The sequence below is a fragment of the Peromyscus maniculatus genome, chromosome 1 (assembly GCF_049852395.1).
Source record: "Peromyscus maniculatus bairdii isolate BWxNUB_F1_BW_parent chromosome 1, HU_Pman_BW_mat_3.1, whole genome shotgun sequence".
NCBI lineage: Eukaryota > Metazoa > Chordata > Mammalia > Rodentia > Cricetidae > Peromyscus > Peromyscus maniculatus.
In genome coordinates this window covers 197749528-198037885 of record NC_134852.1, presented here as the reverse complement: position 1 = coordinate 198037885, position 288358 = coordinate 197749528, and the positions used below count along the sequence as shown (strand labels likewise).

At 44.2% G+C, this 288358-nt stretch overlaps 4 protein-coding genes and 1 long non-coding RNA gene across 34 annotated transcripts in view; 3 read left to right on the top strand and 2 right to left on the bottom strand.

Moving 5' to 3' along the window:
- The window catches only part of Fbxw4 (F-box and WD repeat domain containing 4), an 86968-nt gene extending 79815 nt beyond the window's left edge, over window positions 1-7153 (top strand). The window contains exons 7-9 of one of the 3 annotated variants that reach the window (XM_016006690.2): window positions 5569-5709; window positions 6107-6248; window positions 6412-7153. In XM_016006690.2, coding sequence (XP_015862176.2) covers window positions 5569-5709; window positions 6107-6248; window positions 6412-6531 — 403 coding nt within the window. In that variant the 3' untranslated portion in view covers window positions 6532-7153. Of the gene's footprint in view, window positions 1-4241; window positions 4383-5568; window positions 5710-6106; window positions 6249-6411 lie in introns of those variants that run through there. The other 2 variants (XM_042264465.2, XM_076563185.1) reach the window with 2 other exon arrangements.
- A 765-nt stretch (window positions 7154-7918) lies between these two features.
- Window positions 7919-25928, bottom strand: Dpcd (deleted in primary ciliary dyskinesia homolog (mouse)). Of its 2 annotated transcripts, XM_042264429.2 has the most exons (7): window positions 25776-25896; window positions 24704-24839; window positions 21346-21426; window positions 14127-14251; window positions 13564-13697; window positions 8495-8597; window positions 7919-8199 (listed from the first exon to the last, which is right to left on the bottom strand). In XM_042264429.2, the coding sequence occupies exons 2-7, from the start codon at window positions 24720-24722 to the stop codon at window positions 8095-8097; spliced, it is 567 nt and encodes a 188-aa protein (XP_042120363.1). In that variant the 5' UTR covers window positions 24723-24839; window positions 25776-25896; the 3' UTR covers window positions 7919-8094. The 2 variants fall into 2 exon arrangements, with proteins under 2 accessions (XP_042120363.1, XP_006988252.1); XM_006988190.4 differs by lacking the exon at window positions 24704-24839 and having other exon boundaries at window positions 25776-25928.
- LOC143271165 (uncharacterized) lies at window positions 8691-10336 on the top strand. Its single transcript, XR_013048380.1, has 3 exons — window positions 8691-8809; window positions 9373-9439; window positions 10224-10336. It is a non-coding gene; the product is annotated as an uncharacterized LOC143271165 (long non-coding RNA).
- Poll (DNA polymerase lambda) lies at window positions 25893-38896 on the top strand. The gene is made up of 9 exons (XM_006988192.3): window positions 25893-25993; window positions 26752-26889; window positions 28101-28395; window positions 28586-28745; window positions 29068-29385; window positions 34340-34513; window positions 35247-35375; window positions 37485-37653; window positions 38002-38896. The coding sequence occupies exons 2-9, from the start codon at window positions 26778-26780 to the stop codon at window positions 38364-38366; spliced, it is 1722 nt and encodes a 573-aa protein (XP_006988254.1). The 5' UTR covers window positions 25893-25993; window positions 26752-26777; the 3' UTR covers window positions 38367-38896.
- Window positions 38897-61943: 23047 nt separating this feature from the next.
- On the bottom strand, window positions 61944-250572 carry Btrc (beta-transducin repeat containing E3 ubiquitin protein ligase). Of its 27 annotated transcripts, none has more exons than XM_006988185.4 (16): window positions 250204-250520; window positions 191105-191146; window positions 172096-172203; window positions 137812-137889; window positions 124321-124410; window positions 86245-86476; window positions 81775-81961; window positions 78002-78098; window positions 77199-77336; window positions 76624-76742; window positions 73470-73719; window positions 72395-72513; window positions 70733-70843; window positions 70109-70187; window positions 64785-64977; window positions 61944-62904 (listed from the first exon to the last, which is right to left on the bottom strand). In XM_006988185.4, exons 1-15 carry the CDS (start codon window positions 250249-250251, stop codon window positions 64816-64818), a joined length of 1860 nt encoding a protein of 619 aa, XP_006988247.1. In that variant the 5' UTR covers window positions 250252-250520; the 3' UTR covers window positions 61944-62904; window positions 64785-64815. The 27 variants fall into 27 exon arrangements, with proteins under 27 accessions (XP_006988247.1, XP_076419325.1, XP_042120346.1 ...); XM_076563210.1 differs by lacking the exon at window positions 191105-191146 and adding an exon at window positions 228503-228610 and having other exon boundaries at window positions 250204-250378; XM_042264412.2 differs by lacking the exon at window positions 250204-250520 and adding an exon at window positions 249817-249927.
- Window positions 250573-288358: the final 37786 nt, after the last annotated feature.

The following is a 288358-nucleotide window of genomic DNA, read 5'->3' as shown; positions in this document are numbered from 1 at the left end:
ACATCACTATTCCTAAGGCGTTAAGCCCTCTGCACAAAAGTCCTCTCTCCTTGTCCCCAAGGCCAGGGTCATCCCTGTTCTCTGTTATGCTTTCATTTCTGTCTTGAAGCTGCTGAATCTCTCCTTAGCCAGGGAAAGGGCAGAATGGGTTTCCCACATACGTAGGCTTTGCTCAGGGCAACCCCATGCCTGGAACCAATCTCTGCCTAAGGAAACTTCCTATGTCAGCACTAGTAGTATCCCCTCACAAAGCTCTCCCTGATCTGTCACCTGGCCTCTTCCATCGAGGACTGAGTAAGCAGACTTGTAAGGGCTGCCTGCAATAAGCCCAGGTATGCTGGGAATGTAACTGCCTTGCGCTGAGCACAGGGTACGGATATATGGCATTTGCTAACAACAGAATGGCAGAGCACACGGATGGGGATGGGAACAGTGATCACCACAGGCTGCTGTGCTGAGGACATCGTGCGTGCCCCATTCCGCTCAGATGTGGCTGTCTCCCTGCCCTTCCTCTCCCCGCCCCATGCAGGGGCCTGGCCTTCAGTCAGGGTGATTATGGGGACTGCCCCTCTTGAAAGTACCTGCCTTCTCCTTTGAAAGTATTACTGACAGCAGCTTTTCCTTCTCTTTTTTCTTTCCTTCTTCAAGGAACCCTGTAATTTCTTATTCTTTCTCCCCTTTGCTTTTGCTTTCTTGTCCTGTCCCCTGAACTCTTTGAAATCGCCTCTCTGCCTGCTGACACCAAACTGATACTTTGCGTTTCACTTCTCCTTATCCCTTTATGGCAACAGATGTTGAAATTTTGTATCCTTTTATCTGCCCGGCTGCCCTTTCCTGTAATTACGTCGCCTTGTTAGCAGTACAAAGTGGGCTGGCCGCTGCCTGGCCTTTGAGCCATTGTGTCTGAACACGTGTGCTCTGGTGGGTGCTGGAGGGGAGGCATGCTCACACACATACATGTGACAGACACTGTGTGCCTCCTCCTCCTCCTGACGTAGCAGGGACGATACATTTCAACATCATCCCCACATCTCCACTGTTAGGTTTGAAATCTGGGGCAGGTGGCTCAGTGGGCAAGGGTACTTGTCACTGGGCCTGACAGCTTGAGTTTGATCCCCAGAACCTCTATGGGAGGAGATAACAGATTCCTTTAAATTGCTCTTTGACTTCCATAAGCACAACCTTGTCAGGAAATGTTTAAAAACATTTTTTTTTTGGGGGGGGGAGGGGTTTCTTCCCTTGATTCTCTTACTAGAGGACCAGCCCCTTAGGCACCTGAGAGGTAGAGAGGCCTGCAGAGTACAAGTGAGGACCTGAAGGTGGACCTTGTATCTGCTAGGGCAGGGCCAGGGCTTGCAACCAGCTTGACCCTCCCGTTCCCACAGGGGCAAGTCACAGGTCTCCTGACATGTGGCAGGGCCCGCTCACCCACACATGACAGTGAGAGACCAAGACACAGAACTGGCGCTCTGTTGTTACAGGGAAAAGTGGTAGACTTGGAGGCCTAAAAGAACATGGAGTTAAGCTGGGCATGGTGCTGCACCCTCTAATCATAGCACTCAAGAGGCAGAGGCAGGTGGATCTCTGAGTTCAAGGACAGCCTGGTCTACAGAGTGAGTTCCAGGACAGCCAGGGCTCCACAGAGAAACCCTGTCTCAAAAAACCAAAGGGGTCGGGGAGAGGCCTATTCTAAGGACCACATGAGCCAGTAGGTGTGAAGTACTCAGTGTAGGCCTTCCAGACTCAGGGACTCAACTGTGTGAGCTGCTCCAGAGGTAGCAGCAACTCCTTCACCACGAGACCTCCACAGCCGTTCCCATTAGGTTACTACCAGGCTGGCTTTGCAGCTCAGCCTGTGTCCTGGATTCTGTCTTCTTGGTATGTGACTTGAAAATATTTCCTCTGTAGCTTTGGCTTCTTTATTCCCAATCAGAGGCTAATCTGAGACTACTACTCGGCCCCAAAGCCTCACAGTGCTTCATGACATTAGGGATGTGTGTGCATCCACAGGTGTCTGAGGGACGGATGCCGGAGACTGCCATGTGTTCCCTCACATTGCCAAGCCTCTAGCCGAATCAGATGGCCAGCCTCATCACCTTGTCATTGCTATCCATCACAATCCCATCATTACCTAAAGAATCACTCATTCTCCTTCCTGAAAAATGTCTCTTTACCTTATAGAACGTTCTCTTTTCTCTGTATTGTTAGCTGAGTATAAATTTAGACTTCTCTCCCTCACTGGACAGTGTCTTCTTCATAGTGCAGCTCCCATCTCCCTGTAGTTTCTGTTCATGCACAATACCTTGCATGTAGAAGGTGCTTGGTTAATGGTTAAGGGAGGAGAGAAGAGGGGAAATGATTGTTCTTGAGTGCCTCTGGGCCTGATTTAACTTACAGGCCATTTGCTCTTGGAGAGAAGAGATACACTGCTTGTCATACTTCAGTCTTTCAAAACTACTGTTAAGGTTCAGAGACTCCAGGGAGCACCATCAGCACCAGAATGTTAAAAGTAGCTGGAAGATGGTGTGAGAGCCACAGCATGCATCCTGTGGGCTGGAAGCCTCAGAATACTCTAGTGCAAGAAGCTTGTGGTGATAATGTGGGCCAGAGGTATCAGGCCTGGGCTGAGAATGAAGTAGGGCATGGTGTTTAGACTGGAAGGTTCAGGCTGGAGGGGCAGGGGATGCCTGTCAGCTTGACCATAGCGGCTGACGGTGGTGCATTATCTCACTTTTCTTCCTTCTGGTCAGCAGGTGAGCCAGGCCCAGGACACCTGATTGTTCTTTTGAGACTCCTCAGGGATGCGGTCCCACACAGCTTGCTTCTCCCTGCACAGCACTAGAGGCTGTGCCACGGGATCAGGCCCTCAGCAATCCCTGTCTCATTCCTCCGGGCTCACCCTGCAGGCCGCCCCATCTCTCTGTGTCGTTCCTGGCTGGAGAGAATTATTGGAGTCAGGCTCAGGAGGCTAGGGTGTGGAGGTCTCCGGCCCTCAGCAGCTCCTGGAGGCCTATGCTTTGTCTGCAAGAGTCGGAAGGGAAGGGACTTTTTGTCTGGCTCTCTATAGTGACAAGCCCAGTTCTTGCTCCTGTCTTGGCCTGGGGCTCTGAGCAGCAGCCCTGTTCCCACACAAGTTGTGGGACAGCCAAGTCTCTACACATGCCACCCCCTTTACCCCCTACAGTGAGAGGCCGAGAAACATTCTTAACATTCTTTCTAGAGAAAAGGGGTGAAATGTCTGAATTTGGGGGTCACCACGTTATACAAATTGCAATCTAATCGTTTTTACAAGAACACACTTGCCGTGAGAACAGCAGCACGGGGGGTGAGCAGACAGACAGACAGACAGACTGTGAGGGCCATTGTTGGTCAGTCTCCCTCCATCACAACAGTTAAGCTAGTTTGCTACTTAAATTGGGCCTGGGGTGGGAACCTGAAGGGCCCGTGGTGCCATTTCTGTTTGTTTTCCCAAATCAAAGCCCCAGCAGGGCCCCCGTGGCACTGCTGGGCTACTGTTAGGACAGACAGGCCTTTTCCCAGAGCCCCGTGTGTCAGTTGATGCTCTGAACTTAACCTTGCGGGGCTATACAACAGCCTGGAGGCCTCCAGGCCAAAGAAACTGTTTCTTTGTAGTGGTGGTTTAGAGTGTGTGGCCCCTTGAGAGTCCCAGCAAAGGAAAGCAGGGACTTCCCAGGCTGGGACAGGCAGATGAAGGGCTGGGCCTTTGGGTCTCCCCAGACCCCTTGGGCAGTGGACAGGATCCAGATTGGTGGCTCAATCTGGATGTGCCCCCTCTCACTTCTGACCCGCCAGCGGTGGGTACCCAGCTCTGATTCTCTCAGAATCCCAGCAACACGGTGGACAGGCAGATGGGGCTCCACCCCTACACCCGGTCTTTCATCTTCTGTTTCAAACAAACATGAAATTACTTCCATAGATTAAAGAGGAGAGAGAGCTCCTCAATCACTCCTTCCAGCCTCACTAATGGAGTGGGCAGGGCCCCAAAACCTGGAAAGGACAGGGAGAACTGTGGAGGACCAGCTCCCACCTGGTGCACACAGATGCAAGTGGGCCTTTGAGATGGGCCTCTGCCCGCCTCCATGGCTGTCAGGTTGGTGGCTGTTCTAGGAAGGCAGAGTCTCTAGAAGCAAGGCCAAGTGGTCCGTATCAGACCCTGACCTGGCGAGATGTCTCTGGCCCCCCGGAGTCCCTGACAGATAGGCCTGTCTCTATCTCCTCAGGCCAACACTGGGCCACTGCATACCTCAAGGAGATCCCTGGGAAGGTGGCTGGCACAGAGGTGCCCGTTCGGGACTTAACCCTTCAGTGGACAGCAGTAGTGTTCCTTGGAGGCCTTCACAGTGTTCACAGTGAAAAGCTAAGTAGGTAACTAGAGAGCCCCAGCTTCCTCCTTCAATGCTTTTTACAATGGCTGCCTTTTTGGGAGTAGGCTGGGTGACAGTGAGTGATTAAGGACAGCTTGGAGCTGAAGTCTCCATTTAGACACATGGCTGGCAGCCCAGCCCGCTTCAAGCCCTTTGTGGGGCACTGCTCAGGCCACAGTTGTGCTTTTGAGTCAATGAAATCCCCTCTTGCCCTGTGCCCAGGCCTCTTACCTGAGCATCCCTGTGATGTGTTCAGGACCTTGTTTCTCCCATCACACCATGGAGCGCGGTGAAAAGGAAGCCGAGGCGCTGGGCCCAGAGGGTGCCTCTTCCCCTTCTCCCCTCCACACATCCTGCAGAAGCTCAACACAGCCACCATTCCCTGGCCACAAGGATTAGCTGATGCACTTGATATTGAGGGGCAGTTGCTAGGGCCAAGAGGCCCCCCTACGTGGTTGCTAGGGGTCTGGCATGGGGTGAGAGGTCTGCCCACTGCCGCGGTCACGGAGGGAATTACACAGTCACAAAGAAATTGTTCTTCTCAGTAATCTGGTCTCGGCCACCGGGTGGGGTGCGGGTGGGGGAGCAGGCTGGAGCCCAGCAGGCTGGGGGCTGTGATCACAGAGGCGTGCTAGCCCTGGGCTGGGGGCCAGGGACCGGGAACACCAGGGACCAGCACGCTAAGCTGCTTTCTCAGCTATTTCTGCCGCTGGACACAAAGGTGTTTACTTGTTTTAACATCTCCTAGGACTCCCCTTTCTCCCTTTGTGTGGTCTTTATCCCCAATAAGGTTTGAGCCCCAGATTACAGGCAGGAATTAAGGCACTGGACTCGGGCAGCTCAGAACTGCATGACCTGCCAGATCAAGGAGTATAAAGTAGCCAAGTGTGTGCTTGTGAGGGGGCGACCCCTCCAGCGAGACCCATTCACTGCCCCAGGGACCAGGCAGCCAGCATGCAGGTGTGATGGAGGGCTGCTGCATTTGTCCCGCTGAGGCCTCAGCTGGGGTCGGGATACCGGGGGAGGGGTGGGCAGTTTCCTAGTTGGAGGTTCAGTAGCTAGGATCTCCTCCCTCAGCCCTCTCCCTCAGGGAGCACCCCCAGGAGATGGAGAGCTTTATGAGAGATTGCGCATGGCCAAGGGGGACAGCCGTTCACTTTCTGCCCTTCTTTCCCTCCCGCAGTGGGCAGCTGATCACACATCTGGGCAGTGATTTCCCCCCAGGGGCTGGGGTGCTGGATGTCATGTATGAGTCCCCCTCTACACTGCTGTCCTGTGGTTACGACACCTATGTTCGCTACTGGGACCTCCGCACAAGTGCCCGGTGAGTGTGCCGGATGGGCACCAGTGCAGGCAGTCCTGGGTCAGCCCAGGGCAGGGCACAGAGACTCCTGTCAAGTTCAGGTTCCCTACCCTCAGCCCACTCTGGTCAGTGTGGCCTGGGAGACTGAGGACGACAGACATTTCTCAGAGCATCAACAGGTCAGCAGGAAACTGCTCTTGGCATCCTCTCCCAGATCTCGTGAGGCCTGTGTGCATCTCTCGTGGATCCTAGGTCAGGTAGTCTGCCAGGAGAAGGGAGATGAGGCTGTGTTGTCTCTGTGGCCCCAGGCTCGCAGGAGGCCTCTGCAGAGGACCCTTTCCCATTAGGTCTGGTTGTTAAGAAGCTGCTGAGTCAGGAGGGTACCCAAACCTGTCGGTATCTCTCTCTTCGCGGACAGGAAATGTGTCATGGAGTGGGAGGAGCCCCACGACAGTACCTTATACTGCCTGCAGACAGACGGCAACCACCTGCTGGCCACAGGCTCCTCCTACTACGGTGTGGTGCGGCTCTGGGACCGGCGCCAGAGGGCTTGCCTGCATGTAAGTGTCCCGACCAGCACATGCCTCTGGGGTGGCAAGACTCACGGTGGCCAAGGTTGTGCCTATGGTCCATGTCCCCGTTCCACTGGGTCTGGGACTCCTAAGTTGGGGCAGCCCATTTCCCAACTGGAATGCTCTTCTCATCCTGTGTCCTCCTCTCCAGGCCTTCCCGCTGACATCGACTCCACTCAGCAGCCCTGTGTACTGCCTGCGATTCACCACCAGACATCTCTATGCCGCCCTGTCTTACAACCTCCACATCCTAGACTTTCAGAACCCATGACAAACCAGCCCTGCCTCTGGGCTGGGCAAGTAAGCTAGCTACTCAGGGACCTCTCGTCTGGCACGTGAAGTGACTGCTACCTCACTCCTCTTCCCAGCCCCGCTGTGCCGCACTGTGCTGCTCCTAGACCGGCGGCGGCCACACCACAAGGCCCTGGCACCTGAAGCACCGCCTCCTGGACCCTGGCGTGACTGATGTAGGCTCTCCCAGTACCTGTGGTCTTAGGAGAATGGACTTGAACTCAGGTGTGTACAACAGAGTCAAAGTCAGGGCCGGGGCTGGCAAGGCCAACCCTGTCCCCAAGCCCTTCAGAGCACTATAGCAGCCTGAAGAGTGAGGTGAGGGCCCCCCACCATCCCAGCTGGAAAAAGAGGTGCAATTAGTTGCTGGAACTTCTGCTGGTACCAGCCGCCTCCTCAGTCAGGTCTCGACTTTGGCCAACTTCTTGGAGCTGGGGGCTCATTTCTGAGACACTAGCCTGGTTTTGCTTTGAAACTAAGACAAGGACAAAGGACACCTGTCAGTTTGGGGTTCTGGGCTAGCCATTCCTCAGGCCAGCTGTGGGAAACGTGCTATGATTTTCATTTTTGTAAAAATAAAATTTGGTTGTTCGCAAATCTGATTCTTTGTGGTTAGGTCATTCTAGAAGGCCCCGGGGAGGCAGATCAGATTTAAACTCAGGAATGTATACAGGGGAAAGGACAAAACCGTGGCTCCGTGTCCCCAAGAACAAAGGTTTTTCTTCCACCTCTTTGGGCTGTGGACAGGGGGCTGTGGACAGGGGACTGTGGATAGGGGCTGTGGACAGGGACTGTGGACAGGGGCCTGTGGACAGGGAGCTGTGGACAGGGGCTGTGGACAGGGGCTGTGGACAGGGACTGTGGACAGGGACTGTGGACAGGGGCTGTGGACAGGGACTATGGACAGGGGCTGTGGACAGGGGCTATGGACAGGGGACTGTGGACAGGGACTGTGGACAGGGGCTGTGGACAGGGGCTATGGACAGGGACTGTGGACAGGGGACTGTGGACAGGGGCTGTGGACAGGGGCTGTGGACAGGGGCTGTGGACAGGGCTGTGAACCCACGGTCACCTACTCTGGTGCACCACACACACCTGTGACAACCTGTAGGCTTGCTCACTTGAACCACAGTGTCTTAACTTTCTGTGCCTTTTCCAAGATTGCTCCCATCTACCTCAGGGGGTTTCTTCCCCCGAGCTGCCTGTATAAGACAAGGCAGCACAGGGGTTCACAAGCTGCCCGGCCCCGTCCTCCTCTCCTCTCCAGGGTGGAGGGTGGTGGGTGGGTTGTCACACTGACACCTTCCCCAGGAAGGCCGGGTGCTGAGGACAGGCACCCACACAAGTGGACAACAGGACAGTCCTCCTAGAGCGACTCCAAATGACTTTACTCAGGAACAAAACCACGGGCAGAAGCAAGCTGTGTCCCAGAAGCCAGTTCCTCGGACTCGGTAATTCCCAGAAGCAGCTGCCCCGTGCCGGAAGAGCCCGCGCCTGGTCGTCTCACAGCTCCCTCCACACTGGAGGCACAGGCTTCAGACAGCTACTGGGTCTTACAGTCCCCGTCGCTGCTGTGGGCCGTCTTTACCTTCTTTAGCTCCTTCTGGAGCTCTGACTCTGCCGCCATGACCTCCTTTGGCTTCTGATACTGTGGAGGGAAGCAGGGAGGAACTAACTCGTCACTAGCCCCGCCCTCCACACGCTCCCTCTGGCTCTTCAGGATCCTTGCTGGGGTCCTGTGGCGGGGAGGAGCAGTCCCGGATGACAACCCAAGTCCTGTGCTTTGCACCACCTCCCCATGGCACTGTTGGGTGTCAGGCCCCACCCCTCAGATGAGCAGGAGCCGCCTGCTCTTTGACAGGCACACCTAGGATTTGGGGTGTCTGGAGCAGGGAAGTGGGGGGGGGGACCTCTTCCTGATGTCAAGTCTGGACAAATCTTACAGAGATTATCAGGGTGCAGTTGGCGTGAGCAAAGCTCAGTGCAGAGTCATCCAGAGGAAGCTGGTGTCTGTCTAGGTCAGGAATGGAGAACTTCTTGTAGTACCTGTGGGGACACCAAGAGGCTGCTGGGGAGCCAGCACAGTGACCCCGACAGTCGGGCACCCGGCCCTCTGCTACCAGATTTCTCCACAGCTCTCCCCCACTTTCTATACAGCTGGACAGGCAAGGGAAACCCACAAGAATGACCTGGTGTTTGCGAGTTTGTGGTTCTGGACTCAAAAGGATGATGGTAGCCTTAGGCCAGGCCAACCAAAGGTGAGCAGAGCCAGTGGGAGTTCTGAGATAGCCCGGGGGGCAGAGTGACTCTTCACACAGGGCTGGCACTGCCAACTATACAGGAGCCTTCCAAGACTCACGGGGACACCAGAAATGGGACATCTAACAAGCATCAGCAGACGGCTAAGGCTTCTTACCTAAGCAGTACAGTTACTCCTTACATGAGACCTCACTGAAAGATTGGGACACATCTGTCCCCACAATGACAACCATGTGTCTTTTTTTTTTTTTTTTTTTTTTTTTTGGTTTTTCAAGACAGGATTTCTGTGTGGTAGCCCTGGCTGTCCTGGATCTCACTCTGTAGCCCAGGCTGGCCTCAAATTCACAGAGATCTGCCAGGCTCTGCCTCCCAAGTGCTGGGATTAAAGGCATGCGCCACTGCTACCCGGCTCTATGTGTGTTTCAAGGTCTCATAGACTGACTACTAAAAGCAGACAGGGAAGTCCACCTCAAGAAGCAGTCTTCCTGGGAGGACAAGGCATGAGACTGAGGGACCCCGGATCTCAGATTCTGGACCTCTTCCTCTCTCCATTTTCATATAGAGTAAACACAACCAACCAGAGTGCAGATAACAAGGCTTTGCCAAGAGGAAATGTCATTGAGATGGAGGTGGGATCCTGCCTGCTTTCCTGGCAGCTGTCAGTTCGGAGTCAGGATCAGAGATTTCCTCATGCCTGCTCCACCTGATGCTGACTTAGACCAGGGCCTAAAGGAAGGGCCTTCTTCTCCATTTCCTTGGTGGACCTGTGGGATGGGCACTGCCAGAGCCCTACCTGGACAAGTCACTTTCTGTACAGGGAGAGGCTGTGTGGGCTGAGGAGGGAAATGCCTCAGGCAGGTACAAACAAACTCGAGAAGGGCCTGCAGAGAATGGGCTTTTAATCCTTCAGAGGGCCCTGGCCCTTGTGACAGTTACACTGAGTCCACTTCAAAAGCCCTGATGCCCCGGGGATGGGGATGGAGAGCAAAGCAGTGCTTCTGCGGTCTTCCCTGCCCAAATCCCTCCGTTCAGAAGAGGCTCTGGGGCCCCTCTCTTCCCAGGTTCCCCTCTCCCCACCAAGGTGCTGGGACTCAAGGCAGGAAAAGAATGTTTATTTAAAGACTGACAGTTCAAAAGGAGTGGGGGCTGGGGATCCTAATGGTGAGGCAGTGGCGTTCTTTTCCAAAGCTCTGCCCCGGGGAAAGCGATCCATCTGCCTGCAATGGATGGAATGCCTGCTTCATCCTCTTCCCAGCCATCAGGCCGAGTGAGGGCTTTTCCTGGGGCCCTGGTCTGGCCAGCAAAGGTGGCAGACACTGATAATAGCAGGAGGTCAAAGGTTAAACAGCGGAGATTAGGTGAACACAAAGGCTTGTTAGGAAGTGTTAACATCTTCCCTGCAAATATACACAGAAAGCAGGACCAGGAGAGAAGCACCTCCCACCCCAGGCGGGACCAATGGAGGAGAAGCAGCCCCGCTGTGCCCCCACCCATGGCAACTTCAGGATCACAGAGAATTTAAAGGTGTATGTATGGCTTCCTTTATCCTCCTCCTGCGACCGACTGCCAGGGAAAGCAGGCCTGAGAGGGTTGGGTTTGCTTTGCATCTATGATGGATTTCGTTTACTGGGTGAGGTCAAAGAGCCAGTGCTCGCGTCTCCTGACATCAGGATGCTATGGAGTAAAGGGCTCCACCTTTCCCTCTGCACAGCTGCCCCAACTCACCTTGAGTTTGCACCACATAACTGAACTGGAATTGTTCACCAGGACCTGGATGAGAGGAACCCACTGTGCTTCTGGAAGTCAGAGTGCCTTTTTGTCCCACTCTGCTTGTATCCCTGCCCAATTCCCTGCGACCTTCTACCCAATCCCTGAGACCCCTGCCCAATTCCCTGCGACCTTCTACCCAATTCCCTGTGACCCCTGCCCAATTCTCTGCAACCCCCTACCCAATTCCCTGCGACCCCCTACCCAATTCCCTGCGACCCCCTGCACTGTGAATGGACAAGGGGTACAGATTAGGCTCGGTGGAAGCCCCAGAAGGAGAGCTGAGGCAGGGCACAGACCCTGCCCCACACTCCTCTAGCCTGCACACTGGCTTGGCAGGTATCCAGAGAAGTCTCCAGCCAGTCCTGCCCTGAGAGTGGCAGCAGGTAAAGCTTAGACCTCAGGCGCTAGGCAAACTACACGGTTACTTCCGGGGGCCCACAGAGTCACAACGAACAGGCCCACACTCAAGGTTCTCAGTCTCACCAAAGGGCGTCCCACCGAGTCTGACTGTCTGGAAGCTGTCCGAACATGGAGTCCTGTCGTCTAGTAATGCTCACTAATAAAGCCAGCAGTTAGAGTATCTATGTCAGGTCAGGCAGGCTCTTCCCATCCCTTGCTCTCGCAGCTTGGCCATGGTACAGGGCGCATGCATGCATGTGAGGTCAGATTCCTCAAACCATCGTGAGGTAGTGTAAGCATGCTTCTCACGAGTGAGGAGAACTTGGCCAGAATCTACCGTTGACACCTAGCAGAGGCTAGATCTAAGCCAGTCTTCCCAGGCTGAGACACGGAACCTTCCTTACACAAACATGCTTATCAGGACCAGATAGTACCACACCAGGATCCTGCAGAAATGGTTTCTTCCTTCCCGATTCATGTTATTAATGCCCAGGGCCAAGGACTAGACTTCCACAAGACACTGGAATCAACTTCTTCAAGCCAAATTCAGTTCTGCAGGGGCCAGGCAGATACCAACAAGGCAACTGTGTGTAGCTGTGGTCAGGAGCCACATTCTAGAATTTTGAAATGTGGGCACACCTCCAGGTGAAGAAAGGTGGAGGCCTATGTAAATGCATAGGACCTGAGCGAGAAGGCCACACTCTCTGCAACACTTTGTGCTGACTTTTATATGCGTTTCTACAACCATTAATACAGAGATAAGAATAAATACGCTTCATGTCCACCTCTGGATGGTGTGATGATCAAGAAAGAGATTCTAAAAGTATTCTAAAAAATTTAACCCTGCTCATATAACACACTTGTGTTTCGTTGGATGGCTGGAAGTGCAGGTATTGACTGTATTTCTCCAGTTGGAAGGTAGAAATTCCATTAGGCACAGCAAAGGGCTGGTTAAGTCGGGTGGCCTCTCCAGCCTACTTCCTAAAAGAGGGACCTGCAGGGGGCAGGCTGAGCCTGGTTAAGATTCAGAAACACAGTTCCAAAGTGAGTACCAAAATACCATTTTTTCCCTCTGTGGGAAGCCCCCCTCCTAGGGTACCCCTCCCACCCTGCCTTGCCTCCAATAGCATCTCAGAAAGTCCCCAACTCCTGCCCTTGGGTGCTAGGATGCTCCACTAGCCACGGAGCCCCTGGCCAACAGCGCCACCTATGGCACATACAGGATATGAGTGCAGGAGATGGGGCCCAGAGGATCTGCTCACAGATGAAGTTTTTGGTGAGCTAGCTGGCCTCTCTTCTAGCACTCGCTTGTAATCACATTTCTGCCTGATATCTGTATTCCACAGTGACCTCTGGGGGACAAAAAGGAGGCAGCAGCCAGCTCCACAAAGCGCTGAGCTGCAGATTCAAATGCTATCAGAAGCACTTTTGTTCCCAGTTTGGACCCAGGGCTTCGTCCGCCAGGGAATGCTTGCTGAAGCACGGACTTTGTTTTCCTACAGGCAATTTCTCTGTTGTCTGAAATTGCTAAATTCCACTTTAGGCACTGACTCCTGTTAATGATGAGAACAATAACGGGAACAAACGGCCTTTTATCTGAGGACTTCAGTGTGCTTTATAAACGCAAACCCTTATTATTATGACTTTATATTTATAGACAAGGTCCACTACAGGGGCTGTTGGCTGCATGCACAGCAATAATCCTGAAATTAATTCATTCATCTCTACCCTTTCCCTTGTCCCCTCACCCCTGCCAAAGTGACAGGGCGTGGTGGTGCTAAGAGGAGAGAGGCCCAGGCCTACACTGGAGGGCTGGCGGTCCTCTGCCTCCCTGTAGGTAGGCCTCTTGGACTAAGGGAGACTGCACCACGTCACCTGCCGGAGGGGCAGCTCTCCTCTGAAGCAGCAGTGGGATACAGACACCATGGGGTTCGGCCCTGTACCTCAGGCAGCAAGTTGGGTAGTTTGGCAGCTTGTGGATGAAACGGATTCATTTCTAGATTCTTCAACTGTGATCAGTCAGGGCACCAGAAACCCAAAGTAATCATACCTTGGCCACCTCTCAAACCACAGCACCCACTGCCTACCCCAGCAGATTATAAAGGGACTCTGCAACAGAATTCTAGAGATTTCTGAGAGCCAAAATTCTGCCTACTTCCCCTTAGTCCAGGGAGGGACGAGGGCTGCTGCTGCAGACTGATGTTTTAGTCTCCAGGTACCACCCAGGCAGGTGTGCCTTCCAGGACATGGCTCCGTGCCAATTCAGTGACGTCACCAAGCCAAGCTCACCAGGTCAAGGACATAACAGCCTTAGAATAAAACTACCAGAGACCACAAGTTAACAGTTAGGTGATTCCCTGAAGTCCTCATCCATTCAACAGAGAGCCCCATAAGCCCCCAAAATGTGACAGGCTCCAAACTAGACACTGGCCCCAGTTCTACCTTGATGGAGCACCACACAGCCAGCTCATGCACTCTCAGCACCCGAGGTTGAAGTACAGCCTGCCCCCCAGATAAGGAGCAGCCCAAGATCTCACTCCACTCTCCCCCAGCTCATACACAAGGTGCCCACCACACCACTCACTTTTTGTTCGTCGTTCTAACAATGATGCAGCGCTCCTTCTGGGCCACAGAGACGCTATAGACATCCTTTGGGTAGGGGAGATTTCGAATCCGCCACTGGAAACTTGTTTTAGTGTCCTTGCGCATGAAGATGGGCTGTGAAAAGCAAATCAGCCCAGGCTGGCCTTAGACCCGCTGTGTAGTAGGATGACCTTGACTTCTGCTTCTCCTGACTCCACCTCCCCAAGCACTGGGATTGCAGGCATGTGCTATGATGCCCAGGTTATCGAGGCCCATTCTTGGGGAAGGTACAAAGGGTTGGCCCCTTGCCCTCCCCAGGCTCTAGCCAGGGAAGCCGGGGGCCCTCTGCTCTTCTCCATGGCTCCCACCTAAAGCTGCTGTTGCTGTCACACACCAGGCCTGGGGGCCTTGCCCTGCAATGGCCAAGATAAACCCTTGGGGTGTTCACACCAGGGTGGTTAGGTGGGCATAGTGGATATAAGGTGGTGAACCAATCATGGTCCCTGCCCTGAGGGTCAGGAGTCTCCTCCCAGTCCCCATAAGACCCTGGACAAACAGACATACATTGGCATTACTTTCCTTGATGAGCTCGGCTCCCAGGCTCCCGGCTCCTGAGAGCACTGGCTCTCCCACTTCAATCTGCCACTGGCCCAAGGCTCCCAGGGCATTTTTCACACGCCATTTTCTCACTGGGGAGAGAACAAGCGAAGGATTAAAGCTCTTTCCTGCCAAACCTGACAAGACACTGGATAATGGGAGCAGGACACGCCGGGGCTCTGCAGGACACGCCGGGGCTCTGCAGGACACGCCGGGGCTCTGCAGGACACGCCGGGCTCTGGTCTTGATGCTGGGTCTTGTGCATCTGATCTGGGAATCGCATGACCTAGGAAATCAAACTAGGGCATTCCAGCAACAGCTGGCAAAGTCCACTTCAAAGGTAGGCAGACACCTGGAACTGGGATGCAGCCCCGGGAATCATGGGGTGTGGTACCCAGCGGAAGGCAGAGCGCCGACAAAGGCCATTTCTGGAAATCTGGGTCTCCAAATGGAGTTTAGCCGTGGTTTGTTGTTATTTCTTGAGACACAGTCTTCCTAGACAGCCCGGACTGTTTCCAAACTATTCCTTCGGTCTTGGCCTCAAGTGTAAGGACTGCAAGAGTGCCAGATGCTCACCTTCGGATGCATTTTTCCTCTCTAAAAAACTATGCAAAGGAAAATGAACTGAGTGAAAGCTGTTGGCCAGGTTTGTCTCACGATTCAGAAAGTCCAAATAAAGACAGTCGCTTATTTCAGGTACACTTGGCTTAACAACAACTAACAATAAAAGCCCCCACAGCCCAAAAGCTGTGTTTAAATAATCTCGAGTCTGGCAGTGGTGGTGCACGCCTTTAATCCCAGTACTCTGGAGTCAGAGACAGGCAGATTTCTGAGTTCCAGTCCAGCCTGGTCTACAGAGCGAGATCCAGGATAGGCAACAAAATGACACAGAGAAACCCTGTATTGGGGAAAAAGAAAAAAAAAAAAAAAAAAAAAAAACCCTCAAAAAAAAAAAAAAAAAAGACTGTTGTATACCACTCGGCCTGGTTGATGTATTTCTGTGGATCCAACCACAGCCACCTGCATTCTAGGCAAACATTCACCCTACTCAGCCACGTTCCCAGTCTTCAAACCTAGATTCCTGTGTTCATGCATCCTGCTACTTCCATATAAGAAAAAGAGTTTGAGCCAGGCACTGGTGGCGCACACCTTTAATCCAAGCACTTGGGAGGCAGAGGCAGGTGGATCTCTGTGAGTTCAAGGCCAGCCTGGTCTACAGAGTGAGTTCCAGGAAAGACACAAAGCTACACAGAGAAACCCTGTCTCAAGAAACCAAATAAATGAATGAATGAACAAATGAATGAATGAATGAATGAACGATTTCCAGCTGAGGTATAACTCGGTTTTCCCAGTACTAGACTCAACCTCTAGTATTGCAATTAGCAAATAAAGTCTTAGTGATACACTGTATTTTGTGAGATTTATTTATTTTTATGTGCTTGGCCTGCATTTATACACTACATTTTAAATACACTTATTGTAGTGTGATTTGATTTTATAAAATGGACCCTTATATTTATAACTTGATAATGCAAATAACAATTGTTACTTTCCCATGTTTCGCAGCTCAGATGTTTGTGAAAGGTTTTTTCTTGTGGTGGTTGATGTTGTTTTTAACCCTTGCCCTTCCTTCCTCTCGGTTTGTTTTGTGATGAAGAGTCATTCCAGCCTAGATCTACTACTGATCTCAGCGTGGTCGTCTGACTCAGCATCACGGATGCTGGGCTTTTAGACCTGAGCCACCCTGCCTCCTGTTGTTGTTGTTGTTTGTCTTTTAAAATAAGACACATATATTATGGAAATCATAAACCCGGACGTGAGTTCCGTGGGTAGCACTGGGAAAACGTTTGGCCAGGAGCTCACTGCGCCCCACTCAGCCCTGTGCTGGTGGGGGCTGCTGTGCCGTCCCCCAGTGGAGAGGTTTTGCTGAGGTGCGCCCTCTCCCCGCCCTCCTGCTGTAGTAAGAGATCTGGGCTGCCGAGCTGGGGGATCCTACAGCAGGAGCTGAGCAACTCTGAAAGGGCCTGGTGGGCTACCACAGCTGTTGCCAGGGGTGGGTCTCTTTTCAGGGTGGGGCGGAAGGGTGTCAGCATCAGGCCCATGGGCTTCTGGGCAGCCGGGACAGTCTTGCACGTGCTCACTCCTGTGAGCACAAAAGCTGAACACAAAAGTGTGATGTAGAATTAGAACACTCCCTTGAATATGGGCTTTTTATAAGGTCTGCTGCATTCTGCAGTGTGATTTTATTACATCTTAGGGCCAAAAATTCTCCCTAGAAACACATTTGCAAGTTTATAATGAAAATTAATAAGGACGAGTAAAACTTGGAAATATGCTTTCTAGGCAACTTCTTAGGCCCACAAATACTTCCTTAAGTGAATGGACTGTGACCAGGAGTATATGCAAACCTAGTCACTGGAACACCCCACTGGAACACCATGGAAGAAGGCCTCAGGGGCCTCTGTCACAGCTGCAAACAAGTGACAGACACCTCCTAGCAGCAGCTTACTATGACAAAACCTGCTCCCCCCTACAGCGAAGATCACCCTGAGTCCCCAAACCATGTATCAAACGCTATGCACAGAATGGGGTGCAGCTTAGTAGTAGAGCCTCTGCCTAGCATGTGTAAGACCCTGGGTTTGCTCCTCAGCTCTAGGAAGGAGGAGAGAAAACCCAGCAACAGCTATCTATAAAAAAAATCAGGCTGAAAATGACTTTCTCCCCAGGCATGTGACAACAGTATCAGGGAACAGCTCTCGTGCCAGGGTACAACTGTGTAAGCACCTGAGACCATCTGTTGGTTTTCAAGACAGGGTCTCACTATGTAACTCTGACAGTCCTAGAACTCACCAGGTTGGCCGTGAACTCAGAGATCCACCTGCCTCTGCTTCTCAAGTGCTGGGATTAAAGGTGTGCGCCACCACGCCTAGCTGAGACCACTTAGGACTGGGAGCAGACGAGCGCCCCTCGGTCCCCATGGCATGCTGTCTGGCAGAACACAGCCATCACAGGTTTAAAGGGGGCCAAGGTCACTTAGGAAATGTCTAGTCTAACATTTGCTCACTTACTTATTGAGGAGAAAGCACCTCCCCACCTGCTTGTCTTCACCCCTGCCTCTGTTCTCCAGGGGAGCAAGTATAAAGAATGACCGAGGAACAGTGAGATCTATTTGCAAAGGGGACAGGTAAAATTCAGGTCTGCCGATCACGGTGCCACAGACTTAGAAGGCCAGTGGGATGGAGGCTATCTTGTACTAGATAACAAAATCCTGTCTTAAAACAAAACGAACAAAGAATTCAGGTCTTAGACCCCATATTCAGAATTCAGTCATCAATAAAGAGGTAAACTATAGTCTCCAAGTGTCCTAAACAGATGTGGTATTCCGAAAGCCTTCTTCGGTACTTCTTTTTGTTTGTGTTCTCTCTCTCTCCCCCTTCCTTCCTTTGTTTTGAGACAGGGTCTCTCTATGTAGTCCTGGTTGTCCTAGAACCCACTATTTAGATATGGCTGGACTCAAACTCACAGAGACCCCCCTGCCTCTGCCTTCTGAGTGCGGGGATTAAAGGTGCGGGACACCATGGCCCAGCTTGTGTTTCTATCTTTGTACTTTAGCCTCTAAAGGCCAGGTTTGGTTATCTGAAGGGGAAATGTGATGGATTACTACCTAGCTGGGCTGGTAAAGCAGGACGGCCATGTAGTCACGGGCTCCGTTAAACTGGCTGGCCTAGGAACATCACCAGCATGGCTCTTAGAGGCCAGCTCAATCTTCCACAGAAACCTGCCCCAGAAGGAAAAGTCACAGCACTTCCGGTTTCCTTGTTCCTCTCCTCAGTACCACTGGGGGTCACAGGAGTTTGGCACTCTTGGCTGTCTTATTTTGTATGACACCTTGGGGGATTCTAGTCTTCGTCAGAGCGTAACACAGAAAGAGGTTCCCCTTTCCAGCCTTCCAAGAGGCAAATCCGATGGCAGCTTTTGAAGTCCTCACTTTGCCCGTGCGTGTGGGCATGAGCGCACATGTGCAAAGACGCAGCCTTGGCTTTCTGGTCCTCCTTTGTTCCTGTACTCAAGGACAGCTCCTGCGGCAAACGGAGGCTCCTTCCACCTGCTGTCACTGATTTGATTACACGTTAAACCCAAACTGGTGTGCGTAAGGCAGCTCCCTGGGACGCTGTCATCTCTTCCCGGCTGAGTCAGGGCCAGCACTTTGGAAAGTGACCCTGTAAAAGGTCTGACGGGAAATGTATGGAGAAGGCAGTGCCTGGGGACCTTTTCCCAAGTCAGCAAGAAGCAGGCTGATGCCCCCGACTGCTGAAAGCAGCCCCATCTTTCAGGTGGGCTGGAAAGTGGAGGTCCTAAAGGCCTCTTTCCCCAAAGCTCCAAGGCCTGGCCCACTTCCAATACGGATAATTACATTCCCCTTTCCTAAATACTCCCTGCAGCTTAAACTGGATGCAGGATTCTTCTTTTCTGCCCTAAAACACTGCAACATTGCTATGTGGCTATTAAACAGCTGCCGTGGCCCATCCCTGAGGAGGCTGAAGGGAATCGAGTGGGTCATTTATAAAGCCGCTCAAGTGCCTGGGGATGGAAGTGCTCAATCTGCTCCGAAGGCGGCCTGGGGTGGTTAGGCTGGCGGTCAAATACCAAAGCAGATTAAGAGGTAATCCAAATGTAATCGCTGGGGGACAGTCTGCCCTTCAGCCTCGGCCCCCTGGACATGCTGTGTTCTTCTGGGGGTTGGTTTGATGTTCCGATCATTGTTACAAGGCCCTTCAGCTTTTTCCTCTATGAATACATACAGAGTTCATTGTGGGGGGTGGGAATGAATAGCCCCGAGAGGGGAGAAAAAAGATGACACTAACATGCTTATTAACACCGACTGGAGGAACTCTGTCCCAGACAGATGCACACCTACTGGCAATTCTTCCCCTGTAAATTACTTTCTGAGCTTTTTTTCTAGCAGAAAACCTGTTTGACCAATTATCAAATTTGTGTATTAGCTGGGGAAAAAAATGGAAACCATTTCACTGACTGCCGCAAACCATATCCATACTCCACTTCATAGTACGCCAGCCAGTTCTGGTCCTGAAGATCTATTTATACGTTAATAACCAGGCACGGTGGCCTGTGTTTGCAGTCCCAGCTACTTGGGAAACTTGAGGCTGGAGGACCTCCTGAGCCTCCAAAGTTTGAGGCTAGCCTGGGCAATGTCTGGAGACCCCCGTCTCAGAAACAAACAAGCAGACAACTTGTTTGGGCAGTATTTTGCAAGGGCAGTTGGGTTGGGGGTTGGGGGGAGATAAAAAACAAGAAATGGAGCTTCGAGCTTGGTGGCACACACATTTTACCTGAGCTCTGAGGAGGCTTGGATGGGAGGATGGCCGAGCCTGGGGTACACAGTGAGTTCCATGTCTTAAGAAAACAAGAACAAAATAAAGTGAACAGGATTTAAGGATTCTTAGCTCTAACACTATGCCACTGTCCACTGAGACTCAACTACTTCCTAGGATGGAGCCAAGCTTCAGTCTGGACCAGACATCATCCAGCTTTGTGATTTTCAACATGGTGCTTAACTTCTCTGAGCTTACTTCTCCAACTGTAAAATGGGGACAACAGTGCCTATGTCGTGGGGCCTTAAAGAAGATGGTTACATGAAGAAATTCGAGTAGAGCCCCTGGAATGATGCCCGGCTAGTGTGGTAACGTCATTATTAGGTAAATCAGCCAAACGGGGAACTATGTCCCTCCTCCATTCTTGCTGTTAAACAAAAGGAAGTCTGAAGGCTTGCTCGAGCCAACTGCCACCACCAGAAGTGGGGCCGCAGAGCACATCGTGCTCCAAAGAGGAACCTGGCCTTAGTCTTCATTTTAATGCCATGCCCAAGCATGGCAAAGGGGCTGGGACTGTCTACTGTTACAGCCTCCACAGCTCTACCTGCTTTATTTGCTGTGTGGAGAAAAGACAGGCCATGAGGGGCTGGGCAGGAGCGGAGGCTGGACTCAGTGATGGTGGTGGTTAGCTCACGTGACCTCTGCTTTCATAAGTTCTCCCCTGTTAGACATTCCAAGGCTGTCACCCCCTGGGAGCACTATAAATTACAATGCATTGTGAGGATATTACTACTGTATTGGTTTCCAACGAATCAGTGTCATATGCTAAACACATCAAGATTTTTAATAGCACCAGACTAAACCAATTGGGACTGGAGCCCAAGCAGCTCATAAGAAGAAGGGATCAACACTTCACTGCAACTGAGCATGCGCAGCACACACATTTTAAGACTGGAGACGGAGAGAATATGCAAACCAGTATAACCCATGCTGTCAGTGCGAGACATTTATGAGCTGTCAGGAAAAGGGAAAAAGAAATCCCCTCACCAATGCTACCTGTCGATCAGACCCGGGAAGAAATGAAAGTCAGGAATAAGGACAAGAAAATAACTCAGCCCATGATCCCATCCTTGGTCTTAGCATTTCAGGTGCGAGTTAATAAAGAGACCAGCTCCCATGGCAGACAGCTTTGGGCCCTGGGTCACAGGGCCAGCCACCCAGCTCTGGGAAGTCAGTTAATGCCGATTTGCATCCCTGGGAACAGAGAACAAGCAAATCAAATAATCCCCAGAAATCTGAGCTGGAGCTCCTATTCACGAGCCTGTTCTCAAGGAGGGGGACCCTGCGGGCACAAGAGCGATGGTGCCGCAAAACCCGCCATTGCTACCCAGTCACTCATGTCACTCAAGAGGAGGGTCATATTTAATGGGGCCGTCTAGGAGCTGAGGTCAGAAGGCGCCCCGTCCGAGGCTTGCCCTTGGTGTGGCTTCAGCAAGCAACAGAACAAGCAACCAAGAAGCTTGGCGTGCAAGCCTTGCCCTCACCACCACTGCCTCTACCCAGCCTCTTCTGTGATCTGCTCTTCCAGTTGTTTCTTAGAACCTCACCCCTGGCTCAGAGGCTCATCGCCCTTTCCTCTATCTGGAGGTGGGGGATGGGCTGTACTGGGCAGGACTCCACTGGCTCCTCACGTTTATATTGTTCTCAGAACAGTCTTGCCCCCAAGGACTGCCATCTCCCCGCCACGCACACTGCTTGCCGAGCTCCCCGCGCCAGCCCAAGGCCAGAGCGTTCACCTGGAGCTCAGGCAGCCCCACGCGCCGCTGAGGACCCACGGGGAGCCCCACACTTACCAAGTAGTTCACTCGTCTTCTCATCGTACTCTTCGGCCATTTCCTTGCCATCTGGGAACAAATAGTGCACCATCCTCTTCCCTACACACAGAGCAAAGAGCACCTTACCACAAAGCTGCCCTTGACCTCCCCTGCAGACCGAGACGTCTATCCCCCAAACAACAGCCCCACCCCCACCCCCAGAGCCTTGCAGAGCCTCCCCCGAGGTTCTTGCCAACCGATGGCCACCACCGCTTTTAAGATGTGTCCCAGGCTCCCTTCCCTTCTCCCAACGCGTCTTCGCTACGCTGCTTCCACCCCCAAACAAGCCATGCTTCTTCCCGACTGCAGAGCTTTGCTCGCTCTTGGAAACCTGGTTCAAATGTCCCTTCACTGCAAGTCTCCCCTACCTATCACTTGCAGCCACCGTGGCAGATGGGTCCCTTCCCTCTCTGTGCCCCCTCAGCAGCGTCAAAAGCGTCTGACAGGAACGACAGCAATGTCTTTCTCTCCCCACTCCCTACAACCAGGGCCATCCGCCCTGAGAGGAGCTGGGTTCCTGACGGGTACTTCCAGCCACTGTCACTCTGCCTTCGTCTACACATCTCTAGGCCATGGCCAGCACAGGGCCCAGGATGCTACCATCATGTATCTTCCTCCTGACACACACTTGCTTTATGATTTTTACGTCTCTTATGTGAGCTATTGGTTATTCTCTTCCATTGGATTGGGGGGTGGGGGGGTGTCCATGGTTTCCCAGAGATCAGCCACAGGAACTCAAATGCTGACCGAAAGAGTGAAACACATTGATGCAGCATCTATTAAAAGGATAAAAGAGCCTCTGGGAGTCTCCTGGCTCACAGCACTTGTCAAGGGGAGGGCTCTGGACTTGCTTCTTTTTCTCCCAGGCAGGTAAGGAGATACAGGTAGCTACCTCAGGAAGACTGTCCAAAGGGTCTTTGCACCCAGTGGACATGTACCTCCCATCAGCTTCAAGAATAAGAGCCCCAAGGTGGCTTTCTCCTGTTTAACTCACTCCTCTAGGGCAGTTTCCTTGAGTCATTCCAAAATTTGCAAGGTCTCTTGGCAGGCCTCAATAATCAATCAATAATATTAATAATATTCAATAATATCAACGCCCTTAAGAATCTGAATGCTTGCCGGGCGGTGGTGGCGCACGCCTTTAATCCCAGCACTCGGGAGGCAGAGCCAGGCGGATCTCCGTGAGTTCGAGGCCAGCCTGGGCTACCAAGTGAGCTCCAGGAAAAGGCGCAAAGCTACACAGAGAAACCCTGTCTCGAAAAACCAAAAAAAAAAAAAAAAAAAAAAAAAGAATCTGAATGCTTCACAGGTAAGAGTATTTGCTCTGCAGGCATGGGGAACTGAGTTTGAATCCTCAGCATCTACATAAATTGCTGGGTGTGGCTGTACACGCATGTAACCTCAGCGTTGGGGCCGGAGACAGGCAGTTCCCAAAGGCCAAAAGGGGGAGCTCTGGCTCAGGAACCCTGAAGTAAGGCAGGGACCAAGAGAGGACTGAAGTGAAAGCCTCCCTTCACACACCTGAGTCCTGCTATGGCCTCTGTGTACAAACACATGGGTGTATGCTCCTGCACACTTACATGCAAGCATCACACACAAATACACCATATCCCCACCCCCAACCCCCACCCCTGCCAAAATACTGCCCTATGACCAAAAGCAACAAAGCAGACTTCAGCATGCACTTGAATATTATTCTTGTTCGAACAGCATTACTCACACCAGTCAAAAGGCAGAAGCAAGCCAAGTGCCCATCAGAAGATGGATGGACACTTCGGAGGAGAGTGTACACACGCAGAAGGACAGCTTTAGGGCACAGGCTGGTGCTGGGCAGGGAGCAGTCAGCTGGCCTCTCAAGCATGAGGACCTGAATTCGATCCCTAGCATTCACACACGAAGTCTGGGGCAGTGACATGTGCATATGACCCCATGACTGGGGAGCAGGAGACAGGAGGATCCTGGGGCTCGCTGAGCAGCCAGCTCAGCCTAATTGGCAAGGCCTAGGTCCCAGTGAGAGACCCTGTCTCCAAACAAGATGGAGACCAGCAAGACGGATGAGCAGGTGAAAGTGCTTGTTACCAAGCCAGACAACCTGACTGATCCCAGAACTCACATGGTGGAGGCAAAGTACCAGTTCCCACAAGCTGTCCTCTGATCTCCACATACATGCTGTGGCAGGTATACACATATACACATACAAACATTAAAAAGAAAAAAAGAAAAGAAAAAGAAAAGAAATCCACAAACCATTGCGGGCAACTGTGAGGAAGAAGGACACCAGGGTTGACCTCTGGCCTCCACACAAGCACACAAAAATATAAAAAGGAAATTCTGCATATGTGACAACATAGATGAACCTTGAAAACCTTCTGCAATGTGAAATAATTAAATCAAATACTATTTGATTCCACGTACACGAGGCTCTTTGATTAGTCAAGATAACTGAAACCCAAAGAAGAATGGAGGTTGCTAGGGGCCGGGGAGAAGAGAGTGTGGGGTCAAGTTCTGGGGGGTGCGGAGGGTGGGTTTTGAGAATGAAAAGTTTTGGAGTTGGATGGTGGTAACAGTTGCGCAACAATGTGAATGTAATTAATGGCACCCAACTGCACCGAAAAACGGTTACAACAGTAAACTTTATGTCTTTTGTTTTTAAACCATAATAAAAACAAAAACCAGATCAGGCATGGTGGTACATGCCCTTTATCCTAAAGCTAGGGAGGCAGAGGCAGGAGGACCTCTGTACCTTCAAGGCCAGCCTGGTCTACACAGGACATTTTAGGCCAGCCAGGACTACATAGTGAGACCCCGTCTCAAAATACAAACAAAAAGACCACTACCCTGTGAAGTAATGTCCCAAATCTGCACACCGCAAGATCACAGCATGTTCCAACTTTTCTACGGCTCTTCATTCTCTACCTCTGACAGCCTCTTGAGAAGAGACTGTTACTTACTCTGTATCAAGACAGTTGATACAACACGGACAGTGTGCCTGGATGGTGACTGGTTTCCTGACACTTAACCAGCCTTACACTGTCACACGTCCTTGCCTCTACATGTGGTTCATCTGCTTATGGCCATTCTTCCATCTCCACTTACCAAGAACCTATCAGTAATCCTGTAGGGGCTGGAAATACCACCTCTTCTGTTTGGTCATTATCCAAAGAGAAAATCATTTTTACTTGTATGCTTTCTTAGCATTTCGCACAGTATCTCAACACCGCCCCCACCCCGCAAGCTAGAGTCTCCTGCCTTGGCTCTCCAGTGCAGAGCTGACAGGCATGGGCTGCATGACCTGCTAAGATCCCAACCTATTTAACACAAGCTGCTATTTACTTACATGTTTTCTTCTTGATCATTCTGTGAACTCCTAGGAGACCACAGACCGTGGGTTTTTTGTTTGTTTTGTTGTTGTTGTTGTTGTTTCTGTCTGCTCTAGCACAGAATCTGACACACAGTCAAGGCCTCCCTAAACGCTGCAGTTAGGAACAAATGAAACCTGATTTTACCTTCCATAAACTTCATGCTTCTTTGACTGGCAGCTACTTGTGGATCTAAGTCCCTAGCTGTTAAGCTTTAAAGGGAATTCAGATCTACTTCACCCTGACTGCCAAGCGGATCCAGGGAAGACCTCTCGAGGGGACTTGGATCGACCAATTGCAGGATGGGGAAAAGCTGTTATTCAAACTCCTGTTCCTAATCATTTAGATCTTGGCCCTTGTTCTATCTCCCCTAAAGATCAGAGAACATTTAAAAATCCACTCTAAACAAAACACAGTTGGAAAGGACCTCTGAAACAACACTGGCAGCCCACTTGCTTCATTTTATAGTTGAAGAAAACGGGGTTCTAACAAATTAACATGTAAATCAACGGCAGAGTTGATCTAAAACCCTGGTGTCCCTCCATTCTGTGCCACTGGGTTGCCATCATCAATAGGACCTCCAAACTGAGATGCATGGGGTCCCAGGTCATGATACAGTTGTACCTGAGAATCTGCAAAACCTGAGGCTGGTCAAAACCTTCCTGGATTTCAATAAAAAAAAAAAAAAAAAAAAAAAAAAAAAAAAAAAAAAAAAAAAAAAAAAAAAAAAAAAAACAAAAATGGGGTAGAGAATTCGCCTCTTGGTACAGCCCTGTGGAACGACGAGTGTAAAATGAATTATTGGGAATTACCAACCAAACTCTGAGCGGGGCGGGAGGGTGTAAGGAAAGCTAGATGTGGGTGACCTGAGACTTGAGTTCCACTCCAGCCATCTCCCAGGGCCTCAGTTTCCTCCTCTGCAAACGCAGGAAGCTAGCGTGGCTGAGGGCGGCGACAGTTCCAGCTCTGCCCGCCCAGGCTGAGGCCCTCCGCGGAGCAGCCGGCGCGCAGAGCCCGCCCTGGGGGAGAGGAGGAGAGGGCTCGAGTTACCATCCTGCAGCAGCGCCGTCTTCTCGGCAGCCCGCAGACTCTCCAGCCAGCTAGTCACCGCCATCTTCCCTCCGCCCAGCAACGCGCCCGGCCACTTCCATGGCAACTGCTGGGCCGAGGGTCACTTCCGGGTGACCCGGAAGGTGTTCTGGGCATTTACTTTTCAATCCCCCACCCCCCCACTTCTCCCGCCCGGTTCGTTTTCATTGGCTCCCATGGTGAGTTTATTTCTGTTTGCGGGAGATTCTGGCCTAGTGTCACCGGCTCTGGGGCCCGGTCGGCTGGGGAGGTTCCTAGGACTTTTGGGGTCCCAGCACCCGCTCTCTTCTGGCCCCAGCTGGGAGTCCCAGGCTCGCGCCAGCTGCATGGGGCGCACCTGCTCCAGCCTTGCCCACCCCCAGCTGTGAGGGCACCTTACACCTGCTGCGGCTGCACCCCATTTCCCTGCAGCTACGGGGCTCAGTCCCCCCCCCATCCCCCGCCACGAGGCTGCCACAGGGGCAGGTGCGCCGCGTGCCCGCAACTTTCCCTGAAGTTTTCCTCTGCAAATGCACATTGAGGCTAGAGAAAGAGGAGGTGTGTGTGCACGTGTCCTTCAGACTCCACTATTTGGGGGATATGAAGACTTCACTAAAAATGTGGGCCTGTTTCCTAGCTCGTTCTCATTTTGGAAAAGCCTCTTGGAAGTGGAAGCAGAGGCCGACTGTGCACTGGACCTGCAGGGCAACCCTCTCCTTCCAATGTTGTTTCCCTTGAGTCAAAAGCCAATCCCACCCCTGGCTTCCATAGTCCCAGCCTTTCCCCGACTTCACTCAGTACTCTTAACGCTGAAAGGCTGGTGTGTGTGGAGCTCGTATTACACCAGTGATGTTTAACTCGGGTGTCTGAGACCTCTGAGGAAGGGTCTCCTGCTCCCAAAGCCCGTCTCTGCAGGCCCTTAATCTTGGATTTCTGCATGACATCTATCCTTAAACAGAATGGCAAGGATCCAACCACACTTCAATGGACCCCCAGGGTATCTTGAAGGCGTTTCCCAAGCGAAAGAAAATCCATGCAGAGTCATCATCAAAAGCACTTGCGAAGATTCCCAGAAGGGAAGCGGGAGAAGCTGGAGGTGAGCTGGCCCACTCTGAGAGCTCATGCACTTGAACCCTCAGCCTTCTGTTGTCCAGAATCAGATAATGGACGTGGTCTTACCTGTGTAGGGCTCAGATCTCTTTATACCTACTTATATTTACTTTGGTCTCTTGTTTAGAGTCCCGTTGTAATCTTGACTTTGCCTTGTAGCCGAGAATGAATGACCATAATAAGTCCCGATCCTCCTGTCTCAACCTCCCCAGTGCTGGGCTTACAGATGTGCAACACCACATCCAGCTGCTGTTTGTCTTTGTTTTTCAAGGCAGGGTTTCTTTCTGTAGCTCTGGCTGTCCTGGAACTCACTCTGTAGACCAGGCTGGCCTTGAATTCAGAGATCCGCCTGCCTCTGCCTCCCGAGTGCTGGGACTAAAGGTGTGTGCCACCATAGCTGTGCTTTGTCTTTGATAGGCCGTTTGCTGTGTTATCTTCTCCATCCCGAGAGCTCCGTGAGAAAGTGTTCCCCGATTCCTCAGGAAGTGGCCCTTAGAATTCTCGGTTGTGTTAGAGGCAGCCCTAGGAGCGAACAGATCCCCCTGAGTCCCTGGGCTTGTTCTAAGCTGTTTGGCCACCGAAGTTGTAAAATAGATGGCAGAGATTTTAAGGGGTTGGGAGTGTTGGTCAAGTCTTCTAGACGGAGGGAAGGAACTTGTAATGGTAAGAAATGTGTGCTTTGCTGGGAAAAAAAATAGGTGATAAAATGATTTTTGAACTGTCTTCAAAGCAAGAGGCTTCATTTATTCAGTCACAAATACTTATAGATGACCTGTGACATGCCAAGCACTGCTCTCGTTTGCACCAGGAACAGGACACACAAAATCCTAACTCCTGCACTCAAGTGACAGCCCTTGAGAAAGTTTGCTGTGTTGGTGGTAGACTTCTTTGAAGGCATTTTGCTTTTTGGGTGGCAGGAAAATGATTACTTTGAAGGGAGGCGATTTCACACAGTTCATCGTGACTGTATTTATAAGTTTCCCAGCTCAGTGACATACATACATCTGGAATCCCAGCACTTGGAGGTAGAGGCAAGAGAATCAGGAGTTCAAGGCTATCCTCTGCTGCGTAATGAGTTTGAGGCCAGCCTGGGCTACATGAGACCCTGTCTTAAATAATAATAATGGTAATATAATAATAATAATAATAATAATAAATAATAATACGGTAATAGGCATTTGGCTCTCCTCTCCACAGAATGGCTGAGCTCCTTGAAGGCTCACATTATGCCCACCGGCATTGGGCGAGCCCGGGCTGAGCTCTTTGAAAAGCAGATTATCCATCATGGCGGCCAGGTGTGCTCTGCCCAGGCCCCAGGAGTCACTCACATTGTGGTGGATGAAAACATGGACTGTCAGCGTGCTCTCCGACTCCTCAGACTGCCCCGGCTACCCCCCAGTGTTCAGCTGGTGAAGTCAGCCTGGCTGAGCTTGTGCCTGCAGGAGAGAAGGCTGATGGACACGGCCGGATTCAGCCTTTCCCTGCCCAAGAGGTGGGTTGCCCCTCGCCTTCCTCAGGTGTTTGTTGATAGCATCCTGAGTTTCCATCTTGAGTTCTTCAAAAACAACTCCTCCTTTTTAAATCGGGCATACCTGGAAACGCAGGGTTCAGTGGAGAGAAAGACTGGGGGAGAGACAGGTAGACTTTTATACTCTAACGGCCTGTGACCTCCTACTCTCCAGTTCCTTGGACCAAGCCCAGCCCAGCAAGGCAGACCGAGGCTCTTCTGCCCCTGACCCCCAGGAGGCCGCATCCAGGACGACCCTCTCTCTTCCCTCTCCTCACACCGGAACTGCATCTCCTCCTCCAAAGGCAGAAAAAGCACCAAGAACCCCAGCGCAGGTGAGAAGCTCCCAGCTCAGGGCCCTGACCACAGAAATGGAAGGGCCTGCTGCTTATACAGAGAATTCTAGGTCTTTTTTGATTAAGAAGCTGTTCCTCTCTTCCCAACATTCATCTCTTCTGCATTTACCAAGCCACGTCTACCACACACTGCTGGGAATCCCAGGGCTCTGGAGGAGCCCTGTGGAGCATGACCTCGCGCTGAAGAAGGCGTAAGCCCAGAGCAGCCTCATCAGCACAGTCAGAGTAGGAGACTCCTACCCACCAAACACAATCCTGGCTTTTGAGGAGGACACAGATTTATTGTTTCTTCTGTTTCCAGCTCAGTTCAGATGATGAAACCAGTGATGAGGAAGGACCCCAGGTTAGCTCAGCAGATCTGGAAGCCTTGATCAGTGGGCACTATCCCACTTCCCCTGAGGAAAATGGTGGACCTGACCCAGCCCCAGAAGCCCTGGAGAAGTGGGTCTGTGCACAGCCCTCGAGCCAGAAGACAACTAATTACAACCTGCATATCACAGAGAAGCTAGAAGTTCTGGCTAAAGCCTACAGTGTCCAGGGAGACAAGTGGAGGGCCCTGGGCTACGCCAAGGCCATCAATGCCCTCAAGAGCTTCCACAAGCCTGTGAGCTCCTACCAGGTACTTGGAGGTTGGGGAAGAGGCCTCTTATTAATTAGCAGTTGATGGCTGTTTGAAGATTACCTACCTAATAGAAATATGTCTTTGTATACCTAAAAAAACTTAACTAACATGACTATAAGTTTGATTATCCTAGATGACTATTAATCTGTATTTCTTAATTATACATTACAATTTCAAATGAGCTGTAAAAACCCAATACCTTAAACAAGAGTAGAAATATACATACAGTATAACAAAATTAACTTTAAATTTGTATCAGTAAACTAAAATCTATAGCAATGTAAAACATTTCAAACAAGCTGTTGATCTTTAAAAGTAGATTCAATAATCTATCCTTCTATTCTATCATATCTATCCTACATTTCTATGTCATATCCCCCTTTCTTCTTTAGAAAGAGATTACATTTATAATCAATCTCCTTTAAATAAAAAATAAACATTTATAAACAATATTTTGGGAATTTGGGTATAACTTCTCATATTACTTCCTGCTGGATGGGGGTGCTGGCAATCTTAAGGGGATCCTGAGAAAATTAGGAGTTAAGGTCAAGTCCCGACTGGAGTAGTCTGTGAGGCTGCATTGTCTGAGCCAGTTGCCTTGAAGCCATTCTGGATGTTGGATCATCTGGGCCATGGTGTAATTGGAGACCTTTCAGGGGTCTTAGCTGATCAAACCATATTAGACTAGAAGCAATCCACAGGTTCTCATCTTCTGTGGAAGCAAAAGCAGAACCTCTTTCCAAAGCAACGTATCCTTAGACACAAACTTTGAAGTCAAGATACCTTTAATATATATATATTAAATAATATATATTTGCCGGGCGTTGGTGGCGCACGCCTTTAATCCCAGCACTCGGGAGGCAGAGGCAGGCGGATCTCTGTGAGTTCGAGGCCAGCCTGGGCTACCAAGTAAGCTCCAGGAAAGGCGCAAAGCTACACAGAGAAACCCTGTCTCGAAAAACCAAAAAAAAAAAAATATATATATATATATATATATATATATATTTTAATATATTAATATATTAAATTATATTTTAATATATAATATATTTAATTTATATTTAAATATATTTATTAAAATATTATATAATATTTAAATATAAATATAATAATTAAAATATTAATATATATTAATATATCAGCAGCCTTTACAATCAAATGTCTTTCTGCAGTTAAAAATCCCAAACACAATATAATCCAGACTCTGTGTGTGATTTCTGTCTTCACATGGCTTATTTTTTATATTACTTTTACTGTCTCTTTAAAGACTTTATTTTTTAAAACTATTTCTTTATATAACTGCATATCCTCCTTTTCCTTTCTCTTCCAAGCCTATATATATTTTTACACACAATGTAAACCATTTACAGTTTTATTCCATTTGAATCTGTCTTTTTGTCAATCTGTTGCTTTAAACTAGGACAAAAGCCTTGGCTGCTGACTCCACCCACCTCAGCTTCCCAACATGGCAGAGGTAATTCACTGCCAACTCTGGGAGCCATGCTCTCTGCTGACTCTGGGAGGCTCAGAAACCTCTTCTTCTTCTTCTCCTCCTCCTTCTCCTCCTTCTCCTCCTCGTCCTCTTCCTCCTCCTCTTCTTCTTCCTCCTCCTCCTTCTCTATACTATCAAAAGCTAAATCCACCATGCAGTATGTTGTGTGGCTTGGAGATGCCACTGTGTACCGTGGTGGGAATTGCCATGCTGTAGCTCAGGTCTACACACTGCAAACCCGCCATACTGTAGCTCAAGCCTGCAGGCCACTGTGTCTCTGTACCTTTGCGTCTCTAATCTCAGCCCACATGAGACATGAAGTAGAAAACTTTGGATGACTGTCCAGGCAGGCAGCTATCTCTGTCATTCTAGATTTTTGGAAGTTGCTTACAATGCACTTCTTGTTTATTTAGGGATTATTTTATTCTTCTGGGGTCTTTGATGTAGTTGAAGACTAGAGGGTTATAATTTTTCTTGGTTATGATAAAAGATAAATTAGATATGAAACTTTAGACTCACAAATATAGGATAGATAGAATATTTTATTTTGCAAATATTTTATTTACAAATAGACTAGATATTGTAACTGTAATTTTTGCTTAATATCTGTTTGTTATATATAATTTTACTATGTTAAAGTTAAAACCTTCCTTTTTGATTAGACAGAAAAGGGGAGGTGCTGTGGGATGTCTTTCTGTATGCTGTGAATATGTGTTGCTCTGATTGGTTGATAAATAAAGCCGTTTGGCCTATGGCAAGGCAGCTTAGAGGCAGGCAGGAAATACAAGCAGATAGACAGGAAGAAGAAAGGAGAGGAGAGAGAGAGACACCAGTCTGCCACCCAAGGAAGGAATAACATACTAGTAGACCAGTAAGCCACAGAACATGTGGCAAAACATAGATTAATAGAAATGGGTTAATGTGGCCGGGCGGTGGTGGCGCACGCCTTTAATCCCAGCACTCGGGAGGCAGAGCCAGGCGGATCTCTGTGAGTTCAAGGCCAGCCTGGGCTACCAAGTGAGTTCCAGGAAAGGCGCAAAGCTACACAAGAGAAACCCTGTCTCGAAAAACCAAAAAAAAAGAAATGGGTTAATGTAAGATATAAGAGCTAGCTAGCGAGAGGACTGCAATAGACTTCAGTTTGTAAATAATATAAGCCTCTGTGTGTTTACTTGGGTCCCAGTGACTGCAGGACCAGGCAGGACACAGGAAAACTTCTGACTACAGGTGGCAGCACTAGTCACCAATGGACATTGAATTTAGTGGTTAAGATTTTATAATGGGTGGGACTTACGCAGAGACATGCTGATAAAATATATAAAAAAAAAAGGTAGTTGAAAACAGACCAGCAAAATTGTTAGGACTGGGAAATGGGTGCTTTGGGGTTTATTACACTGTTCCCTCTACTTCCAAGTGTTTTTATATAATAAGTTTAGCCAGGTGGTGGTGGCGCATGCCTTTAATCCCAGTATTTAGGAGGCAGAGGCAGGCAGTTCTCTGTGAGTTTGAGACCAGCCTGGTCTACAGAGTGAGCTCCAAGACAGCCAGGGCCACACAATGAAACCCTGTCTGGAAAAAACAAAAAAAAAGAAGTTTAAAGCCAGGCACGATGGTACATGCATTAGACTCTGGAGCCCATTCATTGTGGACTCTATAGACAAATCATTTGAAAGAAATTAACAACAGTAGCCCATTCAGTGTTTTTGTAAGGTTGAAAGATGGTCCCAGTAGCACAGAATGAGATACAGTAACCCCTAGTCAGTGTGGTACAGTAATCCCCAGTCAGTGTGGTACACTAATCCTCAGTCAGTTTGTTACAGTAATCCTCAGTCAGTGTGGTACAGTAATCCTCAGTCAGTTTGTTACAGTAATCCTCAGTCAGTGTGGTACAGTAATCCCCAGTCAGTGTGTTACAGTAATCAGTCAGTGTGGTACAGTAATCCTCAGTGAGTGTGGTACAGTAATCCTCAGTGAGTGTGGTACAGTAATCCCCAGTCAGTGTGGTACAGTAATCAGTCAGTGTGGTACAGTAATCCTCAGTGAGTGTGGTACAGTAATCCTCAGTGAGTGTGGTACAGTAATCCTCAGTCAGTGTGGTACAGTAATCCCCAGTCAGTGTGGTACAGTAATCAGTCAGTGTGGTACAGTAATCCTCAGTGAGTGTGGTACAGTAATCCTCAGTCAGTGTGGTACAGTAATCCTCAGTGTGGTACAGTAATCCCCAGTCAGTGTGGTACAGTAATCCTCAGTGAGTGTGGTACAGTAATCCTCAGTGAGTGTGGTACAGTAATCCTCAGTGAGTGTGGTACAGTAATCCTCAGTGAGTGTGGTACAGTAATCCTCAGTGAGTGTGGTACAGTAATCCTCAGTGAGTGTGGTACAGTAATCCTCAGTCAGTGTGGTACAGTAATCCCCAGTCAGTGTGGTACAGTAATCCCCAGTCAGTGTGGTACAGTAATCCTCAGTGAGTGTGGTACAGTAATCAGTCAGTGTGGTACAGTAATCCTCAGTGAGTGTGGTACAGTAATCCTCAGTCAGTGTGGTACAGTAATCCCCAGTCAGTGTGGTACAGTAATCCTCAGTCAGTGTGGTACAGTAATCCTCAGTCAGTGTGGTACAGTAATCCTCAGTCAGTGTGTTACAGTAATCCTCAGTCAGTGTGGTACAGTAATCCCCAGTCAGTGTGGTACAGTAATCCTCAGTCAGTGTGGTACAGTAATCCCCAGTCAGTGTGGTACAGTAATCCTCAGTCAGTGTGGTACAGTAATCCTCAGTCAGTGTGGTACAGTAATCCTCAGTCAGTGTGGTACAGTAATCCTCAGTCAGTGTGGTACAGTAATCCTCAGTGAGTGTGGTACAGTAATCCTCAGTGAGTGTGTTACAGTAATCCTCAGTCAGTGTGGCACAGTAATCCTCAGTGAGTGTGGTACAGTAATCCTCAGTCAGTGTGGTACAGTAATCCTCAGTGTGGTACAGTAATCCTCAGTCAGTGTGGTACAGTAATCCTCACTGAGTGTGGTACAATAATCCTCAGTGAGTGTGGTACAGTAATCCTCAGTCAGTGTGGTACAGTAATCCTCAGTCAGTGTGGTTCATAGTCCTGATGATGGTGGTGTCCGTGGTGATGGTGATGAGTCCTGTCTTCTCTCACCTTTTTGTTGTTGTTTGGTTTGTTCTTTTCTTTTGGAGATAGAGTCTCTGTATGGCACCCTGACTGGTCTGGAACTGGAAGATCTGCCTGCATGCACCTCTGCCTCCAGGAGTTCTGGGATTGAAGGCATGCACCACTTCACCTGGCCCGTCTCTCTACTTTTATTGCTGGTCTCTGGGAAGCAAAGGACAAGTTCCGTGTGGTTTCTGAGCTGGCCTCTGGGCAGATCTTCTGCTGAAGGCGTCAGATTCCCTTCCGCTGGCTCTCCCTTCCTAGCTTCTTACTCCTCTGTACTACTTCTTTCCTAGGAGGCCTGCAGCATCCCAGGGATTGGCAAGCGGATGGCTGAGAAGATCCTGGAGATCCTGGAGAGCGGGCATCTGCGGAAGCTCGACCACATCAGTGACAGTGTGCCTGTCTTGGAGCTCTTCTCCAACATCTGGGGAGCTGGGACCAAGACTGCCCAGATGTGGTACCATCAGGTCACACCCTGCCCACCTGCCACTTCAGTGTTGCTGTGGGACAGAGCCTCTGACCACATCCCTTCCTCCTCTCCTGCGGGAGAAGGGTCCTTGTGCATCCCTTCCTCCTCTCCTGCGGGAGAAGGGTCCTTGTGCGTCCCACCCTGTGTTCTCATGGGAATGACTCTAACTACAAGGGACTGCTTTTCAAGGACACCAGAGTTCACATGGGTCCCTCCCGTGTCCCCAGAACAGTTGTGTGGCTTAGTGTCCTTTAAGTGTGGACAAGAACAATAAATACATTACTCTGTCCCACAGACCATCAAGGAACTTCCTGTTTTTTATTTTTATTTTTTGAGGAAGTATCTCACTATGTGGCCCTGGCTAGCCTAGAACTTGCTATGTAGACCAGGCTGGCCTTGAACTCATAGAGATCCACCTGGCTCTGGCAAGGGACTTTCTAAGGAGCTCAGGCTTTGGGCTCCATGTCTAAAAGAGTGGCTCCCAAACCTGGCCATGCCAAGAATGATCTTGGGAGCTGGTGAGAGTGAAGCCCAGACCCGTTTTAGACCGAGGAATCAGGGAGCAGCGTCCCCAGATTATGGTGTGTCTTACTGAAGAGAGGCTGGACTTGGTCAGTCTTGCCTTATGTCTTCCATGGCGGTGGCTGTGACAGATCCACCAGTGCCTTCTGGGCCATCCACTGCATCGGTCCCGGGTGCTCATAGCCCCCTCTCTGGCTGTTTCTTTCCAGGGTTTCCGGAACCTAGACGACATCCGCAGCCTGAGCTCCCTGACTGCTCAGCAGGCCATTGGTTTGAAGCACTATGACGACTTCCTGGACCGCATGCCCCGGGAGGAGGCTGCGGAGATTGAGCAGACAGTAAGCATGACTCCTTGAGCACCAAGGAGGGCGAAGCCTGAAGCCAGAGGCCCCGAACCCCTACTGGGCAGCCCCACGGGCAGAAGTTCAGGGGTTGCCAGAGATTGCAGAGAGCAGGTTGAGACCAGAGCTGTAGGCCCAGAGGACATGGGGTGGAGGTGGGCACTGCACCACCAGCCCTGTGGGTGAGTGGTCTCAGGGTCAGAGGGCAGAAGCACTGGGCAGCCTAGAGTGGAGCAGACCCAGTCCCCAGGGCTGGGGTGTGGGAGTTTGAGCAGACCAGATTAGGGGCAGGCCAGGGGTGCGCTGCATTGTCCTTGGGAGCTTGATGACAACTGTGGGGTCAGGAGTGGTGGCGCACGCCTTTAATCCCAGCACTCAGGAGGCAAAGGCAGGCGGATCTCTATGAGTTCGAGGTCAGCCTGGTCTACATAATGAGTTCCAGGACAGCCAGAGCTACACAGAGAGACCCTGTCTCAAAAAAAAAAGAAAAAGAAAAGAGAACTCTGGCTCCTCCCCTCCAAACACACAAATGGCCCAGGTGTCTATATCTCTGCACCTGTCTGAAGCCCCCCGAGGCTGCTCAGAATTAATTGGGTTCAGATGAAAGCTCATAGCTTTGGGGGTGGGTTCAAGAGAGCACGGCCAGGACTTAGTTAAGGGTAAGCCTGGTCAGGAATTTCTCCCGGGGTTCTGTTCTGTTTGCTGTTAATATTTGTAACTGTCAAGGTCCAAGTGTGGGGTTCAGAGGTAGAGTGTCGCCGAGTGTGCCCAAGACCCTGCCATCCCCAGCAGCACAGAAAGAAAGAAAAAGAAAGAGTTTTATTTGGCCAAGAAATAAGGTTTAGGGGCTGGAGAGATGGCCCAGAGCACAGGCTGCTCTTCCAGGACCCAGGTTCAATTCCCAGCACCCACATGGCAGCTCACAACTGTCTGTAACTCCAGTTCCAGGGGATCTGACACCTTCACACAGACAAACATGTAGGCAAAACACCAACACACATAAAAATAAGAAAAATTAAAATTAAAAAAGAGAGAAAGAAGGTTTGGCCATCTTAAAGGTTTGGTTTAGAGCGGGGAACTAAGTTTGTAAGTTTATATATAGTGTTGAGTCCAGAGAGACAGGACGTCTCTGTTGTTTGCTCAGCTGGTGTGGGGCAATGTTCTTTCCCTTTGGCCTAGGGTCTTGATGAGTGATAGCTGAATCAGCCTGCGGTCTGCCGTGGAGCTATGGGACTGTGCTGGATGGACAGATAGGCCCTATTGTGTGCCCATCACCAAGCTGGGCTGCTAATGATGACATGTCACTGCTCAGCTACGGTGTCCAGGCACAGAGAATGCCCATTGGAACCAGGCTCCCCACTAGCCTGCCCTCAAGTAGGGCTCCAGCTGTAGGGATGCTGATGGATTACTCATCTAGGCCGCCTCTTCCCATTCTCCTGGGAGGCCCAAGAAGGGATTGAAGGGATTAGCAGAACTGCTTGTCAGGTCAGGGGAATTGAGGTGTCCTGGCTGTGGGTATCCAGGGCCCCAGAAACCTCAGTGTCCTGCAGTGAGGGTGGGGTACATCTACATATTAAAGGCCTCCACAGTGTCTGGCAGAGGCTAATGGGCTTATTCCTCCTCAGTCAGGCCTTTCAGATCCTTCTAGCCACAGGCCAGTCTCACCCCTCCTGGAAGGGTGTGGGCAGCTCCTGCCCTCCCTTTCCCACAGGTGCCGTGGTATTTTGTGCTTCATTTTCTCTCAGCCAGATCGGAGGCTCTGCCAGCCCCCGCTCAGGCCCTAAACCCTGACTCCCACACACTGCCATCAGCTCCAAATTCATAGGCAGCTTGAGCTGCAGGCACGTGGCTTTTTGTTATCAGTGGATTTTCACAGGCCTAGCCTCTGGGTGCGGGTTGGAACCAGAACCTGAAGTGTCCCTGGTTCTTATACAGAGCCTTTCTGCAGAGGCAAAGCCCGTGTCTTCTACAGGCTTCTCTCTACGGGGCCCAGGCGCATCCCCTCAGCTTAGCATACAGCAGGGGGATAGGCCTGGGACATGGTGCAAACCTTATGCTGTCATGGGAGAGGCCACCAGCCGTTCACCCCTCCCCGCCCTTCCGCAGGTCCGGCTGTCAGCCCAGGCCTTCAATCCCGGGCTGCTGTGTGTGGCCTGTGGCTCTTACCGAAGGGGGAAGGTGACCTGCGGGGACGTGGATGTGCTTATCACTCACCCAGATGGCCGGTCCCACCAGGGCATCTTCAGCCGCCTCCTGGACAGCCTTCGGCAGCAAGGTATTCACTCTGTCTTGGGGTGAGCAAGCTGGAAGGGCATGGCATCCATGTCCAAGGTGTCACCTCCAAGTTCTCAGTTTGAGACGTGCTGTGGGGGAGGGGCTTTGCAAGAATCCCGCCTCTTCTGGGGCCGAGGACACTGTAGAACAGGTGCCCCACATCCCTACGGGTAGGAAGGTCTCACCTGTCCACCTTCCACAGATGAGGGATTGGGCTTAGAGGGGGGGCAAGGTCCCTCGCCGTGGGAATGAGTGAGCGGGGAGGAGAGAAGGCTGGGATCAGGCATCTCGGGAGGGTGCAGGTAGGCCGGCTTCTTGCTTTATACACACATCCCTTGCATTGGGCCAGGGTTCCTCACAGATGACTTGGTGAGCCAGGAGGACAATGGCCAGCAGCAGAAGTACTTGGGAGTGTGCCGGCTTCCGGGGCCCGGGCGGCGGCACCGGCGGCTGGACATTATCGTCGTGCCCTACAGTGAGTTCGCCTGTGCCCTGCTCTACTTCACTGGCTCCGCTCACTTCAACCGGTCCATGCGAGCTCTGGCCAAGACCAAGGGCATGAGCCTGTCCGAGCACGCCCTCAGCGCAGCTGTGGTCCGCAACAGCCAAGGTGTCAAGGTGGGGTCTGGGCGAGTGCTGCCCACCCCCACAGAGAAGGATGTCTTCCGGCTCTTAGGCCTGCCCTACCGAGAGCCGGCTGAGCGGGACTGGTGACCTAAGCTTGGGCGAGGCAGCCATGCTTTGTGCGTGCCTCACCCGGCCATCCACGACCGCTCTAGCTTTGCCCAGCTTAGCCAGGCTCCTCCAGTCACCCGCTGCCCTTAGTGAGCCAAGCCGGGAGGTTTGGGCCTGCGGGAAAGAGCCAGGCTGACAGGGGGAGTCTGCAAGCCCTCCCCTGGACGGGATGATGTCTGCTGCTGACCCCTCCGCCTCACCGCTGCTCCTAGTAACGCTCAAGCAGAACAGGTGGCTGCTTTCAAGCCAGTTTCCTGTGCTCAAGGCGTAGGCTCCCCTTCCACCCCAAGACAGATCGGGATGCTGGGAATCGGGGAGAGGCCGGGGGTGGGGAAGAGGGAAGCCCCTGTGGGTTCAGCATCTTCTAGACCCTTCACGGTAGGAGGAAGCCGTGCGGATCCCCTCACCCACTCACTTCCTGTGCAGCTGGAGCTGCGGGGGGTGGCCTGCCCAGACTGTGAGGACTGCTTCTGAAGGCCCTGGGGCCCAGTAAAGCGCTTCTGACATTCCGCTGCCTAGTGTCTGTGAGCGATGGCCTCCACCTGTGGTCCTCATCCCAGCAGAACAAAGACGTCAGAAAGCCACACTAACTGCCTGCTGGTCAGGCCCGGAGACTCAGATCCGGAACCCCAAACGGGGTCTGGGGTGGATGGTGAGAGCAGCAGAGTCAGACACAAGAGGCCTTCTCCGTCCACCCTTGAGCAGCTCCTGTGGCCCTAATGGGACTCCTGGGGGGCAGGAGGTGCCAGTGCTTAGAGAAACAGTACGGACCGCGATCTGTCTGTCCACCGTGGATGGGCGTGGGGGTCCGGGCTTACTTGGAAGAGGCTTTAGGGAAGGTGCTGGGAGAGCTGCTGATAGAGCAGGGGGAGTGAGTGGGCAGGGGTGCGGCAGGGGTGCGGCAGGGGTCTGACTCTCTCCCTCCGTCTTTCCCTCTCTAGCATTGCAGGACAGGAGGACGGGCAAGGGAGGGCGTCTGGAAGGAGGTTTAAAAAGCCAAAATCTTCCACTGGGAGATGTTGAGGTGGAGCATGAGGCAAGCTTAAATCTAGAAGCTCCCACTTTAGTCTGTCAAGTGTGAAAGGGGTGTGTGTGTGTGTGTGTGTGTGTGTATGGTGTGTATGTGTGATATGTGGTGTATGTGTATGTGTGTGGTGTGTATGTGTATGGTGTTTGTGTATATGTGATATGTGGTATGTGTGTGTGGTGTATGTGTATGTGTGGTGTGTGTATGTGGTGTGTGCATGGTGTATATGTGTGATATGTGGTGTGTGTGTATGTTGTGGTGTGTATGTGTATGGTGTTTGTGTATATGTGATATGTGGTATGTGTGTGTGGTGTATGTGTATGTGTGGTGTGTGTGTGTGGTGTGTGCATGGTGTATATGTGTGCTATGTGGTGTGTGTGTGCAATGTGTGGTGTGTGTGTATGTGTGTGTGCTGTGTATGTGTGGTGTGTGCATGGTGTTTGTATATATGAGATGTATGTGTGTGTGTGGTGTATGTGTGTGCGATGTGTGTGTATGTATGTGTGTGGTATATGTGTGGTGTGTGCATGGTGTGTGTGTGTGTGTGTGTGTGCATGCACGTGGTATGTATATATGTGTGTTGCGCACACATGGTGTGTGTTTGTGCATGGTATGTATGTGTGTTGTAGAATCCCAGAGTTGCCTTTTGCCTCCTTGGTTTCAGTCCTGGCCTCTGTCTGGACAGAGGTGCATATCTATAATTATAATTCCAGATACTCAGAAGACTGAGGCAGGAAAATCCTAAGTTCTAGGCTAGCCTGGGCTATCTAGGAAGTTCAAGGCAGCTCAAAGAGAACAAAACAGTTCCGGACCCTAGCATCTTGAGATCAGACCTCCAGCTCAAGCCTAGACCCCAGACACCAAAGTTGGGGGACCTGGCCTTCATGAGTCCTGGGGAAGGGGTGGAGCCCACTGCACACCAAACTGGGAAGTAGCCACGTCCAAGGACCCGGAGTCCCTGCGAGGTGCCAGTCTGTCTGTCTGTTTGTTTGTTTTTTCGAGACAGGGTTTCTCTGTGTAGTTTTGGTGCCTGTCCTGGATCTCACTCTGTAGACCAGGCTGACCTTGAACTCACAGAGATCCACCTGCCTCTGCCTCCCGAGTGCTGGGATTAAAGGCGTGCGTCACCGCTGCCGGATGAGGTGCCAGTCTTTATTCAGACTTCCTTTTTTGCATAGAGTGACTCTTAGGGGTAGGAGCATGGACTGCATGACCTACAAAGGAAGTTTCCAGAAACACTGGAGGAATAGAGCTGACGACTCAGGAGTTCAGGAGTTCACTCTGTTCCTCACCCTCACCCGCCTTAACTCCCTTGCCCCGGGAGACTCAGAATCCACGGTACTTCAAACATGCATGCTCTCGTCTCATCTGATCAGGGCAGCAGACAGTCCTGTGCTGGAGAGAAAATGCCCATACCTTTCAGGGGTCCATGACACTGGTGTCCTGACTGCAGTGTGGCATGAGGCCACGAGGCTGAGCTCAGTGTTCTGAGATAGGCGGCCTAGAGGGGGAGAAGGGGTGGCCCTTGAGTCCCGCTCAACAAGGCGTGTGTTGTTAGTGTTCTGCAGCCACTGAGAGCCCAGATCCGCCTCCTGGCATCCCTGCCCTCATCCTTCCGTAAAGGGAGGTCTGAATTTTAGAGCCCTGGTGGAAACTGGGGTCCTGTCTGGTAACTGAGCACCCCACAAACCTCTCGACCTCAAGGAAGAGGAACTTTACAAACCTGCTTTGAGCTCCAGCTCAATCCCCCTACCCTGAGGTTTGTCCCTGGTCAGACCATGTGTGAGGCAGGGGCATAGTGGCCAGCAAGTATGTCCATGTCCTGTGGCTATGACACCTTCGGCTGGAGACTGAAGATGTGCCCTCAGGGAGCAGCTCGGTGGCAGAGAACTTGCCTGGCACATGCCAGGCCCAGGTTCATCCCCAGCACCACCATGACAGCAACAAGCAAATGTAATTGAGGCCAAGCATCTGCCATGAAGTGGTTCTGGTGGGCGGGCCCTGTGTGGCCCAAGGGTCTCAGAAGTAGGGAGCCTTTCCTGGCTATAGCCAGAAAGCGGGGTGCCAGTGGGAGAAAGGTCAGACAGGATCAGCGCTTCTGGCTTCCATGTGGAGAGTCTACAATCGCCACAGCTTAAAGAACCATCTAGATTCCATACCAGAGCCTCCAGAAGGGATGTGGCCCTGCTACCTGGTTCTCATCCTAGGGAAGCCCGTCTTGGGTTTTGAATCACAAAGTGATGATTTTGTGGATTGGTTTTTTTGTTTGTTTTGTTTTGAGACAAGGTTTCTCTATGTAGCCCTAGATGTCCTGGAATTTGCTCTGTGTCTAGATGAGGCTGGCCTTGAACTCAGAGATCCGCCTGCCTCTGCCGCCTAAGTACTAGAGTTAAAAGACATGTGCCACCATGTCCAGTTTAACTCCATGTTCTTTTAAGCCTCCAAGTCTGCCACTTTTCCCTGTAACAGCCGAGCACCAGTTCTGTGTGTGTCTTGGTCTCTCACTGTTCTGGGGGGTGAGCGGGCCCTGCCACATGTCAGGGGACCTGTGACTTGCCCCTGTGGGAACGGGAGGGCCAAGCTGGTTGCAAGCTTTAGGCCTCAGCCCTCTTTGGCGACCATGGGCCTCTCTGCATTTCAGCTGCCCTGTGATAATTTGTGCCCACAACACAAGTCCTCTTAGGGTGCCTATGACCCAGCCCTGCCAGACCTTGTGTTTACCCGGGGCCTGGGGTGAAAACATGTGTCATGGCCACACCCTTACCGTGAACCAAACTTGTGTCTGGAGTTCTGGCTGCTGAAATAGAGGCGGTGCAGGCGTAGACCAAGCATCACCAGCCTGCCTCTGCAGTGGGCACAGCATGGTGGGCAGGCTGTGTTGTGCCCTGCCTCTCCTGGGCTGTAGGATTCCTGCCCCTTTAGGAGGAATGGGACTCCTGTGGCCAGGACCAAGGGGTACAACTTGAACAGGTGGCCTCACTTCTCATCCTCACTTTCCCAGTGGGGAGGGACACGGTCCTGTTCTCTGAGAGAGGGAGCTGGTAAGGAAGCCACAGCAGTGGTTCCAGTCTGCAGAGAGAATGCAGATAGGCTTACAGTGGACTCCAGTGTGGGCCTGTGTCCACTCTGCCCATCGGTCTGATCCAGCCAACCAGTTTCCCAGAATCCCTGAGTCATTGGGCGGCCCTGCTTCCCAGCTCTGGAACTGGGGTCTCTCAAGCTGAGGCCCCAAGAAAAGCTGGTCTCCGGAGGGCTCTGGGATCTCAGCCCTGCTCTCCTGTGGAAGGGATGGCTGCCTTCTTGGGAGAGCATCCCTGAAGAAGGCTGTGGTCCAAGACAAGAGCCCCCAGGGGTTGATGGACTGCTAGGAGGGCTCTGAGGAAGCCACCAGAAGATGGACTGAATCAAGGCTAGAACTGTCACCACGGCCACGTGAGTGGCTGTGGAGCCTCTGTAGAACCTGCTAGATTCAGGCCTGGCCCTGACTGAACAAGCCTGTAGCCTCAGACAGTGCCCATAGGTGCCTGTTCCCTGGATGTATGTTGGGGTTTGACCAACCTTGTGGTCGCTTGTTCGTGTGCCTGCCACACTGTCTGGGCCCTGGGTCTGTGGGCTGCGTGTTTACACTTGATGTCCTAGTACCTGGTGTCCCTAGCTAGCCTGCTACAGGCCCCCATGTAACCAAGGGCTCAGACAGATGCATGGGCTGGAAGGGGTCCCCGGTGGTGCTGGCCAGGGACTAGAGGAGGTAGTAGAGTCCTGGCTGGATTCGGAGCTCTGGGTCCTTGTGTCCATGGAGGAGGCCGCAGGGCGGACCGCTTGCGTCAGCCTTGAGCGGCCATCAATAGCGCGCGGTTAATTAATTTGATGGGAACAGCAGGGACCGCCGTTTGCATTTAGTGAAGTTCCAGGAACTTCCAACCCCATCTTCATAATTGGCCTCATAAATTGTAAGAAAGAGAGAGATCAGCAAAGCGGGAGGAAGGAGGGGCTGCCCGTCCGTCCTTATTTAATTTTATTGCTGAAATTCATCTTTTTAGCCTCCTCCGCCTGAATCGGCTCTCCCTGCCGGATTTGCCTAATCATGATAAATTAATATTCATTTCCCCACCTCTTACCCAGCTCCCGCGCTTGGATAGAGTTGGGAGGGGTCTCCTTCCAGCCCCTCTGCCTTGGTGGGAGATGACCCCCAAAGTGGAGTTTGTGTACTGAACTAAAATTGGCCCTTGGGGAGAACAGGAGGGAGCCCGGGAGAAAGATGGGGTTGTGTTTCCTTGGGAGGAGGGGCTCCCGAGATTGATAGGAACTCAGAGGGCTCAGGAAGCTGACATTAACTGCCAGTGCCCAGCTAGGGATGGATTAGAACAAGAAGACTCCAAAGAGGCTGCTAGAGACCTCAAGGCTGAGCCAGACACGGGAGTCGGGGGTGGCGTGGGGGTGGGGTGGGGCCCAGATTGGAAGCTGGATAGAACTGAAGAATGAGGCTGAAACAAAGAGTTGGTCACCCCCTGATCATTGCCACACTCCGCTCCCTCAGCTTGGTACAAGTCACCTTGCCAAGACCGACCCATGCTGGTCTGAGGGTTCCTGTGGGCACCGCTGATTTCGGACCACTCTTTCTGAGCGCATTTAGCAGGGTGGTTGGACCCCATGCATGGCGCCTGTGCTGCCCGCCTGACTGTCATGGCTTCTGCTTCAGTTAGGGCTGCTGTGTGGTTGGGTGGCGGCCTGTCACCGGCAGGGCACACAATCCTGCATCTCCCTCTGTGGTGGGGCTCCAGTCTCAAGGATCACAGTTCCCTCATCTGCTCAGCCTCAGTTCTGTGACAAGGAGGCCTTTCCATTTCATCCTGCCTCCGGCCTCATTTACAAGGGAGGAACTTGAAGATCACACATGAACAGTGATTGGTCCAGTGCCCCACATAGTTCAGGAGGGCCGGAACCAGGGATGAAGGGAGTGTCCACCCTCCTGAGAGGCTGAGAGTGGGTAGAACATCCTACTATAGGGTGTGAGCTCTGTGGGCATGTTTTATCAGGTGACAAAGGGGACATTATTTAACCACACAATCCCTTTCAAAGCAGAGCTCTCTGACTGTTAGCAGGGTGGCGGGAGAGATCCGAAGCATGGGCAGGACCTCTGAGGCAGTGCATTCTGATGCCTGCTCTGACTGGTAGATGGTGAGGGAGTTCTGACGCACGAGCAGGACCTCTGAGGAGCGGTTCTCACCGATTCTCTGCAGCAAACAGGACTGCAAGCACCAGGAACTGAATCCTGCCAGCCACAAAAATGAGCACGCAAGGACATTTTCTTTAGAGCCCTACAGGGATCGCAGGCTATCCAGTGCCTTCATTCAGCCTGCGGGACCCTGGGCAGTGAGCTCAGCTGACCGGACCCGGGTTTCTGCCCTGCATCCTCGACCGCTGTTTGCAGGACTGAGTGGGTGAAAGGGTACTGCAGTGGTAGAGAGGATACACAGCATCCAGGGGAAGGGTCTTAGGACGCTGCTGCTGCCGTGAGCCACAGTTGGAGCTGGGGGAGGTCTGGGGACCCTGTTTACCCCGCTCCCCTCTCCCCAGACTTCCCATGGCAACAACTGCTCCTAGTTTCCAGACTCCTCAGTCTCCTCTGTTGCTTTTCATGGGACCAAATCCTTGCAAGCATTTCAGCTTGTGACCTGTGCATGGATGGAGCCCGGAACCTGGGTTATGATCCATTGTGAGTTGTGAGTATTAGCCAAGAGATACAGCTGTGCGGTCAGCTCCTGCAGAAACTTCCAGCGCATGGGCACCAGCAGCAGAGCAGCCTGTGTGGCCCGCTTCCCAACACAGTGCATCTTTCCTTTCTGAGATGGCATTTCAAACGTGTATTCACAGAACCTGGGTGGGTACTGGGAAAAGAGACTCCGGAGTCCCACAGGACTTGTTAGAAGGCAGGAAAGACCAGATAATACTGCGCAAACCATGGGAGGAGACTTGGGGAGGGCCTGAGTTGCCTGCACCACACATCTGGTTTACCTGAGCAGTTTTGCCAAGCCCTGCTTAGCTCAGCCCTGCATGTAAATATGCAGGAGATACACTTGTGTCTCCATTTTATAGATGAAAAACCCGAGTCCCAGGCTGGAAAGATGGTCAAGGGTCAAGAGCATGTACTGCTCTTTTCAGGTCCCTGGGCTTGAGTTCAATTCCCAGCACCCACACTAGGCAGCTCACAACCGCCTGGAACTCTGGTTCCAGGGGATCCGATGCCCCTGGCCTCCCCAGGCACCTGCACTCAAGTGCGTGTGTGCGTGCACAAGAGAGAGAGAATTTAGAAAATAAATCTTTTAAGGAAAAAAAAAGAACCCCCCCCCACACACACACAGACATACACACAGAGAGAGAATTTAGAAAATAAATCTTTTAAGGAAAAAAAAAGAACCCTAGTCCCAGGGAGGTTCTTCTTTTGTCCTAAGTCATGACACATGAGTGACATGGATGTCACTCAGATCTTTCAGTAGGACTCTCTGCACCAGCCCCTTTCCAGCTTCCCTCAGAGTCTGCAGAGAGAATTGCTGATGCTGACAATCCTGAAACCAGGATTCAGTTTGGTTTTGAGACAGTGTTTCACCCTGGCGGTGTGTGAACTCAAAATTCTCCAGACCTGGCCTCCTGAGTGGGGGGGTAAAGGATGCCCCACAAGCCTGGCTCAAACCTGGGCACTGAATCATTAGTTTCCTTCTGAGTGGGGATGCCCAGTTCTCTGCACCGTCGTGAAGGAGTTAGGGTGAAGGCAGCAGGAACCCCTGAGGCCTGCCAGAGCACAGCACACCTCCGCACATAGTTCCTCCCTCAGTCTCAACATGCCTGCTCTGTCTGCCTGAACTCCATGACAGCGCCCACGGAGTTCTGGCCTCAGACACTCCGTCCCCCAGCTCCTCGTGGTCTCTGAGGGATTCTGTCGCACCCTTTTGACCTTGATTCGGCACTGTGGGGAGTACTTTTAGTTCAGTTTGATCAGGAAATCTGAATATGCTCAGGTCACCCTCCCTGCCTATCAGCCAAACACCAAACTGGGAAGGAATCAGCCCTGGCCTGTTCCCCCTTCTCAATCTGACTCATGGGGACGCTCGGGTGTTGGCTTCAGAAAGAAAATCAAGGTCCTGCCGTCTCAGGAGCCCCCTGGCCCTCCCGACCCAAACATCTACCTGCCTGCCAAGGTCTCCAGGGAGGTGCCCGCCAGGTGACAGATGACCCACATCCTCCGAGCCTGGCCTGCTTCAAGTTCATTTCTTGTCCTCAATACCTCCACTCTTGAAGAAACAAATGAGTTTTCTGGGAGCCTGGTGCGAGGGGTGTTCCAAAAGCAGGGTCATGCAGAGCTCCATGTCTAGGCGCCTGGCTGTCTTTCCAGCCGGTGTATCCAGGGCGGGGACGGCGGGCGCGCTTCCCAAGAGGCGCCGGCAGAGGGCGCGCGAGGACCGGCGAAGAGGTCGGCGGCTAAGCCGGGAGAGTTCGAGGGAGGCGGGACGGCCCGGCTCCCAGGACCTGGGCACTGGGGAAAGGGTCCCCGCTCCTCGAGAGGAGGCACCCGACGAGGACGCGGACCCACGTCCTCTCAGGGCGGAGAGACCCTTGCAGCACCCGCCCGGAGTAGGGAGGCACTGAAGATCTGATGGTGACCCGGGGTGAGAATGGAGTGAGACTCCTTCCCAGACTCATCTCTGGCCAGGATTCTGTGCCTCAGTTTACCCTTCGGGAATTCCGTTCCATTGATGAGAATTATAACCTGTAAAAGCCGTGAGTGAGATGACCGAGGACTGTCACCTGCTCTGGTCACCCTTTTCTTGGCCAGCCTGTCTAGTCGCAGCTCGGCGGTAAAAGAGATGGATGGAGACCGGAGAGAGTGGCCGGGGGACAGGCAGGCAGGGACGCCAGGGGAAGAGCTGAGAAGGACAGTCACAAGGGCTGCAAGGGCTGGGGCGGGTGCCCATGAGCCTGGCGGACCTGTGCTGCGCCCCTTCTGGGCCGCGCTCTGGACTGTCTCCTCCGCTCCTCTGGTGCTCCTCACCAGCGGCGGTGATTTATGGCTGGGCCAGGCCTGACGACCTTGGACGGATAACTAATGACGGGTCAATCACGCTACAGAGAAAGTGAAGTGAGAGAGGGCCGAGGTCCACCCCTTTACGCCCATCCCCCCTTCCGCCCCAACCTTGCCAGTCCCCGGTTTGGTGCACGTTACTGGAGTCTCCTTGCCTGGGTGGGAGGCTCCCCAGAGCCCCTTGACAGGTCTGGTGGTTAAGCCAGCTGAAGTGGGGGCAGGAGTAGGGCCTGAAGATACTGCGGAGACCCCAAGTGGGTCATCCGAAGGTGTGGGCCACCGCTGTGAGTCCCGTGCTGCAGGCAAGAGGAAGCCACCTTCTGGGAAAGTCAGGTTGGCGTTTGGAATTGCTACCGGGCACAAGGGAGGAAGCCTGGGAGGGCAGCAAGGAGGAAGGCTAGCGGCTGTCCCGAGGTAATCCAGCCTGCGGCGGCCCTGCGTCTTCCACTCATCTCCCGCGACCAGGAGGACAGCTGTTTGCTCCTGTTTTCCAGACACTTCATTTACCCAGGGGTCCCTTTTGCATGCGAATTGGGGGGGGGGGGCTCCTCACTCCTGCCTGTGTCATCTGGGGACTTCTGAGAATGGACCAGTGCCCCCGCCTCTTGGGTCTGCCAACTTCCGGGTCCCTGTCCGAGATGCCCTGATTCCCTATTTAGATCCCTGGGGAGAGGTAAGCAGCCTAGGATGCCTGGCTCGAGCTCCTGCCTCTTGAACAACAGTCCGGGTCAGCACCTGGGGACCGGCGCCGGCTTTTCCGCCTTCTGTCCCACTCTGCGGGTGGGAAGGCTGAAGCTCAGAGCGCCCTCGCTGAGCAGTCGGCAGAGGGAGGCCCTGAGACCTGCAGCCTGATCTAATGCTTTGAACTATTCTCTCGCCAACCCTCCACCCCAGGGTCCCGGTCCTTCCTCTGGGGGCTCCTCCTTAACCATTGTCAGCTCTGAGTCCAACGAAGACACCCAACGAAGGCCACAGAGGCAAGAGCACTCTGCTTCTAGATTAAGCCCAAGTGACAGAACTGCCTTGGAAGTATAGGGCTGTGGGAGTGGCCTCGTGCTTGAGGGTATGGGACAGTCTCTGACACACGTGGGCTCCTGTGTGGATATCTGTGCGTTCCCAGAGTCAGTGGACCAGGACCATGTGGGTGCTGTGTGCTGGGGTGCAGGAGACACACTAGAGAGTGTGCAAGACAGGCGTGCAAAGGGAGCAGACTCAACGGCAGAGACAGACAAGTAGCCATTTGGGATAGAGACCCTAAAGTTCCCCCCATCCCTTAATCCACCTCTAGTTTTTGCACACCCTGTTCTGAGCCACAGGCACCAATTTCTCCTCCAAACCTCAGCCTGAAAACCCCGGGCTTCCACTCTGGGTCTGGCTGCATACATACTTTTCAGGGGCCGTAAAAACATGGGATTCCTTGTTTAGAAGTGTGAGGAGTTTCGAAATGGAGAGAGAACTAGTAAGCCAGGCGCAGAGTTCTTGGGCATGCACAGCCCTGTGGGACCACACAGGTCACAGATCAGTGAAGTCAGCCCTGCCCAGCCACCGCCAGCAAGCTCACTTTCCCATCCAGTGACTTGATGGGGTACTCTCTGTCCCCCTGGGTCTGTCACTTGGACTGTCCCTACCTCCCTGCCCCCCCCACCCCACCCCAGCTGCGTGCCTTTTGTTATAGAGACTGGTAAAGCCTTTCCCCAGTCACGGCTAATACCACTCACCTGGACTCCGAGCTCTGGCCGAGCCCACCATTTTCCTGTTTCTGTATCCTGTGCTCAGAATTCAGTTCCTCTGGAAAATTCACTCTTCCTTTGGCCGTCTCCTCCAGGAAGGCCCTTGATTGTCCACATAATAAACGATGCACTGGGTCAAAGCACAAATCACTTCCACCTTCACTCAGAGCCATTTGTCTGGCCCTCCAGCAAACCTAGCATTTTGGGCGACAGGGATGGTGTCCTATTCATCATCGGAACTCCCCCAGTTCCAGCCGACACCTGCGCAGCAGGGCTCAGTTAATATTTGTTGATGCAGCTGTGGACATCTTCTGCCTGTGTGTTCAGGTTTGGACATTGTGACTCCTGTGTGCCAGGCCTGCGTATATACACACACGCATCTCTGCTGTATGCATTCAGATTCCGGTACACGTGCCGTCACGCTAGGGCACACATGTACAACAGTATAAGTGCTTTCTTTTTTCTTCCTCTCTACCTCCCTCCCTTCTTTTTGATAGGGTCTCACGTATTTCTTGCTGGCCTTGAACTTAGTACATAACCGAGGGTGACCTTGAACTTCTGACCTCCCTCCTTTTCTCCCCAAATGCTAGGATTACAGGTATGTGCCAGTACCCCTGGTTTATGCAGCTCTGGAGCTCAAACCCAGAGCTTCATGAATGCTAGGCAAACACTCACTGACCAACGAAATTACATCCCCCACACCCTTTCCTGGTTTGTTTGTTTGTTTAGACTGGGTCAGGCTAAAGCCCAGGCTGTATCGAACTCTCCATTCTCCTGCCTCAGCTTCTCTACTGCGGCTAATACAGGTGTGTACCACCTCTCCCAGCTTATAAACGGTCCCCGCAGGAATGTGCATGAATCCGAGGTGGTACATGCGGCTCTGTGAGTGAATTTATGCTGGTAACTGTATACCCAGATCCATGTGGCAGTCGTAAGCCTATGCGAGGCAGTAAAGGACGCCTGTGTGCCTGGCCTTGCCTGGTTGGGGTTGTGCCTGGACAAGAGCCGCAGGTGCACCGTGCAAGGACACAGGCGGCTGGCGCGTGTGCCGGCCATGTGTGTGCACAGCTGCGTGTCCTGGCAGGCGGGACGCCCCGTGCGCCCCCTGCGCCCGCTGAGCGCGCCGCTTTGTTCCTCCGCCGCGGGCGGCCGCGTGGTCTCCCGGCTTGGGGCTCGGGCGTCTCCGCCGGCCGGGATTGGCAGCGGCCGGCCGCGGCCGCAGCGCGGCTCCCTCCCCGGCGGGCGGAGCCGGATCGGCTCCCGTTACCGGCGCGGCTGGGTGGGGGTGGGGTGGGGGGCGCCAGGCCATCCATCTTCTGTTATTACAGCGTAATGGGGCTGCTCGGGCGCCCGCCCATTTGTCATCGGCCTCGTTCGCTGATAACGGGCATTTGTCATCACTTTCCTCTGCCAATGTCATCAGCGCCGCTGACAGCGGGAGGGGGCACACGCACATGGGCCTGCTGGACACGCGTTCCTGCATATACACACTAACACATGAAACCTGAGGGAGGGCACATGGGCCCGGGGGGGGGGGCACGGATCTGTCTGTGGACCAGAACTCCTTAGAGATGGACGCATAACAGCCTGCGCAGAAGGGGCTTGTCAGGCAGATGTTCCCAGCTGCAGATCTGCTTCCGCAGCCGGGGGGGGGGGCGGGGGGGCTGAGTGCAGATGGCCTTCCGCCAGCTCCCTTTGTGCACTTGTGTGACCCCCCCCCCCACGGGCTCTACAGACCTGCACGTGGCTGCGTCCCACTGTCAGCCCAGCAACGACCAAGAGGTCACATTCAGGCCTCCTGCACTCCTCAGACCCAAAGACTTCGGGAGAGACCACAGGACAGACAGCACAGCGTAACTGGGGTTGCCGGGACAATGGGTTCCTTCCTCTAAGCCCTCCAGAAACAGTGTATGTGGCCGGGGAGTCGCTTCCACTCCTGGCTCCACTCAAGCTTTGAGCCTAGACTGATCTGTAGCAAGAGAGACTCAGTCAAGACTGCCAAAAGAACTTCCCATTTGGAAGAGGTACAAGGCTGACTGGTGGAAGGGTGCTACTGATAGCCAGGAGAGGAGCTTGGAGGAAAGGGTAACTGTTGTGTTCTGTGCCCTCTGGTGGGCCAGGTGCCAGCCCCTCCCTGCAGGACTGGGTCTGTTTCCTGACGCTGCCTCAGGGTGGCAGAGGGGACCCCATTAGCCCTTATTAGGCAGACACCTCCCCCATTTCACTGCTCTCTGGTTGCCTGGCACATATTAGGTGCTCAATAAGTAGCTATTGAATGGATAAATGATTGAGGACAGGGCATATGGGGAGGTGGGGGTCCCCCAAGTCCCTCCCAGAAAGGTCACCAGGCACTGATGGCCCAGATCTCATCTCATACCCTCCCTTTGGCTCCCCTCCTGATTTCTTAAGCAGCCCCCCAAATTCCCCTTCTCCCTAGGCCTCTCCCTCCTGGGCGGATGGGGGAGGGGGAAGGTCCCTTGGCAGAGCAGGGCTGGCTTGTTCCTTGTAAATGAAGACCATAATTAACATTAAATTAAGGTAATACAAATGAAGGCAACATAGAGGCTGACAAGATGAGCGTTTGGGGAGGCAGTGGGGAGAAGTGATTCATATTTTTAATTTACTGTACGGATGGGCCGCGTGGCTGGGGAGCCGGTGGCTGCGTGGAGGGGGTGTGGCCCGCCATGTTTGCCGGGCTTGGAGTGATCACACAATGACTATTAAACTCAACTGTCCATATAATGGGGCAGATTCGACATGACGCCCACCAGAGCACCAGAAGCCTGGCCAGCCCAGGTTGTAAATCCTGCCACACCGCGTCCGTCTGCCCACCTGCCCACCTCGGCCTCACCGGCCTGCCCTGGGAGAGAAGAGACTCGGCCCCTTGGGGCCTCGGGAATAGGGTGACTCCGAGAACCCAGGCCCTGGCCCACGTTACTCAGGGTGGGTGCTAGAAGCATGCTGTGAGTGCAGGGTTGGTGCCGCTCAGGGGCTTGATCTTGACCTGGGAGCTGGTAGGGGCTGGACCTCTGAGGACTGCGCAGAAGATATGGTGCCATGCCCACTGAGCAGTGGCTCTCACCCTTCCTAACGCTGCCACCCTTTACTACAGTTCCTCCTGTGTGGTGACCCCCGACCATAGTCATTTTCATTGCTACTTCATAACTGTAATTTTGCTACTGTTGTGATTCATAATGTAAATATCTGACATTCGACTCCTGTGAAAAGGTCATTTGACCCCCAAAGGGGTCATGACCCACAGGTTGAGAGCCACTGCCGGAGAGGAACTAGTTGTCCTGGCCATCAACACTGCATGCACCTTGTGCGAATCCCTAGCACCTCTGATCCGTGACCACCTCACCGCCAGGCAATCTGCTTGTCCGGACAGGGAGGGTGTCAGGACGCTTTATGTAAAGCCCAATCTGAGAGATGGGGAGTGAGGTCGTCTCAGAGCTTGCAAGTATCTTGGGCCCAATCCTGTCCCTCAAGCCCCTGAGCCTGGGAGTGACCTACAGAGTCCAATCCAGGCACACGGGCCGGTGGGACCACACATTCCACACTGTAGCCTGAGGCCTGAGAGCGGAGCTCTCTGGAGACTGGGGTGTGAGTGAGCATGTGTGCATGTGTGCATGTGCACACATGTACCCCTGTCCTCTCTCCGGCCAGAAGGTACCAGCCAGTCCCAGGAGAAGGGAGGGATTCCTGCTTACTCACTCTGCAAGCAGAGGCCCAGCCGCACAGCTCTGCTCATCCCGTCCCTGGGATGAGAGACGCAAGTGTAATTTAGGTTTTGATATTATGAAAGTCTCGCTGCTCTAAAACAGCGGGGCACTCGGTGCCTCATTAATAAAGGATAAACTCGGAGTCTATTTACAAGGCGCTTTTTGGGGTTATTTACTCTCCAATATACATATGTAATGTTGCGCATACTTACCGCTAGGTAGTTCTTCCCTCCAGCCTGGGCCTCCTGTCACCCTGAGAGGGTCCCTGCCAGGAGCAGAGGGTCACTGGGGAAGAGGGGTTCTGGCGCCCCACCCCTGGCGAGAGAGAGGCTCTATGGGGAAGGGCAGAACAATCTGGGACTTAACTGGAAGTGGGAGACAGCGCACCCACCTCCATGCCCCACCCTCCTCAGCCATCTTATCTCAGAGCCCAGCTCCCTGCCTAGGCCCCACCCTCTGTATCGGGCCAGGGCAGCCCGCGTTCTCCCCATGGCCTGCCCTAGCTCCACACACACAGGGCAGAGCTGTGGACAGGCTTCTGAGAGGCTAGCCGGGCCTCTGGAGCAGTGCCGCTGCCATCTGTGAGGTAGTCCAACCTGTCCCAGACTTCCCCATCCCTCAGCTCCTGAAGTGGGTTGGTATTCTCTCACCACGGGGAATCCACTCCCGGTTCCTGGTGCCCATCAACCTGGCTGTGTTGGGGATGGGCCCCCACGGAGCCGTAGCCCCCATCTTTCTCTGCCATGGGCACCCCAAGCCCGGGTGCTTTATTATTATTTTTTTAATTTTTGTTTTTGAGACAGGTCTTACTATGTAGCCCAGGCTGGCTCAAACTCACAGAGATCCACCTGCCTCTGTCTCCTGAGTGCTCGGATTAAAGGTGTGAACCACCCTTCCCAGCCTCTGGGTGACTTTTTTTTTCATGGCTCCTGTATGTGGTAGCATGCTCCTTTTATCCCCGTTTTGTGAGGTCAGGGAACTCACCCAGCGTCACCCAGCCAGTAAATGCCAAGCTGTGGGTTTAACCCAGAATTGAGTTTGTGGCACTACAGCCTCCTAGGGGCTTGGGGGGCCTTATGTTTGTCCCAGGACCTTCAGCCCCTGCCTAGCAAGGGCCCCTGTGGCCTCCAGGGAGGAGGAACACATCTACCATCTGAGCCCTGGGGCTGGAGAGTCAGCCCCGATGGCCCTAAGTGTACATGGAAGGGCAGTGGTGGATCCCACCTTAGGCAAAGGCCATGAACCACTAAGGGAGTTCTGGCCACCAAGCTGGGAATCTTGAGGCTTAATGTGCTGTGTCTGGGGACCATGGTGTGGCACCTGTGTTGGGGTGGGGGTGGTCAGTCTGAAGGCAGTATCTGGCCAGTTTGGACAGAGAAGACATCTGGTGGCCAGTAGGAGACCTGCAGCCTCTTTATAGGTACCCTGGGTGGAGGTATCAAGTCTCTCAAGTACTTTGGGAACTCAGGGATCCAAGAGGGCATCGGATCTTGTGCCTACTCCGGACCTGGGACTCAGAGGACAGAGAGTTGGTTCTCTGGTTCCCTTCTCACCCTCCAAGCAGGAGGAGAGTTGACCTGGGGGTGTGGACAGGGATGATAGTTAACAGGAGGCCCTGCTCCATCACTGTTGGTGGACAATGAGCCATCGCCACCCTAATTAAAGATAGAATGACAGCAAATACATCCTGGGCTGGGAATGGATGGTGAGTGGCAGGAAGGCACCTTGGGGCCAGCAGCCAGCTGCTGCTCCCATAAGCTCCCCCTTGGAGCTGAGGAGCCAGGCTGACTACAGGGCTCCTGGGACATCTGGATTGGGACCGAGGCTGTAGCTGGGGATACAGACAAGGAGCAAGGTCTGGCTGGAATATCAAGGTTGGTCAGTAGATCTTGGGGCCAGGACCCCAGAGACAAGGGCCCTTGCAGTTAGAAGAGGGGGGTAAATCATTATAAGCCCAACTGAGAGCCCCCAGGGATACAGGAGGCCCCAAGGGCTGTTTGGAATTCCCAGGAGCACATGCTGGGGGTATCTAGGCTCTTGGCCAGGCTCAATGGGTGTACGCAGAGACCTGGCCGGGGGTACTGAGCTTCTGTGAGAAAGCACAGCAAGGCTCTATTGGGCCATGCTGGCCTTTGGTCTGGCCCAGACTTCTGCGACCACGGCAAGGGGCAGTAGGTGTTGGAGAGCTCCGGGACCTAGGTGGCCGACTGGCCGCCTGCATGAGGAGAGCTGGCTTCCACCGGCCGCTCTGGCTTCTGTTCCTTCTCCTTCGGTACAGCAGGCCCTTGCTACCCATCACTCACCCCTTCTACATGGGACACCTGTTGTCTCATGGAGGTGGACTGAGACCCTGCTTCTTCTCTGGAGGGCTCAAAGACCTGTTTATCTGGGGCCCCACCCCATTCAGAGACTAGGAAGCCTGAGCACAGGATGAGGCCATCGAGAGCAGCCAGAGCTGCGATCATCCTGACGGACAGTTAGTTGGCAGTGGAGAGTTGGGGGCCTCGGCCTTTCAGTCCTATATGCTGTGGTGGCCCCTAGCCAGTTCTTCAGGGCGTGGGGACTGGCCCCAGGGGAGAGAGGATGGGTGGGGAGCCAGGAACTGGCAGGCAGGCAGGCAGAGGGGAGGGGGGGGCCCACTGACAGCAGGACAAATGCTTGTAATTTTATAACCAATCTCGGCGTGTCCATGGGGGGCCGTTTGGGCCTCCACTCAGGACCAATCAGCCTGACAGAGCTATGAGTCTGCCTGAGTGAGTGTGAGCAGCTCCCCTCAGCACCACTTACTGCAATCTCATTACCACCCAGCTTAAGGCTGGCCAGAGCAGAGGGCCCAGCAGGAAAGGGGACCCAGCCCAAGGTCCCGAGGGTAAGGTCACGGGAGTCAAGGCGATCCGGGGGCTCAGGAGGGAGGGAAAGGACACACGAGCGTGGGTGATACTTAGCAAGCACTGTGGGGTGCTGAACTAAATTTAGGATTGAGACAGGGTGCAGTGTAGGCCCTGCCCTCAAGGGGCTTGCAGTCTGTTCTTGGTGGTGGGACAGATCATAGATGGATGGGCCTGGGGAAGGTGGGGATGGAGGGAGGCGATCTGAAGGCAAGAAAGACAGGACAGTAAAGGACCGGAGCCAAGCAGCATTGGGCCAGGGACTGAGAGGGGAAGCAGGTGACCCTCCAGAGTGCAGAGCGTGGAGCAGGAGATGCCACCTCATGGGAGACCAGAGGGATGGTGGGGGAAGGTGATGAGCCAGTGGTGGATATTCTAGGAAGGCCTTGCTGGATATCTGGCTCTGGGGATGGCTGTGTGCCCATTAGTCTCTCTAATTGTCAAAAATCTAATTTAGTGTCTGGAGCCTGGGCCGGCCTCGGGTTAAATGGAGAGAGGCGGGCCCAGCCATAAATCTGCCCTCCCAGCCTGGCCTGGTGCTAATTCTGCAGCTAAGTGAAGAGGTGAGGAGAGCTCTGGAGAGTGGATGTCCTTGGTGACCCTGTGTTCCAGCCCCCATGCGCCAGGTCACAGCCAAGTCCTGTTCTCTGGCAGGAAGGAAAGGCTTGCCCAAAGCCTAGCTGGGCCATTAGGGCCATCTGAGCAAGAAGTGGGGTGATGCACACGGCTACATGGTTATATGTGGTTATGCACACGGCTACATGGTTATACGTGGTTATGCACACGGCTACATGGTTATACATGGTTATGCACACGGCTACATGGTTATACATGGTTATGCACACGGTTCAGTGCTACCGCACTTGCCTGGTGTGTGCAAAGCCCTGGGTTCTCTTCCCAGCTCTTGAAGTAAGAGCCCCACAGAATTCCCACAGCCACCAGCTCCTCTACCTGGACCCACTCAGGGCCCATGGAGGCTCTATCCACTCTTAGAGTGGTGGGGACAGTCTCTTCCTGATAGAAATCATGCCACATGCACCATGAGCCTTTTGGTGAGGAAGTTATGCGGTCGACTGTCATCCCGTCTTCTGTCTTCCACTTGGTGACTGCTGGGGGCAGACTCAGTCATGTGGATCACATGACATTCACTAGAGGCATGGAGAGTAAAGGGCCACCTTTCCTTGGGCTGCTTGGGGCCTGGACAGCTCCTAAGGGCCTCCTGTGGCCTGCAGTAGTGGTGGGGGCTCTGGACCTGGGCTTGGTAATGACCTCACTCCCCTCAGAGCCACTAATTGAAAGCAAGGGGCGTGGTAGGCGCAGCAGGAAAGGTTGGGGGACCGACAGCCCGAGAGGCTCTGCTTCCATGGGGGAGGAAAACAATTTCTCCTGGCTTCAGCTCCATCTCACCAGGCACCCACCCGGCCTCTCCTGCTGCTAACGAAGTGCCTTTAATTAGCAGCCTAATAAAATGCTCTTAATTGGCAAGAGCCAATCAGGAAGAAGCAAACTCCCTTCTTAGTCATTGCTGATGGCTACCCAGCCCTAGGTTTAAAGGGAAGAGGGACCAGAGCCTAGCCTTAGGGAGGGTAGCCCAAGGGCTGTCTCCAGGAACAGGACCTGCCTAGGCCCCACGGCCTTGGATTTTTGTCCTGGGCTTAGGAGCCAGGCTGGTCAGGCCTCTGTTTAGTAGCTGCTGGTAGGTAGCTGCAGAGGGATCTTTGCTGGCCCCACCCCTTGCAACTCTCGGGGTGCCGCCTGTTAAGGGAGCAGATGTGGTTGTGGGCACTGAAAACCTGTCAAGATGGTGTCCTTACACTACCACTCTCTAAGTTCAGTGGGAGTTGGTGACATTGACCACTGGCCAAGGCTACTTTAGGGAGCACAGTGACTATCCAGGTAAGACAATGAGGCCACAGCTGAGGGAAGCCTACACTAGAAGCTTAGAGCTTTCTATAAAGCTTTCAACCCACAGATGAATCAGCTCTGACAAGAGTCCTGCTTGGGTCATCACAGGAGAGGGCAGCGGAAGGCAGTCAGCCCTTTCCTGCCGCGGCCTTCATCTTGTGCTTGTTTCTGTATACTGGTCCTGGGGGAGAAGAGGGACTCCCCAAGTGGCTTGAGAGTCACTTTGGCAATGCTCCTGAAGGCCAGGGAACTTGGGAGTGAATGAGTGATGGGGTGGAGCAGCCTCCATCCAACCGCAGAGGAAAGCTCCAATTCAAGGCTCAGGATGGGGCTGTGATGGGTCACCACAGTGACGAGCAACTTACAAGTCAGACCTCACTGTCGCTTCAACACGACCCAGCACCCAATGACTTGTATGCCGGGACTCTCTCTTTACAACACTCAGTTCTGTTTTTTTCTTCCCCTACCTTAAGGTAGGATCTTGCCATGTAGCCTTAAACTCAAGAACCTCCTGTCTCGACCTCCCAAGTCCAGTGTGTGTAACGGGCTAGACCTTGGTTTTGTTTTTGACACAGGGTCTCATTACACAGGCCTGGCTGGCCCAGAACTATGAAAACCAGGCCAGCCTGGAACTCAAGAGATCCACTTGCCTCTGCTTCCCCATGATGGAATTAGTGCCGTGTGCTATCACATCTGCTCTTGGCCTGGCTGTCCCATGAAAGAGATGATCTACTGTACAGCTCTTTGACCTGTATACTGAAAACTCAACCACCCAGATGATGCGGGGCCAAAGAGAGAGGACACTTAGAAAATTCAATTTAATCTTGTATTTGTAATTGACTTTCCCCAAACAGTTAAAAAAGCAAACACACTGTTACCATGGTGCTAGCTTGTGAACATATTGGTACATTGACTACACATCACCAGAACATAATCACAAAAATGAAAGCCGTCAGCACTGGAGAGCCTAGGAAAAGCGAACCACCAAAAGCACTGCCCCCGGCTCACACCTGTTGCCAGGCCCCTCCCCGTTGGAGTCCCTGACAACCTCAGTGAGTTTGCCAAGGCTCAAGGATCACTGCTTTGGGAAGGTATCGGCTTCCTTGGTACCCAGAGATCTAAACTGTTGGACTTTTCCTCCAGCATCCAAGGGGAAGGCTCAGGAGGGGAGGTAACGCACATCGTCTCTGTCCACAACCCCCTTCCCAACACACACTAGAAGCTAAGCCAGCTAACAGTTTGTTGGGAAGTACACATTTGGGAAGTCAGCTGCCTCCAGGGAATGTCAGCCCACAGGCACCGGGTTATTTTGTCTTGAGACTGGGCTGCCAGCATCAGAGGTTTCTGGACAGCCAGCAGGCAGCCACAGCCCTGCTGCTTTGGTCTCTCTCCTCAGCTTTATTCCCCTGAGATGCCACCTGCCTCACTGGTACTGATTGCTATGGTTAAAAGGGCTCTGCACTGCCAGTACCGTGTGTGTGTGTGTGTGTGTGTGTGTGTGTGTGTGTGTGTGTGTGTGTGTGTCCCCTAGGACCGATCCTACTGGAAGTCTCTGGGTGCATCCGAAACAGCTGAGTTTAACTGAATGGGGATGGAGATTAGCGTGGACCAAAGTGACACTGTAAACTGATCACCCCCACACGGACTGCAGTCACAGTCACAGTGACTGGGTACCTGCATGCCTCATTCTCCCCGATACTTCAGAACACATCTGCAACCTAGCCTGTGGGCCTGCTCAGATTCAGGACCAGAAGGTATCACCATCTCCCTCAAAGGGAGATGCTAAGACAGTCATCACCACCATGGGCCTAATCATTTCCAGCGTTCTCTGCTCTAGTCAAACGCTAAGCAAGTAGATCAAGCCCGGCCTCTCAGACTGGAAGCCAGCGAGAGAAGGTGAGTGGATGAGTGCAGGCAGCTTTCTCCTCAGCTTTGGATCACTAAAAACAAATGTTTTTGTTTTTCTTTCTTTTTCTTGCAGAATGATTTAGGAGTCTCAATGTCATTTCCAGTTCCAAAATAAGCTACGAGGGCCAGACTTTATTACTTGTCAACAGAGTACCAAACAGTCTCTGTCTCTAAAGTTAGGACAAATCAGGAAGAATTTAGCCAAGGGACAAGTGTAGAAGGCTTCCCATCCATAATTCACATCCACTTTCTAACTGCACTTCAAGGGAAGGGCTGTTTCCAGCAGCAGCATGTTGTACACACCAGTCTGTTGTATACACACACACACACACACACACACACACACACACACACACACACACACACACACACACACCCAGCAGCAGCAGCAGCAGCAGCAGCAAGGCATGTTGGCCTTGCCCAGACATCACCAGTGTGACACAGAGGCCACATTCTTCAGCAGGGTACCCTGTGCACATGCTCATCTGCCTAAGAAGGCTTCCAGCTGTCTTTAGGAGAGGTCTTTCGAGGCTTACATTGGAAAGTAGATTTTAGTAAATAAAGAAAGAGACTGACTGACCATGGGGACACTCATCTCAGAACCACAGGGCACTTGCAGCTTCTTGTCTACTGTTCCTTTAATTGTGTTGCGATGTTCTTTGTTTCTCTTTTCTTTTTAAAAAGGTCAAACTTTACATTTATTCTCGCCCAGTTGGGGACTGCTGATAATCAATTCCCACTGAAATCATGCAGAGATGGTAAGTGGGGTTTACCTTCTCTGGAAATGAACTCCACTTACCTGATTGTTTCTTCTACAATGAACTGGTAAATGACCCCCAGAGCTGAGAAATGTGAGTGATTCAAGTTTCTCAGACCACTTAACTGCATTCCCATTTCCATCAGCAGTAGAGGACAACCTGGAGAAAAAGCTTAACCAAGCTAAGGGCTTGAATGTGCAGGGTCCACCCGAGCCCAAGTACAATGGTGGCCACACTTCTCAACTGGCTTCAGAGCAGCACACCTTCAGCTGGACCTGGGAAGGAGAGCACAGTCCCAGCACCACCGAGTCTCAGCACTCACCACATCCCCCGCTAAGCCTGGCATCCAGCCCAGGGCCTCCAGACACTAGGCAGATGTTCTCCTGCTCCTACTTTTGAAAGCAGCACATAACTGAAGGGCTGGTCAAGTTATGGCCACTAGACCATTTCTTGAAGCAGCTTAGGTCTCTTAACATCTGACCTGATTTTCAGCAAAGTCCTTCACTATTAATAGTCACCTGAACAGACAGGAGCTCAGATCAGCTAACTGGAGGACTCCGTAGCATGTAGGTGGTTGGGGAAGGATAAACGTATATGGAGAGAGATTTCTTAGATATAACTTGAGATCGCAGTTACACAGGAAAAGGCAAACTGAACACACACGACCTGACTCAGCACGTAACAGCACTCACTCAGGGGACATGTTGGGTAAGGGACGACTTGCAAACCAGACAAAGAAGATGTTCCTTTTCCCTCTCCTGCTGAAGTGATGGTGGGTTGGCTGTAGGTCACTTGTGACTGGCCCCCATTTCTATTTTTATAGCAGCTGGTTCAGTTGGCTTTCTTAAACTCCAATGCATGGTTGGGAACAGTGATGAGTGAGAGTCTGACTCTTGGTTTCCAAGGGAAAAGCAAGGGAGGCTATACTGTGGCCCCGGGGCCCAAAGGATGCCTAAACCACCCCTTGGCGGGCCCATGCATACTTGAGGAAAGTGACTTGGTTCTCAGTTCAAGTTCTCCTAGGTTTGCCCATAAGCCTCTGCATCTGGAGCCTGCTGGGGGAGGCGCAGTCCTGCCTTCCACATGGCCAGGTTAACCCTGCCCTTGACAAGTCCAGTTGCTAATGCTTTCACTGACTGCCAGAGTTTACTGCTAGGGAAAGTGGGCAGCAAAATAAAGCAGGGAGAAGGAAAGGAAGAGAAGGCAGCTCCCACTTACTAGTAACCCTGTGTGCCAAGCTTCACCCTGATCCCCTCTGGCAGCCTTGCCTTTCTGCAGATACTGGGTTTTGGAGAAGCAGAAGGAAGGATCTGCAGTGCAAGGCTGAGATGGTTAGACTGATAGTTCCTGGCCTAAACGGAGAACCAGCTTTTTTCCTGACCATCTCTTAAGCTGTTGTGCTCAGCCTAGGCTGTTACAGGTGCCTGGGTGCTTTCCGGCTCAATCCAGAAAACAGATGTGAGCCACGGTACAAAGTGCGGTGATAACCAGCCTGGTGCCGGCCATTCCAGGCCTTTCTGCAGGCCAAGCCTTGCCAGTGATTTAATGATGAAGCACAATGCTTTTTATTACACATCTAATTGTTAATGAGAGGAAATGCAATCAGCAGCTCCTTCCCACTCTACATGGAACCGAGAAGACTGCTGAGTCCAGAGCAAACACAACCACTGATGACGCCCAGGACACTCCTGTCCCTCCCCCTGGGCACAGGGAGGAGGAGAGAGAAAGCTGCAAATATGATGAGTGTCACGTTCATGAATCACTGCTGCCCCAGGGGTCACTTGCAGCAAAAGCCTGGAAATTAGGATACACTCAAACTCGGAATCCCAAGTGTCACATTTTCTAGGTGATCCACCTCATGCTAGATGAGGACACTTCACACACCTTCTCAGGCTGAAGATGGAGGAGGAGGCAAGAGGGACAGAAACCCAGACAGGGGAGGGAGGCAGCAGGTGCAGGTCTTCCAGTGTGTGTCCCTCTCTCCTCTAAGGATGTGCAGACAGCTGTCTCCTTCACGCAGTGGCCCGGACTGCTCTGGCCAGGTGCTGGACACTCCTGCAGTTAACAGGGAGAGGCCAGGCATTCTTTGCCTGGAAGCTGCAGCCCCTGTCCCCTAGAAGTGGGCCAGATGGGGAAACTAGTTCTTCTGCTTGATGGCAAAGCAAGAGAGATTCTGGCAAAACACTAAATATATTTATAAGTCATCTTTGTCTGGAACCCAATGGGAGAGAAACAGGTGCAGAGGGGAAGGGAGGTAACGGGAAGGGAGCCTTAAAAGTTCCAATCATTCACACAAGATAAAGACATCTTCTGATAGCAGCACTGAGGCAGCCGGGTGTGCCGAGCAGACCATCCTGGTCAGCTGCTGGCCGACTGTGTCCCAACAGGAGTCTCAAAGCCCTGCGCCTCGCTGACCCATCCGGGGAATCCGGGTAGGAGTGTGATTGTTGTTGTTCATCCTGGTCTTGGCAGATATGTTAAATACTGCAACATTAACGAGTCCTGTGTGGAAACACAGCCAACAGTCATTAGCCCTTCCTTGTAATTTTTACTTGCTCTAAGACAAAAAGAATGTTCGTGTGGCTGTCAATGAGGAAGGCTTGGGGTCCTTCCCAAGGGCTGCTCCCTGCCCACAGAGTGCTTCTGTCACAGTCTCCTTGGGGACTTACACAAAGGACAGGGCTTAGTGCTGTGCTCAGGGTACAGAGACTCTGTGCAGAGGCACTCTGATATCCTAAGATTTAAGAGTGAACAACGGCTGGAACGATGCCATGCTGTCCCCCGCTGCCTCCAACAGCAGAGCAGGCAGGGTGGGGCTCCAGGGCTCTGCTTGACTGTCCTGGAGCCCAGTGGTATCTCTGTAAGAAGTGTGGACTGGCCGGGAGCTGGCTGGGGCCTGGCTTAAGGAACTGTGTATGGAGACACTGAAAGTGCTCCTGGTCTCTTCAAGGACAGATGTGTAGGTGGTGGTTGGAAATGTGGCCTGGAGATTAAGGCAGAGGGTGATAGTGAAGATAAAAATTTGCTAGTCATCTCTGTTGAAGGGAGAGCTAAAGTCATGGAAAAAGATAAGACAGCCCAAGAAGAGAGCGTAGATGAGTCATAAAAGACTGAGCCGGCTTCTCAAGGGATGCCTGTTTCAGCAGTGAGAGGAGAAAGAGATGTAAACCAAGTCAGGGAGACAGTAACAGTGAGGGTTGGGGGCACATTTCTATGGTTAAACACATGTTTAGCATGAGCCAGGCCAGGTACTCAACACCTAGAAGCCCCCACCCCAATAGCAAAATACTATTACATTGGGAAAAAACCCAAACATTGGTGAAAAGAGCAGACAAGGCACACGACGGTCAGAGGCTCACTAACCATGGATACCTTCACAAAGGGCTCACGACATGTGAGGACTAAGAACTTGGCCATCATTCTCTCCATGCAGACCTGTGAGGTAGGTTCTAGCCTCCTCATTTCACTCCTCAGGATAGAACAGTTGGTGAACTGACAGGCCCCAGAGCACACAGCCAGTGTGACTGAGCTGAGGAATGATGGAGCAGCTGTGTCTTCTACAACAGCAGAGACACAGGGGAAACCCCAGAGGCCTGCGCACTCCTTCCGGAAGACTGACAGAGGCACAGGGGTGCAGTGAGAGGCATGTCTGCTCTAACAACCAAGGCAAGTGTGAGAAACAGAAAGGCACACGGAGGCAATGCTCCCAAAGCTGGTGCCCTTCCTAGAACTCAATAACCCAGCATATCTGAATCAGTGATGGCACCGGATGCCAACTGCAAACGCGTTCATCAACAATACCTGGGCATTTTAGAGAGGTGCTAGACTTGGGGAGGATACCCAACTTCATGTTACTGCTGGGGATCAACTGATCAACCAACCAACTAACCAGCCAACCAAGCGGGAAATGGGACAAAAAGGCTGCCTTCTGTTCCCAAGGAGACCGACAAGGCACATTTCAGCTAGAGACACTTCCAGTCACATGTTAGATGAATTGCTGGACTGAAGGGGTCTCCCTTGTAGGCAACTGATCTAAGAACTATACAATTACAAGCTTTCGGGCCATTCGTTTTCAACCGGCTCAAATGTCATTTTACTTTCATAAAAATTGTACTGAACTACTAGTAGAACTATTATTAGTACTACTACATAAGAATCTAGAATCTTCTAGAACTGGAACTGGCTCCCTTCTACCAGTGAAAGTGGTGCTCACAGGGACAGTCCCCGCCCCATCTCATGCTGTCGGATTCTGCCTTTCTGCTGTATAGGGCTTGGTGAGACAGACACAGGGTCTGAGAAGGAGAAACTCCCAGGAGCAAGCAGTGCTTCACAGCCAACACTCCATTTCTACCACAGCGCCATGTACACAGCTCTTTTCATACCCGGGCAAGTATGAGGTCAGTGTTGGGTTATTTATCTGGAGATGTAGGTGTATGTCCGAGAAGGGGAGCGGGGTGGTTCAGCGTGGGCAGCTGGATCATTTAGGAAGTCCCAGATGAGGATTGTGTCATCATGTGAACTACTGACAATCTGGAATTCATCAAACTGGAGTCGGAAAACTCTTCCAGAATGCTCCTAAAGAAGCAGAAACAAAAAGTAAGACTGTGACTCAAAATCAAAAGCACCATGTCTGAAGGAGTCTACAGAAAAGCCATGGTGTGCTCACTCAGTCACTGTTTCAAACGCTGACAGAAAGCAGTTTCGCTAACGTCAGGATGGAAAAAGCAAACACCAGGCAATAACTGATCTCAGAACACAGTCAGCAAGCAGCATTACTTAGGTGAGATGGCGAAGACGCTGGCTTGTCACTATTGACTGGGATTAGGCCAGAGGAGAGCACTCTTGGTACCTTCCTGGTCCCATCATCCCCTGCAAGCTCCTTTGACCACCAGAAGCCAAGGTGTGATCACCAGTAAGAAGTGACATATTGGTAAATGTGTGCCAACCAAACTTCTTGGGGCTGGAGAGATGACTCAGCAGTTAAGAATGCTGGCTGCTGCCAGGCGGTGGTGGCGCACGCCTTTAATCCCAGCACTCGGGAGGCAGAGCCAGGCGAATCTCTGTGAGTTCAAGGCCAGCCTGGTCTACAGAGTGAGATCCAGGACAGGCGCTAAAGCTACACAGAGAAACCCTGTCTCGAAAAGCCAAAACCAAACCAAACCAAACCAAAATGCTCTTCCAGAAGACCCAAGTTCAATTCCCGGCACCCACATGGAGGCTAACAACCATTTCTAACTACAGTTCCAGAGCGATTTGACATCCTCTGGCCTCTGAGGGCATTGTGCTGCACAAATGTACATGCAGGCAGGACATTCATGGACATAAAATAAAGACATAAACCATTTACAAATTTTCATGATGCTCAAAGTCCTACCACGATCAGTTTGAAGCTATCCACATATGATCAACAACTTGCAAAATTCTAATGGTTGGCTTTCTTGAGGTGAGGAGCCTTGTCTAGCGCATCAGGGTATTAAGCACTGCCTAGATTAGGTGTGGGTTATTCCTAACTCTCTGGAAAGTACGTTCAACACTGTGACTAGTCAGTCTCACCTGCACACCAATGCCTTTACTGATTTTTACCTACCCTTGAATTTCATATAAACACACACACACACACACACACACACACACACACACACACACACACACACACACACAGTGTATATATATATTTGTGCCTGGCTTATTTTACTCAATATTTTCGTTTGTTGGTTGATTTCCAAGACAGGCTTTCTTTGTATAACTGACCTGGTTGTCCTAGAACTCTCTCTGTAGACCATCAGGCTAGCCTCAAACTCAGAGATCCGCCTGCCTCTGCCTCCTGGTGCTGGGATTAAAGGCGTGCACTACCACCTGGCTTTTACTCAACATTGCAAAAGTGTTTTTCTGTCACTACATGGAAAAAGTTATTTCATTCCTTTAAAAAATTAGTGGCTAGTATTCCACTGTATAAATATACCATAGTTAATTTATTCTCCTGTCGGCAGACATATAAGCTGCTTATGATTTTTTGGTATTATGAAAAAAGGCTGCTTTCATTTGGGAGGTGGAGGCAGCAGATCTCTGTGAGTTTGAGGTCAGTCTGGTCTAATAGTGTGCACCAGGCCAGCCAGGGCTACAGAGAGAACCCATCTCAAAAACACCAGAAATACAAAGAAGCCCACACTGAGATATAACCAAATTGTTGAAAACCACTGATAAGAACAAAATCTTAAAGTGGCCACAGGAAAACAAGTCACTGGGCAGAACGAGGTGGTCTCAGCAGAAAGCACACGGGGAGAGAATGGAAGCCACACTAAAGCGCTGAAAGAAGGCGCCAACTCCGGATTCTTCAGCCAGCAGCAGCCCGTAAAAGGGAAGGCAAACTGACTTTCCAGGCAAACACCGCTTCAGAGTGTCTGTCACCAGTACACCCAGACAGGTGCTGACTTCTTCAAGCAGAGGAAAATGACATTCCAAGGGGAAAACTTGCATTTGTACAAAGGAATGGAGGGCAATGGAAAAGTCAGATGCACAAGTAAAAGTAACTGACTCAAAAACAAACACAGGTTGCGGTGGTTGGCGTAAGAACGGCTCCCATAGGCGCCTGCGTTCTCGATGTTTGCAGCCATCAGGGAGTGAACTCTGGACTGGATTAGGACGTGTGGTCTCGGAAGGTGGAAACCATGCCAGGTATCGTCTTGCACTCCGACCCACAGGCGGAGTGCAGCTCCCAACCGTGTCTCCAGGCCCCAGTTAGATGCTTCCCCTTGAAGAATTGCTGTGGTCATAGTGTCTCTTCAGTGCGATACAACAGCGACGACCATGACACAGTATCCCTCAGTGAAAGAGTGCGCTGTGCATTACAGCAAGCGTATGTGACAGGGTAATAACCCCTCGGGAAAAGAGGCCATTTCTGGAAATACTGAATACACATACACTTTGTATGATCCAGCCATTCTACTCCTTCTCCAGAGCTAAGCCCTCCTGAACACTGAGTCAGAATTTAGAAACTGGGCTTTCAATGCTTACTCAATCTTTCCTCAGAATTGTGCAGAACAACAGCAAAACACAAAACAAAATAAAACCTAACCAAGTAAAGTACTTGAAACTTTATTTGTAATAGCTAAACATGGAGAACCCTAAGGCTCATAATTGGTGAATGAGTAAAATGTGGCACATATGAACCTGGGTGAGTCCCCAAATGATCTCTATTTGGTGTAGAGACAGGCGGGGCTGAGGATGTGGCTCAGGTGAAAGATTGCCTATCATACAGGAAGCCCAAGGAGTGATCTCCAGCACTGAAAACCAGGTGTGGTGTATATACCTTTAGTTCTAGCACTTCTGAATTAGAGGCAGGAGGGTCACAAGTTTAAGATCACCATTAGACACACTATTGAGTTTGTGGCCAGCTCAGGACATAGGAGACTAAGTCTCAAAAGAAAAAATAAGGGAGGCTGGAGAGATGGTTCAGAGGTTAAGAGCACTAGCTGCTCTTCCAGAGGACCCAGGTTCAATTCCCAGCGCCCATATGGCAGCTCACAACTGTCTTTAGCTCCAGTTCCAGGGGATCTGACACCCTCATACAGACATACATGCAGGCAGAACACCAATACATGTAAAATAAAAATAAATCATTAAAAAAAAATAAGATAGGTATAAAAGTATATACTGTATGATTTGTTCTCATAAACCCTAGAAAACACCAACTAAACAAGGTTCTGTAAGTCAGACTGGGGACTAGGATGCTGTGGAATTCCTCTTGTACACTGTGAAGATTTGTCACTCGAATTGGTTTAATAAAGCACTGACTGGCCAGTAGCCAGGCAGGAAGTACAGGCAGGGTGGCCAAACTGAGAGTGCTGGGAAGGAAAAGACCAGGGTCAGGAGTCACCAGCCAGACACAGAAGGAGCAAGATGAGAATGCCATACTGAGAAAAGGTACCAAGCCACATGGCTAAACATAGATAAGAATTATAGGTTAATTTAAGTGTAAGAGCTAGTTAGAAAGTTTAGAAAGTAATAAGCCTGAGCTACTGGCCGAGCATTTATAATTTATATTAAGCCTCTGAGTGATTATTTGGGAAGTGGCTGCTGGATATTTGGGAGTTGCTGGTGGGCCAGAAACATCTGTTTACACAAGGTGGGCCCAGATGAAGGATGGAAAGACTGCCAAGCATATCAGGATAATCTACACTTTTACTGGCATATACACATCAAAAGCTCTTCTTATTTTTTATTTTTGAGTACTATTTTGTTGTCACTGTTACTTGTTCTGTTTTGGGGACAAGTCTTGCTATATAACCCTGGCCTGTCTTAAACTCAGGATCCTCCTTCCTAAGGCCCAAGTTCTGATAATAAGCACACATCACCATTCCCTATTTGTAGAGTTTGCTTTTTCTTTTTAAAGACAGGGTCTCTCTATATAGTCTAGGCTAGTCAGAAACTCATACTCTTCTTGCCTATTTATTTATTTATTTGTTTGTTTGTTTTTGTTTCTTTATGTAGTTCTGGCTGTCCTAGAACTCACTCTATAGCCCAGGCTGTCCTTGAACTCACAGAGATCCACCTGCCTCTGCTTCCTGAGTGCTGGGATTAAAGGTGGGTGTCACCATTACTCTTCTTGCCTCATTTTTAAAGTCTGGGATTACAGACAGATGCCAAAATGCTCAGTGCACAGAGCACACGTTTGAAAAGACACGTGTGAAGAAAGTAGGCAAGGCACACGTGCTACTGAAAGAATGCACCCAATCTCAGGCTTCTGGATCTAAGAGACAGGGTCTCAAACTGTAGCCCAGGCCTCTCAGGAACACATGGCAATTCTCCTGTCTCAGGCCCTGACTACATGTGTGCACCACTATACTCAGCTTAATACTGTGCTTTAAACCTGAGAAAGACAAAGTATTCCTTTTCTCCAGAACTGAGACTTCCTGAATGTTGAATCAGAACTCAGAACACTGGACTTAGAATGTTTCATCTTTTTCCTGAGTTGTTCAAAAGATTCTGTTTACTCTGGATCCACACACATCTAACTAAAGCAACATATGTCAATCTGAGCCTGTGGCTTATACTGTGATGAAGAATTTTATGCTTTTAAGCTTGTGGTGGGCACAGGCCTATAATCCCAGGAGATGGAGGCACAAGGAGTACAATTTCAATCCAGCCAGGGCCAGGTGAGATCCTGCTACAAAAGGCATTAAAGGTGACATTTCTCAGTGACTCACTTCTCTCTCCAAGTGTCAAGATGTTCAAGCATGGGGTAAACAGAGGATAACGACGGAGGCAACGCCTAGTGAATGAGACGCAGAGCTTAGGAGCTGACCAGGGGTTCCAGTGAGTCCCAGGGTACTTTTTGCAAGTACAGGTGTTCAGGTCCTTAGATTCTGGACAGGTTCCAATTTGAGTAATTATATTCTCTCTCCCTCAGTGCCTCCTGCTGCTTCTGGTGGATGCAGAATTCTCGTTCACTTCCTGCACTACGTGTGGGAGAGGTACTGTGCAGCTGTTAGGCAGCTGCCCTGGCCCTCTCCATACAGTCTCCAGAGCACTTTCGGATGAAAGGCACTATAGAAACCTATTTTATTATCATGTACTGGTTGCTTTCCTACTTAGTAGGTTTTGTGAGAGTCTAACTATAAAATCCAGATCTATATTCTACAGCACATTAACATTTAATTTCTTCCCCTACCTGCTCTTCAGCCCCCTTTAACAATAAGACTCTTACCACAAGCGTCCGTAGACAAAGAGTCCCTGCAGGAGCTCGGGGGTCCAAAGCAGCCATAAGATCCCACACTTTAATTTTTCTAAAGATCAAAAAGGGGACAAAAGTCTTATTTAAAAGCAAACTTAAGGGAACACAAGGAAGAACAGCAAAAAGTCAGGGCAATAAATCTGGATAGTGAATGTAGCTCACAGGAATCAGATGACTTCTGGGTTGGGGGCAGGGTTCCCACATTCCCTCTTAGAATAGCCACTTTACATGCTTGGCCTGTTCTGGTGGGTGTGTCTGGTTCTATGCTTCACAGGGCAAACCAGACAAATACATAATCTAATAGTCAGAATAGTAATCGATACAAATACAATGAAATGACCAGGAAGAATATTTTAGGAAACAGTAAGCACAAGAGAGGTGAACATCAATTAAGCAATGGTGTATTTCCACTTTAGGGGCCAAGGAAGGGTGACATTTACCATCACACACTGGGAGGAATGAAGACAGAGACTTTGGGGAAAGGAGGTGCTGGGACCGGAGCCCGGGGCCTTGCACATGCTAAGCACAGGCTCTGCTGCTGAGCTACACCCGAGCTCTCAAGATGGAGTTGTCCTTCAATCCTGTTGCTGAACTCACCCGTCATAGGCTCCACTCACTATCCTCTTGTTATCAAACCGGATACAGCGCACCAGCTCCTCATGGCCTTCTAACACTCGTAAACACGCGCCGCATTCTATGTCCCACAATCTGGAAGAGAAACTGAGTCAAGTGAAATGCCATAGACTCACTTCTAAGCCTTGACTATCACAGGGTATTTCAGACATCCTTTAACAATTCACAAAGGGGGCTTGAAAACTGGCGGAGTGGTTAAGAGCTCTGATTCTCAGCACCTGCATGGTGCTTCATAACCTTCCAGAACTCCAGTTCCAGAGGATCCAACACTCCTCTGACCTATTTGGACTTTCGTCACACATGTGGCGCAAATACGTACACATAGGCAACACAGTCATACACATAAAATGAAAATATTTTAAAATTTCACAAAGATCAATCACTCATATAAAAGTATATTACTTTCAATATAACTTATTTCCTATCTGTCATGTAATTTGGGCAGGAAAAGTGTGATTTAAGTTTGAATGCTGTGCTTTCAAAACACAATGCTTTATGCAACTGTGAAACCAGGTTCTTCCAGGCAGGAGTTCAAGGTACAGTCGCCTAGGAAGGAAATGAGCCTTTCAAGAGAGTAATTCTTCCTGAAGTCACCCCTCAGAATGAGATACATTGTGTCAGTGATATCTTGCTGTCACAAAGTACCTCCATCTCTGCTGGAGGACACTGCTCTCACCACCGTCCACGGCAGTCACCATCAACAGAAAGGCAAAGCTATATCTAGAGATGTCAGCTGCAATGGTTTTAATGCTTTCAGCCCAATTCCACTGATTTCTAGGAATGGCAGGTTTGCTATGCATCAGGTTTAGCTCTTCCTCAGGCATTGAAGGAAAGGCGATGACAGATAAAATTTCCAAATTCTAACCACCTCTCTCTGTCATTCATCTTTGTAAGGGTAAACATACAAAAATGTACAGACTTTTGCAACCTTCAAATTTAAAGACAGCCAGCTCTCTGGCCAACTACTGTATTGAAGCAAAAAGTCAGGATTTCTAGCAGAGAAACAATCTTTTCTTCCTCTTTTTCTTTATGTTTTCAACAACAGTGACATGGAGAAACGACCTTTATTTATTAGCATTTCTCAACTGCAGGAAAGAAATTTGAAAGAAGGGCCCTTAACCTCCATTAGCTGTCTTAGTTTCTTACTGAAGCAGTTCCTCTGAAATAGGTCTATTTGGTAAGAAGAGCATCCTGGGAAGGAAACATCACCAAAAGGCTTTTCTGTACTGCCTTTCTGGTAGGGCAAGCTTTAGACCCATAAGAAGCTACAGAATGGAAACATATTTGATTGAATCTAGAGGAGACCAGAGATGAGTGTGGGGAACAGGGAAGATTGGAGGGATATATAAGAGAAGCATAAAAAAAAATCAAAATCAAAACCAAACCAAACAAAGTCAGGTAGTGGTGGCCCACACCTTTAATCTAGTACTCAGGAAGTAGAGGAGGTGGACCTCTGTGAGTTAGAGGCCAGTTCCAGGACAGCCAGGCTATAACAGAAAAACTATTTCAATAACACACACACCGACACCAAATCAAAACAAATAAGATGGCTCAAGAGCATGAGATCTGTGACAAACGGCAGCTGGCACGTGCCATGGCTCCGCGGGGAGGGCGCCCGCCGCTCACCTGATGGTGTTGTCAGACGAACCACTCACCACCAGCCTGTCTCTGTACTGCAAACAGGCGATGCCTCGTTTGTGTCCATTTAGGGTCCTTACAAATTCACAAGTACTTGTGTTCCACACCTGAGACAGAAAAATGACAACTGAGCGGTTGATCTGTACACTTCTACCAGTACAAATGGAGCCAAGGTTAGTTCACAGAAACCCAGGACTAATGTGAACCTGGTGCTGCCCATGAGCATCTGTCAGATGGATTTCCTCTTGTGGAAATGGTCTCCTCCTCTCCTCATGCTGTGTGTGCATATTCAGTGTCTCCCTTAGTTCCTTTCCACCTGATTTTTTAGAGACGTATTTATTATTTTTATGTGTATATGTGCCTGCTCAAGCTTGTGTGTACCGTGTGCGTGTGCGCGTGCGCGCAGAAACCCACAAAGGCCTGCAGAGGCATCAGTCCCCGGGAACTGGAGTTCCAATGATTTGGAGCCACTATTTGCCGCTTACATCTAACCTGTGTCCTCTGCAAGAGCAGCCACTGTCTTCCCGTGCTGAGCCACCTCTCCAGCCTTGTTCCTGGAGACAGGGGCTTTACACAAAGCTTCCTGACTTGGCTCGAAGTCAGCTGGCCAGTGAGCACGGGGATTCACCAGCTCTGCTCCCTCCCCCAGCTCTGAGGCCACAGACGCACGCTGCCCCACCTGGCTTGTACATGGCTGCTAGGAATCCGACCTCAGGTCCTGATGTTTGTGTGGCAAGGACTTCATCAACCTGGCCACTTTCTCAGTTCTGGTATGTGTATTTCCTTGAACTTAAACTTGCATCTGTTCTCCTCACACTCACAATGCTGCCATCATTGATAGTGACACTGTTATTATCTGTCTGTGTTGGGTCTTGGGCATGTTAGGCAAGCTGTCTATCGCTAAGTTACATCTCCAGCCCATTACTCTTGTTTATAGAAATAAAAACTGAAGTAACGGTTACATTATTCTACAATAATGTTTATGTATATAGTTGTCCTCGATCACACTTTTACACCCATTCCTTACTGCACCTTGTGAACACACTGAAAAGTGGCCTATTACCTTTATGGTTCTATCTCCAGAGGCAGAAACGATGTACTTGTCATCGAAGTCTACAACATTGACGGCAGCTCTGTGTCCCACCAGTACCCTCCTTAGGGTGATGTCAGTCGGGGAGGCCATATCCCACACAGCAATGGACCGGTCTTTGGAGCAGGTTACCATCATGCCATTATTGAAGCGCAAGTGCAGAACTGCTTCACAATGGTGGATCAGTGTGTTGAGCATCTCACCTGCATTGACATCCCACACTCTGAAAAGAGACCTGAGAGTTAGACGGTACACAGGCTACCGTGCAGTGCTTCTTCTTGACCATGGTGCTTACCATCAATGCCATCAATGCCACCCCCACCTCCCAACACATTCTTTTTGAAACAGGGTTCTCTTTATAGCTCTGGCTATCCTGAAACTCATTCTGTAGACCAGGCTAGCCTTGAACTCAAAGAGCCACCTGCCTTTGCCTCCCAAGTGAAGAGACTAAGGGTGTGTACCACCAATGCTTGGCTGACCCCCATAGAGGATGATTAGGACCACAGGTCTGAGTGCAGGTGTCTGAGATGGTCTGCACTTGGCTGTGTTGTGGGATGTTCTGTATGGCAAATGTGTTGCTCTGATTGGTCAATAAATAAAACCTGATTGGCCGTGGCTAGGCAGGAAGTATAGGCGGGACTAACAGAGAGGAGAAATAAAAGAACAGGAAGGCAGAAGGAGTCACTGCCAGCCGCCTGCCAGGACAAGCAGCATGTGAAGATGCCGGTAAGCCACGAGCCACGTGGCAGGGTATAGATTTGTGGAAATGGATTAATTTAAGCTATAGGAACAGTTAGTAAGAAGCCTGCCACGGCCATTCAGTTTGTAAGCAATATAAGTCTCTGTGTTTACTTGGTTGGGTCTGAGTGGCTGTGGGACTGGCAGGTGATAAAGATTAGTCCTGACTGTGGGCCAGGCAGGAAAACTCTAGCTACACCCCCACTTTATTCAAATTTTTTATTTCTTATGTACACAGTGTTCTACGCCTGCATGCAAGAAGAAGGCACTGCATCTCATTACAGATGGGTGTGAGCCACCATGTGGTTGTTGGGAGTTGAACTCAGGATCTCAGGAAGAACAGCCAGTGTGCTCTTAACTGCTGAGCCATCTCTCCAGCCCCTCACCCCCACTTTTATGGCAACTGTTGTGCTCTTTCTTTACAGCCCCAAGGTAGAGTATGGACGGACCACGAGGAAGCAGTATAGACAAAGAGAAAAGGCAGGAAGTAGGTGCTTCCTGGGTAGAACCTTAAGATGGGAAATCTGGCCAAACTATAGTGCTCAAGAAGGAGGAAGTAGTCACTACCACCTTCTAATTTGGCACAAATTTTCAGATTATTATTCTGTTCTACTCTATTAGTATTATATTACTGATATTCAGTTAAGAACACACATGTAAATGAGGATAAGAACAGCACCAGATAGGGAGAGCCCGGGTGGGTCAGTGGTTCTGACATGGCCAGGAATTGTGTTGATGTCTGTGCCTGTGCTACCATCGAAGCCCACGTGGATGCCTGTGGTTGGGACTGCTGCCTGAAGCCACGTGAATGTCTGCGGGCATGGGAGAGTTAGCTCGGCCCTTCTCTGGCCACTGTGTGGCTTCCCTTAGCTCATGGCTTCTGGCACAGATGCAGGTGGAGAAAGACCCATCCTCCCTGGTGGGCTGGCCATTAGGAATTTGACCATGCTCCATTGAATACATGAACAACACAAAGTGGAATTTTTTTTGGGGGGGGGAGTCATGGAGAGGCATGGGAAGACTAGGAGGTGAGCACAACTGGGGCTCATGATGAGATTCCCAAATAATCAATTAAAAAAAAAAAAGAATAGCAGTAGGCTCTGTCCCAGTGACTGCCCCAGAAACCATGTTCTGCCACAGACTCAGTAATGTGGACTTGAGTTTGACTTCCCTTAATGTTAAGTTTTCCACCTCGGTCAAGGGTCAGGATTATGTAGACTCTAAGTCCAAGGCTCCATTTCTGTGCTTTTCAAGGCAAGAGGTCAAGAAGAGCCTGCCTCCCACTCAAGTGCATGCTTCATAGCAGTGGGGACCCTTGGATAGCTTGAGAACAGCGTCACGGCAGAAATGACCGTGACTTACTCTATTTTGCACACTGATTTTGGCTTCTCAAACATTTTATTTCCCTTTCCAGCTTAACCCTCCTCTTAGAAAGCTAGTTTTGTGCTGCAGTGTTGCTGAAAGGCAGAGTGCTGCTTAGCACACTAAGCCCTGGGTTCAATCCCAACACTGCCAAAACAAACAAACACCACCTCTCCCCTAGCCTATAAGTGATATGAGCATCTACAATGCTCCAGCTCCTTCGAGGAGATCCACAGCACGGATAAGTTAATTGCCAATGACTGTGAGGACCGGCCCTGCTATGCCTAGAAGTCAAGGGAGCAGCTTTTCCTATTTACAGGGGATAACTTTAGAGAACTTAACAGTGCAGTTAACCGCCTTTTACTACAGTTCTTTTAAAGTTACTTTTGATGTATTACGTTCGCTAAATCCTTTAGCTTAAGGTGAAACTCCTAGCAGGTTTCCAGCAGTGATGCTGGTACCCTGAACTCAAGCTACACTGGACTCCAGCAGCATAATGGCTGTGTCATCAAATCACCAGTGCCTCTGGAAACTGAGGACCCCTCCCTGAGTGAAACTTGCAATTAAACATTGTGGGGACGGCAGGGGAGGGGCTGGCAAGGAGTGAGCCCTGCTCAGCTGCATGTACTTGCACGAGCTCATGCATGCCGCACTGCAGTTACAATCTCCTGAAAGGAAGGCTTCCTTCCCTTCCTGCATTCCCGGGAGGTGGTTTCATAAAGGAACGCCAAGGCTTCCCATAAAGAGACGGAAAGTTCCTATGACAGGTGCTTCTCCAAATGAGAATCTGTGGAGCTTCTTAAACATAAAAAAGGAGAAATCTACCCAACGGTTTCAAAATCAAGTGTCTGGTTCTAGAGTGACAAGTGACCGACCAGAAGCTAACTCCAAGATCTGACACCCTCACACAGTTAGATATGCAGGCAAAACCTCAATGCACAGCACATAAAAATAAAAAATAAAAAAAAGAAAGAAAGAAAATTACTGTGACAGAAAGTAGAGGGTTTCCAAGTCTGAAATTTCCTACCTGACAGTGGAATCCGATGATCCAGTTATGATCACTCTCTCATCATACTGGAGACATAGGACAGAGCCTGTGTGGCCTGTGAGAATTCGCTTGCATTCCAATGTGCTTTTATCCCAGATCTAGGAGGGCAAAGGATCACTGTCATAATGGGGTGCTGTGGAGACTTGTTGCTCTGTGCATGTATGATCCCCAAACACCAAGCCAGAGAGGGTGGGACTGCATTCTTTCCTCCAGGTAGAACAGAACACCTGGATGTGCTGACTTCAGTTCTAATGCTAACTTTATCCTTTTCATTAAGGTGCAAGAGTAGCCTATAATTATGAAGGCCAAAATAACAACAGCTTCCATCAGCGTACTGCTAGAAGGGAGTTCAACCCTGGAACTATCTATTTGTATGATTCTCTGGGGAGCAGCAGACACTTGCCCTTTAAGGAAATGGTTTCAGCTTTGGTACTAGAACCAATCTACAATTCTCCCTTCCTAGAAACAATACTTAGGACTTAGGCTTCAGACTGCTTTCTGAACACAGTCACCCTGACTCCCACGACCATGCTCCTCAGCTGCAGAGGCTTCACCTTGATCGTGTTGTCTCGAAGGCCGCTCACTATTTTCTGGTCGTCATATTGTAAACAGTAAACGCCTTTGCTTGTCTCACTTCGGCAGTGGATTCTCTGTAAACTATGCCGGCCACATCTCCAATTGGATTCTATTGTCTAGAAAGGAGGCATCAAAGAAGCAGTTCATTAGGAAAGAACTCAGACCAACGGCTCAGTGTCACTCTATGGCAGCCGTTCTCAACCTGTGGGGTGAGACCTGCACCACCATTCCCCAGGGGTTGCCTAAAGACCACCGGAAAACATAAATAGTTACATTACAATTCATAACAGTAGCAAAATTACAGTTGTGAAGTAACAATGAAAAGAATTTTGTGTTTGGGGTCACCACAACATGAGGAACTGTATTCAAGGGTCACAGCGTTAGGAAGGTTGAGAACCGCTGCTCTATGGGACACAAACGTATAAAAAACTGAAGAGTAGGCACTATGGAAAGCTGCAGGCTCAGTGCTCCTCTTAGATATGTGGCACCCATGCCTACTGATAACTCTCCAAGGAGGCTCAGCAGCTTAGGAGTTCATTGTCTCCCCGGTGATTTAGGAAGGTGGCAATCCCCTTGTGTACACTCATCTATCAGTAACCGCAGGTTTTAAAGCTATACAAAGTTGATTTGGACTCTTCTGCACTTTACCAACCTTGTTCATTAGCAAAGACACTGATTTTTAACCCACACTGAAAACCTAAGTGGGTTTTCTGTAATAATACTTGAAAGTTATGCATACTAACAACGCTTAGCAAATATCGAGAAATACATCGATACTTACCTCAATATCTTGTATAATTTTAGGATAAAGTGCTCTATAAAAGGAGTTGGGAGGAGCGTTCTCATCAGGAGGTTTGTTTTTGAATAGGTACTGTCCCCTAAAAAACAAATATTTACCAATGAAGATCATAAATCCATTTACAAGAAGCTTTGTAGTTTTTCAAAGTGTCCCACACATCGTCCATTAACTACCCTGGCAAGGCATGATGGTAAGGTGATTTTAGGAGCCCTGTGTCAAAGTGTTAACCTCCTGGTATCTAAGGAATTTGATTAGAGTACCAACCCCTTTGGGATGTTGATAAACATAGGCCCAGAATTCATCTACTGGTTTATTAGGCTTCTGTACATTTACTTATTTTAACATTTGATAATAATGGTAATACTTCTGGTTAATAATCATAACTATGACTTTTCTCCTTGGTTCTGGGGCTTGACCCCAGAGCTGTGTGCACTTTGCTAGGTAAGTAGTTTATCACTCTACCACTGTGCTACCTTTGAGCCAGCATCGGCCCCTGAGCCAAGTTGTGCCAAGGTCAGAAGAAGCCTAGTGTGCTAGGGAACAGCAATGCTTCTGTCGTTAGTTACCACACGGGTGGGGTGTGCTAGCTCAGTCACTGGGGCTATTCCCCAGCACTGCGGCAGTCCTCCAAAAGAGGCGATTCAGTTCAGGGAACAAACAAAGGGACTGAAGGAATGTCAGCAGCGGGCGGAAGGAGAGGTGAGAAGAAATGCATGGCACACCATGCCGGCAGTGGAGGCAGGAAGCCGGCTTTCACAGGTGTGCGCCTATGCGCGCGCACACACAGATGCATGGCCTGACTTTCCTGGATTCTAGCAAGCAGCCTTTGCTAGCATCTCCTTCCTTATGACAGCACAGCTCTGAATACTCACATCCCAAGCTAGATTGCTATCCAAAAAAAAGGGGAGAAAAAAAAAGGTAAATGGCAATCACGTCCTGCTGGGTAAAAAATTTAATTCTTTCTCCTGAAGTTAAGAGCCCACCAAACACGGTGTGGAAGCTAGTAAAGGCCACTACGGGTGTGCCAACTGCTGCTCTCACTGGCACAGTGCCTTGCAAAGTAGAGGCAGGCAGAAATGCCTCTGTGTGTAATCCTGGCCCAGAGAAATCGTGTTTTCTCTGGGCCAGTCATCCACTTGTGCCTCTACAGTGCCATTACAATATAATTAATTGTTCCGTGTCTTCAGGAGAGCTTCTCCCTGCCCTCGCCCTATTATATACTTTGAAAATGAGTTGAGAAAATCTCCTATCAGGAAGGCAGCTGGGTCTGCTGTCTTTCTTAATGCAGAAAAGAAACTGCAATGGAGAAGTGAAAAGAATGGGTTTTAAAGGAGGACTGTGAACTCCGATATACCAACACGAAGAGTAAGTAAGCTACTTTGAGAAATAATTCTGGATTAATGGCATCCTGCTCTGAACAGTTTGGCTATGTAAACACTTTGCATGCAGATGAGATTTTTAACTATTGTTTTCCAGTGCCCACCATTCCTGAGATTCTTGTCTTCCTTCAGTCTCTGCCATCCTAGGAGTTCTCCAGGATTTTCTTCCCATTCAATGTATTTTCTCTGTAGCCCCAGGAAATCAGATTCAAATGAATCTCTAATCTCATTTTCTATCCCACTGTCTTTACCATGCCTTACAAACGTATATTAATTTCTCCAATCAACGATGCTACAAAGGAATGGCTAGATATTGAGAACAGGCTTCTCAGTCTGTATCTGTTTTAAGTCGAAATCTTTTATGGTGTATGTTCTTTGACAACAGGGACCACTTCTATGCAAAATGTCTGGTACCTATGAGAATGTGAGTGCATGATAAATGTGAAATATTAAATTTAGAATGTTATCATAAAATGTGATCTCCTGATTAAGAAAATGGACTTTTCCCAAGTTGTCCTTTATCATACTTTTAAGAGTTACCATTACTGAATAGAGAGCATTATCTAGTGTTATTTAAGAGAGAAAACTGCAAAGTTCATGTCCTAGGGGCAAACTGTCAAATCTATCTAGGTATGAAATATAACAACAGAGTGGAAGGGAGATCTTGGTGCCTCAGTCACTCTAGGGAGACCATATTTACATACCTGTACACTTTTGTGTACAAGGAAGAAATTGGAGGCACTCTCAAAGACACCCACATGGGGAAAGGAACATCACAGAAAGGCTTACACAGAGGCTTGGTAAGGATAACTTCAAAACCAATGAGCTGGGCCCAGTGGCGCACGCCTTTAATCCTAACACTCAGTTTGAGGCCAGCCTGGTCTACAGAGTGAGTTCCAGGACAGCCAGGGTTACAGAGAAAGATCCTATCTTTAAAAATGGAAAGAAAGGAAGGAAGGAAATGAGAAATTGTTCATAAATTATTTCTTCTGAAGAAGGGAGAATTTAGCACATTCCTGTAATCCTAGCACTCACTGAGGCTGGAGGCTCGAGAGCAACCTGGCTATGAAGCAAGGCCCTGTCTCAACACCACAACCACCCAAACATAAAGGCAATAAACAAAAGAGGGAGAACAACTGTCACCCAAAGACACTAAGCAGGCATTCACAGAGCACACAAGTATTTGCATTACTACTTCACGGGACTATAACAAGTCATATCAAATTCTATCGACGTGACAGAGACAAGGGAATCTGGCCAGAAAGCTGGGTAACTTGCAAAGCGTGTGGGGGATTTCTGAGGTTGAAGAGAGGGAAACAGTGGCATTAACCACACAAAGACACCTCAGCTCTATCTTCGAGGACCTTTTAAAAGGCTAAAAAGTGGACTGGGATTTAACTCAGGGGTAGAATACTTGCCTAACAGACACAGACACACAGACACACACACACACATTAGCCTCCTTCCTTCTGCTTGGAAAGGCAGGTGTATACTATCATATCCAGCTTTCTTTTAGTAGTCTTAATTATTTGAGGTTGTAGAACTACAGACAAAAAAAACCAGACCCCCCATCCCCCACAAAAAAGTTAATTTTGAAGGCAATCATTGGGCACACACACACACCCATTATCATTTTTAATCAAATATACTTAATAACTTACTTAATTAAGTATTCATACCTGACTTTCTTATAGTGACATTCTAGGGACACACTCTGAGGCAAACTCTAAGAAGAAAATCTCTCCACAAGTTTTAATGAGGTAGTGCCACTGTGTTCAGAGAACAATACCACTGGGAAGTCACTCAGGCTGCTGACTACTTAAGGCCTGGGGGAGTCAGAATTAAACACGCAAATCTAAAGAGACATACAGGTCTTAAGAAGAAACAGTGATTTATACTAAATATCATTTTCCATCCTTTTTGGTAGCTGATAGTTTTATTTTACTTGGGCATAAAAATTCATTTTTGATTGTAGCAGCGATAAGACACTAGAAGGTGGGGACTAAATGCAGGAAGTCCACCAAAGGAGAGCAATTCCATTCTCCCCAGCAGGAGTAGACACTTCTGCCTCATTCAAAGCTACCCAGCTGCCTTAAAAACTGCCCTTTGGCCTTTTAGTTTCTGTCCAGAGAGCAGAATGCTCTAATCAGGGGGTGGTCAGTTTCTTTTACAAAGCAGTGTTAACAAGATACGTCATTTAATGATTGAATGGTCAGAGAAAAACTGTTGAGCAGATGCATAATTCTCTTATATTTTTAGCTACAAACCAGCACAATAACTATCAAGGATGCGAGGTGGCCTCACTGGCTCCCCACACTCCGCAGAGCTCAGCGGCCGGCCGAGGGGGAGCTGTGTAGAGGAAGGGTAAAGGCTCACCACCCTCTGCGCTCGGCCAGGCCTCTCCACAGAGAGTCTGTCCTGACCATTCTCTCGATGAGCTTCTTCCACAGCATGCCGTCCGACGTCACCCGGTACCACTCCTTGCACACAAGCTCAGCAGCACACAGTGATTTGGCGTCCAAGTATGACAGAATGTTCTCAGCAATATGGTCCAGACCCCGTGCTTTGGTGAGGGGAGGAAGGAAGCACAGAAAAAGAACAGAGGGGGTGCTGAGCAATTTTTCACAGAAAGCCCTTTAAAAGAACAGCACATGCTGTGTGATGAAGGCACGCTACTGTCCCTAGTGTGGCCCAGTTTCTTTCCCAAGCAGAGACTTGGGTAAAATGAGTGTCAATAATTTTTCCATAGGTTACAGAAATGAACAGTATTTTCCATCTTCTGTTAGATAAGGAAGTTAAAGCTAACAACCAGCAAACCCCCCAAGACATTAAAAATAAAAAGGAGTCCAGAAAACAGTTCACATCTATCTATATGGATTTCAACACTAGGGGATGTTCTACGGATGGCATCTCAAACTCTGTGATTCAGACCCCCCGAAATCTTGATATTAGGTCCATTTCTCATTCTGCTTCTATTACTGCTGCGGTTCCAAAGCTATCCAATGAAAGAAATACCCTTAAATGTGCTGGGGAGAGGCAGCACACCAGATTGTGTGGGGCAGGGAATGCGGGAGTGCAGACAGGAGGGAGCAGACACAGCCACAGGAGCATCCTGAGAGGACGCACGGGGACACTACAGTGCAAAGATGAGCTCCACTGCGTGTGTTCACACACACACACACACACACACACACACACACACACACACACACACACACAACTATTTTACTGCTATAAAACCTAAGTGACAGTTGATCAAAAATGAAAAAAAAAAAAAAAAAAAACCAATCTTCCCAATAGATAAGTCGGGTAGCATTTCAGAGGAAGTCATGGCACGGTGATCTGGGGTGATGGGAATGAACATGAGCATGAAAGAAAGCTCTCTACCATCCAAATATGTATCCAAGTCTCAGCGGAAAAGAGCCTGTCAAACAGGATGACTACCCTAACAACATTTCTTGTCATTGCTGTACCAAGTTCACAGCTCAGACAAAAACATTCAAAATTATTAAACTTTAGGTTTTCTGAAGGCTCAAAAGAGATGGGAAGGAGTCATACATACATCCTGTCTTCTGCAGGCATGAATTGAGAAGGGCCAACAACATGCATGCGGTTTCCCCTGAATCATATGGAGACACACTTGGATGCCATTAGCAACAATCCAAATATCCTTATTAAACATTATTCTAATTATAAAAACTGTATGGATATCTGTCACATTTTCCAGCAGACTTGGGGAAGAAAGCTTTAAATGGATCTTGTTTGGCTGGCATCACATGTTCATATTTAAGCATAAGCAGATGGAGGCATCCATCACCTAATTCTTATTAAAGGAATATGACTATAAGCCAATTAAAGATATAATAAATAGTTTTTCATACAAAATACAATGATGGTATGTTTCCCGAATCTTTATATTCAAACTTTCTACAACATCAGAAGTTTCCAAAAGGCATTCTTACATTTTTAATGGCTGCCATCAAATTGCTCCTGATCTTTTACAATGTACCAGTAATAAGTCGCTGGAAGTAATTTCACCTAACACTCCAAACAAAACCATTACATTAATGGATTATAGGCAATTTTTGAAGTAGTTTGGTTTACTAAATGCAGCCAGATGGTGTAGGTTTAGAAATTTAAATGGCTGTTAAGCACTGGACGTGATTTAATACCGGATAGCCTGGTCAGCAGATACACACCAGGGATCAGTATTAGGCATAATACACTGGTCCAATCAACTCTGGTTCAATTCTTAGCGTCTAAGTTTAAGACAGTAGCATGTCTCAATGATTGGGAAGGATGCAGCAATAGGTACATTCAGTTTGTTTATACAAGGAAAACTGTTGGCCTATGGCTAGAAAAAAATCCAGATGTTACAAGGGGGCAAACATTTATTCTATTTAGCAAAGGATACAGATACAATTTGTTTTAAAGTAGTTACTTGTAATATACAAATAAGCATTTCTTTAATTTTAAAAGGTAATTTATTTTAAGTTTAGAAAAACAAAGTTTTAAAAAACAGCTGGCAAGGATTAAGCAAGGTAGTAGTTTGTAGTCCTGAGAGGGCTACCAGATAGTAGATTATTCTTAGAAGAGAGCTTGCCAGCATGCACCCAAAGCCTTCTAAAAATGAAGCTGGTGGTGGGGATGCACAGCTAGAATCCGAGGAGGAGGAGGAGGAGGAGGAGGAGGAGGAGGAGGAGGAGGAGGAGGAGGAGGAGGAGGAGGAGGAGGAGGAGGAGGAGGAGAAAGCCTTTAAAAAGCTCTTGCTTCAAGGCAGCAGGTGAAGGTTAGTGGCCGAGGGCTTGTTGGCATGTGGGAGGCAGTGGATTCAATTTCCAACACACCCATAAAACAACAAGCAATAACAACCAAAACAAAAAATCCTAAACAACCAAAACAAACAAACAAATTAAAACACACCGAAACACCTCATATTCTTTAATACAGCAATTCTACTTTGGGTGTTTTTCTTCTGAGGCTGTCTGGAATATTAATGCACAAGAATGTCCCCCATGATATACTTTCTATGGGAAAAATGACTAGTGAAGGGTTAAATAACGTGTTTAGACCATTGCAAAAAGTACTACAGCAAGTAAAATCTTTTAAAAGAACACACTCTTAAGAAAATATACCTTAACATATTTAATAAAAGTATACTAGGGGAGTATATTAAGTTTTAAAAGACAGATCCTAGAGCTATAGGGAAATAAACACATGATCAGAACTTTATATATGTCATATACATACATACACACATATGAACAAAGGGCTCTCTGTGTGGTAGAGTTCTGGGCAATTCTATTTTTGACTCTGTGTGTATGTGTGTGTTCACATATGTATGCACGGAGGCCGGTGAGCCCCAGGGAATGCCTACATCTGCCTCCTCAGGGCTGGAAATACAAACACACCCCCTCCCAGCTTTCCGATGTAGGCTCTGAGGAGCAGACTCATGTCCTCAGGCCTGCATTGCTAACACTTTACTGGCTGAGCTGTCTTTGCAGTCCTTTTTTTTTTTTTTTTAATTTTCTAAATTTCATAACCATCAAAAGCAGTCAAAATAGAAAAACACCCCCAAACAAGACCTGACAGTGTAGTTAACAGCAAGTGTACAACTATTTCCCTAATAAATGTGTAGCCCATATAAGAACTCCATATTTCTCATGCTTTGCAGTGTTCTAGATTAATTACCATTCAAGAAGTGGGTAGGGCACTCTGGGGATGTTACTTAGTGACAGAGTACTTATCTAGTGTCCCCTCAACACTCCCCCCCCAACCCCACTGGGGATACAGGTCAGCAGCAATGTTGGTCCTCTATGAACAAGATCCCGGGTTGATCTACAGAAAAACTCTGGCATCCTCTCAAGTATCTCGTGTGTGTGTGTGTGTGTGTGTGTGTGTGTGTGTGTGTGTGTGTGTGTGTGACATATCAAATAATTGATATAACATTCTTCCAAAAATACTAAAATATTTAAAGAATTAATTCTTATAATTCAAGTATTCTGTTCTGGGTTGTAGTAAAAGCTGTTGCAGGAGGATTGTGAGTTTTTAGCCTAGCCTGAGCTAGGTAGAGATAGTCTGTCTCAAGCAAACAAACCAACCAACCAACAAACATTTTTGTTGCTAAAATTCCCATAATTTTCCTAGTACATGAAAGAAATGGAAAATAAAACACATTATAAAAGTCATATCTCATATTAGGGAACACTTAAGGGAAAAAACAAAACAAAACCAGATTTGAAACTGCATATAGGTTAAACAAACAAATAAAAAAAAAGGCTTAACAGAAGGACATAAGACAAGGAGACAAAGTAAAATGGAATTTAATTTTTGTACTTTGGTTTGTCTTTTTCTTTTTTGGAGACAGGGTTTATCTTTGCAACAGCCCTGGCTGTCCTGAAACTCACTTTGTAATCCAGGCTGGCCTCGAACTCACAGAGATCTGCCAGTCTCTGCCTCCTGAGTGCTGGGATTGAAGGGGTGCTACCACACCTGGTGGTTGTTCTTGTATTAGACAAAGAAGGTTTAATCAGTGACTTGGCATGTAACTATCAAACCAAATAAATTTTAAAAAGAGAAATGTAGCAAGGAGTGTTATGGTACACTTGTAATCCAAGAACTTTCAATGCCAAGGTAGAAGGACTGCTGTGAGTTTGAGGCACAGCTTGTCTACACAGTGAATTTGAGGCTAACTTGGGGTTATGGAGTGAAACCCTCTCTCTGTCCTCTCCTCTCTCCCTGCACCCCCCTCTCTTTCTCTCAAAGGGAGGTGGGTAGGGCTGAAGATCCAGTTCCATTACTGCTGTAGCAAATTAACGCAGACTTGGCAAGGAAGCGTCCACATACCTGGCAGAGCGGTTATGAAGTCCCTCTGCAGCATGGGCTTTAGATAGGAGTTGATGTGCCCGTGCTGGTAATGACACATCTGGGATATGAGGTGCTCTACAAACTCCACTTGATCAGACTCTGACCACTGCTCAAAGTACTTGACACACAGTTCCTTTTCCTTCTCATAGCTCGCTGAGAGTTTCCGCTGCTTGGGCACAATCATACTGGAAGTGCCATTGGCAAGTTTTGTCTATAGGAAGGGAGGGATTAAAAGACACATGTAACCGCAAGCATTGAAAATGGGGGCAATAGTCTAATTTTCTGGTCTGGTATGCTAATTTGTGTCTTTCCAAGTGAGTTATTCTTGTTAGATGTACAGTACTTGGGTATTTGTGAACCATAATTATGTGGATAGTCTTACAAATACCAGAGTAAAGCGGTAAATCAGGAATACTGCAGAAGGACCAAGTATCCATTTCTAAAGGTTCACAGACATTCTTAATTTATGGTGATGCACAGCTGGAAACTGAAAGCCAGAAGTATATAATTATTACTAGCAAGCAAAAAAGTTAATTTGCTCTTTCTTGTATGTAGCCGTTACCGGACATTTAGATAATTACTTCTTCACACTTACTTTTTAATAGTCAAATAAGAAGTCTTCCATGCAAAGAAAGACCAATGAATATTTACAGTTCTCACAGTATCTTTGCAGATAATGCCTAATAACTCATAGGCTCAAGTTAACATTTTCTTTCCAAAATTCCCATCTTCATGGTTACCAAAAACGTGCTATAGTTTTTAATAACTAAGTCATTTAATAAGTACGTACTGAGTATCTACAATGTATCTACCACTGTTCTAGGTGCTAGGAATACAATAATGAACAAAACCAGCAAAGAATCATGAGGAACATATATTCTAGTTTAAGAGGCACATATCACTTATGATTGTAAGTAACACTGCCAAGAAAAGCAGAGTAAAATAATTTCTGGATTATACAAGGGCCGGAGAAAAGACTTAGTCGGTAAAGGTACTTGCCACCATGCCTGATGACCTGAGTTAACCCTTGGAACCCATATGGTGGAAGGAATGAACCAACTACTACAATCTGTCCTGACCTCCACACATGCTCTGTGGAATGTGTGTGCATGTGCACACATATACAATAAATACATGTAAGAAAGAACAGGAAGGGGGAGTATGTTATCATGGCAGGAAAAATTCTAAGATGGTTCCATGAAGATTCCCATTACAGAGTATGCACACTTTGCGGATCTCTGTGAGTTTGAGACCAGCCTGTCTACATAGTGAGTTCCCGGCCAGTCAGGTCCACAGTCAGACCCGGTCTTAAAAAGAATTATACACATACCTTCCCTTAGAGCTAACACTATTGTAGGTGCTGTTATGCTTAAAATAAGGACTCAATCAATTGAACTTAAAAGAGATTACTAATTGGAAAGTGGCAGTGCACACCTGTAATTCCAGCACTCAGGAAGCTGAGGTAGGGTTACAAGTTCAAAGCCAGTTTGCGTTACATAGTTAAGTCCCAAGCTGGCCATATAAAAATTATACAATTTTTTGCAGTAAGTAGTACCTAGTTACACAAGGTCTTCAGAGAGTTCTAAAGGAGGACATGGGTATGGAGAATGTGATCAGATGCTCAGTGCTAAGAACAGCCTCCATGGATAAGCACTGAGGAAATCATGACTTTAGTTTTACTGTAACAGCAAGGACCGGTCTGCCACCAGGATACGGTGTGAGGATTTCCCCAGGAGCTTCTAGGTAAGAACTTGACTGGACAATACACTGATGACACCTGGTGACACCTGAACAGAGAACACACCATGCTCTAGAAGTATAAGCTAATGAAGAGGTGTGTTGGAACTTGCCAAGTTCATGATGTTACGCAGCAACTTAAAAAGTAATGTAATTGCTTAACTACCCCTGGTTACAGACAGTTTTCTAAGAGGGTGATAGTTGAACTTAACTTTTAGTTACACAGGGGAAGAGTAACCTAGGTGGTGGGAATTTTGAGAGCACAGGGTCTGGGAGGCAGCATTCTGTCTGGCATGCTAAGAGCCCTAAATGAGTAGTCAAAGAGATCACAGGGAAGTAGTCTGAACCATGCCATCCACTCCATTTAGGTGATGACAGCTGACCTCCATACATGTCCTCATCAACTCCCACCTTCTCTTACATGAATGCTGCTTTTCCCACCAAGAGAATCTCAGCTAACAGGACGTGGAGTCACAATCCAGGGCGCCAGCCCAGAGAACTTGCACTCACTCCTTAGAGCCTGCGCCACCATGCTGGAGAGAGAAATGGAGGCTGTGTGGCCACAGGGACAAGCACTCAGATGTCTGAGAGTGACACACACACAGTGATCCTGACTGCAGGGAGCACGCACTGGGAGGTCAAGAATGGACAACGGGGCCAACTGAGAAGCTACTGTAATGATCCATGGGAGAGAAGCCATCGTTTAGACTACAGTGTTAGCTGTAGAAGTAGAGAGAAAGAATCAGTATATTCTGAGGGCAGAGCAGTCTCACAGACCTGGAAGTGGGCAGGAGAAAAGGAGGCGAGGCTCACACCCAAGTCTGAAGAGATAGAACAGTGGGAAAAGATTCAAAAATCAACGGGAAGAGCTACTCTCAAAGAAGTGATTTTTATACAGAATGATACAAATGAGTGCACTGGACACCTTTTGAAGTAACTTGATGGACAATGGACGTATTTGTCTGAGGTGACCCTAATGAGGCACGGAGACCCATGTTGCTATAGAATTCATCATGCTCACATATGCTGAATGTGGCATAACCCTGCCCCACACGTGGATACTCTACTTCTGCCATTCAGGCAGGGGCCTGTCTTCTCTTCTCAAACATTTTACAAATGGAACCCGGTCAGCAGCTGGTCTCAATGGATTTCCAAGAACGGCATGAAGGCACCTGTCCGCAATGAAAGAGCTAGCACCTGTAAGCAGCAAGCCTGGTGTGCAGACCTGGGCTTTGCTGGCACAGATGCCATTGTTCCCACACAGAGTAGAAATGATTAAGAAGAACCTGCTGGGCACCAGCCATGGGGAGTTCAGGCTACTTTCCATGTGGGCTGTTTGCAACTTAGTAAAGGGAAACTCATCAAATGAGGAGTAAAATTTAGAGTGCTAACAAACAGGTGAGCTTCCAAGCTCGACCAAAAAAGCCACATCTCGTCCCAATAACCAAAGCCCACCATATCATCATTATTATCTTTGTCATAAAAGGTAGAAATGGGCTGGAGATGCAGCCCACGGCACTGGGGCACAGCGCTTTCTTAGCATGGACAAGGCCCTGGGTTCCACATATAAAACCGGTGCTGTGGCACAAGATATCAGAAGTTTATGGTCGGGGCTGGAGAGATGGCTCAGAGGTTAAGAGCACTGCTTGCTCTTCCAAAGGTCCTGAGTTCAATTCCCAGCAACCACATGGTGGCTCACAACCATCTGTAATGAGACCTGGCACCCTCTTCTGGCCTGCAGGGATACATGCAGGCAGAATACTGTATACATAATAAATAAATAAATCTTAAAAAAAAAAAAGAAGTTTATGGTCATCCTCACTTGCATAGCAATTTTGAGGCCAACCTGGACTACATGAGATTGTGTCTTACAAAACAAACCAACAAACCAAATAAAGCAACTCTTCCTCCACTGCCTCCCTCCCCCAAAAGGATGAACTAACTGAGTAGGGGCTAGAGCTGTCTTCTGGTTATAACTCAGAGGTTCAAGTAACAGAGAGCCATCGAGTTGTTGAAATGGTTGTTTCCGCTTTGCACAGACCAGGCATAGCTATAACCATGGGGAGCCATGCATGCTGCAGCAGCCACCAGGACCGAGGGAACCCGGTAACCTTCCTATTGGAACTAAGCTTCAGTCAAGGTTTTCTTATGCTTTCAATGACCAGATCCTAAGTGGGTCATTAGAAATATGTCTTGACCAAGTGCTCAGGGGGACTCTGGCAGCTCCTACTTTGTAGTAATCGTCCTTCACGTGAGTGTTTCCTTAGGAAGAAGACATGTACCTGAGACCCACTGTCGCTCACTTCAAATGGTACCATCCTCGTCATAACCCCATGCTATACTGTTTTAGAGCTGCGGCCCTGGATTTAGAAGACTTACTAACTTCCTCTTCTGTGTCTGTTCCCCTCATTTGTAAAATGGGATTAATAGAAACAACTTCACTGGAATTTTGTGAGAGGAAGAGCTGTAACAAGCTTGTTTCTGAGTTACCCTTAGGGAGCTATTTATAACCCTACCTCTACCCATGCTGAGGATCAAACCAAGTGCCTCCACACAGGCTTGGGCAAGCACTCTACCACTGAGGCTACATGCTCAGCCCCACATCAAATTTCACAATAAAACACTGCTAGAGCTGGGTTTCCCCCCTGCTTTTGAAAATACACCTTCCTTTCTTAGTTCAGTTTTAGTAAATATACAGTTTCTTTTTTAGTTTAGTTTCAGTAAGTTTAGTGTACATAGGGTGATAACATTAAGTGCACAGAACAGTGGTCCATCACAGATGCTGACGGACCAGGAGCAGGTGAGCACATCATTGTGATCCCATGTGTCCCTTTTGTGGTTGCCCGCCATCCTCAGAGGAACCATGCTTTCACTTCACTTTTGGGACAGGGTCTTATTACGAAGCCCAGGCTAACTTCAAAGATGTGGCAATCCTTCTGCCTCACCCTCCAGACTGTTGGAATTAGAGGTATGTCACCACACCCAGTTGAAATTTTTGGAAATAATCTGCTTATGTAACTTACCACAGCTTAAAAGGAAATTGAAAAATACGAGAAAACTCCACACAACATTTAGGAAAAAAATTGACAAATGTTTAATAGTCATAAACTAAAAACCTTGCTGAGAGAATATTTATTTAGAAACAGGGTCTCATTATGTAGTCCTGGCTCTCTTGAAATTTACTATGTAGACCAGGCTGTCCGCTAACTCACAGAGATCCACCTGCTTCTGCCTCCCGGGTGCTGGGATTAAAGGGTTGTACCACTATGCCCTGTGGGAATGTTTTTAATATAAGTAAATGGAGAGATAGATAACACTCATAACCTGGACTCAATATTGTTCATTCTTTTTAGATTGATCTATAGGGTGAATACAATATCAATCAAACCCTCAGCAGGTAAGTTGATATACGTTCTACTAATTTGTGTAGAGATGCAAAGAGACCTAAATTAAAAGATGGAAGACTCAAGAATGCAGAGTTTTATTCTACTTCTTATTCCCCACAAAGTGTGTGTGTGTGTGTGTGTGTGTGTGTGTGTGTGTGCGCGCGCGCGCGCGCGCGCGCGCGCATGTACAGGTATGAGTGTGGAGGACATTTTCAAGAGGTGGTTCTCTCCTTCTACTGTAGGTTCTGAGGATCAAACTCAGATCCTTGGGTTTGTAAAGCAAGTGATTCTACCAACTGAACCATCTTTCTGCATCGAGACTACTGAATTTTAAAACACATGCAATAATAACCCAGATAGTGTGGCTTTGATATGAGGGGAAAATGTACGTCAATCAACCAAAAGAAATTCATATGCAGCTGATTCTTTTCCCTTTCTTCTTTCACCTGATCTCTGAGATAGGGTTTCACTATGTAGCTCATACTGGCTTTGTCCTCATGATGCTTCTGCCTTGGCTTCTCAAATGCTGGGATTATAAGTGTGTACCATCACACCCAGCACTGGCCAGTCAAACGGTGCTAGGATAATCCCATGGGGATAGGATAACTTTTTTTTTTAAAGATCAAGTGGGGTGGGGTGGGGGAAGAGAGTATGGGGAGAGATGACTGGAATTGGAGGACAAGGAGGGGCGTGACGTGGAAACCTAGTACAATGGAAACTCCCTGGGATCTACGAGGGTGACTCTAGTGAGGACTCCTAGAAATGGAGGCTATGGAGCCTGAACTGTCCACCTTCTGTAACCAGGCAAGGCTCACAGTGCTGGGTATGAGACACCAATCCAGTCACAAAACCTTCAACCTACAATCTGTCCTGCCTGCAACATGTGCTGGGGCAGTGGTGGTGCAGAACTCGTGGGAGTGGCCGACCAATGACTGGTCTAATTTGAGACCCACACCATAAGAGGAAGTCCATGCACAACACTGCCTGGATGATCAGGACCCAGAGGCTGGACAGCCCAGAGACTTAGGGCAGAACCCAACACAACTGGCAAAATTAAAAAAAAAAAAAAAAACAATGAAATGATGATTCCTAAAGATATTGTTATACTCATAGATCGATGACTATCCTAGTTGTCATCAGAGAGGCTGCAGATGGGAGTGGATGGAGAGACCCTCAGGCAAACATTAAGTGAAGAGAGAGAGAGAGAGCAAGCCCAGGTTGGAGATCTTCATCAGGTCTCTCCCCTTGAAGCTCGGGGAACCCCATGGAAGGGGAGTAGGGGGAGAATTGTGGAAGCCAGAGGGGCTGAGGATACCAGGAAAGCATGGCTTTCCCTGTACTCTCTCCCTCTACCACCCGCCCCCCATCTGAGTCAACTAAGCAGACTCATGACTGAAGTGGCAGTCTTGGAGCCTGAATAAGTCTGTGCTAGATCCTCTGAATATGTTATGGTTGTTGTCTTGGTGTTTTGGGGAGACTCCTGACAGTGGGAGTGGGGATGTCTCTGACTCTTTCTTTTGCTGTTGGGACCCTTTTCCTCCTACTGGGTTGCTTCACACAGCCTTGATGTAAGAATTTGTCCCTGGTCTTATTTCATCTTGTTGTGTGGTGATATGTGTAATCTAAGAAATAAAGCCTGCCTGAAGATCAGAAGACAGAGTCAGCCAAAGAGTTAAATAAACATAGAGGTCAGGCAGTGGTGGCACACACCTTTAATCCTAGCACTCGGGAGGCAGAGATCCGTCTGGGCTACATGAGATTGAGCCAGTCTAGGACAGAAACAGAGCCAGGCAGTGGTGGCACACACCTTTAACCCCAGTATCTAGGAAACACACATGCCATTAATCTCAGCACCAGGAAGGTTAAGATAGGAAGTAAAATGGCTGGGCGGAGAAAGGCATATAAAGCGTGAGGAGACAGGAACTAGAGAGTTTTTCTGACGAGGACTCAGAGGCATTCAGTCAGAGGATTTGTGGAACTGGCAAGGTGAGAACTGGCAGTGGCTTGTTCCTTTGTCTCTCTGATCTTTCAGCATTTACCCCAATATCTGGCTCCGAGTTTTTATTATAAGACCACTTAGGGTTCATGCAACATTGTTGTGCCGTGTTCTGTTGATGTCCCTGGGAGGCCTGCTTTTTTCTGGGAGAGATGGGAAGGGAGGTGTACCTGGAGGGAGTGTGTCTTAATTAGAGTTTCTATTGATGCAATGAAACACCATGACCAAAAGGCAAGTTGGGGAGGAAAGGGTTTATTTGTCTTACACTTCAGCATTGCTGTTCATCACTGAAGGAAGTCAGGATGGAAACTCAAACAGGGCAGGATCCAGGAGGCAGGAGCTGATGCTGAGGCCATGGAGGATACTGCTCACTGGCTTGCTTTCCCCTGGCTTACTCAGCTTTCTTTCTTATAGAACCCAGGACCACCAGCCTAGGGATGGCACCACCCACCATGGACTGGGCCCTCCCCCACTGATCACTGAATGAGAAAATGCCTTACAGCTGGATCTCATGGAGGCATTTCCTCAGCTGAGGCTCCTTTTCCTCTGATGACTCTAGCTTGTGTCAAGTTGGCACATAAAACTAGCCAGTGCATAGGGGAAGCTACAGTTGGATGTACTGTTATGAGAGAATAAAAAATTAAAATGAGGAAAAGATTTACATATTTTGTGTGTGTGTGTGTGTGCGCGCGCGCGTGTGCGCGTTCTAGAGTGTGTGTGTGTGTGTGTGTGTGTGTGTGTGTGTGTGTGTGTGTGTGTGTTCTAGAGTGTGTGTATGTGCACCAAGTGCTGCAGGTATTTACAGAGATCAGAAGATGGTAGTAGACCCCTGGAAATAATGTTATAGATGGTTGTGAGACTCCTGATGTGGGTTCTAGGAACTAAACTCAGGTCCTCTGTAAGAGCAGCAAGTACTCTTAACTGCAAGTCATCTCTCCATCCCCAAGGATAGCCTTTTAAAATAGTGTTAAGCAGCTGCATATCCATACTGGTAACAAACAAACCCTGTTCCTTACACACACCACATGCAAGATTAACTTGTATACGCTCAAGTTAAAACTATAAACGGTAAAACTTCTAGAAGAAAGAATAGGAGAAATTTTTTTGTACCCTTGGGCTAGGCAAATACTTTAGAGAGATTGTAAAAGCAAAAAACTTAATAAAAGAAAGGAATTGAATAAATCAGGCTGTGTGTGTGTGTGTGTGTGTGTGTGTGTGTGTGTGTGTGTGTGTACATGCAGCATTTGGCATGGTGTTGATGGAGGTCAGAAGACAGTTTCTGGGAGTCGGTCCTTTACTTCTACTGCCTGAGTTTTGTGGATGAACTTGGGTTTTCAGCTTAGCATCAAGGCCTCTCTGTTGAACCATCTCACCCGCTCAGAATCTGGGAGAGTATTTAACAAAGGACGTTAGACTATATGAAGAACACTCAGGATGGAACAGCGAGGAAACAAATAATGCTAGCTGTTTAAGTAAGAAAAAATACCTGTTTTGTTTTGTTTTCTTAATTGGTCAAAGATGGAATACACCCCCAAAAACAAACCTCTGGAAGGCCAGTAAGCATACAAAAAGATGTTCAACATTTCAACTCATTATGGAAATGTAAATTATAGCCACAAGACACTATTACACATGGACTAAGATACTATCTGAACAACTGGCCGCTCACACATCACAGTTGTAAGCTGAATGGTACAATTACATTGGAAAATAAGTTGATAGTGTTTTATAGAAGTAAACAGACTTTACCATGATGTAGATATTTACCTCCCAAACACAATTCTACACATTAATGCTCATTGTTTCTGTTTTCATAATAATCCCTCAGTGTAATAAGACACAAGTCCATCAAGAGGAGAATGATAAACAATAAATTGTAACGTAAGCACACAGTGGAACACTTATCACAACGGGAGGGAAACACATAAAACGACAAGGATGGATTCCAGAACACACGGCTTAAAGAAGCCAGGTGTAAGAGCACACAGTTCAGGAGCTCATACACCACTCTAGGAACAATGAATCTAAATTTTATTTATAAAAATAGACCAGTGGTTTCTTTGAGTAGGGTGTGGGAGTGAAAGTAGCTGGGGAAAGGCATGAGGGACTCACTGGGGCCATGGAAAGCTTCCTCATCTTGTTACATAGCATACAACTGACAAAATTTATTGATCCATAATATTTAATGCCACCATGATATTAATTTTATTTGTAACTAACACACTACATTTACAAAGAAGGTCTTTGCTGTTGAGTCTCTTCCCTGACCATTCTCCCATACAGATTTTTCTACAAATAAATGAAGTAAAATTTCAAGTTGAGAAACTCTGAGAAATCCACAAGGGTATAGTGAAAAAGTTCAATTATTAAAACAACCAGAAGGTTGTATATTGGAGTGTATGGGGAAGAGAGAGATGATAATCGTTACTGGCGGCAGTCGAATTGATTCCGCTTTCCCAACAAAAGCCTGATGACTCAACCATCCTGTTCAAATGTCTAGGAAAGCTGACAAACAGCCTCAGTTTAATGACAACACTAACTTCCTGCCGCCCTGCAACATCTCTTCTGCCTTTCTGTTTGCAATGAACAACTGTCTCCAAACCAAGTCCAAATGATGCTGTCAGGTGACAAGCACACAAAATGAAAGGAGTTAAGTGTCTATGGCACTGTCTTCCAGTTTAGGCCTACAAGGCTAAGGGCCTCACCCCTGGAAACATACTACATGTACTATTTTCAAAATGATCATGAATTTCTCTGCAGCTGTTGCCTGGGCCAAGAGGGGAATATATATTCTTACAGACATCAACTGGCCTAGCCAATAACATGACATGTGTTGACTTTACTAACTGTATCATGTATGAGTTTAAAAATAACATCCTGGACTAGTTGAACAGGACTGTGAAATGACACTATTTCCAGTCTCCATGCAAACCCTGCTGTAAGCAACTAACAGGGAGAGCAGGGTAAGCAGAGAAAGAATGTTGCAGACAAAGGACACCACTACGAAGTGTTCCAAGGACAAGAACAAAATGCAGAGACTGTTGGGGACTAGAGATGCAAATGCTAAAGACATCTAAAGATTCTGTCTGGCCTTGAGAGACTCCACCAATGGGGACTACGGTGTGTGGGGGGAAATGATGGTTCCGATCGGGTGCCGAGTTAGGAATAAAGAAAGCAATGACTGTGTTGGGGATTCGAATGCACCTAAGAGAGACAGAACAAGAACTCCGATTAAGGCTGGAACCTGAGGGTTATCAAGTACCACTGGCTGGCTGCTCTGTGCAGGGTACTGTAGCAGAGGCTAGGTCAACAGTAAAGAGGCAGTTCTTGCCTTCTCTGGGAAAGAGTGAGGAGAATACAAAAGAAATATACTAACTTCAGAAACTGATAAGGATTATAAAGAAAAATAAGAACAAGGTAAAGCAGCGAGGGAACAGTTGAGCTTACTTAACTGGGGAGGTAAGGAAGTCACTGCAGGAGGTGGCATCTAAGCTGAGATCTTAAAACAACAGGCAGGAAGAATGAGTGCAAAGGCGGATGTGAAAGAGCAAAGGCCCAGCAGTTACCAATAAGGGGAAGTAGTGAGCAGTGAGGTGGCCTGCTGGAGGGCCTCCTGGGCCAATGGGAAGCAGCCTGGATTTCTACTAAAGTGTAAAGGAGAGCTCGTGGGGGTTCTGAAGTAGTCAAACATGAATGGCGCCTTCCGATGGGCTTTGGAAATCCACTAGCTCCATTACAGAGAATAGATCAGGACTGTGAAGTGAGGAGGAAGACCAATAATCCAAGCAAGAGGGGATCATGATTAGAGTTAAAAGCAGCTATTTAGGAAGTGTCAGAAAAGCCAAAGGCCAAATGGAGGTTTACAGTGTGAAGGCTGGGTGTGATGGCCAATGACTGGGATCCCAGCACTTAGGAAGTGGACATAGGAGGGCTAGGAGTTTCTAGGCTGTTAAGTCTTGTCAAGAGAGGTGGGAAGTGAGGAGGGGAGGAGAAGGAGCAGAAGGAGGAAGAGAAGAAGGAGAAAAAGAGGTGAGAAGAGAGAGGTCAGGGGAGAGGGGAAAGGAAGTCTGGGTTAGAACTTAATTCATTAACTCAAGACAGGGTCTCACTATATAGCCCTGGCTGGCCTGGAACTCACTATGGCCTGGAACCAGGCTTGCTGTGGGATTTTTTTTTTTAATATGCTATGAATATGTGTTGCTACTATTGGTTAATAAAGAAGCTGCACAGGCCTATGGCAACACAGGATATAACCAGGTGGGAAATCCAAGAGAGAGAGACAAGGAGAAGAAAGGTGTAGTCAGGGAGATGCAGTGAGCCGCCAGGGGAGCAAGATATAATAGAACACAGATAAAGCCACGAGACACGTGGCAATACATAGATTAATAGAAATGGGTTAATTTAAGATGTAATTGCTAGCTAGCAATAAGCCTGAGGGATAGACCAAACAGTTAGTAATTAATATTAAGCCTCCGAGTGATTATTTTATAAAAACAACTGCTGCCTGAGTGGGATTGAGAAACCAGCCTATACAGGCTGGCCTTGAACTCACAGAGATCTACCTGCTCTGCCTCTCAAATGCTTGAATTAAAGACATGTGCCACCACTCCAGGCTATTAAGACATAACTTTGAATATAAGCATTTACTTCTCCCCTTAAGGAAGAACTGATACATTTGCCTGGATAGGGGCAGAACCAGAGTTACAGGGTTCTTGCTCCATGGCCAGGAGGAACAAGTCAAAACTTGCAAGTATTCTTATTTGTTTTGTTTTTCTGCTTTTGTTATATAGCCCAAGCTGGACTTAAACTTGTGATCCTCCTGCCTCAGCCACCAGAGTATTGGGAATACAGGTATGCACCACCATGTATGGCTTGCCATAGTTTTAGGGAGAAAGGCAAAAGCTTTGTAGAGGTCCACACTATAGTCTCTATAGGCTACTACCAGGTTTTTGTTAAATAAGAATCTAAAAACAATGACTCTCCATTCCCAATGTCTCTCCTTTGCTTTCTTTCTAAAGTGCCTTCTAGAAAAACGTCAATGTTGTCTTGGTTGAATTGAGAGGAAATGGAGTTGTCTGCATCTTGATGAGGCTGGAAAGATGGGGACAAGGGAGCACTCCTAGGGAAGGAGACGGTGGAACAGGGGTCCAAAGCAGCTCTGGAGCCCCAGAGGGATGGGGAGCAGGGGAGAGAAGGCCACAGCATCTGGGCAAATTTCTAGGAAGGAATCCACGAGAAATTGGAAGTGGTTAGGCACAAATTGAACAAGCAGAGAAAAGGTAAAATGCTCAAAAGTAGGGCCACAACTTTCAACAATCTGATTTTGAATTCTTAAAAATTCTTAAATTTCCAGTGACCAAAATATAATCCTTTATCTTTTACTGGGTTTGGGAATAGAAGTCTACCTAAAAGCAAAGAGAGCTGAATGTACAGAATGGGTCTACATTCCAACAGAAGTCAACATCATATTTCTCAGTGGGGTTATTGTATTAATATTTTAACAGCTTCTACTAAATATGATTACATATTAGGTGAACTCATAAATATGTCAGATCTGATTAGTGAATGTGGAAGACAGGAAGGGGCAGATTTGTCAGCAGAGAGAAGTTCACATTATGAATCTGACTGATTCCTAATAACCAGCAAGACAAAGCTTGCGATCATTTCAACGTTTTTAAATAAAACTCACTAGCAGATGAACTCAAAGCACCTCAGTATATATGATTATATATGATTATTTAAAGATTAGATAGTTGCCAATCTTCTATTTACTGATGACAGAGAAAGCCATACATAACATTCAACCAAGTCAAAGCAAGGCCGTTTTGATGGTTTCCTGATTTTTACTGTAGTTTAAGGGACAAGATAGCCACTTAACATTTTTAGATTTCAAATTGACTCTTGTGTCTTTGGTGGGCTCTGGCATGCGACTTTATAGCTTGCAGGGTGGTAGGGTTCTTTTGTTCTAAACCAAGAAACTCACTGCAGCTTAATTTACTGCTGCATTATTATTACAGCTACTAACGACACACACCTCCAAGGCTGGCAGACCCACTGATGTAGACAGTGCCACCTTAAAAGGGTTTTTGGATGGGTCCTAGTGAGGAGGAAAAAAAAAAGGACATAATGTTTAATTATAAGAAATGATTGAAATAGGCACAGACATACCCCGGGTGCCTCTGCACTGCAGCAAGCTCTAAACTTGTTATCGTTAATGGTTTAAATTTCACTGTGCTAATCATTTCAGGACACAAGCCTTTCTTGATAATCTAATGAATTATTCCAACATCCTTCAGCAAAAAAAAAATCCTCCATGACAGCACTAATTACAAGGCGTTTTCCCAGTGCTTATGTAAAATATGACAGAGCAGCAGCCTAGGGAATTGCAGAAAACTGCTTCTAATTTCCACTGAGAAACTGACAAACACCTCTCTTTCATCTCTCCCAGCTCTCAAGTAAGATTTAACTTTCTCATTTAGTTAATTACCGAGTGAGGATCATCATTTCCCCGGATCGGAGCGGCACAGAGCCTTTATCGTGTTAACTTGTGAACTTGATCGATGGCTGCTGCTAAAACTTAATAACTTCACCCCCTGGCAAATTGTAAGATAAATATAATAGGAGAAACTCTGACAGTAAAAACCTGCCAGAAATGAGCGCTGTGTTTATGTTTCTTTGCAGGCAGCAAAAAAACAACCGACAGCTTATTACTGGTTGCGTGTTACTTATATTTAAAAGACTCCAGGCAGTTAACTTTCTGCGTACTGTTAAAACTTTGCTCATGAGATGGGGAAGAGCACAAGTGTGGTAGACTTTGGGAAGTGAGAGGGAAAAACACGGAGAAGGGCAACATGAGGGACAAAATATATTGTGTAAATGTCATGTTTATCATATAAAATGTTCAAGAGGCAGAAACAGGCAGAATAATCCTCTTAAAAATAATCCTGGCCTTCTAGAACACCATAGGAACCATAGGAGCAAAGCACGGGAATTTTTACTCACACAAATGTTTTCCATGACCATGGGTCCATGCCTGAAGAATTCAATTAACTACAGAATTCCTCTATACTTCAAAAAGCCCTGCAGCTAGAAAAGCACTCACTAACTACACCAGTTACCCTCGTGACCTCTGAGTGAGGTACAGCTAGGGAATAACCTGTTCTGAGACCTTCATCTAGGCTTATATTCACCTTCCACACCAAAGGTAAAGCAATCCGGGAAGACATTTTCTGATGCACATTATACTTTCAGTTGAATCTGCATTTTACCATTTGATTGTGCAGACTAAGGACAACAGACCGGGAGTGACAATGGGGTCTCGTAAAGAGACGCTGCAGCTGGAGGTAGTGGACCATGCCCGAATCCCAGCACTGTAGAGGCAAAGACAAAGACTGGAGAATCACTGCAAGATCGAGGCCAGCCTGTGCTAAGAGTGAGACCCTACTTCAAAAAAAAACAAAACAAAACAAAACAAAACAAAATCAATCAACCAAATAACAGAATCACCACTCATTAGTGTCTGTTCCTGCCACCTAGAAACAGGAATGAAAATATATCTGTATGTAAACTGTCAAGGCCACTCATAACACAGAAGCGATAAAGGAACCAGTATGAACTAAACTTGGGAGGAGATAATCAGGAATGGTCTCAAAGGACTTACAGAGGTTAAGGCTCATGTTTACAAACGTACTTAGGCCCCAATTATGTCTGCAACAGACCAATATACCGAAGGCTTAATGCTGCAATCCAAAGACTACCATTTTGAAAATTGACAGGCTCGGGGAAAACAAACATTAAAATAGCAAACAAAATTCCTTGTTGCTGGAGGACCAAATCTGAATCATTCTGTTTTGTTTCACTTTCATTAAATAATCTATCTGGGGATAAAGGGGCTGGGAAGATGCTCAGTGAGTAAAGTGCTTGCTGTGCAAAAATAAGGACCTGAGTTCAAACCTCAGAACTCAAAAAAAAAAAAAAGGCCAGGCATTGTCTATGTTTATCATCTCAACCAGTAGGGTGGGGAGAGTGTATAGAAAAAGCAATATTCCCGGGGCTTCTTGGCCAGACAGTCTGTTAGTTTGTTAGATCAGAAACAATGAGGGGCAGGACCTCCAGAGGATATGCACACGCATGTGCATCTGAGTGCACACAGTCTTTAAAAAGCCCAGATTTTCACTATCAACCGACAATGTTTATATTTCAATGTCTATATTTTTCTATTCTTTTAAAAGAGTTATTAGGGGCTGGAGCAATGGCTCAGCAGTGAATAGCACTTGCTGTTCTTGCAGAGGACCTGGATTCAGTTCCCATCACCCACATATGCAACCATTATAACTTCAGTTCCAGATCTGATGCCTTCTTCTGACTTCTGCAGGCACCAGGCATATATGTCCGTGATGCACAGACATACATGTAGGCAAAACACACACATAAAAATAAACCTTTAAAAAAATAAGTAAAAGGCCAGGCAGTGGTGGCGCATGTCTTTAATCCCAGCACTTGGGAGGCAGAGCCAGTCAAGTCTCGGTGAGTTCAAGGCCAGCCTGGGATACAGAGCGAGATCCAGGATAGGCACCAAAACTACACAGAGAAACCCTATCTCGAAAAACAAAACAAAACAAAACAAAAGGTAAAAGAACTATTAGTAAATTATTTTGATATAAGTGGGAAAGGGAGGGTGTTTTATCCAGGATACTTTTTCCTTAGCAGTAAATTAATTAGAGCAAGTGGAGTTTTTTGTTTTTTTTTTTGTTTTTTTTTTTTTTTTTTTTTTTGCTGAACACCTTGGAAGTCAAGACCTGATCCTGGACTATATAGAATGATGACTGTGGAGAGGAAGCGGGGAGGGGGCAGCAGGCGACAGAGAAGAAAGGAGGAGGAGAAGGGAGAGAGCTAAGAAAGCAGTGGAGAACTGGGTGTGTGTCAGGGTGACAGTGACTGGGAGAAACAAGATTGACGGCATAGGTGGGTGTGCACATGGGAGACCAGAGCGCAGTGAAGAAGAGCCATTAGGGCTGGGGCGAGACTGGGAAGGGGCGAGATGATGAGCAGGGACGACGGGCAAACAGCTGGGGGAGAGATGGAGTGGGGAGAGGAGAGGCAGAAGCAGACGAGGAGAAAAAAATGGGTATAGTCAAAAGCACAAGGATCTAGCATTACCAGCTCCTGCTCCAAGAGAAGCAATATGCTCAGTGGACAAACAGATCCTCTCCCACATAGTAAACGAGACATCAGGAGGGAGAGGAGATGGAAACTATTTCTTTTGAAAACTTGTATTTAATGTCTCAGGCAGAGTAATAAAGTTTAATTGTCTGGAATCTGGTTGATTCTTCTTTGTAACTTCCTGAGGTGCAGGTTGCTCCTCTGGATATAAAATGATGTTAATATCATCAAATAAAAATTTGGTGATGCTATAAGTTTAAACTAAAAGTCTTCTCTGCAACTTCCCCCTCATACCCCTGCCTTATTTAGCATCAGAAAGTTAGTTCTGCCATAAATAATGGGGAATGAGGAGGCAGGCCTGTCATGAGAACCAGAGACACTTGAAGACAACTAAAGAGCACATGGGTGAAGCACAGTGAGCTGAGCTGAAGCAGACAAACGGACTCCTCTTTGTGCTGGGATACCTGGCCGGCCTGCCTGTCTGCTTTCTTTCCTTCCTTCCTTCCTTCCTTCCTTCCTTCCTTCCTTCCTTCCTTCCTTCCTTCCTTCCTTCCTCCCTCCCTCCCTCCCTCCCTCCCTCCCTCCCTCCCTCCCTCCCTCCCTCCCTCCCTCCCTCGTCTATGAAAGTCAGTGACTTGGTATAGCCTGTTCTTAGAGAAAGCTTAATCTAAAGCCTGGTTTTGGGGGTAGGGGTGGGATACAGACTCCCAAGAAGCCAACTCAGCTTTCTAGAAGAAATTCAACTCTTTCCAAACGCTTGTTAATGCATGTTAAATGCAGCAAGAAATAATCCTATGAGGCAGGGCGCAGGCCTCTCTCAGCTGCAGTGAATGAAGTAAATGGCTTGTAACTTCTGAAGTCTTGGTTATCTGCAGGTAAAACTTTAATAACCCTTGGAGCATCAAGGGACTAAAGCCATTTCTCTCTGGAATACTTCAGTAATTGTTTTCTTAATTTATCCAGGAAAGGCTTAGTTTGGATGCAGCATCTGTGGGTTGTTTTTTTTTTTTTTTTTTTTTTTTTTTTTTAGCAGAGGTGATCAGAATAACTTGCTCAGACTCATATATATTAGCAAAGTTCAAATTAAATTTCAAAATGCAGTTGTTACATAAGCTGTATGGTCTTTCTAGCACACAATTTAGGTTGTTTTAAAGGTATTTTATTTTATTTTATTTTTATGTACATTGGTGTTTTACCATAGATGTTGGGTCCCCTGAAACTGGAGTTATAGATGGGTGTGAGCTGCCATATGGGTGCTGGGAATTGAACCTGGGTCCTCTAGAAGAGCAGTCAGCGCTCTTAACTCCTGAGCCATCTCTCCAGTCCCTTCTTCCTTTTAATAATCAAGCCACTCCCAAGTAATGGCTGGGCAGCGGCTAGAGACCACACTGCTCTGTAGATACCTTTTGTATAGCCAAGAAGTTTACATGCCCACCAAGAGCACGAGCATCAATTTAATTCAGCCCCAATGGCCCTCTGTACAAGTAATGTTTATGTATCAGAATGTTGTAAATACAAGCAAACAACCATCATGTCTTGATCTGATTCCACTATAGCTTATATACTTACTCGGTGTATAAACTTGGGTAAATTAGTTAACCTTTCTGGGCCTCAAATTCCTCATTTATAAATGGTGACACTTGGTACTTTGTTGGAAGTATTAATGTTAGGATAAAATGAGGTAACATACACAAAATCACTTAAAGAGAGAACCTAGGAAAGACTAAAGGTGATCATGGTCTTAATTGGATAACAACCTACCTATGCATTGCTGGTTATAATTAGCCTACCACTTTATTCATGGAATCTTTTGGTTTTTAACTATATCCACAAACTTTTACTTTCAAAATAGATTCTAAGCCTTAGAGGGCAGTGATAAATCTTTTGATTCTACATAGTAGCAGCACAAAAATAAGCTGTAAACTCAATTTTTAATTCAAACTAATGCAAGGAGTAGTTACTGCTTTTGAGAGCACACTGGTACAAAAGGAGTAAAATCCCCTTCTCGGGCTACCAGCATTACCACGGTCAGTATATTGATGTATTCCCATAGGAAAGCATGGCAGTCTTAACCCATGTTTTAAGACTGGCTTCAACATTTGCTGTAACATATTTAAAACACTACTATCAGCTGGACATGATGACTCAAGGCCTTTAATTCCAACAATTGGGAAGTGGATGCAGGAAGATTTGAGTTCAAAGCCAGCTTAGGCTACATGATGTGTTGGAGATCCACTTGGGTTGCATAGTAAAACTCATCTCGAAAACGACAAAGTTTTTAAGCTTAATTGTCTGGGCGGGGTGGTGGTGGTGCACACCTTTTATCCCAGCACTCAGGAGGCAGAGCCAGGTGGATCTCTGTGAGTTTGAGGCCAGCCTGGTCTACAGAGTGAGTTCCAGGACAGGCACCAAAACTACATGGAGAAACCCTGTCTCAAAAAAAAAAAAAAAAAAAATTATGTCTGAAGTCAAGAATTAAAACTAAATAAACCTCCATAAGGAATGATGACGATGCTAGCTTAACATTTCCATAAAACTTAAAACTATGGGAAATGAGCTCAGCCTTATGATACCTTCTTGAAATTTGCCTCCTCGGTATGACCCATTTCTTCTACATTTACATTCTGTTATTTTTGTACCACCCTCCTCCTGGTTGTCAGTATTTAAGAAAAAGTTTCCTAGAAAATTATCAGTAAGTGAATGTTTTTCTCTACTAAAAATTCCCTTATTTCACAAAAAGAGGTGAAAGAAATGCTATACACCAACTGGTTTATTGAGGGCCAAATCTAAGCAGTAGGACTACACAGAGTCTACAAAAAGACATGAAATTCCACTGGAATCCCTCTAATGCTTTATTATCAAGGGTATAGTACTCATGGTCAGAGAGCTACTGTTCTTGGCCCATTTAAGAGCTTGCTGCACTCGATTTTTTTTTCTTTCAGATTCCAAAGGCTAGCAAAGTTCCCACAGTTGAGATGTTATACTGGCTACTATAATAAAACAAACAAGGGCAACCACTGGGCTTGGGTTTTCATTTGAAAGAACTAAGGTTCACTGGGTATCAGAAGCAGAATCTGTGGCACCTGCTTCTATGACAATAGCATTTAAAAACTTTATTATTATTACTATTAATATTTTTATTTTGAGATGGGGTCTCTCTATGTTCCTGGCTGTCCTGGAACTCACTTTGTAATTTATTTATTTTTATTTATGTGCACTGGTGTTTGGCCTGTGTGTGTGTCTGTGTGAGGGCGTCAGCCCTAAATTTGAAGTAAGAAAGACTGGAGAGTGGGCTGACTAGGACAGCAGCAGGGTTTAGGGAAGGACAGAGGATTAAGACATGCATAGTGGCTCGTGCCTGTAATCTCAGCACTTGGAAGACTGAGGCAGGAGGACTGCTGCAAGTTCCAGACCAGCCCAGGCTATGCAGTGAGGTACTGGCTCCAACAAACAAACAAACAAACCCAAGCAAATCAAAATGATAAAGACATTTTGGAAAAAAATCTTAAGAATAACATTGTGGAACCAGGGCACACTATGGAGGAAGCAAAAAGACGGAACTGTTTTAAAGATAGAACTGAAGAGCATCAGAGCCAGCTCAGGGTCCTGTGCCATCTACAAACTGGGTGACATCAGTGAGCTCATCATTCACCTTAGGCATTCCTCCTTTTTTTTTTTTTTTTTGATACAGGGTTTCTCTGTGTAGTTTTGGTGCCTGTCCTGGATCTTGCTCTGTAGACCAGGCTGGCCTCGAACTCACAGAGATCAGCCTGACTCTGCCTCCCAGGTGCTGGAATTAAAGGGGTGCACCACTACTGCTCAGCCCCCACCCCTTCATTTTTTAGCCTCAAAGACTTAACACTGAGGGTTATTATAACAACAGATGATGTACACACATTACCTAGAACAGAGCACAATAAATATGTTTTCAACAAAGGTAGCTGCTGACAGAAATTAAAAACAATACAAAGTGCCATAACAATATTATTGTCCTTACTGCTACTGAATTGCATACTTGAAACAGTTACACAGTCTGTCGGTTTCTTTTCGAGGGAAGGTTGAGGAGACACCATATAAAAATGAAACAGACTAGTGACACCCAACACAGTGGTCGGTGCTTTTCTGAGGTTCTCAAGGTCCTGGACTCAATCTCAAGCACCAGGCTAGGGTGCAGGGGTGTATGTGAGATGGAGAAACCTCCATAAAAATACCCAGCTCTCCTCTCAGCCACACTACATGGTATGTGATACTACTATACTCTACCAGAATGCTACAGTAAAAAAGCCAGGCAAGACCAAGCACTGATTGGCAAGCTAAAGGAACAAAGGAATCTCTCATTCTCTGAGGCCAACAGTTTCTAGTCCCCCTCCCCCAGTTTCATATACATCTGAATTCATTTCATCTACATATTCATGAAAATATATATGTGAGAATTTTTTAATTATTAAAAGCTGAAAATACCCCAAATGTTTGCCTACAGTGAAATATTACCTACCACTAAGGATATAGAGATTGTAACTCTGTGCAACAATGTGAATGGTTCTTAAAGATATTCTGCCCAAATGACATACACAGTAAGGGATGCATGCTGTATGGTTAAACCAGGCAGCACTAACCTAAGGAGCTGGAGTGGGCTCTGCTGTGTTCCTTTTTTTCTCTTTCAAATAGACTGCTGTTATACAGCTCTGTCTGTTCACTTTGAGGAAATTCATCAAATCTAGAAACTCTTAACATTGCTAGATTATATTCACGCAAGGGAGAATGGTGTGTGTGTGTGTGTGTATGTGTATGTGTGTGTGTGTGTGTGTGTGTGTGTGTGTGTGTGGAAATCTGTCTGGTTACTGACAGACTGTCCTAACCTTTATTTTCTGATATAAAGGAAACAATCATTAAATTATGAAAAGATTTAAATTTTGCTACAAAAGAGCCTGAGATTCTTTCTCTTATTGTGACCCTGTGGCCACACACAGACAACTGTCCCCACATGGTATTGCTCTGAGCAAGGTTAGAGCTCCCTCTAGCACTTCTAACTAAGGAAACACCACAGGCCCTTACAGAGCTGACACAATTTGGTGCTGCCCACGGTTAAATGCAATACGGTGATTTTTATTTTTAATTTGCTTTAATTGTTGCTATGATATGAATAATTAATAGACTGCTTATGCCAGTTTTGTAAAGTTCACAGTACAGAAAGCCAGGAGAGAAATATCTACTTACAAAGGAGGCTTAAAAATGGTTATAACTGCTATAATATTCGAGAATTTGGAATATTTATTCATGATTTGTGGCAACATTATGTTCTAGCAACAAAGAAACATGCTACTAAAAGCATTTCCTACTTAGAACATCTTCCTGTCTTGTCTCCTTGTCTGCTGGCTGCATAAGCACCGTACCCACAGTGTGCAGGAGCCAAGTAGGTCAGGGCCGGGAACCTTGCTCTTTGGTGGAGGTCAATCAGAAGGGCTCACTGCCAACATTTAACCCAATTGCACCATTCTAAAACAACTATTTTCTAGCACTTGGTGATCCCCTGGACAACAGAGGCTACTGACCCTCAAGTCTAGATTCTTTCCCCATGTCTTTGTAAACTTCTTTCTTCACTGGTACCTCAGCCACGGAAAATGATGACTTTATCAATGTTTCTGCTTCACATTTGGGTGTCACTGTAAAGTATAATTCAGATACAATTTGTACTCCTACACGACCCACATAGAATTTGAGCACGCGCTCAGAGTTCAACAACTGTAACACATGGGAAAGCAGCAGAAGGAAAGAAAAGGCTTCTTCGTATTTTCATTGTTAGATTTCAACCTCCCACACATTCTGAAGGAAACACTGCTTACTAAAATTCTTGTTAAAATTAATACACATATAAAATCAGATAAGTTTCTTGAATCATGAAGAATGAAAGAAAAAGAAAAATACAGTTTCCTTAAAAGTAAATTCATTTTAAGAAAGACTAATGGGGATTAAGCTTGCATTCTGAAAACTAAGAAAATGTTTTTTGAATTATAATGTGAAGCAAGCTTCTCTCTCTCTCTCTCTCTCTCTCTCTCTCTCTCTCTCTCTCTCTCTCTCTCTCTCAGTCATGTGTAGGGGCATATTTGGAGGTCAGAGGATCACCTGTGGACACCAGTTCTCTCTTGTAATGGAGGACCTGGGGACTTGACTTAGGCCATTAGGTGTTGTATCAAGTACCTTACCTGCTGAGCCATCTCACCAGCCCCAACCCTTTCCCCGTCCCTGCATGTGTGAGTGCTTGAGTAGATGTAAGTGGAGACAGAATGGTGTCTATCACTTTACCTCTCACTTACTGAGGCAGGGTCTCTCACTTGAGGCCAGAGCTCACCCACTTGGCTAGCAGAGTCAGCTAGCTCCACAGCCTCCCATCTCAGTTCCCTAGCACACTCCAGGGGCCCCACCCCGTCTCGAGGCTCTTCACATCCGCCCTTTAGCTTGCGTGACAAGCCCTTCCCACTGAGTCACTCAGCCTCTAACTTAGTGATTTTTAAAGCACATGAATCCCTTTAAAAGTAAGTGACTAAAGCTAGTGTATATAGTCCCAGCACTTAGGAGGCTGAGGCAGGAAAACTGGTGAATTTACATACCAGTCAAGGTTACACAGTGAGAACCTGGCCAAAAAAAAGAGGGGAAGAAGGGGAGGGAGGAGAGAGAGAGAGAGAGAGAGAAAGAGAGAGAGAGGGAGAGAGACAGAGAGGGAAAGGGAACAGGTATGTGTGTATAAGAGAGTAGCATATTTCTAATTAAAGGAAGTTCAGCAATTTGCAAATACATCTTTACCATTTTACTTTTATTATTTGAAGAGATGAATAGCAGTCTATGGCTCTAACTCATGTTCTGGTTATGGACCAGCACACTCCACCAAGACACTCTACAGTAGTCACTAGTCTTTCTTGCACATTCTGTAAGGCCAAGATGTCAATTTGCCACCTTAGTTTGGTCATAGTAAGATGGCCACACTCATTCCAAGGGCAGCTCAAACTAGAAGTGAAATGATGTCTGAAAACAGTTCTTCATTAACCTACTGAGAGCCTCAATCATGTGCTGTGTCTTCCTCAGACAGGATTCACTCACTAAGGCTTCTCTTTCAATTCACCTGCTATCTGTTGGGAGCTGTGTATCACGAACTAGAACAAGAATGACAGGTCTAAATTAACACGACAGAAAAGCTATTGGATGCTGCCTCTTGGTTTAGCCATTTCACTCTCGTCTGTGGCAACCAAAGGATTCAGAACCCTGGCATTAATTAAGCAACAGTTTTATTACACACAATCAAAGCCTGAAAGAAAATCCTAACCGACAACAAGAGGAGATTACAAGGTTCAATAAACACTTGTGGTTTTTCGTGGTTGCTAATTGAGGGATTTAAAATTTTTATCATCCGATACAGAATGCTGAAAAGGGAAACACTGAGTGCAAGAGAATAAGAAACCTAAGATGTATTTCTGCATTGTGATTTTATAAAACCAGTTCACATACTGCTGTGATTTCCAAAGCCTAGTTTTTAATTGTTACTTTAACATTTAACAGGTACCACAGACAACTGTTTCCACAATCCTCCTATTTACAGCGTGTACTCTAATTTTCCATGCACTAAAATGTACAAACAGAAGTTGAAAGCACGGGGCCACGTGGTTAGACTAATTTCAAACCCAAGTTCTGTGGTACCTTATATGCCTGATCAGAGTTAAAGCTAACCCAAGATGAACAATGGGGACTTAGTTAAAAGTGTGACACATTCTATGTTCAATAAACAATAGTGCAAAAGGGCTATCCAATTTAGTTCTTTAAAAATTTACTTCAGGATGGCAGGCTGGCTCAGCAGGTGAAGGCACTTTTTGCCAAGCATCATGAACCAAGTTGGTTCCAGGGCCCAGAGAGTGGAAGGAAAGCACCCACTTTCTAAGTTGTTCCCTGACCTCCACACACAGGAATGCACATGCATGCATTAAAATACATATGTGTGCAAACACACAGAGTAAATCAATGTAAAAAAAATCCATGACATTTCAAGTCAGTCAAACTGACATAATCCTAAGTGAGCAGCTACACGGTTTGTCTTACACAGAATCAGCCTTTTTAAAGTAACTATGTGAAGCCAGGCACAGGGGTTCACGCTTGGAATCCCAGCACTCAGGAGGCTAAGAGAGGCTCATTGTCCAGAGTCTGAGTCCAGCCTGGACTACAAAGCAAATTCTAAGCCAGCCTGGGCTACAGAGTGAGACTTTGTTTAAAAAACAAAACTAAAATAAATTAATAAATGATAGTCCAGTTACATAATGAAATAACTCATTTTACACATTTCCAATTGAGGCAAAGCAGGGAGAAGCTAACGGCCTGAGTCTCAAGCTTCTGAAGTGTCAAAACACCTAATAATGGCATTAAATTTGCAGTCAACAACCACCTAAATGGTCAACTGAAAAGGTAGTCATAATAAAACTCATTTAATATAGAAAACTATGTCACTGCAAATGGAATCTATTGAAATCTGGATACATATCATTCTAATAATTAACAGAACAAAATGTAAAACAAAAGCTGTATTTCATAGAATTAATACATTTCAGAAATAATTTCTTTGCCTAAGTTATTATCCAGAGAAAAAGTTAGAGGAAATTTCATCTGTTTTAATGTATAAAATGACGCTGTATTAATCACCCCTGCCCCCTGACAGGGTTTCTCTGTGTAGTTTTGGTGCCTGTCCTGGATCTTGCTCTGTAGACCAGGCTGGCCTCGAACTCACAGAGATCCACCTGCCTCTGCCTCTGCCTCCTGAGTGCTGGGATTAAAGGCGTGTGCGGCCACCGCCGCCCAGCTTGATACTATATTAATTCTTAAAAACAACAAGGTAACACAGAATTAAAGAAAGTATCTTTTTTTTCTACCAAGAATTTCATTTTATTATCAATCTGAAATTCATAAATCTCAAAACTCAAACAGGTCACTAAGAAACAATTGGAAAAGCACTAATAAACAGCAATACACACACACATACACACACATATGTACACACACACACACACACACACACACACACACACACACACACACACACACACACACACACCACCTGGTGGTGATAGGGCATGAAACTCAGAAAGAAAATATATAACCAGAAACAAAAGCCCAGCCCAACCCAAACCAACGACAACCCCCGAAAAGAGCATGCTAGTGTCACAGAAGGAACAGTACAGGAACCTTGCACCCTAGAGGCGGAGTCAGGCACTTCAAGGCCTAGGCTAGCCTCTGTTACACAGTGAGGCCTTGCATAAGAAAACAAACAAAAAGGAGGGGGAGGAGGCATGGTGGGCAATGCCAGCAAGACCAAGCAAATGGATTCTCTTTTGAAGTTCCATGATTAAACTATCAGGTTTATAGTAAGTCCAAGTACAAGAGTAAGAAAAAAAATACAAAATGAAAATAAACCTCACACATAGATGTAAATAAAGCTACTCTTTAGGTTGCCCATTAATCCACAAGTGGCACATTCATCTTATTTACAGTATTATACCCCCTGCCATGATATTCCATTACAGAGTCACGCTACAGACTCCATAGTTAACACTGTAGGAACCGTTACTTTTTAAACATGGCTTTCTCTCTATATTCCTCTTTTGGTTCCCTTGCATGTCTAAGGAAAAAACAAGTATAATTAAATTTCTTACAGTCGTGGATATTTCTAGAAAATGTGGCTTACATCTGAATTGATATTTGAAGAACAGAACATGGTTAAATTTATTTTCCAGCTTCTAGAAATACTTTAGCACCCCTGTGTCTCATCATCTTAACTCTCTATGTGAGCAAGAACTTCTTACATGCTTTTATAAATCTGTACAGAAAATTCATGTCACAATTACCTGTAGGAAACTTCTATTCTGTCCTAGAGAATGAATGCCCAGTCATACCCACAGACTGATATTTTGGTTTTCAAGGCCTCTTTAACCACTCATCTTTACTCCGCCCTCCTCTTTGAGATAGAGGACTTCAAAGTCCAATTAAATTCGGATACCCTGACCACATGTACATAGCCAGCAACCCTCACAATCTAGAAGCATGAATAGAAACAAAACTATTTACTAAAACGAAGACAGGGCTTTGCAGCCTTCAAGGGCCATGGTCTTTGGTCTTTTTTAGTGTACAGCATGCACATACATGCTCTTGTGTGAAAACGCCACAGCCTGCATGTGAAGATCAGAAAACAACTTACAAGACTCAGTTTTCTCCTTTCCTGTGTGAGTCCCGGATACCCACTCAGGTTGTCAGGCTTGGGCAGCAAGCATCTCTACTTGGTGAGCCATCTTGCCAGCCCAGGAGGCAATGCTTTTAACTGTCAAAATTAATAACTAAGTTTTAAGTGGGAAATAGTTTTTGGTTGAAAGACTGGCAATGCATACTTATACTCTAAAGCACTGTGCTGCAGAACAACTTAAACAGAAGATCCATTTGATGTCTATGTGTGTGAGTGCTGTGCTGGCATGTATGCCTTGCCCCACGTGCATGTCTGATGCCCTTGGAGATCACAAGAGGTCATCAGATCCCCTGGAAATGGAGCTGTGATTCACTGTGAGGGTGCTGGGAATCCAGCCACTGTGCCATCTCTCTTGTCCCCAGAACAACTTTTAAAACAATTACTAAAATGAGTCACTAACTTGAGCCATTTGTTTACTAAGCCCCCTTCATTTCCTATGTAGAAAAAATAATATGATGTCACCTGAGACCCTTTAAAGTCCCATAGCCTGTTTGTTGGGAAAGTAAATATTAATTATGTCTGAATAAGCAGATAACACTTAAAGGGAATTACTGAATGAGTACTCTGAAGTGTTAAATTTTCTGAATATAAGCTGGGCAGTGGTGGCACACGCCTTTAATCCCAGCACTAGGGAGGAGGCAGAGGCAGGCAGATCTCTGTGAGTTCGAGGCCAGCCTGGGCTACAGAGTGAGTTCCAGGAAAGGCGAAAAGCTACACAGAGAAACCCTGTCTCGAAAAAACAAAAAACAAAACAAAACAAAACAAAAAAACCCACAACCACAAAAACAAAATTTCTGAATATAGATACTTGATAAGCAGTAAAGGGTTGAGGTGGCAGGAAGGTTAGTCAAAGTACTATACAGAAGTCAAAAGGAGGAAAATTGTCCAAAGGGGAAGCAGATTGGATGGAGAGCACATGGGTGGGGCCTCAAAATACTACTGAAAGGCATTCCGGTGAGCAAGGACTTTGAGATCAGAAAGATCTGAATTAACTTTGATTCCATAACTTAAGATGGGAGTGGGGTTTCAACGCCTCTAAGCTTCGGGGTTTATCCTCTGCAGGAAAGCGGAACAGCTCATCTCCTCAGGTTTGCATCTACAACTGGTAACACACAGCTGGTCTACAGGACCTAATGCAGAGGCCAAAACCAGACTCATGTATTTGCTCTTCCTCAGATTTTTCAGTAGAAAACTTAAATTAAAAAAAAGGGGGGGGGCATGTTTGGGACTGAACGTTTGCCTAGCATCTTCCATACCCTGAGTTAGACCTCTAGTACTGGGGGTGGGGATGGAGTCCCTCCACCTGAAAGCACGCAAGAAACAAAATGGACAGTTAACATCTTGACCTGGTGTTGGGCACAGGGTGCACATCTGTGGTATCTGTATTCAGGAACTGAAGGGAGGACTGTGACAGCCAGACTGTTTGCAAACAAAACCCTCAACTTAATACAGGAATGGAGGGAGCTGCTTTGTGTAGGAGAACTTAGGATTACAACAGCCTCACAGGTTCAAACATTTCATGAGTAAGAACTTGAAACAAGCATGTACTGGCTAAGTTCCAAAGGACTAAGGACAATTTCTCCAAGCTAAGCCCCATGACCTATGCTGAGATGAGCAGAATTTAAGGTGACGTGGTACTTTGCTATTCTAGGAAGTCAAAAGGAATTGTTTACTTATTTAGAACTGTACATTTATGAAATTATTAGTATAAACAATGAAAGCCCACAGGACAGAACCCCAGCATTGATCATAAGAAGTTCTCTCTGGAAAGAAGCCTCCAGAACAGGAATATTGGCAGGTCATAGGGCAGATGAACCAGACTCTTAGGAAAGAAGGACATCACTATTAAATTCTTAATGAAACCTGTCATACACTGGGGAGGCATTTACAAGCTGAGGTCAGAACACAAGAATAAAATTTTACATGTATGGATCCTGAGCTCATGGGTACCGAAAGGTTCAAAAGAAGGGTTCGGGTTTCACAAGCTTTGTAACTGATCTTTTTACACCATGTGACTAAGAACATATCTATTCATGGAGAGCTTAGGAATCCAGGCTCCTGAAACTTCCAAATAGGCAGAAAGGAGAATGTTTATACCTGCCAACACCCACCAGGACCTATAATAGTTTTAAGAATAAAAATTTCTCCTCCACATTCAGGAACAGAGTGGCTTTAATATGAATTAGTATACTGTTCATAATATACTAATACGAAGAGCATCAATATGTTGAAGTATGTGTTGGGGGACTGCTGGACACTATCTGGTATCATGTCATTGACCCTAAAACTGATTTATACAAATTTCAGGCAAGGCTCACTGGTAATTAAAATTTTGCTCTGACAGTATTAAGGTTTTTGAAGGGAACAGGGAGATCAGATAGGAAGCACTTTGTTTTGTGTTTTACATGAAGGCATAATACTAGGGACTTAAGTGTATAAAGTGTATCTTACAGCAACAAGCCTAGAGAGTTATACAAATTATGATAGCTATAATCAACACTAATTATAAATGATTAAACAAGTCTTATTAACTAAGATGAGAAAAGATTGTCTTCTACAAAATCTAAATATTTCATAATGTAGTTTCCACCTTTCCCCACCAATTCTAAACTCAGGTTCATGATAACCAAAATATATTAATCCCTTTAATAATGTCTAAGCCAATTAACTGTTCAAGAAAAGAAATAAAGCTTATTTTCTATATACTTGACTCCATCACATAGCATGTATTAATTAAATGACTTACTTTTACAGTAAGTCACTATGTTTAACGGGTGAAGACTAAAACACTGTGAAATGTGATGTCATCATATACTTTTCCAAAGTTAAAGCTTTCTAGAAAGACATAAAAAGCACAGGCTTTGGCTGGAGAGATGGTTCAGTGGTCTAAGAACACTGCTTCAGAGGACTTGGGTTTGGTTCCTAGTACCCACATGGTGGTTCACAACCATCCGTAACACCAATTCCAAGGTATCCATCACCCACTTCTGACCTCCAAGGGTACCAGGCACACATATACATGCAGAAAAACACTCATCTACATAAAATAAAAATAAATAAATAAATAAAGCTCATTTGACTAAAAATTTTCTCTCATTAATGCCTTCCATTGTACTACACAACTTTTCTATTATAAGGATGATTAAAAAGGTTACAACGTTAATATAACTGAGCTTTAAATGAATGACTCAGACTCTAAGTTCATGATGTTTTTTATATTCCCTTCTTCCTTTCCATAAACATCATACTTGATTGATATTCAATTCTCAATTACAAAAAATTGAAAAAACACAGTGCCAACACTGAGAAGCCAATGGCACAAGAGATATATAAACAAAACAGCCAATTCCCTAATAAACAGAATCAGGAAAAGAACCCAATTTCAATATGCCACGGCTTGCTGCCTGGAGTTTGCTCCTCTTTTAAATAACTCAAAGTGACAGAACACTCCACACCATAAAACCCTGTGTTACTTGCAGAAAAAATTCCACAATGAAGGGATAAGGTGGGGTGACAGGAGAACTGTACAGAATTTAATTCCTATGGTTACTCATTTTGTTTATTTTTGCTTTAATCAAAATGTAAAACCCAGAGTACAACACCAAAGAAAGTACTGACATCAAAATCCTGAATGACCCGATAGAATTCCAGTCCACAGTTTATTAATACACTGACTGTATTTGTGGCATGACTTTGGAAAGGAGGGGTATTTCTCACAGTCTGTAAATGAGCTCTGGACGGAATCACAATGCCTACACACAGCAGGAGGAGGCAGCAACCACAGGTCTCTTCCTCTCCCCTTAGAAACTGTGCCTGGCACTGTGCGGCTGAGGTGCGGTCTTCATCACGTCCTCTATTTCTGGTCTTGCTAATTAAAAGGTTGATCACAGAACAATGCTCTTCTCATTAATTTCAGTGTTCCGATTGGGCAGGATCCCTGCTTACCCCACCTGATCTTTTCACACTGCTGAAGTTAATGTGACAGGAGCCCGAAGATGGATTACCTGCTGCCATATTGCCCATCGCCTCCAATCAGGAGCTATCTGTGTAAACTGATTGTTCTAATTTGCTCTCATTATTTTTACAATATCAGGAGAAAATAACGCACACAGCTCACTGTCAAAGTCATGAAAATCAGCCATTAGTTAAACCCAGACACTGAGTGGCTTTATTAGAGGCACTGCAGTTTATTGATGTGGCTCCAGTCAAACAAGGCAGCATTTGCTCCAATAGAAGGAAATGTTTATATAGAAAGTAAATATTTATTGTGATAATACCCACAGCAACAGGGTATTCTGGAGAACCCTGGGCCTATTTTGAAAGTGTGGTTGTGACACAAATCATGTGGCAATGAAGGGTTGGGTTGGCATAAGAAAGTAGGGGGTGTCTAATACATTCAGAAGCATGAAAATGCATCTATTAGCTGACATGTGTAAAGTATTCTTCATCTCCCTATCCTTGTATAAATAAAAGCCCCAGTCTGTGACTACAGACACCAATCAATAAGTAATTGTAGCCCAAATATGCTCTATAATATTTTTATAAAACAGAAATATTATTGCCTAAGAATCAGAGCTATTTATATAAAAATCATACAGGTATATTTTAAATAACAAACTTAACTGGTAATCCTAATATTGCTGATGTTCACACTGCATTTAGAATTAAGATCCGACGCAGGCAGTGCAGTAGGCTGCCAAGCAAACAGGCTGGGTTTAAACCCCTTTAGTGAGTAATGGCTCTTTAAGTAGAAGGCAGAAGTCTACAGAAAGGTTTGACACTCAGTGAGATAACAGTGAAGGGATTTGTCCAGGGCATGTAAGTTAAGTGCGCGCGGGCGCGCGCGCGCGCCCACGCGCGCACACACACACACACACACACACACACACACACACACACACACTATATGTATGTATTTACATACATACATTATAAAGAAATTGCTAAACTTCTAAAGAAAATGGATAAACTTGGCATTCCAAGGTTTTCCTAGCTAAGACTATTTTGTTAAAATGTTATCTAAATGCTATCCAAATAGCATTTTTAGGGAACTGGAGAATGAGGGTATAAATAACAGAAACTGATGCCTTTCAAATAAAGGAATTTAACTAATCCACACACTTTCCCTCATCTCTCCTCTTTAGAACTAGAAGGAAACATGGCTTCCCCCTGTCTTCTTTCTACACTGAGATTCCTAGGTAATGTGAAGGCAAGAGTGTGCCCTTCTTGCTGCTCCCCTTTTAATGGCCACTTTTCTTTTTCTAAGAAACATGTGCCATGCCTTTCTCCTTAAAATTCCTGCACTAAAAGACTGCACCATACTGCACTCCACAAAACGTGCTGATGGCGCCAATTACAAGCCCCCAGCCGAACGCTCCAGCCCCCACCATTCGGGCAGATTTATGCGGACTCTTGCCGACGTTATTACAAGTCAGAGTTTATTGGGAAATTGTTACATTATGCGGAGTGTCTAACAAATTGCTTATGCTGCTATAATTGGATTACAACAGCCGCTTGCTCCCACCGGTAAGATTAGGCAAGTAGGACTCCTGCCGATCTCTGAGCGTTAGCAGTAATTTTATTTGCCTTGCCTCTCTCTTTCCTAACAACATGCCTCTCTCCCTGCCAGCTGTCTGCTGAAAAGGCACAGGCTTGTTCCTTGGCCCTAACAATGCAATTACAGCCCCGCAGATCGCACTGTTTGTGCATTAAGTACAGAGCCAAAACGAGGCGAATTGATCGTTTGACTTTTGGAGAAGCCATGTGATCTCTCTGTGCGGGTGATCCGACATGCATCAGTAGGCAATACTGCAGTCAATTCTTGATGAAGAACTTTCTGTTTTCATCCCTCTCTCCCATAACCTTTCCTTTCTCACTGAGGAAGACACTGACTGGGCTCATCTCATGCTGATGTAGATCAATCCACAAAGACAAACTCAATCTTATTGGCTCCCTGGCTAGATGGAAATGTGAACAGGGTCTTCCAGCATCTTGAAGTGCCTCAGCCAGATAGATCAGTGGCTCCCAACAGCTGAATCATGCTGTCTTAAAAAAAAAAAAAAAAAAAAAAACACCAAAAAAAACCACCAAAAACGTTCACAGAGAGTTCACTGAGAAAGAGAAGTTCACACAAGCACTGGAGTTGAAAAGGACTGTGGAAGGTTTTTGGGTTCTGACCAAACTGCCTTGGAATGGCTGTGTCAGAAGCTCTGTCTCTATTCAAGGGCCATCAAGCAGCAGCAGTGAAACCTGCGCCCTGCCTTTCTGCGCAGATCTACTCTGCTGAAGATGCTGGTAGCCAATATGCACAATCAATACAGCTGGACTCTAGGCTTAACAACAACCAGGATGAGCTCCACCCCGGGCAAAGTTTAAACACATATTGTTGACAGCTTTCAGTTTCTTGTTTCTTCTTGTATGTTTAACAATGAGTGCCTGTGGCAACAAGACTGCACAGGAACTCTGAGTTTAGGGCATCATTTGTGAAGATTCCTAGATGAGTCTGGAGTTCTTAATATCAATTCTCTGTTGGGTTTAAAACAATTTGAATTTGACCAATTTTAACACAGACTAAGCTCTCTGCTGACACCTTCCTTATCAATGGTATGTGCTACTTTAGGTTTCTGTTATATAACATATGTGTTATCAATCTGCTAATCCATTTTGTCCCAAGTCTTTTGAGACATAAAGTCATGCACAACTAGAGGGAATATATTTTCACATTTTTTCCCCCCAGACAGGGTTTCTCTGTGTAGCTTTGTGCCTTTCCTGGAACTCGCTTTGTAGACCAGGCTGGCCTCGAACTCACAGAGATCTGCCTGCCTCTACCTCCCAAGTGCTGGGATTAAAGGTGTGCACCACCACCGCCTGGCTTATTTTCACATTCTTAATTTGACAAATATACGAATTCTAGCCAATAAGTGTATTTCTTAAAACCTTGGTAACCATTGACATTAAATTCACCATTTAAAGATGAACGAAAAGATGTTAATTCTGAATTTCATTCTTGCTTTCTTTAAAACAGTATTACACTTCCAAATTTTCCCAATCACACTGGCCTTGATGATAAGACCCAATTACATCTTGCTGTGTTCACCACAAAGCTAACTGCAGCTTTGTCAGAAGGGTCTGTGTGAACAACAGACGTCTGACTTCCTACTTGTGGAACAGTAGTATATTAAAGGAGCCTGTTAACATGTAGTTTAAAACTCAGAAGAAACTCTGAACAGCTGAAACGCCTTATAAATAGCACAGACCCAGAGGAAGTGCAAACGTCTGCATTGTGAATTGTAGATCTTAATTACCGACAATGGCTGGTACAGCAAGTAGCACGGAAAAAAAGTGAAACAGTTGCACTGTTCATGGTTGGCAATAATTCTTCAGGAAAATATTTACTATCAATCAGTTATGAGAAAAGGGACTCTGTGCTCGTAAAACAGCACGTTGCTTCTCATACCAGGACCATTTTGCTTCAGCATAATCTGAATTTAAACAGCTTGTTTCCTGCGGATATAATTTTGGAAATAAATAAAACAAGTCTTCTATCAAAATCTGGAGTGAGTGGGAAGGAACATCACATCTTTCTGTCTCAGTCAGTTTCAAACAGATTATTAGTCTCAAGTAAAAAACAGTAGTAACAAACAACAAAAACACAGAATGTACACAAGACCATCGAATAGACCTATTCCAAACAAAGACAGAGCTTTCCCAATCTAGGCCAGGAATCAAGGTAGAGGTAGGTATTCTAACAACTCATGTTTAACTGTACATGTACCCTTTATGGAAGGGGTGTGAGGTGTAAAGGTAAATTATGGAAAAGCCTCTAACCAAAATTTTCTGTAGTATTTCAATAAAGTCAATAATAAGATAACATAAAAATTAATGTTCTCAGTTTTCTTTCATAATTAAAAAACATGAAGGTTGACAATTAGGTACAATGTGATTATAGATTTTAAAGACTAAGCTGACAGTCAATAATGACTGTCCATTTAAAGCTACAATAAATAGAGAGCTCATCATGTTCTCCAAACAAATCTCATAAACGCTAGGGCTATGAGCAGATGAAATGCTTTAAAAAGCAAACTAACCAGGGCATGGTGGTGCGCATCTTCTGATCCCACACAGAGACAGAAAGGAAAAAAGCAAACTGATACAAGATACTTCATGGCTTCAAATACTACCTGGACCTCTCCCTGCTTTTATTTTTAAATGTCTCTTTCTTGAATCTCTTTCTTATAAGGTAAAGATTCAGGAGACTGCGGTCAACCTAAGGTAGCTTATGAAGCAGCTGTGCTTCCTTACATTTTACCGAGAATGGAAAGGAGTGTCCTTTCCACACAGGAACGGCAAGGCTACAGAGGTACTAGCAGAGGAAAGCTACACACAAAATACAACAGGCTTCATCCCTGATTTTGAAAAGGACCAATGTCTTCTGTAAAATGCAAACAAGTAATGAAAGGGCTAAGACTACAATTAGTATTTATACCCAAACCAAAATTTCTCTGACTGAAATTCAGTTGCTTTGACTCTAAGGGGGAAAAGGCTGGCTTCACTGTATTACAGTGGTTCTCACATGGAGACAGCTGGACACGTAGGCCACACTGAACAGTCTGAATCAGTATCAGATGCTCAACCAGTTTCTGAAGGAAAGCCATCACAGCCACACCACTGCAGCAGACAAAACTACTACTGTTAAGAACTAAAGATGAAGAACAAGAAGGAGGGAAATGCTTACAGATGTACAAAAATAATTTCCAGTCATTTCTTTCAAAGGTCAAGAAGTAAAAGAGGTCAGGAAAGACAACATGACATCATGAGACAGAAACAACACGTTTAGCAATAAGAAAGGAGAACTCTCATTGTTGCCATGCTAGTGGAGGTTACTGCGATCAACATTTTTTTCAGTTATGTATTTTTATTTGATGACTTGGCTCAAATTTGAAGCAATGAACTAGAAGACAGGATGTGGGCCAATAAAAGGAACCAGGAAGTTGGTTGTGTTCCAACTGGAAATTATAGAAATCATTATTCAATTAGAGTGGTTAAGGGGACAATGAAAGAAAATAGGTGTCAGAATAATGTTGAAACAAGCAAGAATGGGATGAGAAGGTCACCATCTGGGAGCAGGTGAAGCAGACTGATGAGCAGTAACAAGCAAACTTATTTCCTCACCCAAGAAGATGAAGAATTTATACCACTGTGCCAGATGCCAGAAGATTTCTAACTGTGCACCACTGAAGTAGAGGGCAGAAAAGAAAAACAAAACAACAATAACAACAAACCCAAACCCACCCCACACTGTACACACACTCAGTGGCACGGCTAAGGAGTGTGAGAACAACAGGAACAGATGCTCAGTTGGCCAGCTCTCAATGAAACTCATTAAAACTGTCACCCTGTCCTTGGATGGTGCTCAGGCTAAGTTTCTGCCTTGTTTAGCCAGAAGTAACTCACTTGTGATGAAAGTGAGAGCAGCATGTTCAAAAAAAGGATCAAAAGAACACTTTTTTTGGATCCCCATCTCCATACACCAATGCTAGATATAAAACAGGGTCAAGCAGCACATAGAAATTATTAAGTAACTGAAAATTAAATGTAACTCATGTTACTCTTCATTTTTTTGTAGCTAATTGAGATGTGAACTTAAGACACAATTTGATAAACCTACCTTTTGCAGCTATAATTTAAAATAAATTCTGACATTTCTCATATGGCTAATTCCAATGGCTATAAGCTGTAAACTTTCAGCTAATAAAACAAGGTCAGAGATTACCATGTGTTTTAGGAAATATAATAAAAATTTGTGTTGCTCCTGTGTTGTGAATGATTGTGTTCCTCCCTAACCACCTAATGTGTGAGAACAGTGTCTTCATGAACAGAATTAGAGCCCTAACTAAGCAATAAGTAAATGAACAAATGGATTACTAAGAGAACCCAGAGCTGGGCTCATCCCTTCCATCCTGAGACTACAGAAAGGCTCCATCTCTGAAGAAGAGTGACCTTTCAACTAGACACTTAATCTGTCACAATGATCTTCCCACTTCTAGAACTATAGAAAGTAAGTTGTTTATAAGCTGCTACCTTGTTTATTTTTTGTCAGACAGCTCTCCCTGAATTTCCTAACGAAGATGGAGCCCACATGACATCAAGTCCTAGCTCTAATAATGACAGTAGGTAAGAGCCCGCACACATACACAAGGGTAAGCAGGGAGTCGGGAGAGCTGGAAAACAACACACCCCTATATGGTGATAAAAGTTAGTGTTGCATAAAAATGAAGACAAACTCTAGAAATATAACTCATACTGAACATTATCCCCAGGAAGGTAAAACTAACAAAAAGCTCCCCACAGTCAATCTAGAAAGTTGAAAGAAAAATTTTAAGATTTCTAATTTTAAAAAAATTTTTAAAAAATTTATTTTGTTATGTATAGGTGGTATTTTGCTTATATGTATGTCTGTGTATCATGTGCATGCAATGGTCACAAAGGTCAGAAGAGGACACTGGGTCCCCTGGAACTGGAGTTACAGATGGCTGTGAGCCATCGAGTGGTGCTGACAGTTGAACCTGGATCCTATACAAGAGCAGTCTTTAACCACTGAGTTCTTAACCACTGAACCATCTCTCCAGCCCCAAAGATTTCTAACTTCTAAATTATTTTTGTATCTAGAGATATAACACACATTTATATATGCAAGAATTGGCCCATATGTCAGCTACATACACTTTTCTACTCAAAATCACCAAATATGACATTTCTGAAGTCACAATGGCACACCATCCCCCCGGGCCCTCTGGGGCCTTTTGTTCTGCTCACACTGCTACCATCAGTGTACTGCTGATGTGCTACAGCCGCACTGGAAGAAGGCATGGCAGTGCTGGATTTGAATCTCAACACTCGGGAGGCAGAGGCAGGCCGATCTCGAGACCAGCCTGGGCTACATTGTGAAGTTCAGGACAGCCAAGGCTACACAGAGAAACCCTGTCTTGAAGGAACCAAAACCCAAACAAAGAACAAAACAAACAAACAAGCCACAAAGGAAGTTACAAAACAAACTGTTTGTTGTCTTACACAAATCTTACTGAGCAGTGTGATTGGGTAATGAAAAGATTCTGTTGCAACTGAAGAGACAGAAAAGCCAACTTTCAGTTCACTCTGTATAAAGTGATGCCTGCTTATATTCTCTTCATAAACGTATGATCTTATGATAGTCTGTGGTAACAACACTGAATAAAGACAATTACAGGCTCTCTGCCCACTCATCAGGATGTAGTTCTCAACTACGGCAACAGTACCTGTCTGTATGCTACCATGTCCCCCATCATGGTGATAATAGACTAAACCTCTGAAACTGTAAGCAAACCCCAAATTAATTAAATGCTTTCTTTTATAAAAAAAAAAAAAAAAGAAAGAAAGAAAGAAAAAGACAATTACAGATGTAGCATTGTGCCAATGTGGTCTGAATGTTAATCTGCCAATGTTAACTCGTGAATACTGTTACTTACCTTGGCCACACAATTTTCAGTCTTCATAGCAGTGCTTGTCAGACATACTGTCTCTTGGTTTATGCAGAGCCTGGCACAGCTGTTGTAAGTCTGTAGAGACAATTTAAGAAAAAAAAATTTTTTTGTTTTGTTTTTTGTTTTGTTGTTGTTGTTTTAGATACTGAAATACTAACAGACATAGCTTTCAGATTCTCTTCTATTTCTCTAAATCAACATACAATTCTATTTCTAAATTTGAGATTTGTGGTTGCTGAGAAACCAAGGAGAGAAGAGGCAAGAACGGAGCCCATAAAAGCCAATGGTGTGCCCATGATCAAGTGAGCAGGGAATTCATGGTATGAATGGGAGATAGAGAATTGGATACACAGCTTTTAAAATGCAAACTTTAGTCAGATACGGTATAATCCCAGCACTATAGATGCCAATGTGGGAAGACTGTAAGTCTGAAGCTAGCCTGGGCAGCATAGTGATATTGTGTCTGAAAATAAAATAACAAAATAAATGTAAAATTTAAGATTCCATGCTCTGTTTAAAATAGCAATTAACTATAAGTCAGACATGATGACACACACCTGTAAACTAATCACTGAGGAGGAGTGTGAACTGGAAGCCAGATCAGGCTAGACAACCAATTCCAGACAGTCTAGATTACGTAGCTGGACCACAACAGCAAAAGAAAACAAGAGCAAAAGAAAGAATACATCTGAAGCATACTTTGGAGACTGATTAGAAGGAAATTAAAAACAGAACTCTAGGAAATGGACACAAATGCTGACTATAGTACAGTCCTCCTTCTTGGTGAAAGATGCTTTATCTCCCTGCCCTCCCAACAGGGTTTCTCTGTGTAGCCCTGGCTGTACTGGAACTCAAGAATCCACCTGCCCTTGCCTCCTGAGTGCTGAGATTAAAGGCGTATGCCACCCACACATAGCTAAAACACATTACTCATTCATTCATTCGTTTGGCTTTTCAAGACAGGGTTTTGCTGTGTTGCCCTGGCTGTCCTGGAACTCATTAGACCAGGCTGGCCTCAAACTCACAGAGATTCACCTGCCTCTGCCTCCTGAATGCTGGGGTTAAAGCAGTGTGCCGCCGCCACCACCACCTAGCTGCAGTAAGTGCTCTTAACCTGTGAGCTCTCTCCAGAGTCCAGTTATCCCTTTTTGAGACAAGAGTCTCACAATGCAATCCTGGCTGTACTTAACCTTGTGGCAATCCCTCCTGCCTCAGCCTCCTGCATGTGCTTCCTACCTAAAGTTGTTGTGGGTGGTATTGAATCTATACCATAGATCACTGTTCCCCACTTCTCTGTGCCATCAGAATCACCTGTCTCAGAGGTCAGAGTGGGTGTGCATGACTCCTTTGGAGCAGTGGTTCTCAACCTGTGGGTTGCAACCCCTTTGGGGTTGAATGACCCTTTCACAGGGATTGCCAAAGACCGTTGGAAAACACAGATATTTACCTTACTATTCATAACAGTAGCAAAATTACAGTTAGTAAGTAGTAACAAAAATAATTTTATGGTTGGGGTCACCACAACATGAGGAACTGTATTAAAGGGTCACAGCATTAGGAAGGTTGAGAACCACTGCCTTGGAGCAACAGGCATTTGTGAGCCACCTGATGTAGGAGCCGGGATCTGAACTTGGATCCTCTGCTAGAGCAGGGTCCTCTTAACCATTTGAGCCACTTCTCCAGCCTTGGGTAAAGTCTTCAATTAAAAAGGCATGTGTGTGAACTTGATAGTGTATGAAGTGTAGACTAACACAGGTTTCAGTTTCTCGGTCTCCTTCTGTCAGGAGCTTTATTTGCATGTGTTTGTCATACCTCCTCAGTCTTCTATAATCTGGCACAAGCTCTCAGTTTTCCTTGTCTTTCATGACTGACACTTCTAAATCAGTTAATCAATAGGATCTCCCTCAACTCATGATCAGAACGAGGTCATTATTTGAAGGATATGTGTGAGATGACATGCCCTTCCTTCTCAGGGCATCAAATCAACAGATGTGTTAACAGTTCTAGTGATACTTGTCTTGATCACTTGGTCTCACTGTGAATGTGTAATTTCCCCTTTGGGAATTATTAAATACATTAGAGAAAATATTTTGAGGGTATGCAAATAGTTTCTATTTTAAATTTCACCTGCTAATTCTAGTATCCTTTGAAGGATCGTGCCTCTAGTAATTTTCTAATGGTGAATCTTAAATTTCTTTTTCCTTCTACATTTTTATAAATCGGAATCCTTCTACAGGGGAGAGTTGTCTCTTCTCATATTTATTTATTCACTCACTTGTCTGTTTATAAAAGTATAAACAGAATTTTAAAATTTGCTTTTGACCAATTATTATTATTATTTTTCAAAGAATTGGTAGGAAAAAACAACAAAAACCCTTCTCATCTGCAGTCCGAGTTCTCTCTAACAATATTAAGAAGAGTTTTGTTTTAAACAAGTTGAAACTTTTCTTGTTTTATTCATTCATCATTGAAATTATTTCAACATATATTAAAAGCATTTTTAAAAATTTTGTTTCTTTTATGTGTATGAATGTTTTGCTGGCATGCATACATGTACAATGCACGAGTTATGGACAGCTGTAAATTTTCATGTGGGTGCTGGGAACTGAACCTGGGTACTCTCCAAAAGTATCAAGTGATCTTAACCCCTAAGTCGTCTTTCTAGTTCCATTAAAATTATTCTTATAAAATATTAAAAAAATACACATGAATTAATAAACATTCATTGAATAAATTAATAAAACTTTAAGGCAAAGAATTCTGGCTCTTTCAGCATGGCTGGTGGTCCATGCTTGTAATCCCAGGATTTAGGAATTAGCATGGGCTACATAAACAATGTGAAAAGCGGGGGTGGGGGTGGGGTGGGGGTGGGGGGGTGGTTAGGCGGTAGAGGAACACAACAAAAGAATTCTGATTCCAATAATGGCAGAAATGTTACAATGAATTAGCCTTCCTCTGGATAATAGCTTAACTTTTTTTTTAGATTTATTTATCTATCATGTATACACTATTCTGCTTGCATGTATACCTGCAGGCTAGAAGAGGGCACCAGATCTTATTACAGATGGTTGTGAGCCACCATGTGATTGCCAGGAATAGAACTCAGGACCTCTGGAAGAGCAGCTAGTGCTCTTAATCTCTGAGCCATCTCTCCTGCCCGGATAATAGCTTAACTGAAGTAAAGTAAATATTTTTAAAACTATGTGAGGCACTGAAGACAGACAAAATGGGTGAAAAAGGGAGAGGGTGCTAAAAAAGAACCACACTGGGTGAGATGTGAGCTGTGTTTCCCCTGGAAGCATTCAAAGTCCAGTCGGTTGGTGCCAGGAGAAGGTGAACGTAACAGCTAGGAAGCCACAGCCTACTGCATTGAGCTTTCCAAGCACAGGGTTCCGAACTGCCGCAGTGGCTGGCAATTGAGAACAGAGATCCCACAGAGGAGAGCCACAGGGAAAGGAAGAGGTCTTAGAAAACACATTTAAATTCTCCTCGAGTCCATGTTTAACCCCTAAACCACACACATTAAGGCAGACTGGGCTTTCCAAGGGAAAGAACACCTGGAAGGCTGAAGGGACTGAGCCAAGACTCCAGCTTGTGCCCAGGAGAAAAGGTAAGAATTTAGATTTGATTCTTACTTCATTAGAGGGATACAGAAAAAATGTCAGACTTCCCCAAGACACTGAAAAAGACCAGGAGTTGAGATAGAAAAACATTCTAGGTCTAAGGGATCTGCTTTATGCGTATGGGTAAAACAAACATGCCTATCTTTTTCAGATGTAAGGCCAAGGCTCCACACAGTCACACTGAGCTGCTAGTATTTCCATCAGAGGCCGATTCAGAGTTTGTTCTACAATGAATCATTTACACTATCCGCTATCTAATATAAAAATCACCACACTTGCAGAGCATTCAAGAAGAAATATAAAAAAAATGACCTACTTGAACAGCACTAAAGAGGTCTTTAATCTGTTCAATGAAATGATTAAATGAAAGATGATGATCATGATGAGTAAACAGATGGGGAAATTTTCACCAGAGAAAGAAAAACCTAAAGAGACAGTATGGTGGTGTACACCTATAATTCAAGCCTGTATGTAACTCCAGCCACCCTCTTCTTGCACATTAAATCCACAGGCATGCATACCTGTGGACACAGACATACACAGACTTTTTTTTTTTAAAGGGAAATACAAAGCTAGACATAAGTCAAAGTAACAGAAAAAGAGGCTCTCAGCCAATCTGGAAAAACTGCAGATTAAAATAAAAAGTTATTCGAGGAGGCTGAGGCAGGAGAATTGTTGGAGGCCACCATGGACTGACTACACAGTGTGTTCTACATAGCATAGTCTATAAAGGTAGATTTTTTCTGAAGGAAGGAAGGGAGGGAGGAGGGAGGGGGAGGGAGGGAGGGAGGGAAGGAGTCCGGAGAGTTGTAGTGGAAGTCAGCCTTCGATACACAGTGAGATGCTGGTTCAAAACAAATGTGGTGAGCAGGAGCCACAATTCCAGGCAGAGGGCGAAGGATCAAGAGTTCAGTATCTGAGACTCTGTCTTGAAAAACCAAAACCAAGGGGCTGGAGAAATGGTTCAGTGGTTAAGAGTACATCCTACTCATGCAGGGGATCCAAGACGGGTTCTCAGTACCACATCATGGGGCTCACACTGCCTGTAACCCCAGCTCCATGAGAGCCAATGCCCTCTTCTGGCCTCTGAAGGCACCTTGCATGCACATATACAAATTCCCAGCCACATTCACATAATTAAATATACAAACAAAATAAATATAAAAAACACTATCCAAAACCAAAGCAAACAAAGTCAGTACTATCTGTTGAATAAATAGGGCACAAAAGATATAAACTGTCCCAAAATCACATAATCCAAACTAAAAATCCAAATAGCTCTACTTCTTAAGGAGACTGAAACTGCTATAAAATTTTCCCAGAAAGAAAACTTATAACCCAAATTGTTTCACTGGTATAGAAGGACCATAAATAAATGCCTTCATGACATGGAAGAGGGCAACACTTCCCAACTCTCATTTATAAGACCAGCATAATCCTGACATCAAACTCTGCCAAAGACATTACAAAGAAAACTTCAGACCAATATCTTTAAGTGCACAGAGAAAAAATTCTTAATAAAGTCAACTTGAGTAATTACCATATTAACAGAATGGGGGCAGGGGTCCAGACAACAATTCAGATTTTTAGAAAGTTTTTAACTAGGGGCTGAGAGATAACTCAGCAGTTAAGCCCACACACACTGCCCTTCCAGAAGACTTGACTTCTCTTCCCAGTTCCTGTGTTGGGGGGCTCATTACTGTCCATAACTGTGCTCCAAGGGATCCAAGGCCTCTGGTCTTCAAGAGCACCTGAACTCATATGCACATACAGATTTTTTAAAATTCTTAACTAAATTAAATACCTACTTATAGTTTTTTAAAAAGTCAGACACCTGGGAATTAATGGTAAATTCTTTAATTCATAATGGGCATCTAGAAATATCCAACTAACATCATGCTTTAATGATGAAAGATTTAACACTATCCCCAGAAAACTAGGAACAAGGGGAAGATACTCTTGTCACATCAATTCAACATACTTTGGAAGTCAAAGTCATTAAAATAAAGCAAGGAAGAGAAAAAAAAAAAGCAACTAAGTTATAAAAGAATTCATAAAAATAAAATTATGGCTGAACAGTGTTGGTGCAAGTCTTTAATCCCAGCACGCGGGAGGCAGAGGCAGGTGTATCTTTGTGAGTTCAAGGCCAGCTTGGTCTACAGAATGAGTTCCAGGGCAGCCAGGGCTATATAGAGAAACCCCGTCTCAAAAATAAATAAATAAACAAACAAATAAATAATAGTAAAATTATGAGGGCTGGTTTATAGCTTAGTGGCTGAACATATGCAAAAAAAAAAAAAAAAAAGTAAAAGCTTTAAAAAATTTTGGAGGAGGACCAGCAAGGTGGCTTGGTGGGTAAAGGTGGGGTTAGCCACCAAGCCTAACAACCTGAGTTCTAGTTTAAATGGTAGATGGAGAGAACAGATTCCAGGCTGTCCTGTGACCTCCATATGTATGCTGTGCTGTATATAGCAGGTGTACACACACATGTATGCACATACAAAATAACGAAATATAGAAGTTTTTAAAAAAATTATGAAGGGGAGCTGGGTATGGTGGCTCACACCTGTAATACCAGAATTTAGTGGTTGAGACAGGATTGTTTCAAGTTCAAGACCAGCCTGAGCTTCAAGGTAAGTGCCATGCCAGCCAGGACCCTGTCTCAAAGAACAAAACAAATTTATGAATGCTAGAATAATTCATTTCATTCAAACTTTCCTCTCCTTCATGAATGACTTTTAACATGCTCAGGGGAACATTAGGTAGAGTCAGAAAACCTACTCGAGCACTAACTGTCCAGAGTAGAGAATTGCTAGGGATATAGACTTTGCTTTTTGGCAATTCATCTGTAAAATGGGTACATGACCTTTTTTATGCTTATGTTCCAAGGAAACAACAGGGACAAGTGGCTAAAATTTGCCAGTCTTTTGACCGCTCTGTAGTTAAAAAGCCTCAAACAATATTTACTATGATAAGATTCCTTCCATTTTAAAATCAAACTAGTGAATATAATGACTGCAGGCAAGCTAGGCTTTGTCCCCGTGCAAAATCTGAACAGGTAGCTTCATTGCTGAACCAGAGGCACAGAGTTTTGCGTTGGAGTACTTTAATACGTTTTTATATTGCATATAAAGCACATAAGCATAAACCAGCAAGATGCCTGGCTGAAAACTACCTTCTTTGTGAAAGCAGGCTGTAATTCTGAACAAGTTTTCAATTTTCACACTGCTGCTAGGGTAAAACATTTTAAAGAGTTTAATTTTTTACAATGGATTCAATGACATAGGATTATCTAACAAAGTAATGGCTAATCAATAGAAGGTTTAGTTGTCAGGTGAAACATATAACACACTAAAAGGGATTGATTGCCAGGCTTCTCCTTATTTACTAGAAGGTATATATTTAAAATGACACAAACTTGTTACCAAGCTGCATTCTTTTAACCTTGCAAAGGGCTGCTTAAGAAATCTGTTCAACAGCCCTATAGCAAAACAAGATAAAGTATAATGAAAATGCTTAAGAGACTGGGGGGTGTGGTGGGAGGACAGGGACCTTTAGATATACAGTAACATCAAATCATGTCCCAGGCAAGAATATGGGCTAGAAAAACCAAATTACAAAACAACTCTAGGGAAGCTGGGACTGGGCCTTCCAAATGACATCCAGACGCTGCTGAATCCCAATCCAAGACACAAAGCTCTAACTCAGTGAGTGGTTCTCAACCTTCCTAATGTTGCCATCCTTCAATACAGTTCCTCATTTTTGACCCTAACCATACAATTACATTTGTTGCAACTTCATAGCTATAATTTCACTACTGTTATGAATTGCAAGTAAATATCTGATATGTGACCCTCATGAAAGGGGTCAATTGATCCCTAAAGGGGTCGCGACCCACAGGTTGAAAACCACTGCTCTAACTGCTTCCCTTCCATGTGGATCTAAGGACAGATTTTAATTTTTTTTTTTTTTTTTAGAGTGTGTGCAGCTGGGCACAATAGGCTTCCCATCCTCTTTCCCTTTTTCTCCTTTTTTAAAAATGGTGTATCCAGAGTAAGCACTGAACACAAAATGAATTGGGCCCATATGGACTTTGACCAGCATATAAGCTATTTCCTTTATAATTTATTCACAGTATCTCAACTCTCTATATGAAAATACACTTTTTATGGTCATTACAACCCAGGAGTTCAATAATATGTTTTCTACTAAGTCAGTGATTACACAATTTATCAAAGAATGATTACACTGAAATAAAAATAAAACAAAGCGCTAACCCCCTATACGGTCTTCTTTCCTCAAAGTAATTTTAAGAAAGCTGGTTATTAAATTGCTTCTTTTTGAAGAAGGGTTTTTGAAGCTGGGCACAGATTGCCAAACCATGCTGGGGTGTTTGTTGTCCCCCCCGCCCCCACAATGTTATTAGGCGCTAAAGAATTCAGCAGAAAGGGGAGTTATATAAACAAATCACTTCATCAGACTCAGAAAGATCACTTTTGTCTTACTTAAGAGACCTACATTAATTACCTTTAAGATCTTTTACACAGACTATTTAAAATATGTACAATTTATTTATTTATTTCAAATGAGGTGCTTCTTCCAAAGTATTAAATAATGTCTACAAATGCAAAAGCATTTTTATAAATAGGTAATTAAAACAGATGACTAAAATTAAGTCAAGCTGCAAAACATTACCCAGAATGCACTGTGGTGTGTGTGTGTGTGTGTGTGTGTGTGTGTGTGTGTGTGTGTGTGTGTGTGTGTGTGTTTAATAAACATCTCAGGCAGTTGTTTTTTCCCCATCCAAAGCCCAAAGCACTTCAGGAAGAAGGAAGAGGAGGTAGGAAGTTTCAAAGGGTAAAACACAAAGATATAATGAAATAATGCTGAACCCTAAAGTATTTACAAGATAGTCCCTTAAGCACAGTTTGTCATGTTGCAATTACACCTTGCCTACTGCCAAGCCAAAGTGCTTACTATTGCCACTAGAGGGAGAAGTGTCTTAACACAAAGCAACAGCAGATAGGGAATGGGTTTTCTTGAGCAATTATCAGAACAAAGCTCCCTTGGCTGTGTGTACCTTCTAATTACTCAATACAATTAAAATGACTAACCTAAAACAAATAGAAGAAAAAACTGCCTGCCTGATAGCAGGGACTTCATTAAACCTTTCCCCCCATTAATCAAATCAGAAAGAAGAGAATGCCAGCATACTCAAAACATTGGATCTGATAAAAAGCAGTGAGTTCTGTGAGGTTTCAGTCCTTTCTTTCAGGAGAAATGACTCTTGAAAAAGCAATGTTGTGGTATTTCCCCATCTGGATGCTGCCTGAAAACAAACTGTCCTCCAAAGAACAGAACACCGTATGTCTTCTCTCAGCTTACTGGTTTATGAACGACTTGTTGTTGCTGTTTTGTTAATACACACTCTGATGTCATTTTCTGTCTGTGATGTGCATCTTCTTCCTACCTGCCCAACTGTAGAAAGGAGACAAGGCCATTCATGCTTCCATCGGCTCTTTCAATGTTACATTCCTCCAAGGTGATGTTTAGAACAATGTAGGGATTTTTATCAGGGGAGAAGAAAATCCCAGGCAAGGGAAACAGTTACTTATTCCTTCCAAAAGACTTATGTAACTCCTTTTGTAAGGCCCAGTCATTAACAGAAGACGGCAACAGATTCATGTTTCTTTCGGCTGACAATTGTGACTTTTTTTGCAGCAATGTGCAAGGTGTTGAAAACCTGGCAGCTGTTACCTCCTGGGATTAAGATACTTTTTTATCCTCCCTTGACAGTTTAACTCAGTGGGTCAGCACCTTTAAAGACTGCAAAGCGTCCTTGAAGAGGATGGAAGCGTGAATTACTGCCCCTCCCTAATCACTGTGAACCCTCACTGCAGGTGAAGTCCCCGCTAGAGAGGTGCACGGGGAGGGAGTGTAATGCCCTGAGCCAGATGGGTTTATCTTGTTTTTAAAGAATAAAGGAACAAACTAACAAGGGAGACAGCTACTTTGTTAGCTTCTTGGCCTCTCTCATGGCTTTGCATCCCCAGGGTTCCAGCTACACAAGAGAAAGAATACAGGAAAATGTAAACACTTAAAGAAATATAACTAGAGGGCTGGCATCATGCTGCTTTCAAAGAGTTGAGAGAGCTCCACTCAATGCTTTATTTATCACTGCCCACGTTCTCGGGATGGTAAGTGGACACACACACAAAAGGGGTGGAGGACGGAGAAGAATTAGGCAGCAGCCACAATTTACTCAATTACGGAGAAAGGGAGAGCTGACAGATCCTATTAGCCCAAATGTGGGCAGAGAAGGGCTGCATGTTGTAATGCTACACTTTCAAGAAGTAAAGAGCACTTTCACATATCTTCTCTGGCCTTTGCCTCCCCCCCCCCCCCAACCCCATCACACATGGAACAAAAACTATAAAACAGCGACTATGGTTTCTATAGCTTCACAGTTTAGGAGTCAAAGTAGAAAGAAAACTGCATCTATGTCACACTTTTTAAAAGTTCATATTTAATGCCAAATGATGACAAAAGGAGTTTTATCTCTCAGCTTTCTCCTTCACTATTTCTGGTAATTTTCTGTCAAGTTCTGGAAGTGCTATTATGGTAGTCTGATAACACAAGCCAAAAAGTAGTCTTCCTTTTTGTGTTTTAGTACAAGATTGCTATTATTTCTAAGTCTTAAATGTTTTTTTAATTAACCAGTGAAACCATGAACATTTTGATAACTAAAATATTATATTTAATAGACATAACTTTCTTTTACCTTGTGTTAATTTTGTAAGCTGTATTTTCAAAGAATCTACCCATTTTTATCTATTCAATTTTTGGCATTAAGTTATTTATATTATCCCATTATTCTTTTAATGTCTCTAAGAATTATAGTGATTACCCTTCTTTCAGCTCCTCTAATATGAAAAGTTTTCCAAGTTAATATTAGTAGTCATGTCCCATCAACAATGGCAAATCTTTGTCTGAGAATAATCTATAAACTATAAGGTTTAGCTACAACAGTATTAAGTAGTTAAAGCACAAGTGAATTTTTTATATTTAAGGGTAAAAGATTCCTGAAATTTTGTTAGAAATATGTGTGAATGGATTTCAACTTGAGAGACTGGCCCCACGAAGCAACACTCCCTTTAGGTTGGCCTTGACATCTTTTTATCTATAGATCATGACAATAGGCAAAATAGCAAATGGCATTTCCTTATTGTCAAACGCAACAGAGAAAAAGAGGAGTTTAAACAGCTTGTGTATTATGTACTAGCTTAAAAAAAAACAAAAAACAAAACAAAACAGCAGTGGGGTAATCAAGTTCAGGGCAGTCCCGGACAGCTGCCCTGTGACCCGCTTCTATTGACCCCTGCTATTCATCACTCTCTCCCAGATTGAGAGGGCAAGCTCCTAGGGAGTGACCACCACAATAGACAGACACAAGCCAACAGTAATCTGGTTCGAGCAAAAAACCAGATGGCACTGCAATAAATTTACAAATCTCCATTCATGGGGCTGTTAAAACACCCAGAAGCTAAAAGGCTCTGAGGGTCCCAGGAGGATCTCCTACTTCCCTAATTCTAAAGGCCATTTCTCTTTCCCAGAACACTGAGTTCATGCTCTTCACAAAGAGAATGGAGATAAAACCCTTTACAAAGAAGGGGGGGGGGGAGCCTCATGACCTAATTAATCTCCAGAGCTTGGATCACAACCCTGAATGACAGATATTAGAAAAATCATTCTGAAGAAATGGGGAGGGGGTTCAATTAAAGTGGAGGAGTAAAGAGAACCTGGTAAAACAGCAATGAGAAAAAACATTCAATCTTTCAAATACTGCATACAACAGATCTTGCAAGAAGAAAATGATTCAATAATGTATGCATTTATTTTTAAAATGAATCAGATTAGTCCCATGTGTGACCTGCTGGTCCATCTGTATGTGCTGGACTTAATAGGCACGATTCTCTCTCTTGCTTCAGTTTGAAGTATGAGAGAGATAAATTTAGTTTAATTTTCAACAGATCAGCCTATCCATTTTCCAAATGGACCATCTGGATCAGCCTATTAAAATTAATTTATAACTTTGCAGAGTGAAAATTCGTTTGTTAGCTTAAATAAAGTTGCCAAAACTTTTTGTCGCATCATTGTTTTTTGACAGTTGCTTCTGTATAGCGGACAGAGTCTCTACCTCCAAGTTCACCTCACTTACTTACATTGTTCTATTCATTTAGCATACAGAGCTGGTGTCTATCTCCAAATAATTAAACTAACCATTCCAACATCAATTTGTTTGTTTGTTTGTTTGTTTTGAAAGCTTTCTATATTGACTCAATTCTATTTAAAATAATAATTTTTTTTTTAATTGGGAAAGTGCTTATACAAAAAAGTGTTAACATACGATGAATGAAAAATGATTGTGGCATGTTTTCAAGTACTTTCCTTTTAGGTTAAAGCTATGAAAACTGGACTCTGGAGGCATAAGTAGAAATATTTTGGAAATAGTAAGGTCTGAGTTCCAAATCAATGAGAAGCTCTGGTCAAGGCTAAGCTCTTCAAGCCTCCATTAGTTTCATCAGTAAATTGGAAATCATATATCTACCAACTCAGCAGGGGTATCACAGGACTAAATGAAATAAATTTGTTCATTGTGGGTATCCATCAAAAACCACATCACTGCTCTCCTGTGTCCTAGAACAAGGCCATAAACACAACAAATTAAAATTATTTATACTGCTGCTCATACTCATTTTATACAATTTTATACTAAAAATGATTATGTGACATTTATTTTCTAGCTATAACAATTTAATAAATAAACAATTTAATGACTTGTTCTGTTTCTAGTAAATAATGAAGATATTACAGGTTACAGTAGTGAGTACTTTTTTTTCAGTCACTACTTTGGATATTTTAATTAAAAAAAATCGTAAGACTGAACTTTCTTTCACAAGTAAAATACATTAGCTCTGGGAAGCAGGGCACAGAAACCTAAGGAAAGAGATTTATTTTTTTTCTTTTTTCTTTTGCTCTTTTTCTCCCCTTATGTGTGTGTACTATGCAAGTATGTGTGTGCATGTATGCAGAGGCCCTCAATCACTCTGTACCTTATTCACTGAGAACCTCTCCTGGGATCCCTTATCTCTGCCTTCACAGTGCTGGATTACAGGTGGTCTGCCACACTCATGGGTTCTGGGGATCTGAAGTCTGGTCCTCATGTTCCCAAGGCAAGCACTACCCACTGAGCCATTGCTCCAGTCCCATAAAGGTTTTAAAGTAATCATCAATAGTGGACTTCACTTCTAGAAAAACTAAATAAATTAAACAAATTCAAACAAAAGGAAACCATCTTTGTTACAGATCTGTTTATTATTATTATCATTATTATTGTTATTTAAATGTATGATGAACCTTGGCCAGGCATGAGGTACAGGCTTATAATCCCAGCACTCAGGACGCTGATGCAGGAGGCCTTCTAACCTGGGCTATTTAATAAACTACTTAATTTAAAATTAAAATGTGTAAATAATCTTTACTGGGAAACAAATATTAGTGTTAACTATTCCATGTCCATTCTACAAAGGTCACCTTGCCTAAACAAGACCTTTTTACTTCAATTTAAGTATTTACTATATATACAGACTGTCTTGCACTTTTGCATCCAGGATATTTTTAAATGATTGGGAAATAATGTTACCTGATTGAAACTGATAGCTACGGCCAGACTGACTTCAGAATACAGGGCTCTTGATTTAAACTGCAATGTTTAAAGAACGACAGGCAGGGCTTCCTGTCTTTTGCTTTGTTGTTGGAAGCTTTTTATTTTAAGTAAGACTGAATTTCATACCTGTCTAAGTGAATTCTTCTCTGGTATTATCTTCCTAGGGGGTTCGCCATTATTACAGTCTTCTCTCTCTGAGGAATTCTGTGAAAGAAAGTAAGCTTTAATTCAGTTCTCATTATCTTCAATCTTATTCTGTGGGAGTAAACTGAATTACATTTCTAATTCTGTAAGCTAGAACACCCATGTATATTTATGCATTTGAAGATTTATATACATACAGACATACACACATGTAAAGGAAACCATATGCCCGTGTATATAAATAAATTCATGTTGGGATCTGGGTAGAAAGAATTCTGTCTGTTTAAACGCTACCCAGGAGGATCACATTGACTAGAAGTTTAGTTTATCATACTTTGACACTGGGCTGATAAGAAAGTCTTAGGTCACATTTAGCTGATGACAATTTAAAGCATAATGATTACTTTCTCTCTTAAGTAATCAGTCTTCAACTACTGTGAATGTCTGTTTGATACTGATCTCCTAGTCTGGACTCGTAGAAGGACCAATCTCTTGTTCTCATCTCACATTTGACTTTCTTTTTTACACAAAAACAGCATGGTTCTTATTAACACAGGTAACATTTAATCTAGGATTTAAGTTTAGGATCCATTTTTTTTGTCACTATCACTTCAAACAGTAGCTACAAGATCCTAAAACCTCAATGAGATTTTTATATACTAAGGAGGAACAATTAAATTAAAAACAGATTCAGAAGTGCTCAAAATCAGCTGAGCATGGTAGCTTCTGCCTTTAATCACAGCACTTGGGAGACTGGCAGGAGGTTCTCTTGAGTTTCAAGTTTGAGCCCAGCCTGGTCTGTCTAATGAGACCCTCTCTAACAAACAAACAAAATAAGGACAACAAATGTTAACCATTGACAAAACAAACACAGAAAATCCCAATTACATTTATTTGAATTCTCGATTAACAGAAATAGTTTACAGCTCACAGATGACAAATTCATTACATTATGTTAAAAATCATCACATTCTAACTGGAGATACTTTATGTTTAGATTTAGGACATATTTCCTGAATCTAAATATGAATTTATCTGGAAAATTTCATACATGTATAAAATTATTATATAATCACCACTGTGCTATAAACCAATATATAATATACTCTGTTTTGGGAGAAGAGAAAGGAATGAAAACTGCCCAAAGAGTAGGGAGAGATAGTTGAGTTAATGACTATGAAGCCCTACAAACGAGGACACTAGGTACTATTGTTTTCAACACAGGGTCTCACTCTGCAGAATCCTGCACTATGGAGAAGGATCATGGAGAAGAATTCTTAACAAGAAAAAGAAAGAAAAACCTGTAAACATTGTCAGAGCTAGTTCTTTTTGGATAGGTTAACCAAACACTTATTCTGGCCAACCCATTAAAAGAAAGCCAACCAAAATGAAAAGTCCAGCACAACAGTTACATAAAACAGAGGTAGCAACGCTAAGTGATTAGGATATAAGGGACAAGGAACTGGTTGTTGCCTAATACTGAAGGAGAAATGTGGAGTGCTAGTGAATCAGAGATGAATAATCATTCCCAACATGAGAGTAACAACGAATGACGAAATTGTCACATGGGCCTAATAGGTCACCTTGGTGGTCCTCAGGAACCTCTCCACTAACACCCAGACGAGCTCAATTACTTACTGTCTGTACCCTTAGTGAGAAGGAATCCCAACAAGAAAAGTGCCCAACTGCTCTAGTCAACAAATTAAGTTACAGTCAATAAACTCAAGAGTAACTAGTTGACACAGGGAATAATCACCCAGGGACTACTAAACTAGCAGGTGAATCTTTTATAAATAGTAGGATTGTTACATAATTTCAAATGTATATCACTAAAATACTTAGGAAAAAATAGTAACTCTACAGTGGAGAAGTCTGGCAAATAACATTAATAATACATCTCTTGATCTAAAGAGATGACTTTGCAGAAGCTCTTCCAAAGGATCAGGGTTCAATTCTCAGCATCCACAAGGCAGCTCCCAATTATCTGTAGCCTCAGTTCCAGAGGTTCTGATGCCCTCTACTGACCTCCACAGGCACCAGGCACTAGGCACAAGGTGCACAGACATGCATGAAGGCCGAACACTCCCACACATACAAATAAAAAAGTTAAGATAGACGAACACATTTAGGATGAATGAATTGCCGTTGAAGTTTCCTTACCACAAACAGGAAACCTCTGTTCTGGGTTGGGGAGAAGGCTAAAGGGGTAAAACCACTGCTGTGCAAACATGAAGTCTGAGTTTGGATCCCGAAATTCAAGTAAAGCTGGATACTTTGGACACCTATAGTCTCAGTACTCTTTTCAAGACAGGAAGCAGACAAGCTTGTGGGCTAGCTGGCCTGCCAAACTCAAGAGTGAACAAGACCCTGCCCTCTCCTCTCCAACAAGGTGGAAGGTGTAGGTGAGGCCTGACATCCCAGGTTGTCTTCTGATCACCATATAAGTGAGATAACACGTGTGCATGCATGCACCCCCTCTACCTATCTACTCATTAAGACAACATTAAACTAACCCCCAATGAGGGAACTCCTATAAGACTACTATTCTGAATTCAATAACAACAAAAAGCCAAAGCCATAAAATACAAAGTAATTGTTTCTGATTAAAGTCCCCCCCCCCCCCATAAAGGCCAATATTGAACATTTGGGGAAAAATCTGAGTGAGGCCTTTTATATATGCTAATATTAAATTCTAGAATGTTTCCCAACCTTGTGTTTCACATTCATTCTTTTTGGATTTTTTTTTTTGTGGGGGGGAAAGTATATAGCTAGGTAACTATAACACAGTCAAGTTCTGAAACAATTTTACCACACCCCCAAAATTTGATGGTCAACCTTCTCCTCGCTGAAAACCATTTGTTTTGTTTTACTCAAAAGTTTTGTCCTTGCCGGGCGTTGGTGGCGCACGCCTTTAATCCCAGCACTCGGGAGGCAGAGCCAGGCGGATCTCTGTGAGTTCGAGGCCAGCCTGGGCTACCAAGTGAGCTCCAGGAAAGGCGCAAAGCTACGCAGAGAAACCCTGTCTCGAAAATCAAAAAAAAAAAAAAAAAAAAAAAAAAAAAAAAAAAAAAAAAAAAAAAAAAGTTTTGTCCTTTCCAGAAGGCCACACAGTAGACTACATAACACAATCATTTGAATCAGTCTTTTTCCCTAACATTTTTTAGATCTACCCAGGTTGTTATATAAATTAGCATTTCCTTTTCTCCTCCCCTCATTTGAGGCACAGTCTCAACTGTAGCTCAGGTTGGCCTAGAACTCGTTATATAGCCTATGCTTAAACTCACAGCAACTCTTGGCGACATTAGAATCTACATGTGTACTATGTTTTCAACTTTTCTGTACATCTAAAAATATGCCTAAAAATTAAGCAAAAGCTATTATCATTTATCATAACTCATGTGTTCCAGCACTTGGTCCCTAGTTGGTGGCACTGTTTTGGGAGTTCTAACCTCTAGGTGGAAGGGGAATGGTTGGGAGCAGTGGATCACTGAAAGCAGGCTCAGTTCTGCTTCCACCATGGCATGGCTGCTTCCTGCCTCTCTTCACAATGACCAGTCACCACATGCTCCTGCCGCCAGGGACTGAGCTGCTCCCACGCCTGTCAGGCCTTCCTGGCATGATGGACTCTAACTGTGAGCCAAAGCAAAGGCCTCCTCCTCACTTAAGCTGCTTCTGCCCGTTACTCTGTAAAGGTGATGAGAGAACTAACTACTGCAGAGGTCAACCCCAGACCTAACGTAGTATGTTAGGAAATGGTGGGTGGGGGTGGGGGGAGAGCTGTGAGTCAAAGAACTTTAGAGGCAGTGGACTCTTTAACTGAGACTTTTTCTCTTTTGAGATAGGGTCTCATGGAGCCCATCTCCACTAGGATTGGCAAGGATGATCTTGAATTTCTGATCTCCCAGCGTCTACTGCCCTCAATGCTGGGATATATATTCATACATACCACCAAATATGACTTTACGTGACTCTAGAAATTAAATCCAGGGCTTTGTGTCTTATAGGCAAGCAGTCTAGAAACGTCTAGAAACTTACTATACCCTCCGGACCTGAACCCTCCGGACCTTACATCCTGTCACAAAACCCTAAGCAAACCTGACTGCTGAGAACAATTCATTTCCAGCAGTCAGCACACTTCATTACAGTAAATAATTGGTTCAATGTGTTTGTAGCCCTTGAGGAAAAAAAAATCCTTGAATAAAAGAAATTTTTCAAATAGTAGCACTATGCTAAGGTAAATCTGAAAAAGATTCTAGAGCCAGCAAGATGGCTTCCAGATAAAGGCACTGGCTGCCTGACAACCTGACTTCCATCCTTAGGACCCACATGGTGGGAAGGAGAGAACTGACTCTCCCAGGTTGTCACCTGACTCCCACATACAAGCCATGACACACACACACACACTCACACACACACACACACACACACACACACACACACACACACACACATGCAGAAGGGTGTGGGGAGGGAGGGAGAAAGAAATTAAAATGCAACAATTTTATAAAGATTCTATACAGAGCCGGGCGGTGGTGGCGCACGCCTTTAATCCCAGCACTCGGGAGGCAGAGCCAGGTGGATCGCTGTGAGTTCGAGGCCAGCCTGGGCTACCAAGTGAGCTCCAGGAAAGGCGCAAAACTACGCAGAGAAACCCTGTCTCGAAAAACCAAAAAAAAAAAAGATTCTATACAGCTTGTTACCTTTTATTAACCCAAAGGGGTGTCCCCCTTCCCCTGGCTTGAGTGCTTAGAATTAAAGAAGGATGTGATGATGATGATGATGATGATGATGATGATGATGATATGCTTCTTCTTCTTCTTCTTCTTCCTCCTCCTCCTCCTCCTCCTCCTCCTCCTCCTCCTCCTCCTCCTCTTCTTCCTCCTTTTTTTTGTTGGTGTTGTTTTTTCGAGACAGGGTTTCTCTGTGTAGTTTTGGTGCCTGTCCTGGATCTCGCTCTGTAGACCAGGCTGGCCTCGAACTCACAGAGATCTGCCTGGCTCTGCCTCCTGAGTGCTGGGATTAAAGGTGTGTGTCACCACTGCCTGGTGAGGGATGTAATTCTGACGTGTGTGTGTGTGTGTGTGTGTGTGTGTGTGTGTGTGTGTGTGTGTGTGTGTGTATTTTGAGATAGGGTATCAGATATAGCTCAGGCTAGCCTTGAACTCCTTGATCTTCCTGACTCGATCTCCCTTGTACTGGGATTGTAGGTGTACCACCATGCCCAGCACTTCAGTGAAAACTTCAAACTGAAGTTTTCAGGCTGTGAGATCTGCAGACATAATGCTGATGGGTGGGAATATTATAAGTGGATGAAATATTAATGAAGAAAATTTTTAAAGGTGAGATATTGTTAAAGTTCAGGCAGACCTCAAATACATTATTGGAAAATATTTTCATAAGTAACCCAAGATGAAGAACTAACCACAAAAAAAGTTCAGAGATGGTGTGAAAACATATGCCTTTAATCCCAGCACTTAAGAGCCTGAGGCAGGAGGACTCTCACAAGCTCAAGGCCAGCCTGGCCTGCACAGTAAGTCCCTGCTCATAAAAGGTTCAGATAATAAGTTACACTGTCTTAAGATGAGCACACCCCAGTTTAAAGTGTTCTTTCTTTACAGCTGACTTCTAGACCAGCCCCTCCACCGTCTAGCTTTCCTTCTGGTCCCAGACTTAAGTTCCCATTACTCATTATTTTCTTCATCACTCTTTGTTTTCAGATATCTGAGTTTCCAGTAGACAGGTTACCCCCACTTGGATTCAATTCTGATACACTCAAGACTACTTCTGTATTCTAACTGCTTCCCCTTTAGTCCAGACCAACACCATTTACTTTTGACAAGCTCTTTGATATCTTTACTTCAACCTGTACCCGACACAGCATACACACTACTGTCAGAACTGCCATGCTAAAAAGGTTACTTTGTTACTCAGAAACCCTTTAAATCAGGCGTAGTGGCCCACACCTTTGATCTCGGCACCGGGGAGGCAGAGGCAGGAGGCTATCTATGAATTCAAGCCAGTTTGTCTACATAGCAAGTTCCAGCACGGCTGGAGCTATATAATAGAGAGCTATATAATAGTTTTTTGTCTCAAAAAAACGAAAAGAAACCTCTCCTAGCTCTTATACGGTACTTACATAACTGACCCAAACTTAAATCATTACAACACTCGTAATTTGGCCGGTTTAATTGACAAAGCATTGCACCATCTGCACAGCAGTATTTATCATTCTTCAAAGAATGAACTTGTTCATCCTATGCCTTTGCTAATGCTGATTCCTTCTCTTTTCCTCACCTGCATCTTTCTTTATTTTCCTTCCTTACCTTCTCTTCCTTTTTTCATTCTTTCACTCCCATCCCACTCTGTCTCCTCCTTCCTCTCAGACAGGGTCTCACTACTTGGCTGAGGCCAGCCTCTGTCTGTGACAATACCCTGTTTCAACCTTGCTTGTCAGGGTGATAGTACACTGTGTTTACAGAATACCTGGCCTTTTCTCTTTTGAGACGGCTTTGTTCTATAGCCCAGGCTGACCCCACACTCAGTATGTAGTCAAGGATGGCCTTGAAATCTCATTCCTCCTATCTCAGCCTCCCAAGTGCTGGGGCGACAAATGTGCAACCTCACACTTGGCGCACTTTTGCTAACGGTATTCCCTCGATGTGTAATAGTAGCCTTCTTTCCTAATCTGTCCATCTATTAAAATCTAAATTCAAAGTTTGGTGAGATGGACCGGTGAAAGACGCTTGCCACCAAGACTGATGACCCGAGTTCAATTCCTGGGACTTATGTGGTGTAGGATGATAACTCCTGGAAGCTATTCTATGACCTCAATACATGCCAATCCTGGCATGTATGACCTTAACCCCCACCCCGTCTCCACACACAGAATAAAATTAAATAAATACAATTTAAAAAACCCTTGACTCAAGTGTCAACTAAAACACCATCACAAAAAAGTTGGTGATTACCACTCCCCAGGGGATTAACGCCCCTGAGTACTGACTCCGATTTGGCACTTTTTAGTATTGCATATCTTGATGTCCTCCTATCTGATCTGTTGCCCTCCGAAGTTGGAGCTCTCTACCCTCTATCAGTGCTGGAGGTTGCTAGTGAGTGTTCTACCACTGAGACACACTCTGGCTCTCTATGTCATATCTGTATACGAACATAACTCTAACCTGTGCTGTGAAGTTCCTCCAAGACCAGCCAATGTTTCCATTTCCACATTCTAATAGTTCAACACAATGAGTCTATTCTGTTTGTTGGATTGAGTATTATTGTCTAATTGATCTCTCTCTCTCTCTCTCTCTCTCTCTCTTTTCTCAAGACAAGGTTTCTCTGTGTGGTTTTGGAGCCTGTCTTGGATCTCTCTCTGTAGACCAGGCTGGCCTTGAACTCACAAAGATCCACCTGGTTTTGCCTCGAGTGCTGGGATTAAAGGCATGTGCCGCCACCACCCGGCCTGAATGATCTTTCTTAAACACCATTAACACCATGATAATCCTTTTCTCAAAGCTTTTAGGGGGGGCTGGTGAGATGGCCCAGTGGGTAGAAGTACTTGCTACCAAGTCAGACTGCCTGAGTTCAGTGCCTGGGTCCCACACAGTAGAAGGAGAGAACTGACCTCTTCAAGCTGTCCACTGACCTACACATACACACACACCCCAAAACAAAAACAAAACTTTTTAGTGGTTGCTTTCCTGAAACCAAACATTCTTCAGTTTGACTTTCTGGACCTTCTAGAACACAATATACCCGGTTATTTCCTTCAACTGTATTATTTTCTGCTTTAGTCAAATAAGTCTCTTCATATGCTACACAAACTTGTCTATGATATTGAATCAGAGTGAAAGACTCCTTAATTCTACTCTAGCTCAAGTGACAATTATAAACACAGGAAAATTATTTAAGCTCCAATATTCTTAAGATGAGGTTAAATGATCATCTTTGCTAAAAAACAACATAACCATTCCATCTACTGAAAACTCCACATTTTTATCCGATTCATATAATCTGGTGCTCAGATACTTTGTTACTCTCAACTAATCAGTAAGAAAGACTGCTGGGTAAAGTCCTATACCTCCCTCCACATCTCAACACATTTCATAAAATAGGGATAATAGATGCTCAATGAATAAATAAGATCCAATCAGGATATGGTGATATACAACTTTAATCCTAGTATTTCAGAGGCAGAGGGAGACAGATCTCTGTGAGTTCAAGGCCAGACTGGTCTACACAGTGAGTTCTGGGCCAGACAGGACTACATAGAAAAACCCTGTCTCCAAAAAACAAAACAAGCAAAAACAGCATCTTTTTCAAGATTGAATGGTGGGACATAGCTTGAATGAGTTTGAACAGATGCCACTTAGAAGTAAAACAAGTTTCAAAACTAGAAGTAATGTTTTTCTACTTATACTTCAGGATTTTTGCTTTGTTTTTTAAAAACTTATTTATTCAGTGTGTATGGGTATTCTGTCTGCATGTTTGCGCCTGGTAACCATGGAGTACCAAAGAGAGTGTTGGATCTTGTGGGACTGGAGTTACAGAAGGTTGTAACCCATAATGGGGGTGCTGGAAATCAAAATCAGGTCCTCTGGAAGAGCAGCCAGCCACTGTCATATCTCCAGTCCCAATGTTAAAAGTTTTCATTGGAATAATTAAAATGACTCTATAACTCAGATAGTTATCATCTTAGAAAAGCAGGTAGATTTTGCTGAATGTTAACACTGAATTTGAATCCTTTAAAAGTGGGACCTAGGCCAGTGAGATAGCTGAAAAGGTAGAGACACTTGAATATGGATGACCTGAGTTCAATCCCAGGTACCACAAGAAGGCAGGAAACAAAGAGTTGTCCTCTGACCTTCATATATTTATTCATCATGGCATGCACAAGCTTGTACATATGCACACACACAAACACTAAAATAAGCAATTAAAAAATAAAGTCTGAACCCAAATGTTCACTGTTATGTAGAATGGCAAATACACATGGAAAAAAAAAAAAGAACCTAAGACTAATTTCTGATAACCAGCTGGAAAATCATATAACGATCTTTGCAGGCAACTGGAGTAATACTTTCCCCATTAACTTGTTCTGTGACTTGGCAGTAACTTTAACCTCCAAATGCACATGATTTCCAATTTACAAAAACAGGAGTTATTCTTTTACAAGGTTAAAAGGTAATTTAGCTACATAAAAAAAATAATAAAAACTCTTTAGTGAAGGGTGACATCTCTCTCTCTCTTTCTCTCTCTCACACATACACACACACACACAGACATGAGAGAGAGAGAGAGAGAGAGAGAGAGAGAGAGAGAGAGAGAGAGAGAGAGAGACAGAGAGACAGAGAGACAGAGACAGAGAGAGTCTGATAATGCCTATAATCCCAATACTTGGGAAGCAAAGGCAGGAAGATCACTGAAAGTTCCAGGCCATCCAATGCTACAGAGTAAGACCTTATCTCTGAAGACAAAAACAAATAAACAAACAACCCAACAAAACAAAGAACAACACCTCACCAGCTCTGTGTGTGCCTGCATTTGAACAAATTTAATTAATCTTCCTGAGATAAATGGGAGTATAGGTTAAGTAAGTTTAGAGGCTTATTGGAGATTCCTATTCAAGGACCTGATTTTAGGAAGACCTGAAGTGTCCTCATAAAATGATCCTCTCTGGCATGGTTCCACAGCCAATGCTTCTCTGGCAAGTTTACCATTTGGCATACTCTATTAAATGACAGCCATATCAAGCAAAGTCTGCACACAGTGGTAAACTTCTACAGAGCCCCAGTCCAAGTTTTCAAGGAGTGTTATTTTTCAGCAGTGTATAGATCCAACACAGTGGTAGGAACCAGATAGAATGGGAAGCACTCACTGGGAGAGAACGGCCATCAGTGCTGCCTTACTCCCTATGACAGAAGTCAAAAAACCTGCCAAGTAGGTTTCTCCCCCTGCTACATTGTCTGACACTAATTATAAAAATGCTACAGATGCAGCCTTTCTCAAAATGCAAAGGGACTGTGTGTATTTGCAAAGAACAACTATTTTTTATGCTTCCAAATTCTTAATCCTGTTTGGAGCTGTCAGTGGGGGTTAATGGAAGCCTTGGATAGGAGAATTCCAATCTGGTTGGCAGATGGATAGGTTGGTTATAGCTGCATAACTATGTCTTGCCTGCAGGCACAATTCAGAACACTGTTAAAGCAATATAAAGTCTCTGTCAAGCTGAACCATTTGGATCAGTAGCAAGGAGAAATAATAATAAAAAAGAAGTTCATTTCTGGGCCTTGTGCATTTATGCTAGTATGCAGAAACTGATTAATTGTCATAGTGTGCTGGTCTTCTATACCTCAGATTTCTACTTCTGGAGGAGATTTTGCATGCTAATATAATCATTCTCCCTCTTGAGACATTAGCAAATAATCAAATGAAAAACAGGATCATAATTTACTGAGATTCAAGCAATTCTCTATGCAAATTTGACTTGTTATTGCTGCTGCCTCGTTAATCTGAATGCCTTTGACAAACTCCTTTGATTTATGAACTCATGACAACTCCAATGTGTATATATTTTGCTAGATTGACATTATCATTAAGAGTGGGTGGACTGAGCTCACATGAATGGTTGATTTTATTCGCTGGTGTCTGCTGCTCAACAGCTGAGCATCTCCTCCTCACAAAGCCCCTAAGCGGCAGGCTCTTCCCATCTTCCCATCCATTCATCATCTCGATGTTAATTGGCCCAGGCTTTAAGCAAATTTTCAACACGATTTAAAGGCACGATGACACTGATTACTGACCCTCTGCCATACGGTGCCTATTGATTAACCTGACAGAGATGATGAGCTTGAGGGAAACTAGGTGTGTGGGGACCTCAGGGGGAAAAATATATTGTCTATGCAGGCAAACACTTGTCGTTACCTCACAAGCCAGAATTTGCACAGCACAAAGTCTTCAAAGACACTACTGCTTTGATACCTACAGCTAACACAGAAAGGGCTTTCTGTATTCAGAGATGTTACAAATATGTCATGTCAGAATACACTGACACATTCAGTATTTAGAACAATTCCCTAGATAGATGGTTGCCTTTCAACCAATTACACTTGTGCTAGCTCTGTGTGTGTGTGTGTGTGTGTGTGTGTGTGTGTGTGTGTGTGTGTGTGTTTATGTTAAATTAGAAGTACTGGGGTGGCCTGGTAGTATTTTATTATATAAGAAAAATAAAAATGAGAAAACAAATTTTAGAAAATAGAGGAAAGAAGGGAGGCATTAAATAACCAGGGCCAGTCCCACCATGATTCTCTCATGGTGCTGCATTCTAACGTGAAAAGAAGAGATTTTTCTCAAAGAGAAAGAAACCCATCAACTTGATTTCACAAATTGTTTTCTGTTCTTTGAATACCACAAACTAATTCTAACTATTCACAGAAATTATGAGCAGAACATTTCTAAATAAAGCAAAATAATATTAGAGTCTAACAGACATAACATAGCCCTTAATTTCTTGCTTCCCTGTATTTAACAACTACTGTGCAAATTGTTTACTTAGAGAAACTGAACAATCTTTGAGGTTAAGCTTCAGAAAACCTAAATTCTTTATTATTAAGAGAAGAAAATATAAAGATTCAAATTAATAGCCGATGAGTACATATATTAGCAACAAACAAAACTCTGCTCAAGATATTGCTCGGTCTGCAAATGTACACAAGTTATACTGCCCACCATCAGGGATCAGGAAGAGCATCTTTAGATAGGGACAGTTAATATTTAAAACAAAGCCAGCAAAATATCCTCCCTCTGGCCACACACATCACCTTGTTTACTTACGAGTCCTGGGGGGACAGCCAATGGACAATTTTATAGACAGGGATTTTGGAGCAGCATTAACAATTATTTCAAAGCTAAAATAACAGAAAACTGAGCAGTCTGTAGTCGATGTTACAGTGACATGGCTGTTAATATAAGAGATCACATGTTCTTCAAGTCGAATAGCATTGGTGTCTGTTATTCTGGAACGTGTAGCTCACTCCCTAAAAGCCTGCCTCCTGCTCTTCTAAGATAAACAAGTTCAACTATGCACTGAGATGCTCTGATAAAGACAGAGATGAACTGCAGCAGGGAGTGACCAGGGAAGGTTACCAATGCTGCTCTTAACTTTCAAGTCAGGAAACATCACAAGAATATATTTTAAATTTTTAATCATTAAAAGTCTAGATATAAGAGAAAAACAAATTTGCAGTAATCAATATGGGGACCTCTCCCCCAAATAACCAAAACACAGTTACCTCTATTTTCTGAAGAGGAGAGATGACAGCTGTCTGAACTTATTTAGCTTTGTGACTTCTTAATCAAAGATTTGAACCATCAACTTAGCAATGACTCTGAATACATATAAGAATTTGTAATTAAGTTAACATGTGCCACACCAGAATAATAGTCCATTTAAACACTAAACTAAGTTTTCGAGCTCTAAAGACTTAACTGAAAAGCAAACGATACTTTATTCCTTACCCTCCCAAATTTGTAGGCTATGAAATTTTAAAAGTATTTTATTTCTGTTGAACATGACAATGCAGTCACCAAACTATAACAATATGGCTTAATATTTTCAAATTGCAAGTAGAATAGCAAGGTAGGCCCCTATATGTTTCCATAGGTTGGTTGTTTTCTTGTAGGACTAGGCCCACTATTCCTTTTTAAAACTTTTTCATACATATATGTCACAGTTTAAAAAACAAAAACAGCACGAAGTGGTGGTACATGCCTTTAATCCCAGCACTCAGGAGGCAGAGGCAGGCAGATCTTTGTGAGTTCGAGGCCAGCCTGGTCTACAGAGCAAGTTCCAGGAGAGCCAGGGCAGCACAAAGAAATCAGAAACCAAAACAAAATAAAAAAAAAAAAAAAAAAAGAAAAGAAACCAAAAACAATTCATAAAGCTAAATAAGCACAGGAAAATAAATATACATTTGCCAGGAGAATTTGTGATTTAAAGACTGAAATAAAAAGCCAAGGACACCTAACATGTGACCAAAACATGAAACTTTTAAGTTTAAATGCGCCTCAAAGACTATTTTGCCCTCTTTATGATATTGCCCTTCCTGAATATGTGTTTGGGACAATTTCTTTCAAGGCACAATTTTCTTTGTTGTCTTTTTTATACACTATCTTATCCAAGGGTCATCATATAGTTGCATGCAAGTTAAGATGTAAACATCTGCTTTTCCTAAGAATACCTGATTAATTTTGTAAATCAAAGGCATCTGTACTGTATAGACCTTTCTGGTTTCTCAAAATAAAGTTGGGAACTACAGAGCGTTTGGATGTAGATCCAAACCCCAATGAACTGTGACGTCTGGTACCCTGTTCTTCACATGCTCTTTGCTTTCTTTTTAAATTATTTTCCTCACCTTGGGTATCTTCCTTGCTTGGGTATTACCATTTTATTAAAGCTCAATACTATCCTAAGAAATTTAAAATTTCTTTAACTTGATAAACTGTAATATCCCCTAAATGATTACCATTTTGTAATAAAAATAAAAACCACCCCAAAACCAAAACAAAACAAAAACAGACTGTTTTGTGTTCTGGTTTTAGTATTTATTTTTATTATAAACTTGCCTGTATGTGATCATCCTCTTATTTCCCTTATTATTAAGAAATTATCCTATTCTTATTATCCTGTGGCCTATCCCACTTATTAAATATTTCTTAAAATTATAAACTCTGTTCTTCTGATTTTTGTAAATGTTTGGTTTCCAAGGCCGAAAAACTGTCCTGCATAGCTCTTTAAGTGTGTTTTAAAGAACAGAGGCACATTTTTCTTATTTAAAAAAAAAGAGCGTGTACCACGCTCTATACCCCTTACTTTTCTCTTAAAACGCTAAGGATGCTAACTATATTCTAATACTCGACCTTGATCTTTTTAACCTTTGTTTTTACTTTAAATCTTGCTGTCTCATTTTCTGGTAATATCTATTATAGAAAAAAGGGGGAGAGTTATATGTTTTTAAAAAGAAAGCAGCTAACAGAACTTATACCAATTGGATTGTCAGGTCTCTAAGTAGGTTGACACAAGTAGAATTAGACTAAGAATTTAAAATGTAAATGAAGCATGCTTCTTTTCTGGAAGGGCCAAAGGTTATACACACCAACAATTCATTTCTTCACATGTTTACGCTATCATTACCAAACGGCAAAATGAAAATAAAACCAAAACATTAACTTGGAGTTCTATTGGGAGTGGTTTAGTACATTTTTGGGGATGATAAAGTAATTTTACTTCCCCAGTGATAAATAATCTTGTTTGTGTTGTGTTTAATATAATGCTCTTTGACAAATAACAGATTTCAAAAGTATTTTTCTCCAACAGAAAAGAATTTTTTTTCCTTTCTTTTTATTTTTTTATTTCTTTATTAAGAAATTTTCTACTCACTCCTCATGCTATCCATAGACCCCCTCCCCAACCCCCAGCCCTTTTTCCCAAGCCACACCGCATCCACACATCCCCCAAATCGAGGTCTCCCATGGGGAGGAGTCAGCAGAGGCCAGCTCACTGAGCCTAGGCAGGTCCAAGCCCCTCCCCACTGCACCAAGGCTGTGCAAGGTGTCACACCACAGGCCCCGGATTTCCAGAAGCCTGCCCATGCACCAAGGACAGATCCCGATCCCCCTGCCTGGGTGCCCCCCAAACAGTTCAAGCCAAACAACGCCTTCCGTGTCCGGAGGGCCTAGTCCAGTCCCAGGGGGGCTCCACAGCCACCAGTCCACAGTTCATGGGCTTCCACTAGTCCAAAAGAAGAATTTAACAACAGAAATTCTATTTAAAAACAACAATTTAAAAGGATATATTTGTGTGTTGTTCTAACAAAATTTATCCTTGATTCTATGGTCTTAAGTTGTAATGCTGCAGACTATCCACCCACCTCTAATCATCCATTCTGCTAACTATACACCATTTTGTTTATATTTCTGACATTCTACAACTTGGTTACACTATTACTACTTTCCACAGTCCCTGTCTTCTCTATATAGAATCATAAGAATTCTGCATTATTTTTTACAAATTATTCCCTGCCATTTGAAATGAATAATTTTCTTTGGTAATATTAATAATCCTTTGTTGATTAAAAAATAAGTGAGAAACATTAATTCAAGCATTCCTAGATTATTATAGTTTTGATTCTCACCATTTTGGAATAAAAATAAAAGCCACCCCAACTAAATAAGTAGTTGCCAAAAAACCAGACAGAGGTAGGTAATTTTGAAGATTTTATTATGAATTTACCCATATTTGATCATTCTCTTACTTCCTATATTATTGAGAAATTATTCTATTCTTGTTATTCAGTGGACTTTCCCACCAATCACATATCCTTACAATTACAAACTCTGCTCTTCTCTGATTTTTATAAATGTTTTTCTAAACTGCTTTGTCTACTTCAGAGTCTGATATGTATCAAACACTAATTTTTCATACTATAGCAGAAAGCATTGAAATCTGTAATATTCACTTTTTGGCATCAGTGTGTCCTGCCAGGGTTCCCTCTGTGAAAAACCACCCTTTTGAACATCCTTTGCTTCTGCAGACAATGAAGAAGCAGTTGGCTTCAAAATCAGTTGCCTCTCACTGACTGCTGTACAAAGGACAATCTGGGTAGTGGTCAGTAAAGAAAGCAGTCATTTCTAAATGCCAGTGCTTCCCAACATCTCCTTTCCTTCTGAGTGGAATGAAGTCTGAGAGCACTGACTGGTGGGTCATTCGACCCACGAGGGCCTGGAAAGGTTTCAAGAATAACAGAGGTCATGTAATTGCCAAAAGAGCATTAGCCACTCAATCATAATGGATAATTAAATGACCTACATGATTCCTGAAATAGCTGCTCTATATTTGGTCTATTACTTGCGTCCCTCAAGATAAGCTACTTGTCTGGTCTGCCTTGACCCGCTAAAGTCCAACCTGCGCCTGGAAACTAGCTGCAAGCTTCTATTGCTTTGAAACCCCACCAGACTGTGCTTTCAGGAGGACACACATGAAAAATCAATCTGTATCCCTCTCCCTATTGTGCTCTCTGGAATACAAATGACTAAAGCGAAGAAAAAAAATTAGTAAATCCTTGGCTTAGATCTTTGAGGGAATAGAAACAACAACAACAAAAAACCCCAAACCAACCAAAAAAAAACAAAAAACAAAAAAAAAAAACATAAGAACCGTATAAAAAGAATGCTATGATTCTTTAAAAAAAAAAAAAAAGTTTTCCTCATACGCCTGAGAAGAACTTAACATTTGATTATAAAGTTAGAGGTATTTATTTATTTTGTAGGTAGCAAGTCATTAAAATGCCAATTGCCTAGGTTGCATTTTTATATAGGGCTGGCTATTGGACTCCTTACTGGCCTAGTTTTTTAGTCCATACAGAAAGTAAACTGCCTCTCAAAAAAACCAAATATACACAGTACCAATTGTTCACACAATAAAAGTAGCAAAAATATCCCTCAGTTTCCGCTCTCTCTCAATAGGTTAACTCACTACAGTACTTGATTAGAAAATACGAGCAAACCGGAGCCAGCTGCGTGGAATACCAATCTACACTTGAGAATCTGCTTCTCTGCGGAGGAGACAAGGTTTGCTGTGGCCCTGGAGGTAACTGCAGAGCTAGCAGACACTACAAAAGAGGCAAGAGACAGGGAATCCAAGACAACCCCACAATAATAGCAAGGGACAGAGATATGAGGGATGAAAGAGCTAACATTTAGAATACCCTAGAGGCCAGTACGGCTTTTCCGTTTCCACAGGAAATTATGTAGCTTGAGGCTACCAGCTACCCTGATCTCTTACTAGTACATGGATGGCTTATTAAACCTAGAACATATCTGTTTTAGTTAACTTCAGGGTAGGGAGGGGGGCAAAAGGGGAGGAGAGAACAAAATGTACTTAAATGCTGGATTTTTTTCTCCAGGCTGAATGCCTTTCATCCAATAAGACATTCAAAGCAGTGACCCAGCAAATGGATTGCAAAAGCAATCTTCCGTCCCGATGCCACATTATCATTCCTATTCAGTATTCTCCATGAGATATCTCAATCAGCTGTGTGTAAGTGACAACGCAGCCCATTGCTGGGTTAATTAAACATTTGACTTTAACACCCTCCCCGTCATTAAGCAAATAAAAACAGATAATTCAAACTGCACTTCATCCTCAGGGTACACAACACACATGTCAAAATTAAGAGAGTCCAAGGCCTCCAGGGAATTCTGTTGAAGCTATAATCAGTTTAAATCTTATCTGGTTTATCAATTATTCTATTGATTAAACCAAAGCGATTATACACAACTCCTCTGCCACATGGGATTGATGTCAGCAGAGCAAGAAAATAACTCCAGGAGGTTCCAAACTGATTTAAAAAGCGACCAACAGACAGACCAATAATAGTCGATTATTACATACCAGTGATCCATACACTGAAGAGTTGATTCTTAGTTTCAGGCAGTGAAGTGAACTGTTTCCAATCACCACGTCCCACTGACATACCTTACAGTTGGCTCCAGTAGATTTATGTTGTGAAGATCAACATATGTTCTACTGATTTAAGCAGAAGCTAGCACTCTCAGCAGCTGAGATACAGTTTATAGATACAGGCCCCTAGCTCCAAAAGAAAAAAGCTCAAGCAGAGAAAACTAAAACACTTTTTAATTTCCTTCCCTATGTGTACATGGCTAGTAACATGCAGAGATAAAAAGGCCATCCTTGAGAACCAATTTTTCTGAAATTCTCCTGAAAATCCAGCTATTCCAGTCTGAAAACTCCTTATTTCTGAAAAACAGACTCTAAGACATCACAAAGACCTTACCACAAAGAGTCATGACTTCTTTTATTAATTCCAAGAGCAAACATCTTCAATACTATTAATAGTGCTGAAAATATTGAGCTGCGTCTTCAAATAAAATGTTGATAACTAAACCCTAGCATCGAACTTCTACCAGAAAAATTTAAACACGATTTAGATGTCCTCCAGTCCAATTCATTGAGTGCTATCCTTCAAGTGTCCAGGACCCCTAGCACTTCAAGGCCATGCCCTTCTGTATATGAGAAAAGCACTAATAAAAGCGAGTAACAAAAACGGGAGAGGGAGGACTTGGGTTACTCCACACCTGAAATCTGTGCATTAGCCATGCTCTTCAGAGGAGGTATGCTCACTGCTATGTTCACACCGCATGTGCCTTCAACCAGAAATTAACTTATCTCCTTCAGATTTTTTTGTTTTCAGGCAGACTAGGTAAGAAAACTGCATTAGCATGCTGTATTCTACACTCACCACTAGAAATACTGAGGGTGCTATTTGTAAGGGTATTCTTTTTAAGAGGTTTGTTCTCTGCAGCTGTTTTCTGCTTGCAGTGTATTTTGTGTAATCAGCACATCATCATAAATACATTGGCTGTTCCCCTGAGGGCAGCTGTCAGTGTTTAATTTACAGAACAACCTGGCCAATGTGAATTTTAACACTCTAGCACTATGGCAAGGAGTTACCACACTCTGTGAAAAACAGGTTTCTATGAATTTTTATATCAAGAGCTGGTCCCAGGACAATTTAAGCTTTAGAAATACTGTTTTAAAAAAATACTTTCTACCTTGAATGGAATGAACTCACTGATGGCAGAAGACTTGAAGGCACTCCCAAACCCCAAGTGGGCACTATCAAAGGTAGAGAAGGATAGAGAATTATCTACCAGCAGGAGGCACCGTGGCAAATGTCATCTGACTTTCAACTACCTGTAGAGCTGCCCAGATCACCAGCAATCCTGAAAGGGTGTGTAAAGTAAAAGCCACGCCTTTCAAGAGACAGACTAGTGTGACGTGCATTGCTCTTCTCTGCTGAGATGAGTTATACTGGAGATGATAATAAATACACTACTTTTCTTGGATTGCTATTAAACCGGATAAGTCATGAATGGGGAAAGGGAATGAAAGTAAAAGGTATTAACAGTAATCCCTTCTCCCCATATGCACAGGAGTTTGTATATAGGTTCTCAATAAATGTCTAATGAATAACTAAACTAAAAGTTCCTTGAGGCCCAGGTCTGAATCTTAATTTATGCCCAATACTTTGTAAAACACCTGGCACATATAGGTGAGTAGAATGGAGTCATGGTCCTGTTATTTGTAGGATTTAAATCTACATGATGTCAATGGTATTTTATAATTCAGTAAAATGTCCTTAAAGCCACTATAAAAAAGTATGTGTTAATGTCAGGTATGGTGTTTCAAGCCTATAATCCCAAAATTATGGAGGCAGAGGCAGAAGGATCACTGAAAATTTAAGGCCAGACTAGTCTACATAGCAAGTTCCAGGCCAGCCAGGGCTACAAAATGCCCTGCCTCAAACAAGCAAGCAAACAAACTGCATATCTTATTTCTATCATTTTAATGAAAGTGATTAGTACATTAAACCCAAGTAAGCCAGTCTTACAAGGAACAACATGGGCCTAAAATACTGGCATATTCATGGGAGCTGAGGAGATGGTACAGTGAAAACCAGAGTTCAGCCAGTAATCCTAGCAGAAGGTGGAGACAGGACACCCCAGGGCAAGTTGCCTAGCTGGACTTGCAGGACTGGTGAGATTCAGTCTAAGGAAAAAGTGGAAAGCAGAGGGCTGGAGAGATAGATCACTGGTTAAGAGGACTGGCCGCTTTTCCAGAGGACCCAGGTTCAATTCCCAGCACCCACAACTGTTAACTCCAGTTCCAGGGGATCTGGCGCCCTCATATAGCCATACATGCAGGCAAAACACCAATGCATATAAAAATAAATAAATCTTAAAAAAAAAAAAAAGAAGAGAGCAATAGAGAAAGACATCTGTCAATCTCTGGGCTTCATGTACATGCACACAAAAAAGTCACCTGACTGTATTTTCTCATTAATGAAGTAGCAGTACATACACATTCCATAAATCCAGTGAGATTTATATATGAATATGTCTACATATTAATGTATGCATATTCCTGTTAAGGGGTATTTTGAAAGTCAAAATACCTAGAGTTAAAAGAAACAAATTATGGTTCAAAATTTGTTGTTTTATGAGACAGGATCTTGCTATGTAGCCTGGCTGGCCTAGAATTTGCTATGTAGAGACTCATCTGGCTCTTCCTCTTCTGTGCTGGGATTAAAGGCACACAAATCACCACTCCAGATCTGATTTGTCTTCTACTGCTTTTAACACTGCACAGAATCATACTGCATGATGTCTTTAGGAATTACTAAATTGTGCTAGATGTGGTGGTAAATGCCTATAACCTTAGCACTTCATTTAAGGACAGCCACAGCCACAACAGTGAGTTCAAATCAGCCTAGGCTGAGATGATGAGATCCTCTCTCAAACAAACAAAAACAAACACACAAATAAAAGCATTAAGTTGTGACTAACATATTCTTTAAAAAAGAAAAAGCCAGGTGGATCTCTGTAAGTTCGAGGTTAGCCTGTTCTACAGAGTGAGATCCAGGACAGACTCTAAAACTACACAGAGAAACCCTGTTTCAAACAACATAAATAAATAAACAAACAAACAAACAAATAAATAAATAAGAAAAAGAAAAAAACTACTTCACTGTGTAGGGTATCAAGCACACCTAAATTTATGTTAAAACTATATTTAAGTCACCTAATGGACCAATGCATATACTTTAAACTTGCTCTGGTACTGCCATAATTAAATTTGCCTATAGCAAATTTTCACTTTATGTAAGCAGAATCATATACCTCCAAGATCTCATAACCTCTTTGGTGTTTTATTTTTATTTTGAGGTAAGACTAGTCTCAAATACTCCCATCTCAATTTCCCATACTGGAATTGCAGGTATATCCAGCTCATAGCACCTTTAAATCTACTGACTGCCAGAAAGTATTTCTGACCACCAGAAAAATGTTATATTTAGGAATACAATGATATTACTAATTCTGCCTATTATGCTATGACAATTTATACATGCAATTCCTTTTATATTTTTGACACATACAAAGCAAAAAGAGAAAAAAAATGCCATAATCAGTTTTTGTTGATTAAAGGTTAGAAATTTTTAATTCAGTTGAATAATTACTTTTGTTCATAAAAATCCTATCTAATAAACGACATCTTAATTCTAAGAAATTAATCAGATTCTTTCTTCCTCAATTCATAATTTTAAAATACATGCTAGGACCTTTTGAACTAACCAGGATGGGGTTAGACTGAGGTCACAGCAGATCAGATGACTACCTTCTCTTCCCTGGAGACCATGGAGTAGTTCCAGAGGCTGCCATTAGATAGCAGCACAGTACACACCATCAGTCATATCTCTTACACCCTCTCCCACAAAGGCTGGAATGATCTCAGTCCCTTTCTCTCTCTTCTCTCTCTCTCTCTCTCTCTCTCTCTCTCTCTCTCTCTCTCTCTCTCTCTCTCTCTCTCTCTCTCTCTCTCTCTCTCTCTAATTCATTTAGTGTAGTCGGCAACTCCAGAAAAGAGTAATTCAATTAGTGCATTGTGTAGCTCTACAATACCTCTCAGCAGATGTTCACCATCTTCGGGAACTGGAGCTAGGTTTCAAATACCTGTATGACTTAGATACGCCACACATATCATTTGTCAAAGTGCTTACATATGCTTTTCTGACTTCAAACAAAAGGTAAGGAAACAAACCGGGGCTAACCTCCTAGAAAGCTTCCTAATTTTAGGCTGCTGTAATTAAGTTACATTTTCTAAATTATATTTAAAGCAAAATGCACCTTAGCCCTCAAAAAGGCAAGATCTCAAGTATGAGGCCAGGATGGACCACAATGTAAGCTCCTGTCTCAAACAAACAAACAAACAAACAAACAAACAAACCAAGAGGAAACTCCTCTCCCCAATGTCCAGCTCCACCCACACTCTTCATGCTCTAATTGTGGGAGATTTCCATGTTGTTTTGCAGTGCTAGGGCTTGGACCTGAGGCTTTCACATATGCCTGGCATGTGCACTACCACTAAGTCCCACTTCCACACCTATTATTGTCGATTGTTTCGCTGCAGTCTATCTAGTCATGGATTCTGAATTGTAATGAAGACAATGTCAAGATGGGAGTGTATTTACAAGGAAAGACAACCAGAATGGTAACCCCCAAATAAGGTTATGAAAAGGACAGAAATGATGGTTGGTCTCTTTTCAAAGAAACAATAGAATCAGAAACATTCAACGTGGGAAACAGAAGATAAAGCAACAAGACAGCTCTCCTCAACACATAAACTTGTCATTCCGAATCCAAAAAGATCAGTTCCAGGGCCCTCCATCCTCTCATCCCTAGTAGTTCAAAGTATGGGAACCTCAAGAACAGGGCACAGGATTCACATGCAGCATGGACACATCCCCCCAAATACTTATCTCTAGATTTCTTTAAATCTAGTAAAACGTAACTGTTATGCATATAACTGTCATTCAGTATTGTTTAATAGCAAGAAAAAAGTCTGTTCAGTACACATCACAGGCCTACCTACATTTTCTGATCCAAACTAGCTGGTTCTGCAAACATAAAACCAAGGATATATAGGGGTGGGGGACAACTGTCTATGAAAGAAGAACAATTACTCTGTAAAACATGGAGTTGGGAACAGTAAGTGGACAAAGTTTGACTCCTTGCAGGTAATCTTCCTAACACACCAAACAAAGGAGAAAAACAACAAGAAACCTCACTGAGTTCACTTCCCCCATATGGGTAGAGATCAAGCACAGATTAGATGACCCCCTGCCAAACACATATAATAAAGGACACCTGTATTAGGAAACATGTGACTTATTTCCTCTGGTATCCTTTCCAATACTGAAATTCCATAGTTTTGTGGATACACTGATTTTTTTTTTCCTCATGAGCTAAGCCTGGAATAAAAGTTATAAAGCTAATTCTCACACAGGTGTGATGGTGTGAAAGTTCACAGCATGTGGACAGTTTTTTACTAAAGCATTAATAATATACCACAGGAAAAAATTTTGTAACTTCCCTGTGTTAGATTCAGGAAACCGTAAATGCACACATTCCTGGTCCCATTTCCAAAAATCCCAGTTTTTTTTTTTTTTAAATAGGATTTAAAAGACTGGTTTGTTTCCTCTCAGCCTCTGGAAATCAGCAAATGATGTATCAATTTCCAGAAGAGTAGTGTTTTGGTTTTTACACCTCCCCCTCCTCCACCCTACTCCCTCAGTTGGATAGTGGGTTCTTACAGCCTATATACAAATGTTAAGTCAATATTTGTGTTTAAAACTACAGAGCAATACTTAAAAACAACAGTAACTAGTTTTTACTGTCCTTGGCTTGGGTCTTTCTGAGCACTCTATTTCTAAAAATAGGGGGTATATAACTCTGGATACAATAGAGCAGGACTTTATTTTGCAAATTCTATCTCCTGTCTCCCATCATGACCTTAAAACAGAACTAAGAGATATTAGGTAGCTCAGTGGTAGAGCACATAAGCATGCACAATGCCCTGGGTTCAATCCCCAGAACCTCCACTTTAGTTCTAGGGCTGGAAAGATGACTCAATGGTCAGGAGCACTGGCTGGTCTTACAGAGGATCCAAATTCAGTTCCCAGCACCTACATGGTGGCTCAGAACTATCTGTAACTCCAGTTCTAGAGGATCTACACCATTTTCTGGCCCCATCAGTGCCTCACATCTCACATACATACAGACAAAACATTGGAGGAAGCAAAGGTTTTTTTTGTTTTTGTTTTTTTTGTTTTTTTTTTTGTTTTTTTTTTTTAGACAGACTTCTCTGTATAGACCTGGCTGTCCTGGAACTCACTCTGTAGACCAGGCTGGCCTCAAAGTCACAGGGATCCACCTGCCTCTGGATGCTGGAATTAAAGGCATGTGCCACCTCTGCCTGGCTTAAATGGTTCTTCTTAAACATTACTATAGAATACAAGTTTTGTACATTAAAACATTATTTTTCTTACTACAGTTTCAGTCTTTGATAAATTCATCATTTGGGTAATATTAAAATAGTGGAGTTAGGGCTGGGGAGACGGCTCAGCAGGGAAAGACGCTTCCCTTGAAGCCTGAGTTCGATCCCATTGGTGGAAGGCAAGGACTAATTCCAGCAAGCTGTCCTCTGACCTCCACACAAATAAACCGAATTAGAAATTTTTTAAAATCTAAATCAATAAGTAAATAAAAAACAGTGGGTTAATTTCCATTTGATCAGCAACATTACGATGTAGTCGTTACTCGGCCTAGCAAACAATTTCATTGTCCGCTCACACCTGTCCACCAGAGCTTTCCTAACTTCTGCCTCCAGACAGAAGTGAGACCTGACGTGACTCTTCCTCATGACTGGGGTTCTCATAGACCCTGACAGTCACGCACTAATTCCCCTTTAACCTCAGAGCTTGCGTCTTTGTTCAAGTGTTGGGTTCATTTGGTTCTATGGTGCCACTTCTCTTTAACGTCGTCCCTTGGATGTGGTTAAGGCAACTCCTTCCAACCCCTGAAGGAAAGCGGACAGATAGGGGAGAAAGGAATGAACCGCCAACACCTCAAACAAGAAAGGTTGCTTAAAAACTAAGTGTCACATTCTGACAGTTCAATATTTCATGACCAATACAAGGACCGTGCAACGACACTGCAACTTTAAATCTTTCCCTCTGTGTCAGCCTCTCTCTCTCATTGTAATGCCAAAGGGAACAGCAATCAGAGTGGAGATGTTCAACGTGATAGAGGTCAGGACACCATCGGATCAACGTACCAGAAACACGACCTTGTTTATTTTTTTTCCACAGTATTATTGTTTACAGGGTGCTTTGCTCGTGTACCTTGTGGTTCTTAGCTAAAAGATGAAATTACAGCCCAGGATGAAGCGCTCAGGCACACATCCAATTTGTGTTTCCATCTCAGAAAACAAAAAGCTTCTAAGGCCCTCAGGCTGCCATTCAAACTTGGAGGCTGACATTTCTAACAGCATGAACCAGAGAATGGCAGAGAGAATGATCTAATGCATTTCTGACTTGTCAATCAAAGATCTCACCTCCGCTGTCTTGTAAACAGTTGGGGGCCATCTAACTACATTCATAAACCTGGGGAGAGCTTACTGCCAGCTGGGGTGCTGGAACTACACACTCTGGCTTCCACCACCAAAACCATGATTCAGTTTTATGACCTCACTGCAAATAGTGCGTAGGCACATTTCCAGGACCACTGAAATGGAGCTAGGGTAGGGAATACAAAAGAGATTCTGGTCAAATACTGTTATTTTCAAGCTGTTGGAATCCTGTATCCATCTTATCCTCATTTTACTAATTTCTCTCAAAGGACTACACTATGCTACAGTTGATATTCTTAAAAAATTAACCTGCCACTTAAAAAAAAAATCTAGGGGAAATGCATTACTATTAAACTAGAAATGTTCCTTATGGTTTACTATCGGCAAAGAATGTGATACAAAACAGTGACTAGTACAAAAGGTAGAAACTACATTAACAGCAGCAGCTTCATTTTAATGAAGCTAAGGAGGAACTTAAATTCAAATATAAAGCTTTTGATACTTATAGTTTTTTATTTACTAGGTAGGAATGGTGAGTAGGTTTATGTAGAACATGAAGATGTAAGGAGATTACTAACTCCTCATGGTTTCTCTTACTTATGACTATATGGTACGACACATAAAAAAAAATTAGGCCCAATCAAGCTAAGACTTTAACTTGGTACTTAAGGTTCATGTATGCAAAAGAACATTTGCTTTCTTCATGCAAATTTTACAGGGAACAGAACTGGAACTTAATTCAAATTCATACCAAGAAACAGACAGCAGCTTTTCACTGTATATCTATGAACGTAAAGGAAGGTGACAGATAACCCAGCAGGAAAAGATACACTGCACAACCCTGCTGCCACATCCCAGTTCCAAATAACTATTTCAAAATATAACAAATCTGGTCTCCAGAGGACTGCACGTGAGAATGTAGAAAAGCTCAAATCTATTCAATATCATGCTCAGCGAAAAACAAAACCCATGTGCACCAGTTCCTAATAGTACAAAAGTACAGTTCTTAGGGTCCTTTGAAGCTACAGTCAAGTGTATATGCTTTTGGTTTGCTCACACGCTTAAGCATTCTTAAAACACCCTGGCTTAAACCAGGTAGTAGTGGTGCACATCTTTGATTCCAGCATTCGGAAGGCAGAGGCAGGCCAGCCTGGTCTACAGAGGGAGTTCCAGGACAGTCAAGGCTACACAGAGAAACCCTGTCTTGAAAAACAAAAAACAATAAACAAACAAACAAAAATTGAAAACACCCTAGCTTAAATAAATGACAGTTTCCTGAATACTGCCTATCTACCAAGATTTTTTATCTTGACAGTCCACATCTCAAGTCTAGAAACCAACACAAGAGTGGAAAGCAAAACAATAAAATTCTACTACATAAAACAGAACAACAGTGCAAGACCCCTAATGATTCCTGAACAGCACAGAGCACATGTGGAACTACGGCCTCTACTCAGCACAGACATGGAAATAACAAGAGCTCTTCGAATGTAAAAAAGTAACATGTACCTCTCTTCAGAGAGTACAGATGAGTCAAGTGCCCACAGCAAGAATCATCTCTCAGGGAGGGCGCCTGCAAAGGCCCCCATCGCCCTCGCTCCGCCAGCTCAGTTCCATTCCTGTGGCTTTCCTTCCTGGCAGCACTTGTCCTGACTAACTACCCCTTCTGCTATTACAGGTTCTGATGGAGTTAAAGCAGTGGAAGGAGAATCCACTATTATTCAATACATCTAAATGAAGAAATAAACACTTGGTGAATATTTCTATTTTTATATCCATCACGAAGAATAAAAGTGTTTCAAGGAAATCTGATTTGTCTCAAGATGATGATTGTTGCATATTCTAAACATTAGATAAAGTCATACGTTACCCCATAAATGAACATTAGCTACACTTGGACATGTCAAAACACTCAGCAATAGAGGAATGTGTTATTAACAAACTTGAAATATAAAATAATTCAATAACCACGCAAACAGCTGGAAAAACAACCAGCCCAAGATGTCACTTCTTCAATATAGATTATTCCCAAGATAAGGCAAAAATGTAGCAAACTCAGATCATTTCTACATTTTACAATTGAAAAGTATGCATAAAAGATGTAAATACACAAGCTTAACACTAGATTTCAATGTTACCGATAATATTTTAAACATAATTCCACTATATTTTTTTAAATTTTGTGTTTCACACACAATGCATGCACACACACACCCATGTGAACACACACACACACACACACACACACACACACGGTTGGTGGGATGTCTTGTGTCAGCCTTCCTTCTTACCTCAAACAGAATCTGGAACCATGTTGGTGGCAAGGAAGCTTCAGCCATCCTGCCCCACCCTCCACGCGGCTCGGGTTATAAGAGGCCACACACACACACACACACACACACACACACACACACATACACACACACACGCACACGCACACAGGCACGCTTGGCTAGTGTGTGGATGCTGTGGTTTGAACTCAAGTCCCCATGCTTGCACACCAAGACCTCTCACCCTCTGAGCCATCCCAAGTCCCCTCACTTTAAAGACATGATTTTCAAAAGTGTATTTCTAACACTTCACACATATGCTTTAAAACTGGACTTAATCAAGACTAAAAGGATCATTTTCAATCAATATGATGATTTTCAACTTTTCTCTAGCCTGATGCTCATCATATTCCACACTTTAATTTTACTGCATTCTTTTACAAAGTAAGGGGTAAGCTGCAATGAAAGAGTCAAATAATTGCCCGAATACACGCTGCTGTGAAGATAAAGATGTTGACATCACTGAAACTGAACTGTTAGTTGGCTGGCAGTGCCAGTCTTTAATAGCCTGAAATGTGCATTTGTTCATGAACAAGAGTCCAAATTCAGTACACAGAATTAACTCAGAGGGGATCATCACAGTGAGTTGTAAGAAAGCCAAATATATAAAATTGGAGGACTTCCCATAAATCAGATTCAGCATGTTTTTCTTTTCTCTGTGCAAATGTGTGATGTTTGGAATGACTGTTTAATTATCATGATTTCTTTCTGAATACAGAACATCTGTATATATGTATGTTAAGGGACTACCAGCAACATAATGCTTCCTCTTTTCTTACCCCGTATTTGTTACTGGATAGTTTTCTTCAAATTATCTAAGTCTGCTCATTCATTAATTCAGCAAAAGTATGAAATATTACTTTTGACAATGGAAAATAAATGAGCAAAACCTAGTCCAACCTTCAATGAATTCAGTCTAATGGAAGACAAAGACACAAACACTCGGAGCAGACTCGTCACCCTGGGGCAGCCCAGCACTGGGGCCGCACAGTCTGGGAACAAATGTGTGACCAGCCTGAGAGGGAAAGGAGTGAAGATCACAGAGGTTTTATCCCATCTCAACCTAAGCTCAGTCTCTTAAAGACCAAGAGTTACCTAGAGAGGTAAAGACACACAGGCAACAGCTGTGCGGGCAGGGTCCTCAGAGAGTGGTTAGAGGACACAAGACAGAGATGCATCAGAGTTTGGGCAAATGCTGCTAGTTTCAAACTTCTTCGTATTTTCCACAGCTAGTAATAAATGTCTGATTTATAATTAAAATAAGAATACAAACAATAAGAACATTTGAAAACCATTATTTGTCTATAAAAGCCTATGAATACACAGATGCACAGTTATGTCATCCCCGACTAATGGAAGTATGTTAACTAATAATAATAATTAAAATTTATATAATATATTATAATATTTATATTATTTTACAATTATATAAATGTAACATTATATAAGATATGCTATAAATTATTATTATTAATTACTATTCTTGGAGACAGGGTTCATGTATCCCAGGCTGGTCTCAAACTTGCTATGTAGCCAAGGATGACCTTGAACTTCTGGTCCTTCTGGAATTACATGTGCCATCACATCTGATTTATGAAATGCTAGGGATCAAAAACAAAACCTCATGCACAACAGAAAAGCATTACACAAACTGAGCTGCATCTCCAGCCCAATATCGATCACCTTCAAAGAGAAAGACTGGAGCTGGAGAGATTGCTCAGTGGTTAAGAACAGAGCCAGGCTCAGGTTTCAGGTAACCCGAGCCCTAGCCCCCTTCCCACATGCAGTTCTATTCATCAACATGACGTACATTTGTGTTGTTAGTGTTGTTGTTATGGGAGGATCTATGTAGGCCAGGCTGGCTTCAAACTTGCTATGTAGCTAGACTGACCTTGAACTTATGATCCTCCTGCCTCCACCTACAGATTGTTGAAATTACAGTTGTGTGCTTCCATATCCTGGAGGTTTATTATAATTATTTAAAATAAATTAATAGTATTTTTGTACTCTCATTTCAAATAATAAGTATCACAGAAGTAAGCTACATGCATAAAATAAGTTTACAGTCCCTCAAAATTTTTTTCCTTTTTATTTATTCTTTTTTCATATATTACATCCCAACTAGTTTCCCCTCCCTCCCTCCTCTCCCCACAGCTCCCCTCTCCCCCAGATGCACTCCTTCTCCTTTCTCTTTCCCTCAATATTTTTTTTTTTTTTTTTTTGGTTTTTCGAGACAGGGTTTCTCTGTGTAGCTTTGTGCCTTTTCCTGGAACTCCCTTGGTAGTCCAGGCTGGCCTCAAACTCACAGAGATCCGCCTGGCTCTGCCTCCCGAGTGCTAGGATTAAAGGTGTGCGCCACCACCGCCCGGCTCCCTCAATAATTTTTAAAGAGTTTATACTGTCCTCACAATCAGTAAAACTGATATGTATGGTGGCATAGGGCTATAATTTCGACTTTGGAGGAAGAGGTATGAGGATGGGTAGGTCAAGGCCAGCATGGGCTACACAAGACCTTTCCTCAAAACACAAGAATAATGTTAGTGAAACGACCCTTCTATAGTCAGAGTGTTACACATCTAATCGGGTCAAAGCTGTGCTCAAATCCTTCCAGCACCTTGTCCATGACCCCTTGAGTCCTAAGTGATTAGGTCATCAGTAGCTTCCCTAGGACTTTCTCAGTAAGTTTCCATTTCCTCTGTCATCTCTGAGATAGTTCTGTCTTGTGTGGGGATGGGGAGTGGGGGTGGGGAGGTGTTAATGCACCCGAGCCATACCTGCCCTCAGTCTCTCTCTGTTTAAGTGATTCCTGCTCAGTTTAGATCCTCAGCAGCACAGGTTACCCTATTCTTCTTAGCTCAACTCTGATTAGACCAATATTACTTTGTAGTATTTATGGTGCCAGAGACAGAATTCAGGGTCCTGTGCACACCAAGCAGGTATTCTCACCACTTAGCCCTGACTCCAGTCTGGTCCCTCTTCCAAACAGTCTATTAATCTCTGCACATCTTTTACAGAATCAATCAGTTTGGGGAGAGTATGTCTTTGGGATTATGTGGCTTCATAGCTTTCATGCTCATTTCACAACAGAATATAAATATAAAAATCATGCACACACACACACACACACATATATAAAAATTATCAAATAAAACCTGGCTTCTGGGGCTGGAGAGTTGGCTCAGAGGTTGAGAGCACTAATTGATCTTCCAGAGGTCCTGAGTTCAATTCCCAGCACCCACATGGTGGCTCACAACCATCTGTAATGAGATCTGGTGCCCTCTTCTGGCCTGCAGTCATATATGCTGTATACATAATAAATAAATGAATCTTTAAAAAAAAAAAAAACTGGCTTCTATATACACAAAGATAAATAGGTCTCATCGCATTCCCAAAACAGGTTATGACACCTATGTAGTGAAGAATTAACCTGATTCAAAAAGAAATCTGGCCTTTACCCTTGGTTATCAAGAAGTGATCTCTAGGCTTATTGACCTCTTGCCGACAGAAGGGTCTCTTTAGACACTGGAAATATAATTGACATTGAGAGCTTGAAGCCACACTGTATCAGTTTTAACACCAAGAGGATAGGCTTCTGTGTGGCCTACAGGGATGGGCTGGAGACTAAAAGCCAGCTATGCGGGCAGTAAGCAAATAAATCTCAATAAACATAACTTTGGAGGTTGGTATATATTACCATACACTGTGGCTGGGAGGCTGTAACATTCATGGTTCCATGGAAAGAAGATGATTAAAAATTCTACATTTCAACTCCTCCAAGATCCTTTCCTATTTGTCTCTTCGGGGTTTTTGTTTGTTTTGTTTGTTTGTTTTGTTTTGTTTTTAATTAAGTACTTCATAAAATTATTTACTTAGGGCTGGAAAGATGCTTAGTGGTTAAGAGCACTGGGCTTCATTCCCAGCATTCACATGATGACTCACAACTATCTGTAACTCCCGTCCAGTTGAGTAAAACTTTCTTCTGGCCTCTGCAAGCACTTGTATGCATGTGGTACACAGACGTACATGCAAACACCCATACACATAAAATGAAATAAATTATTTGTGAGTCTGTGCGTGCATGTGTGCATGTATGTGCGTGCGTGCGTGCGTGCGTGCGTGCGTGCGTGCGTGTGTGTGTGTGTGTGTGTGTGTGTGTGTACACATCTGAGGACTGGGGGGGAGTAGTTCTTTCCTGCATGCTACCTTGTGAGATCCAAGGATTGAATTCAGGTCACTAATCCTTACACACTGAATCATCTCTCTGGCCCTTGGATGTCTCCTTTGGATAAGTTTAACCTGTATCCTTTTCCTGTTAATAAACTGTATCACTGCTTTCAGTAAATTATTTGAATACTTTCAAGCAAATTACCAAACCCAGAGTGACTGTGGAAACCCTAAAGTGTGTACCTAAAGTGAGGCCAATCTTGAAGAGCCTATTCCTTGAGACTTTACAGGCTGATTAAACTCAATGAAATCAACTAAAAACCAATAGGTTAGCGGGGCTTGGTGGCACACACCTATAATTCCAGGGTTTAGAAGGCCAAAGCAGGATGCACTAAAGTTCCAGGCCAGCCTGGGTTATAAAGTGGTATTCTGTCTCAAACAAAACAATAACAAAACAAAAACAGAAAACTCAAAATCAGCAGAAGTTAGACTGAGTTCCTCTTAAGGTCAGTACCTTCCTCAGCAGGATAGTTGTTAAAAAAAACAAACAATACACAATTCACCCTGAGATGAATTGACACTCTCAGATTATCATATATACTCTCTAACAAAGTAACAATGTATATGATGATGATGGTAAAAGCAACAACTATTACCATGTGTCCACTCAAGTCTACAGCCACCACTTAACAGGTTTAGAAAAGGAGCATCAGATCATACTAACAGTAGGTGACTCTGGTGGTCTGAATGAAAATGGCCCCCACAGGTCCATAGGGGTGGCACTATTAGTAGGTGTGGCCTTGTTGGAGGAAATGTGTCACTGGGGGGTGGGCTCTGAGGTTTCAAATACTCAAGCCAGGCCCAGTGTCCCTCTCCCTCCTCCCTCTTCTCCTCTCCTGTCCTCTGCTCTGCTCTCCTCCCCACTCCCTGTTGTCTGCTGATCCAGATGTAGAACTGTGGGTTACCTCTCCAGTACCACATCTGCCTGTGTGCTGCCATGCTTCCCACCAGGAGGATAATAGACTAAACCTCTGAACTGTAAGCCAGCCCCAATTAAATGTTTTCCTTTATATAAATAGCTGGAGAGACAGCTCAGAGGTTAAGAGCATTGATTGCTCTTCCAGAGGTCCTGAGCTCGATTCCTAGCAACCACATGGTGGCTCACAACCATCTGTAATGAGATCTGATGTCCTCTTCTGGTGTGCAGGCAAACATTCAGACAGAACACTATACATAATAAATAAATCTTTAAAAAAAAAAAAAAAAGAACTGCTGTGGTTACAGTAATAAAAATCCTAACTTAGACAGTGACAATGTATTTTAAAAGATTTACCTATTTTTAGAGACAACATGTTTTACTATTTTAGAGTATAAGCAAAGGAAGATTATTAATGTTAAACTGTACAAAGGAAAATTAAAGTCTCCAGCATGATCATTGCTAAAACAGTATCGCTGAAGACTGGTAACTGTCAGTCCTTTCTTTCCTTAAGACTTAATCATGGGTACTTTCATATTTAGTTACAGCTTGTCTGTGAATTTCCTCTGAACAGATACTGAACTGCATAGGTTAAAAACAACTAGGTAAATAGCTGAGCATGTGGCTCACTCACTCCTATAATTCCAGTTTTGAGGCTAGTCTGTTCTAGAGAACCTAGTCCTGTCTCAAACACTCCCCCGCTACACACACAAACACACACACACACACACACACACACACACACACACACACACACACACACAATTAAAAAACAATTTGGGGTAGTTGGAGAGTTAAATGCTCTTTCTAGATGACCTGAGTTTGGGTCCCAGAACCCATGTCTGGTGGCTCACAATTGCCTGTACACAACAGCTTCAAGGACGACACTCCCTTCTGGCTTCTTCAGGCACCTGCATACACATACACATAAATAAAACTAAAATATACCTAAAAGGAAAAAAAAAGACCATTTTCTATTTTATTATAAAATGCTAAACACAAATTCCAAATACCTGAAGTGAATAGACAACACTTCTATCAAGAAAACAATCATCCATGGTACCCTAACCCATAAGCTTTGAGCACCAAGTTCTTTCATTTTCCTCTCCAATGTTCTATTCTCTTCTATAGCTTCTCTTACATCACGGAACTGACCCCTTGGCCTCTAAGAAAGACTGAGAGGAGCTAGAGCCCACCAATCATGTAAAACCAAATGGACTGTCTCAAAATGAACAATGCATCTACAGCTTTACCACTCTGAAACTAGAAATCATCTTTAATATACAAGTAACAAATAGTTCTGATACATTACACACACACGGATAGTAGCATAGTAACCCAAGCATTATGAACACAGTAGTCATAAGAAAAAACATAAAATGTTTGTGCATCTAATTTCAATCACCTAATTACATGATTTGACCTTATGAAGGTCCAGAATGAACAGTACAATCTGAATTGCTATTTAGATTGTTTTAAAAATCAGTATAATGCTTCTACAAGATCTGAAACCCACCACCAAGTTGTGCTATGTTCATTTTGACAAACCAATTATGATAAAGATTTTTTTAAATGGATTAAGTCTAGGTCTACATTAAAAGTTAATCATAAAGAAATACTGAGTGATGTGAAATACAGGCTATATAAAGGAGAAGAGGTGGATGGGAGTAAATCATAGGAAAGAAGAAAGGACATACTAATGAATTGGACACACACACCCCACCAACAACCCACGGAGACAGAGAAAGTACCTGGAAAGCTGTGAGTGCGCCAGTCCCTGGGTTATAGAGGCATCGCAGCGAAGGCATGCTGTCCGCCAGGCTGGAGCAGCCCAGCCACAGAGACCTGGGCATAGAGCACTGCAGAGAGAGGACAACGATGAGATGGGACAGTAGGAGACAGGATGGCCGATTACAGGGATTTTCAAAGGTTGGGTGAATGCAATATTCAAGTTGTAGCTGGCCTTATGGTAGAAAGGCTGCAGAGGGGATGAGATGCAGTCTCATTACAGGCTTAGCTGGCCTGGAGCTCACTATGTAGAACAGGCGTCACTCTGCCTGCCTCTGCCTCCCAAGTGCCACCACACCCAGCTATGATAGGAACATTTTCAAGAAACATAGTACATGTTCTAACCTCTGAGAAATTCAAAAGAAGCACTAGCAGCCAAAAGGCAAGAAAGAGAAAATAAGTTAGAGGTCCAAAAACCAAGTATGCCATAAAATTTGTCCCTATTTTTCTAAAAATATACCTGAACTAGGAAACTTACTTCTTAAGTATAATTGACTGATTCGTTTCCTTTTTGGACCTTAACCATCTTTTATAAATTCATCATAAAATGAAATATTATACAGCCTAAGCAGAAAAAAAGAGAACTTTGTGGTAGCATTACAGTATTAAGAATGGTAACTTAGAAAACAAAATACCACATGATAATTTTTTTTAAAGTAAAAGCATTGTATCCCTAGGGCCCTGACAGCAACTAACACTGCACAGTTTGCATATGCTTTATGTATCCTGTTAGTCTGTTATTCATTAACCAAAATGCAGTTAACCATAGCAGCTGCCTCTTCATCTTTCCAGATGGATTAAAGGGGGTGGGGCAAGAAACAGTCCAAACACAAACAACCAACAGGGGAAGAAGGGTAGGGACTGTGAAAGCTGAAGAAACAAAACCTTCAGCTAGGAAATGATGGGAGAGAGTAGTGTATTCAGTGAGCAAAACAAGTGCCAGTTCCAATGACACTAAACACTGTTAGTGTTATTGTGCTTTGAGGCTGGGGGTGGGTAGTTTTCAGGTGTGTGTGTGTGTGTGTGTGTGTGTGTGTGTGTGTGTGTGTGTGTGTGTGTGTGTCAGGGGTCAACCTCAGGTGTTGCTCCTCAGGAGCCATCCACCTTGTTCTGTGAAATGAAGTCTCTCACTAGAACCTCAGACTTGCCGATTAGGCTGGCTGACCAGCAAGGACCAGGGATCCTCCTGTCTCTGCCTTACAAGAGCTCGTCACATGCTCAGTTTTCTTGTCTGTTTAACGTGGGTGTTAGAGATGGAGCCTGGGTCCTCCTGCCTGCCTGGAAGGCACTTTACTGACTGAATCATCTCCCTGAGCTCTGTTTAGTATATAAGACACCACGCATGGCAGAATGGACTCGACATTCTTCATGTTTCTCTAAAAGTAACCCAGGATGAAGTTCTGTCCATTAGCTTGAGCACTATGATAGTTTAATAATAATTAAAATACTAAATACCCAACCACACTCAATAAATACATATTTTAAAATAGAGAAGTCATTTATTCACAAGAAAAATTGTACAGAATGTGAGATAATGTTCTGGTTCTTTTACTTCTTTAAATAATTAGTAGAAATTAGCAATGAGATGCAAGATACAGTATTCCCTACTCATACTGTCTCTAATTCAAATAAGGAAAACAGGTGCTAAGCTCCAAAAATGATCCAATCTAGAGTCCTGCTTACAGGTCAAAGTACTTGTCTATTCATACTCATGAATTTAGAGAATAGCACAGAAAGTAGAGACTAGAATCCAGACCTACTGCTTCCTAGGACTCTTCTCCTGCCTTCATCATCCCTCTATCAAGTGGGGATGGAGGACTTCAAAGGGTATCTGTTAAAGGCATCACTAGACAACACAACACGCCAAACAGTGACATCACCCTGAACTGCTACAACAGTCAGTTCTATTCACTGCTTCAGCGTTTCTTCACCTCAAGCTACAACCCATTTTATAAACAGCAGCTAAATGAAGAGGTGTCCTCGGCGGTATGCTATGCCACTCCCAATGGCTCCCTGTGCTGGCTGTATGAAAGCAAGCATACTGCTGTCAACCTGCTTTGCTCTACACCTCCATCAACTCACCACCTCCACCTTTTAGCTGGCTTTGGCACCTTAGCTACTATTTGGTATTCTACTTCAGTGCTTATCTGAGCCCTAACACACTGAAATTTGTAATTCCTGTGCTCTTTACTTCTGCCATCTACAGCTACCATTTAAGTCTGTGGCTCCTTGGCACTATCAATTTCAGTCCTGTCCAGCTGATCCTGGCACTTGAAATACTCAGATTGGGAAAGAGAACAAAGGGGACAGTTAGGAGGATGTAAAGTTTCTGTCGCTTTGAGAATCCCTGCCATGCACTGAGGAACCAAGAATGCTTTACTGGGGCAGAAGAGATGGCAGAGAGTTAAGAGTTCTGCTGCTCTTCTAGAAGATAGGAGTTCAGTCCTCAGAACCTACAGTCCCACATAATCTAATGCCCTCTTCTGGCTTCCACAGGGACTACATGCACATGGTGCACAAACATGTCTGCAGGCAAAACATCCATACACTCAAAATAAAAATAAAATCTCAAAGAAAATTTTAATTAAAAAAAGTATTCTTCACTGAAGCCAGGAGCAGTGATTACTATGCCTTTCCTCCCAGCAAGCCTGTCTCATATACTGATCTCCAGGTGAGCCAAGGCTACACAGTGAGACCCTGTCTCAAAAAACCACAAACAAAAGACAGCTTCACTGAAATACCTCCCCCCCCAAACAGTGTTTCTCTGTGTAGTTTTGGTGCCTCTCCTGGATCTCGCTCTGTAGACCAGGCTGGCCTCAAACTCACAAAGATCCACCTGGCTCTGCCAGTGGGATTAAAGGCATGGGCCACCACCGCCCAGCTGAAATAATTTTCATAAGTTATATTAAATTTTTCTTAAGGCTAATGTTTTAACAATTTATTCAGTAAGTATTTATTGAGTATCTTTCTTTTTCTGGACACCAGATACAACAATGAACAAAAAGAAATCCCTTCCCCCTTTTCCGTACTACTTGTGATGGAGGCAGGACTTGATGCATGCTGGACAAGCACTCTACCACTGAGTTATGTTCCTAGCCTTTTAAAAAATTTCCTTTCTTAGTGGGGCATGGTGGCTCACAACAATAATCCCAGAACTTGAGAGCCTAAGGCAGGAAGATTGCCTCTAGTTCATGATCATTTTGAGTTTACACAGTGAATACCATGACAGCCAAAGTCATTACCAAGCTGGCATCAAACAGACAAACAGACAAACAACACTTTCCTTCATGGAACTTACAGTCCATCAGCATTAAATCCCTATACATTAAAGATTCCTAATATAAAGAAACCATTGTTAAGACTTACTAATTATTGTGTTATTCTTTAAAGACATGGTACATTTACTAAGTGTTTATTTAAGGCTGATGGGTAAAAAAGTAGTTTCATTTAAAGGAGGATTTCAATTTGAGATACACACACACACACACACACACACACACACACACACACACACACACGGAAACATATGGCAGAAAGGTTTAAGTATATAAAAAAGAATGCAGAGAAATAGAGTAAGCTTGGAAACCAGCTGGTCAGAAGAGGCAGTACTCACACATGCAGCCATACAAAGCCCTCTGCACAATGCACAGTAAGTACCACTGGTCTAGAACTCAACCACAACCCCTTTCTTCACAGACCTGGGATTCTTCTTTCTCATTACAATGTACATATTTATTTGTATTTGTGAGAGCTTCATGGTTAAGTTTTGAAGGCATTTCTCCCAGGAATTATTTGTCTCCTCTGTTTTCCATATGAATCTGTGCTATTGTTTCTACCACTTGATGAATTATTATCTGAGCTTCTTTCTCCTCATTCATACATCCCAACCCTCCATCAGAACTCTTCTAACCACTAAAAATCTAAAGGGGCTTACCCTATCTACTTAAAATGAAATTTCAAAATAAAATTATGATCAATAATGAGCCACATACACCCAGGGAAGCCACTATATATATATACCAGTGTGATTTCCAAAATAGTATTAACTTCCAAACACCACACAGAGGATGCATTCTTGATTATTACAAGACAATTGGTATGGGTATGGAAACTGCACTTGAATATAGTCAGATTTGCACATTACCATAAGATTTTACATATTATGGCTCAATTTAAAAACCAATTTTCAAATTGGTTTGTATTATAATAATTAATCTTATTCATACTGGTAAACGCTACTTAAATCTTTGAGGAAAACAGATCATTAGAAAATAAGTGGAATAGGCTCTAACTTTACCTGTTTCCTTTCTTTCTTCTAATTTAAGAACATTTTTAAAATGAAGGGAGAGAAAAGGCAAAAGAAACTTAGGCAATGAGAGTAGAAAGCACTGCCACTTTGGCTGCCAGGCCCATGAGCATTCTGTGCCTTTCAGGCCCTTTTTATGGATCAATTTTACATGAAGACATAATACATGTTCTATCCATCATTTAATAAATATTGCCCTTGATGGAATTGTCAGGCCTGTGGTCCCAGCTACAGGAAGCTAATGCAAGAGTATCACACATTCAAGACCTGCCTAATCTATGGAGTGAGTTTAGGCCAGTCTGGGCAACTTAGCAATACCATATCTAAAGAAAAAAAGGTCAAAAGGGGCTGGGGTTACAGCTCAGAGGCAGAGTGCTTCCACAGTGTGTGTGTGTGTGTGTGAGGCCCTAGGTTCTATCCCCAGGACGGAAAAAACGTTTCCAAGTCCAGGTATGGTAACACATGCCAGCAATTCCAATCCGTGGAAAGCTAAGCAAGAACACTGAGGCTGAGGGCAGACGGGGCTCTAAAGAAGAAAAAGGAAGAAGAAGGAAGGAAGAAGAAGGAAGGAAGCAGCAGCAGCAGCAGCAGCAGCTCATAGTTTTCTAACTAAGATTTGGGCTGCCCTGGCTTTTTCTCTTTGCAAATTATATTTAAATTTCTAAACTTCTCCCATCCTCCCAACTCTTTTGGTGGGATCAAACCCAGGGCCATGCTAAGATAACACTTTGCCACTGAGCCATATGCCAAACCCTTAACTTTTTAAATAAACAAAAAGGAAGTAGGGGGTGTCAATCCAGCAACTACAACTACATTCCCATACTTAAATACTTAACTTTTACTAATCCTTAAAGAACTTTAGAATGACACCCTCCTTAAATGACTTTTCTTTGTCATCTCAAAAGCTACAGCATCAGTCAGTAGATGACATCTCATCCTGTGCTAACTTCACCCAGGATGAGTCTCCTGGGCAAAACCCTGAAAAGGCAGACTGCGATGGTCCAGCAAGTAAAAGCGCTTGGTGAGCAAGTCTTCAAAGTCTAAAGACCTGAGTTCCATCCCCAAAGATCATGGCACATGCACACACACGTATGCACAAAACACAGTAAGTAAAAATAAAATTCAAATTTAAAACACTCTTTAAAACTGTAGAAAGTTGCCGGGCGTTGGTGGCGCACGCCTTTAATCCCAGCACTCGGGAGGCAGAGCCAGGCGGATCTCTGTGAGTTCGAGGCCAGCCTGGGCTACCAAGTGAGCTCCAGGAAAGGCGCAAAGCTACACAGAGAAACCCTGTCTCGAAAAACCAAAAAAAAAAAAAACCAAAAAAAAAAAAAACAAAAAAAAAAACTGTAGAAAGTTAAAGACTGCAATATTTTATTTAAACTGAAAATTTTCTCCAACTACATAAGTTCATCAGCTTTTAAAACACGTACATGGGGGCTGGAGAGATGGTTCTGTGGTTAAGAACACTCACTGCTCTTGCAGAGGACCCAGGTTGGAGTCTCAGCACCATGGATAATGGCTCTAACCTATCCATAACTCCAGTTCCAGGGGACCCAATATCCTCTTCTGGCCTCTGTTGGCACCAGGGACACAGGTAGGCAAAATGCTCATACACATAAAAAAATACACAATAATCTTTTTTAAATTATGTGTACACACACACACACACACACACACACACACACACACACACACACACACCTGGAGATGTGGCTCAGTACTTAAGAGTACTTGCTGCTCTTGCAGGAGCCTGGAGTCTATTTCCCAGCACCCAAATCAGGCAGCTCACAACCACCAGCTCCAGAAGATCCAAATACCACTTTTGGCCTCCACCAATACTCAGGTGCCTCCACCCACACTCATGTGCACATACCCCCCCCCCCCACACACACATGCACATTATTTAAAATCCTTTAAAAAATAAAAATTAAAAAGCAATGCAAAATAGAAGGGTGCTAAACAAGTTTCTAGTAAATTAAATATTGAGAGAGAAGACTGAAATGTTGCAACAAAAGGCGTCTGGTGTTTCAAGAATACAGCATCACATGCCCATCATGTTCAAAGGCACAAATCCACCCTGAGAACCCTGAGAGCCTTTACTCCTCCCCCACACTTGAATGCCTAAAGTAACGCCACAGATTCTCTTCAGTGATGGAGGGCCCTGCAGGCAAAGGGCTGGCCTCAGCATTTACTATATGAAAGCTGAATGACAAAATCTCCTAAACTCAGGTCCCTGTTGGTCAACTTCTAGGAGTAATAGAAGCTATAATAATCAACAATAAAAAGATTGCTGCACTGAGAGTTTATGTATCCTTAAGCCATGGTAAAGAATTCCCTTTCCACTACTATATCAACTAAAAAATTCAGGCCAAGAGAAATGCAGTATTCCATATGCCTTGTAAGGCATTCAGACTCTTAACTTACAAAGTCAATGATCACCTTTTTTAAAAAATTAATTTTTATTTACTTATTTATTGTGAGAGAGAGTGAGGGTGTATATGCCATGGTGCACATGTGGAAGGCAGAGGACAACTTAGGAGAATCAATTCTTCCTTTCAACTATGTGGTCCTGAGTCAGGTTGTCAGGCTTCACAGGAAGGGCCTTTGCCTGCTAAACCATATTGCTGGCCAATCCATCAATTAGCACCTTTTAAGGAGCCCTATTTATCAGTTCACCCCAAAAATGAAACTACAATGAAAGATGCGCAAATCAATTGAGCTTATTACACAAAGCTGTAGAAAAACTAAATAAGGGTTATAAAATTAGCAAAATGCACTATTATTAATAACAGGGTTCCAAAATGGCAATGTGATTTCAAAATGTTCTGGTATGAACTAGAGTCTGTAACAACAGTAAATTCATCCACCAATCAAATACTTATTCTTCATGAGCAGAGTGGACACAGGGTCTAAGGTTTATCAGACGGAAACTATTTACTAAAAATTCATGCTTCCTTTAATTATTCCATTTAAAGGGTTGTCAGTATTGCTATTTTTCCAGGAAAGTAAAGGATTCAGAGACAGTATAGTGACTGGGTGGCGATGGCAGAAGTGAGGCCTCAATGTCTGTCTCTCATGGGTTCATCAAATACCTACTCCATCTTATATTCCATTTCATTCTCACCTCAGTGCTCATATGCATGCAGGGGAGCGAGCCCACGCCCGCATGTGTGCGTGCATAAACACACACACACACACACATGCACGCACGCACACGCACACTCACACACTCAGTGTGAGCACAGTGCTGGGAACCGAAACCAGAGCCTTCTGTATGATAAGCAAACAATCCTACAACACCCTAATTTATACTACTTTAGGGAGATAAACTAACACAACAATAACTACAAGAAAAAAAGCATAAAAATTAACACTGTGCTGTGTTAAACAACAGGTGCTATTAATGTTTTGTTTTTTCAATATTTAGAAAAGTTCAGACATAAGGGCTGGAGAGATGGCTCAGTGGCTGAGAGCACTGGCTGCTCTTCCTGAAGACCTGGGTTCAATCCCCAGCACCCACATTGCAGCTGACAACTGTCTGTAACTCCAAGATCTGACACCTTCACATAGACACACATGCAGGCAAAAGCACCAATGCAAATAAAGAAGAAAAAAAAAAAGCAAAGTTCAGACATAGCTTTAGTTCTAGTGCAGCAATATCACTGTAAGTTAATCACACATTTGCCTAGATATGATTCATTTAGTTAAAATCCCTAATATGGGAGCTGAAAAGATGGCTCAGCAATTAAGGGCACTGACTGCTTTCCCAAATGACCTGGGTTCAAATCCTAGCACCCACATGGCAGCTAACAACTGTCTGTAACTCCAAGATCTGACACTCTCACACAGACATATATTCAGGAAAAAAAAATTGCACATATAATAAAAGTAAATAAATTTTACAAAAAGAAAGAGAAAGCTTTAAAAAACAATCCCTAAAATGCTCTCTGCCTCTTACTTACAGTTCAAGATGTAAGCTCTAAGCTGCTGCCCTAGCCACCTGGCCCTGCTGCCTATGCTGCATTATCATGGACTCTAACCTTCTGAAACCATAATTCCTAAATAAACTCTTCTCTTATACAATTTTGTTTGTTTGTTTGTTTGTTTTTCGAGACAGGGTTTCTCTGTGCAGCTTTGCGTCTTTCCTGGAACTTGCTTTGTAGACCAGGCTGGCCTCAAACTCACAGAGATCTGCCTGCCTCTGCCTCCCAAGTGCTGGGATTAAAGGCGTGCGCCACCACCGCCCGGCTCTTACGCATTTTTTTCACTCTGACCATGGTAAATATTCAAAAACTGTGTCCTTAATCATCGGAGGACAGTGCAAACTACACACCAGAGAGAAGAAACCATTGCTTATAGAATAGTAATATTACTGACACTATTCACTGTTATTGAGATTAAGTCAACTACAGTGTAAATAAGGCATGTGTTAGATGAAATCTTTTCATAATTCACTAACTTATTCACCAGTATAACCTCTGGTAAAGGACGATTAATCAGTTACCAAAAGGTGAGGGGTACCTAGCAAAGGTAAAGAGATTCTGAACTATAGTATTCTATCTAGTAAACTATACATAAAAATGGCACTTTAATGCTATAAATTTGAGGTAGGTTAGCCTGGGCTAAAAACTTATTTCAAAAAGGAAGCAGGGGAGGCATTTTGAAAGTCACACATAGAATTGCATAATTTATTAAGAAATAGGAAGCCAAAGATAGTTTAGAGGTTCAGGCCCTTCAGACCCTAGAGAAGTAAGGCCCCCTCATAAGACTGTTATAATCATCAAACTAATGGCCATGACAAGGTGGGGGGGAGGGAAAAGACGAGCCAATGACAAATTGTAAGAAAAGAGGTACACATCAGAAATAACCCTAGTATTTAAAGCCCGAATGACAGGCTAGAGAGATGGCTCAGAGGTTAACAACTATGATGGTTATTCTTGGCTGTCAACTTGACTACACCAGAATTAACTAAAACCCAGATGGCTGGGCACACCTGAGGGATTTTTTTCTTAATTAAATCATTTGAAGTGGGAAGACCCATTTCTCACCTGGATCTCTGAGGTGGGCAGATACATCTTTAATCTGGGCCACACTTTCTGCTGGCAGTCTAGATAAAGGACATGGAAGGACCAGGACTGCTCTCTCTCCCTGCTTGCTCTGGCTCTTGATCTCCCTAGCAAGTTCATTCACGCACTGGCATTAGAGGCTACTTTTTCAGGATTCCAGCACACACTGAAGACCAGCCGAGTCATTCAACTCCATGGACTTCACTTAACTACTGGATTCTTGGAGCTTCCATTGGTAGACAGCCATTGTTGGACTAGCTGGCCCAGTCTCATTCTAATACATACATACACACACACACACACTATATATATATATATATATATATATATAAGTTCTGTTCCTCTAGAGAACTCTGACTAATACAAGAACACTTGCTGTTCTTCCTGAGGAATTGGGTTCAATATCCAGCACACACAAGGTGGCTCACAACCATCAATATCTCCAGTTCCAAGGGATCTTCTGGTGTCCATGGGCACATACATGCACACATACTCACACACATATATAAATTAAAAAAAAGGAGAAAAAGAATAACAAAGCAAAAAAAATGCATCATGAATAAAAGATTGATCAAATCACTAAAAAAATAATAATACAAAAAAAATTTTTAAAAAACCCTACGTGATTAGAAGTGGCAGAGATGGACACTGATTCTAGTTGGGAAGAGCAGTTTTATATCATGATTAGGATGTGAAAGTAAACCTCTAGTAGGTGAATAGAAAGAAATGGCATGAAAGCTGGAGTGAAAACCTTTAAAGAGAGCTAGGAAGACAGTGAGTAGGTAAGCATTTGCTGTGCAAACCTGAAGAGCTGAGTTCACACCACCGAAGAAAAGGTGGAAATGATAGCACATGGTCTGCAATCCCAGTGCTCTACAGCAGGACAGAAGGTCTGGCACAGCCAACCGCCAACAATGACAGAGGTCCTGTCTCAAACAGGTAGACGATATGCCCAACACCTGAGGTTGGCCTCTGACTCATAGAATGCAACAAGTACACACACCCACACCCACACATCCATGTAATGATTACATATATGTAGGAGTAATTGACTTCTATATAAGAGCAGACACATTTGGTTAAAAGTGCTTTTAAAAATAATATATACTGCTGAGCTATGGTGGTATACACCTTTAATCCCAGCACTTGGGAGGCAGAGGCAGGCAGATCTCTGGGAGTTCGAGGCCAGCCTGGTCTACAGAATGAGTTCCAGGAAAAGCAAAAAGCTACACAGAGAAACCCTGTCTCGGAAAACAAAACAAAAAAACAGAGTTGAATTCCAGGATATTCAGGACTACACAGAGAAACCCTGTCTTGAAAAAACAACAACAACAATAATAATAATATACTAATTCATTTTCATTCTCGCTCCCTCAGGTTAACGTCAGTGTTTTTTACATAATCTTTCAATAAGGTTTCATATATATATATATAAAATACACACACACACACACACACACACACACACACACACACACACCTAAGAATGCCTAGGATTACTAAAACCCTAGTAACAATGAACATATTTCTTCACTAAATCAGAGCCGTAGAATGATGAAGAATAAAACAGAGTAAACACATAACACTCTGAACATCAAATGAAATAGTGTTAAGAGATTATCATTGTGAGAAGCAAACTTTAACATGCTCCCCTAATGGCATCTAGCTCCTGGTATCTGTGCCCTTGTTTAAACCCATTCCCTTGTATGGGTAGGCCCTAGAATCTTGCTTCCTGGGGAGTATGGCAAAGGCAATCAGATGTCATTATCCATGATTAGGTTACATAAAGTTAACTGCCATCTTGCTAAAGAATGAAGTGTCTGCTTGGTTTGCATGATTTAACGAAGCAAGCAGTCATACTGAAGAGGATCATGTGGCAAGGAATGAAGGATGGCCTTCAGTCAGCAATCAGATAAGAATTGAGGCTCTCAGTCCAATAGCTCTTGAAGAAAAGAATTCTGACAACTACTTTGAAAGCCTGGAAGTCAGTCTTCCTCAATCAAGACTTCAAATGAGACAACATCCCTGACCAACACTTTGTCCTTGTGAGAGCTCTTGAAGCAGAGAACCCAGGTCATCTGTACCCAGATTTGTTACTCCAAAAGTCAAAGATAATAAAGGTATCCTATTAATGTTATAGGCAGTAAGCTTGATTGTGGCAAACATTTCACAATGACCGTGGGTATGAAAACATGTTGTATATGTTAAATACATATCACTTTAATTGACCAACTATAACAGAATGAAAAAAAAAAACAGAATGGAGAAAATCAGTATATATTTGAAAAGAGACAGATGTAAGAAAATTTTAGGAAGAGGCCTGAATCTAAGCCAAGGCACAGCATAATCTCAATATAAGGGTCAGCACTTTTGAAATACAGGAGCTGAGGAAGACTTAAGAATAATTAAGGGGGCTGGAGAGATGGCTCAGAGGTTAAGAGTACTGACTGCTCTTCCAGAGGTCCTGAGTTCAATTTCCAGAAACCACATGGTGGCTCACAACCATCTGTAATGAGATCTGGCACCCTCTTCTGTATACACAACAAACAAACAAACAAATAAATAAAAGAATAATTAAGGGCCCAGTGAGAAGGCTCAACAAATAAAAAGGTACCTGCTACTAAGCCTGGTAACCTGAGTTCAACCCCCAGGATCCACATAGAAGAGAACTGACTTCCAAAAACTGTCCTTTGATTTCCACGTACATCACACACATGTGCACACACACTAAATAAATATAACTTAAAACAGACAAGCAAAATGAACAGCCAGTTAGTGGTGGCACACACCTTTAATCCCAGCACTTGGGAGGCAGAGGCAAGTGGATCTCTGTGAATTTAAGGCCAGCTTGGTTGACAGAGTTAGTTCCAGGACAGCCAGGGCTACACAGAGAAAACACTGTCTTGAAAAACAAAAAGACAAAAAAAAAAAAAAAAAAAAACAAGAATAAGAATAATTCCAGCCAGGCGTTGGTGGCACATGCCTTTAATCCCAGCACTGGGAGGCAGAGGCAAGTGAATCTCTGTGAGTTCAGGGCCAGCCTGGGCTAGAGAGTGAGTTTTAGGACAGGATCCAAAGCTACACAGAGAAACCCTGTCTCGAAAAACCAAAAAAAAAAAAAAAAAAAAGAATTTCATACACAGCAATCACTTTTTCTATGCCTCCACAAACTGCTATTATAAGTTCAGATCAGCTTCTACCATTTATCCTGTGTTGTGAAATATCTAAATAAGAACTTCTATTTGTTTGTTTGAGGCTCTGGCTGTTCTCAACACACTATGTAGACCAGACTAGCCTCCAACTTACAAAGATCTGCCTCCCAAGTGCTGGGATTAAAGGCATGCACACCCCTCCCCAGTATTACATGAGATTAGAATATGAAAGTTTTTCCTTTAATGTGAAGATGTTTTCTCAGGGACATCTTCATCTTTTCAAGCATCAGGATTGCTTTCCTCACTTATGTTGATAAAATTCCCCTTCCCCAGCTCCCCATGGCTACACATTTAGATACTTTGATATCATGGTACTGTCTGCTCTGTCTTCTTTACCCTCTTTACCTTTCATTCAAACTTCAGTTACTATTTTTGTTACTCTGTTTTATCTTTGTTCTTCAATTTTCAATTCTAATTATCAGTATTTACAAAATATAACAGTGGGAAGAGACCAACACACCTAAATACTTTGTACATAAACGTAGCAACAGGTGAGCAGCCACTAAGTACTAGTAGATTTTGGAGACATGACTGACCATAGCACATGTTTTCTAACAGTTACCATGGACTAGAGAATTGGCAAAAGACATCTGTATACTGTGTAGTTATAGTTAACATACCATGCTAACTGATCAAACCATGCTATTGGGAGGGCTCGTATTACTTAAATTGTGGTAAATGAAATTTCTGTACATTGGAGCTGTGTAAAATGAGAACTTACAAAACATATTAAATTTATTTTTTTGCTTTGGGATTTTTCCGTTATGTTGAGACAGTGTCTCATGTAACCCAGGCTGGCTTGGAACTATGTAAGACAGGAGACTGTCCTGCCTCAAATGCTGGAATTACAGCTAAGAGCCATCTCACATGGCTATTATGTGTAAATAAACAGAAACTCTAAGACAGGCAAACAGGACATCAGCTTTTACCATGGTATCAACCACCACAGCCAAGAAAACGGGATACAATATGTGAGGAAAATAGTTTAAGATAATGCACAATGACAGATGAGTGAGGTAGCCCATAAAACGGTATTAATCTTCTAGAGGGAGGGGTAGTTTCCAACAGTGACATAAAAATGGGAACCCAGAGCATAATGGGACTACACACTTGAAACCCAGAGCAGAATTTATACAGGACAGAAAGATTAGATTAGAAGTAAGTAATGTGTGTCTTGAAGGAGAAACCTTCACATAACTCAACCTGGAACTCACCTCCTCTTTAGTCTCCAAAACCACAAGAGGGGGCAAACGGACGGGCGGTGGTGGCGCACGCCTGTAATCCCAGCACTTGGGAGGCAGAGGCAGGCGGATCTCTGTGAGTTCAAGGCCAGCCTGGGCTACAGAGCAAGTCCAGGACAGGCTCCAAAGCTACAGAGAAACCCTGTCTGTCTCTCTCTTCTCTCTCTTCTCTCTCTCTCTCTCTCTCTCTCTCTCTCTCTCTCTCTCTCTCTCTCTCTCTCTCTCTCTCTCTCTCTCTCTCTCTCTTCTGGAACTCACACTGGAGATCAGGTTGTCCTCCAACTCAGAGATCTGCCTACCTCTGCCTCACCAGTGAGGAAATTAAAGACATGTGCTACCACTGCCCAGCTGAGGACAACAATTCCTAAAATGAAAAAAAAAAAATACAGAAGTTCGGTAAGAGAACATTCAGTGTCTAGAACTAAATTAAGATGGACACTGTAGCACACAGCTGCAATCCCAGCACTCAGGAAGCTAAAAACAGTTTGGAATACAGCAAGACCAAGACCCATCCTGTCTCAAAGCAAAATGAAAGTTTCCAAAAGAAAATAATATCTGAAAAGGTAATTTCACAAGATAGGATTTTTCCTACAGTTTAAACATTGTAGAAAAAAAAGTGGAAATATAAAAATATGAAAAAAAATTACATAGCATGATGCACCAAGAGAAAAAGAAAACAAAAACAAACAAACCAACAGACAAAAAAACAGGCTGGAGAAATATATGAAGTGTGCCCGAAATGTAAATACGCCACTACATGTTTTAAAACATTCTCATCCAAAAACTTCTTTAAAAAGTAAACAGCTAAGCCGGGCAGTGGTGGCGCATGCCTTTAATCCCAACACTCGGAGGCAGAGCCAGGCAGATCTCTGTGAGTTCGAGGCCAGCCTGGGCTACCAAGTGAGTTCCAGGAAAGGCGCAAAGCTACACAGAGAAACCCTGTCTCGAAAAAACAAAAACAAACAAAAAAAAAGTAAACAGCTTGGGCTGGGGAGATGGCAAGCCTGAGGACCTGAGTTGGATTCCCAGCACCCACATAAAAGCCAGGTGTGGTAGAACTCACTTGTAACCCAAAACTGGGGAAAAGGGGGAAGGTGGGTAGAGATATATGATCCCAGGGGCTTGCAGGCCAGGCAGCCTAGCCAAAATGGTATGCTCCATGGTCAATGAAAGATCCTATCAACAAAACAAAACAAAAACCACACAGGTGGAAGCTAGAGAGGGGGCATCCCAGATAAGAGCTCTTCCAGAGAACCTGGATTCAAATGCCAACACCCACATGGTAGCTTCCAACCATCTGTAACTCCCGTCCCAGAGGACACAGCACTTGCTTATGGTATCTGCTATCATCAGGGATGGATGTGGTGTACAAACATATGTGCAGACAAAACTCCCATGCATATAAACAAATGAATGAATGAATGAATGAATGAATGAATGATTAAAAATGAGGTGCACACATACATTCACCCACACAACTTAAAATAATACAACAGCCTGGCAGTAGTGGCGCACACCTTTAGTCCCAGCACTTGGGAGGCAGGCAGATCTCAGTGAGTTGGAGACCAGCCTGGTGGGCTACAGAGCTAGTTCCAGGACAGCCAGAGCTGTTACACATAGAAACCCTGTCTCAAAAGAAAAGGAGGGGGAGGGAGAGAAAGAGACAGAGAGACAGAGAGACAGAGTCACAGAGACACAGACAGACAGACAGACAGACACACACACACACACACACACACACACACACACACACACACACACACGGAAGGATAGAGAGGGAGGGGAAGGAGAAAGAAAACAGTATTACAAAAGTAAATAATTAAAATGCAGAGCAAAAGAGGAAGGCGTGTGACACTGACATCTACACATGGACATGCATGCATGCACACACACACACACACACACACACACGTATACATCCATGTGCAAAACACATACACAAAGCATGCATACACATAAAATAAGTAATTTAAGCAAAAATAATGAACTCCAGTGTTCATAACACATAAAAGTGAAATATGAAAAAAGATACACAGAAAATAGAAATACCAAGTGTGAAAAAGAGTTTTTTAAGAGACTATACTATGGTAAATCGAGGCACATATGTTTTGCAATGTATGTATTTAATAAGAGTCTGTTACCTAGAATTTATAAAGAGTTTTTTGAGAGATGGATAACTCAGTCAGTAAAGTGCTTATGCAAGCATGAGGCCCTGAGCTTGATCCTCAACATCCATGTCAAAAGCAGAACATGGTGGTGTGTGCTTACAATACCAGGGCTGAAGACAGGCAGAGCCCTTGGCTCACTGGCCAGCCAGCCTATGGTGTACTCCTGGCTAACCAATAAGAGATCTTGTCTCAAAGAATGAGGCGAATAGCTCTTGAAAAGTGCTACCTGAGGCTGACCTCTAGACTCTACACACGTGTACACATGTGCATGTGGTGCATACACAAAGGTCTTTTGTGCTGGAGAAGTAGCAAAATCAAAACTTGTCTTGTATGCATAAAGCTCTGAGCTCAATTTCCAGTGCAAAAATAAAAACTAAAAGAAGAGGAGGAGGAAGTCAAACAAGAGTTCTTAGGACATGCACTCTGGAGGCTGAGGCAGAAGACTGCCTGAGTCCAGAGACTTGATAACTTATATAACAATAACAACAAAAGCCAAGTAACCCATCTTTCTTTTTTTTGGGAGCTGAGGACTGAACCCAGGGCCTTGTGCTTGCTAGGCAAGCGCTCTACCACTGAGCTAAATCCCCAACCCCATAACCCACTTTTAAAATAGGCAAAAAATAAAACAAAACACACACAAAGACAAAACCTTGTGGAATTTCTCTACAGTAGTTCTCAGCCTGTGGGTCATGACCCCATTGGGGATCAAACAACTCTTTCCCAGGGGTCACATACCAAATATCCTGCATATCAGATGTTTACATTATGATTCAAAACAGTAGCAAAATTACAGTTAAGAAGTAGCAATGAAAATAATTTTATGGTCAGGGAGTCAGTACAACATGAGGAACTGTATTAAAGGGTCGCAGCATTAGGAAGGTTGAGAACCAGAGCTCTATAAGAATATGCAAATGATAACAAGAGGGTGAAAAAATTGTCCAACATTAGGAAAATGAAAATCAGAACATATACTTCACACCCAAGTAGGATGGCAATTGAAAAAACACTGGAGTCAACCAGATACTTCAGGAGAGGGCATGCCAAGACACCCAGATGTGCTGGAGCCTCAGTGTCAAAGTACAAAACAATCCTGGGACAGAAAATAATGCTAGAAAGGATGGGGAAAAAAGGACAGGAACTCTTAATATGTTGCTGGTGGAGATAGAAAATAGTTCAGAAGTTGTGGGAAAAGTTTGACAAATCTCAAAAGGGTAAATGTAGAATTATCATATGATCATTGTAGTAACTCTGCTTACTCATTTATATATATATAAAAGAATTGAAAATAAGCACTCAATCAAATACATGTACACATATGTTCACAGCAGTATTCTTCCAAACAGTCAAAAAGGTGCAAATGGCCTAAATATTTCCAATAATTGACTGAATAAAAAATTGTACTCTATGTTAACTAAAACATTTAGCCATAAAACAAACTATTACTATATATGCTATATATATAGCATGCTATAACATGGATGAATCCAAAAAATATTGTGTTAAGTAAAAGAAGCCAGAATCAAAATATGAAATATCCAGAACAGGAAACACATATAGACAGAATATAGATTGGCAATTGTTGGAGGAAGAAATAGAAACTATATAACAGATAATAAGTTTTACATGGCATAATGGAGATATTCTGGAATTAGAGATCGTGAATACATAATTTTAACTGCATGATTAACACTTTTAAATGCATATTACAGAATGTAGAAGTGGACACATATGGCTCACACACTCAGGAAGCTGAGGCAGAAGAACAGAAAGCTAGCCTGGGCTATACAGCAAGACTTTGGATTTAAAAAAAAAAGTATATTTTAACCTCTAAAGGAACCATTAAAAACATTCCTACTATGCAACAGAAGAAACATAATACTAAAATTAATTAATCCGCCGGGCAGTGGTGGCACACGCCTTTAATCCCAGCACTCGGGAGGCAGAGCCAGGCGGATCTCTGTGAGTTCGAGGCCAGCCTGGGCTACTAAGTGAGTTCCAGGAAAGGCGCAAAGCTACACAGAGAAACCCTGTCTTGAAAAACCAAAAAAACCAAAACAAAACAAAACAAAAAAACTGGATGGTTTAAACGTAGTCAAGTCAGTATCTGTATCTAGGTGTGTGGTGTGTGTGCACATACACTAATCAAGTCAGTATCTGTATCTAGGTGTGTGGTGTGTTTGCACATACACACCACACACTACAAAACACTAGTCCCTTGTGGCTATTGTGCATCTGGATGATGGTGTAGCCTAAATACAGTTGTTTAATACCCACTGAATTTTTTAAAATGTAAAACAGATTATCAACTTTACACTGAATGCATGCTGAAATGGTAAAGTATACTGGGTCAAAATAATTATAAAAATGTGAATTGCTTTTTTTTCACATCTTTGAAATTGCTTCAACATTTAAAAGTATTTCAATTTCCCTAATAACAGAACTTACAACTGATAAACAAAACAGGGGCCACAGCTCAGTGATAGAATGCTTTTCTACCATGTGTGAGGAGGCTCAGAAATCAGTTATCATGCACAAGTCAAAAGAGAACATACAATTCCGTAACCACAGTGTGAGATTTTAACACATATCCTTCAGGTACTTGAAAAAATTAGCACAAAGAAATGAAGAATGCAGTAAATGACCTGATCTGGTGACCTGACCTCAGGCACTGGACCCATCAAGTAGAGCGCACCTACTCTCCTGAAGCACTCTAGTTACCGTGACAGACCTTACACTGGAGCATGGTTTTAGTAAAGACTGAAGCTGCCAAGTGTACTGCTGGCCAGCATAATTATTGATGAGAAGGTAACTAACGAGGGTCCCAGTTCCATGCATGACACAGTAAGCACTCTTCTCCTGTATCTATCTCCCACTAAAGTCAGCTAACACAAATGACCAGAGCACATGGAGCAGCTATTGGAGCAAGTGGGTGGGGAAGGGGACCTTAGCATAGTACTGAACCAACAATGAATTTACCTTTTTATTATTCCTCCAATATCCACCAGCCGGAACTGCAGCCTGAAACCCAAAAGTGAGCATCAGTGTAGGTACAGGGCTCCAGAAAAAGCCTAATTCTAGTTCAAGTTCTGTAGGGTATCCTGAGAGAATGAAAAATCTCACATTTTTTCTTTAAATTCTCTGCATTATCGCTAAGCAATCCCATGATAAAGGTCACCGAAGAAAGTGACCCACAGGAACCCAAAACTCTGAAATAAAGAGGCCGCCTTCTTTGACCAGCAGGGAGAGTCAAAGCCTCACTGCTCTCCACCACCCCAACCCCTGCCCCTCCTTCCTTTAGTCATTTACTCCCAGATACTTAACATTTTCAGGCTTAAATAAAGCCCTGCCTTTCTAGATGCAGAACTGAAATAAGTAGCCCTAAGAAACCAGATAGTACTGACACTTAGACTGTGGGAGACACCAGGAAAGCAATACCATAAGGGGTCACTGAACTTCAGTGTTCACCCCAAGCTGCATGTGGGTGGATATAACTCTAACAAGCTAAATACTCTCAGAACTGACATATAACACAGACCACCAGCCAGGTACCAGGGTGGCCACGAGTATCATGCAGAGTAGATCTCAATGCTGCTTGCAGAGGCTTTCTTGAGCTGGGATAAAATGGTGAACCCACAAATCACAATCCTCTTGTCATAGCCTCCCCAAGCACCACTATGGGCATCAGAAAATATAACCAATGAGATTACAATAAAATCCAGGGCCCTGTAATATTAAAAATGCCAATGACAGCCGGGTGGTGGTGGCGCATGCCTTTAATCCCAGCACTTGTGAGGCAGAGGTAAGCAACTCTTTTGAGTTTGAGGCCAACCTGGTCTACAAATCAAGTTCTAGGACAGCCAAGGGTATACAGAGAAAACCTGTCTCAAAAAACCAAAAACCAACCAACCAACCAAACAAACAAACAAAAAACAAAAAAGTGCCAACGACAACTCAAATTTGTATACCAAAAAGGCAAAACTTTCAGCATATCAGCCAAAGCCAAAATGACAGATGCTGGAATTGTGAAAACATTAATATAGATAGAATGAAAATGCTCCAATAACTAAGGGTAAACACTCTTGAAATAAAAAGTACTAACAAAGAAACAATAAAGAAGCAAATGGAAATGTTAGAATTAAAAATAAGTAGAACTTTAAAACTCGTTGTATGAACTCAATAGCAGCAGAATAAAGAGTACAAACCAATATCCTTTATGAACATATAAGCAACATCCTCAACAAAATACTGACAAAATCGAGCAACATACAGGAAGGACTATAAACCATGCCCAAGTGAGATCTATCCTAGATATGAAAAATCACTGTGTTGGGAGCTAAAGAGAATTGATACCTGGCTTTACTCCTTATTGGACCTGACTGTACATCTTCCCTTTAGTTCATGAACTATGTCTGTATCCTTTAAAAGAGTTGCCCATCCTTATTTAAAAGGGGAATTAGGCAGCTTGACATTTGAAACCAGAAGCAACTGATAATGACACATGATTCCAAAGAGCTTATAATCTAATTAAAACCATGAAATTTTAAAGTTTAGCTATGATTTAGCATTTTAAAAGTGTTCTACAGGGTTTTTTTTAATGATTTATTTATTTTTCAGTGTATGTGTTTTGCCTGAATGTATGTCTGTACACCAGATGAGTGCTTGGTATGCAAGTAGGGCAGGGAGGGCATTGGATCCCTGGAACTAGAGTTACAGATGGTTGTGAGCAGCTATATGGGTGTTGGGAACTAAGCCCAGGTCTTCTGCAAGAGCAGCCAGTGCTCTTAACCTCTGAGCCATCTCTCCAGTCTCCACGTCTTTTTGTTTGTTTTTTGAAACAGGGTCTCTCTATTATGTTGTTCTAGCTGTCCTGTAACTTGCTATATCAACCAAGCTGGCCTTAAACACACACAGACCAGCTGCATCTGCTTCCAGAATGCTGGTGTTAAGGGTGTGCACCTCCACACCTGGTCAGCCCCCACATCTTAACATCTATAAACATTTAGAAATCACTGGACAACGCCATGTGGGCAGTGCACACCTGACTACAGTACTTTGGAAAGGAAAAGGATTACTGCAGATTCAAGGCCAGAATAGGTTACAAAAGAAAAGGTGAAAAGAAAGATAATGCTGCACAATTAAGATTAAAATGTTGCTAGCTTGATATGGCCATAAAGCCACCTGCTCTTATTATAACCTTGGGGAGCCTTGCTCACTGTAGTACACATGGATTATTGGACAACTGACAAGAATTTTTTTTTTTTTTTTTTTTTTTGGACAGGGTCTCATGTATCCAAGGTTGGCCTGGAAGTCACTATATAGCCAATGAAGACCTTAAACTCCTGTAATCTTCCTGCCCACACCTCCCCAGTTTTGGAAAATCTTATAGCAAACTTAGCCAAGATCTAACTTATGTTAATACAAATGAAAGAAAAGTAAAACACAAGTATTTGGCAATTAAGAAAATTAGAAATTAGAATCAAAAAATTGTTTTCTTATTTCATTCTTATGTCTTTGCAGTGGCTTTTAAGATCTTTTGTTTTCTGTACTAAAGCAGAACAGTGAAAATGTTTTTATAGAACGTTGGAAAAAAAGCTATGTATTAATTTGCTTTGGGTCATTCTAGTCTCTCTGGTAAAGTCATAATTAGGAAGGCCTTTTTAGGGCTGCGTTCTAGTCTCACAGGTGCAAAGCTACTCCATATCTGGAAAATCTAAATTCATATGCGAGGGGGCCATGTTTTTAAAGCATATTATTTACACAATTCACTGGAATGGCTCCTCTGGAAGCTGGGTGGCTCTCTTATGCAATTATGTACTTAGGAACCCTCCTCTGCACAACCGTGAAAATTCAAGTAAGAATAATTTACTGGTTATGCACAGTTATTAGAATTTTAAAGCATTTGTTTGTTCAAAATTCTGGTTTACCAGACAGTTATATTTGACCAATTGTGTCCTTAATCAACAATAATGAACAATGGTTTAGAAGGTACCCAGGCTTGAACTGCAATGTCCTAAAGGAGCATCGGGAGTTGCTTCCCTCCCTCCTGTTAGAGGATCTCCCTCCCTTTCTACCCAACAAGCTTTGTGGTGAAATTACCAACTGGGATTCTAAACATCTGTAGTAGAATACTGACTTCAATTACAGATGCAAAGCTTTATCAGTAAGGAACTGTGAGGAACATGTTAACGGTGAAGAAGCTGGGGAGCATAGAAATTAAGACTGTCGAATTTTGAAAGAATAAAATAAGAACTATTTTCAAAAAATAGATGAAATATTAAACATTAGCAGGCAACAGGACACAACAGCACTATCTAGAGACTGAATGTTTCTGATACCAAAAAGTAATTTGGGGGCTGGGGATGTAGGTCAGTTGGAAGAGTGTTTGCCTAGTATGCACAAAGCCTAGGTTCAATTCCCAGCACCACATAAACTGTGCACAGTGATACACACCTGTACACCTGTAATCCAAAAACACAGAGAGGGGGAGGAGGACCAGAAGCTCAAGGTCCTTTTCTATTACATGGTAAGTTCCAGGCCAGCCTGGTACACATCAGATTTTTTTTTAAGTTATTCTGCTGGCCGACCCTTTAGTCCCAGCACTCAGGAGGCAGAGACAGATGGGCAGATTTCTGTGAAAGTGAGGCTAGCATAGACTACATAGAGAGTTCTAGGTCAAAGCTACATAGTGAGAGCCATCCTCCCCGACCCCTTTGTGCACGCATGCATGCACGCGTACAGATGCAACACACACTTTTTTTTAAATAATAAAAGTAAATCTTTATTTTAAAAAGGCAGTTCATATAAATATTTAGCTGTAATTTAGTGAGTTTTTTTTTTTTTTTTTAATGCCGAATGCTGTTTATTGAAGGAGGGAAGAGGTCTTAAATACAGGCTTATAGCACAATGGGAGAACCCCAGAGGGCAGAAGTTCACTACTGATGTTTTACAATCTTGCATCTAAGCTGTTAACGCCCATTATGCAGGATACACAGACAAGGAACTTCCCATAAGCATTCAGGAGGGTGGAACCCAGCAGGGAATTAACATGGGGAGGATATCAAGGTCAAGGTCAGCAAGTAGGGCAACAGTTACCCAAAAAGGGGGGGGGCAGGGCCCTACAGGTCCCCCTTTTACTAAAAACTGAGCTTCTAATTTAGGTTGCATGGGACATCAGCAGGTCACCTTACTCGTCATGGAGACACCTGCCCAGGCCACACAGGCACTCTGTCTTAGGTTGGTGAGTGCCCCTGGTGAGCGCCCCCCCAGGCATTACCGGTCTCTGAATACTCATTATCATACAGGCTCAATCGTGACAACACACACTTTTTAAGAGACATGTATGGAAAAATAAGCTTGATGAACATTATGGACAGAGGCAGGCAGTATTTTTCCTATAAGAGAACAAAAAGTCTATTTACACTTTCTTTGCCATGCTTTGGATTTCTGTATTTATGTTTTGTTTTGTTTTTTGTTCGTTTGTTTTTCAAGACAGGGTTTCTCTGTGTAGTTTTGGTGCTTGTCTTGGATCTCACTCTGTAGACCAGGCTGGCCTCGAACTCACAGAGATCCGCCTGGCTCTGTCTCCCGAGTGTTGGGATTAAAGGTGTGTGCCACCACCACGTGGCTTGGATTCCTGTATTTTTTTTTTAAGTGCTCATTTTCTTATTCATAGGAATCCTGAAATTACCTCAGATTAGGTTTTACAAACTCAATTGCCTATACCTGTACTAAGGTTTTGTTTAATAACCACAAAAGATTATTTGGCCACATTGGAATTTCACTGTGTTAAATTCAAGTTTAAAAAGTCAAGTAAAGGTCAAGGAAGCTACTTTTGCAGTCGTATCAATGACCGCAGACTCACAGTTGAGAAAGAGGGACATAGAAGACTTTTATGGCACCCCCCACTCCCCCACCCAAAAAAGGAACAGCCTAGACAGAAAGCCATTGAAAAGAAATCTTAAAAACTGTGATAAGAATGCTGACATTTAGCTCTCCACTGAGGGCTTCTGGTGGGGGTGCGGGCGGGGAAGGACTCAGTTTTCTTTTAGGGGGCTGGCTACTGGGAGTTTGACCATGCTCCAGTATTTGGGCAACACAAATTGCACTTTTTTCCCCTTCTTTTCCTCCTCTTCCTCTTTCCTTCGATGGGGTAGTTCACAATGGTGAGGGGCAGACCTGGGAGGACTGAGAAGTGAGTGTGATCTGGGTGCGATCCTATTGCAATAAGCTCCAAAGAACTATCCAAATTCTTTTATTACCCTAGGATTTATTGCATTAAATATTATTGTAAATAACTAGGCCATCCACTGAAGCTTTTAGTAATGCAGAGTTGGCCTATATGCACGTTTCCAAAGGCCACAGTGCTCATTAGGAAGATTAGGCTATATGCATTTCTGAGAGATGGAAGACAGGGAAGGAATGAAAAGAAAAGAGAGCTGGGCAGCAGCTCATGCCTTTAATCCCAGCACTCGGGAGGCAGAGGCAGGCGGATCTCTGTGAGTTCCAGGCCAGCCTGGTCTACAGAGCGAGATCCAGGACAGGCACCAAAACTACACAGAAATACCCTGTCTCAAAAAAAAAAAAAAAAAAAAAAAAAAGAAAGAGAGAGAGAGAGAGAGAGAGAGAGAAGAGGGGAGGGGAGGGGAGGGGAGGGGAGGAGAGGAGGAGAAGAGAAGAAGAGAAGAGAAGAGAAGAAGAGAAGAGAAGAGAAGACTGGGTTGAAACTGTGGGAAGAAACAGAAGAGGCAGCTATCTTCCATCGTAGTGAAAGGCTCTGCCACTTTCCCACTGATGGGCTTCTCTATTTGTTCAGAGACGTTGCCATGACCCCACAAAGGCTGGCCCCATGTTAATAAACCACATACTGAGGCACTACCACATCAGACTCTTTATCTCCCCCACCAAAGGCAGCACAAGGAGCCCCGTAAGAGCCTTTCCGAAGAACAGGTCAAATCCCTGAGTGCACTTCTGAGCAACTCCTCCACAGATGAGCTGGGAAGCTCACAAGGAACTTGTCTGCAGGTCTCCTTTAAGGAGGATGTCTGCTCGTGAAAGGATCACCTGGTACCAAACAGTATTTCAATGACTGCAAACCAAGTCTCCTGCCTCTCTCGGGTACTCCTTACCTTTTGTAGAATAGATAAAAAAAAAATTACCTGCTCATTAGGAAAAAAATAAATGGCTACATAAATAAAGACAACCATATTGCACCTGATTTTCTGGGTACCACAAAGAAAAGAAACTCATTTTCAGCAGTGTTTACTCCACTATTTGCAAATAGCTGACTGATTGGCAGCTACAATATATGAAATAAATAACTATTTCAAAGACCAAGTGTCATGTTCCCTGGTAAGTAACAAATATGAACATTATATACCCTCCCCATCCAGGGTGTGGAATTTAGCAAGAGAATAGATTTATTGGCTCTCTGATTGCTTGATGTGTTGTGAGGACATTTTCTGTGATGCTATGGTTATTACTGAGGTTAGATAAGAAAATCTCCTCTCTCTCAGGACATTAATATTAAGAGTTACATATTCACAAGAAGGATACAAAATGAGTATTTCTGAAGCAAGTGAAATGTGACAAGAACGTGTGAAATGGAGAGTGAGTATACCTAATAATCTTTCTTCAAGGAAGATAAAGAACACAAACTTCCAGCTCAGTTTATCATAAGCCAAGATGCAAACTAATACATCTGAAGTACACACCCTGATATCACTCACTATCAGAAAAACAATTTAAAAACCTGCATCAAGGGAGGACCCTAGGATGACTGTGGCTTATAATAAGTTTTGGTTTTGTCCAATCACTGGGCATGCTTTAGTGAAACATTCACTATTAGGGTAAGAATTTGTACCGTATCAAGCTGATGAAAGGATATATATGCTGGCTGTACTTTCAGGAGGGGAGGCTAAAATCTTTTTAATTATGGATTAGCCTATAGAAAAATGTCTGCCATAAATCAAACAGTGAAGGGGAAGATGAATAGGAATCTCACTTACACATGAAGATAGGTTTCTTCTGTATTCCAGAATCTAATCAATATTTATATGTATAATTCAGCTATCATTTGGCTTAAAAGGGCTTACTGGGAAATGTGGTGATATTTTATTTGTACTGAAATGTTATTTTAATTTTATGTTAATAAATAAAGTTGCCCTGGGGTCAGAGCTATTAGAGCCATAGTAAGAGCGTGGTGGTTAGAAGAGCTAGGTAGATTTCTGTGTGTTCAGGGATACAGCCAGTATTGGAGACATACGCCTTTAAGACCTGGAGGGCGGTACTTACAGGCAGTGATGAGGCAGTCATGTGGTTGGGTTTACAACCAATGAGAAGGCAGAACAGAAAGATTATTTAAACAGAGACACAGGAAGTACCTCCCTCTCTCGGGGAAGCTAGGAGCACTGGAGGAGGTAAGATTTTATCTCTGAGCTCTGACCTCTCGGCTTTTCTCTTTTACCTTGGCTCTGTGTTTCTTATTTTAATAATACGATTGGTTACATCTACATCTGGCGCCCAACGTGACAAGAATCCATTAAAAACTGCTTGGGGCCGGCTCCCTAGCCGGAGCAGCCGGCTCCCTAGCCCCGGCCCAGGTCTGGGCTCAGGCTGGACTGTGAGCTGCTTGCTTAAAGCCAGTGCTACAAACAGCTCAGGCCTGCCCTGCTAAACAGGGCCCCTGGCTGTAAAGCCAAGCCTTGACTCGGCTCAAGAGGGAACAAGTGGCTGGCTTTAAGCTTTAGCCGGCTACCCCTTCGTTTTCACTTTCACTTTCGCTTTCACTTTCGCTTTCGCTTTCGCTTTCGCCTTCTCTCTTGCTTTCTCTCTGTCTCTCTGTTTCTGTCTCTCTCTCTCTCTCTCTCTCTCTCTCTCTGGATTTACACCTAGGACTCTAGGTGGCTCTTTTGAAATTCGCTCGGATTTCTACTGTTCTACGCAGATTTGGTAAGTCATAAAGGAAACTATTTAAAAGACAAATTTTTTCCACATTTAAAAAAATGGGTTTCCTGTGTACATTGGAAGAAAATTGGGTTTTGTTTGAAATTTTAGGCAGTCTGACAATGGAACAACTATATGAAAAGATTAGTATTATGGGAATTATGCAGTTAATCACCATGCTTATTCTCATTTTACTATTTAAAAAGATAGTCGATTTAAGTGCCAGGATAACAGCTTTAGAAAAACCTGTTAATTTTAACAGTGAAGTTGGTTCAAGTTTGGATCATAAGGTTACAGAAAGAAAGCCTGTTTTCACACAGTCATCCTTAATTTATCCTGTAACCGTACAGCAGATGCCTGATCAAATGGCTACACAAAATATCTGGGCTCCAATTGAACTGATGGATTTTAAAAGGTTTAAGGAGGCAATAGTATCTTATGGCATGCATTCCCCATATGTAAAGCAAATGTTAAACTCTTGGTCAACATATAATAGGATTATACCACAGGACTGGCGGGACCTTGCACAAGCTGTTCTGGAACCCAGCCAGAGAATTCAATTTCTAACGTGGTTTAAGGAGGAAGCTAGAAACGTAGAAACACAATGGAGGGATAAAGGAATACAAGTTTGTCAGGATCAGCTTATTGGAGAAGGCCAATATGCTTCAATACAAACACAATGTTTATATGATGTTCAAACCGTAATTTTATGTCGAATGGCAGCCTTGAATGCATGGGACAGAGTTGATGAACCAGGAAAAAAACCTGAGTCATTCACAAAGGTTATGCAAGGCCCAAAAGAATCTTTCACAGATTTTTTAGAAAGACTGGCTTCAGCAGTAAACAGAATGGTCTCAGGATCAGAAGCTAGTAAGGCAATAATTGAAGCTTTGGCATTTGAGAATGCGAATGCAGCATGTAAAAGAATAATCAGGCCATTAAGGGCAAGATCTGCACCTTTGGAAGATTGGATTAGAGAAACAATTAATGTTGAGGTTGATGAGCATGATACGTGGGTAGGAGAAGTAATTTCAAAAGGTTTGAGGAGTGTTAGATGTTTTGGGTGTGGAAAGCAAGGACATTTTAAAAGGGACTGTAAACAGGTCATTCGTAGAAGCAATGTTTCTTCAAGGAACAATGGCAACAGAATGCCCCTTCCTTCTGGAGTATGCAGAAGGTGTGGTAAGGGAAAACACTGGACCAACGAATGTAGATCAACAAAGGACAGACAGGGTAATCCTTTGCCTCAGTTTTCGGGAAACTCCCGGAGGGGCCTCATGCAGGCCCCCATAGCAAAACCAGTTCAAACCTTTCCTGCAGCTGTAGAGGAAATCCCTGCTCTGAGCGATTAAATAACCAAATGACTATTGGAATAAATCAGGCTGGTCAGGATGATGAAAAAGAGAGAATAGAAAATTCAGGAGAAAACATAAAGAAAATTTTTTGGCAAACTTCTATTAATGAACAGAGACCAAAATTAACGATAAAAATAAATGGTGTTTTGTTGTCTGGTCTGGTAGACACAGGTGCGGACATTACCATAATTGCACCAGAATTTTGGCATCCAGCTTGGCCTCTTCAGGAGGTAAACGTTCAACTGTTAGGAATTGGGACATTATCTGGAGTGAAACAGAGTGCAAGATGGCTGGAATGTATAGGTCCAGAAGGACAGAGAGGAAAATTAAAACCATATGTCGCTAACATAGCTATGAACCTGTGGGGTCGAGACTTGTTGCAACAATGGAATACTCAGATTAAAATCCCTCCAATCTCAGAAACAAATCATAAACTAGCACATGTTTCTGAGAGAAATATTAGAAGGCATTATTTTGAGCGGTCACCAGCCATCCATATTATACAGGAACAGGGCACAACAACTGATAATCTTCCAAAAATACCAACAGCTCTACCTTTAAAATGGTTAACAGACAAGCCTGTATGGGTTCAGCAATGGCCTTTAACAACAGAGAAACTCCAGGCTTTAGAAGAGCTGGTAGAAGAACAGCTAAATGCTCAGCATATTGAACAGTCAACCAGCCCTTGGAATTCTCCTGTATTTGTTATTAAAAAGAAATCTGGTAAATGGAGAATGGTAACAGACCTTAGAGCAATTAACAAAGTAATTCAGCCGATGGGCTCTCTACAATCTGGAATTCCTTTGCCTACTCTGTTACCAAAAGGATGGCCTCTCATAGTTATTGATTTAAAAGACTGTTTCTTTTCAATACCCTTACAAGAAAAGGACAAAGAAAGATTTGCTTTCACAGTGCCTACTTATAATAATTCTCAACCGGTTAAAAGATTTCAATGGAGGGTCCTCCCACAGGGAATGTTAAATAGCCCAACTCTGTGCCAATATTTTGTACAACAGCCATTGGAAGTGATACGTAAAAAATTTCCTAAATCTATAATTTATCATTATATGGACGATATTTTACTAGCTGACTCAAATGCAGATACTTTAGAAAGAATGTTTGAAGAAGTAAAGAAAATTTTGCCTTGCTGGGGATTACAAATTGCTCCTGAAAAAATACAAAGAGGGGATTCTATTAATTATTTAGGATATAAAATAGAGCTACAAAAAATTAGACCCCAAAAGGTGCAAATTAGGAGAGATAGACTACAGACTCTTAATGACTTTCAAAGATTATTTGGAGATATTTCTCATCTATGAACTATTGTTGGGGTAAAAAATGATGAACTGACTAATTTGTTCAAAACCTTAGAAGGTGACAAGGACTTAAATAGTCCAAGAGAATTATCACCTGAAGCTGAGAAAGAATTGGCCTTGGTAGAAAAGAAAGTACATGAAGGGCACGTGGATCGTATTGATCCAAAGCTGGATTGCATTTTGGTTATTTTACCTTCTAGGCATTCCCCTACTGGAATATTAATGCAGAGGGAAGATATTATATTGGAATGGATATTTTTACCAAATAAACCAAATAAAAAAATTAAAAACTTATGGGGAAAAAATCTCTGACTTGATTTGGAAAGGAAAATTGAGACTTCATCAGTTAGCAGGAATAGACCCAGCAGAAATTGTCGTACCTTTAACTAAGGAGGACATTGAAAAATTATGGACAGAAAGTGAACCTTGGCAAAGAGCTTGCAGTAATTTTTTGGGAGAAATTAACAGCAAATATCCCAAAAGCAACAGAATTGATTTTATAAAGAGAGCTGATTGGATCTTGCCTCGAATTGTACGGCAAAAACCCATATCTGGAGTTCGTACATTTTATACAGATGCCAACAAACAAGGAAAGGCAGGTTACAAATCAGAAAATTTAAGTAAAGTGGTACAAAGTCCTTATAATTCAGTGCAAAAATCAGAATTGTATGCTATTCTGTTGGTATTAATGGATTTTTCAGAACCTCTCAACATAGTCACTGACTCTCAGTATGCTGAAAGAGTGGTATTACATATTGAGACTGCAGAATTTATCCCTGATGCTTCAGAATTAACTTCACTATTTATTCAATTACAAGATACAATCAGGAAAAGGAGTCATCCTTTATATATAACTCACATCCGATCTCATACTGGTTTGCCAGGCCCTTTGGCACAAGGCAATGATGAGATTGATAAATTATTGGTAGGAAATGTGCTGGAGGCCTCAGAATTTCATAAAAAACATCATGTCAATAGTAAAGGTTTAAAAAAGGATTTTTCCATAACCTGGCAACAAGCCAAAGAAATAGTAAAGAAATGTCCTACTTGTTCCTTCTATAATCAAACGCCATTACCAGCAGGATGTAACCCAAAGGGTACTCAGAGAAATGAAATCTGGCAGATGGATGTGTTTCACTTTGCAGAATTTGGAAAATTGAAATATGTACACCACACTATCGATACTTATTCAGGATTTCAATGGGCAACTGCTTTGAGTTCTGAAAAAGCTGATTCTGTAATCACTCATTTGCTAGAAGTTATGGCCATTATGGGTATACCTGCACAAATCAAAACTGACAATGCTCCATCATATGTCTCTGTTAAAATGAAACAGTTTTTTGCTTATTACAATATAAAGCATATTACAGGTATACCACATAATCCTACAGGTCAAGCAGTTATAGAAAGGTCAAACAGAACTCTAAAGGATATGCTAAATAAACAGAAAGGAGTAACAAAAACCCCCAGAAATAGACTGCATAATGCTCTATTAACTTTGAATTTTCTGAATGCCAATGAGAAAGGAACAACAGCTGCAGAGAGACATTGGGTAATAGAAAAAACTACAGAATTAAATCAGCCTATATACTTTAAGGATGTGCTGACCTCAGAATGGAAGCCAGGGTATGTATTACGTTGGGGACGAGGTTTTGCTTTTGTTTCTATAGGAGAAGATAAGCTGTGGGTACCATCAAAATTGATAAAGGTTCGATTTGAACAAGAGAAACCTCTTAATTAGAGGAGGTGATAGTTCATCAACCAGCATGAACATCCAATTTAAACTAACTTGTACCTGTAACACATGTCTTTTCATTTAATCAGATAATAACTTGCCAAAAAGGAACATCCCCAAAATTAGTCTTGGGGGAAGGTTTTTGTTTTTGTCTTTTAGGAGAATGAAGGTCAAGGAATCTGAAGGACACAAGACAAATGAGACAACTGAAGAAAAGGGACAAATCATCTATCCCAGGAAACAGAGTATATTGGAGTATATGGCATATGGGTATATATTATCTAAAAAATTTTATGTCTTCTTAAATGTTTGTTTCTGCTTTTCTCTAAAGATTTAACACTATTGGTTTTCTAATAGTCCCAGTTCAATTAAAATTTAAAGCTGACTTTGGAGTTGGAGAATGGCTCTCTCCTTCTTTAAACTCAAGCATGTTGTTAAAATGAAAATACAAACTCCCTGTATCATGACAGAATAAAAGAGCCATTTTCTGCTATGGGACAGGACAAAAGCCAAATTAATTAAGGGACTATTCTATTACTAATCTCAACTCTTTGATTCTATTCTGATTCTTTAAACTTTTCTTAAAGTATAAATTTTATATCAAAATTTACAAGATTGATATATATATATATATATATATATATATATATATATATATATATATACATTTTAAACTTTGTTAAGATATGAATGGTCATATAGAGTACTAACTAATTCTAGAAAAAAAAAAGGCTTCAATTAGCTGCATATATATGTCTTTGTGTTCGAGTCTCTTATCAGTTTTCTGCAGGAAATCACGGCCAGGCCTAACATCAACTGAAGTCTCCGGAAAGAAGATGGGGCCCCACAACAACAACAACAACAACAATTCCACGTGGACAATAATAATATCACTGAACTGACAAACATCATCTACAGATCAGCTTTGAACTATAAGGTGCTCAGAGCAATTTTGAGATGACTAGCTGAGATGATCCAGTCTCAAAGACTACTTGAATAAGGACTTGAGATAAACCCTGAACTTTGGCTTTATACACAGAATGGATAATAATGAAGGATATAGTTACCTTTCCTAGAATTTGACAATTAACCTAAATTTTTCTTTCAGGATAAAGATAACTTCGCCCATACCCAGCAGGAAGCAATTTTAAGAATATGACACCCACATTGCCAAAGAAGTGGTGTGGGGCGGGTGGTTTTTTGGTTCTTTTAATGGGTTTTGGTCTGGGATAATTTTCATTATTTAGGGGGGTAGGTTACAAGTTGTCAAGGGTTAGGAAAAAGGCTAAGCAAAGGAGATTAGATTTAAGGTTCTTGTTTTAAAAAAAAAAAAAGAAAAAAAAAAAGAAAAAGAAAGAAAGAAAGAAAAGAAAAGAAAAAGACAGTTACTAATTTTAAATACTTTACATTATTACCAACTATTAGGATATAAGGAAATGAAAGTTAGTAGTTAGACATTACAATAGAAATTGTAGTCATATTAGATATGTTTTAAAAATTGAGCAGATGTATTTTAGACAGGTCATCTTCAAACCCTTCAGAGATCTACAGAATATGGCATTTAAAATGTTTTAATAACTTAGAAATTTTTCTTTTTTGAGACATGTCGGCTCCTGGCAGTACCAATCTACTTCAGAGAAAATATGGGCATTGAAGAAACTGCATATGGAGTTAATTTTCATTGTGGCAAAAGTTAGCCACTGGACAACAAAGTATCCTCGTATCAACAGGACAAAATGGACAGACAGAACACGAAACAAAGGACTACCGATTCCTGCCAAAACAAGTGTGGTTATGGCTTTATCAGACGGCATCTTCTGAGGCCAGGACAATATGGCACCATCCCTGAAGTGGCCTTCACAATCTGGAAAAGGTACAGTGCCCTTTTCTTTGAAGGCAGCTGAACAGGCAGTGGGCCGATGGCTTCTGTTGTGCAATGGAACAGCAACTGAAAGCTCACGCCTCTCAATAGTAGACTGGCATTCAATAGAGGGATGTGGAGAAGGGGATGCTTAGATGAAGCCATATATACACAGCCAAGAAGAATGGACAGCTGAATTCAAAAACCATCAACAATTTCCAGAATTTAAAATCCTGAATCATGACATGACACTAGTGGAATTCAGGTGTTTCTGGTATATGGACTGCTCTCACCCAATGTGAGGTTGAACTGTTGACCTTGTGTACAACCTACTTCACAAATGAGTCTGTCAGATACGCTAAGCCTATAGGCTGAAGATGATGCCCCAACACTGCAGAGAAACCTCAGGTGACCGTCCAGGCAGCTGGCTGTTTCTGTCGACTCACAAAATTTTTGGAAGTTGCTTTTGTGCACTTCCTGTTTTTATTTTTGTTAGCTAATATTATTTCCTTCTTGGGTCTCTGAGGGAGTTGAAGATTAGTTAGTTATAGTTGAAGATTAATTAGGATAGAAAGTGAATTAGATACATTTTGGACTTACTAAAATAGGATAGATAAGGGAATTATTTTCTCTGATTTGTCAAATACAAATGGACTAGACATCGTTTAGGTATTTGTTACTTGTATATATTGTATATAGTTATTGTACTTTTGTATATAGTTTTTCTTTTGTTAGTTATAACCTTTTGCCTTTTTTCTTTTTATTAAAATAGAAAAGGGGAAATGTGGTGATATTTTATTTGTACTGAAATGTTATTTTAATTTTATGTTAATAAATAAAGTTGCCCTGGGGTCAGAGCTATTAGAGCCATAGTAAGAGCGTGGTGGTTAGAAGAGCTAGGTAGATTTCTGTGTGTTCAGGGATACAGCCAGTATTGGAGACATACGCCTTTAAGACCTGGAGGGCGGTACTTACAGGCAGTGATGAGGCAGTCATGTGGTTGGGTTTACAACCAATGAGAAGGCAGAACAGAAAGATTATTTAAACAGAGACACAGGAAGTACCTCCCTCTCTCGGGGAAGCTAGGAGCACTGGAGGAGGTAAGATTTTATCTCTGAGCTCTGACCTCTCGGCTTTTCTCTTTTACCTTGGCTCTGTGTTTCTTATTTTAATAATACGATTGGTTACATCTACAGGGAAATGTTGTCATTTTTACTATTTTCTACAGAGAAAATATTTTCCAGTTTCAAATAACTCTGGACTTCAGGATTATAACCTGTTTTTATGTTCAAAAAAAAAAAAATTTAGCCGGGCGGTGGTGGCGCACGCCTTTAATCCCAGCACTCGGGAGGCAGAGCCAGGCGGATCTCTGTGAGTTCGAGGCCAGCCTGGGCTACCAAGTGAGCTCCAGGAAAGGCGCAAAGCTACGCAGAGAAACCCTGTCTCGAAAAACCAAAAAAAAAAAAAAAAAAAAATTTAAGTGGAAAATGCTAAGGGACCACTGAACTCGATGGAGTCTTTACGTATCTATATCTGTATAAAATAATGAATATATATGTTTATTTAATAAAAAGAGGACCAGTGGGATGACTAAGTAGCAGAAAGGCCAGGCCTGATGGCCCCAGTTGAACCCTGACGCCCACAGGTGTAAGGAGAGAAGTAACTCCCCCAGGTTCTCTGTCCCACTGTGACACAAACATGTCCCCCAACAAACACCCCCACAAAACAAATAAGTAAATATGAAAAAAACCCTGCATCAGATGTTAATATGAAATATTTTTATCTTATTTTATTTTACAATATAATTTAGTTCTACCTATCAGCCATGGATTCCCTTGTTCTCCCCCCTCCCACCCCCGATATGAAATATTCTCACAAGTTTATAAACAGCTCTAAAAGCTTCTCTTCCAATGCACACCCAACAGCTCTCTGACTGGACTTAAGACCTGCCCAAAGGAGAGAAATCATGCCTAATCCTGAAGCCTCGTCACCTCCCTGACACCAGTGAAGCCATGGATCTTGGAGGAGTATCAACCAGCACCACTTTACTAAACCACCGTAATCCCTAACTACATTCTAAATGTCTGTCTTACAGTCCTCACCCCTTGCCAAGGCAAGTTCGCTTGGCAACAGACAGAGACCATTAACAGAAAACTACAACTCCTCAAATACAGAGTTGAGGAGGCCAGTCCCAACCGACACATCTAAATGGAACTCCTGCAACTTCGGTTCAGGCATCACTAAGGAAGAGCTAGCAAAAAGACTGAAGAGCCAGAGGAACAGGAGTTTGCTGTGAGATTGTGAATCCTAGTAATCTCTGAAGCTATAGTTATCCATGCAGTCTCACCAAAATGGCTGTGTATACATAACCTGACAAAGAAAATACCAAAAGACATACTAACATGGATAGGGAAAGCTCAAAAGGCCTCAACCCTACAGAAAGAACTTACGGGGAACTAAGGAATGCTGAGATCAGGAGAAACACTCTTCCCCAGGGAAGAGAACAGCAACTGTTTATCCAATACCAAATGGTCAGCCCTGAAAACATACATGAACAGGATGTATTTATGTACTTAGGAATACACACACACACACACACACACACACACACACACACACACACACACACACACACACACAAACTCATACACACATGTAACAATTTTTAAAAAGGAGGTCATGGATTTCAAGGTTGTCAGGTACAGCCTTTAATATGAGCACAGCACTCAGGAGGCAAAAGCAGGCAGATCTGTGAGTGAGAGCCATACTAAGCTCCAGGCCAGCTAGGACTGGGAGGTGATGGAGGGAGGACAGAGAGGAGAGAGAAGAGGTCAGCCTCATCTAAACAGTGATTCAAGAACAAGCTAGGCGAAGTGAGACTCTGTCTAAACAAGTAAGTAAATAATTCAAAGCACTCAAGAGACAAGCAGAAGGATCAGCGCAAATTCAAGGCTAGCTTGGTCTACATAGGAAATCCTAGGTGAGTCAAAGCTGTGTAGTCTTTCTTGACTGATTAATTAAAAAAAGGAAGAAAGAAACACACACACACACACACACACACACACACACACACACACACACACACAGAATATAAATAATTCTCTCTCTTGGGAAGCCTATACCCACGTTTTGGGCATGTACTATCTTTTTCCAGAGGGAGAGGGAGTGGGAGAGAAAGGAAGAGAGAGCGTACACACTTAAGCATCTGCTCTTAAATATGAAGCATGCATGATCCTTTATCTCTGTTTAAAAACTCAGTAACTTTGCTTCAACAACAAAAAGAGTACAGACATGTCCATTAGAGTAGGTAGCTCCAGCTCAGGTAATATTCAATTATTGGCAATGAAATGTGTATGAAAATACGAGCATTTAGATGTGAATTTTTAGAAAAATAATCTACAGTTTTATGGATATTTATAGCATGTGTCCAGGCTTAGTCTTGCAGAACTCCATCTTCCTCCATCTCATTTGTAATATAAACTGCTCCTAAAGCACTTTAATACATTGTAACAGGGAGACTTTGTACATAGTACCTACGAAGCAGCAAGCAGCGATCAATACTCTAATACAGAGATGCCAATTCCATTACCACAGAAACCCGTGCAAGCGGCCAGCTGCTGAACAAAGAACCCAGCTTTCATCAGGTTTATTCCTAACACGTCTCCACTCTGGTGGATGAAGCATTTTGCTTTGATGCATAAATAGAAGTTGTGAAAGAAATAATGGCATTTAAAATAACACTTAAGCTTTGATTACAATGAAAGAGAGAACTAAAATTAATTTTTATACTCATAAGATACTTATCTTTTACCATCAAATCCATCTATTCGTATGCAATCAAAATGCTGCACCTAATGTTTTACAAACTGCCATAACCTTAGATGTTTGTGCTACAGTTCACTATTTATGACTAAAATGTTGCAAGAAAGTATGAAAAAGAATGAAAATTAAGCACTAGCTGAGAAATGAAGAAAATGGAAAAGGAACTGGAGAAAAGTATTTTAAAAAAATCATTTTAGGCACAAAGATTTCTAACTTTGATTTCCTTCTAAATTTGCCAACCAGAGAAAACAACGACTTATTCGCAGCCTTTCCATCCGTTTATTACACGCACCTTTCCCTTGTGCCGTTTTTATGACCTGAGATAGCACTGCTGAAATAGAATCCAAAAGAATCAAGAGCATCTGTATACAATGGGACTAGCAACTTGGGGCACCAGATTAACTTGTGTCTAAAACCATTTCCCCATCTTTTCTTTCACTACTTCCTTCCTTCCAACAGACTAAAGTTGTGATATATCCTTTCTCAACTAGCCTTAATCATTTTCACAACTACAGTTACTATGACAACAGGATGCAGCTTATCTGTGCTGTTTTCATTTTTCCTATTTGAGTTGTCATGACAACACAATCATTCTGCTTTTCTCCAATATGTAACAACTTTGTTTTAGAATTGAGGTCTTAAAGACATTGGATTTCCCTATAAAGAAAGCAAATAATAGAATCTATATAGGAATTTTAATTAAATATATAACACCCTATTTTAAAATCTTGGTCGAAGAGTTACTTTCATCATATCAAAATAAAAAACATCAGGCTGAGCGGTGGTGGCTCACACCTTTAATCCCAGCACTCAGGAGGCAGAGGCAAGAGAGTCTCTCAGTTTGGGGCCAGCTGGTCTACAGAGTGAGTTCCAGGACAGCCAGGACTGCTACCCAGAGAAACCCTGTCTCAAAAAACAAACAACAACGGAAAACAAACAAACAAACAAAAGAAAATAAACCATCTAGAGACTGGATAGATAGTTCACAAGTTAAGAGCTGCTCTTCCAGCACATACATGGTGGTTAACTATCTAAACTAGTTCTATGGGATCCTCTTCTGGCCTCTATGGACACTGCATGCATGTGGTACAATGACATTCACGTGGGCTAAGCACCCATACACATAAAAAAGTGTTTTTTTAAATCTAATTTTAAAAATTAATTAAAATATTTTTAAATTAAAAATAAATGAGCAGCATTAACAACTATCTTATTAAACCTGGCTATAGCTAACAGTGACTAATTTGGTACATAGCTCTGCAATCAAAACATAGCAACAGCATTACAATAATGAGCTGTGAGCAAGTGTCCATTAATACCTGTCCCAAGTAAAAGAATCATGAATAAAGACAGTTAAGGGGCTGAAGAGTTGGTTCTGCCATTACAAGTTCCAAAGGAAAGCCAAGCATGATGGTGTAAACCTTTAATCCCAGCACTTTGAGTTCAAGGCCAGCCTGGTCTACAGAGTGAGTTCCAGAACAGCCAAGACTACAGAGAAACCCTGTTCAGAAAAAACAAAGTGGGGAAGCGGGTAGAGTTCCAGGGAACCTGGTGGTTTTCTTCTGACTTCTTCAGACAACAGGAATGGATGCACATGCTGCACATACATACATGCAAATCAACACTTAGACACATACAAATATGCCTAAAATATTAAAAATAAATAAATAAACACCGTTTCAAACCCTTTGCTAAGCTGATCCAACTTCACTTGTTCTAAGTACCACAGAAACAGCAGTGGCCTTTTTACATGCTAACCACCATTTAACCTCACATTCAAGTGTTTCTATAGGAGGACTACCCTGCAGAAACTTTCCGTTTAAATAAATACCTTTACAGCACAAGTGTTCACAAAAACTCACTCAGAAGAAAAACTCAGGAAAAGGTCAAAGAAAAGGCAATATTGTTCAACATGGGCAATATAAAATCATAATAGTATTCTGGAGCTGACAAGATGGCTCAGAAAGTAAAGATGTCTGCAAACTGAGTTTGGTTCCCAGGTCTCCCACGGTGGCGGGAGAGAACCAGCCTCTCCAATTGTCCTCTGACCTCTACGTGCACACTCATGCCCCATATGTGCACATAGAGAGAGAAGGAAAATAAGGGAGGCGTGAGAGAGGAAAGATGATTTTTTAAAAAAAGGTTTATCATGAGTATCTTTAATCACTAAATTCAGTTCCCTTATCAGCTCACAAAGATAAAGCCCTCCCTGTCAGTCCTGTAAAGAACCATGAACAGTCAGGCGGTGGTGGTGGTGGTGGTGGTGGTGGTGGTGGTGGTGGTGGTGGTGGTGCACGCCTTTAATCCCAGCACTCAGGAGGCAGAGACAGGCAGATCTCTGTGAGTTCAAGGCCAGCCTGGTCTAAAGAGTGAGTTCTAGGCACCAAAACTACACAAAGAAGCCGGGCGTTGGTGGCGCACGCCTTTAATCCCAGCACTCGGGAGGCAGAGCCAGGCGGATCTCTGTGAGTTCGAGGCCAGCCTGGGCTACCAAGTGAGCTCCAGGAAAGGCGCAAAGCTACACAGAGAAACCCTGTCTCGAAAAACCAAAAAAAAAAAAAAAAAAAAAACTACACAAAGAAAAACCCTATCTGGAAAACAAACAAACAAAAAAAAACCCATGAATATACACATAGTTACTGCTTACAAATAAAACAGAAATAGTACTCCTACTTAAAGAAAAATATGCAAATGCTACTAAATTTCCCATTAGTTCCCTGCAGGCATTGAGATTATTTATAATATTGTACTATTTTTGCTACAGCAAATTTTCACATATTAACAAGGCACATTTTAATTTTAATCACAGCTTATATAATTTAATAAAGTTTGTAGAATGCAATAAACTGAAAATTACAATTTACTTAACCAAACCTGAGAAAGAAAAACAAATTTAAGGTTTTTCATAGTAATCATTTCCTCAAACTCATTTGTTTTGTTTATTTGCTTGGTTGTGTTGGGTTGTGTTTTTTTTTTAAGAGTGTGTGTGTGTGTGTGTGTGTGTTGTCTGTCTGTCTGTCTGTCTGTCTGTCTCTCCACACATGCATGCAGGTGCCTTTGGTGGCCAGAAGAGGGCATCAGATCTCCTGGAAATGGTGTTAGAGGTGGTCTTGAGCCAGACCTCACGAATGCTGGGAACCCACTGAAAGAACAGCAAGTACTCTTAAAAGCAGAGCCATCTCTCCAGCCCAGTTTGATTTTGAGACAAGGTCTCATTCTGTATCCCAAACTAACTTATCAATAAAAGTCATATAAAATACTCAAGAGTTCCACAACACAAATGGGTGAAAAGTAGACCCTTCTGTTATCTATTCTCTTTTAGAATGCTGAAAACAAACAAAAAACCTCTATTGTGGGCCGGGGAGATGGCTTGGTGGGTAAGGTGCCTGGTGACCTGAATTTGAACACCTGGCCCCACATAGCAGCTGGGCATAGCTGCTAAGAGGGGCACTCACAGGTAAATCAGTGCTCATTGGTCTGTCAGCAAGATCCAAGTCTAGTGAGAGTCCCTGTCTCAAGACAAGTAAGGCTGGGCTAGGTGTGGTGGGTACTCTTAATCCCAGCACTTGGGAGTCAGGGGCAGGGAGATCTCGGAGTTCTAGGCCAGTCTGGTGCATAGCAAATTTCAGGTCATGTGGCTAGACAGTGAGACCCTGTCTCAACGACCAAATGAGGCAAAGTATCTATAAAACTATTTGGCACAATTGAGAAATAGTGTTTATACTTGACCTCCAAATTGTACATATATAACATTGCATACATCATGCCCCCTTTTTTAAAATTTTTTTTTTATAATTAATTTAATTTTACATATCAGCCACGGATTCCCCTGTCCTCCCTCCTCCCACCCCCCAGCTTTCCTCCTCAGTCCACCCCCCATTCCCACGTCCTCCAAGGCAAAGTCTCTCCTGGGGATTCAGCCTAGCCTGGTAGATTCAGTTGAGGCAGGTCCAGTCCCCTCCTCCCTGCACTAAGGCTGAGCAAAGTGTCTCAGCATAGGCCCTAGGTTCCAAAGAGCCAGCTCATGCACCAAGGACAGGTCCTGGTCTCACTGCCTGGGGGCCTCCTAAACAGTTCAAGCTCATCAACTGTCTCACTTATCCAGAGGGCCTGGTCCAGTTCCATGGGGGCTCCTCAGCTATTGGTTCACGGTTCATGTGTTTCCGCTGGTTTGGCTATTTGTCCCTGTGCTTTTTCCATCATGGTCCCGATATCTCTTGCTCATATAATCTCTCCTCTCTCGCGCTGTTTGGACTCCTGGAGCTCCACCTGGGGTTTGGCCGTGGATCTCTGCATCTGCTTCCACCAATCACTGGATGAGAGTTCTATCATAACAGTGTGTTCGGCCATCCGATCACCAGAGTAGGTCAGCTCAGACACTCTCTCGACCACTGCCAGTAGTCTATAGTGGAGGTATCTTTGTGGGTTTCTGGGGACCTCTCTAGCACTCTGCTTCTTCCTATTTCCATGGGGTCTTCATTTATCATGGTGTCTTTCCATCATGCCCCTTTTATATGATGCCTTCATGTATTAGCTGAGCTATGGCATGAATGTAATTATCATTTGCAAATTAACAAAATACTGGGTGGGATGATGGCTCATGTGCAAGTTCCATAGCTGGGGGGAGGGGAAGGGGCAGGCAGACCCTTGGGATCCAATGACCAGCCAATCTAACTTCAGGTTCATTGAAGTCTCAAAGAAGTCAAGTGGCAGGCCAGGAATGGGGGAGCATGTCTTTAATCCCAGTATACTGGGGAGATCTCTGAGTTTGAGGCCTGCCTGCTCTACATAGTAAGGCTACATAGCGAGACTGCCAAATAAACGCAGTGTGAAAGAATAAAGTGGACAGCAAACAGAGGAAAATACTCAAACTCAACCTCTGGTCTCCACATGGATTCAAATTGGTGACTGTGTGCAAGCAAACACACACACACACACATATAATACTTAGGATGAGTGCTCCAATTAATTTTCAAATGAGTTAGAAGGTTATTAATTTAGATACCAAGTTTCTTAGCTTCATCTTTTTGTAGAATTAGTAAATTAAGGAATATGTCAATTTCTCCATTTTTCTACTCTCTGAATCAACTCCAACTAGAACTTGATGGATAAGGAGTGTTTTGTGAAATCTGACCCGTGAAAGCTGAAACCATACTAAAAAACAAAGGAAAGGGTTTTTTTGTTTGTTTTTTTGGTTTTTTCGAGACAGGGTTTCTGTGTAGTTTTGGTGCCTGTCCTGGATCTCACTCTGTAGACCAGGTTGGCCTCTACCTCACAGAGATCCGCCTGACTCTGCCTCCCAGTGCTGGGATTAAAGGTGTGCGCCACCGCCGCCTGGCCCAAAGGAAAGTTTTATTTTGTATTCATCTTAACAGTTGACTTGGATAATTTATTAACCTAAATCTAAAAATAAACTATAAGAGCACTACATTTTAGCATTATAGTATATTAGGCCTCTCGTTATAAAGATGATCAAACATTATATATATTCCAAAGTAGTAAGTTTCAAAAAAGTAGTTCTCACATTTGAAAATATTTGAGAATCACTTTTCTAACTCAAACCTATCCTTCAGGGCTTCAAATGCTGCTGCTTTCCAAGTGACACCCGCCCTCACAGGATGTCGTCTGATCCCAGCAGCAGCTCCAGTGACCACACAGACAAGAACTAGTCTGTACAAGTGTTTGCCTTGTTTGTTCTTGTTTCTGAGGCAAGGTGCTATGTAGCCCAGGCTGGCCTGGAATTCAAAGATCCCACTGTCTCTACTTCCTGAGTGCTGAAATTAAAGACATATATACGTACACTATCTCTGGCTGAAAGACAAGGATTTGAATTGAAAGCTGTCTCAAGAAATCCATTTCTATACATGGATGTAGCAAGAATCTTAAAAGTTCTTATTAATAAAATCAAACCCAGAGGCAGGTATTGGGGTGAATGCTGGAAGATCAGAGAAGCAGAACAAGCCACAGCCACCTCACCTTGCCAATTCCTTAGCTGATCCTGATTCCTCAGACTGGAAGCCTCATCCAGAATGAATCTCAGCTGAACGTTGCTCAAAAGCCTAAAAGCTTAACCAGCTCTAGTATCTGGTTTTCATGCCTTATATACCTTTCTGCTTTCTGCCATCACTTCCTGGGATTAAAGGCTCTTGTTACCATGCCTAGCTGTTTCCAGTGTGGCTTTGAACTCACAGAGATCCAGACGATCTCTGCCTTTGGAATGCTAGGATTAAAGGTGTGAGTGCCACCATTTTCTGGCCTCTATATCTAGTGGCTGTTCTGTTCTCTGACCCCAGATAAGTTTATTAGGGTGCACAATATTTGGGGGAACACAATATCACCACACATGCTATTTCAGGAAAAACTTTTAAGGCAGAAACTTTAAATACCAACAGTAATATTCTAAGTAAGATAACCATTTATATTTATCCCTTTTTACACAATTATGAAATTATATATATCTAAACTGCCCATAAGACTTGGAAGATATAAACCTGGCTTGTTAACTAATGTGACCTCCTATCAAATCTGTGAGACAGAAACAGTGGCACAGGCCTTCACCGCCATCACACAGGAGCTCCAGAAGGAAGGTCTTAAGCTCACAACAATTGTTTTTAAGTTTCAAGGCTGCTTGGATGGAACAAAAAACTTAGAAAGAAGAAAGTGTTAGATACTTAAAAGGGTTGGTGGGGAGGGCATCTGGCTTGGTGGCCTACAGTACCTGCAATCTGGGTAAGGAAGATTCCAAGTTAAGGTCAGCCTGGGCTACATGGTAAGAGCTTGTCTCAAGAAACAACAAAAAAAGCAAACCAAAGGCCATCCCGTAGTCTTCTAGGAGTCCTGCACTAGGCTGGGGAACTAGCTCCACAGTCCAGAGCACTGACTGCTCTTGCAGGGACCCAGACTCCATTCTGGCTAGCATCTACATGGTGGCTCAGAGCCAGAACTCCAGTTCCCAAGCATCAAATGCCCTGCTGTGACCTCTGCAGGCAAGCACCAGGCACACATGTAGTACACATACACACATGCAGCCAAAAATACTCCTACATGTAAAATGCAACAAAGTAATTTTTTTAAAAAGAACTCTACGAAGGCCAGTCTCACCTGCCTTGGAGAATGAAAACACAGGCCTAAGAGGTAGGCAAGAAAAGACCCATCTGCTTAGCGAAATAAAAACCAATGTGACTATTATTCATTGTCTAAGTGCGTTGTCTAAGGAAGGTGCTGGAAAATTCTAAATTCAGATTTTTGAAAGATCACTTTGACAATCCTATTGAGATTAGATTCAAAAAGAAAAATGGCCAGGTAGCAGTGGTGCATGCCTTTAATCCCAGCACTTGGGAGGTTTGAGGCCAGCTTGACCTACAGAGCAAGTTCCAAGACAGCCAGAGCTACACAGAGAAACCCTGTCTTGAAAAATTAAAAAAACAAAAATAAATACTCCTAAAAAGGGAACCATAAAAAATTTCATAAGGATAAATAAGCACAGTAAAATAAAAGTTGCATTTCCCCACAAAAATTAATTATAACAACCCAAAGAAAATTGACAGTGGTGGAATGAGCAATAGATAAATTTGGGATAGCTCTTGGAAAACAACAAACAAGATAATGAACTAGATGTAAATGAGGAGTTAAGGATGAGCCCAGGCTTAAGGTTGTAGGAGTTGAACGACTAGAGGTTTTATTTTGAGGATCAGAAGACCAGAGGAAGAAATTCAGACTTTGCAATATTTAAGTATGCAGTGATAGCTACAAGTCAGAATACATGGGTAGGAGATCATCTATACATTAGGAATCCTCAAAACAGACAATATTCCAAAGCCAAGGAAAAGGATCATCAACCGTAGTAACAATGTATATATAGGAAATCAAAGGGAAAACTAAGAAATCAGACACACAGACACACAGACACACAGACACACACACACACACACACAGAGCTAAGAGAGAGTACGACATGACAAAGCTATGTGAATAAGGCAATATGCTGCGGATACAAGGATAGAGGCCAGTGACATGGCTCAGAAGATGAGGCTGGTTTTAGCTACTCTGAAAAAGCTAAGTTTGATTTATAGGACCCACATAGTAGGAGGGACCAACTCAGGTAAGTTGTCTTATGACTTCCACACCTCCATGTGCTATGACATATTGTGTGTATACACATGCACATAAACAAATGAATGTTTTAATTTATTTTGGTTTTTTAAGACAGAATTTCTCTGTATACTGCTCTGGCTATCTTAGAACTCACTCTGCAGACCAGGCTGGCCCCCGAACTCACAGAGATCCACCTGCCTCTGCCTCCCGAGTGTTAATTAAAGGCATGAGCCACCAACACCACCCAGCTATTTTTTAATTCTTAGAAAAACAAAAAGAGATAGCTGGGCATGACACCTTTAATACCAGCACTTGGGAGGCAAAAGCTGGCAGATCTCTGTGAGTTCGAGACCAGTTGGGTGTATATTTTGAGTTACAGACAAACCAATACATGTAAGGACATGACTTATGATGAAGAGAACACTGCATATCAGCAGAGAATTCATATTCTTCTTTAAAAAAAAAATGATACTGCAGGTCACTGAAACCCATATGAGAAAAAAAAAAAAAAAGCAATGGAATCCCTTCCTCACATCAAAGATACACAAATTCTATAAAGTTGGAAATGTAAAGTGCAGAGCTAAAACATGTAGTAGGAAATAGGAGGCTATTTTCAAATGCTTCTGGTAGGGAAGGCTTGAAGTCACTGCATGCTAAACACAAAGTGCAAAGACTTCCAGCCAGCCTTACACTTGGGAAATAGGGCTCTAATACACTGTCGTCACCTGTGACCTTCAAAGTCTTTCCAGCTCCATCTGAATTTTTCTTTAAAAAAGGAAATTGTCCATGATTCATTTTACTGATAACACATAAAACTGTTTTTCCAAGCAGCATGTGGGATTTGTAAGATGGAATTCTAACTAGGTCTTTTGGGTAGGGTGTGCTGCTGATATAAAACTCATCACAAACTGCCTTTGCTGAATGAGCTAAGTGGGTGGACAGCATTGCCAGTGCTGATACCTAAGAGGATGCAGAAAAGGAGAAGAAGATAAATGTTTCCCAGTCTCCCAGACTGCAGAGTATAAATAACGGAACATGCTGACAGTGTTTAAGGCTGACCTTGATAGAATAGTTTATTTCAAATGCTCCTAGATGTAAAGTGCACTCACTGGGGTAAACTGACCTTGCTGGGCATCTGCTTGGTCATGCCATTTCTCTAATAAAACCGATAAAAGCAGACATATCCTGGAAATATCAGTAGGACAGGAATCAAAAGATTTAAGTGTATCTATTCACATGTTCCTGACAAGTAAAATTCCATCATTGCAGACAGGGATAAATTGTGGCTGCTTGCCTGAGTAGCTAGGGGAAGGAGAATATTAAGAACAGGATGTTCCAGTAAGACATTTTTTATAACCGCCAGCCAAGTCATCTCTGTACCATTTTCCATAACACTACCAAACAAGATACTCAACATTTCATTCTCAAAATGACATTTTATGCTGATGCTCAGATGTCACAGTCAAACCCTTATTAAAATAGTCATAACTAGTTGTACTGAAATGATAATTATCAACAACAAAGGCTTGATAATAAACACATCAAAGAATAATAAAAATAACAATAAGACTAGTGGGGGGGACGGGGGGGGGGGGGGGGACTAGTGCAGAGATATTAACCTAGGTTCACAGGCAGGACTCAGGGATTGCTGATATCTTGAAACAGTATATGAAAGGAAGTGGGGAGAGGGTCTTGTAGCATATAAAAGATCTTCAGGGTAGTCCATGACTACAGAAGTTTAGATGATCCTCCGGATACCTCAAGTTTATAACCCATGGAATTTGGTTTCATTTTAGAAGAGAGTCTAGAACAGACCCACCAAAACTAGACTATGCCTCTTTCTAATTAATTGTACTCATTCTTAATTCAAATTCTTACTTTTAAAATAAAATGCTTAGGGAATAAGGGTATAATTCTGTGGACTAGCATACACCTAGCATGTGAAAGACCTTGGGATCAATCCTCAGTAACCTTTCCATTCCATGGCTTTTAAGCAACTAAATATTCAATACCAGCCAGGCATGGTAGCCACACCTTTAATCCCAGAACTCTGGAGGTAGAGGCAAGAGGATCTCTGTGAGCTCAAGGCCAGCCTGGTCTACTTAGCAAGTTACAGGGCAATATAGTGAAACTCTGTCTCAAAAAATTAATTAATTGCCGGGCGGTGGTGGCGCACGCCTTTAATCCCAGCACTCGGGAGGCAGAGCCAGGCGGATCTCTGTGAGTTCGAGGCCAGCCTGGACTACCAAGTGAGTTCCAGGAAAGGCGCAAAGCTACACAGAGAAACCCTGTCTCGAAAAAAACAAAAACAAAAACAAAAACAAAAAATTAATTAATTAGTTAATTAATTAATTCCAGGGAGTAAAAATGGCGGCTATCAGCTAAGAACACTTACGCTGAGTTCAGTTCCCAGCACCATGCTGGGTGATTTACAATCACCTGGGACACAAGCTCTTAGTGATTTGACCTCTTTTCTGGCCTCTGTAGGTACTTGCACACACATGGCACACTCACACAGAGAAACAAACACACATACTTGTAAATAAAAATGAATCTTAGCCAGGCGATAATGGCGCACACCTTTAATCCCAGCACTCAGGAGGCAGAGGCAGGTGGATATCTGTGAGTTCAAGGCCAGCCTAGGCTACCAAGTGAGTTCCAGGAAAGGCGCAAAGCTACACAGAGAAACCCTGTCTCGAAAAACCAAAACAACAACAACAAAAGTTCAGTAACAGCCACATGTGATGGCCCATGCCTTTCGCTGCAGCAGACCCAGCTATATCTCTGCGTTCCAAAGTTTGCCTGGTCAACCTAGTGAGTTCTCCAGGCCAGCCAGAGCTACATAATGAGCCTCTGTCTAAAAAATAAAAATAAATAAGATTTCAATATCATCCTTGCACTCCAAATCTTCTCTCTTTCCTCAGTTTATCTTCCTGCTCTTCAAGCTTCTTTGTACACTCAAATTCTAACTATACAGTATTTTATTCCTCAGTGAGATAATTTCTTTTTAAGGCTTCTCCACAAGGAATCACTTTTACTAGATCTTGAGTATATTTTCTAATCAACTGGAGACAAGATCTGACTCCTTTTGCCAATTAATTTGGGCTGTTAATTTAAGCTCATCAATCCTGGAGCTTTTAGAAAAAATAAACAGTTTGGCAAAAATTTAGTGATGGATTCACACCCCTATCTCATAAATCTGTAATTTTTTTTTTTTAAAAGACACAAAACTTACTAATGAGAACTATAATTCACCAACAACTACACATAAGAAACTACAGTTCTGCTGACTGGCAAGTAATTTGCAAGGGCAGATCAGTTTAGCTACATAAAAGAAATATCCACCTGCACGTACTAGCACTAATCAGGGTGTGAAATTAAACTTCTTATTCGAAAAGAAATAGCTGCTTCAAGCTTGTGATTTAGTCAGGGAAGCAAATATTAAGGTCATTCTCTTCTCTCTGATGTCTACAGCATTTCTAATAGAGGAAGAAAAGAAGGGGGCCAATCAGCTAACTTCTATAAAAGTGAAAATATCCCAGTGACATGACAAATTTTCCACTTGCTTAATCTCACAGATGTAACCAAACCAACCTGCTACAGAGTGCAGAGATCACTTACATACTTGGAAAGCCCAAACCAATGACTGTGGATGCCTAGCCAAATTAGTCAAAACAGGGATCAGAGTACAAAGAATTCAACAAATATTATGTGCTATATTAAGTTTTAAAATAACCTATTACCATTTTCATTACAACACGGCCCATTTGGGATTAGCTGGGCTAATAAGACCCTAATTCAGCAATTTAGCCAGCTGTTAAAATTTTCCCAGTATTTGTCAAAATCTGCTAATACAAACTTCAACTTATTCTAATACACTACAGTCCCACTCTTCTGGCAGAGTTAGGAAGGGGGCAAAATCCAAAGCACTGACTTAACAGAGCTATAGAAGCTAGAGTTTCTTAAAGTGTAGTCCTAGCCAGCAGCAGCACTAGTGAGACATGCAGTGAGACGTGCAAACTGACGGAATGGACAAGTCCAGGAGACACCTACAGCTTTCCAGGCAATAGTAATGTACTCCTTAAAATTGAGTCTTCTTTAAGGAGCCTAAGTAATGCTTTGTTCTTTGTTTTTGTTAGTTTGAGACAGGCTCTTGCTAGGACTGAAGCCCCAACTAGCCTTGAATTTGCAATCCTCCTGCCTCAGCTTCCACCTGCCTTACTAATATCGTCATTAAAGATAAAGATCTAGGGGGTTATGAGATGGCTCAAAAGGAAGAGGTGCTTGCCACTAAGCCTCACCATCTGAGTCTGATCTCAGGGTTCTGCATACACATAATAAATGTAATTTTAAAAACCTGCTGGGAGTAGTGGTTCATAATTGCAATCCAGGGACTGAGGAGGCAGAGGCAAGAAATGTCACTACATGTTCCAGAACAGCCAGGGTTATATATAGTATTTCTCTCTCTTAAATGCATGATAATAAACAATTATCAAGCATTTGCAGGGCATAGTGATTCATGCCTATCTAAATACTAGCTGAGGCAGGAAAATAGTTTGAGTTCAAGGCCAACCTGGGCTACAAAGTGGGTTCCAGGTTAGCTTGGACTAGAGTATGACACTATCTTTAAACAAACAAACAAAAAACAAAAACAAAAAAACTAAGTATGCAACATGTCATGATGCAAAAATTAAATTTTAAGGCTGCCAAACTGGCTCTGAAGGTACAAGCACCTGCTAAGCAAGTCTGACCACCAGAGTTCCATCCGTGGAACCCACATTAGGATGGAAAGAGAACTAAATCTACAAGACTGTCCCCAGACATTTACACATGCACTGTGGTGCTCACACACCAGTCCATAATAAGTGTGGACTGGAAGGATGGCTCGGTTGCTGTGGATATTGCTCTGTATAAATAAAATGCTGATTGGCCAGTAGCCAGGCAGGAAGTATAGGCGGGACAAACAAGAGAAGAGAATTCTGGGAACAGGAAGGCTGAGGCAGAAGACGCCGCCAGCCATGAATATCAACATGTAAGATACTGGTAAGCCACGAGCCATATGGTGAGGTATAGATTTATAGAAATAAGTTAATTTAAGATGTAAGGACTAGATAGATAGAAGCCTGAGCCATTAGGCCAAACAGTTTAAATAATATAAGAATCTGTGTGTTGGGCTGGAGAGATGACTCAGTGGTTAAGAGCACTGGCTGCTCTTCCAAAGGTCCTGAGTTCAATTCCCAGCAACCACATGGCAGCTCACAACCATCTATACTGAGATCTGATGCCCTCTTCTGGCCTGTAGGCAAAACATGCAGGCAGAACACTGTATACATAATAAATAAATCTTAAAAAAAAAAAAAAAAAAAAAGAGTCCGTGTGTTTATTTTATAAGTGGGCTGCGGGACTGCCAGGGCTTGGTGGGAGCTGGAGAGAAACTCCAGCTACACTCGGGTTAAAAGCACTGATGCTCTTCCAAAGGACCCAGGTTTCCTTCCCGTCACCCACACAGCAGTTCACACCACCAGTTGCCCTCTTCCAGCCTCTGAAGGCACTACACAACACAGACACACATGCAGGTACAACTCTCACACACATTTAAATTACAAAAATAAAAATAGAAAATGTTTAGATTAAATCTTTTTTGTTTGTTTGTTTGTTTTGTTTTGTTTTGTTTTTTGAGACAGGGTTTCTCTGTGTAGCTTTGGAGCCTTTCCTGGAACTCACTTGGTAGTCCAGGCTGGCCTCACAGAGATCCGCCTGGCTCTGCCTCTGGAGTGCTAGGATTAAAGGTGTGCGCCACTACCGCCCGGCACAGCACACTAGACTGTTAGGTACCAAGTTATTCATGTTAGGTACCAAGTAATCAAATGGAGGCCTTGATAAATAAACCTGATAGTCTTGAGTTCCATCCCAGGAACCCACCCACATTAAAAAAAAAAAAAAAGTATGATGTAATGTTACGCTCGCAGGCTGGCCAGCCAGCCTGGGGTAGGGAAGCACAGCATAGGAAACAAGAGAGACTGCCCTAATGAGGCAGGAGACAATGAATGGACTCCCACAGTAGTCCTCTGATCTGTACACACATGACAGGAAGCATACACTCAAAGACACATGCACAGGTACACACAACATGAAACATGCACTCAAAGACATACATCACACACACATATGCACATGCATGCACACCCACAATTAAGAAAGGTCAACAGCACCTATTTGTAACCCCAGGACTGAAAAGGTAGAGGCAGGATCAATAGGATCAATAGGTCAACTATATATACATAGGAAAACTCAGGCCTTTTAGTTGAGAGACACACTGACAAAGAGGTTCGGCTCACCTGGACCAGAAAGTCCCATTTACCCCTATAAGGAAAGTAACTTTGAAACAAATAATCACTTCTCTACTATGTTTCTGCTTCCCTCAGCAACTCCCCTTTTTCCCCTATAAAAATTAGCCTTCTTTGCTGAGCTCATCAGAACACACATTCTCCTTTTAGAGAATAGTGGTGCCCACTTCCAGAGTCACAAATGAAAGCCAATTAAGATTTTTAGTGGCTCACACCTTTAATCCCAACACTCGGGAGGCAGAGCCAGGCGGAGCTCTGTGAGTTCAAGGCCAGCCTGGTCTACAGAGTGAGATCCAGGACAGGCTCCAAAGCTACACAGAGAAACCCTGTCTCAAAGAAAAAAAAAAAAAAAGATTTTTAACCTACAGCCAGAGAGATGGCTCAGCCATTCAAAATACTTCTGTTCTTCTAGAGAACCTGAGTTTGGTTCCCAGCACCCACATGCAGCAGCTCACAACCATCTCTAATTTCAACACGATCTTCTATCCTCCACAAGCACCTCACACACATGGCATACACTCTCATAAACACACATATACACATAAATGTAAGCAAGATTTATTTTTAATTATATGCATGTGTCTATCTGGGGGTAAATATGAGTGCAGATAACTGAGGTCAACAGTCTTGCATCCCCATGGAGCTGGAGTTTCACACATTTGTGAGTCACCAGATACAGGTGCTGGTAACTGAACTCAGGACCTCTGCGAGAAGCATGTTGTCTTAACTGCTGAGCCATCTCTCCAGTCCCCAAAATAAATCTTTTAAAAGATCTTAAAGTAGGGGCTGGAATGTCACTAAGTGGTGACACCTTTACAATGGAAAAGTGAGGTACACAAAGCCCTGACAAAAAGATCACTTAACAGCTGGCCTTTAATCTCAGCACCCAGGAGGCAGAGCCAGGCAGATCTCTGTGAGTTGGAGGCCAGCCTGGTCTACAGAGCGAGATCCAGGACAAGCACCAAAACTACACAGAGAAATTTTGTCTTGAAAAAACAAACAAAAAGACATGAGCAACCATACCTGACAAGGAAAATACTTTTTTTTTTTTTTGGTTTTGTTTTTCAAGATAGGGTTTCTCTGTGTAGCTTTGTGCCTTTTCTGGAACTCACTCTGTAGCCCAGGCTGGCCTTGAACTCACAGAGATCCGCCTGGCTCTGCCTCCCAGTGCTGGGATTAAAGGCGTGCACCACCACCTCCAGACAAGGGAAATACTTCTTATGTTTAAGAAATACAAGCGCCAGGAATGGTGGCGCACACCTTTAATCCAAGCACTCAGGAGGCAGAGGCAGGCAGGTCTCTGAGTTTGTGACCAGCTTGGTCTATATATTAAGGACTAGGGCAGCCAGGGCTGTACAGAGATCCTGTGTGGAGGTTTAAATGAGAATGGCCCCCACAGGCTCACAGATTTGACTACATGGTCACCAAGGAATGGCATTATTTGAAAGATTAGGGGTTTGGCCTTGTTGGAGGAAGTGTGTCACTGGGGTTGAGCTTTAAGGCTTCAAAAAGCCCATTCCAAGTCCAGAGTTTCTCTCTTCCTGCTGCCTGCAGATCCAGATGTAGTTCCAGATATTTCTCCAGCATGATGTCTGCTTACACGCCACCATGCTCCCCACCATGACGACAATGTAAACAAGCCCCAATAAACACTTTCTAAGAGTTGCCATGGTCATGGTGTCTCTTCACAGCAATAGAACATTGACTAAAGACAGCCAGTCTCCAAAAAAAAAAAAAAAAAAGGTTGAGTATCATACTTGAAACTTACAAATGATTTACAAAAAAAGGTATAGCCACATATAAAGAAAAGTCAGATATGCTAGAATGTTAACAACAGACGAGGCCAGGTGAAGAATGTGGTTTATCACTGTACTTTTCCCAGAAATTTTGTGTAGATTGTTTTTCAAGATTAGGGCTAAAATGGGGGTAGTGGTACACACCTTTAATCCCAGAACTTGGGACAGAGGCAGGTAGATTAACTGTGAGTTTGAAGCCAGCCTGATATGCAAAGTGATTCTAGTCCAGCCAAGAATAGTGAGACTTGTCAAAAAAAAAAAAAAATGAGAAGACAGACAGACACACAGACTGACTGACTAGGATTAGGAGAACTCAGTCCATACAGCATTTGCCTGGCAAGCCTGAGAACCTGAATTTGATCTCTAGCATCCACATAAGAAGGCTGGCTGATGGGAAAGCCGTGATCCATGTCTAGGAAGGTGAAGGTAGACAGGCCCCTGCATTTCTCTATACTAAAGGATATACCTGAGGTTGGCACTCTTCATCCTCCTTGCACACATGCATGCTCATTTGGACACATACACTAATACTATTCACATGCCTCTTCAAAAAACGTTTTTCTAAAATAAGCGCCAAAAATGCTACCAACAGAGCTAGGGAGATAGCTCACTGGTAAAACACTTACCACGAAGTATGAGGACCTGAGTTTGATCCCTAGGACCTAGGCAAATCCAGATGCAGTAGCACATTTGTCATCCCAGGGCTCCTACATCAAGATGGGAAGTAGAAAAGAATCTCAAAGGCCAGCTAGCCTGACCTGAGCAGCAGCTAACAAGAGAACTTGTCTCAAACAAGGTGGGAAGCAAGGGCCGACATCCAAGGTTGTCCTCTGACCCCAAACAATTCACACAAATATACAGGGATGTAGTGGGTGGCTGTTTGAGTCATGCCCTGAAGCACCACCCCAGTGAGGTAGCAGGTAGCTGTTACACTTGCCAATGACCTTGAAGTACATGTCCCTGGGGCATGGCCATTGGGGGACCCTTAAGACTTGGGATGAATGTACACTCTCTCTCTCTCTCTCTTAGCTACCTCATGGTTTGGATGCTTGAGATCTTGAACCGAGCGGATCAGTGTGGGACATAGCTCAGCTTTCCCAGACCCTATGATAAATCTCCTGTGGTTGTGAGTTAAGTCCCAAATAAATTCCTTTGATCATTAAGTTGACCCCATGGATTGCTAGCAACTTAATACAAATATCTGGTGCCCTAGAAATATTGCATAATGCTTTATTAACCTTGAAATTTCTTAATGCTGATGAGAAAGGGACAACAGCTGCAGAGAGACATTGGGTGATAGGAAAAACTCCTGAGCTAAACCAATGGGTTTACTTCAAAAATGTGTTGACCTTGGAATGGAAACCAGGATATGTCCTACAATGGGGAAGGGGTTTTGCTTTTGTTTCTGCAGGAGAAGAAATACTATAGATAGCAACAAAATTAATAAAAATTCGATTTGAACAGGAGAAACCCCTTGATGAGGAGAAATAATAGGTCATCCATCAATGTGACATCTCTACAAGTTGTAAGAAAAACCTAACAAGGGTTGGGGCAGGGTTCTGTTTTCTGTCTTTATAGGATAATACAAATACCCATCTTCCAGAAGTCATAAAGCCTTGGACATCCAGATGTCTAGAGCAAAAGAAAAGAATCTATTGGTACCATTCTACACAGGGTAATAATATCTCACTGCTTAACATCTGTATCTCTTTAACTCTAGAAAAGTTGTGGTCCCGATTCAATTATAAATCAAGCTGGCTTTGGAATTGGAATATGGCTCTCTCCTTCTCTAAACCCAAGCATATTGCTAAAATATCAAGAGATCCTGTCTCATCCGAAGAGCCAACTGGTGTGAGACAGAAGAAAACCCATAATCTAGGGACCACTGTCATCTAGATTCTATTTCTTTCCATGCTTGTCCTTGCTTTAGAAGAATTCTTTCTCTATCCAGAATAAATCCAAAACTTTCCATCTTGATATTAAAAATGTTCAAGTTTTCCACAGTTAAAAAAAAAAAAAAGCATTTCCAGCCGTGTGGTGGCGGCGGCGGCGGCGGCGGCGATGGCGCACGCCTTTAATCCCAGCACTTGGGAGGCAGAGGCAGGCAGAACTTTGTGAGTTCAAGGCCAGCCTGGTCTATAGAGCGAGATCCAGGAAAGGCGCAAAGCTACACAGAGAAACCCTGTCTCCAAAAAAAAAAAAAACAAAAAAAAACAAAAAAAAAAAAGTATTTCCAATAGGAATCTCTGACATCTCCAGAAGGAAGATGAGGCCCCACAGTGACTACTCTACCCAGTCCAGAATGATGCCAGGATACTCATGAACATTACTCAGTGATCAACCTTGGACTGAAAACTCTCCAGGACAGCTCCAAGATGAAATGGTCTATCATACTACACTTCTAGCCAGAATCTCAGACAACCTTACCCCTTACCCTGAGACTGGCTGCAAAATCTACAGCTAGTCCAATTGAGACCTAACTATCTGAGCTTTCTTACAGGACCCCACAGAGATACCGTCACCCTATACAGCAGGAAGAAATTCTAAGAAAATAACGCCCTTTCTCCCCAAAGGTTTCATTTTTCTCAGGGTTATGGATGATGGTATAGGGTTGAGGGTGGAAAAAAAATATTCTCCCTAAGAAAAGAAAAAGGGGAATGGATAAGTATAGGATATTAAGGTAGATTATTGTATATACTAGTAAACTAATTTAGTGAAATATCAGCTTTATATAATTTACCCTGTTATGGATTCTTGTATATTGATACATTCCTATTTAAGATAACTTGTATTTTGATACTAATACAGAACTAATGTACATATATTTCTACTCCTATTTGAAATATTTTGTATATTGACACAAATGTAAAATTATATTTGTCACACTGTATGCATGTTCTACCTCTGTTTAGGATATTTTATATATTGGTACATGTTTAGGATTGTTGTCATATTACATATTGCACTATAAATTTCTACCTCTGTTTAAGGTATTTTGTGTATTGTCACAATTTTGAGGTCATTGTCCTTTTACTGTAAATTTGTTTACAGACTACCTTGTTTTAATGAAGCCTTAGACTTAGGTTATTTAGGCAGATAATACTTACAGATTTAGTCAACCATGCTTGTCATCTCTATAGTTATGTTAGTTAGGTTGTCCAGATTTACAGATACATAGGTCAGAGGGACAGGTAATCTTCAAAGACTTCACAGACCTAGAGAATATGGCATTTAAATAACTTAGAATTCTGTTGATGTGAGACACGATTGCTCCTGGCAGCATTGATCTGATCCCAAGAGAATGTTGGCTTTCAAGATACTCCATTTAGAAGTTTGTCTTCTTCCTGGCGCATAATGGCCTCCTGGGCAAAGAACTGCCCTGACCTCGACTGCTGACAGTAGAGTGCTGTCCTTTCTGGGTGAGCAGGACACAAGGAAAAGTGACTACTGAACTCTGTCAAGAGACGGTAAGATGCTCTTTCAAAATTCCTGCTTCTGAAAATGGTCTGTCAAATATTCTAAGCCTGTAGCCAAACTGGATGCCCCAACAGTGCTGAGAAACTTTAGGTGACTGTCCAGGCTACCAGCTGTCTCTGTCTACTCTTGCAAGATTTCCAAAAGTTGCTTGTGTGCATTTTTTATTTTCTCAGGTATTATTATATTCCTTCTCAGGTCTTTAATGGGGTTGAAGACTAACAGTTACAGTTACAATCTTTTCATATCTTAGCCAGAACATACTAAGTACTAGATTCAGACTCTTCAGGATAGAACAGCTTTTGGAATAATCTCTGTAACATGCCATTTACCTATGTTCTGAATATCTCTGGATTTTAGTATGTGTCTCTTGTTTGATGTTGTTCTTGTTGGTTGTAGTTCCATTTTGCTTAGGTTATTACACATTATTTCTCCTGGACAATATTTAATAATCATTCCTATTGTATATAGTTTTGTGTTAGGTTAGAACTTTCTTATTTAGACAAAAGGGGGAGATGTAGTGAGTGGCTGTTTGAGCCATGCCCTAAAGTACCACCCCTAGTGAAGTAGCTGGTAGTTGTTATACTTGCCTATGATCTTGAGGTACATGCCCCTGGGGCATGGCCACTGGGGGACCCTTAAGACCTGGGATGCACGTATGCTCTCTCTCTCTCTTGGCTACCTAGTGGTTTGGATGCTGAGATCTTGGACGAAGCAGATCAGTGTGGGACATAGCACAGTTTTCCAGTGGTTGTGAGTTAACCCCCAAATAAATTCCTTTGATCATTAAGCTCTGTGGATTGCTAGCGATTTAATCCCAATATACAGACAGTAAAAAATTTATAATATAAGTAAAAAGGGGAAAGGAGACAGCTATGGTGGCACATATATGTAACTCAATGTTTGGAAGGCTAAGGCAGAAAAGATCGTGAGTTTGAAGGTAGCTGTGCTATACACATACTGAGTTCTAAGCCAGCCTACGCTGTCTCCAAAAACAAAAGGATGAAAAGAAATAATAATTCAGATTCTCTCTGAAGCTACAGTGGAGCTAATTCCATTATAAACTGTAAATGCTGTTAAGTCGAAGGTGAATGTAAAAGCCAGGCATGGTAGCACATGTCTGTAGCTTCAGTACTTGGGAGGCAGAGACAGGAAGAACTGTTCATGACCAGCTTTACTACACAGATTTACAACCAGCCTATAGGAATGCCTTAGCTTAAAACAATTGGGGGAGGGGAAAGCTGAAATATCAAGTCTGTCTTTATGGGAAACATTGCTTAAGATGCTTTTATAATTTCCAAAATACTTTCATTCTTAAAATTTCCCTTTATCCTCATAACAGCTCTTTGACACAAAAGTAGGTAATCATATCAGTGCTTTCCAGATAAGAAATGAGACTCAAATCAGTTAAGCAACTTATTCATTGTTGACGTCTAGAAAGTAGAACCTGGGAACCAGGTCTTGTTTTCACTATAGCACAATGTAAATTTTACATTATAAATTTACATTATCCCAGTCACAGGTATTTCAAAGAAAGCATGAACAAGACAGGACTTCTGCATTGTCAGTAATAAGCCAAAGAAGTTATCACTGACTGGTCCACTCAACACCAACATCACTGTGTGGAGCTTTGATATTTTTCTTAAATACCTCTGAAAACAAGGATCAAAAAATATGAACTCTTATAAAAAGGGCTTTATTGTATTTTTATGGCTTATTACATACCTTGTAACAGTCATTTTGTTAAATGTGAATGTCAGTTTGATTTTCGGTCCCTTTTTTCCTGGCTATTTACAAGCTTTGTAAGAATCGTTCCTTAATTAAGTCTAAACATAGTTTTATATAAATGGATTCCTGGAAATAAAACGTTCAGACTTAAGAAATGATTGTTACAGAGACTGTAACAGGCTGTAAAAAAACGAATGCCACTTTAAACAAAGATTTCTCATTTTAATTAAAAAGATAATCATCAGAACATTCCTACACTTAACAGAACCATTTAAAGAAGCTTCTTTGAGGAAAAAAATACGTGTCTTATCTAGGCTTCCATCGTATAATCTATAATGTATCTGGATCCATGTTTCAGTTGACTTGACAGAATTCTTATGTACCGAACCTACAGTTTAAAGATACTCTGAAGGAGAACAGGTCTGAGGGCTAGAGATTTAGCTTAGCACTGGAGCATATGCCTAATGAGCACAGCTCTGGGTTCTCATCCCAATATTGAAGAAAAAAGACTAGCATGTCCAAATGAGGTAAGCCTCATTTCTATCATTTCTAGTTCTTTTTAAATATAAATATTGTCAAAAGATTTTGTTTTCTCTAGGAGGTACTGTCAAGATACATTTAAGAATACTTCTAATATAGCCAGGTACAGTGACACACACCTTTAATCCCAGCACTGGGGAGGCAGAGGCAGGAGAATTTCTGTGAGTTCAAGGCCAGCTTTGGTCTACATAGTGAGTTCCAGCACAGTCAGAGCTACATAAGACCCTGACTTCAAAAAACTTCAAACAAACAAACAACAAAACCTTTAATCCATTTTAGGACAGGTGTGGTAGTTGTACTTTTAAACCCAGGGTTTGGAAGGCAGAGTAGAGATAAGAAAACTGCCAGGCAAGCAGAGACCAGGAGATCACCAGGCTGGTCTAGATGGCAAGATTCACGCTAGCCATGACTATAAAGCAAGACTCTTCTCTCTAAAACATACTTTTTAGATGACCACGTATGAATATAACCAGGATTAGGCAGCTTGTTGATGAAGTTTGTGTCAGGTAAAAAGATTGTATTTAGGGAATGAAGAGATGGCTCAGCAGTTAGCAGCACTGGGTTCAATTCCCAGCACCCACATGGTGGCTCACAACTATAACTCCAGTTCCAGGGGATCAGACACCTTCACACATGCAGGCAAAATATCAATGCACATGATATAAAACTAAAATATTTTTTAAAAGATCATATTTAGAAGACTTATCACAAAGTCAAAGGTGATACAAATATCTATATAAAAAGTCTCTACTCCAAAACTCCAATAGAAGTTGAACTCATCCACTGCAGTTTCTTCCTTCCCTTCCTTGCCTCACCCCATACCCACTGTTGTTCTTGTTGAGACAAGATCTCACTTTATAGCTCTAGACCGCCTGGAACTTGCTACATAGATCCTTCTGTCTCCTGGGCACCGTCACACCCTGTGCATTGTGGTTTTCTAAATCTCATGTCTGGAAATGGCTAAAGGTTAAAAAAAATTTTTTTTAATTTTTTTCAAAGAAAAAAAGAAAAAGAAAAGAGCTATTAGAGACTGAATTTGAAAAGATGCTGGATTCTTTTCAATTGATTCATTTGACTTTTAAATTGTCTGTTTTTAACTCAAATTGTGCCAAATTTGTTACAGTTGGACAACATTCTAAGAGAGTAAAAAGCAGCTCATAATTAACTGTCATTATAATTAACTCCAACTTGAAAAAGATACAAATGTTCTACTTAAGTCACCTTTTCGAAATTACACAAAAGCTAAGCTTGAATACCACCACCTGACAATCTATTTCTACAGCAATATATTACTGAAAACTGCTTCAGAGTGCTTTCTATTCTCCCATGGAAACAAGTCACAATGAGAAGGCTATTTCCTAACTGAGACTTGGTAGCAAAGAAAGGACTGGCATAAGGAACACCATCAAAACAGACTCAGTAACTGTAAAACTCTGCAATCACTAAAAAAGGAAATTATGCACCAGCTTCATAAAATGGGAGTAACACCAATGACAGCAAGCATGCACTCAGACTGTACAAAGCATAATTCTTCCATCTTCACTCATTAAACAAGCTTAACCTCAAGCTAATAACAACTAAAATAAACACTAAACATTTAATTACCCATCACTTAGTTTTGCTCTCTATCATAGAAACTGCTGCTTGGGATGAGTTACACAAAAGGGAGATGAGGTTGAAGCCAAGAAAGCATATTACTCAAGAGAAAAGCTGCCTCGACTTTCTGAATTAGTTCCCCAAATTAGCAAGTTTTCCAAGGTCATGCCCTGTACGACCAGGACAGGAAATGGGTAGATATTGACCATCTTGCTCAAGATGACCATTGTAAAATGGGCATGGAAACATATGCCTGATCCCAGCACTCAACAATGGGGCAGGACTGCTGTGAGCTCAAAGCCAACCTGACCACCTATGGAAACTCTTAAACACATATAGAGCCACAAATACTCAAACTAAGGACCAAAGACACTACAAAAAAACTTCAGTGGCTTTCTCTCATCCTCAGTGTCATGGCTTTCCGTATTGAAACTCTATATACAAGTCTCAAGTTTACCTTACACATCCTTGAAAGATCATGAACATTCCATAACATAAACTCTTTAATTAAAAGTATTTGCATGCCAGGTGTAGTGACACACACCTGTAATCCCACCATCTGGGAGGCTGAGATAGGACAGTGAGCTCGAGGCCAGCCTGAGCTACTACCAAGACCATGTCTCAAATGAAAATAACGAAATTGCATAAAGTCTAGGAGCACAGTGATGCACACCTTTCTACTTTGAACCCAGCACTCCAGAGGCAAGGGCACGGGAACCTCTGTGAATTTAAAGCCAGCCTGGTCTACATAGGGAGTTCCAGGACAGCCAGGGCTACAGAAAGATCTTGTCTCAAAAAATAAATATATAAATAAATAAATGACTATTTCATGATTATAAAACTTAACAGTGTTAAGATAGCTGTCCTAAACCCAGTGTAGTGGTACAAATCTATAATCTCAATATTTGGAAGGGAGAGGACCAAGGAGTTCCATGTCATCCTCAGCTACACATCAGGTTTGGCTATACTGCAAGTCAAGGCCAGCTTGAGCTACAGGAGATGCTATCTCAAAAACAAAACAAACAAATAGAAAAACAAATCTCAGTTCTAGGCAGGAGCTGGAGCTTGTGAGAGTGGGGGCCTGAGGAAAGCTGGAGCTGCTGGTGGGAGTAAGTGAGACCTCAGGAGGAAACTAGGGCACAACAGATGTAGTAGTGACAATAGGTACTTTGGGGGACTAAGAATTGCTTCCTCATCTTCTCTAAAAGACAAATGCAGACATTAGCGTGAGATTAGGAGTGGGCTACTCTGTCAGCATACCTTCTAGGCTCTATCTCTATCTTCTAGTGGAAAATACATCAATGGGCAGAAACAGTAAGCTAATGTTCTTCTGTAACAACATAAGGAGTAATGTTTGAAACTTCAGCACACTGATCATGTAACTGAAACCAAGTTTTTCCTTGTTCAGTTTGTTTTCTTTGGAGGGAGGTGTTTGTTGGTTTTGGTTTGTGTTGTGTTTTGAAATGGGGTCTCATGTAGCATAGGCTGGCACACTGGAATCACTATGTAGCCAAGGTTAGCCTTGAACTCTTGGTCCTCCTGCCAAATGCTGGGATTACAGGCATATACCACTCTACCTGGCTCTTTGCTTTTTAAGAAAAAGTCTTAGGCTAAAGAGATGGCTCAGTAGTTATGAGCACTTGCTAAACAACCTAAAAACCTGAGTTAGCATCATCTCTGCACCCACATAACAAGCTGGAAGTGGTCTCACGGGGGTCTATAGCCCTAGTGCCGTGAAGGCTGTGTAGACAGGCTTGCTGGCTGTCAACATAGGCAAAAAAGGGAGACTCAGATTCAAAGAGAGATTCTACCTCAAAAGAATAAGACAGTGATGGAGAAGAATAACTGACACCCTCCTCCAGTTGCTATGTGTGTACCCACTCATACATATTTCCAGACAATGGCAATGGGGTGCGGGGGTGCGTGCCTACGTGCGTGCGTGCGTGCGTGCGTGCGTGCGTGCGTGCGTACGTACGTACATGTACGTGTACTTCATTCTTTAGCCTAGGCTGGGCTAGAATTAATTATGTATCACACACTGGTCTTAAATTTGCAACAATTCACTTGTCTGAGCATCTTGAATGCTGGGATTAAAGGTGTAAACCACCATACCCAGCTTAGCCCATCACTTTCAAAAGTACCATAGTCATGTCAAAGAAAAGCTAAGGAATCATTTCCAGACTGAAAGAGACTAAAGAATGAGAACAATTTTACTTAGTCTTTTTTTGTTCAGAGGGTGGGGAATGGGCCTCATTTTGTAGCTTAGAATGATCTCAAACCCACTAGATATACCCCAAGATGACCTCTGACCTCAAACCTACATCCTCCTGCTTTAGCCTCCTGAGGGCTGGATTGAAAGGTGAGCACCAAGCCGGGCGGTGGTGGCACACACCTTTAGTCCCGGCACTCAGGAAGTAGAGGCAGATGGATCTCTGTGAGTTCCAGGCCAGCCTGATCTATACAGTGAGTTCCAGGACAGGCTCCAAAGCTATACAGAGATACCCTGTCTCAACACCTCCCCCGCCAAAAAAAGGTGTGCACCATTAAGCTAGATGTCACGGACCTCAGGATTAAAGTGGCAAAGGCAAGGGAATTCTGAATTTGAGGCCAGCCTGGTCTACAGAGTTTCAGGACAGCCAGGGCTATACAAAGAAACCTTGGCTTGAAAAACAAAAGTTGTGTACCATCATACTTGGTTGGATTGGAACTTTTTGTTAGAAAGCCCATTACTGGAATGGGCAGAGTATGAATAAGGTCTGAAGACCAAATCTGTTATCTGTACTACATCATGTTCATTTCTAACTTCTTAAATGTGCATGATGTTTATCCGTGTATGTGTCCCTGTGTGTGTGTGTGTGTGTGTGTGTGTGTGTGTATGTATGTATGTATATGATTGTGTGTGTGTGTGTGTGTGTGCGCGCGCGCATGCGCGCACACGTGCCATGGCTTATGTGGGGTTGAAAGGGGGTGTCAGGCCTCACCCTCCATCTTGCTCAAGATAGGGTCTCTTGTTGTTTACAGCTGGAAACACCAGTACCTTAGTTAGGGTTTCTATTGCTGTGAAGAAATACCATGACTATGGCAACTCTTAAAAGAAAGCATTGAAGGGACTGGAGAGATGGCTCAGAGGTTAAGAGCACTGACTGTTCTTCCAGAGGTTCTGAGTTCAATTCCTAGCAACCACATGGTGGCTCACAACCATCTGTAATGAGATCTGGTGCCCTCTTCTGGCCATAAAGACACAGCACTGTATGCATAATAAATAAATCAAGAAGAAAGAAGAAAGAAGGAAGAAGGAAGAAGAAGGAGGAGGAGGAGGAGGAGGAGGAGGAGGAGGAGGAGAAGGAGAAGGAGAAGAAGAAGAAGAAGAAGAAGAAGAAGAAGAAGAAGAAGAAGAAGAAGAAGAAGAAGAAGAAGAAGAAGAAGAAGAAGAAGAAAACATTTAATTGGATGGCTTACAGTTTCAGAGGTTTAGTCCATTATTACCAAGGCAGGAAACATGATGGCAGGCATGGTGCTGGAGCAGTCCTACATCTTGACATGCAGGCAACAGGAAGTGGTCTGAGACACTGGGCATGGTTTGAGGATATATGACACCTCAAAGCCCTCTTCCACAGTGACACTTCCTCCAACAAAGCCACACCTCCTAATAGTGCCACTCCATTTGGGGGCCATTTTCTTTGAAACCACCATAACCAGGCTGGCAATTCCATTTCTACCTACCATCTCCCTATCCAGGCATCCTGGGACTACACATACTCATGCTATTGCATCTGGCTTTTATGTGGGTTCTGTAGACCCAAAGTCAGATAGTTAGGTTTTTCTGGACAGCCTTTTATCCACCGAGCTATCTCCCCAGCCCAATTTCTAAATTTTAATGTTTAGAGTTATATAATATTTTTGCTTGTAGAAAATGCATATTAAAGTGTTTAGTAATAAGGAAACAATTCGCTCTCCATGTTTCAGGAAGAAATGACATGTAAATGAAACTCACTTGAAATGTTAACAGAAGCTAGATGCAGTAGTACACATCTGTAATTCCAACTACCTAAAAGGCTAAGGTAGGAAGATGATGAGTTCCAGCCCACCCTGGACAACAAAGCACACACATGCACAATTGTACACAATCACACATGTGCACACATGCATACCAATTAAGTTATCTTCTATTGGAAAAGATTGGCTGATATAATAAATACCACATACTTAGTAGCTTACTTCTGTAGGCAGACATCTGAAATGGGTCTATGAGTAGCCTGAAAGACAGGTATTCCTGGAGCTATATCCAATTCCATTCCAGAGGCCTTCACCTGCCCGTATTCCAGCTTCTAACTCTCATATTCTCTGACTCAGGGCTCTCTCCCTCATCTTCTAAGCCAACGCACGTGGGATGTTCACGAAGCACCATTCTAACCTCTTCTGCCTCCCTCATACATGTTTTAAATCTTTTTTTATTATTACTCTGTGTGTGTGTGTGTGTGTGTGTGTGTGTGTGTGTGTGTGTGTGTGTGCATGTCTGTGTGGGCACTCATGACCTGGTGTACATGGGGAGGTCAGAAGTCCTCCTCTCCTTCTATCTTGCTAAGGCAGGGTCTTTCATTTCTGCCAAGCTCAGTACTCCTCACCATGAGTGCTGGAATTACAGATAGGGCCACCACATCCAGACTTTTTTTTTCACATCCAGATTTTTAACATGGGTTTGTACACCAATTCCTCAGCCGATCCTGTTTCCACAAATCCTTAGACTGAAAGCCTCTGAGTCCTCACCCCAGAGGGTCTCAGTTGAACTGCTGCTTAGTTACTGACTCCTCGTGTGTGCCTTATATACCATTCACCTCCTCACACTGTTCCCCACCCAGCCATGTCACTTCCTGGGATTAAAGGCGTCTGTGCTTTCCAAGCAAAGGCATGAGATCTCAAGTGCTGGGATTCAAGAAAGGCATGTGCCACCACTACCTGCCTGTTCCCAGTGTGGCCTTGAACTCAGAGATCCAAACAGATCTCTACCTCCCAAGTGATAGGATTAAGGGTGTGTGCCACCACTGTCTGGCCTCTATGTTTAATCTAGTGGCTGGCTCTGTCCTCTGATCCCCAGATAACTTTATTAGGGTACACAATATATCACCACATGGATTCCAGGTATGGCTCAGGTCATCAACCTTACATATCAAGTGCTTTTTACCCACTGGGGCTCCCTTGTATATATTTGAGGACCCTTGTAAATGAATGAAATCTAAGCCAGAGAGTCTAGGACAAACCCCCTACCTAAAAGTCAAATGATTAGTAACCTAAATAAAATTTTAAAAAGGTATTGGCTATCTCTGCCTGCTTCAGTGTGAAGACAGACATTACCTAATTAAAAAATGTTTACACTTTCCTTTGTTCTGTGGTTATAGCCTTCATATTTGGGGGAAGGGCCATTAAAATATTTTCATTTGTGAGTTCAAGGCCAGCCTGGTCTACAGAGCTAGTCCAGGACAGGCTTCAAAGCTACAGAGAAACCCTGTCTCCAGAAAAAAAATTTTTTTTTTCTTTTTAAAATGATAAAGCTGCCGGGCGTTGGTGGCGCACGCCTTTAATCCCAGCACTCGGGAGGCAGAGCCAGGCGGATCTCTGTGAGTTCGAGGCCAGCCTGGGCTACCAAGTGAGTTCCAGGAAAGGCGCAAAGCTACACAGAGAAACCCTGTCTCGAAAAACAAAAAAAAAACAAAAAAAAAAAAAAAAAAAATGATAAAGCTAATGGTGGTCATTCTTTTACTTATTGTTTAGTTATTTATTTTGCTGTGAGGGGACAGAACCTAAGGTATCACTCATAAAAGGCAAATGTTCTACTGCAAAGCTATACTCCTCATTATTCATTCTTTTTACATATGAATGCATAGAAAGAGAAAAACTGCTGACCTATGAACTCTGTAGGCAGTACACAAATCTGATATTTATTGATCCCTCAAATGAATACCCTGAAAACAAAATGTTCTGTTCCTAAAAAATACCAAAAATATGACAAAGGATTTGTATTTTGCAAAAACAGAACAAATCTGTTAAGACAAAAGCGAACAATCCAACAGAAAAAAAAAAAAAGCCCAAGACTTAAATAGACACTTCATTAAAGCCTAAACAGCCAAGGAACCTAGAAAGGTGCTTATTTACATCTAAGGAAGGGCAAATTAAAATAGTCCAACAGGACCAACCATTCGCCCACTAGACTAGCTACAATGAAAAACACCGGGCAGTGGCGCACACCTTTAATCCCAGCACTCCTGAGGAAGAGGCAGGCTCTACAGAGTTCCAAGACAACCAGAGCTACACAGAGAAACCCTGTGGAGGTGGGGTGGGGTGGGGACCCCACTATGTCAGTCATTATTCCAAGAACGTACAACAACTGGACACTGGAAAAGGAAATGGGAAATAGAGTCCAGGCCTGGAGTTACACACCTATAATCTAAGCACCTGGACACTGAAAGCAAGATGGAAAGTTCAGGGCCAGCCTCAGCTACATAGTGAGTTCTAGAGTAGCCTGGATCACACACCAAGACAGTCTGGCCAAGCATGGTGGGCAAAAGCCTTTTAATCCCAGCACTCAGGACACAGAGGAAATACAATCTGTCAACTCAAGCCAACCAAGGCTTACATAATGAAAGACAAACAAAGTCTGGAAAGAAAAGGGTAGCATGCATGTTCTCAAATAATTTTTTATTATTTTATTTTTATTGAAAATAGATCCTCAGCCTGTTGGTGGTGGCGCAAACCTTTAATCCCAGCACTCGGGGGACAGAAACAGGTGAATCTCTGTGAGTTCAAGGAGTTCCAGGACAGCTAGGGCTATACAAAGAAACCCTGTCTCAAAAAACTGGGAAAAGAAAGTAGATTCTTCTCTCAATCAATACATCCTGACCAGTTTCCCACTCCCCTCACTCCTCCCAGCTCTTCTCCAGATCCACTCCGTTTCCTCTTCAGGAAAGAGCAGTCCTCCAAGAGATGACAGCCACACAGGATAAAACAAGGCACAGCCCTCATATGGAGGCTGAACAAGGCAATCCAATAGGAGGAAAAGAGCCCCAAGAGCAGCCCAAAGAGTCAGAGATACAACCACTCCCACTGTTAAGAGTCCCACAAAAACACCAAGCTAACAGCCATAACATATATGCAGAGGAAAAAAAAAATCAATGAAGTGATTCCTAATGATATTCTGCTATACTCATAAAATTATTTTTTAAAGAGAAAAAGAAAGAGCAAGAGAGAACCTAAGGGATATGGCTTGGTGTAGCTTGGTACATTTCTCTCCAGCTCCCACCAAACCCTGCCAGTCCCAGAGCCCACTTCTAAAATAAACACAGACTCTTACATTATTTAAACTGCTCGGCCATTAGCTCAGGCCTACCATTGTCTAGCTCTTACTCTTATACTCAGCCCATTTCTGTTACTATATGTTGCCACGTGTTCCAGGACAGCCAAGACTACACAGGGAATCCCTGGAACTTGCTCTGTAGACCAGGCTGTAGACCAGACTCAGAGATCTACCTGCTTCTGTCTCCCTAGTGCTGGGATTAAAGGCGTGAGCTACCGCTGCCCAGCTGTCCTTGAACTCTTGATCCTCCTGAGTCTCCTTTCAAAAGTGCTGAGATTTTGGGCATGTGGTTCCTGCTGCCCTTCTTCCCTCCCTCCTTCCCTTCTCCCTTCCTTCCTTTTTCTTTCTCTGTGTGTGTGTGTATGTGTGCATGAGAGGGTGAATTGAGAGGAGGGGATCAGATTTAGGAATGTGTGTATATTAGGCAAATGTTCAAACAAACAAAGACGAAACTTGCTTCTCCTCTTCCAGGACTCAGACTCCGTCCCAGCACCCATGTCAGGTGGCTCACAACTGCCTTTACTCCAGCTCCAGGGAGTACAACACCCTCTTTTGGTCTCCACAAGAACTGCAAACAAGTAGTGCACATAAATACACCACTCAGGCACATACACACAAAATAAATACATCTGTTAAAATGCTGGGGCTCTAATTCAATGATGAGCATTTGCCTAGCATGCATGAGGCCCTAGGTTAAATCCCCAAGAATTACAAAAAGAAAAAACAATCAAAAATTATCAAAAGGAAGAAACATATTCTTAATATAGTAGATCACTGTGCAGATTATTCCTTCCTCCACTTTATTTACATCTATCATGTGCTTGGCTTTGGTCAATGATATTTAGCAGTTATTATACACAAGCCATGATTGAAAGGTACTTGTTCAACTAAGCTCATTGCCATTGTTATGACTGAGAAGGGCTTTCTCTAGGAAGTCCTTGCCTCTTCCTTCTGAATCCCAAAATATGCAGTCACCTAATTAAGCCCATCTAGACCAAATAAGAACCCCTCCCAAAAGCTCACAAGTTTATGGTAACATCTATTGCATGTTAAACATATTTTTTATTAAATAGCAATAACTGGAGCTGGGGATGTAGTAGTTGCTAGAGTGTTTGCCTAGGGTGACAAAAGCCTGGGTTTGATCTCAGTACTTTGTAAAGTGTGCATAGGGGCACATGCCTATGACTCTATGGTGATATTTTTTTTGTATATTAATAAAGTTTGCCTGGAGATCATAGGAGTCAGGCAGTGGTAGCACATACCCTTAACCTGATCGATCACTTGGCAGGCAGGGTCTCTGTGTGTTCAAGGACACACTAACTAGGGAACAGCCAAGTGTGATGACACACGCCTTTAATCCCAGTACCAACCACAGACTTGGAGGTCTTTACAGACAGTCAGTGACAAGGAAGTGAGGTAGATGGGCTAAGAGCCAGAACATGAGAGGGCAGAACAGCAAGGCAATAAAGGCACGGGTAGACAGGAAGTAACTCACTTTTGGTAGCTGCAGAGCTGGAGAGGTAAGGTTGGTTGGTGGTTATTCCTATTTCCCTGATTGCTAAGGCTTTCACCCCTATATCTGGCTCTGTGTTTTTCATTTAATAAGATCACTTAGAAATTCGTCTACATGACTCTATCACTCAGAAGGTAGAGGCAGTAGGATCAGAACTGTAAGGTCATCCTCGGCAGCAAGTCTAAAGCTATCCTGAGATACACAAAACCCTGTTTCAAAAGAAAATGAATCATAGCAAGTGCTAATATGGCAGACACTGCGTCAACTGTAATGTTTCAGATTCTCATTGGTAATTCAAATGATCAGAAAACACACCTGTAAGTCCAGATAGTAACTATTCCACTCAGGCTACCACCTAACCAACAAGAAAACATGCAAAGTGGGCTAGAAGAGATGGTTCAATGGTTAAGAGCATGTACAGTGTTCTTCGGGGAAAGGTGCTTAGAGGCACTCAGACAGTCCATAGTAGGTTTTCCTATAATACCACCTCTAACAAAACTAGACTTGTCAATAGGATTGTCTACCTTTATACCAAGAGGGTTGGCAAAGCACCAAAATCTGCATGCAGTGTGTGCCCAAGCAGACTTCTAGGGGTTCCTGCTGTAAGACCTAAAGTTCTTATGAGATTGTCTAAAACAAGCGGTCAGCAGGGCCTATGTGTGCTGTGTCCATGATAGGATCAAGGGGCTTTCCTTACTGAGGAGCAGAAAAGTGCTGTGAAAGTGTTGAGGGCACAAGCAAAGAGTCAGAAAGGGAAATAAATATGGAGCTTTTTAAAGTAATAAACGTCAAGACTCAGTCTATGGGGGGTCGGGGATGGGTACTGCTCTCATAGAGGACAAGAATTTGGTTCCCAGGCACGGGACAACTCACAACTGCCAGTAACTCCAGTCAGGCATGGCTATACCACCTCAGAATCCCAGTTCTGGGGTAGGACAGAGGTAATAGAATTGTTTGGACTTGGACTGACAGCCTAAATGAAAAATGGCAAGCTCTAGGTTCAAAGAGACCATTTAACAGGAAGAAGATAAAGAATGATAATTGTCCTCCTCTGGCCTCTGCACACATGCATGCGCATACACAAGTACACTGTGAGGATCTCTGAGTCAGGTTGCCTAGATTTGATCTTGGATTCCTTGTCATCACAGTAACTTTGAACAAGTTATTTAATCTCTTTGGAATCAGTTTCCTTGTATGAAAAATGACAGAAATAATTGTATTGAATCTGCCTCACTGGGAGAATGAAGTGAAATAATATGCTAAGATGATAGTGCCTCAGAGATCAACCATATTCTTAGTTCAACATGAATTCAATTACCTATGTTACTTTTGTTATCTGAGCCATGTGTAAAGATGTTCTCTACTGGGCTTTGTGAAGTTAAAGGGAATATGCACCAGGCTCCTCTACCCAGAGATCCCAAAAGCACAGGGTGGCCAGCAGGGAAAACTGGTTGACACCTTTCTCACAGACTTCGGAGCCTCCACTGCCTGATTTAGGATGCCAAAACCTGTTAAGGATAAAGAAGTCTTGTTTGGGTCCTGGGGACTCAGCTCTAGTTTTTACATTTCTTTTCACTGACTTAGCTATTAGTTAAACTTAGTTGTTAAACTTCAGTAAACATTTTCTATTTCACTTTCAACAGATTCTCATATGTAAAAAGGACTTCTGTGCTAAATACAGTATCCCTAGAAAACTGGTAAGATTGTAAAGTACTTTGGTATCACAAAGACGTTAGGGGATCTGTTGTTGTTTTTACAGAGTTAGGTATCAAACCCAGAGCTTTCTACATGCTTAGCAAGCTATCTGCCTTGAGCCATATCCCAAAGCACAAAGATATTTCCTTCTTCATACTCAGACTTTTGCTGGAGTACTACTGACAAAAAGGTTTTATTCACATATGACCAAGATTTTGCATAATGTCCTGTCTCCCTTTAGCAGAAAAAGACTCTTCCCTTCAGTTAAACACAGAACTGACAAGTGGTCTCTTCTGAAAGTTGAATGATTTGGCAATAAAAAAAATTCCTAATAACTATTCAAAATAACATTTGGGGGGAGGGTGTTGCTCGAGACAGGGTTTCTCTGTGTAGTTTTGGTGCCTGTTCTGGATCTCGCTCTGTAGACCAGGCTGGCCTTAAACTCAGATCTGCCTGGCTCTCACTGCCCAGGTCAAAATAACATTTTTATTTTATATTTAATAACTCACTTTTTTCTCTTCACTGTCTTCAGGCACCAGTGAGTAAACTCAGGACCTGACATGTTAGACAAGTGCTCCATGCAACCCAACTTTGGAGTTTTTATTTTGAGACAAGATCTAAGTTCCCTACACTGGCCTGAACTCACTCTGTAATCCAAACTGTCCTCCTATCTTAGATTCTCCTGCCTCAGCTTCCTGAAAACCTACATTAACACCAGCCTGAACCACCAAGTGTGACTTAATAATTCACTTTCACTAATTTATTATAAACGTCTATTACAAACACAAACTTAGGAAATTAGCACAAAGAATTATCATTAAACAACAAATGTGGTGATCTTATGTAATCCCAGCATTTGAAAAGTGTAGGCAAAATAGGCCAATTCATGTGACTTGTTGGGTCACACTGCAGCTTCCAAGATGAGCTGTTTTGTTTTGTTTTGTTTTGTTTTGTTTTGTTTTGTTTTGTTTTTCCAGACAGGGTTTCTCTGTGTAACAGTCCTGGCTGTCCTGGAACTCACTTTGTAGACCAGGCTGGCCTCAAACTCACTGAGATCAGCCTGCCCCTGCTTCCCAAGTACTAGGATTAATTCCTTTCACCGCACCCCACCCCACCCCCTTTTTTTTAAATTTTACTCATTTTATTTTTTTCCTTTTTTTCTCTTGAATTTTATTTTATTTGGGAGGGGTGCAGGAGCGAAGGGCAGATGTGAAGGGATGGGGAATGAATAGGATCAAGATCCATGATATGAAAAACACACAGAATAATATTTAAAAAAAGAAAAAAGACCAATTCAAGGTCATCCTGGTCTACAAAGACAGCTCAAGGACAGCCTGGATTACATGAGATTCTGTCAAACAAACAAACAAAAAATGTTATAATTTCATATCCTGAAGGTAGGCAAGGTCCCAAATGCCTAAAGCTCCATCTAAGACACTGAAGCAGGATCACTTGAGTCCAAGAACTTGAGAACATTTGGACAATACATGGAGATCCTGTCTCAGTAAACAAATGAGCCATAATAGGAAACAGATGGAGAGAAACTGCCAAACAGAGCTGGTTTCAAATGTAAACCACTCAGTCAGCAATTAATTTCACCAATTTAAAGAAAATCCATTGTAGAAATTCTTGAGATTTGCCGGTGGTGGTAGTGCACACCTTTGATCCCAGCACTCAGAGGCAGAGGTAGGTGAATCTCTGAGTTCGAGGCCAGCCTGGTCTACAGAGCAAGTTCCAAGACAGCCAGGGCTACATAGAGAAACACTGTCTCAAAAAACACCAGAAAAAAAATATGGAGATTTATTTGGCATGCATGGTAGCACACAATATGATACCAACACTCCGGAAGTAGAAGCAAGGAAGGTCACTTGGGCTTAAGGCCAGCCTGAGCTGTATTGTGAGGTCCAGGCCACCTGAGCCAGACAGCAAGCACCTGTCTCAAACAAAACAAAAACCCAAATACAATTTATCTTTAGATGTTTGAAAAATCTGTTTCTCAAGTAAGTAAAGAAAGGCCAGGCTAGGAAGACAGCTCAGTGGTAACAGTGGCTGCGGTGTAGGGCTGAGGAGTGGGCACGGTGGTTTGGTTCAAGCTTGGAATCTCAGGACTGGGGAGGTGGCAGCAGAAGGGTTCCCCTCCCCCACCCACCCCCAAAGCCACTCACCCTCATCTACTAGGCTAGGTGAGCCCCATGCTCCAGAGAAAGACTCGATTCAAAAAACAAGATGGATAGCTCCTGAGGACTGACCGCGTGGGCTGATCTCAGGCACACACTCAAAATAAGGCTACTAAATCCTATCCAGTATCATTCCTACTACATTATCTTTGCAGCAACTGATGCAGGAGAGCCTCCTAGCTTCTTGAGAAGTTCATTTCAAACAAAGACTCCTCCCAAGGATTCTGTATTATTATCCATAAACTCAGCTGATCCCCTCAGCACATGGAGCCTGGACAACCACCTAGAATAGCATTTAAGGCAGCAGATGGCAGAAGATAACCCCCAGGAATTCTTTCCTTCCTGTTCATTGATGCTAGTCTTCACATCAACAGGAAGAAGTCCACTCCCCATCCCCACCAGCCCTGATTTCAGATTAGCCTTGACTGGACTCAACCATAGTGACATTATTAAGCTTTCTTTTTTTATGTTTTCTTATCTTGAACTTCAAATCTAGCACAAGAGGACTGGGCAGTTTCTATCTCCTATTTCCTGCAATACTCCTCCTTGGAGCCAAGCCACCATGCTTAAGGTTTGTACAGGGAAAAGCAGGCTTTGAGCCCTATCTGAACTGTAAGCCTAGCCTCAACCTCATGATGTCTGCCTCCGACATGTAAGGAATACAGGTATGTGTCATACTCAGCAATGTCTGCCTTTTTATGCTATTTTGGTCACTGTCTCTTTATTTAAAACAAAATGTTGCCGGGCGGTGGTGGCGCACGCCTTTAATCCCAGCACTTGGGAGGCAGAGGCAGGCGGATCTCTGTGAGTTCGAGGCCAGCTTGGGCTACCAAGTGAGTTCCAGGAAAGGCGCAAAGCTACACAGAGAAACCCTGTCTCGAAAAACCAAAAAAAAAAAAAAAAAAAAAAAAAAAAAAAAAAAAAAAAAAAAAAAACAAAATGTCTTAAAATTATTTTTACCCACTTGATCTTGGGACTGCTGGAAAAGAATCCGTTTATCCGATTTTTTAAACTAAGCACCAATTTATTCCTTAGTATATCTTTTTATTCCCCCACACTGTCTTCAATGTCCATGTGGCGTAGCTCCTGTCCATCATTTTCACTTTGCAGCTCAGGCTCTCTCCCAGTCCTTATCATTTCTGGAGTTTTATACTTTTACTGGCCAAAGAAAGGTTCCTAAGGACCTGCTAAAGCTAGATGAGACATCAGCACAGACTGTTACATACAAACTACTGCTTTCTTCTCACCTATCTGCTTTCAGAAGTTAATCAGTTTACACTACTTTTTCCAGGTATCCTAGGGCAAGCTTTAAGTCTCAACCATGTATGAATGGTCTACTTGAAATTAGTAGTAGCATTAATAACAGTAAATGTGATAAGTAAATTCATGACAGTATTCCATTCCATGTTGACATTATCAACAAATTTTACATAAAATTCTTTAAACTGAAGCTGGATGTGGGTGTATACCTTTAATTCCTGCACTCAGAAGGCAGAGGCAGGCAGTTCTCTGTGAGTTCAAGGCCAGCCTGGTCTACATAGAGTTCCAGGACAGCCAAGGATACAGAGAGACCCTGTATTAAAAAAATAAAAAAATAAAAAAATAAAAACCTGTACCAAAGCTGTTATTAGCAACTGAGGAGAAACACCAAAAAAATTCAGTTTGACTAAAAGAATAGCCCTTCCACTTTGTACTATGCATTAATTACTTGATGCACAATCAAATAAACTACCTTCTCCACTTGAGTCTGAACAGGCAGACATGTTATCGTAGGGTAAATGGCACCAAGGGAAAGTCAAGACTTACTCAGATTCATACTAAGGCTGTGGCTGAGCTCAAAGAGGACAGTAAGTCTCCGTTCTCTGCTTCTCTTACTGAGGTGTTGCTCTTAGCAACTCTCTTCCAGTTAGCCTTTTCTCAAAAAGCAGCCACAATAGCAAGGTCAAAAAGGAAAGTAACTAAAATTAAAGAAAAAATTGGCTTCTCCCAGTGGCTGACTCAACATTTAATAACGTGTGGTGCCCTCAAAGCTGCAAGCTATTACTTGACTATCTTCAAGTGCTCCTGACTCAATCAGGAGGCCATTCTCCACACCTAACTCCCTGGCACAAAGCAGAGGTAAAGTAGTTCCGAACATTCCTAGGCTGAGACTTACAGGGGAGTTAAAAAGGATGATCTCATAATGTCTCTTTATGATCTCCAAGTCCCATTATTCCAAACATTATTCCATATATCTAAGCGTCAGCTTTGTGCTGATCACTTTTCTGACTTCCATATTGAAACTGGCTTGTAAGTAAGCAACTTTGACTTACTTCCATTCTCACCCCCAAAATTCCAAGGTCTCTTTGCTGATATGCTTGCTTGTTTGTAAACAGTCTCATGTAGCCCAGGCTGCCTTTAACTGCTGCTGGTCTTCAACTCCAGATCCTCCTGCCTCCACACCTCAAAGGCTAGGATTACAGACATACACCACCACACTCATCTTTCTAGTTTGCTTGTTTATGGTCTTTTGAAACAGGGTCTAATTCTGTACCCCAGCTGGCCTTAAACTCATGGCAATACTCCTGCCTCACTTTCTCCTCCTCCTTCTCCTCTCTTCTTTTTTTTTTTTTTTTTCCTAGAGCTGAGGACCGAACCCAGGGCCTTGCTTGCTAGGCAAGCGCTCTACCACTGGCTAAATCCCCAAGCCGCCCTCCTCCTCCTCCTCCTCCTCTTCCTTCTTTTTTTTTGGGGGGGGGTATTTTTGAGACAGGGTCTCACTATGCCTGACCTAGAACTCACTCTGTAGACCAGGCTGGCCTGGAACTGAGATCTACCTTGTCTCTCTGCCTCCGGCGTGATGGGATTAAAAGTGTGCGCCACCTCGCCCACATTGCTTCAGCTTCGTAAGTCCTGGATTATAAAGTGTAAGCCACCATGCCCAGGCCGAGGGAGCTCTTAACATTTTATAATGTCAACACAAGACACAAGTTCAAGAAACACCTTTAGGCTAAATAGAATTTTGTTAATAACAAACTTTAGGTGTTTTTGAAGGTACTAATACCTTCAACTTTAAGTGTATGAATGTTTTGTCTGCATGTATGTCTGCGCACCATTTGTGAGCCTTCTGCTCACTGAAGGGTGGTGGATCCCTTGGGACTGGAGTTACAAACCACCATGAGCCACCATGTGGGTACTGGGAATTAAGCCTTCATCCTCCGGGAGAGCAGCAATGCTCTGGACTGTTGCGCCGTCTCTCCAGCCCCCAAAATAAACACTTAAATTTGACCAGCTTCTATAAATATGAATGGGACAATTTAAAACCTAATTTTAACGGAGTCAGTGTCTATGTTTAATTTGTTGTGGCATTTTAGGCAAAGATGAAACAACTATTTAAAAAATGCTATTTGGAATGATGAGTTACAATTACTTCTGAAAAACCAAGACGTAATTGCAAATAACACCAAAGTCCCTAAAACCACCTGTTAAGCTAAAAAATCTATGCATCCCATCGTCTTTCAATGTAACCAGAGGCTGGTTTACACCTAGGATATACAAGAAGCATCAGATTAAAAGCATCAAATACCAACCTAACTGAGGTTGCTAAAATCAAGCACAGCAAAGGAAAGCCCCATACAAAATTAAAGAAACAGGGTCCAAGGGGTTTAAACATACCTTCAAAATGCAATCCCCACACTGGGCTTCAGCCTAAAACTCAAGGGTAACCACTAACCCTGACTTATTTCCTATCTCCTTCCTTACCCTCTCTAGAATTTCTAACAGCTCTTATCATTTCTCCAAGGCCTTTCCACTCCCAGAAAGTAAAACAGCACCTGGCCTCCACATTTTACTACCTCACCGCTTAAGGCCTAAGTTTTGTTTTGCTTTCTCCTATTGGTTATTAAATGTGTCCCCATTTACCTGTACCTACATTTCTTTCATCACCTTGCCTTTACTACAAATAATTTGGCCTCCCCTGCAAGGCAGAACGAGTATCTCCTTTTTGGTATTTGTAATCCTGGCTCACCGTCAACACTGCCTTTCTCCCCCCCCCCGCCCCCCGGGGCAGTCACCACAGCCCTAGGTCTGAGTCCTTATCTTCCTAAATAAGGCCTCTTCTCCTCCAGAGTTTGGCAACGTGAGTTTGGCCAACTGGGATTCCACCCTTAGCCAAAGGCTCTCTTCCCAGCTCATTCTACAAAACTACTTGCCTCCCCCAGCCCGGGCTCTTCCCTCCCTCACCGTTAAACCCATCAGTGCCCAGCCCTGCCCAGTTTCCCCTGCCCCCAGTGTCTCCGCCTTGCCATCACCCTGGGCTCCTCACTATTGCCCCCACTCCAGGCAGAATGCACCTCCTCTCCCAGGCCTTACCCGTAACCCTGACACCGGGAAGGCCCCTGCCAGTGTCCACAGGCGTCTCTCCACCCTGGCTCCTCCGCTCTTCAGTAACTGTCCCCACGCCCCTTTCCCTCCCGGGCCCCGCGCGCCGCCAGCAGCCCCCACCTCGAAGGAGCTCCCACTGTCACTTGGCCTCTCTCCCACAAGATGGCGGAGCTGCTGCCCCCACCCCAGGGTCCCCTCTGCACCCCCCTGCCCTCTCCCCCGAGCTCCAGTCCCGTCCCTCCCTGCGCCTCGCCACCGGCCTCGGCCCCGGGTCCCGCTGCCCCCTCCCGCGGTGAGCGGGCGACCCAGGCCTGAGCTCGGCGACGCACCAACGCCGCCGCCTCCACCATTCCCCAGCCCGCACCACCTCCTCACCATAAACTTGAGCGCTTTCTCCTGCAGCACCGCCTCTGCCGGGTCCATAATCGCCCGGGCTACTGGGTCTGCTCTCCGCCGGGGCCGCCCCTTTCGTGCCAGGCCGCAGCCAACGCAGCGCCCGGATCCCGCCTCCTCTTCCTTCCCCCGCCCTCTCTTACCTCCGGGCACGGGCGGGGGACGGGGAGGGGGGAGGGCGGAGGGGGCTGAGGCGGACTCGCGGCTCGGCGCGTGCGCGCTCCGCCTCCTCACGGGACTTGTAGTTCTGGAGGCTCGTGCGGCAAGAGGCGAGAACACGCGGCGAACAGCAACTCCCGCGGGTCGCTGCGTGGAGTTGCGGCGGTGCGCGAGCCGAATCTCGAGCACTCGAGAGCCAGGAGGGGAAGTCGGCTGACGGGAATTGTAGTTTCCAGCCTTTAAGAGGGCGAAGCCGGAGTGTCGCCGTGGTTACCGAACGACGCCAGTGGCTGCTGGCCTGGCATTTGATAGCAAGATGGCGACTCGTGCTTCATCTGTATTCCGAACACGAGGAAAACTGAAAGAACTCAGGGTGTTTGGGCCGCCCTAATTGCGATTTTGGAGAACTGGGCCCTCCTAAATTTCAGGCGTCGGGCGTCTGAAGAAAGACTTAGACCTAGGGGCTCTGAGCCCAGTGTGCATGTGGAAGCAGCAAAAACACCATTGCAAGATTTCAAAGTCCTCCTAAGCTGTTGCCTCTCATTTCTAAAGAGCCTTTTCTCCCCCAGAGCAAGTCAGGGGCAGATAGAACTCGGTCCAGGAAATTCTTGAGTTTAGCGCTCAGAAAGGATGGGCTGCCATTACTAACCCTGAGATCTAAGTCCTGTGTTGGTTGAGTCAATGAAATACAATGACCATCAAACAAGTGAAGTCTATAAGTTTCTTTGGCCTTGAAAAGGACAAAATGGGCTGGGGAGGTGGCGCACACCTTTAATCCCAGCACTCGGGAGGCAGAGGCAGGCGGATCTCTGTGAGTTCGAGGCCAGCTTGGGCTACCAAGTGAGTTCCAGGAAAGGCGCAAAGCTACACAGAGAAACCCTGTCTCGAAAAACCAAAAAAAAAAAAAAAAAAAAAAAGCCAGATTCTGATAAAATTGTACAAAATATCTGAATTTTTAAAATAGGCAAATTAGGAAACTACCTTTTTGCTTCTGGAAACAAAAAGAAAGCCAGTGAGCTAACCATCCCAGCCCTCCTGAGGAGGCAAGAGGATCGATGCACTTTGAGGTCTACGTTGTAAGTTCTGGGACAACCAAAGCTAGACCTAGTCAAACAAAAAGAGAAAGATAGAAACTTTTCCTGCAAAGGACCTTCTAGGACCCTCGCATATTAATCAAGTATTCTGTCACTCAGCTACATCTTCAACCCCTCTATTATAAACTATTTTATGTTTTCTTTCAACAAATAGTAAGTATACAACTGTGCAAATGTCAACTCGAAGAAGGAGGAGGAAGAGGAGAAAGAAGAAGGAGAAGGAGAAAAAGGAGAAGAAGGAGGAGAAGGAGGAGGAGGAGAAGGAGGAGGAGGAGGAGAAGAAGAAGAAGAGGAAGAGGAAGGAGAAGGAGAAGGAGAATCAGGTCAGGCATGGTGGCACATAACTCTAATCCCAACACTTGGGAGGCAGAGGCAAGAGGATCTCTGTGTGTTCAAGGCTAGCCTGTTCTATACATTGAGTTCAAAGACAGCCAGAGCTACAAAACCGACTGTCTCAAATAAACAAATAGATAAATAAAATGGTCCTGTTTGGCTAGGCATAGCAGTGCATGCCTTTGAACCCAGCACTTGAGAGGCAGATGTAAGCAGATCTCTGAGTTCCAAAACAGCCAGGGCTACATAAAGAGACCCTGCCCGCCCCCAAACACACACATAAAAATGTTGAATTATCACAAAGAATGAGGACATATAAGTATGAAAATGCTGTAAAGAAGCTTGCTATTTTGTGTGCTAAGTTTTAAATAATTAAAAAAAAACAAACAAACAAACAGAGAAAACTCATCAGTACTGGAGTAAACCCAGTCTCTTCCCTTGCAGCTCATGGCTCTTCCATTCCTAGTATGTTGATTCTGGTCCTAGTGGTCTGTGTGCCCATAGAACTCAACATGATACCTAATGTACAAGAGGCATGCAACTAATAAAAAGTGACTCTGAAATTTTAAAAAATTCAAAGGTTATACAGAAGTGCAAAATGAGCCCAGGTGTGGTGGCTCGTGCCTTCATTCCCAGCACTCAGGAGGCAGAGGCAGGTGGATCTCTGTGAGTTCAAGGCCAGCCTGGTCTACAGAGTGAGTTCCAGGACAGCCAGGGCTGCACAAAGAAATCCTGTCTCAAAAAAAAAAAAGTGGATGGGGGGGAGCAAAAGGAAGAAGGAGGAGGAGAAAAAGAAGCAAAATGGAGAATTAGAACTTGTTTATTAGGAAAATTTCCTAGGGGGCTGGAGAGATGATACAATGGATCAGAGGTTAAAAACACTATTCTTCCAGAGGATATGAGTTCAGGTCCCAGCACCAGAGTCAAGGGGCTTACAATTGCCTGTAACTCCAGCTCTGGGAAATCTGATACCCTCTTCTGGCTTCTGTGGAAGCCAGTACTCAGGTGCATAGGTCCACACACAGATGCATAAGTTTTCAATTTAATAAATTAAATTTTTCTGGAAGTTTTCAAGGGCCTCAGGGAATAGTATGATACAGTTACCAAAGAAAGCCTAGGCAGTTTAGAGGGACTAGAACCAGCAATGGAGGGGCTTGGGGCCTTACTTTGTTTTTTGACAACTGTGCCTCCGCTGGAATAGATCTTCACTTATGAGCCTATGTTCTATAACCATCATAGGTGGGAAGGAGGCCAAGAGAGAAGAACACTTAGGTATAACACAACTATCATCTGTGGTTATTGGTTGGTTGGTTGGTTGACTCTGTTTTGTTTTTTGTTTCAACTTTTATTTATTTTGTGTATGTGTGAGTGAACATAGTCATGCTTGTAGAGGTCCGGGGACAGCTTGCAAAAATTGCAGCTGAATCTCTGTGAGTTCAAGGCCAGCCTGATCTACATAGAGAGTTCCGGGACAGCCAGAGATACATAGTGAGACCTTGTCTCAAAAAAACAAACAGCAACAAAAAGTTAGTTCTCTTCTACTGCAATGTGAGTCTCGGGGATCAAAGTTAGATAATTAGGCTTGGTGGCAAATGCCTTTGCCCACTGAGCCACCTCACTAGGCCATCTTAGTTTTGACAGAAGTCAAATATACATAACTCTGTAGCTTAAACTAAGACCATTTAGCTTGCAGTTGTGGTGCAAAGTTCAATATCAGCCTGATCTGAAGAGTTGAGTTCCAGGCCAGCCAAAGCTACAAAATGAGTATCTTTTTTAAAGTTTTAACATTGCTGGGCAGTGGTGGCACATTTTTTTAATCCCAGCACTCAGGAGGCAGAGGCAGGCAGATCTGGGAGTTCAGGGCCAGCCTGGTCTACAGAATGAATTCCAGGAGAGCCAGGACTACACAGAGAAACCCTATCTTGAAAAACAAAAACAAAATTAGTAACAGCAGCAGCAGTTGCTGCCCCCATCACTTTATTAGATTTTATGCCAGGCACTAGAAATTTTACATTAATAATTTCTAATCAAACAGGCATTGTAACACACGTCTCTGTCAAGTCAGATAGAGATAAGGGTTGGTAGAACAAAGAGGTTTATATTTAGAGGCTCCACTTGCTAAAGTACTTGCATGCATACCGATCCAAAGGAAACTTTCAGGGACTGGCCATTGAAAGGCTTATCTTTGTTAAAATTGGCTACTTACAACTAGGTTTGGAGGTGCATGCTTTTAACCCCAGCACCCCAGAGTCAGAGGAGGATGAGGAGCTTGAGAGCAGCCTGAACTACTTGGCATTGTTTCAAAAGCAAACAAAACCAAAATTCACCTCTCATGGTTAAACTGAGAAATTCAAATTAAGAACCTTTTGATACTGCAGGGCAGTGGTGGCTCACGCCTTTAATCCCAGCACTTGGGAAGCAGAGCCAGGTGGATCTCTTGTGAGTTCGAGGCCAGCCTGGTCTACAGAGCAAGATCCAGGACAGACACCAAAACTACACAGAAGAAACCCTGTCTCAAAACAAAACAAAAAAAGGAAGAAAGAAAAAAAAAGAAAAAGAAAAAAAAAGAACCTTTTGATGAACCAGCCTACCTCCATCTTAGGCTTAAAAGTCATCTTATAATAAAGATGAACTAGATTCATTCCTGTTATAATTAAACCTGTTTCTCAAGGATTGAGCTATGCCTCACCTGTAACCTTAACTAGAAATGGTTCTGTACTGCCTGTTCCAGGAAATGACTACCATGTTTTTGTTTCAAAAAGTTGTTAGGACCATCTTGCAACCCTACCTTAGGTTATTATAACCACCTGTTGTTATGACTACCTTGTTATGATCTACTTCTGTAACCCTACCTATATTTCCCTGCCAAATCCCATCTTTTGGAAGGTCCCTACCCCTGAACCTTATAAAAACCTTATCTTCCCCAGGTCCAATGCTGACCTCTTGAATCCCACCTTAGGAGGGGGCAGCCCATGTACAGGAGTAAAAAGGCTTGTTTTAATTAATTTGGCCATGCTGATTTGGGTCGGTGGTCTTTCCCCTCACATCTTTGGGATTAACACTTTCTTTCTTTCTTGTTTGAGACAAAGTCTTGCTATTTAACCCCATCTGACAAAACTGGAACTCTTCCTGTCTCACCTCCTAAATGCTGTAATCACAGGTGTTAAAACACAAAGCCCAGACTAGAGACTTGCCTTGATGTTGCCCCTCGCATCCAACCAGTTCAGGCAAATTCTTTGGAGTGGAGTTAAGAGACCTGAGAAGACTAGTTCTTAGTATATGTCAGTCCCTAACTTCACTCCCTCAAACTGGATAAAAGAACAAGAGATCTATTTCTAGTTCATACTTTCATTGGCCAATAGGTTATAATTAGCCAAACCTTTCTGATCCTCTTTCTCCCACCTCCCCACCCCCCACCCCCGCCCCTACCTTACCCCAATCTCGACAGACAAGGTTTCTCTGTGTAGGCCTGGCAGTCCTGGAACTCACTCTGTAGACCAGGCTGGCCTGTAACTCAAAGATCTGCCTGCCTCTGCCTCCTGTGTGCTGGGATTAAAGGCATGCACCACCACCACCACCACCTGGCTCCCATCCTCTTTCAAAATGTTTGCTTATTGTTATTGTTATTATTATTATTATTATTTTATTATTATTATTATATATTTTTTTTTTAGACAGAGTCTTATGTAGCCCAACAAGACCTCTACAATCGAGTTTGAAGTGAAACCACCTAAACACCCCATGGTAGAAAGAAAGGTTTATTGGGGATCAAACTGCCAAGGCTGGAGGCAGGCTTGGGGGTTGGGCAGGGCAGATAACAAGAGGATTTTGGACGACACTCAGCAGGGTAGGGAGTCTTTGTGCTGATGTCAGCTGTTCTGATTGACCCAGAACCAGATGTCCTCACCTGAGGTGAAGGGAGATTCCTGGTACACAGAAGCAGCAGTTTTATTTAGTCTTGAGACAGGATTTCACTCCGTAGCCCAGAACTAACATGGAACGTGCTGTAAAATCCAGGCAGGCCTCGGACTCAAAGCAGGCCTCGGTGTCTGGTGTCCCAAGCCTGAGGTTACAGGCACCAGCCTTCATCCTCGGCAGAAATTCAGCTTTAGATAATCGATTGGAGTAGTCAGTGCAAGTGGTCCAGGGCCCAGGAAGCCAAATGTAACATAGGTGTATTCATGCAGTGATGGGAAAAATGCAGAATGAAGTCAGCCTCTGGATTGTGGGGACGGGGGAGAGGCGAGGCCAGAGAAGGTACGCCTAATGGGGAAGGAGGGCCTCATACCCCAAAGAAGGGCACTACAGACACCAGCATAAAAGCAGCCACACATTCTGGCTCTCTTCAGGCACAAGTGATGAGGAGCTGGTATATAGTAGCACACCGTCAACTCTGGGTGATGGCATGTCCTTTAAGAGAACCAGAGATTCTAGATTAAAGTTCTGCAAAATGGTAATCAGGAACCAAAGCAGCTTCCCGCAAGCCAAGCTCTCTCCCACACACATCCGCTTTCCTGTGTAGAAAGGCATGGTATCACCTCCTTAAAATTGTCACTCTCCTCCAGAGAAAGTGACCAAAGTTAAATAATACTGCCTTGGGGGATTTTGTCATTCTCTGGCACAGACGTCAATGGTGTTGTTATGATTGTGCCTTTTGCAATAAGGTAGTTTGTGAATTTAATGTCATAGGTCACTTCATGGGGCAGAGTAGTGATGCGGGCACTGTATCTCTGAAGTGTGTGTGTGTGTGTGTGTGTGTGTGTGTGTGGTGTGTGTGTGTGTGACACAGGGTCTCCAACTTGTCATGTACCCAACAATGACCTTGAACTTCTACCTACCAGGTATTGAATTTACAGATATTTGCCACTATACCCTTTTCACGTGGTGCTGGGAACTGAACCCAGGGCTTCGTGCATGCTAAGCAAGCACTCTACCAACTGAGCTACATCCTCAACCCTTTTGTTGTTTTGTTTTGTTTATATGTGATCACTTTTGGTGCTTGTATGTGTGTATATACATGTGAGGAGATGAGAGTAATGCGCAGTGCAAATCCTCAGGCGTTGTCTCGATCTGTGACACAGGAACTCTCACTGGCTTGGACCCCGTTGAGTAGGCTAGGCTGGCTAGCCAGCAAGCCCTAGGGATCTGTGAGTCTCCACTTCCCCGGCACTGGGAATATTGGCATGCACACCATGGGGGTGTGCTTTTTCATGGGGGTGCTGGGGCTCAAGTCCAGGTCCTCAAGTTTGCCCAGCAAGCATTTTACCAACTGAGTTGTCTCTCTAAACCCCTCCTCCCCCTATATAGATACATACATATGTATATGTATGTATGTATGTATGTATGTATGTATGTATGTATGGTGTATGCAGCCATGTGTGGGGACACAAGTGTGTGAGTGTACAGAGAGCAGCATCAGGTGGAGTCTTCCTCCATTAGCTCTCCACTGAGGCAGGGTCTCTTGCTGAACCTGGAGCTCAGTGATTCTTGTCTAGCTACCCAGCTTAACCTGGGAATTCTGTTTCCACCTACCAAACATTAGAGTTACATTACAAGTAACACTACCATGCAGACCAGCCTCTATTTTCTTTTATTGTTTTTTTTTTTTAATGTAAGTTCAAGGGGTCTGAACTCAGATCCTCACACTTGCAAGTGCTCTACCCACTGAGCCATCTCCCCCATCTTTCTGTTGTTGAGGCAGGGTATTTCTATGTAGCCCAAGCTGGCCTGGAACTCCAGGCAACCCTCCTGTCTCAGCCTCTCAAGTGCTGGGATTACAGACATGCGCCACTATGCCCAGCACCTGAATGTTAACCATGATGGCCTCCACATCCTTCATGCAGGCGCTCTGGTTCCACACAGTCACTCTTTTTGCATGCCTGCTGTGACATCTGGAACTTTCCACCCCACCCCCCATTCTATTCTACAACCCTTGGCATTAACCCACTCTCTACTCTTTTGCCAGTGTCTAGGTTTTACCATGTCTAGACAGCCCCCAACCAGCGACGCTTCTTTAAATACCTTAATCTGTTCTCCTGTCCCCAGCCCAGCAGCTTCTTCGTGATGTTTAACACATAGCAGAGGCCGAAATATTTCACACTCTGTGTTCTTTTCTTCTCATCCTCTCTCCTATAGCAACCGAGTTTCTGACCCTGATTATACGTAAAAGTAATGTGAGGAACTTTATCAAAGATACCAATGCCTCTGCAGGAGCGATGGCTCCCACATGTAATGCGAGCGCTCAGGAGACCGAGGCAGGAGGAAGAGTGCTGCAAGTTTGAGACCAGTGTGGACTGTTGTTATGCAGCATTGAAGTCAGTGGTATTGTTAGGGTTGTGCCCTTTGCAGTGAGGTGGTGTCTGAATTTAGTGTCCATAGGGTGGTAGAGATATGGTCAGTATATCTCTGGACTTGCTGTTGTTCAGGGGCTTTTGTTTGCTTGACTGGTTTTGTTTTCTGGTTTTGATTTTGTCCGAGACAGGGTTTTGTTACACACTGAGTTTCGGGACTACATCCTACAGCCTGGGCTGTAGTACGAGACACTGTCCTAGAAAAAGGAACCAAACAGCCAAGACAGCTCCTCTGGTTAAGGTTCTTATTTTCAAAGCTGGCAACCTGGCTTTGATTCCTGGGACCCACATGGTGCAAAGGGAGAGGAGATTCATGTAAGGTCTCCTCTGATCTTTCTTTTTTTCTCTAAGCATGTAAATAAATAAATGTAATGATAATAAAAAATAACAAAATCACAGATTTTTTTTTAAATAATGCCCAGTTTTACCCTCCAGATATTCTGATAGAATACTTCTGTGGACAATGGCAACTTTTAAAAGCCCCAAATGATTCTAACCTGTGGCCACATTTGAGATCACTACCTTGGCATTTAGATGCCCAAGGCCTTCTTGCTGACCTCTGGCTCTCCGGTATACTTCTCCATGCCTAATTTGCCTTCCAAACTCTAAAATTCTCTTGTAGTTTGAATCCTAATTGGTCTTAATAATAAAAACTGAAATGCTGAAAGATCAGAGAGACAAAGGAGCAAGCCACAGCCACCTCTCACTTCACCAACTCCTCAGCCTGAAAGTAGGGCTGAGCTCCTGTCTCCACCCAGCCATATCATTTCCTGTTTCTTTCCAAGTGCTGGGATCAAAGGCATGCACCCCCCAAGTGCTGGGAGTAAAGGTGTGAGCCACCACTGCCTGGCCTCTATGATTAACTAGTGGCTGGCTCCACACTCGACACTTGACCTCCAGGCAAGCTTTATCTGTTAGAGCACAAACAAAATATCACCACACTCTCTTTTCTTTCTTCTCCCTAAAATATGCCCCTCTGTTTTCCAGGGACAGTCGATCTAAGATCAAAGCAGACTGGAAACAGAAATTAACTAATAAAACCCCATCAACTAGCTAGGCATAGTGGTGCAGAACTGGGACTCTAGCTACTCCAAGGAGGCTAGATCAGGATGATTGCAAGTTCAAAGCCAGTCCAGCCAATTCAGTAAGAGGGGATGTAACTCAGCACTCATAAGGTCCGAGGTTCAATCTTCAATACTAAACCAACAACAAAACAAACAAAAACACCCAAGGATTCCACTACAGGCTTGATCCTTGGGCCAGGAGGTCAAAAGAAGTCGGGAAAGGGTTTTTTTTATATTTGATTTGGCAGGAATGATAGTGATTTAGTTAAGAGCTAAAGAGAGAACATTTTCCCTTCCCTTCCTAATCCTCATAGAAATACAAAAGTGAATGTCAATGGCTCACACCTTTAATCCCAGCACTCAGGAGGCAGAGGCAAGAAAATCTCTATGAGTTCCAGGCCAGACAGAGCGACATACGCAGTGAGACTCTGTCTCAACAGAAAAAAAAGGCAGTGGTGACACATGCCTTTAATCCCAGCACTCAGGAGGCAGAGACAAGTGGATCTCTGAGTTTGAGGTCAGTCCGGTCTACAGAGTGGGTTCCAGGACAGCCAGGGATACACAGAGACACCCTGTCTCAAAAAAAAAAAAAAAAAAAAAAAAATGCTGATTCCACCTGTATGCACTCAAAAGGAGACGTTATTGACACTGGACTGTGATCCAGGGGTTCCTTCAACAGGTGCTCCATTATCACAGACCACAAAGCCACCCTTGTCTAACTAGAAGAGCCAGGTCCCTGCAGAGCCACTCTGTGTGGCTCAGATGGGTGGCATGAAGATAGGATCACCAGAAAGAATAAGACAGACAAAGGTAGCTGTGTAGTTGATGGTATAGTCTGGGAACAAAAACAATGCCAGTAGGACTTTAGGGGAAGAATGGGCAGCCCTAGACCAGACTGCTGAGGACAGCAGTGGGGCTCTTATAAAAAGCCATTGTTCAGCTGGCATAAGCTGGTCAGGTGGGCCAGCTAACATCCTTTCTATCTGAGGTCTGTGCCTGTACTTCATGGACTATAAATATCCCGACTTCCACCCCAGCTCACAGGCCGAGTCCTGGTATTCAGACTTTATCCCGGGGGCTGTGGGAAAGTACTGAAAAATGTTAAGCAGGGCTGCAGCATGGTCAGATCTGTAGTTTCAGAAAATCACTCAGAGCCCAGGGTGGAGAATAGATTAGAATGGAGCACAGCTGGAGGCTGGGAAAAGGATTATGAGTTTGCAAAAATCTTCCTGGGAGAGGTGGTGGCGGCCCGGTCGAGGGAGGTGGTGAGAACCAATAGATGGATTCCAGAGACGCTACAGAGAAAGAGTCTCAGTGATTGATTAGATATGTCATGGAGGATGTCAAAGGGTGTGTCGGAGATGACTTCTAGGTATCCGACTCAGGAAACAGGATGAATGAGAGGTGCCACATTTTGAGACAGGGAGCACAATAGAAGGAGCCTGTGGTGGGAAGATAATCGGTTCTTTTCTGGACATATTGCTTCAAGGTGCCAGTGAGGCCTCCATGAGGATTCAGTGGGTGGGGAGGTTCTTGGCTATTTGAAACTGAAGCAAGAGAAAGATTCCGTGCCGCAGACAGGGGTCTCTACTGAAAGGGAGAAATCACCCAGAGAGAGTACAAATGGTCAAAAGAACAGCAGGATGGAGTCCAGGAGAGCCATACATTCTCTGGACAAGCAGAGGAAGAGGACGCTACAAAGGAACCCAAGAAGAGAGAGGACACCCATCGCAGGTCTGGGCAGGTGGCAAGTGCCTGGAGCAGTGCACTCAAGAGGGAAGGGAAGGAAATGGAGAATGTTGAGAGCTTCTTCTAACAAAATCTGTGGCTCAGGGGAAAGAAACCCTCGCAGGGTGACTAGAGGTGGAAGTTGGGCGGAGAATCCTCAGGAAAGTTTTCTTTGGTGTGAAAAAAGAAGACTTTAGTGCAGAGGAACTTAAAAAGCATGACAACTAAATAAAATGAATGGCCCCTGATTAGATCCTGGAACAACACACTCGTTTGCCCATATGTATGTACACACACACACACACACACACACACACACACACACACACACACACCGAACAACTGCTTAAAACAATAATAAACATTTATCTCCTCTGTGTCCGAAATTCAAAGCCAGCTTAGCTGGCTAAATTGGAGCTAAATCATGTGAAGGCTTGACTGTGCCTTGTGCCTTCTTTCACAGTGGTTCAACTGATAGTCCAGTGGCACTGTTTCATAGCCCCACATTTAGTAAGCTGAGACACAGTAGTGAATTCAAAGTCAGCTCTCTCTCTCTCTCTCTCTCTCTCTCTCTCTCTCTCTCTCTCTCTCTCTCTCCCAGAGACAGGGTTTCTCTGTGTAGCCTTGGCTGTCCTAGAACTCACTCTGTAGACCAGGCTGACCTTGAACTCACAGAGATCCACCTGCTTCTACTTCCCAAGTGCTGGGCTTAAAGGTGTGCGCCACCACCGCCCAGCTTCAAGGTCAGTTTTCAATCCACAGTGCAAACATGTCTCAAAAAACAAACTAGCTAGGTGTGGTGGCCCCAGCCTGGTACCTGTCATATCTCAGCCCTTGGAAGCCTGAAGCAGGAGGATTGCTTTTGAGGCCAGCCTGCACTGCAGAGGGAGATCCTGTCTCCGAAAGCTGTAAAGTGACATGGCCGTGGCAATCAGATGGACAGCATCTGTGACTACCTGCTTCAGACCACACAGAAAGAGGAAGCAGGAGGGGACCAGCTGGGAAAGGGAGGGGGTGGGCAGGAGTGGGGGAGTCGGAGAAGAAAGGGTAAGGGAGGTGAATAGGATTGTCACCCATTGTTTACATGTATGACATTTTCAAAAAAAAATTTTTTTTCAAAAGCAAACGAACAGAAAAAGATAACCCAGTCACATACCTTTCAATTGATGTTGTGGTAAGAAGGATCACTAAGTTCCTTGATTGGGCTGGAGCTCACAGAATAGGGGAGGCTCGCTGCCGGGCCAGCAAGCCTCAGGGAGCCTCCTCACGTGTCTGCCTCCTCAGTGCTGGGACTGGAAGAGCCATGCCACCATATCTGGCTTTGTCCATGGATGCCGGGGATCCAAACTCAGGCCCCATGCTTATACAGCAAGCTCTTTAACAGTGACCCCATCTCCCCGGCCCCCCCCCCCCCCCCCCGCTCTCTTAGGGGACCAAACATTACAATTAGCCTAACCCCAGAGCTGAACTACAGTGATCGTGCCTCTTATATTAACAGTAGTATCCAAAGGAGAAAGCTTCTTCAAAACAAACAAAAAGTGCTCACTTCTGTTATAAAAATATTATGTGTGTGTATATATACACACACACATATATAATTATAGACACGTTCATACACACTTTATTTGCTGTTTTTCTCCAGGCTTGAGAGATTAACCAGCATTCAGCTGTTTGTGCTGACAAAGCTATCTTTCTCCAGATTTCTGTGCCTCAATTTGTTAGACCGTTTGACAAACAGTATCCATCACACACTAGTCTGCAGACTGAGCTCTGTTTGTGAGGCTTCTTTTCCGTTTTTGTGGACTATGTGAGACCTCAGCACTACCACTTCTTCATGGCCATGATTCTCTTCATCTGGCTGCTATCATTTCTCAGACATTTACATCATTGGAAGCTTTTTTTTTTTTTAATCCCCTCTGCCTCCCCAAAGTGCTATTTGAGAAGGAGGTGATCAAGACTGGGACTAGTCCTATTAGAGAGAATTGACACTCACTTTGTTCTATCACTCTACAGATGGATAAGAAACAAACTGTCCAAAAAAAAAGAAAGAAAGAAAAGAAAAGAAACAAAGTGTCTGAGCCAGGTGGTAGTGGTCCACGCCTTTAATTCCAGCACTGAGGAGACAGAGGCAGGCAGATCTTAGTTTGAGGCCAGCCTGGTCTACAGAGAGAGTTCCAGGACAGCCAGGGCCACATAGAGAAACCCTGTCTCAACAACAAAAACAAAACAACAACAACAAAAGAAAACAAATTTTCCTTTCAAGAAGCTTCGTTCTCTAGAGCAATGGTTCTCAACCTGTGGGTCGAAACCCATTTGGCAAACCTCTGGCTCCAAAAATATTTATATTATGATTCATAACAGTATCGAAATTACAGTTATGAAGTAGCAAGGAAAGCAGTTTCGTGGTTGGGGGTCGACACCACATGAGGAAGTGCAGTAGAGGGCTTCAGGATCAGGGAGGCTGAGAACCACTGCTCCGGAGGAAGAACAGCCTGAAAATCTACACTAATGGGGCTTTCAGCAACCGTGGGGCCTGGGTCCCTCAGAGTGCTGGCACATGCACACTTCTCCATTTGCAGAGTGAGCCTAGCCTGGGGATGTAGCTCAGTGGGTAGGCTGCTTGCCTAGCATGTGTGAGGCCCTGGATTTGATCCATAGCGGTGCATCTACTGGGAGTGGTCATGACAGCGCATGCTTGGAATTCCAGCTCTCTGGAGGTGGTGGCAGGAAATTCAGGAGTCCAAGAGCATTCTAAGCTTTATAATGAATTTGAGCCTAGCCTAGGCTACATGAGACCTTGTCTCAAACAAATGAATAATAAATGAGTCATATTTTAAAGATCTGGGCAGGATTTAGGGCTGCCATCAAGGAATACTGCTAGCAATTTGCCCAAAGGTCAAGGGATGGGGGAAGAATGATTAGTTACCAAGACTCTAAGAAGGCAGGAACGAGACACCTTGACAATAGCCATGACCTTCCAAAAGGAAGATAGGCAACCAGGTTGGGAAACATCTGAGGGAATCATATCTCACGTATCTCAGCATCTCTTCCCTCCTGTTTTTTTTTTTTTTTTTTTTGTTTTGTTTTGTTTTTTGTTTTTTTTTTTGTTTGTTTGTTTTTATTTTGAGACAGGGTTTCTCTGTGTAGCTTTTGGAGCCTATCCTGGAACTCATTCTGTAGACCAGGCTGACCTTGAACTCATAGAAATCCATCTGCCTCTGCCTCCCAAGTGCTGGAATTAAAGGTGTGTGCCACCACCACCCAGCCTGTTTGTTTATTGGTTTTTTGAGACAGGATTTCTCTGTGTAGCCCTGGTTGTCCTGGAACTCACTCTGTAGACCAGGCTCGCCTTGAATTCAGAGATCCATCTGTCTTTGCTTCCCAAATGCTGGGATTAAAGGCAGGCACCAACACCATCCTGCTCCTCCTGTATTTTAAACATTTTTCTTGTTGGTCAAACACAAACAAAAAGCATAGAGCCAGAAAGAACTTTTAGTGCCATCCATCTGGCTTCAAGGTCCAAAGAGTGGGTGAGAAACCATGGAGAATGTGTTCTAAAGGGCAAGGGGTTTCTCTGTGTAGCTTTGCGCCTTTTCCTGGAACTCACTTGGTAGCACAGGCTGGCCTCGAACTCACAGAGATCTGCCTGGCTCTGCCTCCGAGTGCTGGGATTAAAGGCGTGAGCCACCACCGCCCAGCAAAAGAGGAATTTCTTTAAGTCACTGGTTTGAGGGTAGAAACAGTCTAGGAGCTGGACAGGGAAGATTATGTAGGGATGGCCCCAGCAACAGGAGCCAAAAGAAATCCAAAACTTTCAGCTACAAGGAAGAGAGAGGGAGTGAGGGAGAGAAATAGAAACACAGAGAAAGAGAGAGAGACCAAGGCCAGCAAGATGGCTCATTGATAAAGACACTTACCCCCAAGCCTGATGTCCCCAAATTCCATCCCAGAGACCCACACAGTAGGAGAGAACTGACTCCCCAAAGTTGTCCTTTGACCTCCACAGGATCACCCTAGCATGTGTACCCCCATACACACATTAAATAGATAAATGCAATAGACTCATATGTACCCTTTATGTAAAATGCATTAATGGATTAAAAAAAGATAAACCCTCCTCAAATAATTCTGAAACAAAACCAAAAACCATTTCTGAGCTAAAATCTGATAGGCCATGGTGTAGTTCGTGGGTGGGACCCTTACCTAACACGTGCAAAGCTCTGGATTCCATCCCAGTACCCGCCTTTAATACATGGGGAGCCAGAGGCAGGTAGATCTCCGGGAATTCGAGGACAGCCTGGTCTACGTAGAACTGTCTCAAAACAAAACACAACAAAAACACATTTTTGTAGTCTGCCATGGTGGCAACATGTCTGTAACTGAACAAGTTTGAGTTCAGCTTGGACAACATGGCCAGATTCTGGAGGAGGGGTAGGGGCGGGGGCTGCACCAGGGCAAGGTATCACAGTACAAATTTGCCTTCTTTCTCCCTTCCTACCTTACTAAGGTATGGTGAGTTATACTGATGAGCTTTTATTTACTTACTTATTTTATTTTTTTGGCTTTTTGAGACAGGGTTTCTTTGTATAGCTTTAGAGCCTATTCTGGAACTTGCTCTGTAGACCAGGCTGGCCTCAAACTCACAGAGATCCGCCTGCCTCTGCCTCCCAAGTGCTGGGATTAAAGGTGTGCGCCACCACCGCCCGGTGATGAACCTTTATTAAGATGAAAGGGAAGGTAGTAGAGTATTCCGTGTAAAGGAGATCGTGAGGGGTGCTACCGGCAGAAAGGAAGAGAATCTGGAGGGGGGGCTGAAGAAAGGATACCAAAACCCACAGTCAGAGGAGAAAGAATTCCTCCCCTGAGCCTGGGTATGACCCGCCTCAGAGCTTGCCCTGGCTATTCCTCCCGCCTGAACTGCTGGCTTCTCTCTCACAGCTAGCTCCTGAGGAGTAAAGCACCCACTTCATTCCTTCAGGGATTGTCACTCAAGGTTTATAATCACCGTCTGCTTATGTTTCATTTGGCCTGAAAGTCACTGTGTGCCCCACGATGGTCTTGTTTTTGCAGTGATCCTCCTGCCTCAACCTGCCAAGTGCTGGGGTTACAGGTGTGAACTACCACATCTGGCTCTTTTTATTTTTGTGCATTTTTGAGTGTATTTTATATTTTAACTCCCTGATTTGGGGTTGTGGTGGGGAGGTGCATCTGTACTTGTGCGGAGAGACCAGAGGCTGCTGTGCCTGGCTTTCATGTTGTGTGGGTGCTGGGCGTCTGAAGTTGGTCCTCAGGCTTGTTCAGCCAGCACTTTACCCACTGATTACTTCCCTGGCTGCCTGCTGTTGGTTTTGATGAAGCTTCAATGTAAAGTCAAAGTGAACATGACTCCAATAACAAGGCTGCTTCTAGCCCAAATCAGAACTTGAGCTGGATCGGGGGTACAGGTGGATAATCGCCCCTACTCTGAGGCAAAAAGATCCTTAAATTAAGGCTCAATCTGAGCATCATACATAGAGTCTCTCTGTCAAGTCTGGCATGGTGGTTCATGCCTTTCAAATTTGGGGGAATAAAGTGGAGGATTGCCATAAGTTTGAGGCAACCTGGGCTACACAGTGAGTATTAGGATAACCTGAGCTACAGTGTGAGATACTGTAAAAACAACAACGAAAACAAACAAACAAAAACCTCCAGTTTTTTACCTCCAGTAAACTATAAAGTAAAGAGAAGGTTGGGTTTATAGCTTAGTGTTAGAGTTCTTGTCTACCATGTGTGAGGCCCTGGACTTAATTCCAGGACCAAAAACAAAACAACATAACTTTAGACTCTTCTATAGACAGACACTGATTGGACTCTTGGCAGTTTGGCCATTTTATGATTAAAAGTACAGGTTCAAAATCCACATCCAATTCTAGCCAATTAATGTCTCAAGGTTTCATTTTCTTCTTTCTCTCCCTGACTGTCTCTGAAACAAGACCTCCAGATGTAGCCCAGGTTGTCCTTGAACTCATGGCAATACTCATGTCTCATCCCCTGTGTGCTAGAGTTACAGGCATGTACCACCATGTCCAACCGTAGGATTTGTGACTTCAAATTAATGAGTGTGTTGACATAATCATGCTTTGTGATGAATATAGTATCATTCTGAATTAACTCCAGTAGAAGACTGAGAAATCAAGGAAAACCAGGAAATTTTCTCAGAGGTAGCAGGAGGGCAAGAATCAAGCTGTCATGTCTTTTAATGTTTTTTAGAAGTAAGACCAACAATTATTCCCCTTCCCTCTGCACCCAAGAAGCTTGAGAATGCCACTGTCCAACATGTTAGAACTCACAGACGGGACGTTGTGTTATTTGTCTGTTTGGTAACAAGATTGTGTTTTTGAGTCAGGGTCTCATATAGCCCAGGCTGGCTTCAGACTTAGTAGCTGAGGATGATTGTGAACTTCTGATTCTCCTGCCTCCACCTCCTGGTTGCGGGATTGTATTGTGTACGTTCACACATAGTTTAGCTGGTGCTGGGAATTTTACTGAGGGTTCCATGCATTCTAGGCAAACACTCCACCAACTGTGCTACACCCCCAGCCTTAGGCTGACTCTTGAGAGCAGGCAATGGCCACACTCACGGAAGCATTCTCCCTTCCTGTTGAAGGGCTTCCGTTAGTGATCAGGCAGTTTGTTTGTCAATATTATTTGTTGTTAACTTAATTGGAGGAAAATTGAAAAATGTAATGCTTAGCCATGAAACCCTGAAGGCTGGTTAATCTTTCTAGATTGCAGCCAATGTAATTTCACTAGCTGATCCCATCTTGATTATAATATGCTGAGCCCTGGAAAAGCTGCTGAAGGCTTCAAGTCATGATGTGCACAGAGAACAGACAGGCTCCATCATCTGCCTTTGATGCCAGGGAGAGAGAAATGGCAGAGGGCACTGGATTGAACAATTCCATTTTGAAATGCCAGCAGGGGGAGAAAATCAATGTCCAGATGAACACAAATGATGCTGGCAACCCCCTGAGGGTAGAGGCTCAGCTAAGCCCTTTAGGATCCATGCCTTCTATGCTGGGGGGCTCTGAAGGGCCATAGCTTAGACTCAAGCTTCTGGAGAGGAAATGGCGACAAACCCAGAAGACCACAAAACACATTTCTTTCCCATCAGCACTGGCTTACTTAGGATTATTTAGAACGACCTTATTCTTCAGTTTTATAGTTCAAACACAGTGACATCCCAAATCAGACATCTGTGATTTCTCTGATAATTCAAGATCTGTAAAGGATGGCTGAAATGGTCTTTGCTTTTCCCCTCTGGACTCTGATTTTCTGCACCAAAGAGTGAGGAACAGACATGTTCATCAATCCTGCTGCCCCTTTCTTAGCCCTGAAATATGAAGGGGCTTCCTTTTCTGCGTTGGCATCTCCAGGGAAGAGAGAGACTTTGCTGTTCTTCGGGTACCTCCAAATACACAATCCCGCAATAAGCTCCTTTTGAAGGGTGAAGTTGGGGACCAGAAACAGTGGGATTTTAATAGCATCAACTCATGCTTTTTAACCCTCTATCACAGGCTCAGCAAGTGCGCCCGAGGCCTAGTCCAGATAAATGGGGAACCAAGAGGTAGCGTGCAAACATTTTTTTCCAACCCTTTATGAATATAAATATTTAGCGCATGGTGTTTTGCAGAATTAAACCTCCAAGCCCAGATTACCCTGGTAATATCATTATGTAGATGCCAGGGATGAGATACCTGTGAGTGTTGTGCGCCTTGTCATTCAAGGATGCCTGTGACGACTTGATGCACTTTAATTTGCCAGGGCAATCATTAATTGCATATGAAACAGTTGGTGTTTGGCTTTAAGGGAAGCTGATTGGGTCAGTCACTGAGCATTTGGCTCAATGATCTACAGCTGGCTCTTGGCTCCAGCACCCCTGCTTCCTTTTCGAAAGCATTCTCACTCAATGTTTTGGGGACCCCCTGAGGAAGAGACTGTGAAACATTGGGGGTTTTAATCTGTGTTTTCCTTTGGGCATTATAGCTTTAATTTTAATATTTTGGATAATAAAGAATGATTTTAAATTAAATTTTCGAGTCTGCCATCTGTGATTGTTTGGACTTTTCTCTCCTCTCTGGCAGTTCTCTGACTTAATGTTCCTTGAACAGGAGGAAAAGTGGGTTTCAAGCAGGAGAGGAGCAAGGGGCAACCAAACAGGACAAGCCCACAGAGTTCAGAGAAGTAGGGAGAAGCTTTGACCCATGGCCTTTGGCTCTGGAAGTTGGGGTGTGTGGGGGTGATATCCAGAGTCAAAAATCACAAAAGGAAACTCAGATATAATTGTAGCTTCCTATCATCACCTCTTGATCTGTCTTTGAAAAAGTCATTGCCAAGGTCATACCTTGGTTTGCCCATCTGTTAGAGAAGGATCCTATTGCTGTGGTAAACACCATGACCAAAAGCAACTTGGGGAGCAAAGAGTTTATTTCATTTTACACTTCTAAGTTACAGTTCATCACTGAGGGAAGTCAGGCCAGAAACTCAAGGCAGGAATCTGGATGCAAGAACCAAGAACCAACCAGGTGTGGCTGTGCACACCTTTGATCCCTGTACTCATGAGGTAGAAGCAGGCATATCTTTGTGAGTTCAAAGCCAGCTTGATCTACATAGAATGTTCCAAGACAAGGGCTACATAGAGAGACTGTTTTTTTAAAAAAATGGACCAAACACTTCTTAACAGCTTGCTACCTCCAGCTTGTTTGGCTAGCTTTTTTATACAGCCCAGGACCACCTGCCTAGGAATGGTACTGCCCACAGTGAGCTGGGATCTCCCAGATCAATAATCAATCAAGGCAATCACTTATAGACAGGGCCAAAGGCTATCTGATTGAGTGATTCTTCAGTTGAGGTTCTCTTTTCCCTGATGACACTAGGTTGTATCAATCTGATAACAGAAGATAGTCAGCACAAGAAGTGATTTATTTGTTTGTTTGTTTGGTTGGTTGGTGGTACTAGGATTGTTAGAGATAAGGGTCAGGGTCACAAGGAAAGGGATCACTATTCCAGTGAAGTGTCTGAGCTCTTGGTCAGCAGAGTATGCCAGGAAGAGTGATCAAAGGAGGCTGGAAGTGCACATGGTTTCCATTCTAACCCAGGTGTGGCTGACTCTTTCCCTCCTGCCTGGGGCCTGACCTCACAGTCTTATTCAATTGGCTGGTCTTAAAAGAACTGGTCACACGAAATGAAAAAGAAAAGGGGAAGAACAGGGTCACTGCTCCAGACTATCAAATTTCTAGAATGCGACAGTAATCTTTTGTATGGTTTTAGCTGGTGTTTGTGTGTGTGGTGGGAAATGGCAGTGATGGGATGTTATTAAAATATTTACATAAAAGTCTTACAAGATGGGGAGGATTGAGATTTAAACTCCTCATCCCAAACACAAATTTTGTTGTATTTGATAGAAAGACTCATATTTAATATTTCTTATAGAATCAAACCTAGAGTCTCACAGATCCTATATACGTAGTAGACAAGAGTAGTTGGGGATCGAACCTAAGGCCTCACACATGCTTTCTACCATTCAGTTATATCCCCAGTCTTCTTCTTATTTTTATTATTTATTTGGTGTGTGTGTGTGTGTGTGTGTGTGTGTGTGTGTGTGTGTGTGTGTATGTGTGTGTATGTGTGACAAGGTCTCACTATGTAGATCTGGCTGTCCTGGAAGTAACTATGTAGACCAGGCTGGCCTTGAACTCACAGAGATCCATCTACCTCTGCCTCCCAAGTGCTGGGATTAAAGGAGTGCACACCACACCTGGCTCTTCTTACTTTTTTTGAGACAAAATATTACTAAATTGCCCAGACTTGAACTTTCTCTGTTGTAAGTACTCTTCAGACTGAACTACACCCCTGGCCTCAGCAATGAGATTTTTAAATAAAGGATAACCCACCGAGAGGTGTCCTTACAGTTTCCATACTATTCATCCTCAGAGGACAGCCCCTTGAACCCAGGCATTGTCCTTATGCCCTGAAAGCTAACACAGTCGGAGCTCTTATGTGTTTCCAGATCTTCTGTTGAATCTGAGAGATCTCTGCCTCCACATCCGTTCTTCATGTTGTCAGTGAAACCAGGAGGAAGAAATTTTTTTCACCTTTGAAGGGAAGTGAGGACACATCATCGTCTCCACTGCAGACCACGGCATTAATGAGTCAGACAGACAGCGCCACTGAGCACTGAGACAAATGCTGAGCGAATGCCAGGATCAAATGAAAAAGCACCTGCCAGCAGAGGAGCTGGGATGACAAGTGGGTTAGCGAGGGAAGGCGGGAGTGTGGGCCTGGCACAGCCAAGCAGGGAACTCCTCCAGCTCGCCTTCTGTTAGCTGGGGGGGGGGGGGCGGGGGGGGGCAGTCTGGGAGGATGGAGTTTTGCACTGGGGAGAGAGGGAGAGGATTTAAGGTGCGTTCCAGGAAGAATTTTTTTTTAATTTGAAAAGAGCTAAGGATTAGGAAAGCCACCTTAATTGTCCCCTAACATAAGCGACACACAGGGAATGATGGAGTTGTTGGAAGCCTTCAGTGTGCCTAGGTAGGGAACTTTTTTTGTTAAATCACTATGTAGCCCAGGCTAGACTCTTGCCTTACTCTCTCCACAGCTAGAATTACAGGTGTGTCACCACACGCAGCCTGGTGGGGGCTTTATTAGCATCAGGGTGAATTATTTTACATGTGGTGATTCTCCCCCTCATACTCCCCCACCCCAAATTCTGCATCATCTGCACACAGAAAAAGGTCAAATTCATTGCTCCACAGGTCAGAGGGCAAAGGTTTATAAAATGACCTTGAAGCTCAGGGAGGCAAAATCCACAACCCAGAGCAAGTCAGAAGCTCAGGTAAGCAGGTATTTATCATATTTCTAAGACCCCACATGACCATCTTTTGTCCCATGTGACCCCTAGACCAAGAGATAAGCTGGAATCAAGCTCTCTCACTTTTTTTTCTCTCAAATATACAACACACACGCACACGCGCGCGCACACACACACACACACACACACACACAGAGGGAGAGAGAGAGAGAGAGAGAGAGAGAGAGAGAGAGAGAGAGAGAGAGAGAGAGATTCTGTCTCCTCTTCCTCTAAAAATCCCTTGTTCCCTCATAGATATAACCTTGGTATTCCCCCCAATAGTGGAAAACAACCCCAACAAGTGCCTATGAAAAAAGCCTTTAAGACTCATGAATATTTAGCTCGTCCTCATGTAAAATATATGACTTTGTGTAAGGATCAGGCGAACGAGGTGCATGATTTTTTTCTGATTTATGGGCCTGGAGACGGATTATTCATAGCAGAGCAGCTGTGTGGAAAGATTCATCCGCTGCAAAATGTGATTGTACATCAGGCAGTGTGTGGGAACGGAGCTATGACTAATGGCTGCTTTACATATAAATGAGAAGGTTTGTGCTAGGAACTGTAAAAAAATACAATCACTCAGCTGACGGGCAGGCTCCTTATCGTGGATGCAGGAGAGGGACCACCAGAAAGGTAGGCGAATGGATGCCTCCCCTCCTCCAGAGCCAGGTCAGGAAATACAGAGGGTGGAGAGAGGAGACGGGGAACTTTGAAGAAGCAGAAGTCTCTTTTCCGGATCCCTCTCTGTCTCTGCATTTGACCTGACCTTCTAGGCCCCACCAAAAGCACATCTGGGCAGAGATTGTCCCAACAGAAGTGCTATGTTGCCCACCGTCTCAAAGTGGTGCACATACTGTAGCTTTCCTGAGCTCAGCTTTGGGCTGCTGAGGGTTCAGGTCCATTTCAGAAGCATGCATCGGGGTAAACCTTGGAAGAAAAAAAAATCTCAGTGAATCTGAGGCTTCCCTCTGCCACAACTCAGTCTCTCTTGCTTTCTGTTGTTCATCTCTCTCCTCTCTTGTAGCTGAGACAGGCTGTCTAGACATTGCAGATGTGGACAGATGTTGGGTCTGTAATTTATAACAACGGCCTCCAGAAGGCAATTCCAATTTGTTTCGGTAAGGCTTTGAGTTACAGGCAGAAAAAATATCCTGTAAATACCGTTGACTTACATGGTAACTACACCAAGGGTTTACTTAGTGAACAATCACTAACTATAGCATAATTACACATCCCTGCAGATTACTGGAGAATTTAGTGTCACTGAGCAGGCAATGACCACCCAACTGAATTTCTGGCTTTGGGAAGGGCTGGGAAATAAGGGCACTAGCCCACATTTAGTAGGAATTTATGTCTATTTCTTCAAATTATCAATTAGCCTCTCTTCCGAGGAGTCTTTCTGTTTTATCTCATCGTAGATAACCCCTCCGCATCTCACAAGCTCCAGGCAAGTGTGTGCTGGTTGCAGTTTTCAGCTGATCCAGGTTTAGGCCGTGCAGTATCTGGGGGTACTCACAAAGCCCTCAGACAAGCATGAGGCTAGTGATTAACTTCCCCATTATCGTAATGGGATACACATTCAGCAGCAGGGCTGAAGGGCACCGAGCCATCTTCACTTTGTCCTGGTGACCGATGATTCAACAGCTGTCCAGGCCAAAAATGAAGCTGGCTGGACCACCCACGTTGGGGAGACTATTCTGGTCATGCTAGTGGGAAATGGTGAGGTTCAGTTTTAGAACACTTTCTCAAGAACTTCACGTTGCTTCTTACTCCCATCTGGGGTGGCGTGAGTGTCTCTCGGGAGGCTGGTGCTAAGGCTGATAGTATGCAAAGAAGTTAAGTGGTCTGACCTTGACCACAGCGCTGGCAACAGAAGTCACATTTGCACTAGGGGTCTGTCGTCCCTGAGAATTCTGACCAGCTGGTCCCTTTCGGATTAGGGGATCAGAATTGGCTGGCAGCTGGGAGCTGGGGCTTCTCTGCTTGTGTAGGGTTGCAGCTGAAACAGCCATCAAGGTATCACTTGCATCAGGCTGGGGGCGGGGGGAGGGAGGTGGGAATAAAGGGGGCAGAGATATGTGGCTATCGAATGAACACGTGTTGTACACCAATTTTTAATCCATCGCCGACCTCTTCTAGTTGATTTCTTTCATATAATCTCCCTTCCCCCTCTCACCTGTCCAGAGACGATCAAATAAAACTTAAGCTTAATACGCCTCTAGTCACAGATCCCTGGGTTTCCACAGACCCTAAAACAAACGCCTCCTGTCTCTTTAAGAACAGATATTGCAGCAGGGCAATGGTGACACACACCTGCTTTTAACTCCAGCACTAGGGAGGCAGAGGCAGATGGATCTTTGTGAGTTTGAGGCCAGCCTGGGCTACAGAGTGAGTTCCAGGCCTACACAGAGAAACCCTGTCTCCAAAAAGAAAAAACAACAACAACAACAAAAGCAAAGGAAAAAAAAACAAACAACCCAAGCATTGCCTAGAGAATCCTGATTCTTTGCAACTTGTTTGAATCCTCTCATTCTCCCTGGCTCCTGCTTATGGTATGCTTGGTAGCTATCCAACTGCAGTCTACTTTAACATGAAGCAGAGCTTCAGTACCAATCACTGGCTGGAGGGGAAGGCGACTGGAACCAAAGGAAGAGAAATAAGATTATAACCAAAAGCACACTGCCCTGGTAAGCACTGGCCACTGGGTATGAGCTCAGTTCTGCCTAGGAAAAAAGATGGTAGCTGCAAAGGATGGGTTTAGGAAGCCATTTGTGTCTTAAAAGTTTACAGTGTTCAGCCTGGGCTGCATGGTCAATTTAAAGCCAGTTTGGGAGACGGTGAAACTATGTCTCAAATGAAATAACAAACAGCAAAGCTGCCGACCTGCAGCTGTGGCTCTGATGGTAGGAACGTCTCCGTATTGGTGCTGCAGGTCTGAAGATGCCAGGAGTTCCATCCTCAGCACTGCATAAGCCAGGTGTGTGGGCACATGCCGGTAACCTTAGCATTGAGGAGGATCAGAAGTTCGAGGCTGTCCTCAGCTACATAGCAAGTTTAAAGCCAGCCTATACTATAGGAGGTTCTGTTTAAAAAAAAAAATAGTATTTGATCCAGACATGGAGGCATATGTGCTACAATCTCAGCACTTAGTAGGCAGAGCCAGGAGGATCACAATTTCAAGGACAGCCCAGGCTACACAGTGTAACTCTGACCTCCTCCCCACCAAAGCAAAGAACTTTAAGGTTTGGGGTGCAGTGCTGAGATTCCTGAGACTTTTTTTACAGTGACTTTGAGAACTACAAGTACATGCTATTTTCCAGGGACCTGTGAGATCCTACTGAGATGTCGGTGATGTTAACCAGGAGCCCTTAACCCCAGAGATGTTTCTCAGGGCGCCAAGCCCCGTGCAGCTCCCTGGCAGCCACAGATGTGGGTACTTACACTTAGAGCTCCAGGAGGATTGGGGGTAGGAAGAGGGATTCCCGCTGGTCAGGAAGGATGAATGAACTATAATAAATAACGTTAATAGTGAGCAAGACTAGAGAGGTTATTGTGTGCCAGGTGTAGCTTAGCTCCTTGATGATCCATCCATCCATTAGCTCTTTAAAGAAAAATGGACCCACTGCCAGAGGGCAGAGCCGTCCTCAAAGTAAGAGGAAGATCCCCACTCACAGTCCCACTCTGAGTCTTCTGGGAGCGTTAGCTGGAAGGTCAAGTACCGTTTCCAGGTGTGGACGATAGAAATGAGTGGGGAAGGTCGCTGCAGGGATTTGAATTCATAGATGTCTTCAGGGAGTCAGCTTCAAGGTGCAGACGGGGGTGCCGCAACTGAAGTGGAGATATCACTGGACTGTGAGCGAGCTAAAGAAAGGATGGACTTCCTCACATGTATAAACATGTGCAGGATCATATGTGTACATACATGCCTACCTGCCCTGCCTATCACCTGGTACTTAAAGACTTCTGAACTACTAAGAAAAGACCAACTATCTCAAGCACAAGCAACTATTTCAAGAGATGCTCCCACATCACAGTCTTCTGTAAGCCTCTGCTTTGTTTTTGTTTCGTTTTGTTTGAAACAGAATCTCTCTATAGCCCTGACTGTCCTGGAATTCACTCTGTAGGCCAGGCCAGTTTCAAACTCACAGAGATCCGCCTGTCTCTGCCTCCCAAGTGCTGGAATTAAAGGAGCACACCGCCAAGCCCGGCTTTTGTAGGCGTCTTGGTCAGCTAATCCAAGCCTGGGATGTTGGAGGAAGATGGATGGAACAGGATGAGGAAGAGCACACCTTCAAGAGTTTTCCAGTGGGCTCAAGTTCTGCTCTTCGTTCTCCAGACTTAATCATGTCCCAGGCAAGCCTGATTCCTTAGATGTCAGGTGTATTTGGGAAGGTCTGGGACAGGGGACATCAGATCCAGAGCCCAACAGTAGGTATTTTTCTAGTACTGATCTCAAGGATTCCAAACTAGTTTATTTGGAGGATAGAAGAACAGGAGCTTTGGAGCCAGGAAGCCTAGGGTGGAATTCTGTCCTTTTCTGCTAATTAGCTCCCCATCTATTCATTTACTCAATAAATATTTAGTGAAAGGCAGTGTGTTCTAGGTGTGTGTCCTCTTTGGGGCAAGCTGCTCAACTCAGCTACTTTTAATTCCCTTATCTCGAAGGTAAGAAAATGTAACTACATATCACAGTTGTACACACAGTTGACACTTGGTAAATGCTTGAATGTTCCAATGATAACTTTCTAATATTGTCTTTCCTTATTGATATTTCCCTCCAGATGTAACTCATCTACATTTTGGGGAATTTTGTAACACCCCAGAGGATTACCACTTCCTAGAGGTTTATTAAGAGTGGGTGAGGACATGACTCTTCTCTGGCACAAGACAGCATGGTATAGGTTCAACCCTGGGTCTTCTCTCTCTAGGCTGTGAATCCTCCATGGGCTGAGACTGTGTCTTCATGTGTTCAGCATGGTGGCCATAGTATGTTTGACAGTGCCACAGAAAACCGGATATGGGACTAGAGAGACAGCTCAGCAGCTAAAGGTATGTACTACTCCCTCAGAGGACCCAAAAGTGGGCCCAGCACCCGAATCTCATAACCACCTGTAGCTCCAGTTTTAGGGACTCTGATGTTCTCTTCTGGCCTCAGTGGGCACCTACACTGTGCACACACACACACACACATCCACACATAGATACTTTTAATTAAAAAGAAAAAAAGCAGAGCTGGGCAGTGGTGGGGCACACCTTTAATCCCAGCACTTGGGAGGCAGAGGCAGGTGGATCTCTGTGGGTTCGAGGCCAGCCTGTTTTACTGAGTGAGATCCAGGACAGCCAGAGCTCTACAGAGAAACCCTGTCTCGGGGGGGGGGGGGGGGGGGGGGGGGAGCAGATGTTCGCTAAATGGGTGAAGGGAGGAACGGGGATTCTAAACTGTGGTGGTCCTGCAGGTCTCTCATTCACTGCTTCACTCAACAAATATACCATCACCTTCAGTACCCCTAGGGCTCTATGCCAGGTGCTGGGGAATATAATGAGTGAAACAGACTGGGCCCCTGCCTTCATGGAGCTCAGAGCCAGTGGGAGAAGAGAGGCTATGATCAAATAGTTGAAACAGGAAGCGAATGGTGCTAAGAAAATGTATTTATCAGCATATATGCATATTTTATATGTGCATATTTATAAGCATATATGTAAAAAGGAGGGTACAGTGGTTGGAGCGAGAATGTCCCCTATAGGCTCAGGTGTTTGAACACTTGGGTCCCTAGTTTGTGGCACTGTTTGGGGAGGTCTAGGAGGTGTGGCCTTGTTGGGAAAAGGCTCTACCCCCTGGAGGTAGACTCTGCATCATTGCTAGTTCTCTCTCTTTCTGCCTTGTGCCTGTGGTGAAGGATGGGAGTTCTCAGCAGTGCGCTCCCGAAGCCATGCTTGCTGTTTGCTGCCATGTCTCCCATCATGGTGGACTCTCACCCTCTGGAACCACAGGCTCAAATAAACTCTTTCTTCTATAAGTTGCCTTGGTCACGGTGTTTTATTACAGCAACAGAAAAGTAGCTAATACAAGAGGGGGTGCTGACCAAGTCTGAGTAATCACAAGGTTTTTCCAAAGTGCAACATGTCTGCAGACATCTGTAGTAGGAGCTGGAGTGAAGGCCAGGTTGGTAGTGCTGCAGTTGTTTTTTTGTTTTGTTTTGTTTTGTTTTGAGACAGGGCTTCTCTGTGTAGCTTTATGCCTTTCCTAGAACTCACTTTGTAGACCAGGCTGGCCTCGAACTCACGGAGATTCGCCTGGCTCTGCCTCCCGAGTGCTGGGATTAAGGACACATACCACCACTGCCTGGCCAGTGCTGCAGTTGTTAAGGGAAGTCTTTCCTAGTGGCTGCTTCTGTTGTGGCATGTTTGGACCTCCAGGAAAGGTGAACATGACTAGAACATGGTTTGTAACCATGAACATTGAGCAAAGAAGCTGGAGAGGTAAGTTCTGGGCTTTCTCTCAAGAGCAAGAGGACACCACTGCAATGCTTTCAGTTCAGAGACAGTGGTGGTGCTGAGTTTTCTAGGCAACAGATGGCAGTGACCTTGGAGTGGGGTGGGAAGGGTGATGGGAGAGACTAGAATGGGCAAGCTCTGTGCTCTCTGAGTTGAGAAGGCTCACTGATAGTTGGGACCTACAGTTGCAGGTGGAGACCAGGCAGGAGCACAGCTGACTCTCAGGTTTGGGTTTTTGTTTTTGTTTTTCTTCAAGACAGGGTTTCCTTGTGTGGCCTTGTCTGTCCAGGAACTGGCTCTGTAGCCCAGGCTGGCCTGGAACTCAGAGCTCCGCCTGCGTCTGCCTCCCCAAGTGCTGGGATTAAAGGTGTGTGCCATCACCGCCCAGCTGACTTCTGGGTCTGTAAAACTTGTTCTGAGCATTTATCTGCTCCTTGAAGACTTTTGGAAAAGGTTTTCCTTCCTGGCCACTGGTGCATTTAGTTCTGATGCCTTCTGAGGTGAGTAGATTTCCATTTCTCGAGGATGAAGAAATGATCAAAATCCCTGTGAACCTGGGAGGCATTGAGAAGGTCATTTCCCCTAAAGCAACCCCTTGTTATTTAGGCACTCACATTCATCTCCCCAACTCACCCAAACCCAAACATGCATCCTCTCCCTCTGACCTCTCAGACCTACAGACTTCCCAGCACTCCCCACAGGCCACTCCATTCTGCCCCTATTCATCCTCATCTCCCCAAAGCTCCTGCACCCCTCCTTTCTCCTCTCTCCTCCCGACCTCCCCCTCATTCTGGCCCCAGCTCCCCTCTGCCTCCACCTCACCCTATTAAGAAACAACCACCCCACAGAAGCCTCTGGCCCTGGCGGCTGCTCCCTGAGCCCCGCCCGCCCTCCCTCCTCCTGCTCCTGCTCCTCTCCCTGACAGATGCCTCAGAGCCCCGGGCCGCAGTTAAGGTGACGAGATGCAGCAATTCTTTATGAACATTTCATTCCTGCTCGCTACACGACGTAAATTAGATGGTGTGTTACATTCGGGCAATAAGAGAGATATGTCACCACGACGCTGGCCCATTGGATGGAGAGGGTAATCCTGCCGTGAATTTCATTACTGCTTTTATATAGACAGAATTAGCTCGGTGACAGCGAGCCTGATTGTCTTTCACTAGGGGTTTGGCGAAGAGCTGAAAGGATTTCACCCTGATGTGCACACTACTGAGTGACCCCGCTTACCAGCGGCTCTGCTGATTGCTTTGCACCTTGCAGACTCCGCAACTGGCTCAGCCTCTTGCCCGCCTCACTCCCTCCGGGTCTCCAGCCCGCCCCGCCCTGCCTGGCTTTCTCTCGAAGCCAAAGCCAGGAGACCTAACAGAGGAGTCACAAGGTCATGAAGGGATGTGTCGGTGGGGAGGAGAAAGGTGGCAGAGCTAAAACCAAAATAAAACAAAACTCCTTCTGTGACTATGCTCTCCTGGCCGGTGCTAGGGTCCTCACTCTCACCACTCCCATGAATGGGTAAGAAAGCCCATGGCTCTCTAGGCAGGAGCTGGTGCATCCTCTTAGGTGTCCCCAGCAGAAACTGCAGAGCTTTCTTTGGGTTCCTGCCCCTTGGCCTCCTGCTTCTGAAGCAGATTCTCTTACTTGTACTTTCTCGTTGTACCCAATTAAGTCCCTCTACCCCCACATGTAACACTCAGATGATGTTGAGTAGATGGCCCCAAACTAGCGGACTGCAAAACCAGGCCAAGGATTTCCTTCCTAGGTCTTTGCCGCAGGATGGCTGCTCCTGGGAGAGCCAGCGGAGCGCCTCCCTAGTGCTCCGCTTTCTGTCCACTCCCTTCCTCACCCCTGTTGACCCCTCAGCCATAGCCTTTGCCAAGGCCTTTCTGAAGCAGCTGTCTGCTCCTGGGGTTGGCCAGGGACACGGAACATCACTGGGACCCTGATCACCACTTTGGTTCTTTCCAGAAGTCCCCAGAAAGATTCTCTGAGATTCTATTCTTTGGGGGCTAAGGGACCAGGCCTGGAGCAGACAGCATAATCTCCTCCAAGCCTCCTTTTCTTTTGGTCAACCCGAAAATTCTGTCAGGAAAGCTCTCTCTCGTGACCCAGAACAGTGAGGGCTGTGGCTGGGTTGGAAGGCATTAAGGTCACAGTGTCCAATTTCCAGTGGGGGAGGGGATTTCCGGAGCTCAGCAGAGGTCTGAGGTGGGTGTGTGGGTGCTAGGGGCCTGAAGTAGGGTCTCTACATGCTGACAAGTTTCCTAGGGACAGCCAATTGAACTTTCCTCTCAGTTGCTGTCCTTACTTGTCCTCCTGCCTATGGTCACATCTTTTTCCCAGTACAACTTGCACTTACTGACATTGCCCTGACACTTCCCACCAGGTCAGGACAATTCTGAAGGGCTTGTGATAGGTTAAGGCCCTTTTGGAGACCAAGACAGCCTAACTTTTCCCTCTTTGTAGTCCTGCTTCTTTCTAGCTTTTTGTTTGTTTGTTTGCTTTTCAAGACAGGGTTTCTCTGTGTAGTTTTGTGCCTTTCCTGAATCTCGCTCTATAGACCAGGCTGGCCTCGAACTCACAAAGATCCATCTGCCTCTGCCTCCCAAATCCTGGGATTAAAGGCGTGCACCACCACTGCCTGACTCTTTCTAGCTTTATCATCATCATCATCATCATCATCACCATCATCATTATCATTTTATATGGATGGGTGTTTTGCCTATACCACTATATCTGTTTACCACATGCATGCCTGGTGAGGCCAGAAGAGGGTGTTGGATCCCCTGGAACCAGAGTTACAGGAGGCCACTATGTGAATGCTGGGAATTAAGCCCAGGTCCTCTGGATGAGCAGCCAGTGCTCTTAAATGGTGAGCCATCTCTCCAGCCCTTCTTCCCAGTTTTATCTCAGCACAGTATGGTAGAATTTTTGCACAGAATGCTTCATTTCGATCAGCTTTCAGATCCAACCTGAAAGCAGTTCCTGTCCTATGCGCTAATGGGGCCACCACAGGATGAAAGTGTGTAAAATATAGTTCCCTGGGAGATACAGCTGCTGCCTTTGGCCAACAAGGTTAACATTGCGATTGTCATCATCGTCACAGCTGGCCCCACTCAGCTGGTACAGCAGGGGTCAGCATATAGATAAATGCCCAGCTTTCTTGCTATACCCTAAGGACAAGGTCCTCTATATTTTGTACTTTATCTCTTTATCAGAACGACCTTCTCAATTGACCAACTTGTTCAGGAAGACAGCCATGGTCTCAAGGATTTAGGGGTTCAAACAGTTCTGCAGTTCTGTTACCCACTTCTCATTCTTAATTTAGTTTGTTTTGGTTTCTGAGACAAGTTTTCATGCAGCCCAGGCTGGCCTTGAAATCGCTATGTAGGATGAGTTTGATTTCCTGTCTTCCTGCCTCAACCTCCTGAGTGCTGGGGTTACAAGGGTCAACCACCACAGTTTCATGCAATGCTGGAGACCGAAGCCAGGTCTTCCTGCATGCTAAGCAAGGACTCTACTTACTGAGCCACACCCCCAGCCCCACTAAGAAAGACCGGTAAGTCATACCCGTGGCATCTTTCCTTCTACACTCTATGGCTGTGTTCCTGGTTGGCTTCCTAAGCACGTACTTTCCTCACAGGGACCAAAGCTTCCATCACTGCAGTGGGGTAGAGTAGGCTCCCAAGGAAAGCCTGAGGGCGGAGTCTCCTGTTTTAAGCTGTAATTCCTCCTCCACCTTGTCTGCAGAGCCAGGAAACGATGGGCCAGTCAGATAGCTCAGCAAGCAGGTAAAAGCTATTACTCAGTGTCCTCTGTTTGATGTCCAGAACCCCATAAAGGTAGAACAGAGAGAACTGATTCCACAAGGTGCTCCTCTGACCTCCCCAGAGCACTATGGCACATGACCCTTTCCTCACAATAGTGACATAATTTAAAAAGTTTTACATTAAAAAATTCGAAGATCTCTTTCTCCCAGGGGATAGGGCAGAGAGTGGCAGCGGTCACATTGCTGTTACTCTTCTATGTGTCTCCTCTTGGGCTCACAGCCTTTCAGCCCTTTGGAATGAATGGCTGGTGGAGGCCTTGCCAGGGGAGCCAGATCTCTGCCCTCCCCAGGACTTGCTCCCAGGCTCTCCTGGAAGCCATGATTTTCTGAAAGGTAAAGGCCTAGTTCTTTTGCTCTGGAGCTTTTGGTGCAAGGCTACAGATGCTGAGCAGAGCCTGGGAGCTGGGGGATGGAGTTTCTCACCCTACCCCCACCCTCTTCTGACATCACAGCCCTCACTTCCTGACACTAATTGGTTGCCTTGGAAACAAGTTCCTTAAAAAGCAGGATGACTGGATGTGGTGGGAGGGAGAGCCACAGGAGACAGCCTTGTCACAAAGAATCCACAGAGCCCCTCAGAATCAAGCAGAGCTTCCCAGAGTTGCTCTCCTCCTTGGAACACATCTCCAGTATGGAGGAAGAGAGTTGCCAGCTTAGGGAAATGCTGTGGGCATTGATGGCCCACATCTTTTTTTCTTTTTTGAGACAGGGTTTCTCTATGTAGCCCTGGCTGTTCTGGAACTCAATCTGTAGAAGATCAGGCTGACCTTGAACTCACAGAGATCCACCTTCCTCTGCCTCCCAAGTGCTGGGATTAAAAGCGTCCGCCACCACTGCCCAGCTGACCCACATTTCTTAACGGGACAAGGGTAGTCTAGTTCACCATGCCTGCCATTTCCTGCTTTATTTGAGGGTATATTGCTTTTGAGGGGGGAGATCTTATTGCAAAGTCAGAGTCCAAGGCAAAAAAACAAAAAGGAAGAGGAAAAAAGGAAGGAAGGAAGGAAGGAAGGAAGGGAGAAAGGAAGGAAGGAAGGAAGGAAGGAAGGAAGGAAGGAAGGAAGGAAGGAAGGAAGGAAGGAAGGAAGGGAAGAAAAGAAACAAACAAAAATATAGTCACTAATTCTGAAACAAGTGGATATCAGAAGTGACAGGGGCTTTCTCTTTCAGCCCAGATCAGAAGTGATCTCTTCTAAGGAACTGTCATTAACTAGGCAATCTTCCACCCACCCTCACCTGCGCGCGCACACACACATACACACACTTCACCATTTACTACAGAGCTTACACATATTTTTTCAATAAACACTTATGCATCTTTGCTATGTCTTAGAATCTGCACCAATCCCAGGGGATAAGATCATGAGCAGACAGGGAGGGCTCTTAAAGGAGCGAACCACCTCTCATAAGTTATCCTCTGACTTCCACATGTGTACCTTGGAACGCATGACACTCCCAAAAATGAATGCATGTAATAAAAAAAATTTTTTTTGAGACAGAGTCTCTACATAGCCCTAGCTGTCACTAAAACTCACTATCCAGGCTGTCCTCAAACACAGAGATTTACCTGTTTCTGTCTCCTGAGTACTTGTTTTAGAGATGTGTGCCACCATTGCCCAGCTCATAATGAAAAAAAATTTTTTTTCGAGACAGGGTTTCTCTGTGTAGTTTTGGTGCCTGTCCTGGATCGAGCTCTGTAGACCAGGCTGGTCTCGAACTCACAGAAATAGGCCTGGCTCTGCCTCCCAAGTGCTGGGATTAAATGCGTGCACCTCCTCCACCACCCAGCACAAAAATATTTTTTAAATGAGTTATTGGGCTAGAGAGATGGCTCAGTGGTTTAAAAATATGCTGCTCTTCCATATGGTACAAACCCCACTAGCCTTTCAAGGACCCCAGGGTCTTTCCTCTCAAGGCCAAGGCACAGAGATGTGGATAGGGCTTGAGGGTGAGAGCAGAACCGTATCCACTTCTGGAGTTCATGCACAGACACCAGACACAGCCATTCTGTGCACTTAGGTCCTGATATCACACTTATACACATTTTTTGACCAGTAGCAGTCATTTTGACTTCTTCTAAATTGGCCAGTACAGAGGTATGAGGATGTGTGTGAGTCCACTTATGATCTCGAGAGTGAGCATGTGTTCCAGAGAAGGAGGATTTAGGGGTGTGTGTGTGTGTGTGTGTGTGTATGCGTACACTGGCGTTTTCCAAATGCTTGGCTTTTTTCAAAATGGCTTGGAGCACTACTGTCATTTATGGGGTTTCAAATGTCAGAACAGGGCCCGAGGGGAGGCAGGGGAGATTAAACTGCAATGTGAAGGTTATAGATGACGTTTCTGATAGGCGGACAGGCAGGCTCAAATGATGCTGCACTTTAGCAATCATTCACACACACACACACACACACACACACACACACACACACACACACACACACACACACCACTGTAGTTCACCTCATATTTTGATGGCATATTCTGAAAGCTAAAAATCATAAATGTCTAAAGAGGCACATCTCTGCTTTCAGAACCTACCAGCCGCTCTCTGTGGTCTGTATCCACACTCAACACACTTGCCTTCCTAATACATGTGCTTGCTTTCTGTCTCTCTGCGTATAATATTCTTTTTTTCTTTATTTTTTGATGAGGTCTCAAGTAGCCCAAGCTGACCTTGAACTTAATGCATAGCTGAGGATGATCCTGAACTTCTGATTCTCCTTCTCTGCCTTCTGAGTCCTGGGACCTTAGGCATTCCCACCACACTCAGTTATATACGTCTAGGAACAGAACTGAGGGCTTTGTGCACTAGCCAAAATACTCAGCCTGCTCAGCTATCCCCAGCCCCCTTTGTATTATTTAACTTGACCACATTTCCACACAGCATCCTAACTTAAAACAATAGTAGAATTATGTAATTAACAAGTTATATCAAGTCCAACTGTCTCTCTAAGCTTATTAATTTATATAATGTAGTAGGTAAAGTTGAGAGTCCTATTTTATAAAGATAAATAAACTGAGGTCAATGAGATCTGATGTGCTGGCAAGACCACCCAACTAGAAATGGACAGGGAGGGCCTTGAAATTCTTTTAATACTTTTGTTTTGTTTGTTTGCTTTTGTTTTTTTGAGACAGGGTTTCTCTGTGTAGCCCTGCCTGTCCTGGCATTCACTCTGTAGACCAGGCTGGCCTCGAACTCACAAAGAAGTGCTGTGATTAAAGGCTTGTGCCACCATACCCAGCTCCTCCTCACTATTTTTGAGACGAGGTCTTCCTATGTAGCCCAGGCTAGGCTTGAGCTCACTATGTAGCCCAAGCTGGCCTTGCTTTTTTTTTTTTTTTTTTTTTTTTGATTTTTCGAGACAGGGTTTCTCTGTGTAGCTTTGTGCCTTTCCTGGAGCTCACTTGGTAGCCCAGGCTGGCCTCGAACTCACAGAGATCCACCTGCCTCTGCCTCCCAGGTGCTGGGATTAAAGGCATGCGCCACCAACGCCCGGCTGGCCTTGCTCTTTATCCTCCTGCCTCAGCTTCCCAAGAACTACAATCAATTACAGGCTTGTGCCACCAGGTGCAGCTTCCAGAGTCCTTTCCTGCAAGCTGCAGGCAGCTCTAACACAGCTGGACACTAGAAGCAGCTGGGAAGTTTGAAAACCCGCAATGCCCTGGGTCTCCTCACAGACACTCTGATTTGAAGGTTCTGAGAAATGCTTGCCGTGTGTTTGGTTTGTTTGCTCTGTTTGTCTGAGTTCTCTCTAGGCTGGCTGCGAACTCGCAGCCACGATGCCTAGCTTCCCTAGAACTACAGGCGAGCATGCTTCGTCGGGTCATTGTCCTTTTGTTTTTGAGAGAGCCTTATTCTGTTACCTCATAGTTTCAAATTTACAGAGATTCTCCTGTCTCAGCCTCCCCATTGCAGGCCTGAGTTACCATGCCCAGCGTGTGGTCTGTTTTTAAAGGGCTGGTGACTCTGCTGGGTTGAATTCCAGGACTCAGAAGTCAGGCTCACTTTGTCTTTTTGTGAACACACTTTTCATCACCATCCTCCTCAAGGGCTATCTCTCCCTTTGCTTCTCTGTGGACTTTTTCTGCATGCGGGGGTTGGATCCCCTGGAAATGGAGTTCCAGACAGTTGTGAGCTGCTGTGTGGGTGCTGGGAATTGAATCCGAGTCCTCTGGAAGAACAGCTGGTGCTTTTAACCACTGAGCCATCTCTCCAGGCCCTCCTGCTCAGGATGATCAATCCTCTGTTTCTTCTACCCCATCTACCTCCTTCCCCCTCCAAAGGTCTCATTGCTTGTCTACCTCAGGCTGGTGAATGAAGAAGTTGCTGTCTAGATGCCCCTCAGGTGGTCATCCTAAATGGGTGAGACTTTTGCCCCAACCAAAAACGAAGGTAGAGTATCAGTTCCACTTAGCCCTGTGGTCTGGAAGAAAGGGAAGTGAGAAGAGTGGTAAATGACTTAGGAGAGAAGAATGGAAGAAAGGAAACCAAAGGAAGGAAGGAAAGGGGAGCTGGCTCCTTAGGAGACCACCCTAGCCGGGCTGTGGTGGCGCACACCTTTAATCCCAGCACTCGGGAGGCAGAGGCAGGAGGATCTCTGTGAATTCGAGGCCAGCCTGGTCTACAGAGTGAGTTCCAGGACAGCCAAGACTGTTTCACAGAGAAAACCTGTCTCAAAAAAACAAAAACAACAACAAAAAACAAATAAACAAATAAATAAAAAGAGAGAGAGAGAGAGAGAGATCACCTTGACAGCTAGGGCCCACATGGAGTTCTCTCTTGCTTGGCCCTCTACAAAACAGGCAATGCAAAGGTCAGCTATGGTCTGCAGGGGGCTTGAAGCTTGTTTCTGCTCACTAGATTTAAGGTGATAATGATGGACGCTGGGCATCCATCATCCCAGAAGGCAGAAGGCAGAGGCAGGTAGATCTCTGTGAATTTGAAATCAGTGTAGTCTGCACAGTGAGTTCCAAGATAACCAGGCTGCATGATGAGACCTGGTCTCAAACACACACACACACACACACACACACACACACACACACACACACATACACACACACACAAAGAATAGTACCAACAACAAAAAACTTACTGCCTTTTATTTATTTATCCCAAGCCTATTCTACTTCTAGTCTTCGTCTTCTTTGAATCATTCACTCAGGGCAAAAAATATGACAGTTGGGTTGGAGAGATGGCTCAGTGGCTAAGAGCACTTGTTCTTGCAGAGGATCCAGGTTCAATCCCAGCATCCACATGATGGCTCACAACCATCTCTAGCTCCAGTTCCAGAGGATCATCCACCTTCCACTGGGTTTTGTGGGCACCAGGCATACAAATAGTACCCAGACCAAACAACCATATGCATAAAGAATAGACTAGGTTAGGCTAGCTAGAATAATGCCCTCCCTGCTCTCCAGCCCTACCTCCTCCAGGAGCCCTGCCTCCTGATCTTCAGCTGGAAAGGACAGCTCCTTCTTGTTGTCTTCCTGTGCCTTGCAGCTGTAAGTAGCTCTCACATTGATGTTTATCTTCATAGCCACGTGGCTGCATTTAGAATCCAGACTGAGTCACTCTTAATGTGTGTATGAGGGTGTGTCAGAGAGGATTAACTAAGAGGAAAGTGAACAGTGGTGGCACTAACCCCGTGAACCAAGAGGAGGAAGAAGGAAGAGCTGTGTGCTGGCATCCCCTTCTTCCTGACTTCTGGCCCACCATGATGTGTAGAGCGCTGCTCAGAGGAACACTCCTACCCCTACCTCATGATAGGCTGAACCCTCTGAGGCCATGAGCAAAGTAAGTCTTTCTTCCTGAGAATTCCTTATGTTGGGTGTTTTGGTCCCAGTGACAAAAGCCAACTAACACCCCATGTTCTGACTTGCCTGTTCTCACATCTGCCTCCCTCTCTGGACTGTGACCTCCTAGAAAGCATGGACCTTGTCTTAATCCTTATGCAAGAAGACCAGTCTCAGTCCTCTTGTGAGTTCACAGACCATCCCCTCCCTAGCTAAAGCCCTTGAGTAAGGATGCTGTGGTTTCTGGACCTCAAAGGATTAGCATCATCCTTATAGCCAAGGCAGAGAAGCTAAGTGTGATGGTTTAAAAGAAAATGGTCCCCAAAGTGGCACTATTGGAAGGTGTGGCTTTGCTTCCGTGGGTGTGGCCTTGTTAGAGGAAGTGTGTCACTGTAGAAGCA

Coding starts and splice junctions, on each gene's coding strand:
- Dpcd (XM_006988190.4), bottom strand. CDS start 25,839: ATGGCGGTGACTAGCTGGCTGGAGAGTCTGCGGGCTGCCGAGAAGACG. Junction 14,252..21,345: donor GAAGACGAGTGAACTACTTG/GTAAGTGTGGGG, acceptor TTCTCTCCCCAG/TGAGAAAATGGCGTGTGAAA. Junction 8,200..8,494: donor ACTGCACCCTGATAATCTCT/GTAAGATTTGTC, acceptor TTCCCTCCACAG/TATCAGAAGCCAAAGGAGGT.
- Poll (XM_006988192.3), top strand. CDS start 26,778: ATGGACCCCCAGGGTATCTTGAAGGCGTTTCCCAAGCGAAAGAAAATC. Junction 26,890..28,100: donor GGAAGCGGGAGAAGCTGGAG/GTGAGCTGGCCC, acceptor TCCTCTCCACAG/AATGGCTGAGCTCCTTGAAG. Junction 28,396..28,585: donor AGCCTTTCCCTGCCCAAGAG/GTGGGTTGCCCC, acceptor CCTACTCTCCAG/TTCCTTGGACCAAGCCCAGC.
- Btrc (XM_006988185.4), bottom strand. CDS start 250,251: ATGGACCCGGCAGAGGCGGTGCTGCAGGAGAAAGCGCTCAAGTTTATG. Junction 172,204..191,104: donor ATTGGAGGAATAATAAAAAG/GTAAATTCATTG, acceptor CTCTCTCTGCAG/TGCTCTATGCCCAGGTCTCT. Junction 124,411..137,811: donor AGAAGAATTCACTTAGACAG/GTATGAAATTCA, acceptor TTGTCTCTACAG/ACTTACAACAGCTGTGCCAG.